The sequence below is a fragment of the Sminthopsis crassicaudata genome, chromosome 5 (assembly GCF_048593235.1).
Source record: "Sminthopsis crassicaudata isolate SCR6 chromosome 5, ASM4859323v1, whole genome shotgun sequence".
In the NCBI taxonomy this organism is placed as follows: Eukaryota; Metazoa; Chordata; class Mammalia; order Dasyuromorphia; family Dasyuridae; genus Sminthopsis; species Sminthopsis crassicaudata.
The window spans coordinates 201,750,443-201,994,235 of NC_133621.1; the positions used below are offsets into that span (position 1 = coordinate 201,750,443).

The window sequence follows — 243,793 nt, forward strand, 5'->3', positions numbered from 1 at the left end:
GATCAATTGTCTTACTTTTGTTTGTTTTCCAGAGAATGCCAAAAAATCATTGTTTTCTTTGAATAAGTATTAAATTCTAGAAAATTCTTTCTTTTCAGGTTACCAACATCCTAGTAATATTTTTTCATACATATAGGAGGGCATTTGAATATTTAAGCATATTTCTATACTATTAGTGCCAAGTAGGAAGCAGACTGTCAGCTTCATCTCATCAGAAAAGACTTTCTGTTCCAAGGGCTCATGGAAGGTTCTCATTGATTGTTATTCTTACTTGAACTGAATTTTAAAATCAGGCTCTAAAATGAGAGTTTTGTCAGACATGTTGCAGTTTTGGATATAATCCTTTAGACTTTGTTCTTGCTATTTTTTTACTTAGACATTCTCTGAAATTCAAGAGCAGTGAATTAAGTGCAAAGGCTACCAATACCACAGAATAGTTCTTGTTTTGGTACATTCACCTTGTAGTGATTTATTAAGGAAGGATGAATAAACCTGATTAAAATGCATAAACAGTTCTGAACAGTAAACAACCATTTCTAAGAATGAAAAAATGGGCCTTACATGCTGTGCATAGAAATTGCCCTTAACAATTTGGCCTGTTGTTGAATGAGTAGGAAGTCAACAGTTGTTTGTAATCAAATTTGAAATTTCCCATCATTTATAAAAGCAATAATTACTTGGGCAAATATTTCATTTTGCTGTAGTTCAGAATAGCATCCCGACAATCCTCAGAGAAAATGTCTTTGGATTGTTCCAAAAAGAAAGAAAAATAGATGGAAGGCCATTGAGGATTTTTTAAAAAAATTGAATCAAGTGAATCAGAAATAACATCTGAAGACTTAAAGGGGAAAATTATAAATAAACAAAGAATTTGAAAAGTTTTTTTGTTTTTGTATTATACTAATCTATGTATAAGGAAATCAAAGAATTTTAACTTTTTAAAAAATAATTATTTTTCATTTATCAAATTTTTTTTCCTCCTGTCTACCCTCCAGCCACTGGGAGAAGGGGGAGACAATGGGAAAAAGGGGGGAGAGAGAGAGAGAGACAGAATGAGAGAGAGAGAGAGACATAGAGAGACAGAGATAGACAGAGACAGAGAGACAGACACAGACAGAGACAGAGAGACAGACACAGACACAGACACACTCACACACACAGAGAAATTGTCTTAGAAATAGACAGAGACAGAGACAGAGATAGATGAAGAGGGAGGAAGGGAGGAAAGAAGGAAGAAAGGGAAAGAGAAAGGAAAGGAGGAAGGAAGAAAGAATGCTTGTATAATAGAATCTCAGTCAAACAAAACAAATTCCCATATAGGCCCTGCCCAAAAATGTATTTGTCATTCTACATAACATCCATCATTTCTCTACATTGTCAGTCCTCTGAAATCATGTTTAATCATTACATTGATCATTACATTTAAGTCTTTCAGAATTGTTCATTTTCACAATATAATTTAATATAATATAATTTGTTCTCTTGGTTTTTGAACCAATTAGTTAAATACATAATAAGTGTGCTAAAATAAAAACAGAAACAGATAAAAATAAAACTAAAATAAAAAAAACTGAAATATGATTTGCAAATAGAAAAGGGTAAAACTAAACCAACTATATAGTAAAAGGAAAAGTCAAATATTACAGTCTTACAAAGAAGATTTTCAGTAACTTTGGTCTGAATTGAAATATAAGCTATTAAAAATCCACTAAAGTTAATGGAAAGATCCAAGTCAAAAAAAAGTTTCATAAAAAAACTATGATTATTTAGTAAAAGTTTACTAACCAGACTTAATTTTCTTCCAGAAAGCAGAACTAACTTCCACTAAGAAGTTAATTTGAAATCTTCCACACCCACTCCAAAATTTGGAATACTTGCCTACCGGTTCATACAAAGTCTAAGGAAAAATTGACTCAAGCTTGGAGTATACATGGCAGAGAGATCACTCACACATAGAAATTCATTTTATGGAATCTTCAAATTGTTATCCTCAGGTTTGGTGTAACTTTTCTCTCCAGCACTTTGTAGAGCTTTGAATCCACTTCCCTCATCTTGTCTAGTCTGTCCTCGGCCACTCATGCAGACATGGCTCTTAGTTTCTTAGGTGACTGACTCTTCTCTCCTTCCCTACTGGGTCTTGTCCTCTTGTTTAAAAACATACTTATCTCCCCCCATCCTGAAAAAACCTTCACTTGACCCCACCATCTTCCTCTAATAATTATCCTATATCCATTCATGACTAAAATCCTTGAAAAGATGCTTCTATATCTTATAATTTGCACTTTCACTTTTGCTATTATCCCTCTTCTTTTTTACTCTTTCTAGTTTTCTTCCCTTTACAATCTGGCTTCTGATTGCATCATTTCACTGAACCTTGTTCTCTCCCAAGTTACCAATGATTTATTTTTTCCAATTATTTATAATCGCTTGTTTTTTTTCAAAATACATGCAAAAATAATTTTCAACATTCACCCTTGCAAAAACCTTGTTTTCCAAACTTTTCTCCTTTCTTTCTCCCCACTCCCCTCCCTTAGACAGAAAATCCAATACAAATCCAATACAAATTAAAGATGTGCAATTCTTCTATACATATTTCAATAATTATCATGCTGCACAAGAAAAATCAGATCAAAAAGGAAAAAAATAAGAAAAACCCCACCACAACAAAAGAGATGGAAACACTATGTTGTGATTCATATTCTGTCCCCATAGTCCTCTTTCTGGATGCAGATGGCTGTCTCCATCACAATTCTAACCAATAATTTCTTAATTGCCAAATCCAATGAATGACCTTTTCTCAATCCCCAGTTCCTCAATGCTCATTAATCTCTGACTTTATTGATCACCCTCTCCTCCTTGATATTCTCTTCTCTCTTTTTGAGGTACTACTCTCTCTTAGTTGTCCTGCCTATTTGGATCCTCCTCCAGATCATGTCCTTTAAACATAAGTATCCCTCAGGATCCTGTTTTGAGCTCTCTTGTCTTCTTCTCCTATACTACTTCATTTGGTGATCTCATCAGTTCACATGGAATTAATAACCATCTCAATGTTTTTATTTTTATTTTTTTATTTTATTTATAAAGTTTTTGACAGTATATATGCATGAGTAATTTTTTTTATAACATCTTCGTATTCATTTTTCCAAATTATCCCCTCCCTCCCTCTACTCCCTCCCCTAGATGACAGGCAATCCCATACATTTTACATGTGTTACAATATAACCTACATACAATATATGTGTGTAGATACTATTTTCTTGTTGCACATTAAGTATTAGATTCCGAAGGTATAAGTAACCTGGGTAGATAGACAGTAGTGCTAACAATTTACATTCACTTCCCAGTGTTTCTTCTCTGGGTGTAGCTACCTCTGTCCATCATTGATCAACTGGAAGTGAGTTGGATCTTCTTTATGTTGAAGATATCCACTTCCATCAGAATACATCTTCATACAGCATTGAAGTGTACAGCGATCTTCTGGTTCTTCTCATTTCACTCAGCATCAGTTGATGTAAGTCTCTCCAAGCCTCTCTGTATTCCTCCTGCTGGTCATTTCTTACAGAGCAATAATATTCCATAACCTTCATATACCATAGTTTACCCAACTATTCTCCAATTCATCTTCCAGTTTCTAGCCACTACAAAAAGAGCTGCCACAAACATTTTGGCACATTCAAGTCCCTTTCCCCTCCTCAGTATTTCTTTGGGATATAAGCCCAATAGCAGCAATGCTGGATCAAAGGGTATGCACAGTTTGATAACTTTTTGGGCATAGTTCCAGATTGCTCTCCAGAATGGCTGGATTCTTTCACAACTCCACCAACAATGCATCAATGTCCCAGTTTTCCCACATCCCCTCCAACATTCATCATTATTTGTTCCTGTCATCTTAGCCAATCTGACAGGTGTGTAGTGGTATCTCAGAGTTGTCTTAATTTGCATTTCTCTGATCAGTAGTGATTTGGAACACTTTCATATGAGTGGATATAGTTTTAACTTCATCTGTTGTCTGTTCGTATCCTTTGATCATTTATCAATTGGAGAATGATAACCATCTCAATGTTAAAGACTCTCAAATCTGCCTATCTTGCTTCAATTCCTCTGGCTGATCTACAATTTCACATATCCAATGTCTTTGTTTTTTTTCTTTTTGACAGGAAATTGGGGTTAAGTGATTTGCCCAGGGTCACACAGCTAGTAAGTATTAAGTATCTGAGGCAAAATTTGAACTCAGATCCTCCTGACGGTGCAATTGCCATCTAACTGCTCCCAGTAGACATTTTAAACACTATCTGTCTAAAATGGAACTCATCTTTCCTTCTAAACCAACCCCTTCTATTTTCCCCATTACTGTAGCGGGCAACACTATCCTCCCAGTGCCCCAGGTTCACAAACTAGGAATAATTCTGGACTCCTCACTATCTCTCACTCTTCAAATCCAATCTGTTGACAAGGGCTGCCAATTTCACCTTTACCACATTGCTCCAATATGTCAATTAAATAGAAATAAGTTTAATTTTCTCTCATGAACTCAGTTAAAAGTTTGCTCTCTCTCTTCTATTTATTTATTTATATATTTATTGCAAAGAGACACCACCTACATTGATTTTCAGATATGAAAGAACTTTGGAATATAGGAAATAAGATGTTATACTTTTGGAGCACAGGCAGAGATTGTAATAAGAGCATGAAACCCAATGGAAACAATAAAAGAAAGACTTCAAGACCTGTATATTGAGTTTGTCTTGACCTTTTCAGCTAAACATAAAAGGAAAAGCTCTTCCATCATTTGTTCAGAAAAGCAGGATCTTTTAGCTTATTTTTATCTGTCATTTCTTTCTTTGTAGGAGAAAAGAGTAGTTCTTCAACTTTTTTTGTAAACAGTAGTGAACAGGAAGTTACTCTTTAGTAAGTAGAGAAGTTAATATCAATTTATTTATTTATTTATCTATTTTTCTTTTTTTCTTCTTTCTTCTAGAAGGTGGGAAGTCCTTGTATTAAAGTAGTTCCAAATGGGCATAGAGAAGTGATTTTAACTGAGGAAGGCATTCTAAAGGAAAGTAACTGATCTTCTCCCAGACTCCATAAACTTTTTTGGAAATTTAGATGTTAACAAGTATATAAAATGATTTGCTGAGGACATCAATCTAAAAGAAGAGAAAGTTTTCACTTTCAGTTGTGAATTATAACTCTGTCTGTTTTTCTATCTCTGTCTCTGTCTCTGTCTGTTTCTCTTTCTGGAGCAATTAGCACACTAAATGGCCCCTATAGAGTGGATCTAGTGAAGGCCCTCTCCTCTACCTCTTACTGAAATAATGGCTGTTAAGAGATGTCAGCTATATTACATGCACTAAACTAAAGCAATCTTTAATTAGCTCTTTTATTTTGTGTCTCACAGGTGAGTATTCCTGAGTTGGACATTTCTAGCATTCATGACAGCCTTCTGAATTCTCATCATACGGAGTAACTGATTCCTTCAATAGAAGCTGATCAGAAGCAGGAGCAATTTCCCACCTTAGAGAGGGTAGTCATTGAAAGGAAAAGGAGCCCAAGCTCTAAACTTACCTCTTGAAGTTTTCTGAGTCATCAATGTAGTAAACTATCTAGCACTGGTAGCAGGTATCAGAGCCCTGGTACAGGGAGACAATACTCAGATCAATACAAGGGAGACGGAATAGGTCTTAGCACATAGGAAAACATAGGAAAGGAGAAGTTATAGATGGAAAGTGAAAATACTTTTGGACCAAACAAAAGGGAACCATGACAGGACCTATAGTAATGCATGGCCCTAGATTATCATTCAGAACCTGGAACATGAAAATAATGCTCAGTCCTATGCACCAGGTTATCTTCAAGTCTTAGCCCAGAGAGGTATTGCTCAGACACTGACATAGGAAAGCATTTTTTAAAATTTTGACCAAGGGGAGAAGTTCTAGACCCTAGCATATGGGGTATAGGTAGCAGGCAGTGCCCAGGAAGAATAGGCAGCTCAGGATCCTAGAGTCATGGATTTCAGCAAAATGGACCCTGAAATAGACCTAATGGTAGCCCTTTATTTCCTGTAATCTGGAACTGACAAAATTCCACATTGCTGCCAGAAAAATCTTCTCAGAAAGGACTTGGAGGACCAAGGAATAGAGTGCTTGAGAATGTTTTGTTTTCTAGAGATAAGAAGTAGATGAAACTCTACTTAGCCTTTAAGGAAGAAAAGCAGTCTCTCATTAAAGATCTGTAAAATGGGAAATAGGTGATATTCTTTCTTACTATGAGACTCTTAGGCAAGTGAATAGAGGAATATTGAATGAATGGTTGTAAAGGATGCTTTTCAGTATTTATACAGGTATGGGAACAAAGAGCATGAAAAAAGATAATGACTTCTTAACTACATGTGACCTTGACCTGTGATGAGATCCATGAGTATGACAGAAGTGACATTACCTGGCCCACTGGACTGATGTTTCACGTGTTACTGCTGCTCATGGTCACTTTTTCCCATCAAGACCCACTGTACATTGTAAAGATTTAACATTATACAGATGTAAACACTAACATCTGGGACTTAATTCTCTAAGGTAAAGCCTGGGATTTCTGGGTTTTGTTCTCTACATTCTTTTACTCCTTCAAGTACTTGCTACATTTTTTGTTGCCAATTTCTCTCTCTCTCTTTTTTCCTTTTACCTTGATTAAGCTCCTCTTTCAGTGTTGCCATGGTGACCCTGGTAGGCTTTTTCACATCCCTGGGATTAGAGTTGACCAGTAATGACCTTAAGGCGTGAAAAAGGTAATGGAAGACTTTTATGATTTTATCCCCAAAGGGTGGAATAGGATAAGACCAATATTTACTAGGGTCTCTGCTATGTAAACTAGATTTGTTTTTATTAAGCCCCTTTCATGTAGGCTAGAATATTTTTTCCTACAACTCTATGCTCTAGCCCACTTAGAATGGGCTAATTTTTCCTTAAAAGAAACTGTCTTTGACAGTTAATTGGTCCAGTGAGTTAGAACATAAACTATTGAAGTGACTTCCTGGTGACCTAAGTACAAAAGCTAGTTCATGAGAAGGAGAAAATCCTCCAAGAGTTGTTCTCAGTCTTGGCCAACACAGTCAGAAAAGCTGTATTCACTGAATCAATGCTATAATTTCGCTGGATATCTTTTCCATATTATGCTTATGTTTAAGTATATTCCTATTACTGATTTCTAAACAGTCTATGAATATCTTATTTCATTCTAATATCAAACTTAAGCTATCAGCTTGAATCAGATTTGAACTACTCAGGTCAGGAAAGTATTATTGGAACCCATTAGTCTTTTTTTTTTTTTTTAAGTTCTAGATATTTTAGGATTGCAACTGCAATGAGTCAACAATGAAAAATATGATTTATCAGGCTAGTAATAGTATAGTAGGGCAAATTTAGAACTGTTAGAATGAACAGAAAAAAGAAAAGTCATTAATTGTCAGATAAAAGAAAAGCCATTAATTGTTTGATATAAACTTGATTTCCTTTCAAGGAAATCTATGAATCTGTGCTCTGTTTAACAATTTTATCAAAGTCTGTGATGAAAACATGAATGCCTTTCAAATTTGCAGATGACACAAAGCTAGAAGGGATGGTTAATTATTGAATAATAGAGTCCAGATCCAGAAAAATCTTTATAGATTTAACCAGAACTTCTTAGGGTAAACACTGGCATGAAGACATTGGTATAATGTCATAGGTTAAAAATAAGGAGTAAAACTGATCACTTTCATTTCCTGAATTTGTTGGTAAATATTTCACTTTGAGTTGGTACTGATAAAGGGAAAAGGAAATTCACATCCCAAACTTACACATCCCAAAAAGGCTTATTTAGAACTATTTAAGCCAAATAAAAAAGCTTTAGGAGAGCCATAGATGTGATTGGGAAGCTGTAGTATTCAAAAATGAATGGGAGTACTTGGAATTGGAACTATACTCCCTAGAACCTGAGTAAGGTATGAATCTAACTCCTTTCTCCTACCCAGAACCTGAGGTGGTGCAAAGAATGAAGGGATTATGCCCATGTGTGGTAGCAATAAGTTTATATATTTGTGATCATACCTTGTATGATTAGTAAGTAAATATTCTTTTAAAAAAGCTGTAGTACAGTATTTTGATTTTCTTTTTCTCATTTTTCAATAGAAGAGGGTAGGAAGTAGGAAGAGAAGTGAAATAGTAATAGAGTACTAAAAAAAAAGGAAAAAGAAAAAGGAAAGGAAGATTGTGATAGGAACTCAAACTACCAGGGTCCCCTATCTGCAATAAAGACTAGGTTTATCTTTCCCTGAAAGACAATAAAGCTATCATGGGGACTTGCTTACTCTCTCAAAGCAGCTTCCTGATAGATACTACTTAGTGTTATTATTGCCTTCTTGTCCCTTACTGGCACAAAAGGCCTTCCTACATGGATGCAAGGTCCTTCAGACTCAGTAGATATTACAAGACCAAAAAGGTCATTTGAATTGTGACTCAGATGAAATGTCATATGACATTTGCCAGTGTGCTGACCAGACATGCTTCCTTATGGAGATAAGAAGGGGCTATGTCCAGCTAGTATCATTATTGGAGTATGCTTGTTGAGTACTCTATGGCTAATTAATCCTCCTTTAAACTATTGAATGACCTATAAGCATTTCATTTCATTCCAAAACTAAACCTGGATGAACCGTTATATACTGACTTGAGTTAGGCTTGTCATTATCAGGAGGTCATTGAAATATATACAAATATTCACAAAAAAGAAAACCAGAAGGAAACATAGACAAGCAAGAAAGCTTTGAAAATTACATGTTGAAATAAATAATTATATCTTTAAAATAAAGAACAACCTGCATTTAAGAGATTCAAGATTTCACATATTATCTTCTTTTGCTGTTTTTTGTATTTGGAAATGCTTTTTTTGTTTGGAATTTGTTAAGTTTGCAGTAAAAAAGTAACAATTCAAAAGTGGGATATAGAACTATTGAGATCAGGCATGGAAAACTTTATAGAAGTTAAAGTTTTCTTGGTCTTCCCACAGATTAAAATGCATACTGGATAAAGAATATTGTTATACATATTTAACATATATTGGTCTACCTGCCATCTAGTGAAGGGGGTGGGGGGAAGGAGGTGAGAAGTTGGAACAGAAGGTTTTGCAAGAGTCAATGCTGAAAAATTACCAATGCATATCTTGTAAATAAAAATCTATAATTAAAAAAAAGCAAATTAGAAGGTTCATCTCAAAGCTTAAAACAACAACAATATAGCTATAACTTTTAAAAGAAGCACAAGATCACATTGCTAATTCATATTAAAATTTCAAGTCTATTAAAATGCCATATTTTGAAGGCTGCTGAATGGCATAGTGACTAGAGCATTGGCCCTGAAATCAGGAGGATCTTAGTTCAAATGTGACCTCAGATGCTTGACATTTACTAGCTGTGTGACACTGGGCAAATAACTTAACCCCAATTGTCTCATTAAAAAAAAAGGAAGGGTGACATGCTTATTATTTGTAGGGATTTTTAGCATAAATAAATCTTTTTTCAGTGGTTTTCTGCATCAATTGCTATAATTAGGTGCTTTAGAGGTATTTTGTTTTCAATATGATCAATTAAGTTGTTTTCCTTATATATCCTATATATATATATATATTTCCTTATATCCTTTTTATACATCTTTTTTTTTTAATAAAAGTCTATTTAATTGGTGGGGAAAAAAAGAATATTGTTATAGACCTTTAGATAATGCTATATGAGATCATGGCTATTTCCATTGAGAGCATCATAATCTTTTCAGTCATTGACCCAAGTTCAATAGCATTGGAATAATTTTTTGTCTTTCCCTTTTCCCCAGATCCCAAATTCAATGAGTTATCAAGACTTATTAAAGTCTATTTCTGCAATTCCATACAAAAAAACTGTCGAGAGTATAAAATATTTGGGAATCTTATCTACTAAAGGAAAGTCAGGAATTATATGAGCAAAATTACAAAACACTTGCCACAAAAATAAAGTCAGATTTAAATTATTGGAAAGACATTAAGTGCTCTTGGATAGGCCGAGCAAATCTAATAAAGATGACAATACTCTCTAAACTAATCTATTTATTTAGTGCCATACTAATCAGACTCCCAAGAAATTATTTTAATGACCTAGAAAAAATAACAACAAAATTCATATGGAAGAACAAAAGGTCGAGAATTTCAAGGGAATTAATGAAAAAAACATCAAATGAAGGTGGCCTAGCTGTACCTGGTCTAAAACTATATTATAAAGCAGCAGTCACCCAAACCATTTGGTATTGGCTAAAAAAATAGACTAGTAGATCAGTGGAATAGGTTAGGTTTACAGGACAAAATAGTGTACAACTATAGTAATCTAGTGTTTGACAAACCCAAAGATCCCAACTTTTAGGATAAGAATTCATTATTTGACAAAAACTGCTGGAAAAACTGGAAATTAGTATGGCAGAAACAAATCATGGACCCACATTTAACACTACATACCAAGATAAGATCAAAATGGGTCCATGATTTAGGCATAAAGAACAAGATCATAAATAAATTAAAGGAACATTGAATAGTTTACCTCTCAGACTTATGGAGGAGGAAGGAATTTGTGGCCAAAGGAGAACTAGAGATCATTATTGATCACAAAATAGAAGATTTTGATTAATCAAATTAAAAAGCTTTTGCAAACAAAATGCAAATAAGATTAGAAGGGAAGTAACAAACTGGGAAAATATTTTTACAGTTAAAGGTTCTGAGAAAGGCCTCATTTCAAAAATATATAGAGAACTGACTCTGATTTATAACAAATCAAGCCATTCTCCAATTTGATAAATGGTCAAAGGATATGAACAGACAATTTTCAGATAATGAAATTGAAACTATTTCCATTCATATGAAAGTGTTCCAAATCACTATTGATCAGAGAAATGCAAATTAAGACAACTCCGAGATACCACTACACGGGTGTCAGATTGGCTAAGTTGAAAAGAAAAAATAATGATGAATGTTGGAAGGGCTGTGGGAAAACTGGGACACTGATGCATTGTTGGTGGAGTTGTGAAAGAATCCAACCATTCTGGAGAGCAATCTGGAATTATGCTCAAAAAGTCATCAAACTGTGGATACCCTTTGATCCAGCAGTGCTATTACTAGGCTTATATCCCAAAGAAATACTAAAGAAGGGAAAGGGACCTGTATGTGCCAAGATGTTTGTGGCAGCCCTTTTTGTAGTGGCTAGAAACTGGAAAATGAATGGATGCCCATCAATTGGAGAATGTTGGGTAAATTGTGGTATATGAAGGTTATGGAATATTATTGTTCTGTAAGAAATGACCAACTGGAGGAATGCAGAGAGGCTTGGAGAGACTTACCTGAACTGATGCTGAGTGAAATGAGCAGAACCAGGAGATCATTATACACTTCAACAACAATACTGTATGAGAAGGTATTCTAATGGAAGTGGATATCTTCAACAAAGAGAAGATATAATTCAGTTCCAATTAATCAATGATGGACAGAATCAGCTTCACCCAGAGAAGGAACATTGGGAAATGAATGTAAACTGCATTTTTGTTTTTCTTCCCAGGTTATTTTTACCTTCTGAATCCAATTCTTTCTGTTCATTGTATCTAGGATATACTATAACATATTTAACATGTATGGGACTGCCTGCCATCTAGGGGAGGGGGTGGAGGGAAGGAGGGGAAAATTCAAAACAGAAGTGAATGCAAGGGATAATGTTGTAAAACATTACCCATGCATATGTACTGTCAAAAAAAGTTATAATTATAAAATTAATAATAAAATAAAATAAAAGCAAAAAAGCTAAAAAAATGATTAATTTTTTTAAATATAAGAATGCACAAAAATACAGATTGGAAAAATTTTCTAGGTAAACATAATTTAGAATGTTAGCAGGACTATGGCATCAGGGTGGAAGTCCAGCAATCACATGCAGGCTGCATGAGCACAGTCCTGGTCCTAGTCCTGGCTAAGGAGGAATGGAGCCTTGGAGCCTCTAAATCAGTAACAGTATTGATGGTTTCCATATTTTTCCATCCCATAAACTAAAGACAACTTGAAAGGTCAGTAGGAAAGATTTGCCAGTAGGATAAGAAGGCCTTTGGAAACCAAGCACATCAGAAGTGGGCATGGGCAGAGATGGCAGTGGCAGCTTCCAGAAGTCTCAGCTCATAGAAGGTCTCTTTACTTCCACTGAGGAAGGACTCTCTTGCTTTGGCATACTAGAATTTAGAGCCACAATGGAGTGGGGGGACCCGCCTCACAGTTCCAGGACTGAAAAGAGTGCTTGTGGTCAGGTCCCTTGAAGAACTCTGAAAATAGCTGCACAAAATCCCTGAAGCTTGTGTCAATACAACCTCCACCTTGGAAACAAAGCTCTATTTTAACAAAGAGTTTAAAACCAAATATTAGGCTAATAGAAAAAGATTCTGATCATAGAAAGTTACTATGGTGACAAGGAAAATCAAGACATACACTCAGAAGGAGACAACAGTGTCAAAACTCTTAAGTTCAAAGCCTCCAAGAAAAAAATAATCTCAGGTCATGGAAAAATTTAACAGGGATTTTGGAAATTAAGAGAACTAGAGGAAAAATTAGAAAGAGAAATGAGAGATGTACAAAAGGAAATACAAAAAGATAATGAGGAAAAATTCCTTAAAAGGCAAAATTGGTTGAATGGAAGAGAAGGTACAAAAGCTCAGTAAGAAAAATAATTCCTTGAACATTAGAGTTGAGCAAATGGAACCTAATGACTTTATGAGAAATCAAAAAACAATAAAATGAAACTAATGAGAAATATCTCATTGAAAAAAACAACTAATCTGAAAATAGATTCAGGAGAGATAATTTAAAAATTATTGGTGTACCTGAAAACCATGATCAAAAAAAAGAGCCTAGACATCACCTTTCAATAAATTATTAAGAAAAACTCCTTGATGTTCTAGAATCAGAAGTTAAAATAGAAATTGAAAGAATCCACCGATTACCTACTAAAAGGGATCCCAAGATGCAAACTCTCAGGAATATTGTAGCCAAATTCCAGAACTCCAGCTTAAGAAGAAAATATTGGAAGCATCTAAAAACAAGTAAAGTATAGTGAAGTCACAACCAAGATAACATAAGATTTATCAGTTTCTACATTAAAGGATCAGAAGACATGGAATATGATATTCCAGAGAGCAATGGAACTAGGCTTACAATCAAGAATCACCTGCCCAGCAAAACTAAGTATAATACTTGAGGAGAAAAGGTGGACATTCAGTGAAATAGAGGAATTTCAAGTATTCATAATGAAAAGACCAGAGATGAATAGCAAATCTGATTTTCAAATACAGGACTCAGGAGAAACTTAAGGAAGTAATTAGAAAAGAGATATCATAAGTAAAAAAAGTAAATACTTTAAAAAAGAAACATCTGGCTAGTCCAATTTTAAAAAGAGAAAGAAAAGCAAACTATTCACATTCAAAAAGAGAATAAATATAGTAACTAAATCAGAAATAAAGAATATTTTCAGAAAATATTTTCCCTATGCTATCAAAACTGATAACTTAAAGGATAAAATGTCCCAAATAATGAAAAAAGAAATAGAATAATTAAACAACAAACTATGAGAAAAAGAAATTAAAATTCATAAGTGAACTCTAAAAGCACTAACTGGATTTATTAGCAAGTCTATCAAATATTCAAGGAACAATTAAGTCTAAAATTGCATAAATTATTCATAATAATGGGAAAATATAATACCCTTCCAATTATGATAAAAATTTGTCTTGATGCCTAAAGTAGGAAGAAGTAAATCAGAATAAGAAAACCAGAAAATATCATTATTCAACTAATCAATTAGAAACAATCCCCATCTTTATAATTAATCAGTGAAAAAAATTTAATTAAGTATAAGCAAATAGGCTAAACTAATATGTTAGAAAGTTCATACCATATGATCAGGTTATATTTATAATGGGAATATGACTTGATTTCATATAAAAATGGCTATAAATATGACAAATTATGTTAATAATATAAATTATAAAAATTATATCTCTTATGACCTATTATATTAAAATCTATTATATCAATTGATGCTGGAGAGACTTTTGACAAATTCTAATACCAGCTTCTGATAAAAACTCTAGACGATTAAAAAAATGGGCTTTACTATAGTAAATCATATCTAGTTAAAACAAACAGCAAATATATGTGATGAAGAAATGGAGGAATATATATATATGTAATGGAAAAAAGCTAGAAACCTTTCTAATAAGATAAGTTATAAATCAAGGATGTTCATTATCATCATCACTATTTAACATAGTCTAGTAATGCTAACTATATATAGCAAGCGAGTTTACAGGAAGGAGAAATTGACAGAATAAGCATAAACAAAGAAGAAACAAAATGATTGCTCTTTAAAAAAGTAGCTGATATGATCATTTACTTAGAAAAGCCTAAAGAGTCAATCAAATTTACTGAATCATTAATTTCAATAAAGCTGCAGGATATAAAATAAATACATGTAAATTATCAGTATTTCTACATATTACCAACGAATATAACAGGAGGAATTGGAAAGAAATTCCATTCAAAATAACTGCAGAAGTTATAAATTGTTTAAGAATATATCAACTAAGAATTCACCATCCACATCACTCTAAATATAAAACCCTATTTGTAGAACTACAGATTTAGATTATTGAAGAAATATGTATTGCTTGATTTGGTTGAGTCAATATAATAAAAAGACAATATTAATTAAATTAATTTACTTATTAAATGCCTAAATTATTTTACACATTATAGCTTAAAAATGTTACTTCTTTGTATTTTTAGTAGTACAACACTTTTGAGTAAAGCCCATTATTTAAAATAATGCTTCTAGAGTATTTATCTTTGAATTCAAAAGTTGTGCCCCTTAGCTCTTTAAGCAATGTTTTTAAAAATTGTCCTATATAAATAAATTGAAATTAAGGTGTACATATTCTAGTCAGACTGCTCTACTTGCTATTCTGAGAATTTTATATCCTATCTCTTCCTTCTATTCTTTTTTCTCTTCTTAAAATTTTTATAGCTATTTTTTCAATATATTTAAAGACAGTTTTAAAACTATATTTCACTATATTTAAAGACAAAATTTGGGGTTTTAAATTTTTATCCTTCCCTTCCTCACCTCCTCTCTTTCTGAAAGAGTGAACAATTTGATATAGGTTACAAGAGTGAAATAATATAAAATATATTTCCATATTAGTCATATCATTATAGAAGAAACAGAACAAAAGTAAAGGAAAAAACACGAAAAAATAAAATGCAAATAATATGTTTTGATCAGCCTCATTAGTTCTTTCTCTGGACTTGTATGGCATTTTCTACCATGAATCCTTTGTAATTGTCTTGGATCATTGTATTGCTGAGAAATGCTAAGTAATACTTAGCTGATCATCACACAATATTACTGTTACTGTGTACAACATTCTTTTCAAGTATTAGTTTTATATCTAAAGGTGATCAAAGGATTCTTAACAGGAATCCTCTACAGTGGAATGATTGAATGTGCAGGCAATTGTTCCAGTTATTTCCTTTGGGAAAATCCATTTCTTTGGATACTTGTTCCTCTCTATTTCCCATTCTATTGAGTCTAGTGTTCCTGTTGTTTCCTTTTCAATTGGCAACTTTATAGTTGATGTTAATTCTGAGAGAGTACCTGAGTGGAGATATACTATGGTAATAGATAAGATCAGTGTTCAAACTCAAAAGACAATGAAGAGTCCTTGTAAGGCTTCAAAGAAAATGCAAAATGGTCATAAATCTCCAAAAATTTATTTGAAAAGCTTAAAAAGGAGTTTAAAAATCAAATTAGAAAGGTTGAAGAACAATCAGGAAAAAAAATAAGAATAAGATAAGAAAATCAAGAAAATTAAAAAGAAAGTCAACCCATTAGAAAAAGAGACCTAAAAACTGAAGAAAATAACTTTTTAAAAATTAGGATTGAGCAAGAGGAAGTTAGTAACATAATAAGACATCAAAATAGTAAAATAAATCAATAGAATGGAAAATAGGAGAGATTATACAACATTTCATTAGAAAAAAAAGTGACCTGGAAAACAGTTAAGGGGAAATAACATAAGGATTGCTGGGCTACCTGAAAGCTATGGTTTTAAAAAAAGAGTCTAGACACTATATACTTCAAGAAATTACTAAGGACAATTGAAAATTTAAAACTAGAGGATAAAACAGAAATTGAAAAAAAAACACCCCCCACCAACTGAAAGCGATTCCAAAGTGAAAATTCACAGAAACATTATAGTTAAGTTTTAATTTCCAAGACAAAGAGAAAATATTATAGGCAATGAGAAACAATTTAAATGTTGGGGAAGGCACAGTTAGGAAGACACAAAGTTTAGCTGCTTCTGCATTAAAAGACCAAAGGGTATAGAATATGATATCCTGATGTGTAAAGAAGTTGGGTTTGCAAACTACTCAGCAAAACTGAGTGTAATCCTGCAAGGGAAAAGTGTAAATTTAATGAATTAAGGAACTTTCAGATAATCCTGAGGAAAAGACCAGAACTGAATTGAAAATATGATTTATAAGAATCAGGAGAAATGTAAGAAGCATAAACACAAGGAAGGTTAAAAAAAGACAGAGAGAGAAAGAGAGAGAGAGAGACAGAGAGAGAGAGAGAGAGAGAGAGAGAGAGAGAGAGAGAGAGAGAGAGAGAGACAGAGAGAGAGAGAGAGACAGAGAGACAGAGACAGAGAGACAGAGAGACAGAGAGACAGAGAGACAGAAAGACAGAGAGACAGAGACAGAGACAGAGACACAGAGACACAGAGACACAGAGAGAAATAGGATAGAGGGAAATAAACAAGTAGTAATCATAACTTTGAAAGTGAAAAAGTTGAATTCCACAGAATGGAAAAGGATAGCAGAATGGATCAAACCCAGAATTCAACAATATGTTGTTTGTGAGAAACACATTTTAAAAATAAGAGAGTCACATAATGTGGCCACCGCATTAACACCCTGTTACCTTAGAATCAGCTGGAGTTAGGATAAGCAAAAGTCTTTATTCTTGGTCTTTAGTGGTAGAAGTGAAGAGAGTGGACGTGTAGGATCTCTGTGACCTCACCTCTTCGTCTCTCTCTCACAGAAGTGACCCTGACTAGTCTCACTGTACCTCCTAGTCCCTTCCACCAAATGATTGGGCCAGCACAGGATAGTGGGAAGGGCCACTTTCCAAGCATATTCCTATAGAGATTTGTCCAATCAGTAATTAGCCTCAAGTGCTCATTTATCTGACCCCAGTGCATTGACTCAAGAGTTTCAGCCCTTTACATCTCCCACTTTCTTTTGTTATAGAACACAGGTGGTCACGCCATCCCTGACTTCTCATGGAGGTGAGAACCCCAAAAAGGAGGTGATCATGCCCTCGCTAACTTTTCAGGAAAGGAGATGAAAAGCACCAAAGGGAAGTGGGGATTGCTAGCGGGTTTCTGGGCTGAAGGGTCTTATTAGAAACAGGTATGCACAAACCTATCAGCATGGGAGGTATTACACAAGCACATAGCAATGACACACAGGCTATTAGTGATGACTCTCCCCACAGCCAGTGCAGGCTCAATGTGGTGCAACAAAGATGAATTATGCATGCAAGTAGTTGATATAAATCAACATGGTCTTGTAAAAGATTCCCAGAAGTCCTAGAAGGAGGGTATATAAACAACAGTCACACATACACCTTCTTCAGCAGCCAAGAGATAGTCCAAAACCAATCAATTGTCTATTGATTCACGTGTCAGGGAATCCAATGATCCCTGCAAGTTTTTGAAGTCCTGCAACAATCTTTTTATGTGTTAGGGAATCCAATGATTCCAGCAGATTTTGAAGTCCTGCAACAGTTTTATCATTTCTCAGAAAATCCAATGATTCCTGAGGATTTTGAAGTCCAACAATTTTTGATGTCCATAAGTCAAACGCCATAACTGCCAGGCTCTTTCAGTGGTGGGCATAGTCAGCAACGGAACCACCCAATGTTTCTTGGGTCTTCTCCTTCTCAAAGGTCTGCTCTGTCTCTCTCTGATTGACAAGGCGAATAAGGCTTGTTGGCACCCATCTGATTCCTTCTCCATCTGTGGAGATACAAGCAAACCCTCTCCCCCAAGCAGTTAACCTATCTGGTCCCTTCCATTCACCACTTTCTGGCTCTCTCCACATCACCTGGTGATTATCTAAAGATAGTGGAGCTACTCGCACTGGATTATTCACACTGGACACTGCCCTTCTGGTGGTTTATAAAACCTGTCTGCCAGAGCCAGTTCTTTGTCAAAAATCAAGAAGTTAATAGTATAAAGAACTAGATTTAGAAGTTCTCTAGGATTACCTGTGACTCCCCCTTTCTTTTGTTTTTGTAGGAACATCTTAATGTCTCTGTTTCTCCTCTCTACTATTGCCTGTTTTTGAGGATTAAAGGGTATGCCACTAGTGTGTAAAATCTTATACTGTACACAAAAGTGTGCAAAATGTTTAGAAGTATATACAGGTCCATTTTCTGTTTTTATTGCTTGTGGCACACCCATAATTGCAAAAGCTTGTATAAGGAATTCAGTGACCACTCAGGCTGTCTCTTTTGCTGCTGGTATTGCAAAAGTGAATCCTGAAAAAGTGTCTACCACAACATGGATAAAAGACAGACGACCAAAAGATATATAATGGGTCACATCCATTTGCCAAATTTCATTAGGTCTCAAACCACAAGGGTTCTTCCCTTGAGGGAGTGTAGGAGCGTGAAAAGAAATGCAAGTTATATAGACTTTTACTATGCTCCTAGTTTCCTCTCTTGTTATTCCAAATTTTAAGTGTAAAGCTGGAGCAGCCTGATGATATTTAAAACGAGATTCTTGGGTTTCTTGAAACAAAGGTATTGGCCAACATGGTTAGAAGGCTATCTGCCTTTGAATTACCATCAAAAATAGGATCTGGAGGGGCAGCTAGGTGGCGCAGTGGATAGAGCACCACCCTGAATTCAGGAGGACCGGAGTTCAAATCTGGTCTCAGAAACTTAACACTTCCTAGCTGTGTGACCCTGGGCAAGTCACTTAACCCCAGCCTCAGGGAAAAAATAGGATCTGGAAGTCCACTATGAGAGTGGACATGCAAGATATAAATCTTACCTGGATGCTTTCTCACTTGCTCTTGAAGTTCCTTAAAGAGCTGATATATATTAGAGGCTACAAATTTTATTTGGGCTGTGGCAATTCTTTGTGCCACACCTATTGAATAGGGTGAATCAGATATTATATTTATATCTCCTGGATAATAATCAAGAATTAGAATGATTGCATACAATTTATTCTGCTGAGTGGACTGAAAAGGAGTTCTGATTACTCTCTTTATAGTTAAGTCATGAGAGTATATAGCACAAATATTATGTTTGGATGCATCTGTAAAGATAGTTGGTCCTTTAAGAGGAACTTTAGAAACCTTTTCTTCAAGAATCCATCGCCAATTATGTAATAGTCTGGTTATCTTTAATGGAGACCCCTGTGTAAAATTTGGAGCCATGGCTAATAAAATTTGCCACTCTGGGATGGTTTCACAGCATATATTAATTTCTGCATTGGTATAGAAGGTGTATATCTTGTCAGGTCTTATCCCAGATAATTGCACTGCTTGTTTAATGGCCTTTAATAAAATTCTAGCCACAAGCACTGGGTAAGGAGTAAGGCTTTGTTCTGGTTGTGCTGGGAGGTTCACCCACTAAATCACACTGTCTACACAACTCTATTCTCCCCAATTGTAATCCCTTTCTTCCATCAGGTTGCTTCCTGGCTGATTGATTGTGTAATCCCTTTCTCCTATCAGATGGCTTCCTGGCTGATTGGTCATATCTGGGTACTGGAATTCTAGGCACTCTCTGAATGTGGCATCAGCTGCCATTATGCCCCAAGTGTTTTTTGCCTGGGGCCCTGGAGCTGGGCCCTTCACCCGTTTCCCTGAGTCAATCTACACTCTGATGCCCAATGGAACCCTCTGTTGCATTTTGGACATGTTCTCCCACCCTATTTTTTCACTCTGTCTCTATACCACCATTGAGCTTTCAGATGCCCTACTTTACCACATTGAAAGCATTGACGAGTCTCGCTAGAAGTCCCTTGCCAAAAGGGACACTGTCTTCCTATGTTGGGATCTTGAGAAGTCTGCATCATAGCCTGGCTATAAAAGGTATTTGTGTCCACTATGGTGTCTTATGATCTCCTCTAAAGGAGCATCTTTTTGTAGTCCTAGTATAATTCTTCTACAAACCTCATTAGCATTTTCTTTAGCAAGTTGCTTCATCATAATGTCTGTTACTGCATTTTCACCATTAGTTTGTATGATAGCTGTCTGCAAACATTCCACAAAATCAGCAAAGGGTTAATTTGGCCCTTGTGCAATTTTTGGGAAGGCCTCACCCTTGTAGTTTTTACCTGGGAGAAAAGTCCATGCTTTGATAGCAGCAGCAGCAATTTGTTCATATGCTGCTAAGGGATAATTAATCTGTACTGAAATGTCTGCATAAGAACCTACACCTGTTAGATGGTCATAGGTGATTGGAGGATTAACTACACTATGACTATTTTATTGGGCTTGCATCCTACAGAGCTAATTATATTCAGAAAGCCACAACAAGTTTTGTCCAGGTTTTAAGCATACCCTTGCTATAGATTTCCAGTCCCTAGGGGTTAAGATTTCATAAGCCAAAAATCTGTAATAACATCTTAACATAAGCTGATGTAGCCCCATAAAGAGAGCAAGCCTTTTTCAGGTCTTTGAGGATTTCTATATCAAAAGGAGTGTATCTTCTGCTTTCTTGACCTGAAGAGTTAAACTGTTGAATCACCGGATACATATTGATTTTCAAATTAGCTAAATCCTGGCTTTCTTCTGTGGCTTTAAGTACTGCCTTTTGCAATCTAGTCATAGGAGGGGGTGATTGCTGGGGAGAGGTGCTGGTGATATCACTGCCCCTCTCACTACTCCTCCTCCCTCTTTCCGGGAAGATGAAGTTGGTGGGGGCATGTTAATAACCAGTTCTGGCTTAGGCGGAGTTGAAGCTGCCTGGTCAGAGTGAGAATCATCACACCCTTAACCAAGCCCTTCATCTTCACTTAACTCCACATGCCCTCTAGTGATATTGCTATTAATCCATTCATTGTCTTCCTCTTTCTCCTCACACTTCCTCATCTGGCTGTTCTGAAAATTTTTCTTTTTTCTTTAACTTTAACTTGTATTATGTTATATATATAGAATGTTTCCTTGGAAATTGAATGAGGACCTTTATCATTGTAATATTTACATAATTGTTCTCCCAGCTTCCAATTATCTGGCCCTATTTCTTCTTCCTTTAAGAACCAAGGGGATGTGTGTTCTAATGTACCCAAGAGTCTAGCAATCTACAACCAAGTTATAATTAAACCTTGTCCCTTGATCATTTTAAGCATGCTTTCTATAGCGCCTCCTTGGGATGGGGCTGGGGCTGGGGGAGAATCTTTTCCTAATATCTGCCCCATTTCAGCTAGAAAATATTACTAGTTTAGCCCTTAACTAGTTAAGCTCTTCTATTAAAATACTCACCCTATTTCCTGGTCCCTGAGAGCTTCTTCAGTAAAATTAGGGTCCTTGGCCCCACGGTGGGCGCCAAATGTGGGGACCATGGTAGCACTCTGGGTACCTTAGAATCAACCAGAATCAGAATATTCTTGGTCTTTAGTAGAAGTGAAGAGAGTGAACAACCTTACCTCTTTGTCTGTCTCACTGCACCTCCTAATCCCTCCCACAATTCTCTGTATACACCAAATGATTGGGCCAGAACAGCTTAGTGGGAAGGGCCATTTCCCAAGCATATTCCTATAGAGTATTGTCCAATCAGTAATTACCCTCAAGTGCTTGATTGTCCAACCCCTGTGCATTGACTCAAGAGTTTCAGCCCTTTACAACATAGAGTAAAAATAAAGGTCTGGAGTAAAAATTATAATCCTTCACAAACCAGGCTTGATGATCATGATCTCAAAAGTAAAAGAAAAATAGATTAATTTTAAAATATAAACAGAGAAATGACAATGATAAAAGATATGATAGATAAGAAAGTATTATCAACATTGGACCTATATGCCTCAAATACTATAGCATTCACATTTTAAAAGGAAAAAGCTAAATGAATCACAGGTGGAAATAGATAAGAAAACTATAATAGTGAGGATTTCATTCTTTCCCTTTCAGAACTAAATAAATCAAACAAGCAAAAAAAAAAAAAAATAGAAGCTGAGAAGATGAATAGAATTTTGGATAAGCTAGATATGATAGAGAATTGAATGGTAACAGGAAGGAATTTAACTTTTTCTCAGTGTTACATGGCACCTTTACAAAAAATGACCATATATAAGGCCATAAAAACTTTACAGATAATTGTGGAATTGCAGAAATATTAAATACATTCTTTTCAGGTGTTAATACAATAAAAATCACATTTAACAATGGGTCATAGAAATACATAAAATTAATTTTATTTATCAGCTAATTTTATTGATGGTTAAAGTGACTGGGTTAAAACAAGTCATAGAAATACTAATTTTATGAAAGAGAATAATAATGAGATAACATACCAAGACTTAAGGGATTCAACAAAAGCAGTAATCAGAGGAAAATTCATACCTTTAAATGCTTACATTAATCAAATAGAGAAAGAGCAGATCAATAAGTTAGGAATACCATTTTAAAAATAGAAAAAGAACAAATTAAAAATCTCCAAACACCAAACAGAAAATCCTAAAAATTAAAGGTGAGATTAAATAAAATTGAATGTAAGATTCTCTCTTAATTATTCACAGTTACTATGGAAACAATATTGTTCTTACTGTATATATTGTTCTATTGGTACTATTCCTTTCACTCTCCAGTATTTCATACATGACTATTGGTGATTTTCTAAAATCAATCAACTTATGGCACAGTAATATTCCATATATGCACAGTCATATACCACAACTTCAGTCATTTCACAATTGATGGGTTTCGCCTCAATTTCCAGTTCTTTGTGGTACAAGTAACTGGTCTATACCTAGTTTCTGCCATGTACATAGAATGTAAATGTTTGCTAGAATTCATTTATAAATCTATCTGGTCCAAATGTCTCCCCCACTTCCCCCCTTAGGAAGCTCATTTATGGACTATTCAATTTCTTTTTCTAAGACTGATTTATTTGACCATTCCATTTCCTCTTCTGTTAATCTAGGCAGTTTATATTTTTGTAAGTATTCTTCCATTCACTTAAATTATTAAATTGATTGGCATATAATTAGGTAAATAACTCGATAATTGCTTTCATTTCATCTTCATTAGTAGTATGGTCACCCTTTTCATTTTTGATACTAGTGGTTTGGTTTTTTTCTCATTAAATGATCCTACTTATGTATTTTATTGGATTTTTCATTGAATTAGTAAATAAAACTAGAAGCTAGTTTAATGAAAAAGCCAATTATCTAAGCTATTCTGAATTATATGAATATTCAAATCAAGTATGAAGGATCTATGAAGGAAGATTACCTACCACCAAAGAAAGAACTGATATATGGAAACATATCTTGTATAATTTCACACACACACACACACACACATACACGCACACTCACACTCACATGCACTCACACATGTGTGTGTCTCTGGCCAATGATGGCCTTCTCTAATGCAGTGTTGGGAGGGAGGAAATAGCTTGGAACTCAAAATATAACTAAATTAAAAAAAATACTAAAGAAGTTCAGAAAAGAAGTTTCCTCTCTCATCCTCCTCCCCTCCCTCCCCCCTTTCCAGGAGTTAGAGATGATATAGACAGTGTTAGACAATTGGTGATATGTGCTTATACCACAATTCTGATTTGATAGAATTAACAATTGAATGTGTAAGAGCTGATAAAATTACCAAATGAGATAGTACAGAAAGTAAAGAGAAGACAACCAGAGAGTCTTGAACTGACATAGTTCAAGATGTGGCATAGATGAAGAACTAGTAAAAGAGATTAGTAAGTATTAGTCAGAAAGATAGGAAGAATAAGGAGAAAACAATGTAATATACCAAAGAGCTTTTAGCAGGGAAGAGCAATCAGAAAGGTCAAATGATAAGGGAAAAAAAAAAGGATAAAGACTGGGGAAAAAAAGTCCATTAGACTGGGCAATTAAGAGATCATTGATAAATACAACAGCAAAAAAAAAAAAAAAAAAAAAAGCCAATTAAAGATGAAATTTAAGGAAAAATATGTCAGGATGTAAAAGAAGTCCTCTTCAAAAGTTGTATTGCAGTTAGAGTATTGTTCATTACATATCTAAGAGCATGTTTTATAATTTTCTTCATTTATTCACCTGGTCAACACTTGAGTGCCTGATAGAACTAGATTAAACAAGCTATCTTCAGTTTTCAAAATAAAGAAATGACAAATCCAATCTTCCAAAGTAGTACAGCAGTCTTAATTTTTTTTTTTTTTAAATGAGGAGAAACTAACAGCCTTCCCAAACTCACTTTTGTCGCCTGCTCTCTGGACCCCGGATTCTTCAATCATCAATATGAAAAGTCTGAGAACAAGCCCAACCCAAGCAGCCTTTATCAGTTCTTTAGTCTGGAAAGTCCGAACTTCTGGGTCAAAAACAGGTGTCAACTTTCAAGATAGCTATTACAAATAGCATTTGAAACATATCCAGAAATGAATTACAGGAGATTGAAAGACTCCATAGAGTAGAAGGCTGTACTAAGGTGGTTGAAGAGAGGCTAGATTCTCCAAATGAAGGATGAACTCATCAAGGACGAAAAGTTCAAATAATAGTGCATTTAAAAAAAAAAAAAAAAAAAAAAAAAAAAAAAGAACTTTTTCCCTCTGAGGTCGAACCAAAGCAGTTCTCTTACAAAAGTTCCTTGGCACTTGAAACTTTTCTTACAAATTAGAGATTTTTCCTATTATAGCTTTCCCAAGGACCCACATTGTGTCTCTACTGTATCCTGGGAGTTTCCCCAAAACAGGCAGCGCCAGAGAACAGTCTGGCTCTAAGACAGAGCCCCATGCAACTCAGGACCAGGAACGATTCGAGGTTAGAACATACTGTTCTCTCTTCTCTCAAAGGCTTTCGCAGCCTTTGACAAATCATTTCGTTTCCCCCGATCCCACTCCCAACTCTTCCTTCCCTGCCCCTACGTCTTTTACAGACTCTTGGAGCCATACTTTATTGTTGGCTGGGTCTATAATTTTAGTTAGAGTGACATTTTTGTAGCTGGGTGATACACACCTTCCAGTTCACAAGGGGAAAAATCTTGTTTAACAGAAAATGAGAGACACCCGCCAAATCCCCAGAGCTTTTTCCACATTGCCAGAGAAACCTGATGCTTTGCTCCTCCCTTTAAAAAAAAAAATAAGCCAACCCAAATAAATAATAATGATTCGTTTCCCCAGCGGCCTTTTCCCATGGTCCTTAGTCCCCTTTCCTCCGTCTCCACCCTCTCTGGCTTGCTTTAGTTCCGTGAGAGACTGGCTAGGGAGCAGGAGGTAGCTGCTGAGTCTCCTAGACCAAGTCCGGCTGCAGCTGTCCGGCGGCAGTAAAGAGCAGAGCAGAGCAGAGCAGAAGAAAGCGTAGTAAAGATTGGATTGCTTGCCTCCCTGCTCTTCTTCGTTATGTTTCCCAGTGCTTTATCTGCCCGTACTGGCGTGTACTGGGATATACTGGGCTCTTCGGCACTACTAGACACAGCTCCAGGCTTTGGGAACCTGGGAAAGAGTTTCCTAATTGAAAACTTGCTGCGGGCTAGAGACTCTCCTCCGTGTCTTCCAGCTCCTCCTCCCTTAACTCCCTTAGCGGCAGCCCCAGACACCACGGCGAAAATGCCGGAGCATCCTCTCTCCTCCAGCCCGTTACCCCTCAAGTTGTGCCTTGGAGGAGAACAAATCGGGAGTCCTTATCGGACTCATTGGGCTTTTCAAGTGCTTAATCCTTCGACTGACAGCAGTCAGCTACCAAGCCTGGCTCGGGAAGACCAAGGTGGCGTCTTCCAACTTGCTGTCCCAGGTGAGACCCCTTCTTTCCTAAATCTAGTTCTTCAAAGCCCCCGGCTGACTGTGGACTGTCTAGGAAGCTGCAGAAACTGTTTCTGGGGCGCGTAGTTTCTGTTGCTACTGCCCTCACTTGTATTGATTGGATGGGACATCACCTTTATTGTAGTTGCCACCTTAGGGGTCTTGGAAGAAGTAACAAAACGTTTTTCTCTTTCTTAGAGCTACACTTTTTCCTTTCTTTTTTTATAAATTAACTAGGGATTAGGAACACTTTAATTCTGGCCTTTTGGGGTGTTCCGGTGGCCCTGTGCTATAGGAAAAGTGGGGGTGGGGCATGGTGAGAAATAGGCTTGGTGGTCCAGTTCGCAGACACAGTTAAGTGTTTTCTTGCTGTGTGTCTCGTCTCTATTTTAATTCTCCATGCACCTAGCTGGAGGTGGGAAGAAACAGTCTAAGTTTCAAGCCAAATAGATAGTTTTCCCAGAGGGTTTAAAAATAACTACTTTCAGAATTCTTTGTGATGGATATTTCCAACCTCTATTAACGGAACTAAAAGAAAGGAGAAGACAGACTGTCTGTCCTCCTCTTTCCTCCCTCCTCCTTATCTCCTCCCGCTCTAGTTTGTGGAGACTTTAGAAAGTCTTCCATCCAGATCTGGATGGTGAAAAGTGATTTTGGAAGTGGGGAAGTAACTTTATAACTATAATAGAACATGTACACATTGGGCTGCATACATTTTTAAAAATTGAAACTATGTACTAATCCTTCCTTTTGTTGTTGTTTTTCTGAATTTGATTAATAAACTCTTCTATGGATCCTATTGTAAGAGCTCCTAAAACAAATCTAATATTAATGATCTCATGTAATTTAGGTGAAAACAACCATTGTTTTTTCCAGTTTAATGTGATTCCTGATGGAAAGGGGACAGGTATCAAGTTCCACAGCCAGATTATTCTTTATGCCAACAATGAAATTCTAATTAATCATTTTTTGCCCTTTGGAGAGGAAGAGGATGATTCAGGTGACTGCTATTTTTGCTGGTTTGAAAGGTCACTTGTCAGCTTCTTCGAAATATCAGACAGCATTTGGTACAGGGAGTTAGTTTTTTTCCTGTTCTTCTAAAGACAAGATTTATATTAAAATATTAAGAAAATTAGAAATGTATAAAATATCAAGTGGAAGACATCTATTCATTATGAGCCTTGCATATGTAAACAGCAGATAATTAACATTCCGAATCTCTTTTGGGTTATTTGGCCTGTAAGCATTCTTGACTACTTTCTAGTATTTGTAAATTAATCCTGCCCAGGTGTGATTCTACAATAGCCGCACAAATTACCTCTTCAAGGAAATAATTTTTTAAAAATGTGTTAAGTTTAATGAATGCTATAAATATGTACATATTTAAATGAACTGAAATAGTTTTCAACTTGCATATCAAAACATTAAATAACCAAGGACATTTCCTGGAACTATTTAGATGGTAAGATAAAAAACAAGTCTTTTTTCAAATTACAATTTTAAAATATTAGTCTTTTTTGTATTTGAAAATATGTTCCCTTAATTATTAAATTAAATAATCTATTATTTCTTGATGTTAATTTTTATCTTAAACTTCTTGTTAATGACTAAATCAAATAGTTTTAATTCATTTTAAAATCTGAAAAGGAATAAAAATTAAAAGGTGAATGAAAATGTTGGTTATACATTTATACTGTTTTAACAGTTTTTTATAGAAAACACTTTTTCCTACTTCTGAATTTTGTAGAATTTTTTTTAGAATAATAATAATAGTTAGAATTTATGAAGTATTTTCTAATTTACTGATTTTAGTTTTTAAGCCTGTAATTTTCACTTTAACTAAGAAGCAGGCTAACTAATTTTAATTAATACATAGAAATTAGAAAGAGATATACTTTAATATGCATATATGTTGTTTACAAGACTGATAAACTACAAATTTATCTAAATTTTGATTGAAAAAATTTATGATTCTTTTAAAGAATTACTAAATTAAATGAGAGCATCAAATCTTTTGATTTAAATGTTTGAGTATATTGCTTAGCTTTTAATTTTTCTTAAATTAAAAAAATAATGTTGACTACCATTCCCAAAGCTTTAAAGCTTTAAAAGATGACCATATCTTAGAAATCTTTTAAAATTAATCTATTGACTCAGGGACATAGAACACACTTTCAAACAGAAGATGATTTTGGTCACTGATTCTATAAAATACTTGAGAAAATTGGTTTTTAAATCAACAATGATAGTCTCAATAGATAATATATTCACATTCACATTCAAATTATTTTCATTCTGAGGATTAGTTAAAGCTTTACATCATACATAATGTTGGGGAGACTGCAGTCTACTAATAAAATGATTGAATTAAGTCAGGTTCACATTTTATATGAGATTTCCTAGAGAATGATTAGAATAAACTTGAATCACATAATTACATATTATAATAAAGCAAGTAAATAAAAGAAGGGATATGACAGCACATAAGAATATGTATACTCATGGATTTAATAAGAAAACAGTGTTTTATTTCTGCCATAAGACTTAGTGGTGGTTTTCTTTTAAAATATAGAATAATGAATCAAATTATGTGTATACTCCATACTCTTCTCTCCAGTCCCTTGCACACTTTTCTATGGAATATCTTAGCCATGCATTATTCCCACCATGTTAAACTTCACTCCTTCTCATGTGATATCACTAATCCTCTTCAAAAATGAAAAATGAACAACAACTCATGTACTTCTAAGTGGAACTAGAGAAAATAATGAAATTGTGTCAATTTTCTCTTCAGATTTATTGCATAATTTAATTGCCATTTACTGGGGCAAGGCAATCTGTTTCACCTCCCAAATTGATTAACTGGTTTGTTGTTGTTTTTCTGAAATCTCTTTTAGCATTCTGACCCTCTCAGTTGAGAAAGAAAAGGGGGAAGTGAATAAGCATTTTTATAACATTCATTATGTGTCAGGTACTGTGCTAATATTTTACAACTATTATCTCATTTGATCCTTATAACAATCCTGATTACAGTTGAGGAAATTGAAGCAAGCAGAGGTTAGAGGATTTGTCCAGGGTTACACAGTAGCTAAGTATGTGAGACTGAGATGAGATGATCTGAGACTGAGGTGAGAGATCTGAGATTTAAATTGTCTTCTATACTCCAGGCTCAGTGTTCTTTTCTCTGTGCCACCAATTGTCTCTGAGTACCTTATCTCATTTCTTATTTTAATAATAACTTATTATTTTAAAAATATATACAAAGATAGTTTTCAGCATTCATTCTTGTAAAACCTTGTATTCCCAATTTTTTCTCTCCCTTCTCCCTCCCCCTCCCCTAGATGGCAAGTAATCCAATATGTTAAACATGTACAATTCTTCCATATGTATTTCCACAATTATTATGCTGCACAAGAAAAATCTGATCAAAAAGGGAAAAAATGAGAATAAAAATGAAAAACAAGCAAATAATAACAAAAAAGGCAATTAAACTATGTTGTGATCCACATTCAGTCCCCACAGTCCTCCCTTTGGATGTAGGTGTCTCTCTCCATCACAAGTCTATTGGAAATGGCTCATCATTTCTTACTTTAAAAAGGAGGCAATTTGTGAAAAAGTCCCTCTTCTTTCCTCCTCCTCATTTCACATAGCAGATGCCTTTCCCATCTTTTTCACTCATGTGTCACACAAAGAAGTTCCTTCTCCTTGTTAAGAAATCCCTCTACATATACAAGTGATCCCATTCCAGTCTCCCCTTTCCAGAAGATGAGCTTTTCTATCATCCCACTTCTCATTCATCTTCAATACCTCTGTCTACTGGCTGCTTTCTTATTGCTTACACACTCAAGTCTCTTTCATCATTCCCAAAACCTCACTTGATCTATGCATCCCAGGTAAGTATTATGTCTTTTTTTCATAAGCTAAACTTGTGAGAGCAATATACAATCAGCACCTCAAATTCCTTTCCTATTTCTTTCTCCTTAACTGCAACCTGACTTCTGATCTCATCATTCAAGTGAAATTGTTCTCTCCAAATTTACCAGTGATTTATTTTTCAGTTGCCAAATTCAATGACATTTTCTCAATCTTCATTCTTTTTGATCTCTCTGTAGCAATTGACCCTTACAAAAATCTTCTTCTCTTTGATATTTTCTTTTCTTGCTGCTTTTTTTTTTTTTTTTTTGTTTCTATTCCTGGATGTCTGCCCACTATCTCACAGTCACTTTATTTTCTCTTCCATCAAGTCATACCCAATAATAATTTCTTCTCAGGTTCTCTCCTGAGCATTCTTTTCTTCTCTCTATATATTATTTCACTTAGTGATTTCATCAGCTCTCGAGGATTCAATTATGCATTTTGAGATCTATTTTTTCTATTGCTCTCCTCTATTGATTTTTAGCTTCCCATCTTCAACTGTCCCCTGGTTAAACTCCATAGGTCCAAACCTGAACTGATTATCTTTTCCTAAAACTCTTCCTTCTTCCTAAGTTTTCCATTCCTATTGAATAGCTCCATGGCTCCAATCATCCAGGCTCCAAATGTTGGTGTCAAACTCAACTCCTCACTTTCACCTTCCCTTTCTCCTATCTAATCTGTTGCAAAAATGTATTGGTTTTGCCTTCATTATTTCTCTTATCTTCTCTCTTTTTATTTTCATTGCCACCACTCTGATGCAGGCTCTTCTCACCTCATAGCAAGATTATTCTAATAACCTTCTGGTTATTTTTTTTTTTTTTTGCCTCAAATCATTTCCAATCCAATTCATTTTTCATTCACCTATCAAATAAATCTTCCTAAAACACATATTTGACCATGTTTCACCCATCTTTAGGAAAGTCCACTGGCTCCCAATTACCTCCAGGATCAAATAAAACATATTTTGCTTGACTTTTAAAGTCCTTCACAAGCAAGTCTTTTTACTTTTCTACTTTTCTTACACTTGTGACATTGAATTTGATATTCTGTTCACAAGACTCTCTATCTCTCTATAAACAGCATAGTTACTACTTAAATTCAATACAACTATAATATTATATCTGCCTTTGGTTTCAAGACCTATATCTACTTCTCACTAATTTTATGACTTGGGAAAATTACCTTTCTCATACTCTGTTTCCATAATTATAAAAGGAAGTGATTGTCAATGAATAAGCATTTAAGTATTTATCTATGTATAAGGTAATGCACTAAACATTGGGGATACAAAGAAAGTTAAAAAATGAAGTCTTTACTATTATGAATCTTTCAATCTTGTGGGAGAGCACAACATGCAAATAACTATATATAAATACAAGATAATATAAAATGTAAATGGAAAACAATCTCCTAGAGAAGGCACTATAAGTGGGAGGGACTTGGAAAGGTTTCTTGAGGAAGTTGGAATTTGAATTGAGTTCTAGTTGAGACTAGGGAACAACCAATAAAAACAGAGTGGAAAAATGGAATATCATATACCAGGAATAGTAAATAGGCCATTATAAGCTTTTCCAGGTATAATATCCCAGTTCAAATTTAACTAAATTTTAATGTAGGTATATACATATATATTTATACACACACATACATACATATATATATATATTCAGATATATAGATATATATATATATCCATACATATTCACATATTTTGTTGTTCATTCATTTCAGTTGAAAATATGTTTGTGATCCTATGTGGGGTTTTCTTGGCAGAAATACTAGAGTGGTTAACTGTTTCTTTCTCTTTCTCATTTTACAGATGAGAAACTGAGACAAACAGGGTTAAGTGACTACTTGCACAGCATCACACAGTTGGAAAGTATCTAAGACCAGCTTTAAAAAGATAATTCTGTCTATATATACATACACACATATGTATGTGTATGTGTGTTTTTGGTTACCTAATTCCTCCTGAATTTCTTTTTTTTTTTTTAAACACAATAACAAGAATATAGAAACTACCTAAGCATTGGAAAATTGGACACTTTATACACTAAACTCCGTCTTTAGAAATATTATAAAGAATGATAAAAACCCAACATATTCCCATATATAGTTTATTGATGATTATTAATCCCAAATGTGGTTTTAAAAAGCCAAAGTTCTGTTTTGTTTGTGGGTTGATGACCCTTGTCATACTATCTGATGACACTGTGAAGCTTATAGGTTCTTGAGTAATACTATCCATCTGAAGCCATTATTTTAATTATTGCATGCTGTAAAAATATGGAGACATATATCTTTTTTGTTTTCTCACCTATTCAAACAAACCAAAACAAGCAACCAAATTTTGGGAAGAAAAGGTCTGGATTATAGGTTATTTGGATGGGAGTACAATATAAGAAGCCAGGAAAGTAGAAAGGGACCAGGTTGTGAAAGTCTTTAAATACCTAACAGAGAGTATAAAATTCTAGATATAATAGGGAGCCATTAGAATTTGAGATGGGGTTGAGGTGGTTCTATAGTCAGACCTACATTTTAGGAAAATTTCTTTGGCAACTGAGTAGAAGTTGAAATGAAGTGAGGAGAGATTTTCTTCCTGGTTTTAAATAAGGAAAAATAGATTTGTGAGGGGAAAAAAAAGAACACTAGCAAAAATATCAAACATTTTTTACTAAATATCATAACCTCACAGAGCTTCTAGACTATAGAAATTGTCATCAATTTGCTTGAAAAATGCCTCTTAATCAAAGAAACTGGCCTGAGATTGGTATTTATTAGCACTGAAAAATTACAGTCCCTCTGCTTTAACCTAATAGCTGTTAAAATTCAAATTTAAATGAAACAATAGTCTCGTGTAGCTTTACATTCATTAATTATATTTAAGGAATATTTTTGAGACTATTTGGGATGAAATATGTGCTATACTTATATTGAAATGAAGATCTTCTGCAAAAGGCCACAGTCATTTCATTCTCCCTTTGTTCCATAATACTTTACTTTTCTTGTGGTAGCATCCCGTGATTGACATATGTAATTTCAGTTTTCTTTAATATGTTATTTCAAGGTGACTTGACCCCAATTTTTTTGGTTTATTTAAGAACTAATTTTTCCTTAATGATTTTTTTTTGCTTTTATAATGTTAACGTAGACCTTTTATGTCAGTTTGTCATTTCTTTGCAACTGAGATTGCTAATGCCTTAAGAATAACAGAAACAAAAAATCCTGATTTTTGCATTAGAATATTTGTTGAATATACTAATTTTATTGTTTCCTCAAAAAATGTATAGAAATTCATTTTTTGTCTTAACACAGAAATGTATTTATTAACCTGTTTCTCATCTCATTCAAAATTATTTGAATCTATTTTTAGTAATGTTTCTGCTTTACTGAAATCTTTAATTTTAATTTTTATGGTTTCCAGCTAAAATATTTGACATGGCAGTAAAGTTGGTTTTACTTTTAAGAGTATTGTCCATTTTAACAACTAGTCATATTGTTTGGAATATGTCAAAGACAACTTTTTGGTGTTATATGATTGATCAATTCAGACATTTAGTTTCTCTCAGAAATAAAAGATGAAAAGCCTTTATAAGTTTTACTCCAATTCTATATAATATTAAAAGATGAAAAATCTCCAAAATAGTTAATCTTTTGGCAATTTTCTATGTTTTTCTTTCATTCAATCCTAAATTGCTACCATAGATTTCTATTTGCACATACACATATTAGACATAAGCATAAATAGACTTGTTATTTCTTTGATAATTTCCTCAACCAATGCAAAACAGCACTTTTTCTGCAATTTTCAGACTTAGGATTTCCTTATGTAACCAAGTAGTTCAATGACTTCCACAGTCTTTCATACAAACCAGCAATGAATCTAGATCATCCTGCTTCTCAGGCTAGTTTTCTATATTTTAAGATAACTTCTTTATAAATATCCCACTAGAAATTGTTTTTAATTTAGTAGTACAAAAACCTTTTTTCTGAAATCATCCTGCTGACCATTTCTTATAGAACAATAATAATTCTATTACATTCATATACCATAACTTAATCAGCCATCACCAAACTGATGGGCAAGTACTCAGTTTCCAATTCCTTGCCACTACAAAAAGGGCTGCAATAAACATTTTTGCATATGTGAGTCCTTTTCCCTTTATTATAATCTTTTTGGGATACAGGTCCAGTAGATACACTGCTGGATCCAAGGATAACTTGGATAACTTTTTGAACATAGTTCCAAATTGCTTTTCAGAATGTTTGGATCAGTTCAGAACTCCACCCATAATGCATTAGTGTCCCAGTTTTCCCACATTCCCTCCAACATTTGTCATTGTCTTTTCTTGTCATCTTAGCCAATCTGAGCGATATGTAGTGGTACCCCAGAGTGATACATACATCTTAATGGAAGTTTCCAAGCAATTTAATGCATTTGAGTTAGAGGTTGCTAATCTCAATAAGATCTTAGATTTAGAACTGGATGTGGTCTCAGAAGCCATCTAGTATGATCTCTTTGTTTTATACTTATATGTATTAATATATACAGAAGTCACAGAGTAAGTAATAGAGTCATGCTTTTAACCTGATTTAAGTACTATGACCCCAGTGTTAGTGTTTTTCCCACTGTAGTATCCTGCCTCCCTGGGGAAAAGTGGAAGATGCTTGGCTACCTGGTGGTGGTAGGGTGGTGGTGGTAGTGGTGTGTGTGTGTGTGTGTGTGTGTGTGTGTGTGTGTGTGTGTGTGTGTGTGTGTATGTGTTCAATACTACTTGCCTTTGCTCCTTCCTGCTCCTGTTCCTGATCCTATTCCATTTGTTGTTGCTACTATTGCTAAAGTGCTTACTGTTAAGGAATTTGCAGTCTGTTTGGAAGATTTAACATATATAAAGATCAATGGCCAGAAAAGTGGGTTATTATATGGTAATTGAAGATTGTAAGTGCAATTGTAGGATAGAATATTTAACTTTTTCAATAGAACTGCTGTTTTTATCTTTCAAAAAAAGAAGAAAGAAAAGAGAAAAAGAAAAAGCAAGGGATGGAAAAGGTGGATATGGTACAGAGTTGGAGAAGGATAGTTGGAAGGATGTTCGGGGTAGATTGGTCCTGTTGTCTTAGTGGATAGTCATCCACTGAAAAGGAACATGTAGATTATGATCTTCTTTCTGCTAGATATAATGAGTTAAGTAAATTTTCACTCAGCAATTCAGCAATTGGATAGTCTCAATAACTCCCCACTCCCACACCAGTTTAATCTTTTCAACTAGCAATACCTTCAGATTTAAAAGAATCTTTTATTAACCAAGTACAGGCACACATAGAGCTAATTGTGCCAGAGCATTATTCTCTTTGAAATTCTCTTGGATGACTGAATAAGTGAATTATGAAATTCATATTTCATTAAATATGAAATAAATATTTATTAAATATTTACTATATGCCATATACTATGCTAAGTGATTATGATATCATTAAAAGCAAAGACGCAAATCCCACCTGTTAATATTTGGTGTCCCTGAAAGTAGGGATAGAAAAAGTGAAATCTCACCAATAAGATACTAGATTATAGAGCAGAGGAAAATATCTTTTTTTTGATATACATAAATTTAGGACTTTTAGGAGGAGATCAAAAGTGCTGAATGGAATTGAAATATCATTTTATCACAGACCTCATCCCATCGAGTCAAACTGGTACTTGAACAATAAAACAATTCTTCTCTAAGATATTTGATATACCTCTCAAGTGGTCATCCTATCTTTACATAAAGACCCCCTTCTTTGGAAGCTCATTTCACTTTGGGATATTTCTAATCCCAATTGTTAGGAAGCTTTTTTCTTACATTAAACCAAAATTTGTTTCTTTGCCAACTTCCATACACTGCCTCCACATTGCCCCTCCAGTTCAAAACAGTACATCTAGTCCTTCTTCTATATGAAAATACTTAAAAAAATGACAGTTATCATATCCCCCCAAAGTCTTCTCAAGGCCAAACATTCCTAAATGATCCTCATGTGGCATAAATTCAAGATCCTTCACTCTTCTAGTTGCTCTTCTTTGGATACTCTCCAGTTTAAATATCTTTACTTTTAAATAACACCCAGAAACTTAACACACTATTCCAGATGTGTTTTTTTCAGGGAAAAGTTAGCACCTTCTGAAAACTTTTTTCCTCTCTTATTGTAGTTCAAGTCACATTATCTTATTTGATTGCTATGATAAACTCTTGACTCATTAAGCTAGTAAGGAGGACTGAAGAAAGACTTTTGTTGACTGAAAAAAATAATTTAATTGGGCAGAAAAGAAGATGGAAAGGCCAGGTTATTTAATTTGAAAAAAAGCCTGGTGAGTTATCTATTCTCTTTTATTGTATATTTTTGAAAATTAAATTCCTTTATTTTCAATCAATAAAAGTTCATATTCTTTCCCCCTAAAACAAATATAATCAAGCAAAATAAATCTCCACACAGGCCATATCCCATGAGAAAAAAAAAAAAACTCATTCTGTGTAAAGTCTATGTAGACACATCTTTAAAGTTGATTTCATATTGGGATGAAATGAAGCAATTGCAAGCCACTTAATATTAAACCAAGGAGGAGATTGATTTTGACTTAACATAGCAAAGATACACAACAAAGATACAGTTACACTTAGCTTTTCCAGTCTCAGTCTCCCTCATCTTCAACTGTCCACATGTATGGTCATTTAGTAATCAGAATCTGACAATTCACATGATTTCTAGCATCCACCAAGTCTGGGACGCCCCAGTTATATCAGGAAGCTGCATCAGGAAAACTGAAGCAAATCAGGTTGCACGAAGGGATGGAAATTGCATCAGTGTCAAAAAAGCTATGTCAGGAAACTGCTGATCCTCACAGAGTCTGTCATCTTTCCATTATTTAACATTTTATTATTTCCCAATTACAAGTAAAAACAATTTTAAGATTCTTTTAAAATATTTTGAACTCCTTTCTCTTCACCCCAACCCCATTGAGAAGCAAGCAATTTGACATATGTTACACATGTGTAGTAATGCAAAACACATTTCCATGTAAGTCATTCTGTGAAATAAAACACAGACCAAACAAATCAAGAAAAATAAAAATAGTTTGATCTGCTTTGAGGCTCCATAAGTTCTTTCTCTGGAGACAGACACTATCTTTTATCATAAGTCCCACAGAATTGTCTTGGATCACTGTATTGTTGAGAATAGCTAAGTTGTTTATAGTAGATCATCATATAATATTACTGTTACTGTGTAAAATGTTTTCTTTGTTCTACTCATTTCACTTTGCATCAGTTCATGTCGGTATGTTTTTCTGCAAGCATCCTACTCTTCATTTCTTAAAGCATAATAGTATACCATCACAATCACATGCAACTTGTGCAGATATTCCCCAATTGATGGACATGCCCTCAATTTCTAATTCTTTGCTGTCATTAAAAGAGCTACTAAAATGTTATTATACATGCAGATCCTTTTCCTTTTAATTTTTTTATTTCTTTGGGTTACAGATCTAGTAGTGGTATTGCTTAGTCAAAGGATATACATGGTTTTAATAGTCCTTTTGGCATAATTCCAAATTGCTTCATAACATTGTTGAGTTAATATATTAATTCACTAATACTATAATAATGTTTCAGTTTTCTCATATCCCTTCCAACATCAATCAATTTCTTTTTGTCATATTACCATATATGACAGTTATTTTAATTTTCATTTTCTCATAATAATGAGAGAACATTTTTATAGGACTATAGGTAGCTTTGATTACTTTATCTGACAACTAAGTATTCATATCATTTGACTATCAATTGAGAAATTGCTCTTATTTCTATAATTTGACTCAGTTTTCTGTATGTTTGAGAAATGAAGTTTTTATCAGAAAAACTCATGTAAAATATTTTAAAAAAATGATTACCAACCACATATTTCCCTCCATCCAATTTTCTATCTCTTTGTTCTATTTTCTCTTTTTATCCTGTCCATTCTCAAAAGTGTTTTTTGCTTCTGACTTTTGCCTCTCCTAAACTACCCTGCCCTTTTCTTATCTTCTTCCCTTCCTACTTTCCTATATGGTAAGATAAGTTTCTACACCCAACTGAGTGTGTATATTATTTCCTCTTTGATCCCTTCTGATGAGAGTAAGATTCAAGCTTTGCCTGTCATCTTCTTATATTCCTTTCCGCTATAATAGCATTTTCATGCCCCTTTTATATGAGATAATTTACCCCATCCAATGTCTCCCCCTCCTACTTTTCTATTGCAATCTTCTTTCTCACCATTTTATTTTTTTGGGTATCATGCAATCAGTGTCATCTCATATTCACACCTTCTGTCTATGTATACACTATATGTATACATATACATAATACAACTATGTATACATAGAACTATCATATGTATACACTGAACTATCCTAATAGCGAGAAAGATTTTAAAAGGTATAAATATCATTTTCCATGTGGGAGTATAAACAGTTTAACCTTATTGAATCCCTTATGATTTCTCTTTGTTTTTTCTTTTTATGCTTCTTGCATTTGAAAATCAAATTTTCTATTAAACTTTTTTTTTTTTGTAAAAAATGCTTGAAGGATCTTTATTTCATTGCATGTCAATTTTCCTCCTCGAATGATTATACTCAGTTTTGGTGGGTAGGTGATTCTTGCTTTTTATTCTAACTTTGGAATATCATATTCCAAGCTTTCCAATACTTTCTTGTAGAAACTGTTAAATCTTGTATTATCCTGACAGTGGCTTCATGATATTTGAATTGTTTTTGACAGCTTGCTGCATTTTTAACTTAATCTGGGAGGTCTGGATTTTGGCTGGGAATTTTCATTTTCATTTTGGAATTTCTTTTAGAAGATGATCAGTGGATTCTTTCAGTTTCTATTTTATAGAATAGCATATCTGGTTCTAGCATATCAGGGACATTTGTCTTGATAATTTCTTGAAAAATTATGCTTGTTTTTTTTTTTGATCATGACTTTCAGATAGTCCAATAATTTTTAAATTATTTCTCTTGGATTTATTTTCCATGTCAATTGTTTTTCCAATGAGGTATTTCACATTTTGTCCTATTTTAAAAATTAGAACAATTTTTTGTTTTGATAGTTTCTTGATATCTCATAAAATCATTAGCTTCCATTTGCCCCTGGAACTCCTATAAAAGGGATGCCATAAATCTCCTTTTTATTTTTTGTGGGCTGAAAAGTCTGGAAACCATCACTACTGCAAATGAGCATTGCCCTGAGGTATGCTCCTAGTTTGCTGGAACCTTGTCTATGCACTCTTCTCCCAAATTGGTGCAACCTTTCCTGACAACCTTCTAAGTGGAATTGGGTTGTAAAGTTGCTTCACTCAATCTTTTCATAGATTTTTATGATCTAGAATTTTGTTAGAGTCATTTAAAGGTATTTGAAGGCATTTGAGGGAGAGTACAGGTGAGTCCTTGTCTTTACTATACCATCTTATCTCTGCCTTGTCCTTTACCTCTCTATTAAATGATGGACATCATGAGTTCTTTGGAATTATGGTTGATCATTGTGATGAGTAAAATTGCTAAATCGTTCAAGACAGTTCGTCTTTACATTATTGTTTTCATTAAATTTATTCTCTTGATTCTGTTTATTTCACACTACATCAGTTTATACTATCCTTCTCAGGTTTCTTTGAAACCATTTTGTTCATTATTTTATATATCATAATAGTATCACATTTCTATATCATAATCTGTTCAGTCATTCTCCAAACAATTGGTATCCTCTTAATTTACAATTCTTTGTCATTAATCAAATCCAAGTAACATTTATTAAACACTTACTATATAGCAAGTACTGTGCTAAGCTCTGGGGATAAAATTAATAAAAGGTAAAATAGTCTCTGCCCTCAAGGAACTTACAATTTAGTTGGGGAGAGGGGGGAGATAACCCACAAAAGAGGTAGGAAAGCAGAGAGAATGGGTGAAGAAAATAAGTCTTTTTGTTGTATGGGAAACTTGTTCTCTTAGATGAAACCAGGTAGTGCAGCAGATACAAAGTGGAGTTGATTGAAAGTCTAATTTATATTCTCTATAAAGAAAGACATTGGGAAGATTTTTTTTAATTAAAGTTTTTTAATTTTCAAAAGTTATGAATGGATAATTTTTCAACATTAACCCTTGCAAAATCTTGTGTTCCAATTTTTTCTCCCTTCTCCCTATTTCCTCTCCTAGTTAGCAAGTAATCCAATATATGTTAAACATGGTAAAATATGTGTTAAATCCAATATAGGCATACATATTTATAAAATTATATTGCTGCACAAGAAAAATTAAATCAAAAAGAAAAAAAATTAGAGAAAATAAAATACAACCAGACAACAACAAAATGAGTGAAAATGCTATGTTTTGATCCACACTCAGTCCCCACAGTCCTCTCTCTGGGTGTAGATGGCTCTCTTCATCACAAGATCATTGGAACTGGTATGAATTATCTCATTGCTGAAAACAGCCATGTCCATCAGAATTGATTTTCATATAATCTTGATGTTGCCATGTACAATGATATCCTGGTTCTATTCACTTCACTCAGCATGATTCATGTAAGTTTCTCTAGCCCTCTCTGAAATCATCCTGTTGTTTCTTATAGAATAATAATATTCCATAATATTCATATACCATAACTTATTCAGTCATTTTCCAACTGATAATCATCCATTCAGTTTCCAGTTTCTGGTCACTGTAAAAAGGGCTACCACAAACTTTTCCTTTCTTTTCTTTCCCTTTCCCTTTACCTTCTTTATGATCTTTCTGGGATACAGGCCCAATAGAGACACTGCTAGATCAAAGGGTATGCACACAGTTTGATAGCCCTTTGGACAGAGTTCCAAATTGTTCTCCAGAATGGTTCAATCAGTTCACAACTCTACCACTATATTAGCATCCCAGCATTCCCACATCCCCTCCAATATTTGTCATTATCTTTTTCTGTCATTTTAGCCAATCTGAGAAGTGTGTAGTGGTACCTCAGAGTTGTCTTAATCTGCATTTCTCTAATCAATAGTGATTTAGAGCACCTTTTCATATGAATAGAAATGGTTTTAATATCTTCATCTGAAAATTGTCTGTTCACATTCTTTGACCATTTATGAATTGGAAAATGGCTTGAATTCTTATAAATTTGAATCAATTCTCTATATATTTTAGAAATTAGGTCTTTATCAGAACTTTTGAATATAAAATGTTTTCCCACTTTATTGCTTTCCTTATAATCTCGTCTGCATTAGTTTTGTTTGTACAAAATTTTTTTAACTTAAATATAATCAAAATTATCTATTTTTTTTTGTTCAATAATGATTTCCAGTTCTTCTTTGGCCACAAATTCCTTCCTTTTCCACAGGTCTGAGAGGTAGACTATCTTTTGTCCCTCTAATTTGCTTATAAGATCACTCTTTTTGTCTAAATTGTGAAGCCATTTTGACCTTTTTTTGCAGACCATTCTTTGTTGTCCAATACAAGCAGGTGACTATTTAAAAAAATAATAATAGCTTTTAATTTTTCAAAATACATGCAAAGATAGTTTTCAACATTCACTTTTGCAAAATCTTGTGTTCTAATTTTTTCTTTCTCCCTCCTTCCTCTGGACAACATCCTTTCTCCTCTAGACAACACATAATCCATTATAGTTGAGATATGTGCAGTGTAAACATATTTCCACAATTATCATGTTGCACAAGAAAAATCAGATCAAAAGGGGAAAAAATGAGAAAGAAAAAAAAAACAAGCAAACAAATAAACAATAACAAAAGAGTGAAGATACTATTCTGTGATCTACATTCAGTCTCCATAGTCCTCTATTTGGATATGGAAGACTTTTTCCCATCACAGATCTATTGGTGTTGGCCTGAATTACCTCATTGTTGAAAAGAGTCATGTCCTTCAGAATTGATTGTTGTTGCTGTTCTCTTAATTCTAATCAGAATCAATAACTGATTATATCATTAAAAATGTAACAAAATTATGTGACTATATCAATAACTGGAGAAATTTTTTTGACAAAATATGACATTAATTCTTATTTTAAAATAATTGAAAGCATAGGAACAAATAGATTTTTACCTTAAAATGATACAAAACATCTATCTAAAATCAGCAGCAAGAAAATTGTGTAACAGGCGTAAGCTAGAAGCCTTCCCCCAAAGATCAAGAACAAAACTAGGATGCCCATTAATACCAATATTATTCAATATTGTATTAGAAATGCTAGCAATAGCAATGAAAAGAAAAAGAAATTGAAAGGATCAGAATGAATAATGAGGAAATAAAACTATCTTTTTTTTTCAGATGATATGATATACTTAGAAAATCCTAGTGATTTACTTTAAAAGCTTATTGAAACATTAATTTTGTCATTTTTTTCTAGGTTTATAAAGTAATTTCTTGGCAGTTTGATTGGTATGACACTGGATAAGTAGATTAATTTAGGTAGAATTGTCATTTTTATTATATTGGCTCTGTCTACCCATGAGTACTTAATATGTTTCCAATTGTTTAGACCTGACTTTATTGTGGAAAGTATTTGGTAATTATGTTCATATAGTTCCTGACTTTGTCTTGACGGGTAGACTCTCAAATATTTTATATTATCTATAGCTATTTTAAATGACATTTATCTTTGTATCTCTTGCTCCTGGACTTTGTTGGTAATACATAAAAATGCTGATGATTTTTGTGGATTTATTTTGTATCCTGAAACTTTGCTAAAGTTGTGAATTGTTTCTAGTAGTTTTTAGTTGAATCTCTGGCATTCTCTAGATATATCATCATATCATCTGCAAAGAGTGATACTCATGTTTTCTCATTACCTTCTCTAATTCCTTTAATTTCTTTTTCTTTTTTTGTTGCTAAAGCTAACATTTCCAATACAATATTGAATACTTATGATGAAAGCAGGCAATCTTGTTTCATCCTGATCTTATTGGGAATATTCCAGTTAATCTCCATTACATTTGATGCTTGCTGATGGTTTTCAATAGTTGCTACTCATCATTTTAAGGAAAACTCCATTTATTCCTATGCTCTCCAATGTTTTTTTTTTTTTTTTTTTTAAATAGGAATAGGTGTTGGATTTTGTCAAACACTTTTTCTGTAGCTATTGAGATAATTGCATGATTTCTGTTAGTTTGGTTGATATAGTCAATTATGTTCATAGTTTTCCTAATTTTGAACCAGTCCTCATTCCTGGTATAAATCCTACTTGGTCATGAAAACTTTCTGTAATTTCTTTGCTAATATTTTATTTAAGATTTTTGCATCAGCCTTCATTAGGGAAATTGGTCTATGATTTTCTTTCTCTGTTTTAATCGTACCTGGTTTGGATATCAGCACTATATCTGTATCATAAAAGGAATATGATAAGACTCTTTCTTTCCCTATTTTTTTCCAAAGACTTTTCATAGTATTGAATTGTTATTTAAATGTTTGGTAGAATTCATTTGTAAATCCATCTGGCTCTGGAGACTTTTTCTTAGGGAGTTGATTAATATCTTGTTCAATTTCTTTGTCTAAAATAGGATTATTTAAGAGTTTATTTCCTCCTTTATTAATCTGGTCAATCTATATTTTTGTAAGTATTCATCAATTTCACTTAGATTATCAGATTTATTGGCATACAGTTGGGCAAAATAGTTCTAATTATTTCTCAAATTTCCTCTTCATTGGTGGAAAGTTCACCCTTTTCATTTTTTATATTAGCAATTTGATTTTCTAATTTCCTTTTTATAATCAAATTAACTAAAGATTTATTTTGTTGGGTTTTTAAATAAAAACAACTCTTTACTTTTTATTAGTTCAATAGGTTTCTTTCAATTTTATTAATTTCCCTTTATTTTCAGAATTTCAAATTTGGTATTTAATTGGGGGGGGTTAATTTGTTCTTTTTCTAGCTTTTTTAGTTGTATGCCCAATTCATTGATCTTCTCTTTCTCTATTTTACTCAAATAATCATCTAGAGATATAAAATTTCCCTTAGGAATTGCTTTGGCTGCATCCCATAAATTTTGGCATGTTGTTTCATTATGATCATAGATGAAATTACTGATTGTTTCTATGATTTATTGTTTCACTCACTCATTCTTTAGGATTAGATTAAAATATTTAGTTTTCACTTAATTTTTGGTCCATTTTTTTCCTGGCTCTTTATTACATGTAATTTTTGTTGTATCAGGATCTGAAAAAAATGCATTTACTAATTTCTGCCTTTCTGCATTTGACTTTGAGGGGTTTATGCCCTAATACATGGTTAATTTTTGTATAAGTTCCATGTATATTGGAAAATATACATATCCATGAGAAAAATGTATATTCATTTCTGTCTCCATTAAATTTTCTCCAAAGCTCTATCATACCTAACTTTTCTAAAATTCTATTTACCTCTGAGAAAAAAACATATTCTTTCTGTCCCCATTCAATTTTCTCCAGCAGTCTATCACCTAACTTTTCTAAAATTCTACTTACCTTTGTAACTTCTTTCTTATTTATTTTATAGTTCAATTTATCTAGTTCTGATAGAGCAAGCTTGAGTGTAGTTTTGCTGTTTATTTCTTCTTGAGTCCTCTTAACTTTTCCTCTAGTAATCTTGATGCTTTATTACTTGGGGCATGTATGTTTAGTATTGATATTACTTTATTATCTATGGTACCCATTAGCAAAATGTAGTTTCCTTCCTTATCTCTTTTAATTAAATCTATTTTTTGTTCTGGCTTGATCTGAGGTCAGAATAGCTACCCTGTTTTGTTTTTGTTTTTGTTTTTTACTTCAGCTGAAGCATAATAGATTCTGTTCCAGCCTTTTACCTTTACTCTATATGTATCACTCTGTTTTAAATGTGTTTCTTGTAAACAACATATGTAGGATTCTTGCTTTTAATCTAGTCTGCTATCCACTTCCAGTTTATAGGAGAGTTCATCCCATTCATGTTCAAAATTAAAATGACTAACTCTGTATTTCTTGCCATCTTATTTTCTCCAAGTTATATTTTTCTCTTTCCTTTTGCCTTTCCCCTCCTCCCCAGTGTTTTGCTTCTGACTACCACCTCCCTCAATCTACCCTTCCCTTTTACAGCCCCTTCCCCTCTTTTCTTCTTTTCTTCTTCTACTTCTGTTCTACCTTTTATTAGCTGCCTCCTTACTTTTCCCCTAACAAATTTCTCTATCAAATTCAATATTCTCTCTTTGAGCCAAATCTGTTAAGATTAAGGTTCCCACAGTGATCATCTTTTTGACTCTTTATGTGATGTAATTTACTCCCTTTTACCTCCCCTTTCCTCTTCTTCCAATACAAACCTGTTTCCACCCCTAGATTATTTTTTAAATCATCACAGTAAAGTCAAATTACTCCTACATCCTCTATATATACCCCTAACAAAGATAGTTCTGAAGAGTTAAACATTATTTTCCTATACAGAAATGTAAACATTTTATCCTTTAAAAACATCATTTTTTTATTTCCTTTTTACCTTCTTATGTTTCTCTTGAGTTCTGTATTTGAACAACAAATTTTCTGTTCAGCTCTGGTCATTTCATCAAAAATAAATGAAAATCCCCTATTTCATTGAATATCCATAATTTTCCCTGAAAGATAATGCTTAATTTTGCTGAACAGTTGATTCTTGGCTGCAGTCCAAAGCTCCTTTTCCCTCCAGAATATCCTATTTCTGGCCCATGAAATCTTTAAAGTGGAAGCTCCTGATTGTGGCTCCTCAATATTTGAATTGTTTCTTTCTGGCTGCTTGCAATATTTTCTCCTTGATCTGATAATTCTGAAATTTAGTTATGATATTCCTTGAGTTTTTATTTTGTAGTCTCAGGAGGTGATAGTTTGATTCTTTCCATGGGTATTTTACCCTTCAGTTCTAGGACATCAGGGCAGTTTTCCTTGATGATTTCTTGAAAAATGTTGTCGAAGCTTTTTTTTTTTTTTCCATCATGGTTTTCAAGTAGTGCAGTAATTCTTAGATTGTCTCTTCTGGATCTATTTTCTAAGTCAATTGTTTTTCTGATATTTATTTTTTTGGTTTTGTTTGACTGATTCTTAATGTCTCATTGAGTCAATTCACTTCCATTTGTTCAATTCTAATTTTTAGTGAATTATTTTTTTTCAGTTAGCTTTTTTACCTCTTTTTGCATTTGCCCAATTGAACTTTTCAATGAGCTGTTTTGGTCATTTTTTTCCATTTTCCCAATTCTTTTTTTAGGGAAATTGTTCTCTGTTGCCATTTCATCAATTCTGTTTTTCAAGGAGTTGTTTTCTTCTTCCATTTTTCCAAATCTATTTTTTTAAAATAGTGATTTTTTTAGACAGTTTCTGTGTTTCTTTTCTCACAATTCTCATTTCCTTTCCCCATTTTTCTTCTAATTCTCTTTTAAGATCTTTTTTGGATTCTTTCAAGAGAGCCTTTTATCACCCTTTGAGGCATCTTCTGGAGATGCTTTATATTTAGTGTCCTCAAAATTTGAGGTCTGTTCTTCCCTTCTACATAATAGCTATTTATAGTCAGAGCTCTTTTTGCTTTTTTGCTCATATTAAAAGATTGAGGTATACTATTAGGGCAAAGGGAGGATTGTGCCAAACTCTCTCTATGGGTTACAGCGGCTTCACAAGATCCTGGGATCAGTGCTGCTGGCTTCCTTTCCATGTGGGTGGATGTGGCCTAGTCTCACTTATTATGCCGGGGTTCAGGGGCTCATTATTTGCCATCTTCAGTTGCTTTGAAGGTTTCACAGCTGATCTACTAATCCAATGGTTTCTGAACTAGAATAGAGAAGCAAATGCTACTTCCTCCTGCCCAATTGACATAGACCTTTCCTGAAGTTCTTCTGATATCTTCTACTTAGAGGTTTGGTCTAATTTCCCAGGGTGACTAGAGAAAAAGGAAGAGGAACCTACATATTCTAAAATATTTGTAGCAATTCTCTATTATAGTAAAGAACTGGAAATTGAGAGGGGTGCCCTTCAATTGAGGATTGGCTAAACAAACAAGAGATGATGAGCTGATTAATTTTAGAAAATCTTTCATGAAACAATGAAGAGTGAAATGAGCAAAACCAAGAGGATGTTGTATACAATAATAATATTGTTTGAAGAATAACTGAAGATTAAGTTATTCTGAATATTATAAATATTCAAATTTACAACAAAAGACTTATGAAGGATTATTCTATCTACCTACAGAGAAAGTACTGATAAGAGTATGCATAATAATTTTATATACATATTTGTACATATATACATGTGTGCATATTTACATATATACACATATGTTTATATCCATGTCAAATGGTGATCTTCTATATGTAGGATGGGGAGAAGGAAAAAGGGATATAGTTTGGAACTTAAAATGTAACAAAAATGTTTTAATGTGCTTAATTGGAATTTTACAATGATTCCCATATAAACCAATATAAACAAGATGTGTGTGTGTGTGTGTGTGTGTAGGAACTGGCTATTGTAGCATAATTATCAGTTTTGAAATGATAGAAATACTACATGATAAAATTTGAGTACAAAGCTGATTTAACTCATACTTAAATGTTTTTTAATCCCCAGACTTTAATTTGTTTATAGGAAATATGTAATCAGTATAAATTATCCCATAAGAAAATTTGTGTTCATTTAGTTGTGAAAAATTTTCTGCTCTTGTCCAATTAAATCTTGCTTAAATAATTGAAGATCTAGTCTTAGTCATCTTAATTATTTTATCCCTTTGCGGCGAGAATAGGTATAGAAAGGAATGGTAGTTATAAAGGCAGGGGAGAGCACATCAAATGACAATTTGACAGATTTTTTAAAATATGGCTAACATTGAAAGATTAATATGTCTGCTTTAAAATTCACATATATCTCTAAATCACTATTGACGAAAAAAGTTAAAGTAAAAAACTGAGGTATCACCTGACACCTATCAAAATGGCTAATATAATGAAAAAGGAAAATAATAAATGTTGAAAAGAATAACTAGGTTAGTAACATGCTGTTAGTGGAGCTGTGAACTAATCCCATGATTTTGGAAAGCAATTTGGAACCATGCCCAAAAGACTATAAAACTGTACATATATATTCTTTGATACTACATCACCACTAGGTCTAGATGCCAAAGAGATAAAAAATTAGGTTAAGGACTTATTTGCACAAAACTATTTATTGAAAATGAGGGAATGCCCATCAGTTGAAGAATGGCTGGGACAAGTTATAATATACAATTATAATGGAATACTTTTTCTACAAGAAATTATGAGCAGGCTGATTTTAGAAAAAATCTAGTAAGACTTACATGAACTGATGCAAAGTGAGGGGAGCAAAAGCAGGAGACCATCGTACACAGTAATAACAATATTGTACAATGATCAACTATGAAGGACTTAGCTATTTTTAATAATACTATGATCCAAGACAATTCTAAAGGCCTAATGATGAAAAATGCTATCCGCCTTTAGAGAAAGAATGTATCAAATTTCAATTCAGATTGAAATATATTATTTTTCACTGCCTTTATTTTTTTCACATTTTTTCCCCCTTGGATTGTTTTTCACATCATGACTAATATGGAAGTAAGTTTTGCATGATTGCACATGTAAAATCCATGTCACATTGTTTATTGTGTCGGGAGGAGGGTAAGGAAAGAGGAGTGAGAAAATTTGTAACTCAAAATTTTTAAAAATTAAAATAGTTTTTACATGTAATTGGGAAAATAAAAATTTTCAAGTAAAATAAAATAAAATGCACATGCAGACAATTGGTACAATTTTGTTGTTGTTGGTTTATGCTAATTATTTAGTGAGATTTCTCTATTTAGCCTTTCCAGCTAAAATAATCTATGTTCAATTTATACAGATTTACAGAAAAGCAAGTTTGTATTTTTTCAGTTTTTCTCCTTTTAAAGAAAAAATAATGCCAACCAATCTTGCAGCTATACTTTAAACTTTTATTGAATATTAATTCTAGAAGTACATGAAATGTCTGGTCAAAAATGTAAAACAATGAGCCACATTCTACTCTTATGCATGGTAACTAATATTTAAAGACTCATCAGAATGTATTTTGTGATGCTAAATCAAAATGAATGACATCTTTAAATCATCACATAATTTGTAAGGATAGTTTCTAATAGGAACTTTCCCCTTGTATTGGTGTCATTTACTAAGTTTGATCTTCTATATATCTGTATTTGTCTTCATCTTAAGAAATCAACATTAAAATAGACACTTTATGATTTGATTGTATAATCAGCAGGCACTCATGACTGATATTTGACAATTTTTGTCAAACTGGGATCATGAATTTGCTATTATAACTGAAACTTTAACTAAGATATTTCATCACAGTTAAAAATCTACTTACCTTTTAAGTATGGCAGAGGTTGAAATCAACCCAATGCTACCTTGGAAAGTTGTAAAGTAATGTTTATAAAGCTGATCAAGAAGAAAAACAAACAAACAAACATGTGAAATGCTGTTTCCACATATATTCACACTTATTATGATTGGACAAGATTCACTTGCATTTGAATGTAAAGTGATTATTTAAAAAAATTATTAAATCATGTTATAAATGACAAGTTTGCTTTTAAAGAGAATGGTTAACATCCCATTTCATTTGACATCATATTGAATTGTAGAGAGTTCAACTACTGACATTTTCTACCCAAGATATACTCTGTTTACTTATACAGGAATGGAGGTAGAGGAATATGAATATAAATTGTGTCATGAGGAAAGATTATAATTTAACTATTTCTAAAAGTAGTGCTAATTCTCTTGAATCTATGGTTAAAACATGTAAACAAATAATAGTGTAAAGTTTTAAAAACAGAAGTGTTTTATTTATATGTGTTTACTAGTGATTTGGTTTGGATTTTTTTTTTTGGTTTGGATTTTTTTTTCTCAAGTAAAATAGCTATAAATTCATAGATACTAGCACATTGCGAAGGTAATCAGAAGTGTTTTTGATATGTTTTTAATTTATTGAGCTATAAAATAAATGTTATAATGTCAGTAACCATAGAATCTGACTATATATTTTAAATAACTTCATATAAATACATAGTTAAATAATTGTGATTTTTTTTTATATCTGTGTCTATACATGTAGCAAACATTTATTTCCTGATTTTCAGGGTATCCAGAACACTTTATATTATTAAATATGACTCCATGATTGAGGGAATATATAAGCTCATCATTTCATAATATATTTTAATTCAACTTACATAGTGCACAAAACTTTGCTAAAATAATCTGATAAATATATTTGGCAGATCATTTGGTTAGTCATGCCTTTAATAATAAAGGATTACTATTTGATAAAGAAAAAAGAAGGCATTACTTAGTAACTTTAAAGTAACTGGCATTTTGTGTAAAATAAATGGATAACCAATGAGATTGATGTTTTATCTGCAGCTTCTTCCAAACTTTTTTTTCTGAGAGCCCCACAATTCTACTCAACCTGCTGCGGTGGGTCCTGTCAGCACCCTGTGTCCCCCACTGCTTTGCCAAGTAAGTTTTTATGCTTCATCAGTAATGCTTGAGTTATTCTGTAAACCAAAGCAGCAGGATTTAATGTGCTCTAGAAAACTAATTGGTAATGCAATGTCAAGGAGCTAATTTCTCAGTAAAAATCACAGCAACCCTATTCAGGAGGTTTCTAAGGATTCATAGTGTGTCACAGACACACTGTGCAATTGTGTGAGGTTTCTAATAGCATCAAAGTCCTGAAACCCTGCTAGCCAAATAAAACTCTTTGGTTTTGATTAAATATCTCTAATGAGTCAACTTGGTTATTATTGAAATCTGTAGCAATAGTATTCATAAGTGAAATGCAAATAAAGGTGTAGAGAAAGTGGGCTGAGTATAAATATTTGATCTTCTTAAATTATGATTTAGAAAATCATGATTTATGAAAAATAATTATTGAATTAGTTTTTTCCTATAAAGAATTAAATGCTCTTATGCTTTCAACTGGAAAAGATGTAACATTAACCTTTTAAGAACTATTTTGAAGAGCATTTTTCTCTCAATACTTTTTTTGTCATGTGAATTGCAAAAGTCTTTGACTAATGCTACACTTGATCTTGAGATGCATAGGTAAGTTAAAACTCATTATCAGGGAATTTTTAAGTTTATAATGAAGGAAGACTGGTGGTGGTGTTTACATTACCATTATCTTGATATCTAAAAAAATTGGATTACATGCTCATTTTTGTATTTCATCATATATTTATATAGAGTATTTTCTCAAGTGAAAAGTGAAGTCAAAGTTCAGTTTTTATAAGGTATATTGTTATATAACAGTTGAATATGCTAACTATGAAGATGTACTTTATGAATATGACTGGACAGCAGTTGCTAGACAGAATGATTCTTGACAAGTGAGGCAGCAAATGCTGGCAATTTAATGAGCTGAAAGTTGCTGAGCACCTATTTAAGAGGTTGACACTTTCCCACAGAGCATTTTACATGGTCCAGGCTCAATAACAATGGCAGAGAGAACCATGACCAATCATCACTTTTGCTTTACCCATCCACACGCGACTTCACCACAATTTTTCACTGTGCTGATGAACTTTAGGAACCGTTTCATATAGAAAAAAGTTTGGTAAGGGTCAATTGCCCTTTTGTATGGTCATAAGGCAATACTTTATGTGCTAGTCTTTTCTCCTGTCTCACATTTCAGATGAATTTCTGGACATTTAAAGTACTTGACTGAAAAATGCACAGTGAATGAATGACTTTTATAGACTCATTCTAGCTCATCTTTCCGTATAACCCTGCCTACCTGAAAAGAGATTTAGTGGATGACCTGAATGTACACAGGGACTTGTACTATAATCAACTAAGGGGATTGTTTATTAATCAGGATGATACATTACTATTTTGCAATGACCTATTGTTCACTTAAATAGAATGTTTACAATTCAAAGGAAAAAATAGAGCATAATTAAGCTCTTTATTTACTCATTAAGATAGTCTTCCATTTAATAAATGAAAACTGCTCCACATCTTAGATTGGCATTTATCAGCCCATATAAGTGATTAGAAAGATTTTAGGGGAAAAAATGTACAAAATCAAATATTTGTTCTTGAAGCAGTGATAACATCAGTGTAAAATTAAATCTTCCTGAATGTAATATAAACTGGAGAAAGATGAGAAGATTCCAAATTAGCTTTATTTAACATCTACTTTTCTTTTTCATGTTAATCTCTTTGGCAAAGTGAAGCAAATATATAATTATTTTTCAAACATGCAATGTAATAGTTATATATTTCATATATACAAGTGATGCTATTTGATCCATTGAGCTCATGCCACTTGGAGATTTTTCTAACATAAACATAACATCTTCTATTACTATTTTTTAAACATATTCTGTCATTGACTAGAAATCAGTTTATATTTCCAAGTCCAGCTGACTCTTGCAGATAAAGGATCAAGAATGCTGTATATAATTTACAACTCCTTCCATTATAAAATAGAAGGAAACTGAAGTATTAAGCTTCAGATCAGACTCACAGTGCAAAGATCCAAAAATAAAGTGCTTCTTATCTAAATGATCAAGATGCTCATTTATCACTTTCAGAGTGCTCATTTTAGCCTTTCATCAGCATTTGCAATGAGGATAGGTTAGCCCTTCTCTAAGTAATCAAGAAAATACTAATTTATTTCTTTTATCATAACTCATTTTAAACACTAATATTAATTTATTTTTAAATTTCTAAAATTAATTTAATCCATATTTTTAAAAAGATAGAAACAATTGTTTCTAACTTACTCTTCTCATTGTAATATCTTTACAAGTTTATTTTAGAATGGCCTATAGAATGAGCTAAAAAATTTAAACACAGTAGTAAAGAGTTTTCTATGGAAAATCTTTTATATTATACCTATAAGACTATTTCCTTTTAGAACAAATTATATCTATATTTATATGGGTATAATGAAATGGAAAATTGAGAGACTGTGTAAATAAAACAAGCCTAAATAATACCTCTTATATTTCTACATTTTAAAAAGAAATTTTGGAAACCTGAAATCTAGAAACCAGAGTTTCACTCTGCCTTTAAATTCATAATCTGATGTTTGCTGAAGAATTAGAAGCTTTATAGATAAAGCTGCTTAGCTATCAGAACAAGGAGAGCCTCCTTCTGAATTAAAACTGCCCTTGTTTAGGAGATGAACTTTTTGTTGTTCTTATGATTTATGTTTTCTTTCTTTTTATCTTCCCTTAATCTCCATCTTTCAAAATGCTTTGATGCTTTTGACATATGAAGGTTAATTATTTATTTTAGATTGCTTTGGAGGTGACAAAGTAAGGACATTTATTATTATTTTTTTTGATAGATTGTATGTATTGTTCCTAGCCCAATGTCTGGCTCATTGTAAGTGCTTAATAACTATTGTTCATTGACTATGGATTCTAATAATATAGTTTCTGTGTTTAGTATCATTTCCTTGACAAAGGGACAAATGGCATTCTGTTTTAGAGCACTTAGTCAGAGGAATACTTGAGCTTCTGTAAATGGAATTACACTGCAAAAGAACATATTATTGAAGTAAAGATTTGATGGAGAAAAAAAGTAAATGGATAAATTGGTCCAGAATCAATGGCTGGTATTACCCACCAGGTACTGAAGGGCTGAGCTAATGTAATTAAAAAGATTTTCCTTTCTCCAAAGCTTTCAGTATGAAGTTTAAATTGCTTTGGCCACATGTGTTCCTTACTACCATGGTACTCTTACTCTATACATAAATACTATTTATGAAAGAGTTACTTTAGGTTTCTGGTGTGCAGAGGAATGTTTTTAGTTACTGTCTTTACTATCCCATTTTAGTAAATGACTTTGTTAAGAACTAATTGTAGTTCTGGGCTGGCTATATACTTTTAAAGGAAGTATATAAGATCTTGAACTATAATTTTGGGATTACTACTGCAGAAGTTATACTCTGTAATATGGAAGTAGTTGACATCTTTTGGGGACCTATTGTTGCTCACAAGTGCAAGTTCAAGTTAGGAAAGTAACCAAGAGCTACTTGCTATGCTATATAAATACCAAATGCTTTCTTCCAAATTATTCAGAAATACAAAGACATAACTGACACTGCTCCCAAGAAAGTAAAATTTAATATAATGATTTTAAAGAATTGTTTATAATCTCACTGGGGAATTTCTTGGAAGAAAAGATGGGTTGGTGATGTGTTGAGAATGAAGAGTGACAGATATATAATCTGAGTGCCAAATAGTATCTTCATACTGTCAAAAGAAAGCAAGGAAACACTCCCTGTTAGTTGGTATTTTTATGAGAATATATAGATTGCAGAAGATGGGGAGGCAGACATAGATGTATTTTAATCTGTTGTAAGAGAGACTACCCAAATTGATGACTTTACACACTCACTTTTGTGCATTTTACATGTACATATTCATAGTTCTTTTATTCTTTGGAAGTATAGAATCTAATAAGAATAATTGGATAAAGTAGGAACACTAAGAATTAGATCTCATACTTCTCTTTCTTGAAATACATCTGTAGCTACATATGCTGGGCTAGCAGTTTCCCCAGTAGTAGTTTAGTAGTAGTTTTTAAACCTCCTACAGAGTTGTTATCATCCATCTTTCTACTAATAGTTCATTTGAAGCCACATTTAATAATGCTTTCTATATACTCTATATTGTATTGTTTGACCTGGGTTACCAAAATTGCTAGTTATCGTTCTCTGTGAACAAATTAAACAATACTAAGACAGAAACAAGTTTTTCAATCCTTTGACTTTGAGTTTTGTATATTTGTATTTTGATATTTGACCTTACTGTCGTTTGGGCCATGTTCGTTTATCTTGTTCATAAGCACATGATAAAATAAATGTTGAAATGTTTTGCTTAAAATCTGGATAACATTCTGTATGACATTCTCAGTTTAATAACAATTAGAAAAAGAGAAATGAAATTGGTGTGTCATTGTTCTTAGTGATACTTGCTTATCTTGTGTAGAATTTTAGAGTGAAAGATACTTCAGAGAACATCTAAGAAAATGTCTTTTATAACATACTCAAATAGTAGCTACCCCAGTGTCTTGACACATAGTGGATGCGTAATAAATGCTTGTTTATTTATTATTACCTGATTAAAAATCATTTGCCTTTATTTAGACATCCAGTAGAGGGAAGTCCTTCATCTTCTGAGACAGCCAAAGTTGTTTACTTGCTTGTGTATTTGTTTTAATAGAAAGTTTTGATTTGCTTCTTTACAAAAACAGAGCAAGTATTCTTTTAAATACTTAAAGATGATTATTATATCCCCACCATGTTGCTGTGTGTGTGTGTGTGTGTGTGTGTGTGTGTATGTGTCAAGAATAGGCTTATTTACACTAAGAAAAAAGCTTTCTTAGTGGGCAAACTCCTGATTAGGAATTAGCCCATGTTTTCTTTCCAAAAGGATAAACACCCCTTTGTTTAACCAAATCCAGAATAACATTAATGAAGCATTGTTTCATCATTCTGCTTGCTTTCTTCTAGCTATTTTTTATTGTAGCTTTTTATTTACAAAACATATGCATGGGTAGTTTTTCAACACTGACCCTTTCAATTTTCCTCTCCTTTCCCCCACTCCCTCCTCGACATGGCTGGTAGTCCAATATATATTAAATATGTTAAAGTATATGTTAAATACAACATATGTATACATATTTATACAGTTGTCTTGCTGCTCAAGAAAGATCAGATTCTTCTAGCTATTTTTGAGCTAGTTTATCCTTCCTAAAAACATGTGATACCAGAAGTGAACATGGTGTTTCCATGTATGGTCTGAAGAGGGCAGAGTATATATAGTAGGATTTCCATCTCCCTCTTTCTGAATGCTAAGTTTCTTCTTGGCTTTTTTGATTGCCACATTGCTCTGTTAAATCATATTGAGTCCACTAAGATCCTCAAACTTTTTTCAAACTTTCTAGGCATTTTAGATGAGATATAAGTTTATATAAACTGTAAAGCATTCTACTTATCTGTTAGTCTAGTAAATTCATCAGAAAGGGAAATGAGGTTCATCTGATACCATCTGTTTTTGGTAAAGCCAAGCTAGCTCTTAAAAACAAAACTTCCTTTTATTAAAGTAACCATCCCGAAGTGGATATCTTCAACATAAAGAAGATCCAACTCACTTCCAGTTGATCAATGATGGACAGAAACAACTACACCCAGAGAAGGAACACTGGGAAGCGAATGTAAAGTGTTAGCACTACCGTCTATCTACCCAGGTTACTTATACCTTCAGAATCCAATTCTTAATGTGCAACAAGAAAATGGTATTTACACACATATATTGTATCTAGGTTATATTGTAACACATGTAAAATGTATGGGATTGCCTGCCATCGGGGGGAGGGAGTGGATAATTTGGAAAAATGAATAAAAAAAATAAAGTAACCATCCCTTCAATAATACCACCTAGAATTTTAACAGAAATTGAAATCAAGTTCACTATTCAGATTCTACCAGTCTCTTCCCTTTTTAAAATAACAAGACATTTCTTCTACTTTAGTTTTGCAGTACCTCTTCTATTCTCCACTAAAAATCACTTATCAGTTACATAGATGAGTTGTGGGTTTTTGTTTTTTTTAAATATCTTGGGATATAATAAGTCTGGGCCTAATCACTTAAACTCAAACTGAAACAGTAGAAATAAGTTTGTAAATTGAGATCCTATTTTTCTTGAGTTTTAACTCCTTATTAGCTATTCTTATTTATATCCTAGCTGCATACAAATCACTTGCTTAGTGTTCCATTCTTGTATTTAGATGAAGGTAAATATTAAGTTTGGCTGTTATCTTGAGAACTTGCCTATTCTCCTTTCTGAAATCAGAATAATACTTGATCATTTCTAATTTTCTGAAAGCTTTGGAGAAAGGCAAATCTTTTTAATTACATTAGCTCTGCCCATCAGTACCTGGTGGGTAATACCCAACCTTGATTCTGGACCATTTTATCCATTTACTTTTTTCTATTTCTTCCATGACAAAGAGAATTGTTGGAGGAAAAAGAGGGGGGTACTAATGATCTTTTCTGTTAAAATTGGATATTTTTACTTTAACATGTTTAACATGTATGAGACTGCCTGCTATCTAGGGGAGGGGGTGGAGGGAGAGAAGGGAAAAGTTGGAACCGAAGTGAGTGCAAGGAACAATGTTGTAAAAAATTACCCATGCATATGTTCTGTCAATAAAAAGCTATACTTTTTTAAAAATTGGATTTTTTTTGTTTGTTTCAGTCATGTTTGACTCTTTGATATGCCATTTGTTTTTTGTTTGTTTCCATTTTTTTTTTTTTTTGGCAAAGATACTGGAGTGTTTTGACATTTCTTCTTCCAATCATTTTATAGGTGAGGAGACTGAGGCAAACCAGGTTAAGTGAGTTGTTCAGAATCACACAGTTAGTAAGTGTCTGAAGTTGGATTTCCTGACTTTAGACTTGATTCTCAATCCACTGCACCACCTAACTGCCCCAATTTAATGTTAAATAACTGCAATTTGACTTGAATTCTTTTATTTATCTGTTATTATCCCATATCTTCATTCCACAGTGCCTATTTTATAATTTGTTCTTTCCTTTCTTTATTATTATTATTCATAAGTTTAAAAAAACAAATGAAATATGTATTCCCACATACTTTGTAGAAAAGGATAGGACTATATATGTAAATGCAAAACCTATTAAGTAGAACTTTAAAAAATTATGGAAGTTCAACATGTAACTTTCAAAGCTTTCCTTCTTGTCTTCGAACCCTTCTGATCTTTCTGCTTTTTTTGCTTGTTATTTAGAAATTCTATCTCTAGATCTACCCCCTTCCTCTCCCATTGAAGAGAAGGAAGGAATAACAAGACTTGAATATATATTATATGCATATATACATGTGTGTGTACCCATGTACATATATATCTTATATGTACAAATATGTATATTTTGTTATAGAAACATACACATATATACATACACACATACATATATAAACAAATTTGTGTGCATGCATGCATACATATGTGTGGAGGTGTAGTAATGTGTGTGTGTGTGTGTGTGTGTGTGTGTGTGTGTGTGTGTGTGTGTGTGTGTGTGTATCAAACAAAACAAATTCCCACACTGGCCAAAAATGTTCCTTAAGATATTGGTGACATACTTCATATCTAATATTCTGGAATTAATCATTATACTAATGCTTACTCCCTGCTCCCTTTCCTCTTGAGTAATAATTTTCCCTAACCTTCTTTCCTTTGCCCTCTCCTTATATATTCCTCTACTTCTCCCTTTTCATTCTTATTTTAAGATTATTGAGATTAACAAACTTATCCCCAGGTTTTCTGATTAATTAGACTCCCTCTGTTGCTCCTGATAATGAGTGTCCAGAGGGGACACATGTATCATTTCTCATTAGAATCTAAGCACTTTAAACTTCTTTAGTCTTTTATAATTGTTTGTGTTTTTTTAACTCCTCCATTTGAACTTTCAAAGTTTCCACACAACTCTGGTTTTTCATTGGGAAAGCTTAGAAATCCTCTATTTTATTAAAGATCCATTTTTCTTATGTAGTATTACACACACACACACACACACACACACACAAACAAAACACACATATATTAGTGTATACATATATATTATATGCTGTAGTAATATGGAATAATTTCTCTGGGTAAGTTGTAAGCCTATTTATTTTGCCTTCTGGAATATCCAAGCTCTCTTTTCCTTAATAGTGATAGCTGCTAAGTCACATATGATTCTAATTGTGGCTCCTCAGTACTTTAATTTTTTTCTTTTTAGTTTCCCCAAGTTTCTTTTCTTTGGCCTGGAAACTTTGGCCTGGAATTTTGTTCCTGGGAGTTTTCACTGTGGGATTAAAAGGTGACTGGGGGATTCTCCTGAGCGTAAGGTATTTAGGGGAACTCTGGTATGAGGGCTGCTGAGCCATTTTAAGTGCTTCTTTCTACTCCTGGTGTGCACCTAATTCACCTAAATCTTACCTCTGGCTCTAAGAAGTTACAGCATGAGCAGTGAACCATACCATGGTAAAGAGTTTTAGCAGACAAGCTAAAAATCAAATTAAAGATAACAGGTTTTTAACCTGTTGGTGAATTAAAGGATATATTAAAGCATATAAAAACTTGCTCTAGGAGAATAGTCAGATGAAAATAATTTGAACCAGTGACTATGAAGGTGGCTGAGCTTGGTTAGGCACTGAAGATGCCAAAGTTATCTACTACACCTTTAGTAATCAAGCTATTTAGATTTTGTCTTGCCATTGGACTTCAATGACTCTGGAAGAGAGATTGAGGATGAATTCATGCAAATCTGCCTTACTTAAATCCAATTTATGTACCAGTCAGAAGACATCATTTTTATCATTTTTACCTACCTCAAAGTCCTATTGTAACAGGCAAGTGACAAAATAACAGGTGCAGTTATATTGGAAACTGTAGTCACAATCCTATACACAAGTTGCCCAAGCCATAGGGTTGCCTTCTCACTGACCAGAAATAGCAGTGGGGTTTAGCAGCCCATTGGGTGTTGGAGCAATATTTTCATTTATTTATTTATTTGTTTATTCCTTTTATTTAGGGAACAAAATGAATGTAGTTCAAATAACAAAATTGCAAAAATCCGGGCTGTTGGAGAACTTAATAACTCAGAGCATATTGATTCAAGAAATCATCCATCATCAAAAAACAAAAAACAAAACAAAAAAAACTGTTGTTATATAGAAACATTTCCCCTGGTGCAGTTTTTAAAAGGAACAGGCTCTGGCCACCATAAGACTTGAGCAGCCTTTTTGAACCACTGATCACCTACTGGCATGAAAAAGGAGTTAGAAAATGTGCCTTAAACACTTTCTGTTTCACCCATCCCAAGCCTGCTTACCATGGAATGTGAGAATCCCCACCTATGGATGAAACACACAAAAAAATGTACAAAAACTTTCACAAAGATAATTCTATTCACTATCAGTACATGGAATGTGCATGTGCTTATGGACAACATGAAATCCAATAGAGCTGAAAAGTGAATAACTCTTCTTGTGAATACACTAAGCAGGTATCATGTTCCAATAGCAACCCTGAGTGAAACAAAGATAGAAAATGAAGACCAGTTTACTGATGGGATGCATGTTTTTCTGAAGTGACCATGGTTATGGGGAGTGCTGTGAAGTTGGCATGGGCTTTACAATCAAAACTATCCTAGTCAACAAGCTTGTATGCTTTCCAAAAAAGAATGAATGACATATTCATAACAATTCTATAGTTACTTGATGGTCGTCACGCCACCATCATCAATACCCATACTTCCACCATGGACAAATCCAGAAGAGATCAAAGGAAAATTTTATGAAGACCTGGAGACCTTCATTATCAACGTGCCAAAAAAGGACATGCTTATAATTCTGGGTGACTTTAATGTCTGTTATCAGAATTTTTGCTATATTGGTCTCTAAACTGAATAGCTAGAGACAGCTTTTAGAAATTAAGTAACAGTTTAATCTCTTTCAAAGTGAGGAATACAGTTTGCAAAGTGGAAGGTCTTCTATGTGGAGATCTTCCCTTGTTGCAGGAAAGGTGAAAGTTTTATACATAAATCCAAAGTAGGAAGGAAAGGGGAAGATGAATTACAATACAATTCTTCCCAGGATTTGAGCAATTTCCCATGACAAGCTCTCGGATTGAAGACAATACAACAATTCTTGAATTATTTCAATTTTTTTGAGTCATGACCACCCCCTCCCCAGCATAGAATCAGAGTTCAAAACACAGTTTCTGTCATTTTCAATTTGTTTCACTTATAAACAAGTATGCTATAGCACAAGAATATAGCCATTATCTGATGAATGTTGGAAGGGATGTGGGAAAACTGGGACACTAATACATTGCTGGTGGAGTTGTGAAAGAATCCAGCCATTCTGGAGAGCAATTTGGAACTATGCCCAAAAAGTTATCAAACTGTGCATACCCTTTGACCCAGCAGTACTACTACTGGGCTTATATCCCAAAGAAATACTAAAGAAGGGAAAGGGACCTGTATGTGCCAAAATGTTTGTGGCAGCTCTTTTTGTTGTAGCTAGAAACTGGAAGATGAATGGATGTCCATCAGTTGGAGAATGGTTGGGTAAATTATGGTATATGAACATTATGGAATATTATTGCTCTGTAAGAAATGACCAGCAGGAGGAATACAGAGAGGCTTGGAGAGACTTACATCAACTGATGCTGAGTGAAATGAGCAGAACCAGGAGATCACTATACACTTCAACAACAATACTGTATGAGGATGTATTCTGATGGAAGTGGAAATCTTCAACATAAAGAAGAGCCAACTCACTTCCAGCTGATCAATGATGGACAGAAATAACTACACCCAGAGAAGAAACACTGGGAAGTGAATGTAAATTGTTAGCACTAATATCTGTCTGCCCAGATTACATGTACCTTCGGAATCTAATGCTTATTGTGCAACAAGAAAATGGTATTTACACACATGTATTGTATCTAGGTTATACTGTAACACATGTAAAATGTATGGGATTGCCTGTCATCGGGGGGGAGGGAGTAGAGGGAGGGGGGGACAATTTGGAAAAATGAATACAAGGGATAATATTATAAAAATATATATAATTAAAAAAATAAAATGATTCAGATTACTAACTAAAAAAAAAAAAAAAAGAATATAGCCATTATCAGAATGATTGATAATTTTAAGCTGCATTCTGAATTTCTGATTTCCAAGACAGAAAAGGCAGCTCTGAGATATCCAAATTATTAGTATATTTATTATACATATATCAATAGTTCTGAAAATCATAATTTTCTTTCAAATGCAAAAGCAGGTAAGTAGGAATGGCAGGGAGCCCTTGGAAGGAATGGAATAAAAAAAGCAACAGCAATAGTCACTTACTACTGAAGACTTGCATGTCTTAAGACCTCATCACCAACATTGTCTTCTGTTTGTAGATGGACCCTTGCAGCTAACATTGGCATTTAATAGATTATGCCATTTAAGGAAAAGAGACAGATAGAATGCAAGAGTAATAAAAATAATGTGTGGCATAGGGTGCTGCACTTATTCTCTCCAAGGTAAATATTCATATTTAGCAAAAGTGCTGGCCCCAATGCAAGACCACTGCCAGAAAACTTAATGCCAACAAATTAGAGTGCTTCTTTGAGCATGAACAGTTCATTGCTAGTTTGGAGGGAAAGCCAGGCCAGAAGATTGACAAACATCAAAATTAGCTTGATGAAAATGATAGGGAACTTAAGTTGCTAAATGAAAAACTAGAATTCCACGATTACCAGCCAAATGAGTCAAATATCTATAAGAAGGCAGCATTTAGCTGCATCACAAGTAAAGTACAAGTGAAACTTAGAGAAATGTAGGCTTTTTAACTTCATAAAAAGACAGTTGAAATTCAGTTTTATGCTGATAGTAACAATCTAAAGTACTTTTATTATGTTCTGAAGGTTATTTATGGGTCAAAAATCTATGATGCATTTCAATTATTCAGTGCTGATGGAGCCACACTGATTAATGATAAGAACAAGATCCTGAAGAGATGAATTGAACACTTCCATAGTGTTCTCAACAGATCATCATCAACCAGTGCTGAAGCCATTGACCATATATTTCAGATTTAAGTCACTCCATCCTTATTCCAATTTCTAACTGAAGAAGAGGCTTTGACCCCTACAAGATGGGATCCACTGTACATACAAATGCTAACAGAACAGAAACCAAGTTATTTGACAAGAGGACACTATTGGGGACAGCTAGGTGGTGCAGTGAGTTGAGTACTGGCCCTGGAGTCAGGAGGACCTGAGTTCAAGTCTGGTCTCAGACATTTGACATTTTATAGCTGTGTGACCCTGGAAAAGTCACCTAACCCTGATTGCTGGCAAAAAGAAAAAAAAAGAGAGAATGGTGTTCAACAATGTCTCCATTGACCATTGGAAAATGAAGTAGGTTATTCTGTGAAAATGACTGGGAGTTCTCTCAGTCAATGCTAGCAAAAATTCTTGTCTGAGTCTTTAATAGGCTGATTCTTCACCTTGAAGATTATTTCTACCTGAGAGCCAGTGTGGCTTCAGAAAGGGCCAAGGAACAGTTGATATGATGTTTGCTGTCTGACAACTCTAGAAGAAATGCCAGGAGCAGAACAGAGGTCTGTACATAATGTTTATTCATCTAACCAAGATCTTTGAAATTGTCCATTGTGAGGACTTATGAAAAATTTTGGCAAAATTTGATTTCCTGGAGAAGTTCATCAGTATTGTACATCAGTTTATAATGGCCTGCTTGTGCAGGTTTGGATAATGGGCGATGCTTTTGTGCTTTCTCATTCATCAATGAAATGAAGTAAGGCTACGTGCTTGCTCCCATAATTTTTAGCATGATGTTTTCAACAATGTTTTCAGACGCCTTCACTGAAGACTAAAATGGCCTCGGATCAGGCTACCATACTGTTGGTAAATTATTTAACTTGAAAAGGCTACAAACCAAGACTAAGATGGAGTAAAAATGGGTGCAACTTTTTGTGTTGGCACTCAATGCAACCTCTAGGCTGAAATGTCACAAAGAATGGATCAATTCTCTGCCATTTGTGTTACTTTTAGTCTAACAGTTAACACCAAGAAAATAGGTACACTGACCTCTGGAGAAATCTAATAGAGAATGTAAAGAAAAACATCTTTTTCTTAGCAGTACATGGTACCTACACAAAAACTGGCAATGTATTAGGGAATAAAAACCACAGAATCAAATGCATAAAGGAAGAAAAAGTAATGCTTTCTTTTCAGACCATGATGCAATAAAATTATATTCAATAAAGAGTCTGGGAAAGGTTTAAAACTAATTGGAAATTAATCTAATTCTAAAAAATGAGTGTGTCAAATAACAAATCACAGAAACAATCCATAATTTCATCCAAGAGAATGGCAATAATGAGACAACATACCAAAACCTATGATATGCAGCCAAAGCAGTTTTTAGGGGAAATTTTTTACCTCTAAATAGCTACATGGAAACAGGTTCTTCTCCAGTCAGCACCACACCTTCCATATATAGAGTCATCAGTTATAGCAAATGGAGAAATTTTGAATGCTGTGGATAAGTTTACTTACTATGGCACTACTCTTTCCAGGGATGTCCACATAGAAGATGAAGTTGATGCTTGGGAGGCTCTGAAGGGAAGATAAAAGATACTTTGGACTGCCTACAAAACTGAATGTCTATGGAGTCATGCTGATTACATTGATTAATGCCTGTGAAATTTGAACAATCTACCAATGTCATGCCAAGAAACTGAATTGTTTCCATTTGAATTATTTTAGGAAGATTCTGAAGATCACCTAGTAAGATAAGTTAGAAAACACTGAGGTCCTTTCTTGAGCTGAATTGTTAAACATTCAAACTTTAGAAAGTACAACTGTGATGGACTGGTCACATTGTTTGAATTACATTTATTCAATTTATTTGTTGTTCAAATATTTTTTCAAATTTACATTTGCCTAAAAGATATTTTATGGAGAACTTACATAAGGCAAACACTCACAAGAAGGTCCGAAGAAGTGATATAAGGACACTCTCAAGGACTCTCTGAAGAACTCTGGAATTGATTACAAGACATGGGAGACATTGGCACAGGACTGCCCAGCATAACATGCTCACATCTAAGGTTAGGAACAAAGTAGAATTGCAATAAATCAAAAGAAATGTCAGATGTGCAAATTTAGATATATTATTGCTACAAATTTTCATATGGACTGATTGAGCTTGACCTATGGGAAAGACTTCCAAGATCATGTTGGTCTGATAAGCCACAAGTCAGATACACTATTGACCCCAATAAAGCGATGTCATTTTGGTTCTTTTCAAGAATAAGACAATAGCCATCATCCTAATTTTCCCTCTTTCCACTTTATCTTTTGGTTCTAAGACATATCTGGGTAGTATCCCCTTAAGATTTCTTGAAATATGTCTGGATTCTTTTTTTTTTTTTTTTTTTTTTTTTTTGGCTTAGGCTTTCATGGCTTTCCACTAATTCTTAAATTATCTCTTATCCATCTGTTTTCCAGGTCAATTTTTTTTTGCTGTGGGTTATTTTGTATTTTCTTCTAATTTTTCATTCTTTTTACTGTTTTTTAATATTTCTTTTGCCATGGAATCACTGGATTCTAATTGGCACATTCTAATTTTTGAGGAATTGATTGATTCAGCAATGAAAAATAATAACAATGCTTATTATTTTTCCTATTTTTTCTTCCACCAGTCTCATTTCTTTTCTAGTTTTCCCCCACTTTTCTCATTTCCCTTACAAAATGTTTTCTCTCTGATCTTGGGTGAACGCTCACCATTGTCCTTCTGGTTTGAGTGGTTCTGACCAATACAACTGTAGGATTGCCCTGATTGAAGCTACTGACCACAGCCCCTGCTAGCTTGCTGGAAGGACTTCCTCCTGATTCTCTTACCCTGTATAGAGTTTCATGTTCTGACTGTACTGGACCTTTAGCTCTTTACTATACTGCTTATACTTGTTCTGCTACACAGGCCCAGCCTCAGTCTCTACTGGCACTGTTACCCAATTCTCAGATCAGAGTGACACACTTTATAGGCTCATTTTTATTCCTATTCTCCCGTTGGTGTACAATCTCAGACTAATCCATATTCCCTGTTGGTTCACAGCCACAGGCCCCAGTCTAATTTCAGTGCTACAAAGCTCAATATAGGACTTCTGGTTGGATCCTTTTCCCAGTGTCCCTGGACTCTAGTTTTCTCCCTATGTTAACTGGGTTGAAAAAATGACTCTGGATTTGAACTTTGGATTTTCTTTTCACTACTTAATTTGTTGCTGTTCTTCCCTATTTGTTGGTGCAGTGGATTGTAGACCTGGCTCTGGAGTCAGAAAGGCCTGAATTCAAATCCAGCCTCAGATACTTACTAGCTTTGTGATGTAAAACAAGCTAATAAATTTCTATATTCCTTTTAGTTTCCTCTTGAAAAGGGTAATCAGAACACCTCCTTTTCACAGCTGCTGTGAGGATCAAATGAGATAATAATTGTAAATTGCTTAGCACCTAGCCTGACACAGTAAGCACTACATAAATATTATGTTAAATGTTACATGGTTACTATCATTATTATTTATTGGAGTAGTTGTGAGAGAGTTGAGCTACAATGCTTCATTTTACTCCACCATTTTTTCCAGGTTCTTTTATCTTCTCCTTTTTAAAATGTAATTCTTCCCTTTTTGCTTCTATCCCTCAGTATTTTCAGCAGATGACCCCTAACAAGCTGCTTTACCAAAAGAATTTCCTTCAGTATCCTTAATCATGGACTGATAGGTGAGGTGGAAGATGTGGAAGGAATGAAATCCAGACTATTACTAGAAAGGTGTTAGAGGACAGAATAATTTTCCTCTGAGACTAAAAGGATAGGGGATGGAGGGTCATAGATTTAAAGCAGAAAGCTAAATTAGAAATCTTCTAGTCCAATTCTCTCACTTTACAATCAGGAAACCAAAGCATAGGGAATTTAACTCATTTGCCCCAGAACAAACTGGTTTTAGATCCTTTTTCTTTCAAATAGCCTTTTCACCTCTACTTTTATGGATACCCAGTTTTCTTCTATCACTGACCTACAGAGGCTATTTTCTTATTGACTTTTTGTTTGCCAAATTTATTAATGTTTTTTAATATCCATGAATGGCATTTGACATTGTTGACATTTTAAAATTCCTTATTTCCTGTATTTCCATAATGTTGTGTGTGTGTGTGTGTTTTTTTACTTTCTTCTAAACTCTACCTGAAAGTGAATCCCATCTCATATTATTGGCCTTCTATTCATCTCTTTCAGTTGTATATTTTTATGAGCTTACCAATTTTCAAATCTTCTTGCTTCAGTGTCATTTCAGATTCTTATGGTACATAGTATAAATAAATCATTTTACTTGCAGCATAATAGAATAAAGTAGAATAGAAAAAATACTGGATTTGGAATAAAAAAAAAGGCAATAAAAAAGCTGGTTTCAAATACTGGATCTGCCACTTGGATTATCTGTATGTATGGATCTTGAACAAGCTTCCTTATATGTAAATTGAGAGAGGTGAATTAGTTGACCTTTAAAGTCTCTGAATTGTTGAGTTCTAAATCCTATGGGAATACATGAAATAAATGAATATAGCCCTTTGTATGTAACTTGAAGAGTTGATATTTTTCTATGATTCTTATATAATGCTTGAAATGAATTAAATACTTATTCTAGATTACATTAAATTCGGCTTGTACTTCATGTTTCCCCTAGGAGAGGATACCATGTTGCCTCTACTGACACAGGACTCTAATTCCAAAGCACAAAGAGGAATTTTAAGAAGAGCTGTGTTTTCTGATGACCAGAGAAAGTCTCTGGAGAAAATGTTTCAGAAACAAAAGTACATCAACAAAACAGACAGAAAGAAACTCTCCATCAATTTGGGATTAAAGGAGTCACAGGTACTAAAGTGTCCACAGACTTTTATCTTGGATTCATGTTTTATCTTTGTGTGTGAGAACCTAGCTGTAGATATTTAATAAATGCTTGTCAAATGATGAACATAACTGGAATCTCCATTAATTTTAGCTCAGTCAATCGGTCAATCAAAAAACATTTACTAAGCATTTACTGTGTGCCTGACACTATGCTGAACACTGAGGAGATAAAAATATTTGTATTATGTTATACATTGTAGTTCATATATGAAGACTTGTCTATTTGTAGATATGTCCACCTTTCGGTAATGGGCTCATTGGTTCTACCCTAATAACTAATGAAATACTTCAGATTATAGAAGCGCATAGAGCTTTTTTGTCTGTGTTTTTAGATAAAACCCTCTTCAAGTAGATTTTAGTTTTTGATGTCTTTCTCTTCCTTTTTCAAGATCTGAAAGCTTAATTATAGTGTATGTGTGTGTGTATCTGTTATGTCTATGTGTGGTTTTACTTTTACTTTTGAGGTAATCATTCTTTCATTATGCTTTATGGAATATATACTCTGCAGGTTGTTTTTATCATATTTTCTCCTTTCCCACTCCTTTCATTTTCTCTCTCTCACTGAGACCTCGCTCCTCTTTGATCATACAATTTCCCTGATCATCCTTCCTAGCACAGGTTGATTTTTTTATTTGTATCTTCTTCTCTTTCCCTTCTCTATTTTCCCTCCAACTCAGTGTTTATCATGGGAATGTTGGAATAATTCTTGCTGTCCATTGTCACTACTAAACTCTGCCTCTTTTATTTTTACCCAGTAGCCTGCCACTTAATCAAATCTACAATTAACAATCAAAATTCTATTAGCTGTTGTTTATTAACCTCTAGTACATTTCCCATCTTTCCTCAAAGAATATACTGTCTAGTTCAGTTTTTCTCTCTTCTTCAACTATTTCCCTCCTGCAAGGGACCTCAACATACATATTGACACTCCTTGAAACATTTTTACCTCCCAATTACTCAACTTTCCTTTCCTGTGACTCATAACACCTCTACCCTTAACTACACACAGAGATGGTCACACTCTTAATCTTGTTTAACATTTTACTTTTTCCAATTATGTATAAAAACTGTATTAACCTTTTCTACAAATTTTGAGTTCCAAATTTTCTCCCTCCTTTTTCCCCCCTTTATTGAAAAGGCAAAAAAAATTTGACATATGCTATACATGTATACTCATGGAAAACAATTTTCCAGGTAAGTCATTTGGCAAAAAAAACACAGTCAAGAAAAATCTAAGAAAAATAGAGAAAAATTATCCTTGATTTGCTTTCAGGCCCTACCAGTTCTTTTTCTGGAGATGGGAAACTCCTTTCATCATAAGGCCTACTCAATTACCTTGGATCATTGTATTGTTGAGAATAGCTAAGTTATTCATAGTAATCATCATACCATATTGCTGTTACTATGTACAATGTTTTCTTGGTTCTGCTCATTACACTTTGCATCAGTTCTTGCCAATCTTTCCATGTTTTTCTGAAAGCATCTTGTGCATCATTACTTAAAGCACAGTAGCATTCCATCATCATAATAAAAAAAGATCCCATTGTTGAGGAAGTAGCTTCTAGGTGTAGAATGCTGCTCTCAATTGAAGCTGAAAAGTGGAGTAAGAGAATGAGAAATAGCTAGTATTCCAGTTTGTCTAGAACATGGTGAAGACTGTAAAGGTAGATCTAATTTGACTTTCAGTCAATGAAGGTCATTAATTGCAAGTTTAAGCCATTTTTGTTTTGTTTTTTAGGGATTAAGGGACCCTTAAAGTGTTTAAGTAAAGGAATAGCAGTTATATCTAGATATTAGGAAGGTTTTTGAAGCTATTTGAAAGATGAAGAGACTGGAGACAAAAGACCTAAAAAACTACTACATGGAACAGGAAAGAAGTAATAAGGGTCTAAACTATGTAGGTGGACATGCATGTGAAGAGAAATTACTGGCTCTGGAGTTAGAGAAACTAGGTTCAAATCCTGCTTCTAACACTTGCTTCTTGTCTTGAATAATTCACTTAGCTTCTTCATCTGTAAAATGAGAGGCTTGGACTCATTGGCCTATGGAGTCCCTTCAATCTCTTTTGAAGATATATACCTTTAAAATTGTCGGAACTTGGTAATTGATTAGATGGGTGAAAGAGAAGTTTCCAACTTGGAAATCTATTTTTTCTGACCAAAATCTTGTATTCTCTTTTCTGTTTTCCCCTTCCCCTGCTTTCTACATGATTTTAATCCTTCCTACCATCTAATTTGTTCTTTTCATCAGTTTCCTCATTTGTGTCCCTATACAACTTAGACCACATTAAACTCTTGCTAGAACTTTAGAATCTCTTCTCCAATTGTCCTTTAACTCTACTTAATGTTCCTATTTTTTAAGGCAACTAATTTTATTAGTATAGTGAACTCCCAGCAAAAAAACTCCCTCTACCAACACAAGTCAGAAATTTTGAGTCACACAGTTATAACTATAGAATGAAAGAGGTTAAACATAGAGATCTACTATTCCAAGTCCCTCATTTTACAGATGAAGAAACTAAGGCACAGATGTTGTTATGGAGTCATTTCGGTCATGTCCAACTCTCTGTGATCCCATTTGGGGTTTTCTTGGCAAAGATACTGGTTGGCCATTTCCTTTTCCAGCTCATTTTACAAATCAGGAACTGAGGCAAACAGTGATTTTTCCAAAATCACACAGCTTGCAAGTGTTGGAAGTTGAATTTGGACTTAGTTCATCCTGGCTCCAGGGCTTGTCTTTTATGTACTGAGTTATTAGCTGCCCCAAGTAGATTAAATTATTTTCTCAAGATCACATGATAGTAAATGACATAGATGATGGAGTTTGAACACAGGTCTTCTGATGCCAACTCTAATACTTCTTCTTCTGCATCAACATATTTATAATTTATAATACTAGAGACTTGGTAGTGGGAATTAACCTTAATGAATTCCAATTGAATTAGTATAGCTCTTCATAACCTAAAATTATGTATTTTATACATGTGTCTAATTTTCTTTTAGGCTATCTATATCTACATTTCTATCTATCATTTATTTATTTACCTATCTATCTTCAGGGATATGTGCTATGTACACATTTTCCAGATCTTTGTTAGGTACTAATTATATACAATACTGTCTAATATTTTATGAAAAGTATGTGTAAAAAGTCATAAAGTTTAGTAAAAAAAGTTTTATCTGTTCTTTTCAAATCATTTCAAATTAAATCAAATCTTTGGCATAAGTAGAAGAAATAAAATAATTAATTGAAATGTAAGACCATTTACTCGTTCAATTATTTTTACAAATAGGTGAAAATTTGGTTTCAAAATAGAAGAATGAAATGGCGAAACTGCAAAGAAAAAGAAGTACTTTCCAACCAGTATATCAAGGAAGAAGGTTTTCAAGGGAAACAGATTTCAAGATCTACTCTAGGATTTACATCCCCTTGCCCCAGAATATGGAAAGTATCTCAACAGCACTCAAGTTCAAGATGGAAGGAAATTTCATCAGAGCCTCCAGAAAAACTAAACCATGAAAATTCATTGCAGCTACTTCCACAAGCAAATTCCTATCATTCATTGTATTTGTACTCTGAAGTAGACACTAGAGAAAAGGAAATTACTGCAGCCATATGAAAAATAACTCAAAACTATACATTGATTACAAAAGCAGAAATTTTGAATGGATACTCTTTTTAAGCTAACAAACAATACCAATTAGTTTTGTATATTAGCTGTATCTAAGCTCTTAATACCACTGGAAAAAAATGTGAGAACTGTTGTTTTCAGAATTATTTTCCATTTTCTTTTGTTTTGTTGTTCTTATGCTGTTTGTAGTGCTATAGAAATTACAGGGAAATATAAGTGCAAAATGAACCCCACTTTTGGCTTTGTTTTATTTCACTGCTTCACATTTACATATATGTGTGTATGTCTGTACTTATATACTTCAATATTTGTAATTAAATCTATGTGAGGGCTTCCTTTTCCCAATGCAAATCATAATCCAAACTGTAATTTATTAGATTTTCTTTTATAGCTGCTAGAACCAACCTGGTGATGAGCTTCTCATAAATGAGCAAGGTTAATGCATGAACAAAAGACACACATTCAATCACCAGATCCATACTCAAAATCTCCAATTTTGCAGCACCTGCTAAAACTTACTCATCTCAAAAACCTAGGGTCACCTCTACATTAATGTGAGATATTGGAGTAGGACTTTAGTTGCAGTTATATATGTACATCCTCATATATATTTATACAGATACATTCATCTTTATGGCTCTTTATCTATATGTATATAGATTTATATGACTACATGTTTATATAATTGTATACATATACACATACATATAAAAGTACATAGGATAATAGCATCATGGATTAAGAGCTAGAAAAGAGCCTCTTTATTTTATAGATTAGGAAGCTTAAAGTGGGTGTCAATCAACAAACATTTATTAAGTGTTTATTATGAGCCACACATTGAGTTGTGTTCTGAGGATATGAGGACAAAAACATAATCCTTGAACTCAAGGAACTCATTCTTTTTTTTTTTTTTAATAGTTTTTATTTACCAGATATATGCATGGGTAATTTTACAACATTGACAACTGCCAAACCTTTTGTTCTAATTTTCCCCTCCTCCCCCCCCCCCGGCAGATGGCAGGTTGACCAATACATGTTAAAGATGTTAGAGTATAAATTAAATACAATATATGTATACATGTCCAAACAGTTGTTTTGCTGCCCAAAAAGTATGGAACTTTGAAATAGTGTACAATGAGCCTGTGAAGGAAATCCAAAATGCAGTCGGACAAAATTAGAGGGATTGGAAATTCTAGGTAGTGGTTCATAATCATCTCTCAGAGTTCTTTTGCTGGGTGTAGCTGGTTCAGTTCATTACTGCTCTATTGGAACTGATTTGATTCATCTCATTGTTGGAGAGGGCCACGCCCATCAGAATTGATCATCACATAGTATTGTTGTTGAAGTATACAATGATGTCCTGGTCCTGCTCATTTTACTCAGCATCAGTTCATGTAAGTCTCTCCAGGCCTTTCTGAAATCATCCTGCTGGTCATTTCTTACAGAACAATAATGTTCCATAATATTCATATACCACAATTAATTCAGCCATTCTCCAGATGGGCATCCACATAGTTTCCAGTTTCTGGTCACTACAAAGAGGGTTGCCACAAACATTCTTGCACATACAGGTCCTCAAGGAACTCATTCTAAATGGGAAAACAATGTGCAAACAACTATAAACTGAGTAAATGCAAAAAAAATCACTCCAAACACAGTCATCTTATTAACAATAACATGTATAATCCTTAACAAAACAAGTCAGACTGGTCACCTCACTAAGGCCAATGACTAAAAAAAAATCCTCTTTATTGACATGTAGGAAATGGGGGGTCTGGGTAATTTAAAAATGATAATTGGCTATATTAGGAAAAATGGGGTGGCTATCATCATCTTCTCTGACAAAGAATATTAATTGTTTTACAGGACTTATTTACCTCATGTATCATCAAGTTTGTTGTCCCATAGGGAGAGATTTAGCCTCCCCTAATTGCACAAGGACAGTCAAGGAGAGATGACTTCTCTTTTGGGAGGATGGCACCAGGATACGCTGGTTGGCATTTATAGACAAGAAGATGTCCCAGGGGTTAATTGCATGAATAATAATATTTCCTTTCAACCATACACTTAAAGTAACTTGGAGGGAAAACTGCATTTCTGAGCAAAGTGTGTTCAGGCAGATACTAATTTAATTATAAAACTAAATACATCACAGAAATCAATTACATTGTAAAATCAATATTACAGAAATCAAGTACATTATAAAATCAATATTACAGAAATCCAGGGTCATTTTTCACAATGCATAGAAGATACATCTAGAATAAATAAAAGGTAATCCTTAAAGGGAAGGAACAGAGAATGAACAGTCTTAGGAGCTAGGGATTAGAGAAGTGTCTTGAAGAAGGTGAGATTTGAGCTTGGAGGTAATAGTCACTAGATGTTACTGAGAACACTTTGACAGAATGGAAATGCTTGTGGTAGAAAGACCAATTGGAAATTTATTGTAATAACCTAGATATAAAGTGACAAAAACTTGAACCTGGGTGGTTTGGCTATAGAGATAAATGGATTTAGGGGAAATGTTGTAAAGGTACAAGCAACAAGACTTAGTAAAAGATGAGGGGAATTAAATGAGTAGTAAAGGATCACATGAGATTTCTACTCTGAGTGACTGGCAGGATGGTGGTATAGATAGTAAGAGGGAAGTTAAAAAAATGGGAGGGTTGGAAGCACAGGGAAAGGGAGAGATAAAGAATTGTGTTTGGAACATAATAAGTTTGAATTTAAAGGATCCCCAGTTTGAAATGTCCAAGAGGCAGTTGATGTAAAACTGGAGCTCAGGAAAGAGGTTAGAGCTGCATTGAGTTAGTAATTTAAACCATAAGATCTGACAAACTCACCAAACAAGCTATAGAGAGAAGAGAGAAAAGAGAAGAAAGCCATGGACAGATTCTCAGGGGATACTCATTATTATAGGTAGACTCAGCTATAGAGACTGAAAAGCATTCATTGAATTTGAAGGTGAAACAGGAAAGAGTAGTCTCATGAAAACTTAGAACAGAGAGAAAATCCAAGAGAAGATGGGTGATATTAATAGAGGCTGAAGAGATGTCAAGTATGAGGAAAAAGAAGACCATCAGATATGTCGATTAAGAAGTCACTGGCAATTATGGAAAGAAGTTTTACTTGAATGATGTACTAGGAAGCCAGATTCCAATAAGAGTTTAAAAGAAAATGAAAGATGAGACAACCATGGTAAATAGCTTCTCAAGGAATTTAGATACAAAAAAGGAGAACGTAGGGTGAAAATTATTAAGAATGGAAGCAATATTCAATCCTGACTTTTAAAGAAAATAATGGGGAAGATCATATGATATAACTGAGGGTCCAATCTGGTGGAGGAGGTAGGATGGAATAGGTTCATTGGTGCATGTTTTGATAAAAAGAAGGGTGGAAGGGAGGTGAAGGAGGAGCTAGAAAGCAAAACAGTTGAGTGATGTGAAATAAGAAAGAATGGAGGACTTTCTAGTGTTTGGACTCTTTTTTTTTTTGTAATGTATGAGGCAAGGTCTTCCAGTGAAAGGTGAGGTGACTGTGTAATGGGAGTATTGAGGAAAATAAGTTTGAAATAGCTTGGTGAGATAGTGAATTGATTAGTGAAAAATGTCTTGTTGCAGTTAGGGCCTAATTGAGATTATACAACATTATTGGTAGTGATTTCCCCTGGTTTCATGATTTTCTCCAGTTCCATTTAATAGTTCATGAATTCTGGAGGAAAGGCAGCAGATAGTGTGAATAATCTGAGGATAAGATTATGGGTCAAAGAATCAAATGTAGAAAGTAATGTAAAGTAGAACTGATTTTCTAAAAGACAAGACAAGAATAAAAGGAGAATATAGCTGGTACAAATAACAGAAATTTAAGGGGGAGAGAATTAGAAGTCACATTGAGGATTAAAAAGAGAGTTAATGGTCATAAGGCAGAGGGGAAAATGTAATGATAAAACATTATGCTCAAATAAAGGATTTTAGAGTTCATGAAAATGTTGGTGAAACTTTTGGGTATTGGCAAGATCAAGGATATGATGATTTTTCATCTGGATCCCATCATTTACAGAAACTCCTCTTCCAAGATAAACATAAACTCCATTCATTCTCCCTTAATATCCCCCAACTCTTTGGGCCTTTCCCTTCCAGATCCTCCATTTAAGGAGGGAGCCCCAGGAAACTATCTCATATTTCATAATTGCTCTCCAGGGAGCAACTCTGAAACTTTTACCTTCTCAGTATTTCCTTTCCTTCTAGCCCTTACCTCCTAGATTCTCTAATTAAGGAGAGGGCCCAGGCCTAGGTATAGGAATTCAATATTCCCTAAGTCAGGTATCCTTCCCATCCTATCCTGCTTTTAAAAAAATATTTTATCTTACCCTATAAGATTGTTAAATCCTTAAGAGTAAAGTCTATTCCTAGCACTTATTAAAATTCTTGGCACACAGAAGAGTCTTGCCCCTTAATTTAAGGGTTTTTCTTTTCCTGTGGAACTCTTGGGCTATCCCTGCACTGCATTTTTGTCTTGCGTCTCCTATGATACCATTATATTGGGTTCAGTCTAGAACCTTTCTTTTAAGTACAGCTTAATTTGGAGCCTTGAGCTATATACTACTTCTTCCTCCCCATTCTTGTCTACTTCAGAGTTGCTATAGGATTTTTGTGCAACTCTGGACTGACCTATAATTCCTTGAATGGCTCTCTGTAAAATTTTTCTAATATTTGATTCTTCAGGCAATAGAAAATATTTGATAAGAAATCCAAAATCAAAGCCAAGAAGTCCTAGATTCAAGTTTGTCTTCTAACTGATTATATTATCCTGGGAGGATTATTTAAGCCCAGTCCTCTAGGCTTCTATATAAGATAAAAAGAGAGATGCTCACTTCAGTGATAGAATTTTCTCACCCAAGGGTGAACATTGGAACAAAGGCATGTAATGGATCTTATGGGTAAATAAATGGCTCATGCTTACAGAAGAAATATGATTCATAATGTACTTCATGTTTTTAAAATATGGAATTATCTAGTTTCATAAGAATGCAAAAGAATTAGAAAAAACATTGTGGTTGAGGAGCAATGTCATAAACGAAAACATGTCAGAATATAAAATATTTAACTATCTCTTCATAATCATATATTCACATAATCATAATCCTATATCTTCTCAATAAAATGGTACCAGGACAAAATGAAATTTTTTATTCAGATTTAATCTTGATACAACAAAATGATTTGGTAGTTTTTTTCTCCTGTATATCTCAGAATTTTTTGTAGTCCTTTAAAAATTACAAAAAAAATTAGTTCTATATTCAGAAGGCTTTCATAGAATTTCATGCTGCTATGTAATAAACATTGAGATTGGAGCTTTTTAACAGATTATTTGAAGTTCTTGCTCCACTAATGCTTTATTTATATTCCATCTTGCACTAGGAGGAAATTATATTTGTTGTCTTATATGAAAAAAGAAGATCCCTCCATTTTGCTGGTGACATTCTCCCTTCTCATGTTTTCATAGCATGTTGTTGCAGTAAGGGAGGACTTTCCCTTCCAGAAATGGTATTTTGTAAAAAAAAATTACTTTCCCTTCTCCATTTCAAATTATTCCATATCATGAATGGATGGAGCTTAAAGAAAAAGGTATATGCTGAAGAGCAGATTAATAATCTGATTCTTGTGTATTTCCAGGGGAAAATAGAGGAACAAATTTAAATCTGGTTGCCTCTGTCTGGGATAATTATACAATAAACCATGTTCCTGTAGAAATGAAAAAAAAGAAAGGTGGAGAGTGGTATCTCAGTTTCTAGTTGTTGTTTGAGTTCTGTTTAAAAAAAACATTAATATTAATTTAAATACTGTTAATATTAATTTATTAATAATTATATTAATATACAAAATAATGTAAATGTATAAATAATATAACATAAAATAATATTAATAATAGATCACATATATTTGAAACTTGAGATTCACCTAGGACAGCCAAGTGGCACAGTGAACAGTGTCAGACCTCGAGTCAGGAAGATTAATTTTTTCTGAGTTCAGATCTGGCCTCAAATACTCACTAGCTGTGTAACCTGGTCGCCTCAGTTCCTCACCTGTAAAATGAGTTAGAGAATTGCTCCAATATCTCTGCTAAGAAACTCCAAAGGGGGTCATAAAGCATCAGACATGACTGAAATGGATTTCCATTCCGGTCTTCATGATTCAATGCAAAGTGCTATTTCTAAGACATCAAATTGCCTAAACTTTCTGTAAAAAGTTTTATGAATTTGTCACATGCCCAAGGCTAGTTCTGTGCTATAGTAGTCTTTAGGGACACTCTTAAATCAATCAAACCTCATATTCAATTAGGGATTTGGGCCAATTTGGTTGTGTCTGCTCTTTCCGGAGATAGATACTCTTCCTACTCATTTCAATAGATGGCTGTCACAAATTTAAAATCTTTGTGCCAAATAGTATTGCTGAATTCAGTAAAAAATGTGAATGATTAGGCCATAGCTGTAGAATCATTTGAAGTTCAAACCCGCATAGCATCAAAAAGGTGTTGATAACTTTGAAATGATTTGGATATGTTAAAGAACTATCCCCCAAAGTAACACAGGTAGGAGTTAGTTTATTTCCTCAAAATATCCTTCAAAACACTCCAGTATCCTTATCAAGAAAACCACAAATGGCGTCACAAAAAGTTTGAAATCACCATAAAATGATTAAATGACAAAAAAGAAATACAATATTTCTATCATTATTTTTGAGGAAAAGGTGTAGAACCATATTCAGAGTACTTTAATAAGGATAGCATTTAATTTAATTATTTTTCTTTAATTGTCCCAGTCTAATAGTAGTAATGACACATTATTGACATTGACTTCATTTGTTAGGAATTTTCTATCCGTTGAAAGAAGTGTTAAAAAAAAAATGCTTTATCTCTAAAATAAGAATAAGTTTCTTTTGAGTTCTAAAACTGAGATTCTTATTTTTGAATGGCCAGGGAAAATAATTTACACTCACAAGGTGGCACTATAGTTCTTTGGATTCTTTGTAGGGTAGAAAACTATTTTCAAAATGAATGTCAAAAACCTGACTTCATGATCTGACATTGATAGAACAGTAACAGAAATGCTTGTGGACAAATGTGTGATAAAGGTCCCCAGGGATAAAAGATAGTGGGCTAGGTTCTTTCTAGAAAGGTTTTTTTCTTTAAGTAGAAATTTTTCACTACAAACAGTATTAAATGTAGTTTAGTCCCACAAAGATAAAGTGGAAACTGCGAACTAGGACTTGCATTCTAGGTACCAGCTAAGTTAATTGAAAGTCTCACAAATGACAAGAAGAATAACAAAAGGGACAATGACAACACAAATATTGATCTCCTTAAAGTCCAATCAGTTGTTCTTGGTGAGAGGGTACTTTGGCAAAGTGAGGGAATGGCACTCAATGTGATATACAAGGACTCTGTGTTTTTGTGTTTCTTCAAACTGTAAGGAATTATGAAATTGGCAAAATCATCTATTGAGTTTACATCTTAACCAATGTATCATACCTTTTCCTATGAATATGAACATAAAATACACTTTGATTACTGTCATCAAATTACCAAAGAAATCTAGATGTTTTGTGGACATGATCAATAGGAGAATTTTTTTTGACTATGCATATTTGTTGCAAGAGTTTTCCTTTAACGTGCAACAAAAAAATTGGATTTACACACATATATTGTATCTAGGTTATACTGTAACACATGTAAAATGTAGGGGATTGCCTGTCATCTAGGGGAGGGAGTAAAGGGAGGGAGGGGAAAATTTGGAAAAATGAATACAAGGGATAATGTTATAAAAATTATTCATGCATATATACTGTAATTAAAAAAAATTAAAAATAACCAAAAAAAATTTTTAAAAAGAGTTTTACTTTTCTTTTTCCCAATGAGAGAAGGTAAGAGAAAGAGAAAACATTTTTCCATTAAAAATAAAAAAATTAAAAACAAAATGGTAGAAATTGTGAAACACATTATAGTAGATTTTATAAGTTTATTGCCTACTAAATAGTTAGCCATGACTTTGTGGCTACAATGATAGATCAGAAGCTCTTTGTTTTTCATGGATTGATAAAGAGAGGTCCCATAGTATAAGCATGTACCTCAAAACATCTTAAATAATTAAATTAATGAAATATGATGCACTTGCACCATGACTACAAAATCAGATTGTTACTCATGATTGCATTGATATAACATTGATCCATAAAATGTCCTTGACAATATTTTTAGATAGATTTTGTCATACAAAATGTGTATTATCTCTCATTATGGAACAAAAACTGTTCCTAAAATAGCTATCTAGCAGAGGAGATCAAAATCATGTAGAAACAGGATTATCCCTGTTGTCTTAGCTCCTACTACAATTGTTCAAAGGATGCTTTCATCCCACAGAAGATGAGTAATCTCTTAATGCTTTAATTAAATTACCAAAGCAATTATTTCATCTATCTGTGTAATAATCAATAGAATATTAAACATAAAAGAATAGAATAGCTACTTTTCCCAGAACATTTCCATGTGAATTTCATTGGAAAAGATGTGAATTATCATCATCATCATCATCATCATCATCATCATCATCATCATCATCATTGTCGTCATCATCGTTATCTATGACACTTTAAGATCTGTATGACCTTTTATATATTGTATTATGTAAGGGCCCTTTAAATGGGCGGACACAGTGCATCGGGATTGAGGCCCAGAAGTAATTTCTGTGGATATTAGGACTGCCCTTGGGCGGGATCCTGGCCATATTGAGATAGCTTCGTAATGGGTGACTCTCTCGCTGATTGGCTGTGTGTGTGACCTCACAGGCCCTATATAAGCCCACTGCAGGCAGCAACCGCTCTCTTTAACCTCTGCTGTTCACCCTGGCTCCTAGCCTGGGTGGCCAAGCCAAGATGGGTAGCCGAAAGAGGTAAGGATTTTGGTAGTGAACACATGGGTCTTCTGACCAGGTGTTCACTCGGGAACCAACAAGTCAGGGCATCAGTTAGGGCATTATGTGAGTAGGTATAATAAAGGCTTTTAAGATTACACGTGGTTGTTCTTGAGTGCGCTACCGGTTATTAAGCTAGTAATTGTAACTGCCAGGAGGGCACGTTACAAATGGCGCTCAACGTGGACGCATCAGGAATTATCAGGTTTTGAAAATATTTAATATTCAGAATTAAGATTCTGAAAGATCCGGTAGAAACGCCACTTAAGAGGGAAGACAGAGAAGCAATATGGACCCAGGTAACTCTGGGATCAGACTCAAGGACACAGCTGAACATAATGCTTATTATATCAAGAGGTTAAAGAGCCAGATGGAAGATCTTTTAACAAAGATCACCACTGAAGAACAGCAGGAAGCTTGTAATCAAGCTCCCAGAAGGCTATCCCCACACCCATTAAATATATCTCGGAGAGGGAGCAACCTAGAGCTAATGCGTATGTATGACAGTATAGAGTATAAAATGCCACAGCAAGAGTTGCTGGAATTGCAGGTTAAACTACAGATGGAGATAGAGAAAGAAGAAAAAGCTAGGTTACTACAGATAGAACAGGAAGAGTTCAAACCAGTGGCTGAAACTAAGGAAGGAAATAAAGGAATCACATGGATTAAAGTTGTAGAAATTCTTCTTAGCGTTTTGTTGGTTTACCTCCTGCATTGTTGTTTTAAGGAATGTATTGATTACTCTTCCATTGAGAAGAAGTTTAGTTCTTTTTATGTGCAAAGCTCAGGTTTGATTTTGAATCAGCCTTTGGGGGATTTTCCAATTCTTCTTCCCTCTGCCTCACCTTCTTGGGCCAAGGGAGAAGGGGGAGGAGGAAAAGGAAGGGCGATAATACCATCAGCACTGCTCATTAATCCATTCAAAACTCCTGTGTCTTTTCAAAGGACCGGAGTAGGCTTTATGCCCCAAGGCAAAAAGGAATTGTGGGGTATTGAGTATAATCAGAAAAGTTTTAAAAATACAGTTCAGTTAATTTCTAAGAAACCTTACAGGGACAAGACCTTGCAGTTAGAGAGAGTGGAGTTTTATACTTGTAAAACTGCTAGGATCGTCTTTGGAGAGTTGGAACTCCTCTTTTCTTACCTCGTGGATTTTCCACTTCCACAGGTGAGCTTGATTTCCCAACCCCCTACGGGTACTTATAAAACAGTGTTTATGTTTAGAATGGGTTGGAAAATTGCTATTTTAATCACTAGAATAAATAGACAGTGTGTGATCTTTGACCCAGGAGGAAAAGTAATATCAGATTTATTGATTCACACTCCTGGAGTACAATTCGGTATCAGAAATTCAAACTTTGATTTTTAGGCAAAAGAATTCAGGGATATAGCCGAGTGTTCTAGTAAAGTCATTACTGCACAGACTATCCCCAAGATCTTCTCTTCTAAACAAGAGAAGGGAATTTTGGGATATGTGATTGCTTACAATTTTTAAATTTTGATTTTACATTTTAAAACATTTTTGATTTTACATCTTCAAAGTATTTTGATTTTACATTTTAAAGTTATTTTGGTTTTATATTTTTAATCTATTTCGGTTTTACACTTTTAAATTATTTTGGTTTTACATTTTTAAATTCTTTGCATTTTACCTTAGCAATGCACTTCGGGCATACACAGAAAGTGCAGCTAAGTGACAGACTGACTTTTGTCTGACTTTTGTTAATCTTTTTGACAACAACTTTGTTTCCACTGTGATGTGGAAAGGCCTGGATGGCATTTGGAAAGGCCCAAGTTGGGCCCCAGGGACATTCCTTCCTAGGTGCAGATCCAGCAGTAGAGTTCATCCCCACCAGAGACATTTGTAACCTGGGGATCCAAGAGAAGGACCAGACAACAGTCCAGAGAGACCAGCCAGATGTCCGCAGCCCTTCAGACGCTGATGGCAGCGATGCCCCTCCTGACGGTGACACCAGAGACACCAGACACAGTTCCAATGTTGCAGCTGAAATGGACTGTTTTGGGTGATATGCAATATAAAGACTGTAAATGGACAATGGGCCTGCTTGCTTCTCCCGTGGCCACTTGCCATATGGTGGCCTGGGAAGAGGCTTTGCCCTATGCTTTCTATTGAAGGACTATGCTTTTAAATTAGTGGGTGAAAAACCAACACACCCACCTGCCATTGTTATTGAGACAATGTTACTGGACATGACTTTGCTTATGTGCACCTGTGAAACTAGAATTGTTCTAGAATTGTGAAAAGTGCAATAGAGAATTGTGATAAGCTAGAATTGCTCTAGAATTGTGAAAAGTGTAATAGAGAATTGTGATAAACTAGAATTGCTCTAGGATTGTGAAAAGTGCAATAGAGAATTGTGATAAGCTAGAATTGTTCTAGAATTGTGAAAAGTGTAATAGAGAATTGTGATAAACTAGAATTGCTCTAGAATTGTGAAAAGTGTAATAGAGAATTGTGATAAACTAGAATTGCTCTAGGATTGTGAAAAGTGCAATAGAGAATTGTGATAAGCTAGAATTGCTCTAGAATTGTGAAAAGTGTAATAGAGAATTGTGATAAACTAGAATTGCTCTAGGATTGTGAAAAGTGCAATAGAGAATTGTGATAAACTAGAATTGCTCTAGGATTGTGAAAAGTGCAATAGAGAATTGTGATAAGCTAGAATTGTTCTAGAATTGTGAAAAGTGCAATTGAGAATTGTGATAAGCTAGAATTGTTCTAGGAGTGTGAAAAGTGCAACAGAAAATTGTAAGAAACTAGAATTGGTCTAGAACTGTGATAAATGTAACTAGAATTGTGACAACCTACCTACTGATATTTGTTAACTAGAATTGTGATGTTTTACCTTGTTGACTTCCCACCTCAGTGTTGACATCCTACCTCATTGGCATCCAACCTCTTTGGCCTATTATCTCGAGTATGACTTTGATGAATGGGTTGAACACTTGGGCCACTGTTGAGCCTGGTTCTCATTGTCATACTTCTGTTTACTGATTTGCTGCTTTGTACCTCCTTGGGCATAACACTCGGTCATCTCATGGATCAAGTGAACTATAGCTGGTGCTAAAAGTTTAGCTTGATGAGATGTGCGGTTCCCGCAAAACAAGAGAAAGGGAATTGTAAGGGCCCTTTAAATGGGCGGACACAGTGCATCGGGATTGAGGCCCAGAAGTAATTTCTGTGGATATTAGGACTGCCCTTGGGCGGGATCCTGGCCATATTGAGATAGCTTCGTAATGGGTGACTCTCTCGCTGATTGGCTGTGTGTGTGACCTCACAGGCCCTATATAAGCCCACTGCAGGCAGCAACCGCTCTCTTTAACCTCTGCTGTTCACCCTGGCTCCTAGCCTGGGTGGCCAAGCCAAGATGGGTAGCCGAAAGAGGTAAGGATTTTGGTAGTGAACACATGGGTCTTCTGACCAGGTGTTCACTCGGGAACCAACAAGTCAGGGCATCAGTTAGGGCATTATGTGAGTAGGTATAATAAAGGCTTTTAAGATTACACGTGGTTGTTCTTGAGTGCGCTACCGGTTATTAAGCTAGTAATTGTAACTGCCAGGAGGGCACGTTACAGTATTATACTTATGTTATATTGGTGTCCTGATGCCAGCAATCAAATTAATTCAAGTTCAATGTTGGAATGAAATGAAGTGCAAAGAGGTCATTGAACAATTACCAAAAGATTAATTAGCCTTAATATAGCAATAAAACAAAGATAGAGTGGCAGTTTAATCTTCAGTGTTATTTTCCTTTCCCAACTCCATGTAGAAAAATATCTGGTAAGCACAACTAGACATGATGACTCATCTAGTCTTCAGATATCTATAAGTCATAAGAATACCAAATCCAGTTGGGTTGTTTATGCCCTTACGTGACCGCATCAGTACAGCCAGAAACCATGAGGAAGCTATGTCAAGGAAGGCATATCTTAAGCCTTGCCCTCTTGCCAAACCATTCAAGTACCAACTTTGTTATCTATTAGGAAAAATCTGACCTAATCCATAACTCACATTGAGAATTGGGCTGGGATAGAGAATATTTTGGTAGATTTTCATTCATTCATATTCTGTAAAGTGTAATCACTGCAGAAATTATTACCCACATTTTATAGGAAAGGAAAGTGTGATTCAGAGGGGCTAAATGACTTCCTCATGATCACATAGTAATTTTTCATATCTATTGACTTCATCTCTCCATCTAATTAATCAATTCCAGAAAGAAGAGACAATATCTTATATTTCTTTATTGTCCACATTAGCAGATCCCTAATTTCCAGGGTTGTCATAAAGATAAAACTAGATAGTATTTACAATGTAGTTTGTAAACTTTAGGTTTGAATACAAATGATTATGATAACTCTTTCCTTTCTATAGTACATAATATAGTGCTATATACATGTGAAACACACAATTAAAAATTCAGTAAATGATTCTATGAGTAATGTTAATCTTTAGGATTCATATTTCCTATGGGAGAACAATGAAACACTACAGAATTATTAGCTTTTGACTTGGTCCATAATTGCCCCAAATTTCTCCGAATCTGGATCCATGACTGGAAAGCTTGTTGTTTACTCAGGATATTTAGTTTCAAATAGCTTTTTTCCTTTAGGGCAGTTCTTAGAAACTTTGACAGTTCAGGAAGAAAAATGAAATGGGAAAATATAAACAATTTTAATGAGTATAGAGATATTGTTTTTTTCTTCATCAAAAGAACTATATTGTATGGTGAGAAAAAGTTTAGTCACTATGGAAATATAGACATTTAGGAATATAATAGAAAACAGGAAATTTGAATTTATGCTCTAATACCAGAAAGAGGGAAAGTATTGAAGATTAAAACTCAGTGAAATTGATTGAAAAAACAACAACAAAAAGGTTTATTAATGTCATTTGTTATTATGATGTTATCATCATTCCTTTAAAAAAATAAACCCTCTCCCATTCACACCCTCTCTTTTATCAAAGAAACACAAAAAAGATTTGTAATGTGATTAATTGTCTTGATGTGGTTCATAGGTAAGCAAGAATAGATACCTCCAGTATCTCTGACTCCCACCCTTTCCCAAGGAAAGTGTTCATTCCTATTAAATAGGGATATAGAATTTTGGAATAAGAGTTTGGTCACTCTGCTCTCCTCAGAGAAAGATGTTATCTGAATAGAATTATATTTATCTGCACTTTTAGTAGTATTAGTTTAGGGGAAGTAACTACAGTTTGAGCTAAACTTTTCCTTGTTATTCTATAATGGGAAAAGGGGTCACACTCCAAGGTGTTTTTTTAAACTAAATTTTACTTTTACTTTAAGTTATACATTCTTTCCCTCTTTCAAACCTTTCTCCATACATTGAGAAGGCAATAAATGTGATACCAATGTAAACATACAGTCATACAAAACAAATTTCTGGTTTTCTTCAATGTATTTTTTTCACTTTGTCAAATCTATTTTTAAGGAGTTATTTTCTTTCCTCAATCTTTGTGCTTCCTTTTGCAGTCTGTTGACTTTCTTTCCTAATTCTGCTATGTAGTTCTCATTTCCTTTCCCAATTTTTCTTATATGTCTCTTACTGGTTTTTAAAAATATTTTAATAGTTTTTATTTACTAGATATATGCATGGGTAATTTTTCAACAGTGACAATTGCCAAACCCCTTGTTCCAATTTTTCCCCTCATTCCCTGCCCCCCCTCCATGGCAGGTTGATCAATGCATGTTAAATATGCCAAAGCATAAACTAAATAAAATATATGTATACATCTCCAAACAGTTGTTTTGCTGTACAAAAAGAATCGGATTTTGAAATAATATACAATTAGCCTGTGAAGGGAATCCAAAATGCAGGCAGACAACATTAGAATTGGGATCCCAATAGGATTGGGAATTCTATGTAGTGGCTCATAGTCATCTCCTAGAGTTCTTTCGCTGGGTGTAGCTGGTTCAGTTCATTACTGCTCTATTGGAACTGATTTGGTTCATCTCATTGTTGAAAATGGCCTCATCCATCAGAATTGATCATCATACAGTATTGTTATGGAAGTACACAATGATCTCCTGGTCCTGCTCATTTCACTCAGCATCAGTTCATGTAAGTTTCTCCAGACCTCTCTGTATTCATCCTGCTGGTCATTTCTTACAGAACAATAATATTCCATAACATTCATATGCCACAATTTACCCAACCATTCTCCAATTGATGGGCATCCATTCATTTTCCAGTTTCTAGCCACTACAAAAAGGGCTGCCACAAACATTCCTGCACATACAGGTCCCTTTTCCTTCTTTAAGATCTTTTTGGGATATAAGCCCAGTAGTAACACTGCTGGATCAAAGGGTATGCACAATTTGATAACTATTTGAGCATAGTTCCAAATTGCTCTCCAGAATGGCTGGATGTATTCACAATTCCATCAACAATGTATCAGTGTCCCTGTTTTCCCACATCCCCTCCAACATTCTGCATTATCTTTCCCTGTCATTTTAAACAATCTGACAGCTGTGTAGTAGTATCTCAGAGTTGTCTTAATTTGCATTTCTCTGATTTATAATGACTTGGAGCATCTTTTCACATGACTAGAAATAGTTTCAATTTCTTCATCTGAGATTTGTCAGTTCATATCCTTTGACCATTTATCAATTGGAGATTGGCTTGATTTCTTATAAATTAGAGTCAATTCTCTATATATTTTGGAAAAAATGACTGTAAAATGTATTCCTAGTTTATTGTTTCCCTTATAATCTTACTGGGTTTTTAAATTTCTTTTTGTGCTCTTCCAAGAGAATTTTTTGAGCTTGGGACCAATTAATGTCCCCCTTTGAGGCTTCACTTGTAGACATTTTAGCACTTCTGTTCTTTTGAATTTGTGTTTTTGTGTTCTAATCTTCCCTATTGCCATAGTAGCTTTCTGTATCTGCTATAGAAGTAGCTACTATATAGTATTTGCTTATTTCTACAAATTTTGCTCTGCACCTAAGGAGCAGAGGAAACTGTCCAAGTTAATTTTGAAGAGCTTCAGAGGTATCCCACTGGTTTCTACACTGGGACTTTTTCACATTGGCCTGGTTTAGTTAAGCCTATTGTGCCAGGGTTCAAGGGCTCACAATTTGTTTTGTACAATCAGGCTGAAGATTTCACAACTAACCTACTGGGCTAGGATTGAGAGGCCACTACTGCTGAATGATGCTGTGGCTAAGAGCTTTCTGCTAAATTTCCTGTACTGTGCCTGCACTGGACCATCCTTCCCTCTTACTCAAGTATTTCCTGAAGTCTTTCTGAGTTATCTTAAGCAGGAAAATTGTTTTACTCCATTGTTTTATGGGTTATGTCACTCCGGAATACACTTAGAGACTTAAGAAAGTGTTGTTTCTGAGAGAAATTGGGGAGAACTCTCTGGCTTCTCTATTTTATCTTAACTAAATCCAGGAAAAACAATTTGGAACTCAAAATTTTATAACAAATGAATGTTGAAAACTATCTTTACATGTAATTGGAAAAAGTAAAACATTATTTCCAAAAGAAAATAAAAGAAATTTAAAGAAACTTCTTATACCATAAAAATAAAAGAAAGAAATTACCTTTTCATATTCTTTGGACATTTCTTAATTGGGGAATGACTGCTATTTTTTAGGTTTGGCACAGTTTCTCTCTCTCTTTCTCTCTCTCTCTCTCTCTCTCTCTCTCTCTCTCTCTCTCTCTCTCTCTCTATATATATATATATATATATATATATATATATATATATGAGAAGTGAAATATTTATCAAAGAAACTCCAAAATTTTACCCCAGTTTCTGCTTTATTCCCCCCTAATTTTGACTTCATTAATTTTGTTTGTGTGAAGCCTTTTTAATTTTATGTAATTTAAATTATCCATTTTACCTTCTATGAGCTTTGGTCTCTTACTTGGTTATGAATCCTTCCCCTATCCACAGATTTGACAGGTAATTTCTTCCATGCTTCTTTGATTTGCTTATGATATCTCTCTTTATGTCTAAATCTTGTATCCATTCTGATCCTCTCTTGGTATATAGGATGAGATTTTGGTCTATGCCTAGCTATTGCCAGGCAACATTTCTGTTTTCCTAATAATTTTTATCAGTGATTTTTTGACTCAATAGCTTGGATCTTTGACCCCAAGCTTTATATTTCACATATGACCCATTTCCCACCAAATGACAGTTCCATGCACATAACAAAAAACAAAGAAAGCCACTTATTGAAATATATGGCAAAGCAAAAAACAAAAGTATACATATGAGATTTATGCCAGATAATGTAGATCAGAGGAGATCTCCCATCAGGAGAAAAATATCTCAGCTCACTAAGTCCCTAAAGCAGCAAATTATAGATAAAAAGATAAAGACATGATAGAAACTACTAACTCTTCTTGTTGGCTTTATTCTAATCTTCCTTTCCCTGAAACATTAAGGACTAAGCTTCACAGCACTTAACTAGACTTGAATTAACTCTTTTTTGATACTAATCTGCTGAAATTTTAGAATACATGCAAGGGAAGAGTTGAAAAAGAATATGGAAAGGGGGAAAAATCAAGTTAACATTGATAATGAAGGAAAAATAATTCTGTAGTCTTTCAGGAAGAAGAGAACTCACAAGAGAATGGGTGAGGAGTGAGGTAAAGAAGTAAGGTAAAAAAGGTAAAAACTGAAATAGGGAGAAAAAGACAAAAATCTTATTTCTGTGGTAAAAAGGAGTTATATTGAATTATAGGTCTATCGAGAGAGATATTTCATAATACGTATAGGAATCTTATAATGAATATAATCTTCAGGAATTTTTTTTCTTAAAGAAATCACCATGTAGCTCAGGGAAAGGGAAATCAGAAAGTCCTTAGGGGCAAGTGGTATTCAGAAGAGTGAGTAGGCATGAACTCATAGAGATTTCATGGCAAATGGTCAAACAACACCCCCCCAAACCCAAAAACTATAGGGGAGGGTAAAAGGTAGTAAAGAATTGAACATTCAAGATATAGATAGGATGAAGGAAAAACCTGAGAGAGAGAATTTCTGTATTATTAATAATGAATTTAATAATTAAAGTAGCTAATAATAAATTGATGGTCAGTGGTTTCTCTTAGTAATTAAAGACAAAACCATTTTTATACATTTTTAGAAAAAGGTGTGCCCTTGACAAGCAAAATTCAACCTAGATTCTCTTTATATTTTAAACACAAATAAGTTTTTCTAGTTAGGTGGATTCCTGCCCAAAATCAAGGAGCATGTTCCCTGAGAATTAGGACAATCTCCTCTACCAGCTTTGTCCTTCAGAGACTATCTGGCTGACCTACAGGAGCTAGTCTTTGAATGAGGAAATAAAGATAAAAAGCCTTAATTTTAATTTAATAACTGGATATTAATAAGATGGTAAAGTAATATCTCCCATAGGAAATTTTTTTTAACATGAAGTAATACTTTTATACTCTTTGTCACCTGCAAGAATTGGTATTTCCAAGGATGATGCAAAACAGATAAAGTAGGACAGGAGACAAGCTCTGGCAGGCAATATAAAGAAAATATTTATAAGATATCATCTTTCTTGCCTCCTATGGAAACTGTATGTGGGCCAAGAAGCAATAGTTAGAATAGAATAAAATAGAAACATAGAATAACTGATTGGTTTAAGGTTGGAAAAGAAGGATGATTGTCATCCTATTTATTTAACTCAGATGCAGCAGACATCTTGTGAAATGCCAGAATCGATGAAGCAAAAGCAGGGATTAGAATTGCTGAGAGAAGTGTCAACAATCTCAGATATGCTATCACTTTGATGGTAGAAAGAGAAGAGGAATTAAGAAGCTTCTTGATGATGATAAAAGAGGAGAGTATAAAAGTTGACTTAACATAAAAAAAAAATCTCTAAACAGGGATTCTTAAATTACAGCCCGTGTGCCAGATGCTGAGGACGTTTATGCGTCCCCACCGGGTTATGGCAAATGGGCTGAGGGGCGGAGACAGAGTATGAGTTTTTGTTTTTACTATAGTCTGGCCCTCCCACAGTCTGAGGGACAGTGAACTGGCCCCTATTTAAAAAGTTTGAGGACCACTGAAAGATATTGGCAATTGGCCCATCACTTCCTTCCAGATAGAGGGAGATGAAATGGAAATAACATCAATTTTTATATTTTGGGAGTCAACAATCACTGCAGATGGTTGACTGCAGCCATGAAATTAAAAGATGTTTGCTTCTTGGAGGCAAAGCTATGGGAAATGTTAACAGTGTAGTTAAAAAAAAACAGAAATATCACTTTAACAACAAAGGTCTAGTTAAAAATTATGGATTTTCCAATAGCAATGGCTGTAAGAAGTGGATTATAAGGAAAGCTGAGCATCACAGAATCAATGCTTTCAAATTGTGAAGCTGCCATCAAATTGTGGTGCTAGAGAAGTCTTTTGAGAGTCTCTTGTCAGCAAGGATATGTTAGTCAATACTAAAAAGATATTAATTTAGGCTATTTACTGGAAGGTCAAATATTGAAGCTGAAACTTAGATACTTTGGCCATATAATAAGAAAACAGGACTCATTACAAAAGACACTGAGGTTGACAAAGATGGAAGGCAAAAGGAAAATTGGACAGCAAAGAATGAGATGGATATAATAGTATCATGTATACAATGAGCATGAATATGAAAAGGTTTTGAGACACAGGGATCATAAAAACACCTAGTATTCTTTAGTCCATGAGATCATGGAAAGTTAGATATGACTGAACAACAATAACAACAACAACAAGATTTAGAAGGAAATCAAAGTGTCAAAGAAATTTTAATTCAGTGAAAAATAAAAAAGAAAGAATAAATAATTTAATTATAAGGGTCATGAATCAAAAGAAAAATATTTAGAATAGCTGAACAAGGAATTAAAATAACTTTTTAAATAAAAGCTGCAGAATAAAAATTAAAATGAACAAACAAAACAAGCTAAAGGGAGGAGAGAAAAGAAATTTTACAAAAGGACAAATGAGAGAAAATAAAAAGGGGAAGAATTAGTAAACTGTGTAAAAAGGCAGAAAAAAGGAATATATATATATATATATATATATATATACATATAAATTATTGGAATAAAATAAGCATTTCCATAACAGTACAATAACAAAGGTGATTGCACATGAAACTATAAATATACTATGCACAACTTGCTATTCCTTTCAAATATACATAAAGTTTATCATGCAAGTCTTTTCCCTCATTTCCCCTCCAAACTCCACCCCCAAATTGTTACCATTAGATGCAAATAAATACATATATATAAATATATTTTAAATATACTTTTATTTATTATTTCTTTCTCTTTATGCAGATATCTTTCTTCATGTGTCCTTTATAGTTAATTTGGGTATTTATAAAAATAAAAAAGGAATTTATAAATAAAGCAAAACTCTAAAACTATGGAAGAAGATAAAATAAAACAGTTTGGAAAAGAATTGCCTTAAAGCAGATTAAGCTAAAATAGCTGAAAAGAAAACACACCACTTTTATAGATAAAGATAGAGAAAAATCTTAACAAAAAATGGTGGAGAAATGAAGAAAACTGTAAATCTAATGTTAGTAATTTTATACATGGATTAAACAATACAACAAAATGAAAAAGAGCAATATGTTGGGTAAGGAGAAAATGCAATATCAAGTTTATAAGAGAAATACCTAACAATCAAAAACAATAGGAAAAAAAGGGAATGAAATTTACTCTACATTTGGGTGAATTAAAAGAAGGTGAAGTTACAATAATAACATCAGACTGAGCAAAAACAAACATTTGTAATGTTAAAAGAGGTAGAATTGTAAAGAAGAAAATCATGGGCAACAAATGAATATTAATAATAATGTTTGCTCTTAATACTTTAGCACCTAAATTTACACACAACAACAACAACAACAAAAAACAAGAAGATATAGTAATAAGATACAGTAATACAATAGTGACAGGAGATTTTAATGACTCAATAATTTAAACTATTGAATTTTTGAATGGCATACTCAGGATAAATTCAAAATAATCTTTATGGTGAGTCAATAGTTTGAATGGCTCACTCTAATGGAGAGCACATCTCAAATAATACCTGGACCGGATTCTTGATGTTCATAGACTTATTCACTCCTGGCCCTCTAAAACAAGGTGAAATCCCAACAAAACAAGAAGAAATAATGTGAATTATCAGAACCTAATATGTATGGCTATATTCTACCAAAACTAAGAGCACAAAAGAAATGGAGGAATTGTTTTTTTTTTTTTTAATGTAAAATATCTAAATAACAAAAAGTAGATATCTTATATAAATATCTTATATACAATATGTAACCATGACAGGGTGAATTCACTACCAAATGAAGAGGAAATTAAAACAAATAATTAAAAGCTATTTTGTCCACCTGTATGATGATAAATTGACAATCTAAATGAAATGGATAACAATTAAGAAAAATATAAGTTGCCCAGATTTACAAAAGAGGAAATAAGAAAAAGGTGTCAGAGTTATCCTTATGCCAATAGGTATTATAGTGTAGCTGCAATACATACTACAAACAAAACAAAACAAAAACCACATTTCTAATTTGTTTTTTATAAACTCTTGGTGGGGAGAGGGTCATAGGATGTGGGACATGTTAACTATTTTACTTAGCTTACTACACAGAGCCTTCAAGGATTTTTTTCTTGAATGAGATCTGGCTGGATCTCTCTCACTCTGTCTCTGTCTCTCTCGGATAATATCCTGGTAATTTGGTTTTCTTCTTTCTTTTTTTTTTTTTTTTAATCAAATCAATCAAAACTTTATTTCTTTTATTAGGTTTCAATTATGTTTAATTTTTTTTCATAAAATCAGCTCTTAGTTTTGTTTATTAGTTTAACAGCTTTCTTATTTTTATTTTACTGATATCTCCTTTGATTTTTAGAATTTTTAATTTGATATTTAATTATTTTAAATTGGTTCTTTTCCTAGTTTTTTTTAGCTACAAGCCCAATTTATTGATCTCCTCTTTCTCTATCTTATTCATGTAAGCATTTAGAGATATAAAATTTCCCTTAAGAACTTCTTTGGTTGCATTCCATAATTTTTGGTATATTATCTTATTATTGTCATTCTCTTGGATGATAATGTTGATTGCTTCTAGGATTTGTTGCTTGATCCCACTCATTCTTTAGGATTCGATTGTTTAGTTTCTAACTAGTTTTTATTCTATCTTTCCATGGCCCTTTATTACATATAATACTGAATCATTATCTGAAAAGATGGCATTTAATATTTCTGCCTTTCTGCATCTGATTATGAGGTTTTTAAGAATACTCTAATACAAGATCAATTTTTGTCTACTGCTCAGAAAATGGTATATTTCTTTCTACCACCATTCTATTTTCACCAGAGGTCTATCTATCTAATTTTTCTAAAATTCTATTCATCTCATTTTCTTTCTTGTTAATTTTATGGTTAAATTTATCTAGTTCTGAATGGGGGAGTTTAAGGTCTTCCACTAGGATAATTTTGCTGTCTATTTTTTCCTATAATAGGTTTAATTTCTCCTCTGTACTATATTTTTAGTGTTGCTATTACTTCATTATGGCACCTTTCAACAAGATGAAGCTTCCTTTCTTATCTCTTTAATTAAACCTATTTTTGCTTTAATTTTTTTGGATTTCTTTTCTAATATTTACCAAGATGATAGGCATTTTGATTTCTGTAGTTATGGAGGAACAGGGAATTTTAGAATCTACCTATACGTTGTTTATTAAGCTGGATAACCCTGTAGACATTCGATTCTCTCTGAAGTTTGTTCTGATGAAGGATTAGAGGCATATTCGATCTTTGACAATAATCACCTGGACACTTAAGGGCAATTTTGAAAAACGTTGTGTTGGATCCTGTGAGGAGACATCTTTTGCAATTTGCATCCATTCCCAGTTTGTTTATTAATAGAATCCAAGGCCTAGAAGAATCAGAGACAAGGCTGTGATCTCTAACCAATGAGACTGCTATATTCAGCAGGTGCTTTGGCTCCATCCTCCAGGCCCACCTGCTCAGAGTTCCTTCCAAGTCAGAGAGATATCTCTTTCCTCAACTCCTTGTTTGGCAGAGGTTCTGAGCTTCCAGACTGCTCTGCAACGGAGTTCACCACTCACTGTGCTTCCTTTTTCCCTTGGAATAACTCCAGCATCCCTACCCAGTCTGTCAATGTTTGCAGCTTTCCCAGTGCTCTCTTTTACTCCTTACTAATCATTTTTTCTGTTTTTCAAGTCGCACCTCAAGGTCGTGTTCTGTTTCCAGATCAGCCTGACCTTCTACCTGTCTGTCTTGTGTTCTCAAGAGGTGTCCTCAATTTCTTGGGAGCTGCCACGGATATGAGAGAACTGTAGGGCAGCTTTTGCGTATTTCTTTCCTTTCTGACTAGCGAGCAATTTACTTTCCAAATTCCTAAAGGGATTCAGTATAACTAGGTGGTCCCTTTTCCTGGGTTTAGTGAACAGGAGTGGGATAGGGAGAAGGGGAGGAGGCTCTTTTTAAACTTAGCACCTTGGTGTTCTTTTTAATCTGGAGGAGGAGAGTGGCATTTCTCCAGGATGGTGGGAGGGAAGAGGAGGAGGCTACAGTTGCTCCCGAAATCTGTTGCGGTGGGAGGAAAGGGACGAGGAAGCTCTTCTCCTTTTTTTTTTTTTTTTTTTTTCATTCCCTTTCCTTTCCTCCCCGCCCTCCCGCGTGCTCGCCCCTCCCTGAAAGGGCAATCTCTTCTCCGTGCATCTCTGGGTTCTCCTCCCACCGTCTCTTCCTTCATCACAGGTTCTGGCTGCAGAGGGAGAGGGAATTTTTGTTGCCACCCACACCCATCAACACCCCCATTACCGATCTTTCCTCTCTTTTTCTTTCTTTCCATCTCTCTCTCTCTCTCTCTCTCTCTCTCTCTCTCTCTCTCTCTCTCTCTCTCTCTCTCTCTCTCTCTCTCTCTCTCTCTCTTCTCTCTCTCTCTCTCATTCCCCAGTAGAGCAGATCCCAGTCTAGATCTGACCCCTCCCTCTTTTTACCCTTTGCCCCTCTCTATGTGGGAATGATGTGCACACCGGAGAGTCCAATTTCTTCAAGGACCTGACAGCTTTATGCCTTTTATTTTTTAAGGAACTGCCCTCCTCTATTTTTAAAAATTAACATTAAGGAACAAAGGGAGGGGGTAGACGTTTACTTATTTTTATTCTAAGAGGATTTTTCTATTTTTCCTTAAGAGGAAGAAGATGAACTGAAAAGATCCACACCATGGAGTCTCCAATCTTAGTGACCACATTCTGTTTGATCTTCTGTCTCCGAGCAGGTCAGTGCCGACTGGGCTGGGCTGAGGGAAAAGCAATCTGCATTAGGCTCTGTAGACACTGGAAGCAGAGCCAACGTGAGGCGGTTCTGGAAAGCCAGCAATGAAAATATGAGCCAGTGCTATCCTATCTGTCGCACTGAAAAGGCCCAGGAATGGGGAAGGAAAAGGCTACTTAGTACCCCCTCCCATTTTGAAATTTAAAGACGTTCCTGCCCCGTATTTTACCCCTGTGAGCAGCGGGATACTTTGCAAATAGAAAGATTTTTAGATGTTTAGTGGAATTAGGACTGAGTGTTAAATTATTTTTAAGCCAGACTGGTGAACACAGGTGAGATTCTGGGAAGGGATAGTCACTTGCCTACCTTTGTTAGTTTCCAATATAATTGCTGTCCCGTAGGGTCGAAGACTTTTATTTTGATGGTGCTTTTTCTTTCTCTCTTATCCTTCGTCCATGTCTAACTCCCACCTTCAGTTTGGGGAATTGGAGTTGATCCCTCCTTGAAAATCGACTTCTTGACCGATTTAGAGCTGGGAGAATCCACAGTAGGAGTGCTCCAGGTCCCTGGGCTGCACAATGGAAGTAAAGCCTTTCTTTTTCAAGGTATGGAAAAGTGCCTTACCTAAGCTGGTCCTCGGATCAATTTAGATAATTCAAGAAGTACTTAGCCAAACCGTCTAACAAACTTTTGCTTTACATTGTTATAATGACAGTATCTCTTTTAGTAGAGGGTCCAGTTTAATTTCTCTTTCATGTCTTTTCAAGTGTCAAGAATTATCTCCTATAACTTTTTAGTTTGTACTTCTGTCAGTTTTAATGGTAGATCTAATGACTATTGTATAGAAATTCAGATGGCAGATGGTTTATTTGAGATCCTGGGACACACAATATATCAAAATAAATGCCTCATTTAGATGAAATTAATTCAGTTATGAAATAAGTTATCTTCAGTCTTGATTAAGAAATTAATCTCTGAAAGTTTAATATGAATTTTGTCTCTTTAGAATGGGTAGAATCTAGACAAAACATTTATATATCTTTCTGGAAAAATCAACATCTCCCAATGGGTTACTATTATTCCTTCATTACATAATAGACACTATTTGTGAAACTGCATTAATTTGTGTGTGGAGACTTTTGGGGTTAAGTGACTTGCCTAATTAAATGTCTGAAGTTGGATTTGAACTTGATCCGCCTTACTCCAGAGCTGGTGCTCTCTCCCCTATGCTACCTAACTGGGCTGAAACTGCATTTCGTTTAAAAAAAAAGAAAAAAAAGAAAAAAAAATCAAGCCTCTAACCACCACACCCTTGCTCCTGATTTTAATAATAAAAGAATAAGAACTCTTCATGAATCAATAACAAAATAATGCTTGAATATGTAGCATTGATAAAAATATATTCTAAGAGATGAAACCAGTCTTGATTTAAAAAGCTTACTGAAGGTGACTTGAACCTAGTTGGAGTTTAGAACTCTTGCAAATACATAAAACTTCATTAGTGCACTTTTAGTGTTCTCAAGTCAAATAGTAGAACAAATGCCAGAAAATACTTTCAAAGACTAATTCTTTTTCTCCATTAAAATTATTTTTTGTTATCCATTCTAATATAATAGTGACCAAAGCACAGTTCTTCCAGGGCAGGAGCTGTCATACATCTTTTGCAATTTTCTGGAATTGGAAGACTATACTATGTTTCTCTGTGTGCCATTCAGCATCTAACACTTAGATATTTGTAGATTGGTTTTTATAAACTCTTTTTAAAAAAATTATTTATAATTTTTGACAGTATATATGCATGAGTATTTTTTATAACATTATCCATTGTATTCATTTTTCCACATATCCCCTCCCTCCCTCTACTCCCTCCCCTTGATGACAGGCAATCCCATACATTTTACATGTGTATAACCTCTTTTAAACACACAGAAACAAAATAAATACTGTTAACTTGATTTTAATACATGAGTTCTATTTAATTAGATTATATCTGCAATCTTAGGCAGGTAGTTAGTTTAATAGATGTAGAGCAGGGCCTGGAATCAGGAAGATGTGAATTCAAATACAACCTCTGACACTCAGTTTCCTCATCTGTGAAATGGGAATAATAATAGCACCTGCCTCCCAGAGTTATTGTGCCGATTAAATGAGATTAAAATGGCAAAGCATTATATTAATCAATTAATTAGCATTAATTAAGCAACTGTCATATGCAAGGTACTATACTAAGTGTTGGGGATACAAAAAGAGGCAAAAAACAGTACCTGTTCTCAAGGTGCTCACCATCTAATGAATGAAATAATATGCAAACAAATATAAGCGAAGAAAGCTATATGCAGGATAAATAGGAAATAGTAATAGAGGGAAGGCAATGGAATTAAGAGGCAGTACAGAGGGCTTTACCATAGAAGATGGGCTTTTAGTTGGTACTTAAAAGGAGGCAGTAGTCAGAGACTGTTCCAACCAAGAGGGATAGCCAGAGAAAATGACTGGAACCAATAGATTATTCATGGAAGAATCAGGACACCAGGATCATTGGATTGAACAGTATATGTCAGAAAGTAATGTATAAGAAAATTGGAAAGGTATAAAATGGTTAGGTTATAAAGCACTTTGAATGATGAATGGAGCATTTTGTATTTGGTCCTGTAGGCCATAGGAAGCTAATAGAGTTTATTGAGTAGGGTTTGAATGTGTGTGACCCGTATAAACCCGGAGTTTAGGAAAATCACTTTAATGTCCGAATGGAAGATAAATTGGAAAGGGAACAGACTTGAAGCAAGCAGACCAATCAGCAGACTATTGTAATAATCCAGGCATGAGGTGATAAGGGCCTCCACTAGAATGATGGCAGTAGCAGAAGAGAGAAGAGAATCTATTTGAGAGATGCTTCAGAAGTGAAATTGACAGATCTTAGAAACAGCTTGGATAAGGGGGATGAGAGATAGTGATGAATGTAAGATTATTTCTAGGTTTGGAGCCTGAAGGACTAGGATGATAGTGTTGTCTTCTATGATTTAGGGAGAAAGATAATGAGTTCTATTTTGGACATACTGAGTTTAAGATGTCTACTGGACAATGAGTTAGAGATATCTCAAAAGCAGCTAAAAACGCTAGTTTAGAAATTAGCAGAAATTTAAGAGCAAGATATATATATATATATATACATGGGAAAATCATCAGTATAGAGATAGTAATTGTTAAATACAAATGTTAGCAACTATTAGTAACTATGAACTTAAGTACAATTTGTCAGATATTTACAGAATGCTTCATAGGATAATTACATTTTAAATTGTCTTTTACATTTAACTTGATAATATCTTAATTAAAAACTTTATATAATTTGATATTTTGATTGTTAGTCCATGAATTGTAATTTTGACTCATTTTTGAAAACTATAAATTGAGAAGGGGAGGTTGAAATGTAATTCTAAGAAGTCAAGTCTGATTTATATTTTATTGTAGGAGGGTTTTTTTGGTTTCTCAAGAATAAAAAAAGCTTTCAGCCTTTTGCAGATTTTGCAGATTGAATTTATGACAGATGGATCATGTAAGTGAACTTTTTGGCATTACGAAATAGCATAGCCAGAGTTGTAACAAGTGACAAATGATTTAAAATGCTTTTGGATTCTATATTAAACTTAGCAGATGAATTTTCTTTTGGTATCATTCCAGTCTTCTTAAAGAGGAATGTACTTAAAGTACCTTTTCTAATTAATAGTAATATAGCTATTTTTATGTTTCTGTAAAATAATAAAACATTTCATGCTGTTAGCTTGAAAATGGATTTTTCAAATTATAATTTTTAGGCATATGCTGCTTATTGCAGGGTTACTTCTTTTGGCCACTTCATATCTAGGGGTTTCTTGAATGATCACAGAATCTCTTCAATAATATTATGGATATTGATTAAAACATGTAGATCTGTTGTTCCTTATTTTAATTTGAATTGTTTATATAATTAATTGAAATAAAGGAAATGAAAATGCAGTAATGTAATTACTGTATTAATAGACTATAACCGACTTTTCTCTAATTGCAGCTGAGTATGATTAAAAATTCTAAATTTTAAATTTCATTTAAAGCTAATTAGGTACTGCTACTTAAGCAAAGTAGTATGTACTAAATCATATTGCTCACATAAGTGAACCTTTTAGCATTATACATGAAATAGCATAGCCACAGTTGTAATAAGGAACAAAGGATTTAAGATGTTCTTGGGTTTGGTGTAATTCCTGTCTTCTTAAAGAGAAAAGCATTTTTTAAAAACCTTTTTCTAATTAATAGTAATAGAGTATTTTCATGTTTCATTTTAAGAGATAACAGCCTATTCTATAATTGAAAATGAATATGATAAAGTTCTAAAATTTAAATTTCATTTAAAGCTACTTCAGTACTGCTACTTATTGCTACTTACAGTAGTAGGTACTGATCTAAATCATATGACCTACAAGATCAGTATTAGATGCAATCATTTTCTGAAAGCAAAAATTATCCAGGCAACAATAAAGTAAAACTTTAAAATCTAAGGTGCAAATTTTTCACTTCCCCCATATGAATCAGTTTCAATGATATATTTGTTGTTTTTGCTTAAAACTAGATAGTTGAATATGTTCATTTAAGGACAAAAATTCTAAAGCCATAATCAAAAAAATCAAACCCGTGGTTAGGGATGATTTACAATATTTACTAACAAATCTTAAACAGATTTAAAAAAAAATGTTTTTATTGATTATGTCTTAAATAATCAAAAATCTCCCCACTATTCCTGATTCCCCCTTCTAGAAAACCAAACTATATAATAAATAATATTTTTAAATTAAAAAAATAAGAAGAGAAAAAAATTCAGCCAAACTAATCAATACATTGAAAGAGTTAAAAATATGTGCTATGGACCACATCCCACTAAAAGAGTGGGGTGAGGTATCATCTTCTAATCTTGTGGTTTTCTTTCTGTTTATGACATAGTTATTGTGCATATTGGTTTCTTGGAATTTCTTATTACGTTTTTCATCAGATTGTATAAATTTTTTCAAGATTCTTTTTACTTATCATATTCTTGATGGTTCTTGAAATCACTAATAATAAGAGAAATCCAAGTCAAAACAATCCTGAATCACCTCAGGAAGTAATAGTCCATTGCATTCATTATCATGATTTATTTAACCATTCCTCACACAATGAGCATTTATTTGAATTACAATTCTTATTACTAAAAGTACTTATATATTTTTCTGTATATGAGTTTTGTATATATGATTTCTTCTTATCATGGTCTCCTTGGTATAAAGGGGTGAAATTCCTGGGTCAAAGGATTATTTGCATAATTACAAATTGCTTTTTAAAATAGTTATATTGATTCACAGCACCATTAACAATGTATTAGTGTGCCCATTTTCCCACAACTCCACCAACTTTGAGTATTCCCATATTTTGTCATCTCTGTCAATTTGCAGAGTATGTGGTAAAATGTCAGAGTTGTTTTGATTTGGATTTCTATTACTATTAGTGATTTCATTCTTCATGTGGTTGTTAATGTTTTACAATTTTTAAAAAGATCTATTCATTTATACAATTGGACATTTGTCTATTAATAATAATATTTGATTATATATGTATATTTGTTTTCTGCATATCTTGGAGAGCAAACCTTTATCCAAAAATTTTGATGGAGCATTTTCCCTCATTTGATTGCTTCCCCTCTTATCATAGGTGAATTAATTTTGTTTCTGCAAAAGCTTTACAATTTCACAGAATCAAAATTTTATTTATTGTACTATTAAATAGCTGCTATCCATAGTTTGGTTAAGAATATACCTCTTACTTTAGCTGTGAAAGGTATATGATCTTTCTCTTTTATTTTTTAAAAATAGCATGCATGCTATTTAATACTCAGATCACATATCCATTTAAAATTTATTGTAGAATATGGCATAAGGCTAATTTGTGCTAGACTGCTTTTCAGATTTTCTAGAAGTTTTTAGTTGTTTTACAATAAATTATTATTTTGTTCCATTGTTTCTGATTCTCTCTTAATTAGAATATTTAAATATTTTTCCAATTACATGTAAAAACAAATTTTAACAGTTTTTTTCCAGTTCACTGTAAATCACTTTCTTTTTATTTATTTGTTTGTGTATTTTATTTGTAATCTGTGGAATAAAACAAACATTTATATAACATAGTCCAGAAATAAAAATGATTGCACATAAAACTGCAAATCTACTTTGCTGTTCCTTTAAAATATATAATAAATTTGTCATATAAATTTCTTTTTAATTTTTTTTTATCTCCCCTCCATTTTAGAGATGGCTTTCAGTAAACAAAGATGGGTACACACATACACACACACACACATACACACACACACACACTCACACCCATATATGTAAAATTATTTTATTTGACAATTCTTTTTCTGGATGCAGATAGCATCTTTATTCATATGTTCTTTATAGTAAATTTGGCTATTTATAATAAACAAAATAACTTATTCACTCAAAATCATCCTTAAAACAATATGCTTGTTACTGTACACAATGTTTTCTCGGTTCTTTTTATTTTACTCTTCATTATTTCATTCAAATCTTTCCATGTTTTTCTACAATCATTGAAATCATCATTTCTTATAACACAATGGTATTCCATTACAATCATATATCACAACTTGTTCAGTAATTTCCCATTGGTGGGCATTCCTGTAATTTCCAGTCTTTTGCCACAACAAAAAACTCCTATAAACATTTTAGAACATAGAGGTGCTTTTCCTTTTTTTAAATCATCTTTGGAAATAGACCAAATATTGATATAGCTGGATCAAAGGGTTTGGATTATTGTTCTTTGAGTTTAATTTTAGATTGCTCTTCAAAATGTTTGGATCAGTTCACAGTCCACCATCAATGAATCAGTATTTCAATTTTTCCATATCCTCACCTATATTTGTTACTTTCCACTTCTATCATTTTACTCAATTTGGTAGGTGTAAAGCGATAACTCAAGATTTTTTCATTTGAATTTCTCTAATCATAGTGCCAAATTAATTTCCAGAATGATTGGATCAATTCATAATTTCATGAATAATGTGTTAGTAACCCAGTTCTCCCACACCCCCTCCAATATTTGTCATCTTCTTTTTCTGATGGGGTGAGGTGGTACCTCATTTGTATTTTTCTAATCAGTAGTAATTTGGAGCATTTTTGTGTGATTATAGATAACTTTGATTTCTAGAATATATTTTGATGACTTGTTTTATAGTAAATTTTGAGGGCTGAAAGTACCATTCTGTTTTCATCCTTACATTTTCCCCACTTTTTTCTTCTTCAAATTTTTTTTTTCATGTTCTTTAAGATGCCCATTTCATCTTTTGAATGAAGTAGCCAATATGTGCCAATACTGGATGTGTTTTGGTAGACTGATTCTGAGATATTTATATATTTTCCAGTTATATGGAATCTAATTCTTCCTTCTTACATCTTGTTACTATTACATTAGTAATTTTGTATGTAGAAATGCTAATGAGTTTTAAGAGTTTATTTTTCTAGCCTGAAATTTTGCTCAAGCTGTTAATTTTCTTAATGGACTTCTTAATGGATTCCCTGGTATTTTCTAAATAAACCTTTATGTCATAGATAATAGACCATAATATTATCTGTTTTTTGTTTATCTTTGTTCTTTTATTTTCCTGTCTTATTGCTAGTATTTCCATAGCAATATCAAATAGTGGTTGAGAGAACCACTTCTTTATTTTTGGATTTATTTGGACATCTTTTAATGTATCCCCTCTGAAAATGAAACTTCCTTTGGATTTTAGATAGATACTTTTGTTATATGGGAATGTCCTTTTCCTGTATTTTATAGTGTTTTTTTATCATAAATGAGTGCTATGCTTTTAAAATTATGTTTTATTCATATTTTGAAATAACATGTGGTTTTGAATTTTTTATTTTAAGTATGATTATTTTAATTGTGTTTAGTATTGAACCATTTATATGTCTGTCTTTATGGTATAAATTCATCTCCATCATAATGAATTATTTCATGGTTGAATTTCTGTGGTTTACTTAAAAGGATTGAATTTAGACTAAAAGTCTAAATTGATATTCATTAATGATATTGGTCTATAGCTTATCTACATTATATATGTATATACATATATATGTATATACTTTCTCCGGTCTATTAGAACTATGTCTCAGAAAAGGAGTCTAGTGGTATCTTTTCTTTCTTAGGTTTTTAGAATCATTTATATAATTAGCTTGATAGAATTCTGTGAATTCATCAGGACTAAGTATATTTTTCTTTAGGAGTTTTATTATAACTAGTTTTACTTCATTTTCTGAAATTGATTAAGAACTCTACTTGGTCACTCTTAGAATTCTGTAGATATGATTCTTTTCTTTCTTTCTTTGTCTCTGTCTTTCTGTCTCTGCCTCTCTCTCCATCTTTCTTTCTCTCCATCTTTGTCTTTCTAATTCTCTCTTTCTCATTAATTTGGTTAAAGATATCTCAGTTCTGTAAAATTTTTTTTGAAGTTTTTGTTTATACTCCTTGAACTGATTACATTTTCATCACATTATAATTTGTAATTTTGTTATTTAATCATTTTCGATAATGTCTGATTCTTAGTTTGTTCATTTGACAAATATACTGGAGTGGTTTGAGATTTTCTTCTCCAATTTATCTTACAGATGAGGAAAGTTAGGCAAACAGGGCTAAATGACTTACCCAGGATCACACATTTAGTAAATATAGCAGTAAATAGGGTTTTGATAATGCCTAAGCAGAGTGGACTTAAACCTTAGTCTTACTTTTTTAGAAACTTACTTAGAGTTTTTTTTTTCTCTGATGGAATGCTTGAAATTCCTACTTTTTGGATCCTGCTTTTTTGGATTCATCTAATGCATTGTAAATTTTATTCCATCCCTTACATTTTAATCTGTTTAAAGAGATTTTGCTAGGTGTTTTTTTCTTGTCATCTATACATTGTGTAGTTTGTATTTAGTATCTCTTTTTCATTAGATTCTTTAATCCATTCACATTATGAGCTTTAGGTTTATATTTTTGCAATGTATCTCTATTTTTTAAGATTGGGGGTTTTTTGTTCCACTTCCTTTTTTAAAAATAACATCAGTACACTGCTGATTCACTTATTTGTTCCTAATTTATTTTCATAATAATAGCATTTATAGAGTGCCTTATGATTTGAAAAGTACTTTACAAATATTATCTAATCACAAATCTGAAAGTTCCTGCCTATATGACCTTGAACAAGGTACTACTCAATGAGCTTCATCATTCTAATCTACAAAATGAAGATATTGGGACATATATGTTTAACAAATGTATCAATACCTTTTGTCATACCAGTGAGTAAGAAACAATGTGAATGCCTGCCAGCTAGAAAATGGCTGAACATTTGTATCTATATCAAAACAAATCTATATATAAATTATACACACAGAGAAATAGAGACACAGAGGCAGAGACAGAGATAGAGAGATAGATAGAAAAGGGAGAGAGAGAGAGAGAGAGAGAGAGAGAGAGAGAGAGAGAGAGAGAGAGAGAGAGAGAGAGAAGAGAGAAGAGAGAAGAGAGAAAGAGAGAGACAAGCTATGTGACCCTGAGCAAAGTAATATAATCTCTGTTTTACTTAATCTGTTGGAGAAGGAAATGACAAACCACTCTAGTATCATTGCCAAGAAAACTCCATGTATTGTATGATCTGTGGGTTCTCAAAGAGTCAGATTAGATTGAATAACTAAACAACATTTGAATGCAGAAAACAAAGCACCAAGTAAAAGAACAGAAATTGTTCCTGGAGGAAGAGGGGGAGAAGAATCCTGGGCCAAATTTAACAATTCTAATGAAAAAACAATATATTCTGTCAGTTATCAGGAGAAAGACTCTCAGATTTAAAGGAAAATAAATTTATATACCCAATACTATTTTGTGCACAACAAAAAGCACAGAATTGAATAATATATCCAGAAATGTCAAAGAGAATAAGAGTAAACTAAAGTTATACATCTTTCAAATTTGAACCTAAACAACAGACTGTGTATCTGTGTGGGTTGGTGTGTCTGTGTGTGTATTGAATGAAAACTCCAGGGGAAACATTTCTGGGCAATTAACAATCTATTAATTAATCTAGTTGGCAATCAATAAATTGATGGTCACTATATTTCTCTGTAAAAGAAAAATGTCCACAGAGATTCTGAAATACCTTAAATACATTTTGAAAGGGAATTCCCCTGAAAAAATGAAAATCAACCTTGTCTGGGTAGATATTTAATAAGGAGATGGGCTAAAATTCTGCATCTCCTTCTATTGAGAACATGGCTTGTTTATGAGATTCAGCAGCCTCTATCAACCTGGGCCAAGCTATATCCATCAGGACTTAGGCTCCTTCATAAGCAATATTACCTTAAACTTTAATGGAGATCAAGGAGAGGGGTTCCTTTACTGAAGATAAAGGTTCACCCAGACTAGATTCTGTTTGTATTCTAAATAGAAATTATATCTAGTTGATTGGAATCCCATGAAGAAGTAAAGAGCATGTTCCTTGAGGACTAGGAGAAAGTTAATTAATCATCCATATCTTTCAGATACTGACCAACCTTTATTGGAGTGAGGCTTTTACAGAAAATAAAGGAAAGAGCATGAATAGCAATTAATAATTAGTTATTGATGTGAAAACATAATGTTAATTTCTCTCAGTTCCCACTATAAAAAGTTGAAAGATAAGTAGATTATATACCTTTTACAATTATAAATACAATATGAATTCTTAACTACATAAGGGATAGAAGTAATTATTAAGGAGAAATAATTTTGATTATATAACCTTGAAAAGTTTCTACAAAAATGAAATTAATGGATCCTGGATAAAAAAGGGAAATGGTTGCATGAAAAAAAATTGTATCAAATTTCTTGCCACCCAACATGGGGCTGGAGGTGGGGCTGGGGCTGAGTCGGCTGAGGTCGAGGGAATGTCTTTAGCTAAAATCATCTGATATATATGTATATATATATATATATATATATATATATATATATATACATATATATATATATATATATAGACCAAATATATGGGACTCCTGTAGCTAAGTAATCAAAGAATATGAATAAAGAATTCAAAAAGGAATAGCAACATGAAAGAATGCTCAAAATCACTAATATTGAGAAAAAATAAATTAAAAATGACCTTGCGGAAACAAGTAAATATGATAAAAATGGAAATAGTCAAAGATAGAAGGATTATGAATGGTTGGTGGTGCTGTGAATTAGTACAGCCTCCCTAGGAAGCACTTTGTAATTATGCAATAAAAACGAAAAAAAATGTCCATACAATTTGACCCAGAAATTTTGCTGCTAGACAATTGCCTAAGGGTACATTATTTTTTTAAATAGTTCTATATAAACTGAAATATTTTTAGTGACACTTTTTTTTTAAAAGAGAAGAATTGGAAACAGAATACATGCCCATTTTTAGAGAATGGATAAACAAATGGTGATATCTGAATGTAATGGAATATTACTGTGTTATAAAAAACAATTAATTTAATGAATATAGGGAAGCTTGAAAAGACTACTAAGTTTATGCAAACTAAAGGAAGCAGAGCCAAGAAAACAATATGATTAAACACAATGATTAAAATAATTAAATAGAAAGAACAAAATACAAAACAGCCAAAAATGAACATTTCAAAATTACAAAGACATTTTTTCCTAATGAAGAAATATTAAAAGACTCCTATCCATTACATTATTAAAATGCTGTACTCAATATGCCAGCCAGGTTTGAAAAATTCAACAATAGCCACTGAATTGGAAAAGATCAGTTTGTGTCCCCATTCTAAAGAAAGGCAATGCCAAAGAATGTTCAAATTACTGAACAATTGTGCATATCTCATATGCTGTCAAGGTTATGTTTAAGATTCTGAAAGCCAGGCTTCAACAATATGTGAAATTAGAATTACAAAAAGTGCAGGTTGGCTTTTGAAGAGACAAGGGAAGTAGAGACCAAATTGCCAACATTCTCTGGATTATGGAGAAAAAAATGGGAGTTCTTGAATAACAAAAAACAAAAAAGTAAACCAAAACAAAACAAAAAACCCCTATTTCTATTTCATTGACTACACTAAAGCCTTTGACTGTGTATATCACAACAAAATGTGGCAAGTCCTCAAAGACATGGGAATATCAGATCATCTTACTTGCCTCCTGAGGAACCTGTATGTGAGTGTAGAAACACTACTGGATCAAAGGGCACTTATTACTTGTGAAATTAAAAAACATTAGGCAGCTTAGTAAAACTATAAGTTGTATTTTTAAAATATTCTATATTCATTAGATAAATGCTTTTTCATTCAAGTATTTTTATCATTTGATTAAGAACCTTCAAAGTAACTTAGAAGCATAGAGTCATAGCTACAGGTATTATTTAATTAGCCCAGAAGCTCCTCAGATTCAGGATTTGGCAAAGTAATGTTATCAGTGGCAGTTAGGGATGCACAAAATATGCAATACAAACAGCAGAGCAGAGATCAATGATATTATAATAGAAAGACTACTGTATATAAATCATTACACCTGAGATCTAATTACAGTTTCACTCATAACAACATATGATTTTATATAAATCATCCATCTTCTTTTTCATTCTTTTTACCCTTTGACCTAAAATGGACACAGTGATTATGACTACTATTTGTTTAATAGTATTGTGATTGAACAAAAGATGATGAGAATTTAAGGTGGCTTTTACTCTTACACATTTCTGAATGCTTACTGTAAGTTTGAATTGTTTGTGAACATATACTTTTCCCCCGGAGATTTTGCCCAAGATTTTGATTTATATTCTTTGTTGATCTGGGGAGTGAATATTTCTATACTACGGAAAGGAGAAGCAGCTGGGTGGTTCAATGGATAGGAAATAGAATCAAAAAGAATTGAGCTCAAACTTGGGCTCAGATACTTCTTAGCTATATGACCCAAGTCACTTCTGTTTGCTTTAATTCATTGGAAAAGGAGCTGGCAAATCACTTTTGTATCTTTACCAAAAAAACTACATAGGTAGTATTAGTGTGCTTTGGTCTATGGGGACATGATGAGTCAGATGTTACTGAATGACTGAGCAACAATATAAAAAGGAAAACTTTATAGTGATTTTTAAAAAGCTCTTTTTCACTCAGATTTACCCTTAGGAAAAAAGGAAAGAGTTGAGATACTGCAGGTAACTGCCTCCAAATATATGCAAGCTTTCCTTATATATGAGGAGGGTTTTCCTTATACTTAACTATATTATGTGGAAAATTTTATTCATAAATAGGGGATAGACAAGACTAATCCTACCTCCTTTACATCTTCCAACCTCCCAATATAGCTTTGTTAACCTTACCTGGGTGTTTCATCATTTATCTCTTTATCCTAAGACTGTGAATATTGGAAGAAATTTTGTGTCTGCTTTTAAAAACTTTATTGGCAATAGATTATGTTTCTAGGTATGATCACTCACAGTGAGATAAGAGAAGGAAATTTATATAGGAATGGATATATTCTATTCAACAAATTTAAAGAGGAATTTTATCTTTACATTTCATCAGCATCAAGCACATACTTTTATTTGCTCAGCAACAAATTATTTTTATAGATATAAAACTAAGAGCAATGACAATAACTCCATTCACGTTTTGTAATAAGGGTTTCTCCTATAAAGCATATACTTTAAAAAAGAAATCAGAAACACTAAGAATGAGAATACAGCAAGTCTTCTGGCTAAAGGAATCAATATAATAGTATTACTTGCTGTTTTGGGAAGGTAGAAGACAGGATAGAGAGAAAAATTGAAGCACAGTTTCACAGAGGGTGAATGTTGAAACCTATCTTTGCATATATTTGGAAAAATAAAATACTATTTTTAAAAAGAATTGATATGCAAAGTAGAACTTTTTAAAATACAGTTTTCTGAAGCAAGAACATCAAAGTAGACATCAAGCATACATACTTTAATAAGTGAGAAGTAGTATATGAGTAGAAATATTTTGTCTTGGAGGTATTCAACTTGTTGCTCTTAGAAATAAAATATGGTTTAATGGACGAGTTTTTGATTTGAAATTTTATTGTTCTTGTTCTTTGAACCCTTTTGTCTAATTAATATTTGTCTGTACAATCCCTTTCCTATTGTGTATAGATCATTATTCAGCAAAAATTTTAAAAACTTGGCTAATATAAAGAAAAATTGTAGCTTATACTTAGTAATTTTTTGTTTTATTTTTAGATACTTCAAGGAGTGTAAAAGCATCCATTGCTACTGCTGAACAATTTTTTCAGAAGTTACGAAATAAACATGAATTCACTATTTTGGTGACTTTAAAACAAATCCAGTTAAATTCAGGTGTTATCCTGTCTATTCATCATTTAGATAAAAGGTGAGTGTGGCTGCTTCATTTTACTTCATTTCCATTATATTTTGTTTTGTAATTGAGCAGATTAAATAGAAATAAACTAAAGCAAGATACAATATACTGAAGATTGACTTGAAGTTATTGAATGAATGGTAACCTACATACTACATACTTACTAGCCAAATAACAGCCATTTTGCTGAAAATGGAAACTGTTATTTTTCTGTATTTCAAGTTTCTTTAATGAAAGAAACTTTCTTTCTTTTTATTTTTATTTCTGACTTCTCTCCTTCCTTCTCGCCCTCCCCCCCATAGCTATTGAGGGAAAAAATATGATACTCAATATGCAGATGAAGTCATGTAAAGCATATTTCTGTATTAGCTATGTTACAAAAGAAAAATCAAGAAATTGAATGAAAATATGCCTCAATCTGCACTTGTAGCTCATAATTTCTCTCAATGTGAATATATTTCTCATCATGAGCCGTTTGAAAATGTCTTGGATCATTTAAATTAAATCTTTCACAGTTGATTGTCATTATAATATTGCTAATACTGGGCATAATATTCTAGTTAATTCTATTCACTTCATTTTGCATCAGCTCATGTTAGACTTACCTGGATTTTCTGAAACCAATAACTTTGCAATTTCTTACATATATATATATATATATATATATATATATATATATATATCACAAACATTTATCATATATCACAAACATTTATCATAGTTTGTATGGCCATTCCCAGTGTATAGGCATCTCTTCAGTTTCCATTTTTTTGCCACTAAAAAAGAGCAGCGAAGAGTATTTTTGTATTAATGATCATTTTTCTTTTTCTTTGACCTCATTAGGATATATAGCTAGTAATGGTTTTGCTAGATCAAAGGATAGCCACAGTTTATTAACTTTTAGGCATAATTCCAAATTGCTCTTCATTATGGTTAGACCAATTAAAAATTCTACCAACAATTTATTAATGTACCTATTTTTCTATACCCTCCCCAACATTTGTCATTTTCCTTTTTTCCTGTCATTTTACTCAATCTTATGGGTGTTAAATTATACCTCAGAGTTGTTTTAATTTGTATTTCTCTAATTATTAGTGATTTAGAATATTTTTTCCCATATAACTATTGATAAATTCAAGGCACCTAAGTGGCTTGGTGGAAAAAGTACTGGGTCTTGAGTCAGGAAAATCCAAACATTTAAAGATCAACTAATTCCAATATTTAAAAAATTTCTTGATAAAGAAGGGATCCTACCAAACTCTTTTTAAAATGAAACAAATATGAGAGCTATATCCAAGCCAGAAAAAGTGAAAACAGAGAAAGAAAATTATAGAGTAATTTCTTTACTGACTTTAGTGGCAAAAATCCTAAATGAAATATTATTTTAAAATATTAGAACAATATATAACAAAGATTATATGTAGTGACAAAGTGGAATTTATACAGGAATGCATGGATGGATTAATGTAAGGATAACTATTAACATAGTTAATTATATCAATAATAAAAGTAACAAACCATTTGATTATATCTAGAGATGCAGAAAATTTTTTTATAACATTCAACACTCATTTCAATGAAAAACACTTGAAAATATTGATATAAATGAATTTTCCTTATATTGATAAAAACTTATTTATAAAATCATCATCACTTTATTTGTAATGGGGGTAAGCTAGAAGGTTTTTAGTAAGATCACATGTCAAACAAATCAATATTATTCAATATTGTATTGGAAATCTTAGCAATAGCAATAAGAATAATGCAAGAAGAAAAAGGAATCAGAATAGAGAACAATATACTTGGAAAATGCCAAAGACTTCACTAAAAAATTGAAACAATAACTTTAGAAAAGTATCAGGGGAGCAGCTAGATGATGCAGTGGATAGATCACCAACCCTGAAGTTAGGAGGACCTGAGTTCAAATGTGACCTCAGACCTTAAAACTTCCTAGTTGGGTGACCCTGGGCAAATCACTTAACCCCAATTGCCCAGGAAAAGAAAGAAAGAAAGAAAGAAAAGTATCAGGAAAAAAAGCCAATCCATATCAGCAATCTTCTTTGTCACCAACAAAACTCTGCAAGAAGAGATAGTAAAAAATAATAATACTATATTTAAAATAACTCTATATGGTATAAAACACCTAGGAGTACACCTGCCAAAATAAATCCAGGAACTATATAAATATAAACATATTTTTAAACAAATAAAATTAAATTGAAACAATTGGAGAAATATTAATGGGCAGGACCAATATAAATGACATTTTTGCCTACAATAACTTATGCATTCAATGCCATCCCAATTAAATTATCATAAAATAGTTTAATCAATTAGAAAAGGTAACAAAAATAATTCGCTAGGAAAAACAAAAAGTCAAGAATATCAAAGAAAATAAAAAATAAAAAAGAAATAGGAAAGGAAAAAAGAAAGGAAAGAAAGGATCTTTAACTGTATCACATTTTAAACTACATCATAAAGTAGTAATTATCAAAACTAACTAGTACTGGCTAGAAATAGAAAGATAGCTCAATGGAATACAGTAGACATAAAATTTATAGCAATAAATAAACATAATCTTGTATTTGATGAGTGTAAAGACATAAGATTTTGGGATAAGAATTCATTATTTGGTAAAAAAAATTGTTGGGAAAACTGGAATACAAATTGGCAAAAACTATGTATAGATCAATATCTTTCATCACTTATCAAGATAAGTCAAAATGGAAACATCATCTAGATAAAAAGAGAGATATAACAAGAAAATTAGAAAAACATGCAACATATTACTTATCAGATTTATGTATATGTCAACAATTTATAAATAAACAAAAAAAACAAAGTTAGGTGTAAAATGGATCATTTTGATTACATTAAAATAAAAAGATCTTGTACAAATAAAACAAATTTAGCCAAGATTAGAAGGAAAGCTGAAAATTGGGGGAAGAGAGACATTTTATAGACTATTCTGTAATGTTCTTGTTGGTTTTCTGGAGTTGTTGGAGCAGTCTTCCTTTGGAAAGATTAATCACCACAAGAATATCCAGGTGTTAAAGTCCAAATCCTTTATTATCTCCTTCACGATCTAGTTTCCTTGTCTGGGGCCTGGGCTACCTTTCTTAGAGGCCTTCCGGAGTCTTGGTTTCAGTGGAGAAGCTAAGGAAGAGAGCCCTGCCACCACAGTGGGGTGAGATGGTATGAATGAATCTCTCTAAGTCCGAAGGCTTGTGCATCAGCCTCCAACCATCACAAAGGTGGAAGATGATATGAACGTGTCTCTCAGTCCCTTTTCTGAGTCTGTCTCTAGCTCAAACAGGCCTTGGTCTCAATGGAGAAATGAAGGAGGAGAACCATGGAAAGGAAGGCAAGCTGTACAGGCTTTTACTATGCTCCTAGCTTTCTCTCTTGCTATCCCAAATTGCAAACATAAAGCTCAAGCAGCCTGATGATATTTAGAATGAGATTCTTGGGCTTCCTGAAATAAAGGAATATTGGCCAACATAGTTAGAAGGCTATTTGCCTTTGAGTTATCATCAAAAGTAGGACCTGGAAGTCCACTATGAGAGTGGACATGCAAGATATAAATCTTGCCTGGATGCTTTCTCACTTGCTCTTGAAGTTCCTTAAAGAGCTAATACATATTAGAAGTTGCAAATTTTATTTAGGCTGTGGCGATTCTTTGTACCATACCTATCATCCATTTTAGAGAGCAATCTAGAATTAAGATTCAAGATATCCTTAGACCCAGCAATGCTACTACTAGTTCTATTTCCAAAGATAATTAGAAGAAAAGGAAAAGCATTTTTATGTTCTAAGATGTTTATAGCAACTCTCTTCATGGTAAAAAGAACTGGAAATTGCAGGGATTAGAGAATGGCTGAACAAGTTGTCGTGTCAAATGTGTCTGTCTCTAGAGTGTGAAGGCAGGAAAGAATGAAGAAAAAAAAGCTTTTATACAAACAAAACTAATGCAAACAAGATTAGAAGGGAAGTTACAAACTGAGAAAACATTTTTATAGTTAAAGATTCTGATAAAGGCCTCATTTCCAAAATATATAGAGAATTGACTCTTAATTTATAAGATATCAAGCCATTCTCCAATTGATAAGTGATCAAAGGATTTAAACAGGCAATTTTCAGATGATGAAATTGAAACTATTTCCACTCATATGAAAGTGTTCCAAATCACTATTCCAAATCAGAGAAATGCAAATTAAGACAATTCTGAGGTACTACTATGCACCTGTCAGATTGGCTAAGATGACAGGAAAAAATAATGATGAATGTTGGAGGGGATGCAGAAAAACTGGGACATTGATGCATTGCTGGTGGAGTTGTGAACAAATCTAACCATTCTGGAAAGCAATTTGGAATTATGCCCAAAAAGTTATCAAACTGTGCATACCCTTTGATCCAGCAGTGCTACTACTGGGCTTATATCCCAAAGAAATACTAAACAAGGGAAAGGGACTGTATGTGCCAAAATGTTTGTGGCAGCCCTTTTTGTAGTGCCTAGAAACTGGAAAATGAATGGATGTCCATCAATTGGAGAATGGTTGGGTAAGTTGTGGTATATGAATGTTATGGAATATTATTGTTCTATAAGAAATGACCAGCAGGATGAATACAGAGAGGCTTGGAGAGACTTACATCAACTGATGCTGAGTGAAATGAGCATAACCAGGACATCATTATACACTTCAACAATGATACTACTATATGAAGATGTATTCTGATGGAAGTGGATAAGAGAATATCTAATTCAGTTCCAATTGTGATCAATTGTGATCAATAATGGACAGAATCAGCCACACTCAGAAAAGGAACACTGGGAAATGAGTGTAAACTGTTTGCACTTTTGTTTTTCTTCCCAGGTTATTTTTACCTTCTAAATCCAATTCTCCCTGTGCAATAAGAGAACTGTTTAGTTCTATATTCTAGGATATACTATAACATAATTAACATGTATCAGACTGCTTGCCATCTAGGGGAAAGGGTGGAGGAAGGGAAGGGAAAAGTCGGAACAGAAGTGAGTGCAAGTGATAATGTTGTAAAAAAATTACCCAGGCATATGTTCTGTCAATTAAAAATTATAATTTTTTAAAAAGATATGCTTTTGATCCAGAGAATAGCTTGCAGTAAAATAAATTAAAATAAAAATAAAAAAAGAAAAGAAATAAAAACCTTCAGGAAAAATTAAGTGAAAAATAAAGAGAAAGAGAGAGAGAGAAATAGAGAATGCTTCTATTTGTATTCAGACTTGATCTATATCTTCACTGGGTATGAATAGGATTTTTTATCACAACTCTTTCAGAATATTCAGAATTGGTGTGGATGATTGTACTATTGAGAATAACAATGTAATTTACAGCTAGTTATCCCAGAACATTGCTATTATTTTGTATACAATATATTTCACTTTATTCATGAAGGACTTTCCAGGTTTTTTTTTTTCCCTGAGAGCATCCTGATCATCATTTCCCAGAGAACAACAATATTTCATCAGATTAACTTGGTTTGAAATTTGTTTACAATTACTATTGCTAATTGTATTTCCCTGATTTATTCTCTCTCCTTTCACCTTGTGTGTCCTCCAAAGTGTTTTGCTGCATATCACTCCTTCTCCCCTAATGTGCCCTTTTATCATCCAACTTCCCTTTCCATCTCTCATTCCCTTCCTATTTTCCTGCAGGCTAAGATAGATTTATATACGCCTATTGAATATGCATGTTATTTCCTGTTTGAACCAATTCTGAGAATAATATTTATTTACTTACCCTTTCATTCCTCTCTTCTCCACTGTAAAAGGTTTTGCTTGTCTTTTTTATGGCAGATAATTTGCACCATTCCACATCTCCTTTTCCCTTTCTCCTGGTAAATTTTTTCTCATCCCTTAATTTTATCATTAAAAAAAACGATATTATCTCTTCATATTCAACTCACACTGTGCCTTCTGTCAATATATATTCGTTCTAACTGCCATAATAATGAGAATTTTCTAACGAGTTACAGGTATCATCCTCCCATGTAGGAATGTGAAAGATAACCCTTATTAAGTCCCTTATTATCTCACTTTCCTGATTATGGTTCTCCAAAGTCCTGTATTTCAAAATCAAAATTTCCATTCCATTTGTCTTTTCATCACAAATGCTTGAAAATCTTCTATTTCATTGAATGACAAACTTTTCCTCTGAAGAACTATATTCAGTTTTGTTGGGTAGGTGATTCTTTGGTTGCAATCCTAATTTCATTGCTCTCTGCCCTCCAGTCCTGTAATGTAGAAGCTACTTGATCTTGCATTACACCCAATTGTTTCTTTCTGGATTCTTGAATTATTTTCTCCTGGACCTGGAAGTTCCAGAATTTGGTTATAATATTCCTGGATGTTTTTATTTTGGTATTTCAGGAGGTGAGTGGTGGAGTCTTTCAGTTTCTATTTTATCTTCTGGTTCGAGAGTATCAGGATAGTTTTCCTTGATAATTTCTTGAAAGATAATGTCCAGGTTCTTTTTCTGATCATAACTTTCAGGTAGACAAATAATTTTTGAATTATCTCTCCTGGATTTATTTTCCAGGTCAATTGTTTTTCCAAAGAGATAATTCACATTTTTTCCTTTAAAAAAATTTTTTTTGCCTTATTGTATCTTGATTTCTCACAAAATCATTAGCTTCCATTTGCTCAGTTCTATGTTTAAGAAATTATTTTCCTCAGTGAAGTTTTGTACCTCCTTTCCAATGGCCAATTTGGTTAAAAATATTAAAATTTATTTTTAACACACATTGCTTAATGGGAGAGAAAAATTAGAGCAAAAAGGAAAAACTATTGGGAAAGATTTAAAAAAAAACAGAAAAAGAAGTGAACATAGCATGTGTTGATTTAACATTCAGTCTCATTTTTTTTTTCTTGGCGCAAATGGCATTTTCTGTAAAAAGTCTGTTGGGATTGCTTTGTGATCACTGAATTGCTGAGAAGAACCAATCTTTTTATAGTTGATCATCATACATTCTTGCTGTTATTGTGTACAATATATTTCTGGTTCTGCTTGTCTTGTTCATAATCAGTTCATATAAATCTTTCTAGGCCTTTCCAAAATCAGCTTCTTCATCATTTTTTATAGAACAATAATATTCCATTACCTTTGTGTATAATAACTTGTTTAGCCATTCCCCAATTGCTACCACAAAAAGAGCTGCTACAAACATTTTTTGCACATGTGGGTCTTTTTCCCTTCTTTATGATTTTCTTGGGAGACAGACCCAGTAATGACACTGTTGAGTCAAAGGGTATACACAGTTTTATAGCTCTTTAGGCATAGTTCCAGATTGCTCTACAGAATGGTTGGATCATTTCACACCTCTACATAAGAGTTATTTTAATTTGCATTTCTCTAATCAATAATGATATAGAGTTTTTATATAACTATAGGTGGCTTTAATTTTATCATCTGAAAATTGTTCATATTCTTTGACCATTTATCAATAGGGAATGATTTGTATTATTTATAAATTTGACACAGTTCTTTATATATTTTAGAAATGAGATCTTTATAAAAAATACTACCTGTAAAGGTTTTTCTCTCAGCTTTGTATTTTACTTTTAATCTTCTTTCTGTTTATTTTGATTGTGCAAAATCATTTTAATATAATATAATTAAAGCTGTCAATTTTACCTTTCATAATGTTCTCTAGTTCTTCTTTGTCATAAATTCTTCCCTTCCCTATCTGATAAGTAAATTATCCCTTGTTCTCCTAATTTGTTTATGGTATCACCCTTTATGCCCAAATCATGTATGCATTTTGACATTATTTTGGTATGGGATATGAGATGTAGGTCTACGTCTGACATATTTTCCTATTTTCCCAGCTATTTTTGTCAAATACGGAGTTCTTATTCCAGAACCTGGAGTTTGGGGATTTATCAAATAATATATTGTTAGAAGCCCACATTTCTAGTCCAATGTTGAATAATACTGGTGATAATGGACTTCTTTGTTTCACCCCTGATCTTATTGAGAATGCTTCCAACTTCTCTCCATTACAAATAATATCTACTGTAGGTTTTAGATAGATACTGCTTATTATTTTAAGGAAAGCTCCCTTTATCCCTAAGCTCTCTAATGTTTTTTTGACAGGAATGGGTGCTGTATTTTGTCAAAAGCTTTTTCTGCCTCTATTGAGATTATCATATGATTACTGCTGGTTTTGCTATTGATGTGCTTGATTATGGTAATAGTTTTCCTGATATTGAATTAACCCTGCATTCCTGGTGTAAATCCCACTTAGTCATAGTGTATTATCCTGCTGATAAATTTTTGTAATCTCTTTGCTAATATTTTATTTACATTTTTGCATCAATATTCATTAGGAAGATTGGTCTATAATTTTCTTTCTTTGTTTTGTCTCTTCCTGGTTTAGGTGTCAGTGCCATATTTGTGTCACAGAAGGAATTTGGCAGTACTCCTTTTTTATCTATTTTCCAAAATAATTTACATAGTATTGGCATTAATTGTTCTTTAAATGTTGAGTAGAATTCACTTAGGAATCCATTTGGTCCTGGAGATTTTTTAAAGGAGTTCATTAATGACTTGTTCAATTTATTTTTCTAAAATGAGACTACTTAAGCAATTTATTTCCTCTTCTGTTAACCTGGGAAATTTATATTTTTGTAAATGTTCAACCATTTCAAATAGATTGTCAGATTTGCTACCATACAATTGGGAAAAATACCTCCTAATTATTGCTTTATGTTCTTTGTCATTGGTAATAAGTTCACCTTTTTCATTTATGATGCTAGTGATTTGGTTTCTTTCTTTCTTTTTTCTGATAAAATTAACCAAAGATTTATCTATTTTGTTGTTTTTTTCATGAAAGAAACTCATAGTTTTACTTATTAGTTCAAAAGTCTTCTTAGTTTCTAATTTTTAAAAATATCTCCTTTGAGGTTCAGTATTTCTAATTTGACATTTAATTGGGAGTTTATAATTTGTTCTTTTTACAGTTTTTTAGTTGCATGCCTAATTCTTTGATCTCCTCTCTCTATATATTATTCATATGGCTATTTAGAGATATAAAATTTCCCCTAAGAAGATGGCTGCATATCATAGGTTTTGTTATGTTGTCTCTTTATTGTCATTCTCTTGAATGAAATTATGGATTGTTTCTGTGATTTGTTGTTTGATCCACTCATTCTTTTGTATTAGATTATTTAATTTCCAATTGGTTTTTAGTCTATCTTTTATTGGCCCTTTATTGAATATAATTTTTATTGCATTGTAGTCTGAAAAGGAAGAATTTACTTTGTCTGCTTTTTTGTACTTGATTGTGAAGTTTTTATGCCCTAATACATCAAAAATTTTTGTGTAATTGCCATATACTGCCAAGAAAAAGATGTATTCCTTTCTCTCCATATTCAATTTTTGCCAGAGATGTATCATATCTAAGTTTTCTAGGATCCTATTAAATTTCCTTGTTCTTTCTTGTTTATTTTGTGGTTAGATTGTTTAATTCTGAGAGTGGAATGTTGAGGTCCCCCACTAGAATAGTTTTGTTGTCTATTTCTTCCCATAACTGGCTTTAAAATCTTTTCTAGAAATTTGCCTGCTCTACCACTTGGTATATACACACTTACTATAGTTACTACTTCATTATCAGTACCCTTTCTCAAGATGTACTTTCCTTCCTCATCAGCTTTAATAAGGCCTATTTTTATTTTTGCTTTATCTGAGATTAGGATTGCCGTCTCAGCTTTTTTTTTTTTTTTTTTTTTTTTTTTTTTTTTTTTTTTTTTTACTCCAACTGAAACATAATAAATTCTGTTCCCTCCTTTTACCTTTACACTGTATGTGTCTCTGTGTCAGATGTGTTTCTTGTAAACAACATATTATAGTACTCTGTCTTTTAATGCACTCTGCTATTTGCTTCCATTTTGTGGAAGAATTCATACTATTCAATTCACAGTTATGTTTACCAGCTCTATATTTGCCTATATCCTATTTTCTCCTCTTTATTTAGTTTTGCATTCTCTTTCCATCCTGTTCTTAGTTTTGTATATTTTTGCCTACCTCACCCACTACTTTATCTTCTATCACTCCTTCCCTTTCTCACATTAGTATTATTTTATTCTTCTTAATCACTATCTTATCTTCTACCAACCTTTCCCCACCTTCTCTTACCTTTTTCCTTAGTGTTTCTTCCCTCCCTTCTATCTGCCCCTCTTTTTTCTTTTCCTTTTCCTCCTTCTAGTTCTTTATAGAGTTAAACAAATTTCTATACCCAACTGAACAAAAAATTATTCCCTCTTAGAGCCCAAACCAATGAGATCAAGCTTCAGACAATGCTCATCCCCTTTCATTCTTTCTCTGCATTGCACCTTTTGCACCTCTTCATGTGAACTAATTTTAGCTTTATAACCCCTCTTTACTCTTCTTCCAGTTCAGATCTTTTCTCACCCCTCAAAGTCTTTTTCTTTGATGTCATCACATCACAACTCCCCAGTCTATGTGATGTCCCCCTCTGTTTGCCCAGTGGCAGATACAATTCTCAAGAGTTACAGATATCATTTTCCCATCTATGGATGTAAACAATTTAACTTTTAAATAATATATATTTTCCCCTTTTTACCTTTTTATGCTTTTCTTGAGTCCTATCTTTGTAGATTAACATTTCTATTTAGTTCTGTTTTTTTTTTTCAGTAGAAATGATTTTCAGTAGAAATTCATTGAAGGTCCATTTCCTCTCCTGAAAGACAATGCTGAATTTCTCTAGGTAGTTAATTCTTAGTTATCACCCTAGTTCCTTTGCTTTCCAGATTATAGTATTCAAGGTTCTCCAATCTTTTAATGCAGAAGCTGTCAAATCTTGAGTAATCCTGACTATTATTCCTTGATATTTGAATTGTTTTTGTGTAGCAGCTTGCAGTACTTTTTTTTTTTTTTTTTTGAGATTGTAGTTTTAGAATTTCTGAACAAGATTCCTTGATTTTCCTTGTGGGATCTCTTTGTGAAGGTGACAGATGGCTTCTTCCAATCAGTATTTTCCCAGCTGTTTCTAAAATATTGTGGTAATTTTCCTTAATTATTTGTAATTGTAGAATTGTACATTTGTAGAATGCTATCCAGGGTCTTTTTTTGGTCATGGCCTTCAAATAGGCCAAAAATTTTTAAATTGTCTCTTTTAGATCTATTTTCCAGCTCAGCTGTTTTCCCCAAAAGTATTTCACATTTTCTTCCATTTTTTTTCATTCTTTTTAGTTTCTTTGATTCTTACTGTCTCACAAAGTCATTAGCTTCCATTTGCCCTATTATGGTTTTTTTGTTTATTTTTTATTTTTTTATTCTTTTTCCCCCCTGAGGCTGGGGTTAAGTGACTTGCCCAGGGTCACACAGCTAGGAAGTGTTAAGTGTCTGAGAACAGATTTGAACTCTGGTCCTCCTGAATTCAAGGCTGGTGCTCTATCCACTGCGCCACCTAGCTGCCCCTATTATGGTTTTTAATGTGTGATTTTTTTCAGTTAGCTTCTGTATCTTTTTTTCCCATTTGGTTAATTCTACTGTTTAAGTAGTTGTTTTCTTCAGACAATTTTTTCCTTTCCTTTTCCAAGCTGACTCTCTAATGCATAATTATTATGTCCTTTCTCATTTTTCTTCTCTCTCTCTCTCTCTCTCTCTCTTATTTGCCTTTTAAAGTCCTTTATGTGAACTTCTAAGAAGCCTCTTTGAGCCTGAGACCAATTCATATCATTCTTTGAGATTTTCTCCATGGAGAATCTATCCTTGTCTGAGTTTGTGTTTTGGTCTGCCCTGTCACCAAGTAGCTTTCTATGGTCAAGGTTTTTTTCTGTTTCTTGCTCATTTTCTTTCCTTTTTTTTTTTTTTTTTTTTTTTTTTTTTTTTTACTTTTTTTGGTCGAACTCTGCTCCTGGGGCAAAGGGGGCACTATCCCAAGATTCCTGTGCAGCTCTGAGCCTTGGATTTGACCCAGGGGTCTCTTGGGTTTGAAGGGGAGTAGCTTAGCCTGCTCTTTTCAGGAAACAGCCTGGTTTCCCAGAGTTTGTCTTCTGAACTGGGATTGGAGGCTATCCCACTGATCTGCTCCTGTACCTGACCCAGGACTGAGGGTCTTAGTTGCTGACTTGCTATGACTGAGACCCTCTTACTAGCTTTCCCACAATCTATCTGAGCTGGCCTGAACACCTTTTTCATACTAGTGAAATCTTTCTTGAAGATTTTTCACTCTATCTTGAGCTGATTTATTTAATTATTTTTTTTATTTCATTTTCAGTTGATTTGAATTATTCTTTTTTTGATTGTTTTTGACATAATTTGATTTTCTTTTCTTTTTTCTGTCGTTAGCTGATCACCTATTTTGTTGTAGTCAGGTCTTTAGAAAAGTTAGAAATCTGGAAATTACTACTGGAAGAAAGAAGTTCATATATTTTCTCAGTTGAGAATGGTAATTTTACAAAAACTGGCTGTAATAAGGGCATTACAACCTTCACAAAAATTTAGGAAAGCAAAAAATGTCTGGATTTGGTAAAAAAAAAAAAAATAGGTGATCAGCTAGTTTGATAGAAAAAAGAGAAGAAAATCAAATTGGGTCAAAAATAACCAAAACCTATCTTTCTTAACTCCACTTAGGAACCTTAAAGCATATCCATTCTAAGATGTGTATTTCTTTTTCTTCTATTACTCTGGTTGTGAAAGAATCCAGCCATTGGCTAAGATGACAGGAAAAGATAATGATGAATGTTGGAGGGGATGTGGGAAAACTGGGTCACTGATGCATTGTTGGTGGAGTTGTGAAAGAATCCAGCCATTCTGGAGAGCAATTTGGAACTACACCCCAAAAGTTATCAAACTGTGCATACCTTTTGATCCAGCAGTGTTACTACTGGGCTTATCTCCCAAAGAGATATTAAAGAAGGGAAAGGGACCTGTATGTGCCAAAATGTTTGTGGCAGCTCTTTTTGTAGTGGCTAGAAAATGGAAAATGAATGGATGTCCGTCAATCGGAGAATGATTGGGTAAATTATGGTATATGAATATTATGGAATATTTTTGCTCTGTAAGAAATGACCAGCAGGATGAATATAGAGAGGTTTGGAGAGACTTACATGATCTGATGCTGAGTGAAATGAGCAGAACCAGGAGATCACTAATACACTTCAACAACAATACTGTATGAGGATGTATTCTGATGGAAGTGGATATCTTCAACATAAAGAAAATCCAACTCACTTCCAGTTGATCAATGATGGACAGAAACAGCTACACCCAGAGAAGGAACACTGGGAATTGAATGTAAACTGTTTGCACTACTGTCGTTCTACCCAGGTTACTTATAACTTCAGAATCCAATTCTTACTGTGCAACAAGAAAATTGGATTTGCACACATATGTTGTATCTTGGTTATACTGTAACACATTTAATATATATGGGATTGCCTGTCATTTAGGGGAGGGAGTAGAGGGAGGGAGGGGAAAATTTGGAAAAAATGAATATAATGGATAATGTTGTAAAAAAATTACTCATGCATATGTACTGTCAAAAAATTATAATTATAAAATTAATTTTAAAAAGTTTTTCTTGAAACAAAAATACTCTTTTTCTCTTGATTCCACTTGTATTTTAAATTATCTATTTAGTTCTAGTCTTTTCTTCAAGACTTCTTGGAAATTCTCTGTATCATTGGCTAAGATGACAGGAAAAGATAATGATGAATGTTGGAGGGGATGTGGGAAAACTGGGTCACTAATGCATTGTTATATGTAGTGGAGATTAAGAAGAGACCTTTCCAATAAAAGCAATGGTAAATAAGGTCCTATTTTCACTGTTAGTTTTTATACAGTGCTGGAAACATTAGCTAAAGAAACAGGGGGAAAAATGCTAATCGAAGGAATAAGGAAAGGAAGCAATATTATCATTTTTAGTGGATAATATGATTTTTTAATTTAGAGAATTCTGAAGAGTCAACTTAAAAATTATTGAAACAGCAACTATAGCTATATGTTGTAGGAAAACTTCCATTCTTGTTAAAGGACCATGCCTTTTTTGTTCTGTTTCTATATTATATCTGACCTAACACAGAGAACTGCCAAAGTCTTTTTGTCTTGCAGGAAAGGTTCAAGAATAAGCTTTCTTCAATAAAACTTATTTAAAACCATGCTGGCATGGATTGCTCCTCTTTGTTTGATATATATTCTTTGCCATGTGAAAATATAACTCTGAATGATCTGCATTGATACCTAAAGCATTACTAAAGAGAAAATACCTCTTGGCATAACAATACAATAGAGATTAAATGACATCTGTGTGTTGAATTTATAATTTTTTAGTTAAATTTTTATCTACTTAATGTTTGCTGAATTGAATTTAACCTAAATATATTTTTTCTACCAGTTAGATGTATTTCTTTTCTGTTATGATTAGATATAAAGGACTCATGTACATATAATAGCTCTTTAATATGATTATTAAATTAGGGTTAACCTCAGCCTTTACTTCTCCAGGTTATTCTCCTAATGCCCTTAACCAAAGCCAAATTATTTGCTTTCCCATTGATTATTGTATTAAATATTTCCACTGTGATAAGACTAATTTATAATGTAATTCTTTATTTATGCTACAGATACCTGGAACTGGAAAGCAGTGGTCATCGAAATGAAATCAGGTTGCATTACCATTCAGGCAGTAAACAAACTCAAACAGAAGTGTTTCCTTACATTCTGGCTGATGATAAGTGGCACAGACTCTCCTTAGCCATTAGTGCCTCACATTTGATTTTACATGTGGATTGCAATAAGTAAGTGCAAATTGATTGTATGGAATAATTGGGATATTATAGAGTGAAAACAAGAAATATGCTTCATTTCCCATTTTTATTTTATGCAGAATTTATGAAAGAGTGGTGGAAAAACCATCTATGGATTTGCCTTTAGACACAACATTTTGGCTAGGACAAAGGAATAATGCACATGGTTACTTTAAGGTAGGATTTCAAGGAAGAAATAAAGTTAAATAAGTGGGTTATGTATATTCTTTCTGTATGGGCAAGACGATTATTTTTACAAGGAGTGGATTTTAATTCATTTTAGCAATTTACTCTATCATTTTTTCCAGAAGGGGAACACAATTTTTCTTTCATTTTTAATTATATTTTATTTCACAGGTAAACTTTTTCCTCATTTATAAATTTAATTTTTGTCATTAATTGGACACTTATGAAATAACCAAGGAAAGAAATTCAAGTTAATATGATTTTCAATATGGCAAAAATGTTATTTGAATATGTTTATTTATTCATAAACAGCCTCAGCTTCATCTTCCATATTATCTTTGAGACTTCTTTTCTGGTGGTGGTAATATTTGGACAAGGCTTTTCATCACTTATTCTTTTTTTCCTCCTTGAAACTATAATGCTATGTAAAAATAATAATAAATAAATAATATGCTACACATATTTAGCATATCCACCAAAACATGAGAGTAATCATGAATTTTCTAGTACCCATTTAAAAGCATGAAAGGTAATTTGAGATCATCTAATCCACCAAAATTTTAGAACCATGAATTGGAGAAATTGTGACTCATTTAAATTTGCTCTAATACTTTATTGAATATTATGTGCCATATTAATAAAACTCCTGGGCAGAATGAATGTTTTAAAAGGAAAAGTAATAACAAATAAAAACTTAGATTCAGATACAAGAATTAGAAAGAAAAATAATTACAACAAATTTCACTTCTATAATTTAATTTATAAAATTCATAATTCTATTATAAAAATGTTTTATTAGAGTGACTAGATCTCATTTGGAATAGACAGTCAGTCAGACAGGTAAATAGATAAAAAGATCCCAACATTTCAATGATAAATCCCCTAGCCATGGGACAATGTTTACTTTAATATGCCTTGAGGTAGTTATTATAATTGATTGTAATTGGTCAAAACATCTAAAATGTTTTGATCATTAACTTTATTATATGTCATTAAATTTTGTACATTACTTTTTTTAGAGATGATTTAACTTTTCCATATCTAGTAGATTTAGTCTACCAAGTATACAATTTACTTGTAAAAATTAATCTTGGGGCACTTAGATGGAGCATCCACATTGTCATCTGGAGAGCTTGAGTTCAAACACAACTCAGACCTTAATACTTCTTAGCTGTGTGACCCTGGGCAAGTCACTTAACCCCAATTGCCTTACAAAAACAAAAACAAAAACGAATCTCAAAAGGAAGACCTTGAACTTGAAATAAACTCAACAAAAATGGCAATATTTATTGAAGGGAAGCTGCATGTTTCAAATTTCAACAGTTGACAACCTAATTCTAATAGTGTGTGTATATATATATATATATATATATATATATATATATATATATATATATATATATATATATATATATATATATACACAAATATGCATATATATAGAAATATGCTGTATAGATAGAAATTATACATATATAATTTCTATACATTATAATAATAATAATACTGTATCATAAACCAAAAAATTTGAGGAGTGCTGCATTTGGCAATTGATTTTGATTCTTCTTGTAAATCAAGTGAGATATCAATTTTTAAAAAAATATGAAAGTAGTGATAAAGTAGTAACCAAATTACTCAAAAGAAAAAATGGATTGTATCTAATAAGATGACTAATTTTAAACTATTTTTTTACAAATTATATTTAATTATTTTTGCTGAGGCAATTGGGGTTGTGACTTGCCCAGGTCACCCAGGTAGGAAGTGTTAAGTTTCTGAAACCAGATTTGAATTCAGGTTCTCCTGAATTTAGGACTAGTTAGTTCTCTATCCACTGCACCAAACTAGCTGCCCCAATATCCATTGTTTTTAGAAGTCCAGTAAACAAATATATTTACTTTGATAACTAAGGATTAATATAAATTTTACCTGTAAGTTTGTAACAAATGTTCTGGGTAAAACATTGAGTTTCATGCTAAACTTCCTAGTCTCCTAAAGTCTTGTCAGAATATCTATTTGCACCTGGCATATTTCCTGTTCTTTTGGAATCAAGAAATACTTGAAAATAAAAACTAAGACAAAGATCAAAATGAAAAAAATATATACCTAAACAATCATAGAATTTGTAACTCAGTTTTTCTTTTTTTTTCTAGGACAAATGTAACATTTTATAGCTCCCAAGTAACATTTTTTAATAATTATATGTGAAATTACAAATCTCTATTATTATATAGCTTAACTTTAACATATATAAGGGTATACATATAATATATTCTCTTTTTCGTGCTGATTTTGGTTCTTTTAGAAATTTGTGTCTGCATCAGATCCTTTAAAAATCAAGAAAACTTTTCAGATTGCTTTTTGATAGATCATTTTCAAGTTTTACTCAATGACCAACTAAAAACATTATGTCCAAATATATACTACTGACAATTGTAACATTACATTTAATTGTAAAACTTAAAAAATATTGTCACCAAGAGTACATGCTTGATGGTATTTTTTATATGTGGCTGAATTGTAGAAATGATGTATTCAGAAAAAAATATTTTTAAAGTAGTACATAAATTGACAGATTAAAATAAAATATATGTGTCTATTTACATATATTTATATGTAAATTTTTTCATACACAGGGAATAATGCAAGATGTGCAATTACTTGTCATGCCCCAGGGATTTATTACTCAGTGTCCAGATCTTAATCGCAGTAAGTCTGTTAATTCTTGAACTGTGTAATGAAAAATATGATTCTTATTTAATTTTGTTCTGCAAATCAACTTTAAAATTGTTCCTTTATATTAGGGGTCAGCACAGACACCCAGAAAGAATCTCTTGTAAATAGAACTTGATAAATGTAGTGTTTGTAATTTCAGCATGTCCAACTTGTAATGACTTCCATGGGCTTGTGCAGAAAATAATGGAGCTACAAGACATTTTGGCCAAAACATCAGCCAAGGTAATACTTTTTTTAGAAACAAAGATTGGATTTAGAAAACACTTGGGGTTCACTTGAGTTTCATTCGCAACTTCTGGTATTCCCACAAAGAACTTTCTTTAGAAGGAGACAAATTCTAAATGCCTATTTAAAGAAAAACTCATGAAAATTCAAATCCTAGCCATCCTAGCCATAGCTCTACATATGAACATATGTGATTGCATACTAATACATGTGTATATATTTACATAAAAACTCATAAAAATTCAAATCCTAGCCATCTGATAGTAAATTATTGAATGAAATTAGAATTAAATAGATCACCTGGTTATATACTGTTTCCAAAAGAGAATTCAAGATAACAAATATGAAGATTTTTCTTAAAAAGTTTCTCTGAAGAATACTATCTAGAATTTTATAACTGAAAAGACCCCCCCAGTATACTTTCTATCATTTATATTACTCTACAAACAAATGTTTGCTTTGAAGAGAAATGTTTTAGGTTTTTCAATAGTTATCATGATGAGTACTCAACCCATGTTTATGACCACAGCTATCCCATGCTGAACAGCGGATGAATAAATTGGATCATTGCTATTGTGAAAAAACTTGCACTATGAAGGGTACTACCTACCAAGAATCTGAATCTTGGACAGATGGCTGTAAGAACTGCACTTGCATGGTATGTCTGAAATATTAGTGGAATCTAAAGATTCCATATGGCCTCTATCTTTTCTCTTAAAATTTATGAAATCAATATGATTGTAAAAATTTTAAGATAGATTTCCTTAAGAATGCTATGCTGCCTACACGTGTATCAAATCTAATGCATTTTGTATAATTTTTAAAAATCACTTTCTATCCTATCAAAACAACTATGACTTGTAAAATACTATTAGAATAGAGTTTTGGTGAATATTTGGAGTTGTCATTTTAAATAAATTTGTTATGTACTCCTTCAAATGATACGCCCTTATACCTTGCTTGTGAACAGTTTCATACTTTTAGTAATCTTCTGTAATTAGATAGGATGTCAAATGTAGTTGTTTGATGACTTGTTCATAGAAAGGATTACATGTAACTTAGTACTTTATGTGACTAAAAAACTATTTTTGATGCAAATCATAAAGATATGTAAAATCTTTTTATTTGCATATAAATCTTTCTAATAGACATATATTTGTATATAGTATATACTTGTATACAAATAAAATTGTGTGCATATTATATGCAAATATATACACATTTATTATTGTTGTTCAGTAATTTCAGTCATGGACAACTCTTTGTGACCGTATTTGGGGTTTTCTTGGCAAAGATATTGAATGTTTTGCCATTTTTTTCCAGCTCATTTTACAATGGGGAAACTGAGGCAAATAGGATTAAGTGACTTGCCCAGGATCACATAGGAAGTGACTGAGAACAGATTTGAGTCAAGTCCTCCTGACTCCAAATCTGGCACTGTAATCATTGCATCACCTAGCCCTACATATGAACATATGTGACTGCATACTAATACATGTATATATATTTACATAAAATGCATATCTCTACATATATTAGAAACTGGTTAGATGTTTCTTTTTGATGTTCTACTTGCCTCTCATATACATATATTACATATATATCTTTCTCTAAAATATATACATGTATCTATGCAAACATATATGTATAATTAGAAAGAAATTATATACCTATGATTATTCAAATTAAGATAATACACCTCCATGTATATGAAATAAAAAGGATAAATATTTCTATCTGTAAAGTCTATTCAGGGAGGTAATTACCAATATTTTACGCTGTTCAGGATTATTATAATTAAATTATACTTTAATTCAATATGTATTGAATAGCTTAATATTTAAGTAGCAGATTAAACAAACATACTTGAAGATTGGGAAACTAGGATTTTTTTCAACATTATTTGTGTTATTTTCTTCTTAGAATGGCACTATCGAATGTGAAACCCTGGCCTGCTCATTTCCTGATTGTCCACCTAAGTCTGCCCTTGCATATGTGGATGGCAAATGCTGTAAGGAATGCAAATGTGAGCATGAACTTTTAGCTAAGTACTTTTTCTGTCTAAAACAAGAATTTGAAATTATTTAAATCTGAAGAAACTTCACTATTCCCCCAAAGAATGGAAATAAGGATACCACCTTCTCTACTTTGGGCTCTTAGCTCTGTTCACTCTAATTTAACATTTTCTTGTTCTTATGACAAATTATAGGAAATATGGTTTGGCCGAATCATTTTTCTGAACATAAAGAGATATCTTGCACATTATTAGAAGTAATTTGTCATTTAAATTTCAAAATATTTAAAGGATAGAGCATTTTATTATCCACAATAATGGAGTTAAACCATGGTTTTCATGATTCAAAATGGCAGATAATTCATTGTTCTGTGAGTATAGGACTATAAGAAATAAGACATTATTAAATAAATGCTAGAGTGGACTACAGCCATGGCCCTTACCCAGCAAAAAGAACCCATGAATTTCCTTGAGACTGGACATATAAGTTGGGGTATCATTTGCCTGAAAATAGTAACTGAATCCCTGGGAATTAATGAGTTTAACAAGTGATATAACAGAAGGAATATAGGCCAACAAAAAAAGGAAAAGGAACCACATGTACAAAAATATTTATGACAACTCATTTTGTGTTGGCAAAGAATTTGAAACTGAGGAAAGCCCAACACTGGACATTAGTTAAATAAATTGTGATATATGGTTCTCATGAAATAGTGTTAGAAATGATGAAGGGACTGGTTTCAGAAAAACCTGAGGATACATATGAATTGATACAAAGTGAAGTGAACTTAACCAGGAGAACATTTATTTGCTCAAAGTTCTTAAAACCATATTGCTTATTTCACTCATAATTAACCTCAAGTGTGGAAGAAGCCAAATGGAAGGAGACAATTTGGAATTGAAATTAAAAGTAAATAATTATAGAGAGAAAAAAGAAGAGGGACCAAGACAGAAACTTCAAGCACAACTTTGATTAGTGGATGTGACATGGATAAAAATTCAGTAAAAGAGACTGAGAAAGAGTGGGCAGAGAAATGTGAAAAAATATGGATAAAATAATGCACCAAAAACCTAGGGAGGAAAGAGAATTCCCTTTCTCAATCATCAAATTTTTTTTTACAAATGCTCTATATTGAAGGCTTCCACATCTGCTTCTCTCATTCTTTTCTAATGTCTACAATCTGACTTCTGACCCTATACTTCAACTGAAATTGCTCTCTCTAAAGTTAGCAGTGATCTTTGGATTTTTAACCCAGTGTTTTTTCTTCAATTCTCATCCTATTTGACCTCTCACCACTGTTCATCACCTTTTCCTCCTGGATATTGTTTTTTCTGTTGTTTTTGTGATATACTTTGACTGGTTCTTTTATCTGCATAACTACTTTAGTGTCTTTTGCAGGACCTTCATCTATGTCACATACATATAGTATGTGATTCTGTTTGATAGATTCTGTCCTGTAGCCTTTTTGCTTTTCTCTTTACATTTTCTCTTTCTCGTTTAAAATCTCAACAGTTTCCAAAATTTTTCTTTTTTCCTTAACATGAATGGATACTACATATTTTCAAAAGCATTTTCTGCATACATTGATAAAATTATATGATTTGATTGTGTATATTAAAAACATACATATGCCTAGACAAAGGTATTAATGTTTATGTGTTTGTAATAATTGCTGATCATGTTAGAAGGAAGGAATTGGCTTTCAGGGAGAGTAGGAAAGGGATTTTTGTGAAAGATAGAATCATCACCGAGAATTGAAAGACAAAAATGGAAAGAATTCTAGACATAGGAGATAGCCAGAAAAAATGCAGCCAGAAGTTGGAGGATCTTATATGAAGAACAGCAAGAAGACCAGGGTCATGGGATAGCAGACTACATGGAGGGAAGCAAAAAGCAAGAAAACTAGAAATGGGCCAGATTATGAAGGATTTTAAAATCTGAAGAGAGGATTTTATAAGTAAGAGGAAACCATTAGAGTTTATTGAATAGGGGAGCAACATTATCAGATCTGCTTGTATACCAATGTTCTTTAAGGATTTTGTTCTATATTCTTTCTGTTTTCCATCAAATTAAGACTATATTCTTATCATAGAAGGAATTTGATAGAAATCCTTTTCCTATTTTTTTCAAAGAGTTTAGATAATATTGAAATTAATTGTTCTTTGATTAAATTCTTCTGTAAAGCTACCTGGTCCAAAGATTGTTTCCTTAACAGCTCATGCATGTCTTTTTTCAACTTCCCCTCCCTCTGAGATTCAGTTATTTAAATAATCTATTTTTGGTTGTGTTTATCTTGATATTTCATGTTTTGGGTATTTTGCCTCATTGTCATTATCACTCTATATTATACATAATCATATTCATGTGTAAATATGTTATATACATATATAAAATTCAAGCACATATATAGATATATGGGAAGATGCAGTTATGTGTATATGTGTATTTGTAAAAACAAAATATATACATATAAAGCATGTAGTGTGCATATGTATATATTTGTGTGTGTATAATACACACACACACACACACACGCACACACGCACATACACACATTGACATGCGTATATGTCTTCCTATTCCATCCAAAATAGAAGCACAGTAGCCTTTCACAGTAACCTTCACAGTAGTATGGAAGGTTTGACATATTTCATTACTGTCTAGACCACTTCATACCTCCTTAGTCAATTTGGTAGCCCTCTGCTCTCAGGAGCTAATCATGTCATCATGTAGTGGAATATATCCCATAGGCTTCACACACTCAAGTTTATGTGCTTTACTAGCCATAGCCACTGTAGTAGCAGAGATTATAGGCAATCAATGTCACACCAGCTTGTCGTCTTTAATGAAATCATCTATTGTTTCTGTAATTTTTTTCTAATTATCCATTCTTAAGAATTAAACTATTTAGACTCCAATTAAATTTTAATTCTCTTTTTTCAAAATTTTTGGTGGAATATAACAATTCCATTTTGATCAATGAATGATTTTTTAAATGTATAAAATAAAAAAATTTCCATAACCAAGTATAATAAAAAAGATGACTGCACATAAAACTGCAAATCCATTATATAAAACTTGCTATTTCTTTTAAATATATAGTAAAGTTGTTATGTAAATTTCTTTCTTTTCCTTTTTTTCTTCTCTTCCATCCTGTCCTAGAGATTGCTACCATTAGACCCAAATATGTGTGTATGTGAACACAAGCAATACATATGTATATATACATATGTATGTAAATATACACACATAAACATATATGTAAAATCATTCTATACATATTTCTATTTATCAACTCTTTCTCTGGGGGAAGATAACATCTTTATTCATTTGTCCTTTATATTGAGAATTTATAAGATTTAAAATGATTTATTTGCTCAAAAATCTTCTTAAAACCAAATTGCTGTTATGATATACACTGGTTCTTGGTTCTGCTCATTTCACTCTTAATTATTTTGTGCAAGTATAACCACATTTTTCTAAAATCATTGAGCTCATCATTTCTTATAACACAATAGGATTCCGTAACAATCATAGACCATACTTATTCAGCCTTTTCTTGATTGGCAAAGGTCCCTGCAATTTCCAGTTTTTTGCTACCACAGAGAACTGTTATAAATATTTTTAGAATATATAGATTATTTTCATTTTCCCCTAATCATCATTGGAAATAGATTTAGTAATAGATTGCTGGATCAAAAGGTATTAGCAGTTCAATAATTCTTAGTGAACAATTTCAGATTATTTTCCAAAATGGTTAGATCAATTCATAAATCCAGCAATGATGAATAGTGTCCCAATTTTTTCACATCCTTTCCACCATTTTCCAGTTTTCCTTTCAATCATTTTAGCCAATCTGGTAGGTATATTATTCATACTCCTTCACTATTTATCGATTGGTGAATTATTTGTATTCTTAGATTCGACAAAGCTCTTTATAGATTTGAGATATGAGACTTTTATCTGAGAAATCATCTATAATCGCCCCCCCCAAAAAAACTTTTCTGCTTTCTTCTAGATCTTGACATTTGTTTTATTTATATGAAAAACTTTTAAATTCAATATAATAGAAATTATTTACCTTATACCTTACTCTGCTCTTTATCACTTGTTTATGCATGACTTGTTCTCTTTTCCATAAGTATGATAAGTAACATGTTCCACGTTACTCCAATTTTCTTGTAATATGTAATATTATATTATATTACATTCATATAGCAGCCCTGAGTGAAACAAGGCAGGAAAATAAGGCCAGCTTTTCAAAGTCAGAGCTAGATACGTGTTTTTTGGAATAGCCACAGGGATTGAGGAATGCTTTGAAACTGGCATAGGTTTTATAATCAAAACTAATCTAATTGACAAGTTTATGTACTTCCCAAAGGAGAGGACAACAGATAAATGACAATATGGTTGTCTCTTGTAGGACAGTTCTACAAGTCCCTGCCACCATCATCAAAGCATATGCTACCAACATGATTGTTTCTGATAGGGTCAAAGAAAAATTTAGTAAAGAATTGGAGACCATCATCAATTTGCCAAAAGAAGACAAGCTCATAATTCCAAGTGCAAATTCTTTAGTGCAAGAACAGACACAGATTATCAGAAATAGCAGGGAAGAAAGGATTCCAAACTAGCAACAGCAATAGTCATTAATACTTTGCATCTTCCCATCACCAATACTGTTTTTCATTTAACTAAAATGCAATAAAACTTAATGAATGCATCCTTGCAGCAAACATTGGCATTTAATAAACTAATTATAAGGAGAAGAGAAAGATAGGATGTGAGAGAGATGAAGGTACAGAGTTCTAGACTAATCATAGACTTATCCTTTCTAAGTTAAACATTCACATTCAACAAAAATTGCAGCCCCAAGGCTCAGATTAGAGCCTTTCTTTGAACACACATAGCTCATTGCTAACTTGGAGAAAAACCTGAGACACTGCATAAAAAGGAGTGGGCATATTTCTGATACTTGGCGTATAGCACCTCATTTAGTCATCTTGGGTCAGAATATTTGCAAACATCAACATTATTTTGAAGAAAATTATGGGGCAATTCAGAAGTTGCTACACAAAAATGAGAATTCCACAGAGTTTACCAGCAGGATAGTTCATCCATCTCTAAGAAGACAGCATTTAATTCCACTAAAAGTAAACTGTAATTGCCTGTTAGAGATATGCAGGATTCCTGGCTCAGCAAGAAGGGAAATAAAATAAAATTAAATTAAATTAAAAATAAAATAAAATTATTTTATGATGCCTGGACGGGTATTTATGTGCCAAAGACCTATGGTACATCTCACCAACTCAGTGCTGATAGAATTACATTGATTAGTGACAAAGATATGATCCTGGAGAGACAAGTTAAACACTTCCATAGTGTTCTCAACAGACTATCATCAATTCTGGCTTTTGACACTGTCATTTGTCAGGTCTTGTGGAAAATTATGGCAAAAGGTGTTTGTCTAGAGAAGTGCATCAATATTATACATCAGTTTCATGATGGCATACTTGCCTGGGTCCTGGATAATGGATGATGTTTTCATGTTTTCCAAGCCACCAACAAAGTGAAGCAATGCTTTTTAAACTATGTTTTCAGCAATGTTGATAAATGCTTTCAATGAGGAGACAGTGTCAAAATCAGCTACCGCTTTGATAGTAAATTATTCAACTTGAAAAGGCTACAGTTTAAGACCAAAGTGGAAGGAGAGTTGGTACACGATTTTTTGTTTGCAGATGATTGTGCACTAAATGCAGCCTCTGAGGCAGAAATGCAAAAGAGTTTGGGTCAGTTCTCTGCTGCTTGTGCTAATCTTAGCCTAACAATTACCACCAAGAAAACATAGATTCTCTACCAACCAGAATCATTTATTACAAAATGAAGAAATTTTGGATGCTGTGGATAAGCTCACTTGCTTTTCCAGTATATACGTTCCAGGGATATTCACATAGATGGTGAGGTTGACATGTATTGCCAGAGCTAGTTTAATGTTTGGAAAGTATGGGAGAGAAAAGGTACTAGACTGCCTATCATATTAAAGGTCTCCAGAGCCATTGTTCATTGCCTATGAAACCTGGACTGTATAGCAGTGATATGCCAGGAAATCAAATCACTTCCATTTGAATTGTCTTAGGAAGAGTCTGAAGATCATCTGGAAAAATAAGGTACCAGACACTAAGCTTGAAAGATGGCAAGCTTGCAAATTCTGCTGTAGCAAGCACAACTCTGATGAGAGAGCCTCACTGTCCAAATGCTAATTATACATTTGCCAAAAAGACTATTTTATGGAGAACTTACACAAGGCTAGAATTCACAAGGAGACCTCCTTGAAATTTGATACAAAGATTTCCCTCCATCCTCCATTTAACCACTTCCTTCTTAGTTATATGAATTACTGTTGCTTGTACAAAACTTTGCAGTTTCAGATCTCTCTTCTACTTTAAACATATTCTTATGTCTCTTCAGTTACTTCAATCTTTTGTTAAGGTGACCCTTTTATCACTGGTTCTTTTTCTTTCACCTCTAATCCTCTCTTCTTATCGGATATTCTGCCTTCTCCTCAACTAGCACCTTTTCTTAGTTTTCATATTTGATTTTTGATGATCCTTTTCCAAAAACAATTTTTCTTGTTTTCTTCATTATCCATTTTCTCTTTCTGCTTACTCTAATGCCTCATTTCCTGATTAATGATTCCATGATTATTTGGTTTCTTTCTTTTCTCTACATTCTTCTTACAAACAAAGTTTCCAGGACAATGCTCTCCATTCTATACTCTCCTCTGAAGGTGTTTTCTGTCATTGCCATTTGCTCCACTGTGGCACTTTTCTTTGTGCCACACTTCCAGTATAATGCTGATTATTGCAGGTGCCAGTGAGGCACTGCTCCATAGGAGGGTCCATTCCTCTCACATTTTTGATTATACAGCCCACCACTAATCTGCACCCTCTCCAGCTATTTTTCTAGAGTTACTTTGTGTTTATCCTCTCCTACTTCTCTAGGTATCAGGGATTTCAACTCCCACCTTTTCCCTCACTTCAAACAACAAGTAGACTTTTAAAACACCATACTGCCCTAGGTCTTAGTGTAAGGTCTAAATCTTTCCTGACCATCTATGTTTCTTCACTTATAGAACATTCATCAGCGGAACCCCCTCCACCTCCATAGTAATGTCTCCTTTTTTTTCTTTCCATTTTATTCTCTCTCCCTTCTCAACCATTTCCTGTGGATTCTTCTTTTGAGACCCCAAAAGTCACCTTTCTTTCATTGTTGCCCTTTGATTTAATCCTGATACATGATTATTCTTTTTCATCTCACTGCTTATCTCTCTTTCTTTTCATGTACCTTCCCAGGGTGATGTCATTCCACAATTGAAGTATGCATATGTAGAGAGCTTGTTGCTAGACTCTATCCATAATATTCCCTTTCCACATATTCACTGTTACCTTTACCAAATTTCTGCCTTGCACACATTTAGAAGGAAGTCTCTTGCTGGTCTCTCCTGTCACTCTGTTGCTATTATTTCCTTGCCTCGTTTATTCCTTCTGTATTTCTGTTGTTTGGGATGTTCAAGAGAAATAATCTTTTCAGTTCTAGTTTTCTTTCTAAAAAAATTTCAACTTCTTCTTTATTGTTGAATGTCTATCTTTTATCCAGTATGGTTAAATTCAGATTTACAGGGTAGGACAACCTGAGCTCCAGTGCTCCTCAGAACATATTCCATTTTCCCTCCTTTTTCTAGTGGATATGGAATAGTCCTGCATTTCTTAAATCTCTTTTCCTTGTTTTTAAAGATCTGTCTCCTGAGAGCTGTTGAGATTGAAACTAAAGTAAATTGAGAAAAAAAAGTTCCAAGTATGTTCAGTTTATTGGTATGGCTAGTAGTACCACAATCAATAAAAGGAATCTTTAGCTTTTTAGAAATTTGAAAGACACTGAATGAGACCTAATAGATGATTTTTTTTCTCTGAGGTAATTGGGATTAAATGACTTGCCCAGGGTCAGACAACTAGATGAAATGTTAAGTGTCTGAAACTAGATTTGAACTCAGATCCTTCTGACTTCAAGGCTGCTGCTCTATCCACTGTGCCACCTAGCTGCCCCTAACAGTTGACTTTATAAATAAAAAGAACAGCATGCAAAAACTAGAAGGCAGAATCATATATGGAACGCAGGACTAGCAATGATCCCTCCTTCCTACTTGTAACTATGGAAAGCTCATTGGTGATACCCACCACATGGATGGTTAATATCCCCATGACATAAGACCAGATTTTCTTTTTTTTAAATTAATTTTATAATTATACATTTTTTGATAGTATATATGCATGAGTAATTTTTAAAATAGCATTATCCCTTGTCATTTTTCCAGATTTTCCCCTCCCTCCCTCTACTCCCTCCCCTAGATGACAGGCAATCTCATACATTTTACATGTGTTACAGTGTAACCTAGATATAATATATGTGTGTAAATCCAATTTTCTTGTTGCACATTAAGTATTGGATTCTGAAGGTATAAGTAACCTGGGTAGGTAGACAGTAGTGCTAACAGTTTACATGCAATTCCCAGTGTTCCTTCTCTGGGTGTAGTTGTTTCTGTCCATCATTGATCAGCTGGAAGTGACTTGGATCTTCTTTATGTTGAAGATATCCACTTCCATCAGAATACATCTTCATACAGTATTGTTGTTGAAGTGTGTAGTGATCTTCTGGTTCTGCTCATTTCACTCAGCATCAGTTCATGCAAGTCTCTCCAAGCCTTTCTGAATTCATCCTGCTGGTCATACAGAGCAATAATATTCCATGGCCTTCATATACTATAATTTACCCAACCATTCTCCAATTGATGGACATCCATTCATCTTCCAGTTTCTAGCCACTACGAAAAGAGCTGCCACAAACATTTTGGCACACACAGAAGACCAGATTTTCTTAAAGGATAGCCGGTGTTGCAGAGATAACAGATCAGACTCTGTGGCATCCACCTGCATCCTTCAAGGGAAGCATTTCTCTGATACAAGAACAGGACAGTGATTAGCAGGAAAACTGAACTTTTAAATAACTCAGAAACAATAAGCAATTTATAAGAAATCTGAATTCCTAACTTAAATAAGACACAAATGAAACATAACTTAGATACACAAAATGTCAGTATTCTTACAAAATCAGATTAATTAGAGAATAAAATCAATGTGACTTTTTCAATTTTCAGGGCTTTCAGAACTTGTTGCTTCAGATTTGAATTGTTAAATTTAATTATTATGTATCTTGGAATCTGCTGTCTTTTTTGTTTATTAGTTTTTTTTTCTGGAGGCAATCCTTTCAATTAGAATTTCATTTTCTATGTTCAGAAATTCTAGGCAGTTGTCTTCTATTATTTTCTTCTTTACAATGTTAAGATTTTTTGTTATGTCATTTTCTTCTAGAACTATGTTTCCTTCTGTGCATCCTATCATTAATTTCAAAGTTTTGCTTGCATAGTGAGAATATTTTCTTTTAATTTTTTCTATATTGTTTTTTATTTTTCTAGGTTTTTCTTCACATCTTAGAATTTGCATTCCTAATCTATTATCTTCTTTTTTGTTTCTTTAATGAGGCATGCCATTATAGATTTACATTTTTCTATTCTATTTATTATTTTTGCTGTGGGGCTATTAAATTCTGTTCTCACAATTCTCATTTCTCTTTTAAACCATTCAGCTATAGAATCTTGCGATTTCACCTGTATTCTATAAGATTCTCATTTCATCAAGTGCTATATCACCCTCCCCCTTTTTTTGGGCAATGTTCATTCATAGATTGCCTGATTTACTAATACTGGAGTCCATATTTCCTTCTATTATTGATTTTCTTATTGATTTATCTGTTTGCATTCAATGTCTTTGAGTTTTCTTCTTAAAATCTTGATTTTCAGTCATTCTTTTCCTTATTCATTACTTCACAACTCCCTCCCTTCTCACTATGATTTCCTTTGAGAATGGATCTCAAAGGATCTCAATCTCTCCCCAAATAGGGGATCAGCCATAGGTCACTGGAAAGAAGAGAGAACAGGGTATAGGAGGGGGAGGGGATTGTTGTAAGCCTGTGTCATGTCTTTGGGTCACCTACTGAGATCTCACTGTAAGTGGGTACTTTTTCACTTCATAGTAACACTTTATTGTAGTATTCCTAAATTGACCTCTTTGGAACTCCTATCACATTCAGTACTCTAGGGCTAAGCAGAACTAGTCTAACCCCTCATCCATATGAAAATCCTCCAATTACCTCAAAAACCTTTAGCATCTTCCCCCTAATTTCTCTTCTATGAGTTAAAAAGCCAAGTTATTTCAATCAATCCAATGAATTCAAGGTCTCTCAATATCCTGGTTCCTTTCCTCTAGTTACTCTCTTGCTTAAATGGTGTGCTAGGAAATGAATACAGCAGATGATTATTGATGACAGAGTACAGTGGAACCATTATCCCTTTATTCCTGGAAGCTATGCTTATTAATGTAGACCAAGATTTCATTAAATATTTTTGGCTGCCACATCACTCTGCTGACTGAGTTTGAAGCCTATTTTCATTTTATTAGATTCTCATTTTATCAGCCCAGTGTTCTAGTCTGAGATCTTTTTTGGATCCTTTTATGGAGTATGTATCCTATCAAGATCCATGTTACCTGAAAATATTATATCCTCAGGTCTGGCTGTTACAATGATAAATAACTCAAAAGTAGAGGCACTTTGCTCAGAGAAATCAATTCACATAATCTTTCTTGGTGAATAACCTTTCCTTCTTATGGTTAACTATCAACTGACTTATCAGTGCCTCATTTCATTCCAATATCAAATCTATATTATAAGAAAAAATGACCAGAGGTGGACCTGTCTTAATATATCATGACTTGGAAAAGCTTTCTTTCCCAAGATATTTTATGAAACAGGCAGATTCCTGTCCTGTGATGTCATTGGTCCTTTGTGATCATCAAAGTAAGGTCTCCTACCTTCCCCTTTACCATCCACTCCTTTCTAGGCTTTTCTCATTCTGACACTACAGAGAATACCTTCCCCTGATTGTTAAATTTTTATTTGACTCTGGAATATCATACACTCCTCTCTACTGCCTACTCTTTTCACTCTCCTCACCTACCTTAGGACTTTAATGTAGTCCTCCACCCACATTTTTAGGAATGATGTCTTCATATTCTGTCTTTAATGCCTTTTGTCTGCCTGATTTTTAAAAAAATCTTTTTGTTTGTGCTTATTTTTAGCTTGGTTATTATTGGCTTTCTAATTTTTAAAAATGATTTTTAGTTCATTAATTTTTCTTTTTATGTTTAGTTAATATATGATTGTAAGGGTATGATTTTTTTCCAAGGAGTGCTTTAATTCCTAGTGAAGTCACAACAAATCTATGTAGTATAATTTTGACTGATCTCTCAATAGTTAAAATTTAAAAAAAGAAACAGAATTGCAATAGTTTACTACTAAAATTCCAAACAGTTCATTTCACATCACAAATATAGGATTCCCCTGTAACTGAGGAATTCTCTAAGACAATTGGGTAATCTATGATCATTAGCAATACTCTTCAAGGTACAGTTCTAAGAGCATAATGGTCTCTTCTTTTTATGTCAAAGAAACGTTTATTCTCAAATCTCTTAAGAATGGTCACCTTAGAGTCTCAGAGTAATGAATCTTCATCTTTAGAGTCATCATCAAAAGCAAAAACAGAAGCCAATACAGGCTTTCTTCCTTATAGGGATGCTTCAAATTGTGTCCAGATTGTTCCCTTTAGGCTGGCTATCCCCAGCTCTGACTTCTGTTTATTCTAAATCTTGACCCAATTATTATACCCACCCCATCCATTTTAGTTTTTCATGTATTTTGGTCAGTTTGCAAGTATACTTGTTTACCTCTCCCACTTTCTTTTGTTTTAGAACACAGGTGGTCATGACCTCCCTGACTTCTCAAGGAAGTGAGAACCCTCCAAAAAGGAGGTGATCACACCTTCCCTGACTACTCAAAAAAGGGGTGAAAACACCATAAAAGGAAGTGATCACGCCCTCCCTGATGTCTCAGGAAGGGAGATGAAAACACCAAAGGAAATGGGAAATCAAAATTAGCAGGTTTCTTAAAGGTCTCATTCTTAAAACAGGTATACACAAATCTACCGATATGGAAGGTATTACACATAATTACATAAATTATATAAGCACATAATAACATAGGCTAGTAATGATGTAACAAATAACATGAATCAACATGAGGAATTATACATGTCCATAAGTCCATAGTCCAAAAAGAATCTATTATCCATTACTTCATGTGTATAGGGAATCCAATGATTCCTGCAAGCTTTGAAGTCCTGCAATAGTCTCTTCAACAATTTTTCATCTCAGGAAATCCAATGATTCCTGCAGGTTTTGAAGTCCTATATCAGTCTTATCAAAAAAATTTTAACATAAGGGAATCTTATGATTCCTGAGGGTTTTGAAGTTCTATAACAGTCTTATTATCAGCCATTCTCTTTTAGTTTCAGATGTTTCTTTCAGTGTCAGAAGATCTTCTCTGTTTCCAGGGTTTTCTCTTTTTCTGTTTCTCTCTGATGGATAAGGTGAATACAGCTTATTGGCACCCATCTGATTCCTTCTCCATCTGTAGAAATGCAAGTAAACCCTCTTCCCAGTAGTTAATCTATCCAGTCCCTTCTATTTACCACTTTCTAGATCTCTCCTCATCACTTGGCAATTATATTGGAGCTGCTTACATGGGACACTGCCCTTCTGTAAGGTTAAAAAGCCTGTATTCTCCCCAATTATAATCCATTTCTCCCATCTCATTGCTTTTTGTTTGATTGATCATGTAATCTTTCTTCTATCAGATTGCTTCTCCGGTGATTCCTCTCAGGGTACTGAACTTCTAAAGGTGTAACTTCAGCTGCCATCATGCCCCACCTGTCTTTTGTTTGATATCTTGGAGTTGGGCCTTGTCTCTCATTTCCCTGGAGCAATCTATATTCTTTTGTAAACCTCATTAGCATTTTCTTTAGCCAGTTGTCTGATCATTATTCTTGTAGCTGCATTTTCTCTAATAGTTCTTGTGACGGCTGTCTGCAGATGTCCCACAAAATCAGCAAAAACTTCATTGGGACCTTGCCCTATTTTTGTAAAGGCTTCCTCTTCATCTTTTTCTGGGAAGGAATACCAAGTTTTGATTGCAGCAGCAGCAATTTGCTCATAAACTGTTATGGGGTAATTAATTTGTGCTGAATTGTCTGCATACTGACCTTCATCTGCTAGTTGGTCAAAGGTGATTTGTACCTTTATTCCAGTTTGCTTATTGTGTTGGGCTTGTATCCTGCATAATTCACTATACTCCAAAAGCCACAACAAGTTTTGTCCAGGTTCTAAACATGTCCTTGCTATGGATTTCCAATCATTAGGGGTTAAGATTTCATAAGCCAAATTCTCTAGTAACATCTTAACATATTATGATATAGCCCCATAAAAAGTGCAACCCTTTTCAAACCCTTAATTTTTTCCAGATCAAAAGGAGTGTATCTTCTCTGGCTTGACCTGAAGAGTCAAGCTCTTCAATAACAGGATATGAATTTATTTTTAAATCAGATATATCCTGTCCTTCTTTCTTAGTCTTACCCAGTGCTTTTGTAATCCTGTCATAGGCTGCTTCATAGGTGGTGCTGATTGTGTTACTACCTCTCCCCCTCCTCCTTCTTCCTCCAGCCATGAAGGGTTAATTGAAGGATCTAGGTCAGGGCATGAGGAATGCCCTAATTTCTCCTGCTGTGAAGCAGAACACTCAAAATTGTACTTAACTCCATTCTTGTCTAATTCTTCATTCTTTCCACATAGTTTATGTGGATCCTCCCTCTCCTGTTCTTTCTTCTTTTTCCTTAATCTATAACTTATATATTTTCTTAAAGCCAATTGTATTAAATTATATGTATAAAGTGTTTCTTTGGAAATTGAGTCAGGTCCATTATCATTGTAGTATTCACATAGTTTCTCTCCTACTAATTTCCACTCATCTGGATTTAATTCTTTTTCCTTAGAGAACCAAGATGTGTACTGTACTGTTTCTAAAAGTTCAATGATCTGCTCCCAAGTTACAATTAAACCTTGATTTTTTATCAATCTGACCAAAGCCTTTGACCCATTTTTCTTTTGGTGCAAAAAAATCTCTTTTGTAAACATTTCTCCCATTTTAACTGAAATACTACTTTAGCCCTTTACAAAGTTTCTTTGTCTATTTTTGTACTCACCCTAATTTCTGGGTCTCAGAGACTTTTTCACTGAAATCAGGATCATGTCAGCCCCACATTGGGCATCAAAATGAAATGTTCTTTCTAAAATGTAATGTTCTTTGTTGAGGTTTTCTTGGGGTCTCTGGAGGCAGCCTTCATTCAGTTCATTAATCACCACACAAGTAGTCAGGAGTTAAAGACCAAATCCTTAATTGTCTCTTTCAAAGAGACAATTTTCCTGGGGCCCAGATAGCTTTCTTAGAAGCCTATCTCTCTCCTTGGTTCCGAGAGCTTAAGCTCCTGATCACCAGTCCTTTGCCTTCTCTCCAAATGTCTCTAAATCTCCCTGGATGAGGCTTCTAGCTTATATGCTTCATACTGAGAACAAACCAATCATTATATCACTAAGAAACCATTATTTGTTGTAGTATTAAATCAATGCTAAACTAGATTTAACCATTGTCTCCTCAATTCCACTTAATACCTTGTTTCAAGTTCTGGCCCATAACATCTCCTTGTAGGATTAAATCAATCATACTGAATCATGCTAAATTAGATAATTGTTGTCTTTATCAATTTCACTGACTTAGTACCTTATAAGAATCCTTTGTTTCAAGTTCAGAGTTCTGGCCCACAACAACCTCCAAGTTCTTTTGAAGTAATTATTCAAATTCTTGCCTTTTATGTAGTCTGATTATTTACCTTTTAAGAGAATAAGTATTTCTGGCAACTATTATTTTTCTGTTGTAAAAATTTCTCAGTATTCTTTTCCTTCCTGCTTCTCAAAGTGCCATCCTATAATTTTAATAAAAGTTGAAGAGAAACAAAATAGCAAAACTATATATATATATATATATATATATATATATGTGTGTGTGTGTGTGTGTGTGTGTGTGTGTGTGTGTGTGTGTGTATATACATATATTGGCTGAGGCAATTGGGATTAAGTGACTTGCCCAGGATCTCACAGCTAGGAAGTGTTAAATGTCTGATACCACATTTGAACTCAGGTCCTCCTGACTTCAGGACTGGTGCTCTATCCACTGCGCTACCTAGCTGCCCCAAAACAATATATATTAAAAACAAAAAAAGCCTGAAAATGTATGTGATGTTTCACACATATGAATCTTCCACTTTTGTAAAGGAGTGGGGTGGAAGTATATTCTCATATTTCTTCTTTTGTGTCATACATATTCTTTTAATTCAACAACATTCATTTTATTTTTGGGTAGTTATTCTTTCCATTTAAATTTCTGTATGTTGGTTTTTTTTGATTCTGCTTCCTTCACTATGCATCATTTCATGTATTTCCATTCTTCTCTATGTTCATCATATCTGACATTTCTTGTAGCACAATATTATTCTATTATACTCATATATCATGGTTTAATGATTCCTTGATTATTTGCTATTGCAAAAAAAAAGTGCTACTACAAATATTTTGTATATTTAGGGACTCTTCTAACAATGACTTCTTTGAGATATCTTCTAGTAGTAGACTCTTTGAATAAAAGTGAGATTTTAGTCACTTGCATAATTAAAAATTACTTTCCAGAGTGGTTTTATGATTCACAGCTATATAAGTCTTATGCTACTGCATATAATTTCCCACAACCCTTCTAACAATGAAACACTTTTCCAACTTCCTGGGTATGAGGTAAAAAATTTAAGATTATTTTGATTTACATTTACCTTATTAGCAATTCTGAGCATTTTTTCCTGTGGTTAATATTCTAATTATATTTTTGACAATTATTTATTCATATCCTTTTACCACTTATATATTTTGTAATGATTTTTTGTTAATTCTCTGTTTGTATATAAGTATAATTTACTTGTATATATGTATATAAATCTGTTATTTGTTTATATGCCTTTATTTTATATCTATATGTTTCTATTTAAATATATTTACACAAATATATTTAAATATTTGGAATAATATGTTTCTATTTCAATATTTATATAAATTTTATGAATATAGTCAAATAAAATTATATTCATTAAACTATATTTGCATACTTTTATAAAATATAGGTATATGGTACATGTTTTATATTGTTTATACAGCTCTATATAGTCATAATTTCATCCACTTTCACATACTTATTATTTCTATAATTTGCTCTTTGATCTACCCATTATTTAGGATTTTAATGTTAAATCTCCATCTGAGCCTGGATCTTATTTGTATTCCTTGAATTGATTACAATTTTATTATGTTTGTAAAGAGTTTACTAGTTCTGCTTTTTAAAAATTTATTTGTGATCTCTTGTCCTACTACATGGTCAATTTTTGAAAAAGTTCCACATGGTAAGAGAAACTCATTCTTTAGCAGTTCCATTTAGGAGACATCTTCAGTCTTTATTCTAATTTATCCAGTAGCTTATTTAATTGTATATTTTTCTTTTTTCCTCAATTTCTTCATTTGTAAAAGGGTGATAATAATAGCACCTATCTCAAAGGGTAGTTGTTAGGAACAAATGAGATAATATTTGAAAAGCATAGCACAGTATCTGAAAAATAAGAGATGTTTAATAATATAACTTTGTGATCCAAGCTAAATCACATAACCTCTATGTGCCTCAGACTCTTTAACAAGATGGAGATAATAATAGTACTTAATCTCCAGTCTTATTATGAAGATAAAAGAAGGAAACTTTACCATCCATCTCTTGGTGTTAGACAAATCTAATTTTAAAAAGACAGAAAAGTCTGCATAAAGAGAACAGAAAAAGGTCTAAGAAGGAGCCTTGGGATACATACACAGTTACATGGCATGATCAGCCAGCAAAGGAGATTCTTTTATCAAAGAGATAAAAGGAAAACCAAAAGATAGAAGAGCTTAACTTAAAGGAAAGTGTGGTTTGCAGTATAAAGTGTTGCAGAGAAGCTGAGGAGGTTCAAAGTTGATAAAAGACAATCAGATTTGGTGTATAGACACCAAATTATTGGAAATTTTGGAGCAAAGTGTTTATAACAGGTGATATCGGAAGCTAGATTGCAAAGTGTTGATAGTGAAAGAAGTGAATTCAAATACTGTAAACAACTTTGTTTTTTCTAGGATTTAGACTATGAAAAGGAGCAGAGATATAGTATGATAATTTAAAAGGGTCATGATAATTTATTATCGAGCTAGCAGTTGCCAGTGAGTGACATCTAACAGCCCCTGAGTAATCAGGAATGCATTATAGCAGCAGAGTAGCCTTTTATACAGTTGATAAATGTGTAGGTGGGCTTATATTTAGATTCATTTATAGGAATGGATTTCCATGACTCATGACAACAGTTATTTAACATTCTCTGGAAAAGTCTATGTTAAGTCTGTAACTTATAAGTGACCAGGCAAAACATCTTATGACTTCTTCCTTCCATCTAGGGCAAGAGTCCAAGCTGTAGACCATAAAAATAGGGAAGTAAACTTTTATAAAGAAGAGAAACCATCTTATAGACTATAATGTTAAATAGACAAAACTGTCTTTTACAGCAAACTAATTCATAAGTACTGATTCCAGTGACTAAAATTAAATGACACTTCAATTATTCATCTAGCAATAATTAATAAATAATGTGGCAATTTCACATAAAGAAAAATCTATTATTTTATTGGAGCCTATAGTAAGGAGTAAGTAGTGGGGAATGATATCAAGAAGCTTTAAATTGTAAAAAGAAAATAAAGAGTGAAAAGGGCATTCACAAAAAATGGTTTTTATTTTCTCAGTCAAGTATGAAATAAGGTCTTCAGCTGATTGGGGAAAAGATAGGAATGGTGGGAGTGTAAAAGAAAAGACTATTTTGATGAGCCTCTATGGGTATAAGAGCATAGAATCAATTAAAGAGGAATAAAAGGATTATTTTGCTAACCAGGGCCCAATTGGTTAAACAAGCAAACGAAAGAAACAGAGATGTATGAAATGGTAGGAGATTATAGTATGATAAAGAGATATACCATACAAGTGGAAATACATGTGGATCATGAGGGCATGCCAGTCCCCTGCATAGATGAAGTGGAGAGGAGTGGGTCATGAGAAATTAAGAAAATGAGGAACTTAGGAGTTAGGATATTTGAATTTTTAATTTCCTACCTATAAAGATAGGAGTTGACATTGAGAAGACTGGGCCAATATTATATTTCTTGGGAGAAAGAGAATATCTTGAGGCAGCTGATATAGAATTACAAAGAATGTACACAATGCAAGGAAAGGAACATATTTTATTACTAGGGCAATGGGAATGAGGGAGGGAGGGTTGAGGAGGAGAGGTTATTTGAGTCAGAAATTAAATGAGACACTGGAGACATGGGAGAGGAGAGAGAGAAACCATTTTAGAAAATCTTAAGATTTAAATATATTTGGGGGATGGGAAATAATTCAGTTTCATTGAAATGTAGAATATATGAGGGGAATATTGTGACAATACTACAATACTGCAGAATTGTTAAAAGCCCTAAATGCTAGGTTAAGTTTTGAGAGCACAGAAACCTTTCTCCTCCCTATGTAGTACTTTTAAATGAATGATAAGATCTGTTTTCTCTAAAATAAATTGGAGTTTGTATTCACCTGCATTTCATTACAGAAGGTCACATTATCTATAGTTGAATGAATCAATCAATTATCCCTTACCCAATTAATTTAATTTACAAGATGTTCTAAGCCCAGATATCTTTATCAGGTGAGGATATCTCTTTGAGTTACAAAATTACTTCTAACAAGTAATTAAATCCTAAAATGAATATATTGATAAATTATTTCATTTCCTCACCCTGGCTACAGTCATTTTGGATTTTTTTTACTTTTTCACAATGCTCCATTACTGTTTCTCCACCCCTTATCTTCTCATTCCCCATTTTTCAGCTTTCTTTTGTGTGTTTTCTTGTTGTAAGACTCTTAAAGGTCTTAAAGTCTCTTTCTTTTTTGAATTTATTTAGAAGATGCAATAAATGTTTATTAATTATTGATTGTTAACTGATCAAATACATGGACTAAAAGTGAAAAAGTCCTTAATTGATTTGGAAAGGTTGAATGATGTTGAAAGAAATTGTTGGGATAAAAATTCAGAATCCTCTATCCTGTTATCTTGCTCAGTTTAGTGGCAGAATAATATTAGTAAAGCCCCTGGGAAAGGAGGGAAGATGAATAACAAAACCTCTGCCTCCTCTCCTTCCACTTAATTAGAAGATGACCTTGTGAATTTCAAAAGTCAGAAGATTTGAACTTCCCACCATTGCCTGGAAATCAACTAGACCCACTGAAGAAAGATAGTTTCAAAACTTTACAAGGAACCCAAAGAAAATAATATCTAAAATTAATTTCATGAGTTTTCCGTAAAAGGAGCAAAGACCTTTCATCAATTAGGAGATAAGAATTTGCTTCATTGTCATATGAGCTCTCTAAGCAGGAGCCCAGTATGCCTCTGGTTTGGAAAGAGCTGGTAGTTCCAGCAACTGCTTTTAATATATCATCTTATAAATGTCCATCCCTAAAAGCATATTAGGACTAATTGGCTAATTGGCACCAGCTGGGAGCACATAGAATTAATCATCCTGCTTCTCTTAAAACCAGAAAGAATCTAGTCTGAAAGTGTTTGCAGGAGCCAATATTATATTACATTAAAAAATAAATCTGGAAGAACAATTGTGTAACTAGAGGTGATATAATTGTTTTAAAAGTTAATTACAACAAAGTGAACACTTGCTAAGTACTATTGCATGCAGAATATTGTGCTAAATGCTGGAAATGAAGAGTTTAGATATGATGTAATCCTTTTGTGGATAGTTCACAGTTACTGTTGATATGAGAAACAATAAGAAGTTTGGACTAGGACAGTGAAGCTCAGAATTGAAATAGACAGATGGAAAACATTGTGGATGAACAATTGACAAGATTTGTTCACTGGGGAATCGGGGAAGGAAGAGAAAAAGAGATATTGATGGCTATAAATGTAAAGATACAGGAGATTTTGGAAATTCTTCATTTAATAATAACCTCATTTTATAGTTAAAGAAACCGAGAGCTATAGAAATAATAACTTACCCAAGATTAGATAAGTAATAAGCAACAGAGTAAGGATTTGAATGCAGAAGTCATGACTTCGAGTTTAGTAGTCTAAATTCTTGTGTCTGAGGACTAGTTGGAATAAATTATAATAAATATTGAAAAGTGGTAAATGAATTACAAAACATCATTATAAATTTACCTTGTTAACCTTAAACACTTTTAATCATTGACGTTTTTGTTTGTTTTTAATCCCAAAGCCATATGCCACTTTCAAGGAAGAACCTATTTTGAAGGAGAGAAAAAAACAATATATTCCTCTTCTGGAGTTTGTGTTCTCTATGAATGCAAGGTAAGGACACACCTGAATAATTTAAATTTTCTCAATAATTTATATAAAATAATTGTTCATAAAAGATTTATTGCAGACTTAAAGTAAAATTAACAGATTAAAAGCTAGATGTTAATTATTCATAATATATTATTTATTACCTAAATTATTTAAATTCTATTTCCCCATTAATATATTATGCATCACACTAAATTTAAACAAAATGTGATTTTGTAGTTGAAATCTAAAACCAATTCATTTATGAAAATAAACTTAGTAAGACTTTGTCAAATGGTTTGTCCTTTACTTTGGTGGACTGATTACTAACAATGATGAATGTTTAACCCTCAATTTTTTTTTAATGTAAGCAATGAAAGTATGGGAAAAATCTGATAAAATCAACCATTAAATTTTTATTTTTCATTAAGCTAATATAAAACTTTCACTATGCTAACACATATTTTTAGACACTTAGGTCAATGATAAAGTAGTACTCTTTTTTAAAAAATCAACTTGCAAAAATTACTCAGTTCCTGAAAATCAGCTCCTATATTAATAATGATGTTAAAAATTTAAGTTGAATTTCTCATCAATTTAATCATGAGTGTTTTTTAAAGCCTTTGTAAAGAAAACTATCAAAATAACTTCTTCTAACTAAATTTCCTTCTAACTAGTTCAAAAGTTAAATACATTTACATGAATTTTCATCCCTTTATGAAATTTTTATCAATTTAAAGCAACAAGTAAATTTTGTGGTCCAAATTAAATATTATTTTAAATAACTCCACTGGGCTTAGCATTAAGAAGATACTCATCTTCCTGAATTCAAATCCAGCTTCAGACACTAGCTTAACCTGTTTTCCTTACTTTCTCATCTATAAAATGAGCTAGAGAAGGAATTGTAAGCCATTTCGCCATCTTTGCCAAGAAAAACCCAAAATGGGGTCACAAAGAGTTGGGCATGACTGAAATTACTCAACACAAAATCAAATAAATAAATAACTGCCCAAATATTAATCCTTTGCTTTGGAATTCCAATGGTCTATATTAGTTTCACTAAATGAATATTCTCTCTATAACTGAGGAAAGTATAGACTGGGTAAGAGCATTTACATTGTTATATATAAGTAGTTTTTTTAGTTTGTTGTTTAGGATTATTTAATTGTGTCATTTTATCATCTGCAGAAAAAATGATAATTTTGTTTCCTCATTGACTTTTAATTCCTGAATTTCTTTTTTCTTTCTTTCTTAGCTAGTACAATATTTAGCACAATATTGAATATAGTTGAACAACAATGGCAATAATAGGCATCCATTCTTCACCTTGATCTTATTAGATATCTGCCTGTTTTCTGGGCATAAACCAAAAGATTAGGATTATTTTGATTTTCTTTTCTTTTTATTAATAATGATTATAATAATAACTCATTTTACAGTTAAAGAAACTGAGAACTATAGAAAAAAATCACCCAAGATTAGATAATAAGTAACAGAGTAAGGATTTGAATGCAGAAGTCATGACTTCAAGTTTAGTAGTCTAAATTCTTGTGTCTGAGGACTAGTTGGAATAAATTATAATAAATAGAAATCCTTGAAAAGCGGTAAATAATTTATTTTACATGGTTTATAACATTTTATTTATGTATATTTGTAGGAATATGATTCTTCCCCCCTCAGAACTGTTTTAACTGCATCTCAGAATTTTTTTGTATATTTCATTATCATTTTTTCATATAATTATTTTTCTATGACTTGTTTCTTGACCCACTCATTATTTTGAATTTCATTGTTTTAAATCTTCACTTAGCTTTCTGCCTTTCAATTATAGTGACTGAACTGATTACTGTTTTCATTTTAGTGTGGTCTGCACAAGATATATTTAGTATTTTTGCTTTCTTATGTTTGAAATGTTTCTGAGTCTTAATACAGGGTTATTTTGGTAATAAGTCCACTTAGTTCTAAGAAATGCATTTTTGTCATTTGCATTTCCAAGATGTCTTTAAGTCTTTTAATTCCAGTTTTATATTTTTACTTTTTTGTTTATCTTTGTTTTAGGTTCATTCCAAACTGAGAAAAGGACTTTATCATCTTTTCTCTTTTTTACATTAAATCTAAGTCTCTGAGAGTTCAATAATAATTATCTTATTAATTTAGATGTTAAGACTTTTGAAACATTTAAGTTCAATAGTAATTTTGTTTTTTTTTCTTTCTTCCTTTTCATTTTTGGAATAGTTCTCTTTTGCTTTATCTAAAAGCATGATTCCAAATTCTGCTTGTTTTTTTTAAATTTACTTGATGCATGGTTAAAAAAATTCAGAAATTCAGGAATTTCAAAAAGAGAAAACAGAGAAAAGAAGTAAAGGAAAGAGATTGATCAGACCTTAAATTATAAAGTGACAATATTGTTGAAGTGTAAAATGGATAACTTTGATTATGCTAAAGTAATTATTTTTTTCTTGCAAAAATAAAAGCAATGTAGCCAAGAACAGAAGAAATAGAGAAAATTGGGGGGGGATTTTCATAGCCAATGTCTCAGATAGGATGGGATTGTATTAAGATGCTGCTGTGGTATAGGGAATGATGCTATGGTTAATTTAGAAAAACATGGAAAAGACTTGGACCTATGAAGGAAGATGCTATGAATTTCCAGAGAGAGAGATGACAAGTAGAAATATGCATATTATAGCCTCACATGTATGTACATGAATGTATATGTATGTATTTGTAGAGATAAATATCTAGTTGATATACATATATATGTATATATATATGTGTGTGTGTTTATATATATGCACATATATATATATACACATATTATTTGTGTTTAGATATAGATAAATATCTCCTCATTTATAGATAAATAGCTCCTTATATCTAGTCAAGGAGAAGGATTACCTCTAAATGTGAAATAAGAAAATATGATATAGTGGCAGAAGACATCTGAGTGATATGAAAGGAGGAGGGAAAAGAAGCTCTTGTTGAATGACCTATTTTTTCAATAAAATACGAAGTCAAAGTTCTTAGATGAGACAGAAATGGGGGGGGGGGAACTACAGAAACTTTGAGTTGGGATGAAAAGGTTGATATAGTGAGGCAATAAATCTTTAATAAACCCAAGCAGAATGATTTCATAATTTTCAATAGCTTCATTCAGTAGTATATGTATAGGAGAAAAGGCAATAGATGGTGGGAGTAGTCAGTCCAGGGATGAAGGTTATGAGGACACAATCAGTGATATGATAAGATGGCAAAGGATTCAAGAGAAGAGGACTGAATAGAAGAGCATCCCACTTCAGTAAGAATTCACAATGGGAAAAGGAGGAGTGTGACTAGTACAAAAATGATGTCTTGGGAGAAAAGTGGAAGATTATAGGTCAGAGTAAGAGCCAAGAGCAGTGTTTTATATTGGAACCCAGAGGGAGAGAAATGTTATTATGTTGTCATCATAAAAAAAGAATTTCTGAGTTCATGAATATGGAGGGTGATTTGTGGGTGACAGAAAAATCAAAGATATGAGCATTCTTGTATATAGCTGAGGTGAAATGAAGGAGCAGGTCATGGAAAATTACTAAGTTAAGGAACTCAAAAAGTAAGACATTTGAGGAGCTATCAATATAAATGTTGAACTATGAGGAAAAGAGTTAGGGAGGAGAAAAAGAATGTGAGCCAGATACTGAAGTTATTAAAGAAGAAAGAGAGGCATCTTGGAGATCTGTAGATAACAATAATCAAAATTTTGATTGGATAATAAATCTTAATTGTATGAACTTCCAAGAGATGGTGGTGCAGGGATATCCTAGGAGTGCCAGTGGAAAGCAAGTAGTATTCTTATTCTGCTATCTTAACCACTGACCCAAGTTAAATGAATGAATGTGCAGCCAGGTTTTGAAAGGGTAGCTAAGTAAGCTGTATTATCAGGACAGAGCCAGGTCTTAGTCAGAATTAAGAGATGGAAAGAATGGGAAAGGAAAAGATTTAAGATGAAAATAAGTCTATTATTATTGAGTAGACAATTTAAAAGAGACAATGAAAAGAAAGGATTTGCTTGAGATATTAGGAAGAAATATGAGTTGATAAAAATGGCAATAAAGAATTATGGGAAATAGGGATTGGGGTTTGGTTGATGACCTACAGGGTTTCAGAATCCCTAGAAATCTGGGAAGAGATTTGATTAAATGGGAATTTGTTAATCACTAAGTGGAAAATTTAGACAGATTTTCATAGTAGTAGTATGATCTCAGCATGGAGTCCTTTAAAAGCCTTTGGTACTTCAGACAAAGGAGCAATAACTTGGAGCAGAAAGAGTTATGATAATCTCCTTCCTTCATATAGGAGGCTAGGCTGGAAACTTGATTGAATAGATTTCTCTCTCCTCATATCAGAGACTTGTATGATAGAACCTCATCTCTTCTCTTCCCACACAAAGGGGGAAGGCATCTATCCCTCCACCTCCCACTCCAATAGGAGACTGAAGACTAGGCAGGAGATACAAGGGACATGAGGGAATGCTCTTATCTCTCCTCTTCCCTTTAGTCTAGAGATCAGGCAGGAGACATGAGGGACACTATGGGCATGGTGGGAAGTACCTGCCTCCTCTCTTCCTCCTCCACAGCTTTCTTCCAGAGACTGGGAACAGGCTGAAGATGCACACAGCATAAGGAGAGGCACCTGCTTTTCAGAGTGCTTGTATCTAGTCCAGTAGCCAAAATTACACGATTGAGTTGAGAAGGGGGTGAGAAGAGAAATTACCATCTTCTTTATTGGAGTCTCACCTGGTGGCAGCTCCTAGCTTGCAATTTCTCACTTTCTTATCTAAGGTTTAAAATACCAGTAGGACGGTATCCATCCAAGGGGATGGGATAAGAGGAAACAGTACAACTTACTCTATGCCACAAATACTGCCACAAAGATCTATGATGAGAACTATAACCAGTAGTGATCAGGAGATGTAAGGAGAAAACACGGTGGGTCAATTTTTCAAGTGTAGGGAGCAACTATTTCACTTTGGCCTTAGAGCAAGGTTATAAATGCAGCATGGCCTGAGGAGAGAGACTGAAACTAGATAAGGGCCTGATGCACTGCTATGTTCCCAGAAAGGAAAGCCTGGCTCCTTGTGGGAACAGGAAAAGAGAAAGTTACCAATTGTATGGCTGTAGATTGTGGATATAGCATGGATTAAGAAGAAATGGATGGAGGGGCAGCTAGGTGGCTCAGTGGATAGAGCATCAGTCCTGAAGTCAGGAGGACCTGAGTTCAAATCTGGTCTCAGACACTTAACACTTGCTGGGTAAGTCATAAGAAAGAAAGAGTGAAAGAAAGAAAGAAAGAAAGAAAGAAAGAAAGAAAGAAAGAAAGAAAGAAAGAAAGAAAGAAAGAAAGAAAGAAAGAGTGAATGAAAGAAAGAAAGAAAGAAAGAGTGAAAGAAAGAAAGAAAGAAAGAGTGAAAGAAAGAAAGAGTGAAAGAAAGAAAGAGTGAAAGAAAGAGTGAAAGAAAGAGTGAAAGAAAGAGAGAGAGAGAGAGAAAAAGAGAGAGAAAGAGTGAAAGAAAGAAAGAGTGAAAGAAAGAGAGAGTGAAAGAAAGAGAGAGTGAAAGAAAGAGAGAGAGAGAGAAAGAGAGAGAGAGAGAGAGAGAGAGAGAGAGAGAGAGAGAGAGAGAGAGAGAGAGAGTGAAAGAAAGAGTGAAAGAGCTGGGCTTGAAGCTATATTCCAGGACATGGATAAGGGATGAAAGAGTGAAAGAAAGAGTGAAAGAGCTGGGCTTGAAGCTATATTCCAGGACATGGATAAGAGAGAGAGAGAGAGAGAGAGAGAGAGAGAGAGAGAGAGAGAAGAGAGAGAGAGAGAGAGAGAGAGAGAGAGAGAGAGAGAGAGAGAGAGAGAGAGAGAGAGAGAGAAAGAGAGAGAGAAAGAGAGAGTGAAAGAGCTGGGCTTGAAGCTATATTCCAGGACATGGATAAGGGATGAATGAAAGAAAGAGTGAAAGAGCTGGGCTTGAAGCTATATTCCAGGACATGGATAAGGGATGAATGAAAGAAAGAGTGAAAGAGCTGGGCTTGAAGCTATATTCCAGGACATGGATAAGGGATTGATACAGTTTGGACTTGGAAAGAGTGAAAGAAAGAGTGAAAGAGCTGGGCTTGAAGCTATATTCCAGGACATGGATAAGGGATGAATGAAAGAAAGAGTGAAAGAGCTGGGCTTGAAGCTATATTCCAGGACATGGATAAGGGATTGATACAGTTTGGACTTGGCCTATGTCTGTGTACTGGCAAGGAACCAGAGTAAAGGTAAGGAGAATAAGCTGCAGGATTCAGCTCTTAGTCCAGCTCCTAGTCCATTCTGAAGCCTCAAGATTATTGAACAGAGCAGGGCATTCAGAAAAAAGATGATTTTACACTTCATTAACTCTGAATGTACAAAAGCTTCCATCAGGGTGACACAGTTTGGGTCAATAAGCTACCAGAACTATAACCAAGGGCAAACTTAGACTAAGGTTAGTAGTGTGAGAAGAATCAATCTATCTCCTTGTTCGGGCAAACGCTGTATCACACTGCTTAAAAACCACTGAAAGAATTCAGATTCCTACTTGTGCTACCCCTAGGATCTTTGAAGACCATAGTTCTTCTTACCCAGAGAAAGCAGACTCCTGACTCCAAAGAATAAAAATGTAAATTAAAAATATGACCTCAAGATTCCCTGCAGAAATGTATAATCTAAACAAAGATCTACAATTTGACCTTAATAAATCAAATAGGCTAAAGACATACAACCATAAAAAAGAAATAATATATGCAAACAAAGCCTCAAAGAAAAGTAGAGTTAACCACAAAGTCCACTAGAATTACTATAAGAAAATTTTAAAGAATTTCATAAAATAAAATTAAAATAAATTAAATTAAGGTACAAGAATAATAAAATAGGGGGGCAGATGAGAGAAATAGAGGAAAAGCCTGGAACATAAAATGGGGGGAAAACTTGGAAGCAGAATTAATAGTTTAATATGAAGGATATAAAACTTTACCCAAGGAACAGATTACCAAAGTATTATATTGGACTAAGTAGAAGTCCATAACTCTATGATACAGCAAGAACTATTAAAAGAGAGTTAAAACCCTGTGGAAAAACAAAGAAGAAAATGTAAGGTATCTCATCAGAAACAATCTACCTGAAATATATTTTAAGAATGTTTAAAGGAAAAGTACTTTAAGAATCATTGAACTTCCCAAAAACAATAACCAAAAATGAATCTAAATATCATATTTTAAGAAAACATGGAGGAAAAGTTTTGGGACATGTATGAAACAGAAGAAAAGGTGAAAATATAATGCATTGGCCACTTACCAAAAGAAACTCCCAAATTAAAATTCCTATTAATATCATAACCAAACTGAGAGCTTCCAAGTCAAAGACAAAAACTTCAAGCAGTCAGAAATGGAGAATTCAGATATCAAGCAACCAGTCAGAATTACATAACATTTAGTAGCTTATCACCTTAAAGAAAGGAAGAACTTGGAATAAATTATTACAAGTGGGAGAAGATATAGGATTAACAACCAAGAATAACCTATCTAGTAAAATTATATCCACGGAAAACAACTTTAACAAAACTTCTAAACATTCTAGATGAAAAATCCAGAGCTGAATAGAAAATTTGAAATACAAAAATTCAAGTCAAAAAATGTAAAATGATAAATAAATATGAGAAAGCAATTAAAAGGGACTAAATTAAAAGATGAAGTGTTTACATTCTAATACAGTGAGATAACCACGTCCTTTAGGAAATCTAATGTTATTAAGAGTCATAGAAATAAAAGAAGAAAGGAAAAAGACAGGAAAAGATGTCAACACTTAGGGACATGGCAAATTTGTTTCCTCAGCCAAACTCTTCTTGACTTAGCCAGAGAAGTATTCTCATTTTGTAAAGCAGTTACAGAATATAACCTTAATAATACATTAAAACATCATAATGCATGGCTACATTCTATAACTACCTGAAACTGAAGTTGAAGTTAGGTCAAGAAGGACAAAATTATTTCTCCTTTAAATTAGTTTTCTACATTACTGATCTGAGGCAAGAAAATTAAAGTGAATTGTGCAATTTCCCAGAAGTATCTATCTTAATACAGATTACCTGTAATAGAAATCATGAACCTGAATTTTTTTTCAATGCAATTCCACTGTGAATAAAAAGGTAGAAAATTTGTGGTGAGAAGCTTTTTCTAGGAATACTATAGAACTTGGTTACCCAACTTATTCTGGGAAACAAAACTTTTTTTAATTTAGACCTCTGATCAAATATATAGATATATGTGAACTCAAAATGCCACTTATAATGGTTAATAGGGCATTAGCTTGAAGTCAGATTAAAATCCTGCTCCAGAAAAGTAGATTTGGGTCTGTGAACATAATCATTTAGCCTGTCTGAACTTCAGTTGTCTTACCTGTCATTTGACAACAATAGAATTCAATTCACAGGTTTTTTGGTGAAAATGGATTGAACCAATGTATATTTAGAGCACTATAAAAATGTGGGCTAGAATTATAGATTGAACATTTAAGTTTGCATTCCTTTCTGAAATAACTTTTTGAAATTCTTTTATAATTTTCTTGAATTAAGTACTGTTATATTTAGTTATCACTTCATTGTGCCTGCAATTTATTGCAGTTAGAGAAGCAAAGCTGTTTTAAAAATTCAAGTTTTGTTTTGTTTTATAAATATAGCTAAGTTAAGATTACTGTTGTTTTTAAAGATCATAATATCAGGGCTATTGTTGATTAGTTTAATAAGAAGGAGAAAAAAAGAAAAATTCTGAAGGAATTGCATTTATGATAATATATTTGTGAAACTGCTTAATTAAGTTGTGTGACTTGTTTGGAGTATTTTAAAAAGAATAGAAATTGAAAGCCATGAGAATTTTTTTTCATGACTTCATTTAATGGTACATTAATGTGAGTGTATCATCAGTTCACAAATCAGGTAAAGGATCCTTTCCTCATTAAAAAAATTTTTTGAGGTCACCGCCATTAAGATAATGAAATATACTTTACTATAATCAAGTTTCCTGACTAGATGCCACTTAAAATAATATTTCACTGAACATTTCGAATTTTCTTTCACTCTTTCTAAGAACAAGTTCAATCTTAAAGTCAAGACACCACTTTTTACTCTCTAATCAATTTAGATTTTAGTTGGCAGTATGGGTGCTATTGCTCCATATTCAAATTCTCCTTCTTTAAATGTCCAGATATTCTGGTTGAAGATCATGTTTGAATGTGAGTAGTGATATTCACGTTAATACTACATATACATAGATATCTAACATCAGAAAAAAGTCCCCATTTTAATTCATTTTCTAAATTTAGGTAAATTTAGATATCTGGTGGTTGTAAACTATTTAAAAGCAAGAACCACTTATCAACTATTATTGTGAAATTATTATCAACTATGCTTGTATATTTTTACAAGCATCAGAGATAGATAATTAACAAATACTGAATAAATGAATAAGTTAATGAATGAATGAATTTGTCTTAATATTAGAACATTCTAATATTAAGAACTTACCTAGAAGCAAGTACTTCCTACTATATTATTATCTTGTAGTCAAAAATCTAGTCTTCTTTCAGTGTTGAAAGTAAATCCCAATTCTAGTGGTCTCATCTTGAGAATTAATATGTACTTGTACTATTATGAAATTTACAATGTAATAACAAATTTTCCCTTAGTTCAAAGCAAAAAAAAAAAAAAAAATCCCAAACCAGAAAGAAAAATATCAAGGACTGATGTAGGTAATCCCGGGTAGAAAGGAAAATGAATGATGGTAAAAAGTTGACAATATTGGAACTGTAGCACATGAAATGGAGAGAAGTTAATCTGAAGAATTAAGCCAGAATCCAAGGAGGTTCCATAATAATAACTGAAAAGCGTGGCTTCCTCTTTTAAATACTACCAGAATAAAGTCATACACACAAAATAAATTGTATAGATTATAATTGTGTACTTATTTCATAAAATTTCATTTCATTTCATTTAAAAAAACAAAAGAACTGACAACTGTTTTTTAATAAGATACAAAAAGCCATTTTATTCCAAACAAAATAATCAAATTAAATGTTCCCAAGTCCAATATTTGATGGTCTTAATTGAATGATAGACCACTGATGGCACAATGTATGATAACAGTTGCAAAATTTATTTTGGATCATAATTTGACAGTTGTGGTTTTTTATAATTTTTGCCAAGCATCTGTACCAGTATATCAGGGAAGAGGACATTTGACCATTTAAATTAAAGAGGGAAATTTTGTAGTTTACGCCATCAAGTCCATGGTCAACTATGTTCCAAAACTATCACAATAAAAAATAAATATGAATTCCAAAATATTAGTTGCTCTTATATCATCAAACTTTTGTCTAACAGGATAAAACAATGAAGTTTGTGGAAAATTCAGTTTGCCAGCCCTTGAACTGTCCAGAATCCCATCATATTACTTTACCTCATAGCTGCTGCAAGGTTTGCAAAGGTAAGTCAAAAATAAGTGATGGTTTATGTACATATTTTCTTTTTGATGATTAATTCTTATTGATATCAAGTAAATTTTTATGAGAAAATGATTTGCAAAGAATCCTAATTTTTTACTTTAAAAAACCCTTTCCCTTTTGCCTAATCTCAATGAGATGGCTTTCTCTATTACCTTAATATTCCTACATTGTGCCTTTTACCAAATCTGAATCACTTTTATGGTGAGATTTTTTATTTTGTCATCTTGGACTTCAGAGAATTTCTGGAGAAAGCCAAAGAGTCAAATGTACACATACTTTTATAGCATCTCTTCTGCTGCACTACACTGTCAGAGTAGGATCACAAAAGGAATAGTTCCTGAACCCCCATCCCATGTGGCCTCTACCAATTGATATCACTTAACTTTTACAAAGGAAATTCATATTGGGAACATAGTAAGAATAGAAGTTAAAAAATTCCTCCCTCTTCCCTAACCCATGGATATACTCTACCCTTCAACACAGAGACTCCCTGGAGATTGTTGGTTCAAATTTAAAATTCATTTTCAGGATGCCATGAGGAAAAATTGACACTTAACCCATAAAGTCTTTTTTCCATCTTTGTGGAAACCTTATAAAGTTTTCTTTAATTGTAGCTCTTCAACTGGGCTACAAAGATTCGTGCCTTTCTAAAGTCCATGAACAGTTTTTGTCTACAACCCAAGGGATGATCCCTGAAACTTCCCCAGTCCTCTCAGGATTTTCTTTCTAACTCCATTTGCAGGCACTTCTGTCATTGGCTACTTCTCCTCCTGACTCCAGTTGCCAATGGAACTTCTGATGGTTTTGATGATTTAAAAAAATTCATTATGCCTGAATATTCCTATTTCAACATAATTACTCACTTAAGAAAAAAAAAGAATAAAAACAAACCAAAAAAGAGTCAGACAGAATATTGGCCATCTTTTCCCATCTTCCTAACTTCCCTAAGAAGATCAAATCAATTCTCCTCACTTGAAAAATTCCAGGATAGAGACCAAGACATTATCTATCCAAATCTTTTGTATGTTTCCATAGTTTTAGCTTAGCTTCTTTAGGGTCTTTCAATCTCTGAAACCAACTGGTAGGCTTTTCATCATCATATAATACTAACTCCTTAGGCATTTATAACTGGGAATTAATTCTCCAAAATTATGAATGTCAGATTGGCATATCTACACACATTCTATGTAATTAAATAGAAAGGGAAAATCCAAGCATAACTGGGCCCTTATCAACCAGTCATCTTCATGCAGTTGTATGATCGACTTCCCAGGTTGTTGTGAGGACATTACTACAAATGTATCCTAATTTTACTTGGGACTTAATTTATATCTTTTGTCTTTATTCATCTCTTGTAAGTTCATTAGTATGTTCTAAACTGTTGAAAGCCTTTTCTGTTAAACTCAAATCTAATCTTAACCTACCACTCAAGAAAGAGCATATTAGACATGGTTCTTTTCAACAATGACGTGATTCAGGCCAATTCCAGTAGACTTGTGGTGGAAAAAACCATTTGCATCCAGAAGGAGGACCTTGGGGACTGGATGTGGATCATAACATAGTACTTTCACCTTTTTTGTTGTTGTTTGCTTGCTTTTTGTTTTCTTTCTCATTTTTTCCTTTTTAATCTGATTTTTCTTGTGTAGCTTGGCAATTGTGTAAACATGTATAGAAGAATTATACATGTTGAACATATATTAGGCTGCTTGCTTCTGGGGAGGTTTTGGGAGAAGGGAGGAAGAAAAATTTGGAACACAAGGTTTTTCAAAGGTAAATTTTGAAAGCCATCTTTGCATGTATTTTGAAAATAAAAAATTATCATTTTTTTAAAAGAGCATATCAATGAATAGGCTATGAAGCTAAAAACCTAGAAAACTAACAAGCGAAAAAAACCTAAACAGAAAACCTGAAAAATCAAAAGATTGATTAACATTATTGAAAACAAAGAAAAATGAATTAATAAGTAACATAGGAGCAATTTTAAAGAAAAGAAACAATAACATAAGTAGCTATTAGTGAACTTTGTTTTAAAATTAATCAGATTACCAATATCAAAAATGAAAAAGTTGATTTTACAATAAAAAATCATTAAGAGCTACTTCATTGAGCTATTTTGCTGAATTCCAACCTTGTAAAACTGATATCCTAAATAAAAATGGATGAGTATTTACAATAATATAAACTGTCCAGATTAACTGTGAATAGATAACTCTGTCTTAGAAAAATAAATCAAACAAGTCAGAAATGAACTCCCAAGAAAAAAATCCCTAGTTCTAAACAGATTTACAAGTAAATTGTAGCAAACATTTAAACAACAATTAATGATAATTATGATGATTTGTGTAATTAATTATATTTGTATCAAAATACTTCTAATTAGCGTGTAATAATCCCAATACTACATAAACTTTTTTGAAAATTAAGCTAAAAAAATTTTACCAATTTCCTTCTATGACAAAAATGTGGTCACATAGAATGCTCTTCTTAAGGAAAAAAAACCACAAGAAAGCATAGATATAGATGGAGTTTTCCTTAAAATGTTAAATAATGTTTATCTAAAACAAAGAGTTGTTATGAACAGATCTTTGCAATAAGATCAGTGATAAATTAAGATTTTCCATTATCATGTTATTATTCAAAATAGAAATGCTAACTATATCTATAAGAAAAATAAATTGAAGAAATAAATATGGGCAAAGAGGAAACAGAATTATCAGTTATTGCAGATGTTTTGATTATTTACTTACAAAACTCTAGAGTTAACTCAAAACTAATTAAAATAATTAACAACTTCATTGAAGTTGCACTATACAAATCCAACCCACATAAATAATTAGCATTTCTGCATTTTATCAGCAAAATCTAGTAGAAAGAGATAGAAAGAAAAATTCTATTTAAAATAACAAGAGAAAGGGTAAAATATTTAGTTCACTTGATAAAACACAAGAGAAGTTATATGATCACAATTATAAACCACTCTTTGCACATAAAAAGCAGAGCTAAATAATAATAGAAATATTATTTGCTCATTGGTAGACTGAGTACCATAAATAAAATTAACAGTATTACCTATATTAACTTATTAGGTGCCTAAACAATCAAACTATCAAAGGATTTTAAAAAAGACATAAAAAGGGAAAATTCATCAGGAGCTGTAAAAAGTCAAGAATATCAAGGGAATTAGGTTTTTTTTGTTTTTTGTTTTTTGTTTTTTTTAAATCAGAAGGAACAGAGCCTGACAGCACCATATGTCAAATCATAACACCTAGTTATAATAAAGGCAGTTTGGTAGGGGGTAAGAAAAATAGAAGTTTGTCAGTGAAACAATTTGAGTACACAATGTGCAAAGCAAATTAATTCAGTAGCCTAGTATTAGAGAAATCCAAATATTCCAGTTGTTAGGTCAAAACTTTTGGGAAAACGAGAATGTAGTCTAACAGGAACTAACTAACAACAAATATATCACAACATATATTAAAACAATCTCCACATGGATGCATGGTTTAAACTAAAGATCACATAAAGAAATTAAAACATGGAAAAAATACCTGTTAAGTCTATAGCTATATTTGAACAAATAAGAGAGAAGTTCATAGGCATTTAAATGGACAATTTTGATCATGTAAAATTAAAGAAATAGTTTTCATATAGCAAAAACAATGCAACTAAAATTGGGAGTGGCAAATTGAAGAAAAGTCTTCATTGGAAGTTTTTCTGATGGGGATTTAATTTCTAAGATAAATAGGGGGTTCTAATGGGGATTTAATTTCTAAGATAAAATAAATAGTCATTCCCCAATTGATAAATGTTCAATGGACATAAGAAGGTTATTTTCAAAGGAAAAAGAAAACCTTCAAAGGAAGTTATCATTAGCCATATCAAAAAGAAGTTCTAAGTCACTAGGGAAAGAAATTAAAAACAACTTTGAGGTACCACCTCATACTCATAAGACTGATTATTTAACTATATAATAAAAATGACTGAGCTAATTTACAGTTTCAAAGCTATACTAATATACCACTTGTAAGATGGTTTATTAGTTTAGTTCAGCATTTTCCAGTTATGTCTGACTCTTCATAATGCCATGTGGGGTTTTCTTGGAAGATACTGGAGTGGTTGCACTTAACTTCTCCTGCTGCTATTATAAATGAAGAACTGAGGCAAATAGGATTAAATAATTTGTCTAGGGTCACATAGCTAGTAAGTGTCTGAGGTCAGATTCGAACTCAGGAAGGTGAGTCTTCCTGATTCTAAGTCCAGTGTTCTTTCCACTGTGCCAGTTAACCGCCTGAGATGATTTATAAAGCTAGATTTAAAAAAAAATGATGGAGCAGCTAGGTGGTACAGTGGATAAAGCACCAGCCCTGAAGTCAGGAGGACCTGAGTTCAAATTTGACCTCAAATACTTAACACTTTCTAGCTATGTGACTCTGGGCAAATTCATTTAACCTCAATTGCCTCAGCAAAAATAAAATTCATTTGTGGAATTGAAAGAGCTAGAACTAGTTAAAAAAAAAGGGGGGGTGGAAATGAAGAAGATGAGAACTTATGAAATATCAGTCATCAAAACCATTTGGAACTAGATAAAAGATAGAGAAGTAGACCAATGAAACAGAAAATGAAACTCAGTTTTTATAAATCCCTTTTTGGTTTTAAAAAAGTATTGCAGTAAAAACTTGAAGGCATTCTAGAAGAAACTAGGATTTGATCCACATATTACATCATATTCTCCAATAAATTCAAAATGAATAAGTTGCCTGCATATTAAAATTATATCATTAAAAGTGAGAAGAAAAGCCAATCATATCTTTCATTGCTGAGAGAAGGGCATAAATTCTGAAACAAACAATAAATAGAGGCAAATTATGCAGAGTGAAATAAACTATAAATAAAATTGACCATATTAAGAATGATTTAAAAAAAGAACAAAATCATGATTATTAAGAAATAAAGAAAATACTCTTTGTAAGAAACAAAATTCATTCCAGCTAAATACACTTGTTATATTAAAACATAGAAATAAACATAGCTTTTCTTAAAGTGATAAATAGTATTCATTCAAAACCAAGAGCTAGCATGATCTTTAATGGGGATAACTTAATATTTTTCCAATAAGCCACAAAACAAATATGTCTATTATCCCCTTACTATTTAATATGTGCCACACATTCCACTTGAAGCTAAAACAAGAAAATTAGGAAAGAATAAACATAGACAAAAAGGAAACAAAATTATTGTTTGCAGATGATACGATGGTCTCCTAAGAGAACTATAGAAAATCAACTTAAAACTAATTGAAACAATCAACCACTTTAATAAACTAGCAGAATATAAATCAAACCCACAGAAATCATTCACATTTCTGGACATTACCAAAACAATCCAGTAAAAAGAGACATAGATATAAATTTCATCTACAATAATTGCACTTTAAAATGCTTGGGAGTTTACCTGGTAAGAGATATATAAGCACTGTATGATTACAATTACAAAATATTCTTTATGCAAATAAAGGCAGAGCTAAATAATTGGAGAAATATTAATTATTCATGAATGAACTGAGCCAACAAGGTAAAACTAATGACACTACTATTTATTCAGTACTATATAATCAAACTGCCAAAGGATTACTTTATTGGGATATAAAAAAATAATGAAATTCATCTGGAGGAACAATCTCTATAGAATAACAAGCAAATTAATTTTAAATGGTGAGAAGGAAGGAAGCCTAGTTTAACTATACAAAGCCATAATAGTTTTTAAAAATCTGGTGGTAAATAAGAAATAGAGTTTGATCAGTGGAACAGATTAGATTCACAACATACAGATGTAAATGAACCAAATTGTCTAGTATTTGAAAAACCAAAGATCCAAGACATTTGGGCAAGAATTGACTATTTGAAAAAACCTGTTAGGAGAATTGGAAAGCAATCTGGCAGAAACTGTCTGTACAAACATCTCATACCATATGCCAAGAGAAGCTCCAAATAAGTGCAATTTAAACACATCACAAACGACGTAAGGGAGCAAGAAAGAAATTACCTATTAAATCTATTAATAGTGGAAAAGCTCATAACCAAACAAAAGATTGAGAGTTACAAGAGGCAAAATGGACAATTTTGATCGCATAAAAAATTTTAAAAGCTTTTGCACAAATAAAACCAATGCAGCTAAATTAAAAGAGGAAAGGGAAATTGGCGGGGAGGGGGTGGGGTAACTTTGCAGCAAATTTCTCCTTGGTCTAATTTCTGAGATATATAGAGAACTGATTCAAATTTATCAGATTAAGACATTCTCTGATCAATAGACAAAAGATATGAAGAAGCTGTTTTTTGGAAGAAGAAATCTATTCTACTAATAGCCCTATCAAAAAATTCCTGTGTCACTAATGATTGGAAAAATACACCCATCAGATTAGCAAACATAACACACAGAAATGACAAATGCTAGAGGGATTGCTGGAGAAATGAACACTATTGCAATGTCAATAGAATTGTGAACTAGTCTAACCATTCTAGAAAACAATTTTTATACATGCTCCAAAAGTTTTTACAGTTTGGAAACTTTTGACCTAGAAATACTTCTATTTACATTTGATATCTATGTACCAAAAAGATCAAAGAAAACATCATATATAAATATATATATATGATATATGAAGAGGGTAATTTATAAAACTCTATAAATTGTATGTGTTAATGCAAAGTGAAATGAATAGATCCTAGATAACAATTTATATATTATTAATATTATAAATATAGTTGGTGGCTGTTGTCCTTCATGCTCAAAGAGGATCAAAAAGATACCATTATACCAGAGTCAAGATATTTAATTATGGCTGATCAGACCAATATTATATCAGGAAGTTTGTACCACAGACTGGGCACAAATAATCCACACAAACATTAGTAGGGGGGGATTTCTTTAAGAGTGTGCCTCTTATGTTCCTTTTGAGTTACTGTAATTCTGTTTTGCTCCTTCTTTGATACATATACACAAAAACATACATATGTATGTGTATACATATATATACATATATATGACATAACTCCTTCTTTGATTCAAACATTCTATGCTGAATAGTTCTGTGTCAGTGTCTCCCATGTCTCACAATCAATTATAAAGTTCTTCAAAAAGAGACCTTGAGTGTATAGCTTCTTCTAACCTCTGTGTGAGCATTTGCCTTGCTTGAGCTCTCCATGAATAGTCTTTTACACAAGTATATGTTTATCATTTGAACAATATAGCAATTACCTGATATATATATTCTCTGCAGTAGACCTTAAATGCTTGGCAGTTCACCTTGAGAAAGGACCTCAGTATCTGGTACTGTTTCTTCTTTTTTTTAATTTAATTTTATTTTTTTGCTGAGGCAGTTGGGGCTAAGAGACTTGCCCAAGGTCACACAGCCATGAAGTGTTAAGTATCTGAGACCAGATTTGAACTCAGGTCCTCTTGTATGGTACTTTTTCTTGTCAGGTGATCTTCAGATTCTTTCTAAGATAATTCAAATGGAGACAAATCCATTTTCTGGAATGGCACTGGTATGCTATCCAGGTTTCACAGTAATGCAGCAATGAAGTCAATACAACAGTTCTGTAGTCCTTTAGTTTGGTAGGCATCCTAATAGCTTTTCTTTCCTACTTTATTTTGGAGTCTCCAAAACAATCAACTAGCTCTAACAATGTGTGCATTCAAAATTTCTCCAACTGCTGTAGCCAATGGTTCCACATATGTATGGTGTAGTGCTATTGAGTAGAGACTCTGTGTTTTCTGTGAGTTAATTATTAGACCAGAATTTGCATAAGGGGCAGAGAATTAATCCATACTTTGTGGCTCTCAGCCTCAGAGGCTTCATTGAATACACACTTATTTGCAAACAAAACTTGTAGAGCATAGTCTTAGTTTGTAGCCTTTTTAAGTTAAATAATTTCCCTAAAGTATGGTATCTGATCTTGATGCCATTTTTGTCCTCATTGAAAATTTCTGATACTGCCAAAAACATCATGCTAAAATCACAGAAGCAACCTCATATCCCTGCACCACTCTGTTGGTGACAGGGAAAGCATGAGAGCGTCATCCATTATCCAGAACTTAGGCGAGCATACTATTGTGGAACTGGCATACAATTCTGATCAACTTTCCAGGCAACCAAATTTTGCCATAATCTTCCATTATAAAGGCAATTAACACTGACAGACTTTGTAAATCTGATCAACGTGGTAACTAACCACAATTCCAAAGAATTCATGTTACTGTCCACCTCCAGAGAGAGAAGTGATTACTTCAGAATAGAGATTAGAGTTTCTTCTTTTTTTGAATATGGAAAATGTGAGAATTTGTTTTACTTGACTATACATATTTGTAGGTGTTGATTTTTTTCTGCTTTTACCATAAATAGTGGAGAGAGTGGTGGAAGGGGAAAAAGTTATAACTAGAAATAAAATTGAATTTGGAAAAATAAATTAACTATATCATACTTTTTATATACTCTTTAATATATAATACAAAATGAATTAAGTAATTTAAATAACATTTAATTTTGTAGAGAGAACCTAAGAATTTTAGGACATAAATAGCAATAACATAATGGAAGCTTTTAATTTTTTGCATTTCTATGATTTCATTGGTATAGAGAATTTTGGAAGAAGAAATTCCCTTTAATAATGTATATGTGCACTTTCTTTGCAATTTATAATCTTAGTTAGGTTATTATCTAGGGTGCTAAAAATGAAAGTGATTTGCCTAGAGATGCATACATTTTTCAGAGGTAGAACTTTGATCAAGACTCTTCTGATTCCAAGACAGGATCTTCATAGATATATATAATAATGTTCATATTTTGTTTTCCTTCCCTTATATTAGAGATGTCATTGAGGTACATATTGGAAGGAGATATATATTTTTAAAATCTCATTAATAAAACTTTTATGGATCCATATATGTTAGTATAAATAGAATAAAAGTGATAGGAAGAATTATGTAAGTGCACATCAAAGAGAATTTTTAATAAACATTTGGTGGGTATGAGAATGTAGATACCAAGAGAGAGTATGTTAAAATATGATTTTTCACAAAACAAGCTTGCTACATATGATGAAAGTGCTAATATACATACAAATTAACATAATACAAAATAGAATATCCCAAAGATCTGTTATAACTTTAAAAAATTCAAATCTTATGGAGACAAGCATATTGTTTTTTACTGTCTGCCAGTCTATATTTAATTTTTGGATTCTTTGAATTTTAAAATTAAATTACATCTACATATAACCAAAATAATTAGTGGATTTACTGTCTATTCATTGACTTGGGAGAATTTGGTGCCAAAGCAGTTTGCTATGACATTTATCCAGAAGAACAGCGAAAATGGGAACAAAGATTTTACTTGTCCATATGGAAGGTGAGACAAATATTCTAAAACACATGAAAATTGCACTCTGTGCTGCACTATTCTAAGCACTTTACAATTATTATCTCAATTGATCCTCACAACTAGATGATGTTATTATCACTTTATAGATGAGGAAACTGAGGCAAACATAGATTAAGGGTCACACAGCTAGTAAGTGTCTGAAACTGAGGTAAATTTAGAATCTTCCTGATTCCAGGACTGGCACTAAATCAAAAAACAATGTATTCTCCATAAGAGCCAGATTGGAAATTGAGGGAATATTCAAAAATTGGGGAATGGCTGAATAAGTTGTGATGTATGATTATGATGAAATCCTATTATACACAATGAACAAATGGTTTTAGAAAAACCTGGGAAGTCTGATTCTTTGTGACCCCATCTGAGGTTTTCTTGACAAAGATACAGTAGTGACTTGCCATTTCCTTTTTTCAGTTTATTTTACAGATGAGGAAACTGAGACAAACAGGGTGAGTGAGTAAACAAACAGCTAGCTAGTGAGTATTTGAGCTAGTAAATATTTAAATTCCTGACTCCTGTGTTTTATCTATTGTACCACCGAGCAGCCAAAATCTGGGCTATATGTCAAACACTGGTCTCACAAGTAACAGGTAAGGATACTCACCACTATAACAATAAGGATGGTAACTTCCAATATTGCATACAAAAAGTGCTAATAGAGTCAAAGTATTTTGCTTATCAACATAGATGAATCAATCAACCTACATTTATTAGGATAATCAATTTGCAATTTTGAGGATCTCAATTTTTAAACTAAGTTTTCTGTTTTATAGTATTATTAATTGGGAAATCAGAGGAATTTTAGAAGACATTTAATTAAACATATTTACAGATGAAGAAACTGAGACCTAGGAAAATTGAATATCAGAAATAGAGAAGTCATAAATGAAAGAATCAGGATTCAAACCAATAACTTATTCAAACCTACTCTCAAAATTTCAGATCCAATGTTCTTTCCATTTCATATGCAGTCACCTTAGTTAAATCACTTTACTCTGAGCTTCACTTTTCCTTCACTTTTATCATACATGAATCATATTAGCATTAGTAACCGTAAAACCATGCTTAAAACTACACACAAGATAATGTGGAAGTGTGTGAATAATATATAATCATTTTACTTCCATTAAAAGCTCTCTAGTTTATATATTATAATTTAATAACTTAGAATGATCACTAAACAATTGATTCAGAAGAAAGAGATTCTGAGAAATTTTATGTGGTGGATATGATGATTTATAAATTCTTCTAGTTTTATTTTATATCAAAACAAATCTGGTGCTTCTAGGTGGTTCGGTGTCTAGAACATTGGTTCTAGAATCAGGAAGATCTCAATTTATATTTGATCTAGACACTATCTCTGTGACCACAGACAACTCATTTAACCCTGATTGACTCTTTAAAAAATAAATAAAGAGACCTAAAATTTGTTAAGTTTTGATTAGTCACACAATTTTGGTCTTCACACAAATATAGTTGAATCTAACAATGGGAAAATTATCAATTATTCATGTGTAAGCTGAGCCAATAAAATAAAAATAACAATTCTACCTACATAAGTTTACTTATTTAGTGTCATACAACCAAACTCCCCAAAATAATTTGATAAAGCTAGAAAAAAATCTAAAAGAACAAAAGATTAAGAATATCAAGGAAATCAATGAAAGAAAATTTTTAAAATGTGGTCTAGCTATAGTGGATCTTAAGCTATATTATAAAGTGGTAATCAAAACTTTCTTACACTATCAAAGAAATAGATGCTGCTGCATCAGTGAATAGATTATGTAATAAAGGAAAGTAGTAAATGACCATAATAATCCAGTTTTTTATAAACCCAAAAACCCCAGCTTCTGGGACAAGAACTGATTATTTGACAAAAACTGCTGAGAAAACTGGAAAACAGGGTAGCAAAAACTAAGTTAGGCCAACATCTTACACCATATACTAAGATAAGGACAAAATGGTTACATGATTTAGACATAAAGGGTGATACCAAAAGCAAATTAGGAGAGCATGGAATAGTTTACCTTATAATCAAAAAAGATATAGCCATTAAAATATAAATGAATAATTTCAATTTTATATATTTTTAAATGTTTGCCAACAAAATCAATACAGTTAAAATTAGAAGAAAAGCAGAAACCTAAGGGAAAAATTTTGCAGCCAATGTCTTTGATAAATGCCTTATTTCTCTTTCTCTCTCTCTCTCTCTCTCTCTCTCTCTCTCTCTCTCTCTCTCTCTCTCTCTCTCTCTCTCTCTCATCTCTCTCTTTGAGGCTGGGGTTAAGCCCAGGGTCACACATCTAGGAAATGTTAAGTGTCTGAGACCAGATTTGAACTCAGCTGGTGCTCTATCCACTGCGCCACCTAGCTGCCCAATGCCCTATTTCTCAAATAGATAGAGAACTGATTCACATTCATCAGAATACAAGTAATTCCCCCAATTGATAAATGATCAAAGGAATAAAAAGGCAGTTTTTAAAGGAAGAAATTCAAACTATTTATAGTCACATAAAAATCAGAAAAATGTAAATTAAAACAGTTCTGAGGTACCACATCACATTCATCAAATTGACTAATATGACAAAAAGAAAAAACAAAATGACAAATATTGGAGGACATGTGGGGAAACACTAATGCACTGTTGGTGGAGTTGTGAATCAATCCAAACATTCTGTAGAGCAATTTCAAACTATCCCCACGGGGCTATAAAACTGTGCATACTCTCTGATCCAACAATACTACTCTTCCTCACAAAGAGATGAAAGAAGGGGGAAAAGAACCTATTTGCATAAATATATTTTAGCAGCTCTTTTTATAGTGGCAAAGAATTGAAAATTGAGGGGATATCCAGTCTAACAGAAATATGCCATGCAAAATTGAATAATGTGACCACTTGACAGAATTCTTTCATGCATTAATAATAGGATTGGGCTAAAGACATCTACTAATTCTTTTTTTCAGAAAAGGCAAAGAAAATATTTCAACTAAAACCTTGCAGGAAAAATAATTTGAGTTGGAAATAAAGTAGAATGTTTTGGCATTGAGTTCAATGATATTGAAGTAAGCAATCTCTTTCTTTTAGGTAAGAATAGCAGTGAAGGAAAAATCAAAGGAAAAAAAATAAAGAAAGCACAAAATAGGAAACATTTGATTTTCTGAAATTTATCTGAAGTCATTTAATTTTTCTATAGGTCATGATTTTTGCTCTGTGAAACATAATTGTATGGAGAATTCAGTCTGTCAGAATCTAAATGACAGGGCAGTATGTATTTGTCAAGATGGTTTTCGGGCCCTTCGAGAGGATAATGCTTACTGTGAAGGTAATCCTTTTTTTTCTCCAAGTTATCAAAAGTTTTGTCTTTTATAATTGCTTCAGTAAACATTTTGTTAAAATAATATTTCTTACCAATTAATATGAGAAGTATTTGATTTGTTTCCCATGATTTAAAAATGATATCATCTTTAATATTAAAGTCAGGTATTTATTTACAATATATTATGGAATATGATGTAAAGTGTTAGTCTAAGACTTATTTCTGTGAGGCTAGTTTTGAAATTTCCCAATAGTTTTTATCAAATAAGCAGTTTTTTCATAGGTAATTAATGTTTTCTACTTCATCAAACACTGGACTGTTGAATTCTGCTATCTATAAATGCCCCTTTTCTAGTCTGTTTTATTGATCTAGCTTTCTATCCTTTAACCAACATCAGGTGGTTTTGATAATGCTTTGTAATCTAGCTTGAAATCTGGAATTCATATTCCTTCTTCATGAAAACTTCTTTTCATTATTACCCTTCATGTTTTAGATCTCTTGTTTTTCCAGATTAGTTTTGTTTTGATATTATCAAGTTCTATCAAGTTTTCTCTTATTAATTTGGTTGATGGAATATAAAAAGCATAAATTGATTTTGGTAACTTTATCAACTTTTTCATATTGGCACAGTCTAATTATGAGCAATACCCATCCTTACCTTATTTTAAATTTCCGTAGGAGCACTTTTTCTAGTAAATTTATTTATTTTAAAAATGCATTACTTTATGAATCATGTTGGGAGAGAAAAGTCAGAGCAAAATGGAAAAATCATGGGAGAGATTTAAAAAAAAAAACAGAAAAAGAAATGAACATAACATGTGTTGATTTTTATTCAGTCTTCTTAGTTCTTTTTCTAGATGCAGATGACATTTTCTGTTCAAAGTCTATTGGGATTGCTTTGGATTACTGAATTGCTAAGAACTAGTTTTTCAGAGTTGATCATTGCACATTCTTGCTGTTATTGTGTACAATGTATTCCTGGTTCTGCTTGTGTTGCTCATTATCAGTTCATGTAAATCTTTCCAGGATTTTCTAAAATCAGCTAGTTCATCATTTTTATATGACAATAATATTCCATTATGTTCATGTACCACAACATGTTCAGCCATTCCCCAAGTGATCAACGTCTACTCATTTTCCAATTCTTTGCTACCACAAAAAGAGCCGCTACAAACACTTTTGCACATGTGGGTCTTTTTCCTTTATGATTTCCTTGGGATACAGAGTCAATAATGGCACTGCTGGGTCAAAGGGTATGCATTGTTTTGTAGCTTTTTGGACATAGTTCCAAATTGCTCTGCAGAATGGTTGGATTAGTTCTCAATTCTACCAACAATGCATTAGTGTCCCAGTTTTCCTACATCCCTTCCAAAATTTATAATTCTCTTTTCCTGTCATCTAAGCTAATCTTAGAGATGTATAATGTACTTCAAATTTGTCTTAATTTTTATTTCTCTAATTAATAATGATTTAGAGCATTTTTTCATATGGATTTTAATTTCTTTGTCTGAAAATTATTCATATCCTTTGACTATTTATCAATTGGAGAATGGCTTGTACTCTTACAAAGCTGAGTCAGTTTTCTTTATATTTTTAGAAATAAAGTCTTTATCAGAATCCATGTATGTAAAATCCCCCCTACCCAGTTTTCTACGTCCCTTCTAGTCTTGATTGCAATTGTTTTTGTTTGTATAAACATTTTTTAATTTAATATAATCAAAATTATCCATTTTGCATTTTATAATGTTTTCTAGTTCTTCTTTGGACATAAATTCCTTCCTTTTATAACAGCTCTGAGAGGTAGACTATCACTTGTTCTCTTAATTTGCTTATACTATCCTTTCTGTCTAGGTCATGAACCGATTTCAATTCTATCTTGGTTAAAGTGTTTCATGTTTGTCAATGCCTAGGTTCTACCATACTATTTTCTAGTTTTCCCAGCAATTTTTGTCAAATAGTGAGTTCTTATCCCAGATGCTGGAATCTTTGAGTTTATCAAAGACTAGATTACTATAGTTATTGATGGTTGTGTTTTGCAAGTCTAACCAATTCCACTGATCAACTACTCTATTTCTTAGACAGTACCAAATAATTTTGATGACCATTCCTTTGTAATATAATTTTAGGTATGATACAGCTAGGCCACATTCATTTGCATTTTTCAACAATTTCCTTGAAATTCTTGACTTTTTGTTATTCCAGATGAACTTTGTTATTTTTTCTAATTCATTTAAATAATTTCTTGGCAGTTTGTTGTGGCACTGAATGAATAGATTAATTTAAGTAGAATTGTTGTTTGAATTATATTAGCTTGGCCTACTCATAAGCATTTAATATTCTTCCAATTGTTTAGATCTCATTTTATTTGTGTGAAAAGTGCTTTGTAATTGTGTTCATGTAGTTCCTGACTTTGCCTTGGCAGGTAAGTTTCCAAATATTTTATATTATTTGCAGTTATTTTAAATGGGATTTTTTTTCTTACTATTCTTGCTGCTGGACTTTGTTAGTAACGTGTAGAAGTGGCAATGATTTATGTAGATTTATTTTGTATCTTGCAACTTTGCTAAAGTTGTGAATTGTTTCTAATAGCTTTTTAGTTAATTTTCTAGGATTTTCTAAGTATACCATTATATCATTTGCAAAGAGTAATAATTTTATTTCCTCATTACCTATTCTAGTTCCTTTAATTTTTTTTTGTTTTCTTATTGCCAAGCTAATATCTAAAATACAATATTTAATAGTAATGGTAATAATGGGCAACCTTGTTTCACTAAGATCTTATTGGGAATGCTTTTAGTTTGTCCCCTTTACATATGATGCTTATTGATGGTTTTAGACAGATGTTACTGATCATTTTAAGGAAAGTTCCACTTATTCCTATGCTCTTCAGTGTTTTTCATAGGAAAGGATGCTGAATTTTTGTCAAATGCTTTTTCTGCATCTATTGAGATTAATTTTATGTTTTCTTTTTGGTTATTGATGTGGTCAATTATGGTAATAGTTTTCCTAATATTGAACCAGCCCTGCTTCCTGGTATAAATCCTATTTGATCATAGAGTATTATCTTGGTGATACCTTGTTGTCCTCTCTTTGCTAATATTTATTTAAGACTTTTACATTAATATTCATTAGGGAAATTGGTCCATAATTTTCTTTCCCTGTTTTGACCCTACTTGGTTTAAATATCAGCACCATATCTGTATCAAAAGGAATTTAGCAGGGCTCCTTTCCCTATTTTTATTATTGGAACTAATTGTTCATTAATTGTTTGGTAGAATTCATTTGTAAATCTATCTGACTTTGAACATTTTTTCTTAGGGAATTCACTAATAGCTTATCCAATTTCTTTTCCTAAATGAGACTATTTAAATAATTTATTTTCTCTTCTGTTATTCTGGGCAAAATAACTCCTAATTATTGCTTTAATTTTCTCTTCTTTGGGGTTAAGTTCACCTTTTTTTATTTTACTGGCAATTCGATTTTCTTCATTTCTTTTTCTAATCAAATTATCTATTTTGTTGGGGTTTTTCATAAAACCAACTCTTGGTTTTGTTATTAGTTGAATAGTTTTTTTACTTTCAATTTTATTCATCTCCCCTTTTATTTTCAGAGTTTCATATTTGGGATTTAATTTGGGGCTTAAAATTTGTTCTTTCTGCTCAATTCATTGATCTTGTCTTTCTCTGTTTTATTCAACTAAATCTCTAGAGACATAAAATTTTCCCTAAGAACTGCTTTGGCTGCATCCCTTAAATTTTGGTATATTCTCTTACTATCATCATTCTCTTGGGTGACATTTTCAATTGTTTCTATGATTTCTTGTTTCACCCATTCATTCTTAGGATTAGATTAATTTTTCTGAGACCCTTTATTATATGTAATTTCATAATTTGCAAAAAGATGTATTTACTATTTCTGCCTTTCCATATTTAATTTTGAGGGGTTTATGTCCTAATTTATGGTCAATTTTTTGTAGGTTTGTACCACTGAGAAAAAGTACATCTTTTCTGTCTCCATTCAATTTTCTTCAAAGGCCGATCATACCTAACTTTTCAAAGATTCTATTTACTAAGGAATGATTTTTTGAAATGTGATAGTGTATTTGATAGCATTTTATTTAGTAATTTTTGAATCACTGCTTAGATATTAGAATTATATTTGTCTCCTAAAAGAATTCTGATAGGGGGATGTCTTCCTCAATTTTTAAGATTAAGGTGATATATGATATGAACTGTTCTTTAAAAGTTTTGTTGAATTTTCTTGTGAATCAATCCATCAAGATCAGACCTTCTTATTGTTGTTGTTAGTTCTTTTGGATATAGATTAATTTCTGATATTGGATTATTTAAGATCTCTATCTGGTCTTCTAATAGTTTGAATTTTTATATTTTTTCCTTGGGGTCACATGGCATAAGGAGAAAAGGGACGTTTTGTTTATAAATTCATGGTGCCCATGCATAATTAATTTACCTCTTTCCAGTTATGGATGCATTATGCCTCCATTAGGTATAATTAAAAATAAACACAGCCAATGAAAAACATGGTAAGGAGCTACAGAAGATCTCCCAAAAGCAGATCCTTGGGATGACCAATGTGGATGCTTTCATCCTAGATGATCTGGACATGTCTTGTTAGCTATAAAACAAAAAAGTTTTTTTTCTTTTCTTCCATCAACAAAAGCAGTATAGTTTAACTTAAAAGAAAAACAGCAAATCTCTTTCATAGATGTCACATTTCCAAGATATATAACGAATTAATTCAAAATTGTTGGAATAGCAGCTACTCCTAAATTAATAAAAACTCTAATTATGTGAATAAATAGTTTTTAGATGAATAAACTTAAGCAATCATTAGCCATATAGAAAAATAAATCTTTCAAATAAGTTATAGCAAAATGCAAATTAAAGCATCTTTAATGTCATTCTAAACTCTTCATTCTCATCCCTTAAATAGTTAATATTTTGCTAGGCCCTGTTTATTCTACTTTTGCAAGGTTTACTATCCCCTGCTCTTCTCTGTCAATTGCCACCATCCTCCTCTGATGCCTAAAAAATTAAAATACCTTTCTGGTCAGTTTCCCTTCCTCAAGTTTCTCACCATTTCAATCCATGCTCCCCCTAACTTTGAAAGTGTTATAGACCCAAAATTAGATAAGTAGGTAGGTAGGTAGGTAGGTAGGTAGATAGATAGATAGATAGATAGATAGAGAGATAGATAGATAGATAGATAGATAGATAGATAGATAGATAGATAGATGTTTAGCTTTCTAATCAATAGATTCCTATGACTCCCTCTTTATAAGATCAAATATTAGATTCTTTTTTTGATTTTTAAAAGCCTCCACAGCCTGACTTCTTCCTACCTTCCCAATCATCTTCCACTTTATTCTTCTGACTTTCTTTCAAGCTAAATCTTTCAAGACTTAGCTCAAATTTAGCCTTGATAGGAGCCCTTCCAAGTCTCTCCCAACTACTCCTGTTTTCTCTATGTATTTATCTCCAAATCATTCCGTATAAGACTTCATCTTATCGTGCGTAATTTAACTCCTGTCCAATGCCTGCTCATCTATTCTTACTGATGAAAAAAAAATTAATGTGGAGTACTGAGAAAACCCTTCCCTATTTGCAGATGTTTTTATGAAGTCTGAGGGGGAAAAAAGGATAAACTGCCAGTGCTTTCTCCAAAGAAGAACCTTTTACATACTAGAGCAAAAGATTGTTCTTTGTGATAGCATGTTTCCATTTCCAGATCACATTATACATTAATTCCTAATGAATGCCTTTCTGAAAAAAAAAAAACACACTGGAAATAGGGCATGTACACCCCAACATACATTAGAAAAGCTAGCTGAGATTACTGTTGTATATCTTTACGTATTAGTTCCTACTTCAATAGCTAGATATACATACATTATGTGTGTGTATTCATCTGGATTTTTTTGCATGGTTAAAAATTTTGATTTTACATCATCTCAATCGTCAATATATTCTTTCTCTCCCTCCCTGGAGAGATATTTCATATTACAAAAAATATATTTAAAAGGGAGGAGAAAAAAGAAAGAAAATAGATGTAATATTTTATCTGTGTACTTCCCATCTATTCAGAGAAGTGTGAAGTGTGTTCTGAAATCTCTTCTTCAGGGTTATATTGTTCTTTCATCATATTCATAGCTTTTTATAAAAGTTTTATTCTATTACATACATCTAGCACAATTTATTTAGTTATTTCCAATTGAGGGCATTTATTTTGTCTTTAGTTCTTTTCCACCACCAAAAAAAAAAAAAATGCTGCTGTAAATATATGAAGACTTGCTTTTATCAGTTACTCCCTTGATATATGCCTTGTAATAGAATCTTGATAAGAGTCCAGTCCTGGAAATATGCACATAAAACTCTACTAAATGTTTGGTTAGGATTCTTCTTCAAGTCTATGATAACATGGAATGGAAGGACCGTGTTCAAATCTGGCCTCAGACACTTATTATCTGTGTGACACTGAAGCAGCCTTTTAACTTCTGTTTGTCTCGAGTTTTATCATCTGTGCCTATTGGCACACTGCCTAGCACATGGTAGGCCAATTCCTTTCCTTTCTTGTTTCCTGTCTATATACTGCTTAGTGAAAAAAAAGTCTATTGAAGAGTCTGTCTCTGTTTTTTTCTATCTTTTTAAAATGTTTATTAATTTAATTTTTAATTTTTAAAATAAAAAAGCATTTCCATAACATAACAAAAAGATTATTGCACTTGAAATTACAAATCTATTATTTACAACTTGCTATTCCTTTTAAATATATAATAAAGTTACCATATAAATTTCTTTTTTCCTTTTCTCCCATCCTATAGATGGATACCATTAAACAAAAATATGTATGTTGAATCATTCTAGATATACTTCTACTTATTTGTTTTTTCTCTAGATATGAATAACTTCTTCTTTCATATCCCTTTATAGCTAATCTGGGTATTTATAATAGTCAAAATGTTTTATTCACTTGAAGTAGTTCTTAAAACAATATTATTGTCACTATATACACTATGTAAGTATATACATGGTTTTCTAAGATTACTGAACTCATCTTTTCTTATAGCACAGTAGAAGTACATCACAACCATATACCAACTTGTCTTTATGTTCACTGGCCATCCAGTAGGAAGAAAGACACTTATATCCACATGTGCTTCCAGAAGCAAAAGTCAATTTTATATCTCATGTCCTAGAGGTAGAAAAGACAATTTATACTTGGACCTTTTGTATTCATTCTCATTTCTAACTTAACACCCTTTTATCCTACACACTAAATGAATAGGAAAGAGAGACTACATGAACATCCTTTGAAATAGGTGAGACCCTTCTATTCCATGCTATCATAAGCTCACCAAATATCCACACGGATTCCTTGTTTGTGTTCCCTCATTGGCCAAACAACTTTTTCCTTTCAGCCCTGTTATATTTACAATAAGAAGTAACCTTGTAGGAAGGGATGCATCAAAAAAGGGTTATATAAAAACAAGAAAAAAAGTATAAAAATAAGTTTTAAAGAGTATTCTCTCTTTTCACAATTTTTGGAGACTTGAAAATAGAGGTGAATTCCTATCTGTTCAACTTAGTAGAATGCCCTATACTGTACTGACAGTATTTTTAAAAGTTTTTCCAATTTGTAGTGTACATAAAATGTTAATACTCCCCTTGCTTTACTTCTTCATATGAAATAAAATTTATCCAGTATATCAAAATTAGCACCGTAGTGCTAACAAAGGTATTCTATAGCCTCTTTCATAGAAATATAGAGGAAATATCTTTCAAAAGTTAGGAAGGACTAATGTTAACATAGTCTTCTTTGTAACTAAATAAAGAACTGTTTGCAGAAACCAAATTCTGCTTCTGTAGTTTGAACATTATTCATTTTTAAAATAGAAATACAAAAATACTTTAGAAATTTATGCTATTAATGTAACTTTCCCCCTCAAAATGTTAGAAAAGCTCTAACAAAGAGTTCTTGATCATTTGACATTCTTCCTTTTTTCACAGACATTGATGAATGTGCTGAAGGACACCATTATTGCCAGGAGAACACTGTGTGTGTCAACACACCAGGTTCTTTCATGTGCATCTGCAAAGCAGGATACCTAAGAATTGATGATTACTCATGTGCAGGTAAGAGACTTATTTACAACACCAAATTATATATTTTAAACACTTTCAAAAGAAAAAAATACTTGTTTTAATCACCATAAACATTTCTTACATGCCTATTTAAATTCTACTATGCTAGGTAATAGGAATATGAAGACAAAAATGAAATAATCATTTCTCTCAAGGTACTTACAATCCATCGGGGACACATAATTTCTTATGCTTACATAAAACTAAGAGACAGTGAATCAAAAATTCTTCATATCTGATTGGGAAGTACTATTGATTTTTTTCTTCTGGACATTCCTAAAGAGATGAGACAAAATTCTTTGCTATATATTGTATACCTTAAAATATGAAAAACTAACAGTTTAGACTAAGTAGGTAAATGTATTAATTTCCTATTTTTAAGTCATCCTTGATACATCTTTTATATTTTCATACTGACATACATATCATATTAAATATCTTGTGATTTTGCTTTAAGAGAAGAATATCAAGTTTTATATGACTTTGGTTGCTGATTTGTTGTTCAGCCAAATTATAAAACCTGAAATATGCCTAGAAAAAGTGAAAACAAAAATTTTTTTAAAAAGTAATCTTTGAGGGAAAGGCATTAGAAACTTAAAAAAAATCCTTATGCAAAAATGTAATTCTAGAGTTGAACCTTGAAAGAAATTAAAGACACAAAAATGCAAAGGTAAACTTTTTAGAAATATAAGACAGCCAATGAAAAGAAGATGTCATGGAGATATAACTGACAAGGCTTGTCTACTGATTGGAGATGTGGCAATGAATAAGAATGAGGAATTTAATGACTCTTAGGCTGTGAAATGAGGTGTTGGTGTTATCATTGACAGAAAGAAGGAAGTTCACATTTTGTGGGGAAGATAATCAATTCTACTTGGGATAGCTTTCATGCTTTTTATTTAAGAAAAGTAAAAAGTTAGAGGAAAAAATAGTATGATACAAAACATGATTTGCCATGAAGCTTAAAACAATATAAATAAAGAATTATATTTTAGTGATAGAATGAGAGCTTTTGGTTTTATTGTTGTTTGTCTGTTTCTTTTTAAGAATTGACTGACCTAATAAAAGAAATAAAAAATTTCATCTAAAATTCCTAAACAAAACAATAAAACTAGACTGGAGAAGAAGATAACAACAACAACAACAAAAAGTCTTACCACTTCTATGAACAAGAATTGAACTCTTACATCAAAGAACAAGCGTTGTCCAAATTTGTTGTCTAGTTCTTGTTGAAGGAAAAACTTGTTCATTTTCTAAGTCAGAGGTTTAGAACCAGTAATGTCCTGGTTCTGAATGTTTAACACCAGGCTTTCTGGAGGAAAGTAAGCTTTCCATAACTTCACATAAGTTTATTAAAAATATTTCTCATCTAAAAGATGTGTATCCCACAACTAAGAAAAAATAAAGTATACAATATTCCTTTGTTGTTGCTGTTGCTGAAACAATTGGAGTTAAGTGATTTGCCCAGGGTCACACAGCTAGAAAATCTTAAGTGTCTGAGGCTGAATTTGAACTTAGGTCCTCCTGACTTCAGGGCCAGTGCTCTATCTACTGCACCACTTAGTTGCCTCAACATTCTTTATTTGATATAGCCAATTGATTTTTAAAGAATGTCTTCACTGATTTTTGCCAAAAATATATTTTTAGTTAAGAATATTTTTAATTCAAACCTAATTTGACAGAGTTACATCTCAGTCTGACAACTTTTCCCCAACAAATTTTTCACTAAATCTAATATGTAATCTGTTATATGTGGTCTATTTCTCATCTTCATGCAAATTATATTCATTAAACTGAAACATCTTTCAATTCCAGCCCTACTGATAACAATACTGATATCTTTTTAGCATTTTGCATAGTTACAAATATTGGAGCATTGTTTGATTCTACATCATTTCCTACAAAACCCTTAAAATCATTTAAATAAATTTCATGAGTTAAAGTTTCACTAAAATGATACCATTTTCCTCCAGCTATTCATGCAAAAGTTAGCTCTTCATAAGGCAAAATAGATGATTATAATAAATTAAAATAATTCCAATTGATTTTATTCTTGTTTCTGTCTGATAAAAAATGTGAGTTCATGTGTTGAATTGTTTTCCAGTATATTTTTAGGAAGAGTATGAAATATATCATTTTTTATTTAGTAGATATTTCTAATGTATCTGGTAATCAAATATTCAACTTGAGATTCATGCTTTCATGTCCTATTGTTTGAATTTACTAAAATGTAAGATATGCATGCTGTACAACACTAGCAATTCATAAACTACATGCCAATCATATGGGTCCCAGGATTCAACAATATTTAATAATTTCCATTCTGACTTCTTGATTTTCTGGCTTAGTTTGATGTTTTATGAGACTGGGGATAAATAGAATTATTTTTAAATTATTAACTTGTTTTATTTCAGATACTGAATCAATATATGATTTAGACTATTATAATAATTTTAGGAAAATTTTCTAATGACCTAGCTATTGCAGATTTTATTTCCCAAATTGTATTTACATGATAAAAAACTTAAATTGAGTCTGTTTTCAAATACTTATTATTAAAGTTACAATCATTTAAAATTGACAATAATATATTGAAAATGTATTCTGCTATGAATGGCATAAATTATTTTATTTTATTTTTTTTACTTTAAGGTTCCTTAAAGAATATATAAACTAGCCTGATCTACTTTGGATGCAATTTGGGGTATTTTTTAAAATTCCCTATTTGAAGGATTACTACTCTGGAGAGAGTGATAAAATTTGGTAACATATGAAGAGTAATTCTTTGATTTTGTAATATTGACAGATTAGAGGCTGATTACCCTTTACCCAATAACTTGATTCTCTTTCAGAAATAATACACTTATAAAACCCTTTAGGTTAAACGATTATGAATATTGTCAGGCACAAAGGTATTGTTATGGGATTTTTGATTATTTCTTGATATTTAATGGTATTTTTTAGTTACAAGTAAAGAAAGTTTTTTTATTCATTTTTACAAAACTTTACAAAATTTCCAATTTTTTCTCCTTCCTTTCCCTCCCCTCTTTCTACAAAGATAAACAATTAGAAACAATCTATATATGTGGTCATGTAAAACATATTTAACTAGTCACAGATTTGAAAGAAAAAACAAACCATAAGGAAAAAATAAAGTAAAAATAGTATGCTTTGATCTGCATTCTGAGTTCATCAATTCTTTCTTTGGATTTGGTTATTTGTAATTGTCTTGGACCTTTGTAAGTTATTAACAGTTAATAATTAACAAGGCAATAATATTTGATTTTCACAAAATTTTGCTGTTTCTGTCCACAATGTTTCTGCTCATTTCACTTTACATCAGTGCATACAAGTCTTTACAGATTCTTCTAAAATCTGAATGGCATCAATTCTTTAAAAGCAACAAATAATATTCCCAATAGAGCTGTTAATTGAACTTCTCACTCTAGATAAATCATTATCATATTTTTCTTAAAAATTATAGATGCCTAATAAATTATGATATAGAGTTTTGTATTTTCTTCTATAATATTCTGAAATCTCTTTATATTGATTTTTTTTGTGATTTGATCGGCTATTGCTGTTTCGTTGTATTGTATATGTAAAGAATTGCCTACATCTTTTTCTTTTTTCTCTTGTAATTCTATTTTCTTCTAAAAGTGAGTAAAAGAATTATTTTGTTTCATTAAATTGCAAACAGTATTGAAAATTTTAGGGTGGCACAAACATTTTTATTATTTAATTAATGCACTAAATTAGAAATTGAGTCATTAACTAACTCAAAAAATAATTGAATTTAGTATAGGCTGTAGAGACTTCATGTTTTTTAGTTTTTTATAAAAGAGAAACATGCTTAATACATTTATTATGTCATTTGAATTTACTAAATACATATTACATTCCTTGAACAAGTGAATGTTTCCCCTTCCTTCCCCTCTGCCTTCCCCCAAGTGAGCTAAAGTGAAGCACAGATATATTTATGTCTATTCACACACTCAAACACACATACACATATATGCAAACATATATATGCACATTATCTCTTGGTTTCCATCCCTACTAACTTCTAATTTGCTGTTTTACTTGCTAATTTGCTTTGCTATTATTCAACCTCACCCTACCCAAAGAAGCCCTCCGGTATCCTCCCCCCACTTAATCTTTCCCTCCCCTTGGATCTTTTCCCCATTAATCTAAACACCTCATTCCATTCACATTTATATGCACACCGTTGTATACTTCTCCTTATCCTATCCTCCCTTATTTCTTTATAAATTTTGAAATGTTCTATACCTTCTTGAGATATATAGATAAATAGGTACCTAAATGTATATATGCATACACATGTATGTGTGTATATGTCTGTATTGTTTCCTCTTTAACCCATCTATTTTACATTTTGCATGTCTCTCTCTTGTTTTGTCATAAAGTCTTCCCCTTCCCATATATATCACAGATAGACTATTCCTTGTTCTTCTAGTTTGCTTATGGTGTCATCTTTTAAGTTTAAATCATGCACCTAGTTTGACCTTATCTTGGTACATGGGATGAGATGTTAGTATATACATAGTTTGTGTTCTTTTGTTTTCTAGTTTTCCCAGAAGTTTTTGTTAAATAGTGAGTTTTTATCCCAAAGGCTGGAGTCTTTAGATTTATCAAATACCACATTACTAGGATCTTTGGGACACCTATAAGTGTAACCACAGCGGATGTGACCTGGATGAAGATCCAGCAAAGAAGTAGAAGTTAAATAGGGAGGAGGAGGAAAACCAAGAGAAAGTAATGACCTAAAAACTAAGGAGAAGTGGGTGATAGATAATCTAAAAAGTTGCAGAAAGATAACAAAGGATAAAGATTGAGAAAAAAAAAACCCACTGCATTTGTCAAACTGTAGTCAAATATCAGACTGCTAGAGAATCAGGAATCATATTGTCACTTTCTTTTCCTCCATTTTTTCTCCATTTAGTAGCTAAAAATAACTTCTCTGTTTCTCATAATAGTGAATAAAATAGTATTTATCCCTTCAATATTGTAGATACTTTTTATATATTGTATTTGGGAAAAAATTAAGAAAAATTTCAAGAAATTAAAAGAAATATAATAACTAATTTCCATTAAAGTCTTCTCATGTTGGCATTGAATAATAAGCCCTAGCAGATCCTAACAGAGCTAGAAAAACTTTGAATTTATACCCAGTAACAGATTGAATACTTGGCTTCTGCTTAGCTAGATTGCCTCTAGGATATTGAATTATTTTGGAACACAACAATGAATTAAAACTGTCCTCCTATGCATGGAGAGTTAAATTTATCAACATCGGGAGAGTGACTCATATCACTGCAGTTATAAGTTTTTGAAATATTTAAATATAGTTAACCAAAACACAGGTTGCTTTGGTAAATTATTGTTGTTCAATCATGTTTGAAATTTGTCAATTTTGTTTTCCTAGGAAAAAATACTAGACCCATTTACCATTTTCTTTCCCCATGTGTCTCCATTTTACAGATTGAGGTACTCATATAAATAGGTGCTAAATGATTTGCCCAAGGTCACACAGCTAATGTCTGAGGGCACATTTGAACTCAGATATTCCTTAAGCCAGGCCAAGTACTCTATTGCACGACCTAGCTACCTGCTTTGATAAGCACTATCATGTTATAATGAAAATGGGTAGCATTGGTTGATTACCATAACTCACTTAACAAATATTTAAGGCCCTGTATTAGGCACTTCCCTGTTAGGGATCTAAAGAAGAATAAGACATATCTCTTATGCATTATTCTAATGGAATAGCCAGTACCCATTGTTTATCAGGTGATAATCTGTTAATCAGCAGGTTTCTTTTGGAAATGGTTATTTGGTATGGTGGTATAGCCATTACAGTAACCCACCAAAAGTCGATGATATAATCTCCCACAAGTATATACATAGTTCAGGGAAAAGTGAGGCTCAAATTTATTGAACATGAAAGGTATTAATATTCCTAGGAAGGAATTTTGTGGGAGTTGTCAAGATGTTTGCTTGTGGTGCAGTACAGCTTTTCTATGGGGATTCCTGAGTAGCCTTCACTCTTTCTTTACTGTGCCCAATTTGTCTTTGATTCCTGTTGTAAAATGATTATTGTTAGTTTTTCCAGATATGCCATGGGGTTGCCTATGGAAAATATAAAATCTTCCAGATTATTTGAAGCTCACAAGGTCTTTCTCTAGCCAAATGTAGAAGGACCAAGACTAAGACCAAAATTCTTTTCCTCCCCAAAATAATTCTATCACAAGCTTGTCTGACTTATTACATGTTTATTATATTGCTGGGTTTAAAATTTTTTTGCTATGTTATAGAAAATCCTCAAGGAGAAATTAATTTTCCTTAGCTAATGTTGATACATTTTCTTTACAATATGGCTTCCTTTCTCTGCTGGCTTTCAGAGACTTCTAAGTGGAACAAAGACTTTTCTAACCTATTCTCACACCAATGATGGATCGATCTATTGACATATATACATGAACATTACTTCTCACTTCACAAGATTAATTGTTCTCATGGAGGGGAGTTATTGAGCAGTTGCACATTTTCATTTACTTTAATTGGGGCTGGGTAATGGATTGATTAAATTGATCCTTTTCTCTCCCTCCTTCCACCCTATTTTAATATTTGCTGTCTCAGCAATTCTGTTGGAGTGTCTAGGCAAGTCTATAGTCTGAAATACTTGAAAAATCTCTAATAATTTGTAGAAATTTTGCATTATCCTTTTAAAAATATCTTCTCTAGAGCCTTGCATTTTTAAAAAATCAACAAAAATCTGTATGGCACAGTTCATAATAAAATTCAGTTATTAATATTCTTTTATACTTCCAAATTCATGCTAATACAGTTTAATAAATAACATTTTGTAAGATTAATCCTTGTTTTATTGCTTGCAAAAAGGCTGATGTGGTACAATGCTCGACTGGCACCATAGACAATTGGGATTCTGGCCATCTCTCTCCCTAACTCTGGGTCTAATTGTATGTCAAGAGCCACAACAAACTATTTGTATGTCAAGAGCCACAACAAACTATTCCTGGCTCTGCGGCAGGGTTGGGGGACTAGTGTACTCACTGCTTCCCTTTCACACTGAGCCTCCTTTATGATGGTGTCTTCCATAAGTATACATCATAGATTTAATCACTGACTGGTTGTTTATTGTCCTTCATTCTTGAAGAGGACCAAAACGATATCACTTTGGGTCAAGGTACTATATGTCTGACTGATGAGTCAGTCATATAAACTATAAACATTGTCTATGTAAACATTTGGAGTAGAGATGTCTCTAAGCTTATGCATCTCACATGTCTCTTGAGCTACAACAATTCTGCTTTGTTCATAGAATACAAAACCTTCTTTGATGTAGGCTGCCATGCTGGATAGTTCTGTGTCAGTGACTCCTAAATCTCATAATCAGTTCCAAAGGTTTTCAGAGAGAGACCTTGACCGTGTCCTTATTTTGCTTCTTCTCATCTCCATGAAAGTGTCTGCTGCGTGTGAGTTATTTGAAATAGTCTTTTAAGCAAACATACTTTTGGCAGTAGAGCAATATAGCTAGCCCACTAGAATTCCATTCTGTGTAGTAGAGTTTAAATGTTTGGCAGTTCAGCTTGATTTGGTATCTTATATTACCAGGTGATCTTCAGAATCTTCCTAAGATAATTCATATGGAAGTAATTCAATTTCCTGGAATGGCACTGGTATGCTGTTCAGGTTTCACAAGCATGCAATACTGAGGACAACAAAATAGTTCTATGCACCTTCAACCTATCCTCAGAATTCTAAATTTCTCCATTTACTATAGCTGATTTATTATAGATGGTGTGGTTCCAGCTGGTAGAAAACCCGTGTTTTCTCGGTGTTGATTGTTAGGTCAAAGTTAGCACAAGCAGTAGAGAATTGATCCATATTTTGTGGCTATCTCTGCCTCAGAGGCTGCATTGAATGTACAATCATCTGCAACACTCCCCCTCCACTTTAGTCTTGACTTGTAGCCATTTCAAATTGAGCAATTTACTGTCAATGTAGTAACTGATCTTGATGCCATTCTCATCCTTGTTCAATGCATCCAATAGCATCACAGAAAACATCATGTTGAAAAGGATGGGAGCAAGCACCCAGCTCTATTTCAGTCCATTGGTAACTGAGAAAGCACAGGAAGATTGCTCATTATTCAGAATCTAGTCCAATGTACCATTATGAAACTGATGAACTTCTTCAGGCAACTAAATTTTACCATACTTTTCCACCAGTCTTCACGGTTGACAGTAGTTATCGTCGTTCTTGGTTAGATGAATCTATGTTGTGTTCAGATTTCTCTTCTACTTCTAGCATTTCTTCTGGAGTACTCAAACAACAAACACTACATCAGCTTTTTCTCAGCACTTTCTGAAGCCACACACATGTCATCAAACTAGTATTGTTTTCCATTTACCTAAAGACAACAAAATTTCATGGATGCATTTCATGAAGATTCATGGCAAGAACCTTGATTGTCATAGGACAACCTATTTCCTTTTTCCTTCATAGAGATGGACAATGGAGGTATCCTTGAACTCCTGGGGAATAACCTCTTCTTGACATTAACTAAGAAAATTTCAGTCAGCTTTTGTATTAGCAATGGACTCCATGCCTTATAAATCTTAGATGGAATAGAATCAGTACCAGGTACTTTTCCACATGAGAGTAGCTTAATGGCATGCAAAACCTTTTCTTCAGTTGGAAGTTTGGCTACAGAGGGATTGACTCCAATCTGAGACATACAGTCAATGGCTCCAGCGTTGATTGATGACAGTCTGTTGGGAACACTAGTGTTCAAGCTTCTCTCCTTATCATTAATCAATGTTTCTCCATCAGCGCTGAGTAGTTGAGATGAATCACAGGTCTTTGTTCCACAAATAGCCTTCAGAGCATCATAAAAGCCTTTGGATTGTTGCTTTGAGCATGAAACTGAATTTCATTTGTCTTTTTACTGAGCCAAGAATCCTGTATCTCTCAGTTTCACTTAAGTGATACATGAACTTTTCTATTGGTTAAACCCTGTGGAGTTCTCACTTTTTTGTCTAACAACTTCTGAATTTCCCCATCATTTTCACTCTAATTTTGTTGTTTGCAAGTGTTCTGGTCTAGATAACATGAACACCAGATCTCTGAAAGCTGCCCACTCCTTTTTTGCCCCATTGTTGCCCACCATGTGTTGACTCACTTTGCTTTCAAATCATTAGTGTTCACATAGGGAAGCATCTGTTGACATTAGGATTTCTGGTCACTGTCTTGCCTTGATGCTGATGTTTTTGTTGGCATGAATGAATTAGCTTGGAGAAGTCTATGAGCATGTCAATACTCTGTGCCACAATCACATTGTCCCTCTCACATCCCATCTCTCCTCTCCTTACAAGGAGATAGTCTACTATATGCTGAATTCTCTTGCAACAAGAGCTGTTCATCTTTTAGGTATACTAGGTTTCATGTTGTTCATAAGAGTGGACACGTTTAAAGTATTGATCATCTTTGCAGAAGTTTTTGTACATTTTTTTGTGTTTTGACCACAGGGCGGGACCCCCACCTGCCATAGGAAGCAGGCCAGGGTTGGGTAAAGCAAACAATTTTTTAGGGCACCTTTTCTAGCCTCTTCCTCATGCCAGGAGATGAGTAGTGCAGTGCTTCAAAAAAGCTCTTCAGACATCCAGTGGACTTCTACTGCTGCTTCAATTCAGTGAGAAGACCACCCTATGGCCTGGGCCACTTGTGTGCAGGCTTATGACTAGAGCTTCCATTATATCCACACCGGCTGCTTTGTGACTTGCCTGTTAGAGCAGGACTTTAAGGTAGGTAAAAATGGTAAAAGGAGTATGGCTTATGTCTTTGGACCTGTACACTTATAATTTAATTTAGAAATCTATTTTAAATGAAGCAGAGTTGCTTACAGCCATCGGCTTCTCCCTTCCAGAGTCATCAAAGTCCAGTGGCAAGACAAAGGTCAAGATGACCAGTGGTGGCTTGAGGATGCAGTGGAAAACATGGGCATCTTTGATGTTTAACCAAGCTCTAAGTGCTCCACAGCATCTGCTTCAGCCACCTTCACGGCCATTGGAACAAATTGTTCTTATCTGTCCATTTTTCAAGGAGAAGTCTTCACATGCTTGGAGCAGATGCCATCCCCCCAACTCAGTGATGGGTTTGAAACCTGTTGTTTGTTTTCAACCTGGTTTAGCCCATCTGTAAGAACAATTTAATGGGGTAATAGCCACTATACATGCTGCTGACTCTTGGAGCTATAGGTGAGAGTTGATTGAATCAAGTGCATACCAAAGGTAGAAAATGACCCTGAAAAGGGCTCAGCAGTCCGAACATCAGAGCTACTGGTTCTCCTTGAATATCCTACATCTCATTCATATGCTTTTATACCCAACTTAAAGGAAAAGAAAAATCAAACTTCTTTTCTCAGAGAGAAAAATTCCAGAATAAGTCTCCCCACCTTGTGTAAGAAACAGAACTATCCTAGATGAAACCTTTAAAAAAAATTATTTTTTATTTTCATTTGCAAATTTTTTCTCTCCCTTCATCATTCCCCCATTCTTTGAGCAAGAAATATGACAACTGTTATAGATGTGAAGTCACATAAAACATATTTCTACATTAGCAATGTGGGGGGGGGGAATAAAAAAAGAACAAGAGAAAAATATGCTAGTTCCAGCATCCATTCTCTACCTGGAGATAGCATATTTCATCCATAGTCCTGCAGAGTTGCCATAGATTATTTATCATATTGAGACAGCTGGTGACTCAATGGATAGACTATTTGACCTGCAATCAGGAAGTCCTGAGTTCAAATCTAGCCTCAGACATTTCCTAAATTGTGATTCTGGGCAAGTTACTAACCTCTGATTACCTAACAAAAGGATTTCCTGGAGAAGCAAATGAACTATATTTTAAAGCAGCAGTCATGAAAACCACTTATCATTGGCTAAGAAATAGTGCGATGGAATAAGTTAAGTATAGGTTAAATAGAGTGGAATCAAGCCACAGTTATCAATGGCTATAATAATCTACTATGTGAAAAACCCAAAGACTCTATCTTCTGGGATAAGAATTCATTATTTGACAAAAATCGTGAGGAAAACCAGAAATAGTATGGCATAAATTAAGCATAGATCAACATCTTACACTCTATACCAAAATAAAGTTTAAATGGGTTTGTGATTAAAGGGTAATACTTCAAGCAAATTAGTAGAGCAAGGGATAATTTGTCAGATCTTCAAAGAAGGGAGAAATTTATAACAAAACAGTAGAGAAGATTATGAAATGCAAAATGGATAATTTTGATTATATTAAACTTAAAAGGTTTTGCAAATAAAACCAATACAGTGAAGATTAGAAGGGAAGCAAAATGTTGAGAAACAATTTTTACGACCAGTGTTTATGTTAAAGTCCTTATTTCTAAAATATATAGAGAACTGAGTCAAATCTATTGGGATAAAAGTCATTCCCCAATTGAGAAATAGTTAAGGGATATGAAGACAATTTTCAAATAAAGAAATTAAAGCCACTTATAGTCAATTTTAAAAAGCTCTATATCACTAGTGTTTAAATAAATGAAAATTAAAATAACTCTGAGGTATCACCTCAAACCTGTCAGATTAGCTAAGATGACAGGAAAAGATAATGATAAATTTTGGAGAGAATGTGGGAAAACTGGGAAACGAATGCACTGTTGGTAGAGTTGTGAACTGTTCCAGCCATTCTGGAGACCAATTTGGAGCTGTGTCCAAAGGGCTATAAAACTGCATATTTTTTGATCACATGATGTCACTACTGGGTCTGTATCCTGAAGAGATCATAAGAGAGGGGAAAGGATCCACATATGCAAAATTGTTTGTAGCAGCTTTTTATAGTGACAAGGAATTGGAAATTGAATGATGCTTATCAATTGGGAAATGGCTGGAGAAGTTATGGTATATGAAAGTAAGATGATGAATGATGAGCAGGCTGATTTCAGAAAAGCCTGGAAAGATTTTCATGAACTGAGTTGAGTGAAGGAAGCACAACCAGGAAAATATCATACACAGTAACAGCAAGATTATGTGATCAACTTTAATAAACTTCTCAGCAACACATTTATCCAAGACAATTCCAATATAATTGGAATGGAAAATGCCATCCACATCCAGGGGGAGAATTAAGGAGACTGAATGTGAATCAAAGCATACTATTTTCCTTTTTTGTATATTTGTTTGCTTTTTCTTTCTTATGTTTTTTTTCCCTTTTGTTCTGATTTTTCTTTCATAACATGACAATTATAGAAATATGTTTAAAATTATCATCCATGTATAATCTATATCATATTGCTTACTGTCTTGGGAAGGGGAGAGAGAGGGGAAAATTTTGGAATTCAAAATCTTACAAAATAAATGTTGAAAACTCCATGTAATTGAAAAAACAAAATACTAAAATTTCCTATTAATCCTGTGTATAGTGTGCTTTGGAAGTATTTGTTTGCATATTGTCTCCCCCATTAGATTGTAAGCTCATTGAGAGCAGTCACTCTTGCTTTTTTTGTATCCCCAACATTTGGCACAGTTTGTAGCTTGCCTAATAATTGTTGATTTATTGGAATTTTAGAATTCAAGGAATTTTAGATGATTTAATATTTGGATGAGAGACTATGAAAGAAGAGAGCTTTTAATTTGGAATTTTGTTCAACAAATGAAAAATTTAAAACAACCTTGCATTCTCTGCAATAAAAAATATATCACAATAATGGTGAAGGAAATATAAGGGAGGTGAAATTCAAAGATTCAGGAATGGGAGTTTGGTTTTTTTCCTGTAATCCAACACAGTACATTTTATGGGAAAATGAGTAAAAGGGAAATTGTATGAGTTGTTCATTTAAAAGGAACTAATACCCACATTGTGGGAGGAATTAAACAGTTTAAATACTTTCATTTGTAGGATTGTAGGATATATCGCCTGTTTAGACAGTGACTGTATAAGAATGAGCATTTGGAAGAATAGATGCATAGAGGATCAATAGAGTAATTACAGTGACCTCAGAGTTTCTTATAGAACAGCAAAAGTTTAAATTTAGAATCTTCTTGCAATTATTAGTCATTGTAACAGTTCTCTTTTGAGCTGTCATTTGTGGAAATCTAGAAATATACTATATATTCACACTCATTCATGTATCTGGATGATTTTGAAGTCTACTATAGAGGTTACTTCTGAATTTATCACATGGCTAATCTTCAGCTTGCTGAAGATTGCTTTATATAGTCCTATCTCAGAAGTACTCTCTTCCTCAGAAACCAAATTCTTTTTGCTTTCAGATAAAATGATATAACTTTAAGAACCATTCTAATGTAAAATGAATATGAGTGATTTAAAAATCTTCAAGCAGAAATTGGATGATTATTTGTTAAGGATAAAATATTTTGGAATTCCTGTCAGACTAAATGATCTCTGAAAACTCTTCTGATGCTATATATCCCCCCTCTGAAGAAGTTATAAAAGAATATGATATTTTAGTGATTGTGTGCTTTCACTTAACATTTTTTGAAAAAAAATCATTATTTAAAACAAGTTTTTACTGCCTGGAAATGGTCTTCACACTCAGTCTTTAATGATAATGTATTTTTTACACTTTCAGAGCATGATGAATGTATTACAAATCAGCACAACTGTGACAAAAATGCACTGTGCTTCAACACTATTGGAGGGCATAATTGTGTCTGTAACCCTGGCTATACAGGAAATGGAACCACATGTAAAGGTAGAGTAACACACTAAATATTTTAATCAGTTAAGTTTAGAATGCCTCTCCGGAGGTTGCGTGGGATACAAAAATAGAACTCACATTATATAAAATTTTAGTAGACTCCTTGCTGACATTAGCTATATCTATTTAATTATACACATATCTGAATTTTAGTTTTAAAACATAAAACCAACATTTTAATCAAAGGGGCTTATTTCAAATGACTAAACTTATCTCCTTTCAGAGGAGCTTCTTCTTTATAAATGCCTTTCATTATAAATCTTATGAATGTTAAATTTGCTGAATATCCCAGGATTGCTAGAAAATTGAATTACATGGCTATAGAATATTTTTCACACATTCTGTGAAAACTCTAAAATACACATTTTATCAATGAAGTTGAAGTTACTTTTCAGGTTAATACAGGAGAAAATAGAGGATTATATTAAGAAGAAAGTACTTTGAAGATCACATATACTTCTTGAGGGCAGGGACTGTGGTTTTTATCTTTCTATCCCAGTACTTAATAGAATACCTTGTTCACCGTATTCACTTAATGGTAGTTTTGGTTCAGTGTCAGATGCCAAGGGAGATCACAGAAAATAAGAACCAAAAAAAATTGGAATTCAAAATCAAAAATGAATGTTGAAAACTCTCTTTACATGTAAACGGGAAAAATAAAATATTAAGTGAAAAAAAACAAAGGTGATGGGTAGTTTGATATGATTTATATATGTGTGCTATCATGTAAGACATCTTTCCTTATTAGTCATAGTAGTGAAAAAAAAAAAAGATGAGAAAGAATGAATTGAAAATATATGCTTTAGTCTGCATTCAGAGTCCCTCAGTCCTTTCTCTGGCTATGGATAATATTTTCCTTTGTGAATCCTTTGTACTTGTCTTTGATCGCTGATAGCTGAGAAGAGCTAAGTGATTCATCATCACACAATGTTCCTGATACTTTGTATAATGTTTTCTTAGTTATGCTCATTTCACTTTGCATCAGTTCAGATAAGTCTTTTTTAGGTTTTTCTAAAATCTGCTTGTTCATCAATTTTTATAGTATTACATTCATATGCCACAGTTTGTTCAGCTATTCCCCAGTTGATGAGCATCCCCTCCATTTTTAATATTTTACTATTATGAAAAGGGCTAATGTAAATATTTTTGCACATATAGTTCTTTTTCCCTTTTTATGATCTCTTTAAGATATAGACATCTACTAATGGCACCACTGCATCAAAAGGTATACAGAATTGTGGACATAGTTCCAAATTGCTCTCTAAAATGGTTGAATCAGTTCATAACTTCACCAGCAATGCATTAGTGTCCCAATTTTCCCACATCCTCTCCAACATTTATCACTTTTTATCCCATTAAGCAATCTGATAGAGGTGATGTGGCATGTTAAGAGTTGTTTTAATTTGTATTTCTCTAATCAATAGTGATATAGAGCATTTTTATATGCCTATAGGTAGTTTTGATTTCTCCCAAATATTTCATATTGTACAGCAGTTGTTTTAAGTGTAATTTCTCTTTTTATCTTTTGCTGCTGGGATTTTTTGGTCATATGAATAAATGCTGATATTTATATGGGTTTATCTTATATCCTAAAATTTTGATGAAATTGATAATTATTGTAAGTAACTTGTTAGCTTATGCTCTAGAATTCTCTAAGTATATCATCATATCATCTGCAAAGACTTTGTTTCCCCATTATTTATTCTAATTTCTTCAATTACTTTTTCTTTCTTATTGTTATAGCTAATATTTCTAGTACAATGTTGAATAACAGTGGTACTAATGGCATTCTTGCTTCACCCCTGATCTTATTTCCTACAACAGATATTTCTTGTTGATAGTTTTAGATATATACTGCTTATCATTTTAAGGAATGTTCTTTTTATTCCTATTCTCTCTAGTGTTTTTAATAGAAAGGGGTACTATATTTTGTAAAAAGCTTTTTCATAATCTTTTTTTTTTTTTTGGCTGAGACAACTAGGGTTAAGTGACTTGCTCAGGGTCATACAGCCAAGACATGTTAAGTGTCTGAGATCAGATTTGAACTCACGTCCTCCTGACTTCAGGGCTGGTGCTCTATCCACTGTGCCACCTAGTTGCCCCTAATCACATGATTTCTGTTGATTTTGTTATTGATATATATAGTCAAGTATGTTGATAGTTTTCCTAATATTAAAACAAATCCAAATTCCTGGTGCAAATCTCAATGAGATATAGTGTATAATCCTGGTGTTATTATGGTAATCATCTCATTAGTATTTTTTCATCAAGATTCAGACCAGTGATCTTGTGATGAAGAGAGCCAGAGAGGCCTATGGAAACTGGGTGTGGATCACAACATAGCATTTTTACTCCTTTTGTTGTTGTGTTTACTTGCATTTTATTTCATTTATTTTTTATTTATTTGTTGCTTGAGGCAATTGGGGTTAAGTAATTTGCCCAGGATCACATTGCTAGGAACTATTAAGTGTCTGAGATCAAATTTGAACTCCGGTCCTCCAGACTTCAGGGTTAATGCTCTATCTATTGTGCAATCTTGCTTCCCCATTAAATTTTATTTTCTTTCTCATTTGATTTTGATTTTTCAAAGATAATTATATAAATATGTATGCATATGTTGGATTTAACATATATCTTAACATGTTTAACATATATTGCATTACTTGATATCTAGAAGAGGGGGTAAGCAGAAGAGGGAAGTTGCAACGCAAGTTGCAAGAGTTAATATTTTAAAATTACCCATGCATATCTTTTGAAAATTAAAAAGCTTAATAAAATTTTTTCATCAATATTCATTAGGAAAACAGGTCTATAATTTTTCTTTGTTTTAGCTCCACTTGGTTCAAGTATCAGCAACATATTTGTGTCATAAAAGGCATTTTATTGGTCTCTTCTTTCTTTCTTTTTTTTTTTTTTTTTGAGAGGCAATTGAGTTTAAGTAATTTGCCCAGAGTCACACAGCCAGTAGTAAGTGTTAAGTATCTAAGATTCACATTTGAACTCAGATCCTCCTGACTCCAGGACTGATGCTCTATCCATTGCACCATCTAACTGCCCCTGGTCTCTATTGTTCCAAATAGTTTATGAAGTATTGAAATTAATTGATATTTAAATGTTTGGGGAAAAAAAGAAAGAAAAAAAAATGTTTCGTAGAATTTACTCATGAACTTATCTGGCCCTGAGGAATTTTGTCCCTAGGTAGTTCATTAATGGTTTATTCAATTTCTTTTTCTAAAATGAGATTATTTAGACTTTCTATATTCCTGATCTATTAATCTGGGTAATTTATATTTTCATACACATTTATCAGTTTCATTGAGATTGTCAGTTTCATTGGCATATAACTGGGCAAAATTTTCCTAATGATTGCTTTAATTTATTCATTTTTGATGATTGCAATCTTTTCATTTTTGATACGTTTTTGTCTTCTTTTTTTAAAAATCAAAGTAACTAATGGAGTATCTATATTACTATATGGCTTATCTATAGTTTTGTTGGTTTTGTTTTTTCACAAAACCAGCTCCTAGATTTATTTATTAACTTTGATTTTCAGGATTTCCAATTTGATGCTTAATTGAAGATTTTAAATTTTTTCTTTTTCAAGTTTTTTAGTTGCATGTCTAGTTCCTTTATCTGGTCTTTCCCCATTTTCTTGATGTAAGAATTTAGAGAAATAAATTTTTCCCTAAGTTTTCATTTGGCAGCATCCCATAAATTCTGATATGTTGTCTCATTCTTGTCATTCTCTTTAATGAAATTAGTGTTTCTATGATTTGTTCTTTAACCTACTTATTCTTTAAAATTAGATTATTTTATTTTCAAGTAATTTTCATCTATCTTTTTACTGCTGTTTGTTTAATGTAATTTATTGAATTATGACTGAAAAGAATACATTTAATTGTTCTGCCTTTTTACATTTGATTTTCAAGTTGTTAAGCCCTATAACAGTCTGTTTTTCAATGTCATGTGTTTCTGTTATATTCTTTTCTTGTTATATTCTATTCTGTTATATTCTTTTCTGTTCACATTTAGCTTTTTCTAAAAGTCTGTCATATATAACTTTTCTAATATTCTATTTACCTCCTTAGTTTTCTTCTTGTTTATTTTTTAGTTGGATTTATTGAGTTCTGAGAAGGACAATGAAGGTTCCCCCATAAGTATATGCTGTCTATTTCTTCCTGTAACTCACTTAACTTCTCCATTAAAGAATGTGGATGGTATGCCATCTTGTGCATATAAGTTTAGTATGGATATTGCTACATTGTCTATACCTTTTAGCAAGATGTAGTTTTCTTTTTCATTGTCTATTTTTGCTTTTACTTTGACTGAGATTTGGATTGCAAGTCTGGTTTTGTTTGATTTTTGTTTTGTTTTGTTTTTTGCTTCAGCCAAAACTTAATAGATTCTGCTTTAAATTCTTATCTTTATTTTATGTGTGTCTCTCTGCTTCAAGTGTTTCTTGTTAACAACATATTGTAGGATTTTGTTTTTTGATTCACTCTTCTATCTGCTTCCATTTTATAGGAGAGTTCATCTCATTCACATTCACAATTATGATTACTACCTGTGTATTTCCCTCCACCCTATTGTTCATCCCATCAGTCAGTTCTCTCCTTTACTTAATACCCTCCCCTTCTATTTATCTCTTGGATATTGTAGATTTCTGTATTCAGCTGATTGTGTGTATTATTCCCTCTTTGAGTCAATACTGGCAAGAGTAAGGCTTAAGTGATGCTCATCACCTACCCTTCCCCATAAGTCTTTCACTTCTTTTTGTGAAATAATTTTATCCCATTTTATTTTTCCCTTCCTTCTGTACTCAATATATTTCTCTTTTTCATCGCTTAAGTTTTTTCATGTCATTCCCTCAAATTCACCTGTAACCTGAGTCTGTATATTCCTAACTCTATAAGTGATACAATTTTTAAGAATTACAAGTATCACCCTCCTGTGTATTGATGTAAACAATTTAACTCTATTGAATCTTTTATATTTTCTTTCCCCTTTTTATCTATTATGTTTTTCTTGGATCTTGATATTGGAAGTCAAATTTTTTGGTAAAGTTCTGATATTTTCCTTATGAAAGTTTGAAATCCTGATATTTCATGGAATGATGTTAAGGACCATTCCTAAGTGTGAAGGAGCAAGTCAATTTTTCAAAAGCCCCCCACATGTGAATCATAACACACTGGAAGATATTGCAAATCAGCTTTTTCTGTTGCAGATGTTGCTTGTGAATTGGGAATGAACTAAATCAGATGCAAGAGGGAAGAGGAGAGAGGTCAGAGAATGCAATTTATATCATTATTATCCTCTCACATGAAAGGATCTATTCTGCTAGTCACAATTAGATTCCCCAGTAGCCCCCAGCAGGTGGCTCCTGTAACGGAATGACCATTTTTCCCCTTGATGTATTGTGTTTAATTTGGCTGAATAAGGACTTTAGATCATATATCCTTTGCCTACTGAACATCATGTTCCTTTAATGTTGCAGTTGCCAAGTCCTAATTGGGATTTTCTGATATTTGGATTGTTTCTTTCTGGCTACTTGTAGCATTTTATTCTTGACCTAATGTTCTGAAAATTGGTTATATTCCTTGAAGTTTTTATGTAGGGAATCTCTTTTTTGAGGTGATCAGTGGATTCTTTCAATGCTTATTTTGCCCTCTGATTTCAGAACTTCAGGGCAATTTTCCTTGCTAATTTCTTCAAAGATGCTGTCTATATCATCCTTCTGATTATGACTTTCAGATAGTCCAATGGTTCTGATACTGTCTCTCTGATTTATTTTCCAGATCACTTGTTTTTTCCATGAGGTATTTTACATTTTCTTCCATTTTTTTCATTCTTTTGAATTTGTTAGATTTATTCTTGCTGTTTCATAGAATTATTAACTTCTACTTTCCAAATTAGCTTTTGTACTTTTTTTCCCCCCACTTGGCTAATTGTAATCTTTTAGGAATTGTTTTCTTCTATAGATTTTTGTAGATCCTTTTCTATTTGGCCAGTTCTACTTTTTCAGCAGATTTTCAAGTTTAGTCTTTCTTTTTTCATAATTCTCTTGCACCATTCACCCAGTTTTCCTTCTACCTCTCTTATATGATTAAGCAGCTTCTTTGGGGGCTTGAGATCACTTCCTATTTTTCTTTGAGGTTTTGCTCATAGGTATTTTGACATTGAAAATATTTCCACATTAGTTATGTGCCCCCTTCTGAAAAAAAAAAGGGGGGGGGAAGCAATCTTTGGTGATTCTTGAGAGGATAATTTCATTCATACAAATAGTGAAGTCAAATAGTTTAAAAGAACTGAAGTCATCAAGTATACAAGGATTTTCAAGAAGTTTAGTTGAGAAGGAATTGATATAAGATAATAGACGGCAGGATTAGTATGATTAACAATTTTATTTTTAATTTTTAAAATACATGTAAACACATTTAAATATTTTTCTTCCAATTTCTTTCCCTCTCTTTCTCCTCTTTCCCTCCTTGAGAAGATAAGAAATTTGAAATAGATTATACATATGTGGGCATGCAAAACATTTTCATATTAATTAGCCATGTTAATGGCTAAAAAAACAGACACAGAAAGAGAGAGAAGAAGAAGTAAGTGAAAATGCTTCAATCTACATTTGTATATCATTGGTTCTTCTATTAGAGGTGGATAGCAATTTTTGGTCATTAGATCTTTTGAATTGTTTTATATCATAGTATTGCTGAGAATAGCTAATTTATTCACAATTGATCATCTTACAATATTGCTGTTATTTTGCACAATATTCTCTTAGTCTTCCTATCATTTTGACTTAGTTCATGTAAGTCTTCCCAGGTTTTTCTGAAAGCATGCTGAAATGGGCATTTCTTATAGCACAATAGTATTCTATCACAATCATATGTCAATTTGGATTTTTTTAAGCTTTTTATTTTTAAAACATATGAATACATAATTTTCAATATTCATCCTTGTAAAACCATATATTCCAATTTTTTTCTCTGTCCCTTCCCCCCCACCTCCTCTAGACATACCCAATATATGTTAAACATGTGCAATTCTTATATACAGAATATATCAACTTTTTTAGCCATTCCCCAACTGATGGGCATCTGTTCAATTTTCAATCCCAATTTTGCCACCACAAAAATATAACTGCAAACATTATTGTATATATTGGTCCTTTTCTTTTAGTTTTATTACTTTGGAATACAGACCTAGTAGTGGTATTGCTATGTCAAAAGGGCATATAAAGTTTTATAAGATTTGGGCATAGTTCCAAATTACTCTTCAGAATAGTTTAATTAGTTCACAACTCTATCAACAATGTATTTGTGTGCCTCTTTTTTATATCCCTTCCCATATCTATCATTATCCATTTATATCATATCTGAGAGGTGTGAAGTGGTACTGTAACATGTTTTAATTTGCATTTTTCTAATCGATAGGATAGGGATTTAGAGCATTTTTTTCATGATTACATATAGCTTTGATTTCTTCTGAAAACTTTCTGTTAATACTCTGACTATTTATCAATTGACTCATATTCTTATAAATTTGACTCAGCTTTCTATATATTTGAGAAATAATGTGTATATCAGACAAACTTGCTATAAAATTTCTCTCAATTTCCTGCTTTTCTTCTAATATTGACTGAATTGGTTTCTTTGCTTAATTTTATGTAATCAACATTACCCATGGAGGCTCTGTTTCTTTTTTGGTTGTAAATTCTTCCTTTATCCATAAATCTGACAGGTAAAATATTCCATGTTCCCCCAATTTACTTATAATTTCACAATTTATATCCAAATAATGTATCCATTTTGTGTTGGTGTATACCTAGTTTACCTAGTTTCTTTTAAACTTTTTTTTTTCTTCAGTTTTCCCAGCAATTAATGTCAAATAGTGATTTCTTGATCCCAAATCTTGGATCTTTGGGTTTATAAAACACTAGATTACTATTTTTATTTATTACTGGGTTTGGTGTACCCAATCTATTCCCCATGTCCACCATTATATATCTTACTCAGTATCTGAATGTTTTGATAATTTGATTATGTAATGCAATTTGAGATCTGGTAGTAGAAACTATCTTCCTTCACATTTTTAAAGTTAATTCTCTTGATATTCCTGACCTTTTGTTCTTCCAAATTAATTTTATTATTATTTTTATAGGTCTATAAAATACTTTAGGGTAATCTGATTGGTATAATACTTAATAAGTAAGTAAATTGAGGTAGATTTGTAATTTTTATTATAATGCTTCAGTCTACCCATGAATTAATACGTGTTAATATCTCTTGAATTGTTTTTATCTACTGCTTTAATGATAAGTGTTTTGTAATTGTGTTCTTATAGCTAAGTTTGCCTTGGTAGGTAGACTCTCAAGTATTTTGTAATGTTTGAAATTATTTTAAATAGCTTCTCTTCCTGCTGGAATTTGTAGATTATATGTAAAAATACTGATGATTTATGCAGATTTATTTTATATTATATAACTTTGCTAAAGCTGTTAATGGATTTTTGTTGTTGTTGTTGTTTTTGTTGTTGATTCTCTAGGATTCCTTAAGTATGCAATCATATTGTCTATCAGTAGTGATAGTTTTGTTTCTTCCTTGCCTGTTTTGATTCCTCCATTTTCTTTTTCTTTTCTCATTACTATAGCTAGCATTTCTAGAACAATATTGAATAATATTGATGATAATGGCCATCCTCATTTCACCACATCTTACTAAGAAAGGCTTATCCCGATTATAGATAATTTTTCTTAATAGTTTTAGATAGTTACTGTCTATCATTTTAAGGAAAATATTTATTCTTATGTTTACTGGTGTTTTTTAATAGGGATGAATGTTGTGTTTGGTCAAAAGAATTTCTGCTCTATTGAGATATTATTTTGATATGATCAGTTACACTGGCAATTGTCTTAATATTGAACCAGGCTTGTGTTTCTGATTTGTTATTCTTGTTTATAATGTATGATCTTTGTGATATATTGCAGTAATTTCATTAGAGATATTTCTCTACAGATTTTTTTCTCCATTTTTGCTTTTCCATAATTAGGTATCAACATATTTGTGTTATGATAGGAATTTGGTAGGATTTCTTTGCCTATTTTCACAAATTATTTATATACTATTGGAATTGCTTGATCCTATATTTGGTAGAATTCACTTGTGAATGCATCTAATCCTGAGAATTTTTTCTTAAGCAGCTCATCTGACGGCTTGTACAATTTCTTTTTTTTTTTTTTTCTTTCTAATATAGAGTTATTTATATATTTTTTTTCCTCTTCAGTTAATATGAGCAATCTATATATTGGTAAATATGCATCTGTTTCACTCAGATTGTTAGATTAATTAGCCCATAATTGGGCAAAATAACTCCTAATAATTACTTTAATTTCATCTTCATTGGTGGTGAATTCACCTTTTTTCATTTTTGGTATTTGTAATTTGATTTCTCTTTTCTTCTTATAAAATCAAATTAACTAATACTTTGTCTCTTTTATTTTTTAAAATAATACCAGCTCCTACTTTTAATAATTCAATGTGTTTTTATTGTATTTTTATTTATATCGCCTTTGATATTTAGAATTTAAAATGAGGGATTTAATTGGGAATTTTTAATTTGTTCTTTTTTTCTAGGTTTTTTTTTTTTTTTAGATGTATACCCAAATTGCTGATTTGTTCTTATTCTATTCACTGATATAAGCATTTGGAGATATAAATGTTTCCTTATGTACTGCTTTGACTACTTCCCATAAATTTTAGTACGTTGTCTCATTGTTTTCTTCTCTTTTATTAAATTGTTTCTATGATTTGTTCTTTGACTCAGTCATTCTTTAAGAATAGATTATTTAGTTTCTAATTAAATAGTTAATTTTTAATTTATGCTTCCAAGAGCCTTGATTGATTTTAATTTTTATTGCTTTATAATTCAAAATGGGTGCATTTAATATTTTTTCCTTTTCTGCATTTGGTTCCAAGGTTTTTGTCTTATAAGACATATTAATCTTGGGACAATGCCATGTAAAGCTGAAAAAATGATATTTTCTATTCTCATTCTACTATTATATTCCTTTTTATTCCCATTCAAATTTTCTCTAGGGACTGAGTGGCATTTTTTGTTTGTTTGGTTGGTTGGTTTTTTAAAGAATGAAGAAAACATGGATATATTTTTGGCAGCATGAAAGGAGAAAGTAAATAGAGATTAGGGAAAGAATGGCAAGGACAGTGCTAGAGCAGATAGTAGGGAAATGGAATCAAGACTGTCCTTCAGAGTTCTAATCTGGATCCTCTTCTCTCCCTCTATACTATTTTATTTAGTGTTTTTTTCACTTCCCATAGTTTTAATTATTATCTCTATGCAGATCTATTTCAGATCTATTTTTATAATCCTAAATTAATTTCTAGTCTCACATTCCCATTTGCTTATTGGATATCATGAAGTAGCTGTATCTTAAATATCTTAAATTCAACACAGTCTCAAACTGTGGGTGCGATCACTCCTTACTCTCTCTTACTCCTCACATCCAATGTGTTGCCAAAGTCTGTCAATTTTTCCTTAGCAACTTTTCTCTTAGACTCCCCCTTCTCACCTGTAAAATTGTCACAATCCTAGTGCCCTTGTGACTTCATACCTGGTTTATTACTGGTTTTTCCCACCTCAAGTCTTTTCCCATTCCAGATCATACTCCACTCACATGCTAAAATTGTCTGCCTAAATTTCAGGTTCATCTCATCTTCTCTCTTCAGCACCTTCTCAATAAACTCTAATGAGACTCCCTGCAGCCACAAGAATAAAATATAAAATGCTCTGTTTGGTATTCAAAGTCCTCTTTAACCTGGCCCCCTACATTTCCAATTTTTTTATACCTTCCCCAATATCTACTCAAAGAATATTCTGGGATCCAGTAACACTGGCCTCTTTTTTGTTCCTTAGAAATATATCCCATTTCCTGATTTATATGCTCATTGATCATTTCTTGTACCTGAAATACTTTCCTTTCTCTTCTCCGCCTCCTGGCTTCTGAAGCTTCCTTCAATTACCAGCAAAAATTTCACCTTCTATAAGAAATTTTTTTTGCCATTTGTTCTTAATTCTAATGCCCTCCTTCTATTGATTAAATCCATTTTATCCTATCTGTAGCTTGTTTTCAAGTGATTGGAGGATGGAATACCAACTCCTCCCAAAGTCTTCTTTTATAGAGGTAGAAATTGGTTTTGTGTGTGTGTGTGTGTGTGTGTGTGTGTGTGTGTGTGTGTGTGTGTGTGTGTGTTACACTCCAATCTGCGTTTGCTGTTCTGCCTGATTTCAACTCCATAGGACAAAATGCTCCTCCCAGATTAAGTTTACTACCTCTAATCTCATCACCATAATGAATCATTGATTGATACTCCCTCTCCCTTTTGTTTGAAAGTCTAGCGAATGGAGTATCAAACTCCGCCCACTGGTTTCCTTTATAGAAAGTTTTTTGAACTCAAGCCACTCTGAGTCTGCTGTTCTATTTTGTTTCACCTTTACATAACAAGATTTCCCTGACTCTTCTATGTGCTGTCTATCCCCACTAGACTGAAAGGGACTGTTCTTATTCACTGTATTCCCAACAATTAGCACAGTGCCCAGCACATATTAAACACTTAAGTGTTTATTGGATTGAATAATTGTTTATATCTTGGCTCCCCCATTAGACTATGAGGTCCTTTAGAGCAGAGGCTGTCTTTTTACCTTATTTTGTATCTTTAGCTTGCCACACCAACTTTTCAGGGTCCTGCACTGTACCACTAGGTTCCTAGAAACCTAAAGATATCACAATGCGATATTGTGAACTAGGTTCAGCATTGTATCTGAAATGAAGATTGTTTCCCTAGAATCTTGGAGATGAATAATCACATAGTATTAGAGCTTAAATATTGTTAAGCACTTCCTAAAAATGGATTTCATTATAAATATAAAGAAAAAATTAAATTTTACACATTCTATAATGAAGCACTTCTTCAACATACATGTCTTGTAAATCCCTAAATAAATGTGAAATGCTCAAAACATTTTTGTAGCTGATGTCAATATCACCAAAAAAGTAAATAAATAAAGAAGAGACTGGTTTGTGGAGTTCATATTAGTAATGATATTTAACACTTTCAGCATTTTGCAAAAATGGCTGTAGGAATGGAGGAACCTGTATTGCTTCCAATGTCTGTGCCTGTCCACCAGGCTTCACAGGACCTAGCTGTGAAACAGGTAAGAATGTAATTTCATTTATAAAATGAATTTTTCTACCAATGTGTAAAGTTATCCATAAGAAAAATAACAATTTAATTTTTAACAGCCTATCAAGAGCATATAGTGATTTTAATTTTCTAAAAATGCTATGAATGAAATGGAAGGTTTCAGAGATTCATTAGACAAGTTCTCCCAAGTCATTCTAAGCATATTTATTAATATTAATTGCAATTAGAAATAGCATAAGTGACATATATATATATGAATAACTAAACCAGATCTTGTCACTTCATAATTCTTATTATATATTCACCATGTATGGCCTATTTCTTGTAAAATTACTATATCTTATCTATGATTAGTGTAGAGCCCTTAAACTTATTACCTGAATAATTAAACAAAACTTCAAGGTATTGCTTTAATGAAACAAGGCTTACATGTACTCATAAAATGCTATATTGTAGATATCATATGAGCTACAATTTCCATTTGATTGTGATCAAATCCCTGGGTACCACGTATTGTCTTCATTTATTTCTTGGTGATGAGTGTCTCATGACACTATATAGGGCATAAACCACCACAAAAACCAAATTCATTGTTTATGGAAAATTCATAATTGCCAGTATTGCTCTTGTAATTGCCATTTACTTGGCACTAGTAAAAATACCATCAAATTATTACTCAAACAAACTTAAATTTTAGCTCCATATGTATGGTATTAAAAAACTTTTCTGAGACCACATTAAAGCCAACTCATTTATAAAATAGTAACTATAACTATCACTAAATCCTTTATTGAAAAAGACAATTATTTTCTGATGACCATTACTTTTTTTTAGTACATATGCCTCTATGTTAGAATCTATACATGTAAGGACAAAACTGATATGTATTAAAGGCAATTGATAAAATCTTTATAAGCTTGTTCTACTTTTATTACTAATTACCCTCGTAATATCTCTCCTAGAATTTCCATTTAAATAATTCAGCTTTCTCTTTATTTCCCATCCAGTGCACTCCTTTGGACTTTCCTATCATGTAGTCCCCTTTTATATTTTTCTTCCTCCATTAAATTGTAAGTTCATTGAGGAAAGGAACTATCTTTTTATCCCCTTTCATCATATTTCCAGTGCTTAGCACGTAGTAAATACTTAATAAAGTATTGAGTGATTGATTAATTTCCATTGAGTAAGTGGACTTAAGGCATTTTGTAACCCAAAAACTTTTAAAAAATAAGGCATTTTTGTAACCACAAAACAAAAAAAAATGTATCATTATTACCATTATTGCATGACAACATATTTACAAGATCCATTGGTATCACAATTATTAATAAAGTTGCTAACATAGCATATCTCTTCACTGAATTATAGCTATTGTTTAACTTCTTGTTTCTCTAACTTGATTTTGAGCAGACATTGATGAATGCTCAGATGGCTTTGTACAATGCGACAACCGTGCTAACTGCATTAACCTGCCTGGTTGGTATCACTGTGAATGCAGAGATGGTTACCATGACAATGGGATGTTTTCACCAAATGGAGAGTCATGTGAAGGTCAGTACTAAAGAAAGGACTTTATAATGAACAGTCTAGCAGAACTTAGGTATCATGTCTTTCTAAAGGTATAAATCATAGGCCATTTTAAACCTAAAAGTATGATATTGATTTTTGACATGTTAAAAAAAATCATATAATGCCATTGAAATAATTTAGTATTGTTGAGATTAATCAGTCAATAACCAATTATTAAACACCTACTATTTGCCAGGCACTGTGCTGAGCATTTGAAAAATCAAAAACAAAATGAAATAGTTGAATTTTTTTTTATTTAAATTGCATATGCAACCAAATCTCCATTTTTCACTACATTCTTTTTTTAAAAAAATCTAAAAAGTTTGTACATTACATCCAAACTGTCCTGTTTGTGCTTCTTTCTGAATTTTTTTCTGCATTCATTTGTAAGAAAAAGAGATACTTTGTCTTATTTTTAAAAATTCTCTTTTATGAAAGATCTATCTTCTCCATTATATGAGTAGAACCATAGCCATCCTTTCAGGTCAAATTGTCCTTGGTTATAAGCCTTTTAGAATATTGTATTTCATGATTTCCTTTTAATAGCGAAAACTTCCAGGTTTTCTTCCAGGATGCTTGCAGTTTTTTGTTTGTTTTTTTTTTTTCTTCTTGGACACGGGAACTCTGGATTTTAGTTGTGACATTTCTAGAATTTTTTCTTTCTTACTTTCAGAATGTCAACAGAAGATTCTATCCTCCCTTTATTCTAATGAATCTGAGGAGCTCTCATTAATGTTTCATGAAATATAATTGATAGGCTTTTTGTAAATTAAAGTCTTCAGGAAGTCAAATGATTCTAAATCCTTTCACCTTAAGCTATCTTCCAGGACAATTGTTTTTGACATATTATGTTTTCTTTCGTTTTCCAATCTTTTGAGTTTGTTCCAATATTTCTTGTCTGAGGAAATCATGGATTTCTATTTAATCTCTTCCAGGTTTCAGGAGTCTGTCTACTCCAGTATAATTTACTAGTTTGTGTGCTCTTTATTTTCCTTTTAATTCTTTCTTCCAGAGATTTTGTTTCGCTTCATTTATTCTGGGTATTTCTATAATCCTTGTGAAAAAATGCATTTTTTTTTTCATTAAGTTTCTGTTTGCAGATACGCTGCAGTTACTTTCTCCTACTAGGCTAAATTTTTTTTTTTTTAATTTCTAGATCTTCAATAATTTTTCCCCTTTCCTTTTATATTAATATTTTCTTTGGCTTGCTCATGTCTTGAGCCTTAAATGCTGCAATGGAACTCTTCCTTCTGCTGTAATTTTAGGTGAGATCATCTACTCCACTTAATCTCATCCTTGGTCACCAAGTCTCCTGATGCCTCTTTCCAGATTTCCAGAATCAAACCCACTGGCTCTTTGAAGTCCAAAGTGATGGGTCCTCAGGGCTTTCTGAAGTCTCTCAGGAGAAAGTGTTTGAGTTCCCAGAGATCTTCAGTGCCTTTACTGTCCTTCTCTAAGTGCTGCCAGGCTATACTGGCCACTGTGACACCTGATAGCTTCCAAAACTCTGGGGTTTTTTTTTCCAGCTACCCTATTATTTCTCAGTGGGTCCGTCTTTTTTTGCTGCCTCTAGATATGCCATTTTGCTGGATACATATAAAGACCTTTTTTAGGTCTCTGACCTAGAAAAAATAATGAGAAAAAATATATAAAAGAAATTGCGTTACTTGAATGCCATGACGCCCCCCCCAAGGATCCTAGATACTGCATTTCAAGAAATCTTACAAGAAAATTGCTCAAATCTTTTATAATGCAAAAATAAAATGAAAATAAAATTGATTTGCGGGTCAGCTCCTCAAAGAAATCCCAAAATGAAAACTCCCAGGAATATCTTGGCCAAAAGCCAAAGTTTCCAGGGGACAAAAAAAAAAAAAAATCCTACAAGCAACCCAAAAGTAAGAATTATCAAAATTGCAATCAGGATCATATATAATTAATTGCCACCAGTATAAAGAAGCAAAGAGCTTGGAATGCAATATCCCAGAGCCCAGATGGCAGAAGAAATACAGCATTCTAGCTAAACTCTCTCAAAAAAATCTTTTAAAAAATGCAAAAGCATTTCTGCAACTCCAAACAACTTAGGAGGACAGAAACTAAAGTGTGTGACTAGTATCACAATAGAGTTTGACCAGCAAAGCATGTTGGCAACATAACTATGGCCTTTAGAGTTTATTGTTATAAGAGTTGCAGCAGCAGCAACAGTTCTGAGAGCTCTCACCACCAAGAGATAGTTAAAAGGATGGAACAGTGACCAGAAGGAGATTAAAAGAGACCCCTGTGCTAGCCCTAGATATAGGATTAGTTGCTATTTGGCAACTCCAGTGCCCACTAACCAGTTCTGGGACACAATTCCAAGGCAGAGAGGAGTGCTTATGGTCAGAGAAGGGGCTCTGGTTAGAGTTCCAGGACAGGGAAAATCAGAAACCTAATTCCTGTTAGTAGTTTCAGGGTAGGGAGAGGAGCACTAATGCTTGCAGTTGCAAAGGAACAGGGGACCTTCCTGGGAAGTACCAGAATGCAGAGCAGTGATCACAGAAGAGTTGAACATACCTCTCCCCAGATCACAGAATCCTGAGAGCATCTAAAACCTAAGGAGCCCCTAGAGTCAGCACTAAAAACAGCACTGTGAAAAAGGCTAGAACTTGGGACAGTGATGATGCTGTACCACCCACCCCCAGCCCTTAATATAAGCAGACCCCCCAATTCTAACATAAAATTCAAAGTTAAGAACTACTTTGGGAAAATGAGCAAACAACAATAACAAAAAGGTTATTTTTGGTGACAAGGAGGCTCAGGACACAAACTCTGAAAAGACCATGGTGAAAAACCTACAAACAAGGACTGAAAGAAAAATATGAATTGGACCCAAATCCAAAAAGTAATTCCTAGGTTGAAGAAAAATATGAAGAGAAAAAAGATTTTAAAAATCTATTAAAGGGTTAGAAGAAATATTGGAAAAAGAAAGTAGAGTAATACAAGAAAATTGTGAAGAGAATTAAAATCTTGGTTTAAAAAAGGCACACAAAAAATCCTAATGAAAATACTTCCTGAAAAAGCAAAAAATTGGCCAAATGGAAAAAATACAAAACCTCATTGAAAAAAATAATTCATTAACAAATTAGAATCAGTAATTGGAAGCTAATGTTATCAAGAAACATCAAGAAATAATAAAATTTAGAAGAATGAAAAAATAGGGGGGAAATGTGCAATATCTTCTTGGAGAAAAAAAAAACAACAACCTGGAAAATAGATGAGAGATAATTTAAGAATTATTAGCTACCTAAAAACCATGATGAAAAAAAGTGCCTAAACATAATATTTCAACAAGCTATAAAAAACTATACAGACGTCTTAGAATGAGAGGGTAAAATAGACGCAGAATTATCTAGCAGCTACCATGTTGAAGGACCATAGGCCTTGGAATATTATATTCCATTATATTCCATATTATATTCTGTAGTATTTTCTCTGAAATCTTACAAAATTATTGACATTACTTATTTAAATCAGGATCTAACATGAGACTTATAATCAGAAAATAGAAAGTGATTTTACAGCTGAATGTTTTATGGTTGGAGATTACGTACACTGGTTGCAATAGACATTAAAAGTATCTTCTTTTTTCCCCCTTCATCCATAGATATAGATGAATGTGGTACTGGGCGACACAGCTGTGCCAATGATACTATTTGCTTTAACCTGGATGGCGGTTATGATTGCCGGTGTCCTCATGGAAAAAACTGCACAGGGGATTGTATTCACAATGAGAAAGTCAAACACAATGGGCAGATTTGGGTGTTAGAAAATGATCGATGTTCTGTGTGCTCATGTCAGGTTGGTATAGATAAAATTATTGATCACTCTTATGTCTACTCAGGAACAGGATTATTTATGAAGAACTATGATGAAGCCAGTGCAGTACTAGTGAAAAAGAAATGATCCTTATAATTTAAATCATTTTATTTGTAATTTTATATCACAGTTATTTATGAATATGTTCCTCCATTCTCCTACCCAAAAAGTCATCCCTTGCACCAAAGAGAAAAAAAAGATAGAAAATGACAGCTTTTTGCAACATTTTATACCCATTGTTCCTCAGTTCTGCAATGAAGGGAAGGGTATATATTTTCTTAATTTGTCTCCAAGACCAAGCTTTGTTATAATACTTAGATTTGCTTTATAATATTATATTATATTATATATATATTATACTTATTATATTATAATACTTATAATACTTAGGTTTGCTTATTATCCTACTTACATTGCTATGCATTATATTGTCTTTATCATTTTGTTTATTTTGCTTACTTCACTCCTCATTCTTTAATACTTTCTTTCCATACTTCTCTGAAACCATCATGTTTGTCATTTCTAACAACTAAGTTATATTCCTTTACATTCACATGCCATAATTTGTTTTGTCATTCCTCAAGTGAGTTCTTTAGTTAATGAACTTGTTTCCAGTTTTATGTTGCTATAAAAAGTGCTGCTATGAATATTTTAGGCTACATGGATCCTTTATTTCTGTGTTTGGTCTTTGTGAGATACATCTAACAATGAGATTTGTGAATCAAAAGGGTGGATCATTTTATTAACTTTTCCCCAAATTACTGTCAAGAATAGTTAAGCCAAATCATATTTCTGGATATAGTGCATTAATGTATCTCTTTCTAAAGCACCTCCAACAACAAGGGACCAGTAAACATGCCTTTCTAACATTGACTATTCCCCTCTTTACCAAGTAGTTGGGGATGAAATAAAACCTCAGAAAATTGCTATTTGCATTTCTATTATCATTAGTGTTTTGAAGTCACTTTTTATAAGTGTTTATGTTTAAAAAAAATTCATATCCTTTTACAATGTATTTAGTGGAAAATATTTTGGTCTTATAAATTTGTAGTAAGTCCCTCATATTTTATTAAGCTCTTTTTCAATTTTTAAAGCAGATATGTTATACTATCTGTTTCACTGGTCAGTGGCATTTAATGTTAATTAGCAATGATAAGAATTTGTATCTATTTACAGAAAAAACAGGCCAGCTAGTGAAGTGAATAGAGTTCTAGGTCTAGAGTCAAGAATATTCATCTTCCTGAGTTCACATTTGACCCTAGACACTTACTAGCTGTGTGATTCTTTATCTATTATTATTTATTTATATATTATTTAGCTTTATCACCTTTATTTCCTCAACTATAAAATGAGCTGGAGCAAGAAATGGTAAACCACTTCAATATCTTTGCCAAGAAAATCCCAAATGGAATCAGAAAGACTCAGACACAACTGAAAACAATTGAAGGATAGCAACAGAAAACAGGATTAATTATTTCTGAAGCTTTCCACCCCAAAGACACACTTATTAGTTACCATAAATTGAAACCTTAATACTCAGAAATCACTGAAATTCTATGGAAATATGTCATAGTATTTTATTCAGACTATTTCAGTGAGTTGAAAACAGAAATGATAGTTTACAACTAAAAAAGAATTTTCTCTGCTTTTGGTCATTTCTATGCAAGCTACAAAGATGGAACTTTGGACAAAATTATTAAAACAATAACATTTAGATAAAGTCAGAGAACTTTAATTTGTTGTAAACCTTGTTATTGCAGAGCACTTATTAATCTTAATAGAATTTTTCATAGTGAGAAGTAAAAAGGTTTCTACTAACATTGCTGTTTCTCTTATAATAGAAAGGATTTGTCATGTGTCGCCGGATGGTCTGTGACTGTGAGAATCCCACTGTTGATCTCTTTTGCTGCCCAGAATGTGACCTCAGGGTTACCAGTCAATGTCTCCATCAGAATGGGGAAATCTTATATAATAGTGGTGATACCTGGGTGCAGAATTGCCAACAGTGCCGATGTTTGGTAAGTTTGGCTGGGTGAGATGGATTATCATGTATCTTTGACATATGATTTTTTTTAGTCTGAGAATACTTTCCTTGTTAAGTATCTATAATTCTAATTTCTAGAGTTCCCTGAATTCATGACTAATAAATGTTAATGGAAGGATATCAACCCAGTTTTGTGTGTATATAAATATAAGTTTGTGTATTTCCCTGACAACCAGGGTCTCACAACCTCCAAAAGAGACACATTCTAGAGAAGAGAAAACAGATATTGTAAATAAAGTTTAACAAAAAGGTAAACTGAGGCAATTCTCTTTATAGAAATTCTGAAAGTTTTAAGCATGATCAATCAAATTATTAATTAAGCCAATAAATTGAGTCATTGGCCTTTTGATGACCAAAGACCCAGAGTGAGGGCAACCAAGGCCTTTTAATCGTAAGTATGTCTTTCTTCTGATTGCCCCAGTAAACCATCATTTGGACCTCCCCAGGCAGAAGTAAGAAAATCCCAATTAGCAGACATTTTAATGAGGAGTGGGTTAAGAATTCTCAGCCCTTCATCACTGGGAAACAGAATGCCCTTCTTTGACACTTAAGGCATGCTAATCGCATTATGAGACAGCTAACTCTAGAAGTCTTGGCTAAAAAAAAGCCATCTCCATCAGGTAACCCCTGGTTTTCATTTTCCCATGAGGACCATATCACCCCTACCTTTAATTAGAAAGCAAGGACAGGGACTTGTCCCTTGGAAAGGTCCTAACTCAAGCTGTTTCTCTGTCTACAAAGTAGACATAAATGAGTTTCACTTGGGAAAGGAGCTGCACAAGCTGGTTTTTGATCAAATACCTTGGATGCTGGGACTGATCACATTAATTGATCTTGCCTTTCAAAAAATGCCTGCTTTTCAGAAATGGGGTCTGAAGTAAGGAAAAGTCTGGATCACAAAGTAAATAACACAGCAAAATATTAATTTTGCTTACAGCCTAGAAAATAGCTAAAGATGTAGCTGTTACTGGCTTTGTGAAACAGATCAATGACTTGTAAAAATCCTAAAAGTTCTAAAAGTCAGACCTTGGGCATGATCAAACTCATAACATGATCCCAGCCCACAAAATTCCCTAAGGAAATGTATTACAAGTTTATCCAAAATAACACAGGAAAAGACACATAAATACTAAGATACAGTTGTAGACGAGGAAGGTCCCATAGAGGTAATTTAACCCAATGCTCTCTTTTGTAAATGAGAAAACTGAAGCCCAGAGAGGGTGTTGCAAGGTCAAAGAAATCCTAAAAGCCAGAACTGGAATTCTACCTTGAGTCTCAAAACTCAAGTTCTATACCTAAATCTAACTGCCGTATTGTTCTTAAATGTCAATATCCTCAAGGATATTGTCAAGGTCCTACCAGTTCCGCTTTTCCTTTTTAGCCAACAAACAGTTCAATACCAAAGACAAGGATCTACTATCAGCAATAAAAGCCTTCCTTATTTCTCCTTTTATGTGCTATCTGGAGGCAGCCCCTTCCAGAGAAAGCTACAGAATCTCCTGAACAATTTTCTGTTTCCTTGGATACTATACAGTATCTCAAAAGTTGTAGTGCAGTTTTACGCTATTAAGACTTTGTTGTTATTGTTCAGTCATTTCTACTCTTCAGGACCCCGTGTACCACAGTATGCTGGACCCTTCTATCCTCCACTATCTTTCAAAGTCTGTCCAAGTTTATTATTTCCAAGATACTATCTATTCATCTCATCCTCTGCCACCCCCTTTTCCTTTTGCTTTCAATTCTTCTCAATCTTTTTCAGTAAGCCCCATCTTTTCATTATGTGGCCAAAGTAGTTAAGCTTCAGCTGCAGTATTTGACCTTCCAATAAATACCTGAATTATTTTTTTAATTAACCTCATTGCTGTGCAAGGGACTCCCAAAAGTCTTCACCAGCAATAGGAGTGGCAATTCTCAGCTTTCCTTATAGTCTAACACTGACAGCCATGCATCACTGATGAAAAAAGTTTTGACTTTATGGACCTTTGTTGGCATGGTGATATCTCTGCTTTTTAGCATACTGTTCAGATTTACCATAGCTTTCCTAAACTTCACCTCTTAAGCCTATTAAAGGTTAAAATTGCAACAAGTCTTTTTTAATGCTGTGTACTTATACAAAAGACATGTAAGAGAATATGTTTGCCATCCCTGATTCTAAAAGAGAAGATAATAACTTCTTTGGTTACTCTGTGTGGTTAGAGTCCTCTCAAAAAGTCTACAAAAATACAACTACAACTTTAGTTTCATAAACAAAATGATCATTTTTTTCCTAAGTAATATGTTTTTAATACATTCCTATCAATCATTCTTACATTTTTTAGTGTTTGGTTTCCCACTCCCCCGTTTAGAGAAGATTATCATCTGCACTATTTTATATATGCTCATAAAATTACTGGTAGAAACAATAATAGAAGGGCTCAGAGATAACTGTCTTATTTTATCTATTTAAATTCCATGTATCTCTTGACAATAATGTAAATTATGAAGAAAATTGTGGTTTATAGCAGACTTTTTTCATTCAAGATGTTACTTTTAAAGTTATAGTTGGCATTCTTTCTATTATCATATAGTTGTTTTAGGTAAATCATTGTATTCATTAATTTTAATCCAAAAATCAATTGAAAGAGCAAAGTTGGTTTCTATATTTGAAGGCTACTTTTATCTTCAGCACCACAAGATTTTGAAATGACTAATAAAATACTTCTAAATATTTTAAAATAGATAAAATTTTTAAGATAGTTCCAACTTTTACATTTTTTTGTGAAGAAAAATAAAGATTGAGTTGAATTCAAGGGTCAAGTAAGAATGAGGGATTTTTTATTTTCAATTTTTCTTCTCTTGTAAATTTAGGAGTGAACACAATATAAATTGATATGTGTGTATGTATATATATATATATATATATATATATATATATATATATATATATATATATAATTGATTTTCTTATAAATGAACAAAACTTTTATGCAGAAATAAATTTTAAAAGCCAACATAAAAGAAATTCACAAATCTCTACATTTCAAAGCTGTCTTCTATTATAGAAAGAAAGGCAACATAGAATTTTATTTTTTTTCTAAATAGAATTGTGTTTTGAAATTCTTGAAGACAACTTTTACTACCTATATTCATATTTGTTTAGAGGAACTTTTTTATAAAACTTGAATGATCCATATCTTTGACACCTAGAATATGTTTTTAAAGTCAAATTAGCATATTAAATATTCAGCCCTCAGTTTTCTTCTCCTTCCCTTCTCTCATTCCCTTTCCCTGAGAATATGTCTATATTTTCTTAATAGCAAGGGGAAGTTGATTGCTGGCCTCTGCCTTGTCCAGACTTAGAGTGTGAATTCAGCATGCTCCCAGAGAATGAGTGCTGTCCACTTTGTGTCACTGACCCTTGCCAGGCTGACACCATACGCAATAACATGATGAAGACTTGCCTGGATGAACTGCATATGGTTCGTTTCACTGGATCTTCTTGGATTAAGCATGGTACTGAGTGCACTCTCTGCCAATGCAAGGTAAGGAACATTAAATGCAACCTATGAATTTATTTGTTTAATCTGGACAGTATTCCAAACATTTTTATTTGTATCAGCCCCAAATCATACAAGTTTGATCTAATGCTATGATATTTCTTTAAAAAACCCATAAAATGACAAAAAAAATTCCTGTATTTTTTCATGGCAAAAGACATTTTTATTATTGGCCAATTGGTTATTCACCAACTTAAAAAGTTGTGTTTCATTTCCTCATGGAATCTGAGGAATATATCAGCTATACATAATATATTGTACAAAATTGAAATGAATAGTACACAAGGAAACATCTTCTTGGAAAATAATAATCAAAAAGTTCTTTGCAAATTCAATACACTTGTGATTAATAATATTATCAGTAATATTAAAGGTGAAGGAATTATTTTTTGCTGTATTTCTTCTATAACTAGAGAAATCTTTGTAAATTACCTTTGTTCTTGAAAGATAATGTGCAATTATATAATTTTATTTAGTCAAATATATAAATGCTTATATCAAATAAAAACTTGAGTATTTGAATAATGGTAGGTAAATATCTTCAACACAGTAATTTCTACTATGATAAAATAATATGGATTGTTTCCTTTAACATACAACTATAGTACTCTTTAAAAAAAATCATAGTACTTTAGAAAACTATTTTTCTTTGTTTTATTTTTTCCCAATTACATGTAAGAACAATTTTTATCATACATTTTTTAAAGGTTTTGAGTTCCAAATTCTCTCCCTTTCTCTCTACCACATCTATTGGCAAAGAAGCAATTTAAATAGGCTACACATGTCCAGTCATCAAAACAAATTTTCCTGTTAGACATGGTGTGTGTGTGTGGGGGAAACTGTCCCCCCCAAAAAAAACTCCATTAAAAATAAAGAAAAATATGCTTCACTTGCATTCAGATTCCATCAGTTCTTTCTTTGGAAATATATAGCTTTTTTTTTTTTATCATAAGTCCTTCAGAATTCTTTTGGATCATTATATTGCTAAGAATATCTAAGTCATTCACAGTTGATAATCATACAATATTTCCTTTGATGTATATGATGTTTCATTTTGCATCAGTTTATATGTCTTACACGAGTTATAGCCGATTTCCCCAATAGATTAGATACATAAATAGATATCCCTATCCTCCCAATTTTTTGTTCCCCTTCAGTTCATTGTCTACATAAGTTGTGAATGGGAAATGTGGTTCAAGATAAAGTAGCTATGAATTTCTTCATCTGATAGTAGTCTTAAATTTAATACTTTTTCTTCATCTATATCCTAAATACCTGTCTCTCAGCCAAGAATTTTTGTTTTAATTTTTCCTTATTGATGTTGCTGTACCCATTCCAAAAGATTGTTGCATCACAGATATACATCACAGATGTTACCAAAAAAGTGATTTAACCAAAAACTTTTTTTGAGTAACAGAATATATTTTTCAGAAAAAAAAGATAAACACATTTGAGTTAATCCTTAATTGAACTAACATTCCTGATTAGCTATCCCAGTTTTATCAGTGACTATTTCCTGTGACCCATTAGAAGATGGTTATAATTTTTTAATAATTGTCATTTTTAACTTAAATCATATGTACACTTCTATGGGTTGTGTTGTAATACTAATAATCATGATTATCATTTTTATTAAAACATTCTATGTACACTATTTAGGTTATGTCATAATTCTATTTTATAAGTAGAAATCAGTGTGAGGGATAGTTAGAAGCATTTCATAGCAACACTTTTGTTTCTAAGTTCCCTCTAAAATGATTAATCCAAACATGGTTAGTTAAATTTTCTACTCATATCTATTTAAATTCCTACTTTTACACAAGTAAAATTCTGAGCTTATAATAATGCAGAATGAAGTCGTTTCATTTTTTTTTTCCATAAGAGCTCTCTCTATAGGTTGCTTGATTTTCTAAAAGGGTTTTTTTTCCTATCCTATGTTTTATAGATGTTAACATGTATTAATATTATATGAGTAAATATGTCTTTAAATTAAAAGGATTAGATTCAAGGTTATGCTAAGTGATAAAAGAAGCAGCTAACAAAAAGTCACTAAATGTAATTTGATCACCATAATAGAAATTTGGCTATACCTTAGATTACAACAGCTGTAGAAATGTTGTATATTTTAAATAAATAATTTGCTAATGACTTTATCTTCCCCTTCCCCCTTTCACCAGAATGGTCATGTCTGTTGTACAGTGGATCTACAGTGCCTTCAAGAACTATGAAGTTAACATCTGTCTCTGATAAGAGGTTTCTGATTAAATACTTTACTAAAAATTTTAAAAGTCCAAAAACTCATAATTGAAACCAAAACTGGACCATTTGCATGTAGTTAACATGCAGATGTATTTTAAGCTTTTAATTATAGAATTTATAGAGCTTGGAGAAACTACAGAAGGAAAAATCAGTGGATTAAGTCAGAATGCACTTCTGGTTATTTTGTTTCTGATCTGACTATATGGAAATGAGTGATATCAAAACCAATGGAAGCAGACACTGATCCTGTTTGATATCTGAAGGCAACTTTCTTCATTTGGTGCAGAAAATTATAACTTATGTTATCTTTGCATATTGCTTGGCGTCCTCACTGTAACTTTTTTAGTCAGTGAATGAAAAACATTTTCTACAAGCTAGATAAAGAACCTATAATGTTTATGTATAATACATACTCAGAAAATTCTGAAACAAATTGTGGAAAAATATACAGGCATGGATGCTTAATATTTTCTGATGGGAAAGTCATCTCTATTTGCTTTTTTTGTGCACTTAATAGTACTTGATTAAATTCTTGTGCAAAATTTAAATATCTCTTACATTATGATATTTGTGATTTTTTGAGTACTCCTCCCCTTTAAAAGTGATTATATTCCCTGGTTCTTCTAATTTTATCTATACTTTTCTCATAAATGGATCAATCTTCATTTGTGCTTTCCCATAAGGCTCTTTGGGGTGTTTTTTTCCTTGAAAGGAATATATGTGGGAAAATTAATCAACAGGGATTTTGTTATATCATATGCCAGTTAAAATCCCTAGAGAATGTGTCTTCAGGACTTGTCTCTTCTAGCTTTAAAATTGTATGATCCCATTTATTTAAGATGATGAGAAAGCTTTATTTGTTACATGGAATATAAGCCTTGCTAGGATGATACAACTCTTTACTGGTCCTCTAGCAACCGCTAAGGAACCTTTTCCTCAAAATGAAGTTCAAATTTTCAACTTTTCGCCTTTGGATTTGTCTCCTGTTGCACAGACTTTCTCATCTTGGACTTCCAACAAGTTAAGAAGGAGGGAATTCCTTTGTCCTCCTCCCAACAACACGAAAAGTTTAAAGCAAAATCACTTGGAAGCATGAAATGGACTTTTGAGTCTCAGGCTGCCTCTTTTTGCCTTTTCCTAAATATAGTTTAGCAGCTAGTAATTCTAAAAAATGGATTTTTCTAGAATTGGTTATTAAGTTACCTTATGGATCAAGAATTAAAGAATTTAAGATTTAGGTATCTAAATTTAAATTTTTGCAACAAAATGCTTCTCAGGGGACAAAATGATCACTGCTAGGATCATCCTGTAGCTGTGAAGGACTAAAGTCAATTATGTCTGTCTTGGCCAGGAGAGCTGAACTTTGTTAGCCGGATGGCACAAGTGGATGGAAAATATCAATTCAACTGTCCCAGATAAGGTCTTTATTTTGGGGGAGGAGCATAATGAGGCCATTTGAGAAGTGTTATGGTTCTTGTATCTGTTCATACACTAAGTTGTGTTTTATGCATTTTTGTGGTGGAGGAAATAAACCACTACCTTGATACCCATATTGTATATTGAGTTTTTCTTTCTTTCTTTTTTAACAGAAAAGCCTGTTATCTACATTTGGAGAAATCCTAGATCCAAGCTGGGTCTTAGACCCTAAGCTTAGTGTCAGTATAAAGTTTTCCTGAAATTACTCAAGGATGAGAACAGAGCTAGAGTTTAATAATGATTCATTTAGGGACTTCAGGATACCAGGATAGGACCAAACTCCCCTTGGAATGGACTATGTATGCCTCCATTCTCTTAACCTCACCAGAGAAGTCATGGAGTATACTATTAAAAAATGGGCTGATAATTCATTAAAGCTAATGCATAAAATCACAGAAATGCAAATCAGATTAAGGGTATGATTGAGAACTGGGAATGTAATTATTTTCCAAATGATTTTTTTAAATAAATGTATAAAGGACATTACAGTCAACATAGAATGACAAATGAAAGCTATTAAAAAATTAAATAGCCCTCTCCAATACTAGGGAAATGAAGTACTACACTTATACTATAGGACAGTTTAAAAATTTAGGGCATCTTTGTCTCTTGACTATTTATTAACTATAAATTCTGATTACTCTTTAGATTCTCTAGGTTCTTTTTATCATTTTTATGGAATTTTTATTTATGGAATAAAACTAAAATTTCTATAGCATCATATAATAAAAGAGACAATTGTACATGAAAGAACAAATCTACTATGCATAATTTGCTATTCTTTTCAAATATACAACAAAATTATCATGTATATTTATTTATTTTTTTACTCACCTCCCCATCCCTGGGCTAGAGATGGCTACCATTAGACACAACTATATACATACGTATATATGTAAAATTATTCTATACACATTTCTATTTATTAGATCTTTGATTATTCAGATAGCATTTTTCATCATGTCATTTATACTTAAATTGGATATTTAGATATTTAGAATCACCCCATCATATACAACTCGGCCACAATCTTTCTTTCAAATTATCTTAATAATGACAACAATCTTAAGAATATATTATAAGTAAATGATTTAAACTTTATGACTTATAATTAATCTTTGATAATTTCCTCATATTTCTTCTGGATATTTTATTCTGAATTTTCCATTGAGTTCTGGTCTTTTTGTTACAAATTCCTGAAAGTCTTTCACTTCATCAAATATCCATTTCTTTAAATTCAGGATTATACTCAACTTTGAGGGATAAGTTATTCTTGGCTTCCACCCCAGTGTCCTTGCTCTTCAAAATATAATACGTTGATATCTATAAATCTTTTAGTGTAGAAACTGCTAAGTCTTGTGAAATCCTAGGTGTTGTCTCACAGTATTTAAGTTCTTTTCTTGCTGCCTGGATTATTTTCTCTTTAACCTGGGAATTTTGAAACTTGGTTATGATAATTCCTTTCCTCCATTTATAGGGGGAGTTTCCTCATCTTGTCCCTATCCCCCTAATCAACAGTAATAAATTATTTTTGTATCCTCTCAGAGATTCCTACAATCAGTTTAACAGTTACCAGAAAGTATTCATTATGGATTGTGGCATTCATAATCAAAGAGTTGTTTTTGCTTCAAAATGAGTCACTGCACTTCTTTGCTGGGCTAGTTGTTCATCAATTCTACTTAAGTCATGGTTAAGTGGAGCCCCTTGCATTTCCCAACAATTCCATTTATTGGTTCTTTAAGTTATTTCTGGAGAGAAATCATATGAACTATCTTAGATGAAAGGAAATCTGCCAATTAAAGGGAACTTGAGTTATTTCTTCAGGGTTTATAGAAACTTTTAAAGCAACTCTTTCTAGGAAAGAAACAAGGAAGGATTGGAGAGTAACTTGAAAAATATGTCCAAAAACAATCCATTCTTATCACATAAGTCTTTCTGGAATTGAGATTGCAGAAACCATTAAACAGGAAAGCCCTGTTCTTTTCTAGGATGGTGCTTATTTTTCATAGGTAGGATTTTTGGGAGATTGAAAACGTGAACTGTGAAGATGCGTAGTAATGCAGCTCTTGATTGATAGAAGCAAATCTCTTAGTAGATGGTAGAGTAGCATTTTGCTAGTTGATAAAATTTGTTTTCTGACTAATACAAAGCCCAGTTGGCAAGAATAGCTGCTTCATCCTTAAGGGGATCATATGGTTTCATGCTTAGCACAATATGGGATGACTACTTCAATATCTATATCAGCAGTAGACCTACTTTCCAACCTCTGCTGTTTTTATAATAGACCAAACAGGTTGTTTAGCCATATAATGTCTCTGATGAATCTTGATATTCTCTACAAATGAGTGTGTATAGTGGAAGACATCAGTAAAATTCCTCTATTGTCCTAACCTCAAAGGGGAGAATCTTTGGTTAGCCTGTTCTCTTGACCAGATGAGCAGAAATCAGTGTAGATGAAGAGCTTCTCTGTTCTATCTCTTGTCACATGTCATCCATATAAGATGGTACTAAGCCATGTGAAAGAACTTGTCAAAGTCTTCCGTTCTCTAGGGCATGCCTTTTATCATATTAGTGACTAATTACATGCAATTGAATCTGCCTCTCTCATAACATATGGAACCATCAGTAAACTAAGCAAAATGACATTTCTCAGGATCCCATGTCGAATGGACCAACAGAAGAGGCAGAGTTCCAAAAGTTTGGCTAATGGCTCCAGTCTCTTAGTCATCATCTGATTAAGGCAATAATACCAGATGGATCATGCCAAAATTATTTTTAATGTACATATTCCATTTAGCAATATAAGTCTCCTGTATACTATCAATCTTGTTTAAGAAGCCATCTTGCATCACCCAAGACATTGCCAACTTAATAAAAAAAGTGTAATTTTATGACCCTGTTCAGCAAATAGAGTCCAATAATAGGAAATGATTATTCAAGAATGGTATAATGAGTTGCTACTTGGATATCCTAACACACTTGTATATATTCCTTAGTATCTACCAAAGACTCCACTTAGCATAGTGTTTATAGATGGATGGGCCTTTCATGGCATAAGATGTTTAAGGGGAAAGACCACTAGTCAGCAAACTTTATTTCTGGATCTGTAATCTGATATGGTGCTCTTTGAAAAAAAAATTGTAGTTATTTTGCTAGTTGGAGGACATTAATATACCCCAGTGAGGAATGTGTTCAATAAATTTCTGGACTTCCTTGTTAAATTGTGGGGAAGTGAGTCCAGTAGTTCACTAAGTTAGAGGGATCCTTACCAATACATAGATGAGACTTGTACCCCTAGATGATCAAGAAGTTATGTCAAGAAGTCAAGAGACAATCAAGCCAAAGAGAAAGCTTTGTTCTTTTTAGTAAAAACTATTCTTTGTTGTAGAAAAATAAGTAGGGTAGTAATGTTCTGGGGGAAAAGTAAATAAGACTAAAACTACCAAGGATCATAAAGGGATGGAAATTCACTTCAAGACTAAAGCAATAACTTCCAGGAGTCAAGATAATAGAATAAGGCAGAAAATTTCTTGAACTCTCTCAAATTCACCTCCAAACAATTTAAAAATAATGTCTTTAAATGAAATTTGGAATGATAGAAGCAATAAAAAGACAGGATAAAGCAATATTTTCAGCCAAAGATAACTTAGGTCAGCATTAAAAATCTGTCACACTTGGACAAAGGAGGAGTGCACTGAAGGCAGGCAGTGTCTGGGCAAGCCAACATCAGGCATTGGCCAGGAAAACCAGTAAAAGAAAGCACTGAGCTTGATCGCGGTCAGTTATCAAAGCCTTGTAGCCCTGACACAGTCCCAGGTAAGCATCCAGGCTCTTCTGCAGCCTGCAGCAAAAGAAACTTAGAACTTGCCCTATTCAACTTAGAAACAAAGCTCAACTTTAAAAATCAGAAAATAGGGGCAGCTAGGTGCCACAGTGGATAGAGCACCAGCCTTGAAGTCAGGAGAACCTGAGTTCAAATCTGGCCTCAGACATTTAACACTTCCTAGCTGTGTGATCTTGGGCAAGTCACTTAATCCCAATTGCCTCAGCCAAAAAAACAAAAATAGAAAATAGGCTGAGGGAAAAAATGGAGAATATCAACACATTTCTGACCATGTTATAGTGAGAAGAAAAATAAAAATAAAATTCAGAAGAGGCCAACAATGTCAAAATGACTACGTGCAAACACTCAAAAAAATGTGGATTGGTCTCAGGCCTAAAAAGAACTTTTAGAAAAGTTCAAAAAGGAATTTAAAAATTAAATAGGAGGTGCAGTCAGTGGCACAGTGGAAAGAGCACCAGCTCTGAAGTCAGGAGGACCAGAATTCAAATGTGGCTTCAGACACTTAACACTTCCTAGCTGTGTGATCCTGGGCAAGTCATTTAATCCCAATAGCCTCATCCAAAAATTAAATAAATAAATAAATAAATAAAATAATAGAGGTAGAAGAAAAATTGGGGAAAGAAATTAGAGTGATGCAAAAAAATCATAAAAAGTCAACAATTTGATAAAGGAAGCACAACAAATGGGAAAAAATATACAAAATTTACTGAAGGAAAAGAATTCCTTTAAAAGTAGAACTGGATACCTGAAAAAGAAGTCAAAAAAGCTAACTGAAGAAAATAACTTATTAAAAATTAGAAATGAACAAATGGAAGCTAATGATTCTAGGAGACATCAAGAAACAAAACAAAATCAAACAAAGGAAAAAAATAGAGGGGAAAAGTGAAATATCTCATTGGAAAAACAACTTACCTAGAAAACTAGGAAAAATGATTTAAGAATTTCTATACTAAATGGTCAGGTGATAAGAAGAAACAATTTCCAGACAAAGAAATTAAAACCAAGTCATGTGAAATTTCTAGTCACATGAAAAAATGTTCTAAATCACTATTAATTAAAGAAATGTAAATCAAGACAACTCCAAGGTACCACTACATACCTCTCAAGTTGGCTAAGATGACAGCAAAAGATAATGATAAATGTTGGAGGAGATGTGAAAAAATTGGGACACTAGTACATTGTTGGTGGAGCTGTGAAGTGACCCAACCATTCTAGAGAGCAATTTGGAATTATGCCCAAAGGGCTATCACACTAGGTATACTCTTTGATCCAGCACTATCTCTATTGGGTCTGTATCCCAACAAGATCATAAAAAAGAAAAAAAAAAGGATCTATGTGTATAAAAATGTTTATAACAGCCCTTTTTGTAGTGGCAAGAAACTAGAAACTAAGTGGATGCCCATTAGTTGGAAAATTACTGAATAAGTTATACATATGGATGTTATGGAATATTATTGTTCTATAAGAAACAATCAGCAGGATGATTTCAGAGAGACCTGGAGAGATTTACATGAACCAATGCTAAGTGAAATGAGTAGAACCAGGAAAACATTGTGTACAATAACAACAAGATTATGCAATGAATGATCAATTCTGATGAATGTGGCTCTTCAGCAGTGAGGTGATTCGAATAGACTTGTGATAGAGAGATCCGTCTGCAACCAAAGTTCTGTGGAGGACTGAATGTGGATCACAACATAGTATTTTCACCTTTTTGTTCATAAGTATTTCACCTTAGCTTGCTTTTTTTCTTTCTCATTTTTTTCCTTTTTGATTTTATGTTTCTTGTGGAGCATGATAAATGGGGAAATACATATAGGAGAATTGCATGTTTAACATATTGAATTTCTTGCTGTCTACAGCAATGGGGAGGAAGAAGGGAGAGAGAAAATTTTGGAACACAAGGTTTTGCGGGGTGAATGTTAAAAACTATCTGCATGTATTTTGAAAATAAAAGGCTATTATTAATTTTTTTAAATTACTATACTATGTGCAAGAATGTTTGTGGCAGCCCTCTTTGTGGTGGCCAGAAACTGGAAACTACATGGATGCCCATCAACTGGAGAGGGGCTGAATAAATTGTGGCATATGAATATTATGGAATATTATTTTTCTGTAAGAAATGACCAACAGGATGATTTCAGAAAGGCCTGGAGAGACTTATATGAACTGATGCTGAGTGAAATGAGCAGGACCAGGAGATCATTGTATACTTCAACAACAATACTATATGATGATCAATTCTGATGGATATGTCCATTTTCAACAATGAGATGAACCAAATCAGTTCCAATAGAGCAGTAATGAACTGAACCAGCTGCACCCAGCAAAAGCACTCTAGGAGATGATTATGAACCACTACATAGAATTCCCAATCCCTCTAAATTTGTCCGCCTGCATTTTGGATTTCCTTCACAGACTAATTGTGCACTATTTCAAAGTCCAGTTCCTTTTGTACAGCAAAACAACTGTTTGGATATGTATACATATATTGTATTTAATTTATACTCTAACATATTTAACATGTATTGGTCAACCTGCCATCTGGGGGAGGGATATGGGGGGAAGGAGGGGAAAATTAGAACAAATGGTTTGGCAATTGTCAATGTTGTAAAATTACCCATGCATATATCTGGTAAATAAAAACTATTAAAATAAATTTAAAAAAAAATAAATAAATAAAATTTATATTTTAATTAAAAAAAAATACCTTACTTACCTGAAAGCCATAATCAGAAGCAAAAGAGCCTAGTAGTCATATTTCAAGAAATTATCAAGGGAAACTGTCCTGGCATCTTAGGGCTAGATGGTAAAATAGTAATTGAAAGAATCCACTGTTCACTTTCTGGAAAACATCCCAAAATGAAAACTCCCAGAAACATTATGGCCAAATTCCAGATTTTCCACATCAGGGAGAAAATATTTCAAGAAACCAGAAACAATTTAAATATGAGGCTACGATCAAGATTACACAGGATTTAGTAGCTTTTACATTAAAGGATCAGGAGAACATGAAATATGATATTCCAGAAGGCAAAGGATGTAAGATTATAATCAAGAATCACTTACACAGAGAAACTAGGTAAATAGTTATTCAGTGAAATAGAGGACTTCCAAGCATTCCTGATGAAAAGAACAAAGCTGAACCAAAAAAAAATTATATTCAAATAAAATATTCAAGAGAAGTAAAGTAAAAAAAAATAAAGAGAAAAGAGAAAACATAAGGGATTCAATAAGACTAAACTGTTTATATCCCTAAATAGGAAGATGATACTTGTAACTCTTAAGAACTATATCACCATTATGGTAGTTAGGAGTATACATTGACAGAGGATACAGATATAAGGTGACTTTGAAGAAAATGATATAAAAATGTGAAATGATGTGAAAAAATAGATTACACTGAGAATGGAAGGAAGGGAGAGGTAAAAATGGGGTGAAATATTTCACATGAAGAGGCATGAAAAACCTATTTCAGTGGAAGGGAAAATGACAGGGCAGTGGATATCATTTGAAGTTTACTTTCATTGGAAACGGCTCAAAGAGGGAATAACATGCACAATCAGTTGGGTATAAAAATGTTTTAACTCAACAGAGAATTAAGATGGGGGGAGTAATGATAAAGGGGCAGGAACTGACAGAAGTGAGGGCACATTGGGGAATGTAGTGAATAGAAATCAAATACTGGTGATGAAAGACAGGGTGAAAGAAAAGAAAAGGATAAACAAAGAGGAAAAATAGGGTAATATGTTTAATATATATTTAAGTAATCTTAAAGTGTGAATGTGAATGGGATGAACTGACCCATAAAATAGAAGCAGCTAGCAGAGTGGATTAAAAAACAAAATCCTACAATTATGTTATACACAAGAAACACACTTGAAATAGAGAGACACACATAGAGTAGGACGCTAGAGTTGAATATATTATGCTTCAGCTTAAAAAAAAAAAGTAAAAGTAGCAATCATGATCTCACACAAAGCAAAAAAAAAAAATATTTTCTATTGAACCAATTGTATTTTTAAGGAGCTTTCTTCAGTTAGTTTTTGTGTCTCCTTTTCTATTTGGCCAATTCTACTTTTTAAACTGTTGTTTCTTTTTCCAAGTTGTTGACTCTTTTTATTATAATTCTCTTGCATCACTCTCAACTCTTCTCCCAATTTTTCTTCTACCTCTTTTATATAATTTTTTTTTAGCTTTTCCATGAGTTCTTTTTTATTATTCATTTTTCATTTTTGTTTGGGGTTTTGTCCATAAGTGTTTTGATACTTTTGTTCGGTCTTTCCTATCACCATTATACAGTTTCCAATAAACTACAAATCATGAATTGATAAAGAATTAGTTATTTGACAATAACTTTAGGCAATTCAGCCTAAATTAAATTTAGATGAACATTTCATACTTACTATATTCTACAATAAGCTCAAAATCAACATTTCTTCAGCTTTTTTTCAGCTTTGCTTGTTCTCTTTATTTTTATTTTTTTTTCAATAGTCAAAAGTTCTAGCATTTTATTAACAAATTAACAAATAATCAATATACTTAACTTCTTATTTTATTGGAAAGGTTTTAAAATTATCTCCACTACATGTTATATTCGTTCTTAATTTTATAGAGATTCTATTTACATTTTGAGAAATTACTATGATTTCTTAAGGTTTTATGAAAATAAAATTTGAATTTTAATTGATTTTTAAATGTTTAATAGAATTCATTTGTGAATCCATCTGTTCCTATTTTTTCTTTGAGGCTCATTTATGACTTAATGTATCCTTCTAATTTGGGGCTATTTAAATACTCTATATTTTTCTTAATTTGGATAATTTGTTTTAAGTTATCTTTAAATTATTTTATAGAAATTTTATTTCTCTCTCTTCTGATTGTTAATAAGCTTAGCTGTTTCCCCTTTTTCTAGATTTTTGGAAAACTTAGCTCCTAGTTTTATCAATTCAATGTATTTTTCTTTCAATTTTATTGATGTCTTCTTTAATGTAATTATTTCTATCTTATTTTGTTTGAAATTTTGATTTGTTGTTGTTGAAAAATGTTTTATTTTAATGCCAACTTCACTGATTCTTTTTCTCATGTTCATTTCAATTCTTTAGTATATTGTTGAATTATTGTCATTTTATTTGATGAAATTCTCAATTCATTCTACAGTTTGTTTTTTGACACCCCCCCCAGTTCTTTAGAATTTTGTTTTTTTATCTCCAAAAATCTTTAATTCTTTTAAGTTGCATTTTGAATATAATTTGTATTTTATATTTTCTACATTTTATGAGTTTTTTAGTCTCTTTCTAAAGGAAACCATTTGTAAAAATATCATGCCCCAGTTAAAAATAGGCAAATTTCTTTCTTTTTTTATTTAATAGTCATCAGAAACCTATCACTTCTCATTTTTCTAAAATTCTACTCAAGCCCTTAACTTCTTATCTTTTGATTAGATTTCTCTAGATCTGAAAGGAGTACATAATTTACCTAACATCTATATTTACTGTTTCTCCTTGCAATTCAAATAACTTTTTACTTAAAGTATTATGGCAGATGAAAGATAAAATGACTGAGAAAACAAAAATTCAAGCTTCTTAGCATTTAAGTTTATAAAGCAATGAATGCCAATTGCATAACAAATCCCTAGCTTGGGCCTGAACCTCAAATACAAGGGGACATGGACTTTATATATTAAAAGCAATCAAATAAGACCAATTAATTAATCATTAGGCTACAAAATAGATTATAAAATTAGGTAATCTGATTCCTAATTTGAGGGAAAATTAGGGATTTTCCAAATTGGGAAGTAGAGAGTGAACAGGTACAATTCCTTGAAATCAGAAAATGGTATTTCACCTTGCTCCCTAAGTGTCTATATTTAATCATGGGAATACAGAAACAATAGCTTATTGACCAATATGCATATACTTTCCAGATAAAACATATGGGTTGCTTGAGTCATGTAATTGTGAGAAAATTCCTTGCATCAGTTTTTAGATCTGACTAGATTTCTGGTCAATATAACTTAGGTCCTTAGTTAAGGGTTTCTAACCAACAGGTAGAAGTAATTCAATTTCCTGTCCATACAGGGTTAGGTTCAAACCATGCAATAAAGTTTTCTCAGAATTCCCATAATTGTATAATGTATTCTCACAAGATAAAAATTAGACTAGACTCATAACTAAATGGAAAGAAAACTGAGCTAGGTCCAAAATTGAGTCACAGAATTGAGCCAGTGCTCTTCAATTTCCATAATTTCTTTAGTATTTAGATGTTATATTATTGTGTGAATGTATATTAAATATTGATGTCAATATGTTCTAGGTGGTGCCTTTTAGGATAATGTAATTTTCTCTGTTTACTTTTTCACTTTCACTACATTTATTGAAGTCTCATATAAAATCATGATGGCTACCTGTTGTTCTGAATTCAGCTGATATATAATAGATTTTATTTCAGCCCCTCATTTTTAACTATGAAAATTTGTGTTTCAAGTATATTTCTTGCAGACAGCATATTATTGGTTTCTGTTTTCTAATCTATTGCTATTGTCTTTGTTTCATAGGTTAGTTTGTTTAATTTACATTCATTTTTAAAATTTTCCTAATTATCTGCATATTTTCCATCTCTTTTTGAAATAGGGGGTGTAATAGAAGAAATTTGCCTGACATTTGTTACTTATAAGTAAAATATTAGTAATAATAAGTAAATTTTTTAAAAAGCCTGTTATAGCATTTTTTCTTTTCCATATTCTACCCCTAATCCCAGGGTTTTATTTTCTTTCTTCCTTTGCTTTAATTCTTTGGTATTTGAGGTTCTGTTTTGCAAAAGTTCATATGACCTGCCATGAATGCAATAACATTAAAGATTTTCTTCTGGAAAAAGACATTTTGACTCTACTACACAAGTAAGAATGTCCTTTAAAATTATCAGAGCAAGATAGTCACTCTTTTGAGCTGCATTCATAAAAATAACCATTCTGTTTAAACAGCATGGACATCACATATTGAGCTGGGTGAGAAAGATTACTTTCCCCTTTAAATCCCTGAGAAGTTAGTTTGGGGTTTTGTTTGGACTTTTAGACAGTTAATAAATGCTTCTTGGCTTGAAAAAATTTTATAGGATTCAGGCATTGAGGTTCCATACACAGAATTAAGCCATGGCCACCTGCATACAGGATTCTAAGCTTATTGAAAACAGAAATTAAAGAAGATATGCATATGAAAATATGTATACCTATATATCAGATGATGAATAGAGTGAATAAGTTCTCCTATTGGGAGCAAGGTATCTCAATGAGAATTAAGAAAGTCAAAAAAAGAAATAGAGACAGAGACAGATTGACAGGCAGAGAAAGAGAGAGAATCCCAGATCTCACTGAATTCTCCATAATATCTAGTATAATAAATAAACTGGAAATAAGATTGAAGTGCCAGTTCCTCTACATGTCAAGTTCTTCCAAAAGTCTTTCTTTACTTTCAAGAGCTTGAATTACATGCATTTTTCTCAATTTTCTAAGTTAGAATATTAGAATTCCTCTTTTTTCTCAAGCTCTTGCCAGCTCTATTCTTCATGTAGGCATGGATCATTGAATAATCTGCACCAGTGAGGAGAATTCAATAAAATTCTTAATTTTTTAAATACAAAGAGATGCAAAAAAGAAAAATGAGACATATTGGAGAAGCTATGAGAAAATAGATACGTTAGCAAACTGTTGGTGAAGCTGTGAATTGGTCCAGCCTTTTTAGAAAACACTCTAGAACTATGTGCAGAAAATTATAAAACCTTTTTACCCTTTGATCTTACTAGTAAATTTATTCTAACAAAGAAGTTAGAGAAAGAGGAAGAAGATCTGCAAATGCATGTTTATGTTTAAAGCATTTTTATGCTTTTCTACTATCATTATATATAAATCATTTGAAAATATTGAAGCTGCATATGAATTATATTCATGAAATAGGCATTAAGGCTCATGGGAGGTGCTCCTATTTGAAAAAGATCATGGCTACATTACAAAAGCATTTAAAGAAATTGCAAAAAAAAGTTGGTTAACTGAAAAATAATGCATAACAAATCTAGGCCAAGATAATCTACCAAGTATGTGCTCTGAATGACCAAAGCCTTTTGTTCATTAACAAATTCTTGATAAAATTCAATAGAATATGTAACTGGCAATGTTGCAAATCCTTATCCAAGAAGGAGATACTTAACAAATTAGTAGCCTCAAAATGACAGAGCAGGGAAGCTTTCAGCAGAGCTCTTTCAAATTTTCCATCAGATAACTCTAAAATAACACCTGAAATTGAATTATGGAGTGGCAGAACCAACAAAAGGTTCAGTGAAATAATTTTTTAGTCCAAGACATCTTAGGAGGTTATCAGGAAAAAGTCTGCTGGGACAGTGAGAGGAATAGGCAGCTTGAACCTGAAGCACAATACAGATCACACAGCATAGGCCAGACTAGAGCCCAGAAACAAGCTTTGAAATCAGCTACTCTGCTAGCAATAGCTACTTTGGGACCTCTCACTCTACACAAAATGAGGGGGTTGGACAACTGGTAAGGAGAAAGGGATCTTTTGCTGGCATTGGGTTCAGGAATCTGTAGTATTGCCCATTTTTGGTTGTAGGTCACAGTTTCAAGGCCAAAAAGAGTGATGGCACTTATGACTTCAGAGGAGCAAAGGCTCAGGCCACAGTTACAGAGTAGAGAATAGTGCTCATGACTGCTCATGAGCAGAGATTTTGGTCTCAGTACCAAGAAAGGGGATTACTTGCAATTATGATTGCCAGAGACTGGTGAATCTAGTCATAATCCAAGGCCAGGATGAGTCTACAAGGCTACCGGAAAACAATATTCCCTTCCCAGGTTAAGATCAGAGCACAGACCAGGAGAATAATAATCAAAACTCTCTTTAAATCATACTGCCTTGGAAATATTGAAAACCTATAGACATCTGTAAAGGGCTGAAACTCTGAGTTGATGCACTGAGGTTGGACAACCAAGCACTTAAGGCTAATTACTTATTGGACAATATTCTATTAGTATATGCTTGGAAAATGGCCCTTCCCACAATTCTGTGCTGGTTCAATTGTTTGGTGTATATAGAATTGTAGAAGGGACTAGGGGGTGGAGTAAAATGAGCCCAAGTCACTTTTGGCAGTAGACGAAGAGGAGAGATCGTGGAGAGCCTGAGTCTATCCAATTCATTTCTACCCCTAAAGACCAAGAATAAAGACCAAGGACTTTTACTTAGCCTGACTCTGGCTGATTCTAAGGTATTCAGGATGCTTCACAAGCATCCAGAGCTCGCTCTCAGAGAAAGCAGCAAACAAGACTTAAAGCAAGGAACTGTCAAAATATTTCAAATAACACCCTGATATCAGATAAATATTTCAGAAACACCCTGTTTCCTAAAGCTGAGGCCTATCAAGAAGTTGAGGTTGGCAAAGCAACAATCTTTTGTACTGTGGATGATCTCACTTTCTGGCAAAATGTATTGCTTTGACTAGCAACAGGTGTTCACTGAGGAATTTATGATTTTCATAATGATCAATAGTATTTAGGTTTATTGGAGCTCCCCCTATTTCCCAAAGACCTGAGAGCTATCCATCACATCTCTTGACATGCTCACAACCCTATTTCTTATAACTGCTAAGTGAACCAAACTCTGCTAACTCTGATTCTGTACCCCAATGAATAAACACAAGGACTTAGGGAACTGTTCCCATGGGAACCCAAGAATGTCTGTATTGTCTCAAGAAAAGCCAATCAAGAGAATTGTCTCAAGATTTAAGAATGATTGTGTTGTGCTCTAGCTCCTTTTATGTCTATAAAGCACTGCCATTGTCCCAGGCTTACTTCTCAGGACTTCTGTTTACAAGCAGTTTCCTCACTTTGAAATTAACTTCTGTTTATATCCTGATGCTCCTCCCTTTGGGCTCCTCTGCTTGACTCTGGCCATCCTCAGGTTAGAGGCGAGTTCTAGTCTGGTTAACACAATAATACAATCCTTTACCCTAGAAGCAGAGTCCTATTTTAACATCAGTTAAAAGGCAAGAAATAGGCTAGGAAAATGAAATAACAACAACAAAACCTGATCACAATAAGTTTCCATGGTGACAGTGAAAGTTGAAACATAAATTCAAAAGAAAACAATTAAATCAAAACATCTATATGTGAAATCTCAAAGAAAAATGTGAATTGGTCATAGACCCAAAACAATTCATGGAAAAGCTTAAAATGTAGTGTAGGGCAGCTAGTTGGTGTAGTGGATGGAGAACCAGCCCTAAAGTCAAGAAGACCTGAGTTTAAATCTGGCCTCAGACAATTAACACTTCCTGGCTGTGTGACACTGAGCAATTCACTTAACCCCAATTGCCTCAGCAAAAAACAAGTATTGTAAAAATTACATAAAAGATGAAGAAATAAATTGGGGGGAAATTAGAATAATGCAAAAAAATTATTTAAAATGTACACTTGGTAATGGAGGCACAAAATATACTGAAGAAAACAATACAAAAAAATCCAAAATTGGACAAATAGCAAAAGAGGAACAAAAATTCACTAAATAAAACAGAGTTGTCCAAATAGAAAAGAGATACAAAACCTCACAAAAATAAATAATTGCTTAAGAAATTAGAGTTGAGCAAATGAAAGCTAATAACTCCATAAGACCAAAAACCAATAAAGCAAAATCAAAAGAAGGGGAAATAAAAGAAATGTGTAATATCACATAGGACAAAAAAAAAAAAAAAAAAACCAGACCTGAAAATAGATTCAGGAGATGCAATTAAAGAATTAATAACTAACTGAAGGCCATGATGAAAAAAAAAGCCTAAACAACATACTTCAAGAAATTGTTAAAGAAAACTGCCCAGATATCCTAGAATCAGAATATAAAAAGGAAATTGAAAGAATTCACTAATCACATGAAAGAAAACTCCAAATTAAAATATGTAAGAATAATTCCAAAGTTCCTAAGCCAAAAAAGAAAATATGCAAGCAGCCAGAAAAAAATTCAAATATTGTCAAACCAGAGCCAGGATAATATAAGATTTGGCAGTTTCCATAGTAAAAGATTAGATGCCTTTGAATATTATATTCTGGAAGGCAAAGGAGCTATAAATACAATCCAAAATAAACTATCTGGCAAAACTAAGTATAATCCCTTCAGGGGAAAAAATGGATATTGAATGAAATAGAAGATTTGCAATCACTCTTGATGAAAAGACCAGAAATAAATAGAAAATTTGATTTTCAAATATGAGACTCAAGAGAAGCACAAAAAGGTAAATATGAAACAGAAATCTTAAGAGGATAAATGTCATTAAATTGTTTACATCCCTATCTGAGAAGATGATCATTGTAATTCCTAAGAGCTTTATCATTATTAAGGTAATTCGGAGTATATATAGACCAGGTGCATTGGTTGGTGTGAAGTGACTATGATGGGATAAAATGAATGAAAAACTCCAAGACAGAATTTCTGGGTAATTAATAATCAATTTATTAATTAGGCTAGCCACTGATCAATAAGTTGATGATCATTGCTTCTCTGAGTAACCAAAGGCACCCAATGGAAACTTTGAGAGCTTTAAATATTTTGTTAAATAATGTCCCTGACAAGTGAAAACCAATACATTAATGAGGACATGGCTAAGACTTCTAAGTCTTCAGATGTTTCTGCTGAGAAGATGACTTGATCATGAGATTCAGTAGTTTCCAGCAATCTAGACAAGGGAATCCATCTCCATCCAGATCTCTCTGGTTGGCTTTCTCCTTCATGAGCTGGACCACCCTAATTTCTAATGGAGGAGTACAAGGACAGGAGTTCCTTTCCCCAGATTAAAACTTAGGAGTTTTTAACATCTATTGTATACAGAAGGTAGGTATCCTACTTAGGTAGATCCACATCCAAGAGTATGTTTCTTGAGGACTCAGAGTCAACTCATCAACCAGCTATGTCTTTCAGAAATGGAATGATTTATCTTTTTTTTTTTTTACTAATAGTTTTTATTTACCAGATATATGCATGGTAATTTTACAACATTGACAATTGCCCAAACTTTTATTCTAATTTTTTCCCCTCTTTCCTCCCCCAGATGGCAGGTTGACCAATACATACATGTTAAATATGTTAAAGTATAAATTAAATACAATATATGTATACATGTCCAAACAGTTGTTTTGCTATACAAAAAGAATCGGACTTTGAAATAGTGTATAATTAGCTTGTGAAGGAAATCCAAAATGCAGGAGGACAAATTTAGAGGGATTGGGGATTCTATGTAGTGGTTCATAATCATCTCCTAGAGTTCTTTTTCTGGGTGTAGTTGGTTCAGTTCATTACTGCTCTATTGGAACTGATTTGGTTCATCTCATTGTTGAAAATAGACATATCCATCAGAATTGATCATCATATAGTATTGTTGTTGAAGTATACAATGATCTCCTGGTCCTGCTCATTTCACTCAGCATCAGTTCATGTAAGTCTCTCCAGGCCTTTATGAAATCATCCTGTTGGTCATTTCTTACAGAAAAATAATATTCCATAATATTCATATATCACAATTTATTCAACCACTCTCCAGTTGATGGGCATTCATGTAGTTTCCAGTTTCTGGCCACCACAAAGAGGGCTGCCACAAACATTCTTGCACATACAAGTCCCTTTCCCTTCTTTAAGATCTCTTTGGGATATAAGCCCAGTAGTAACACTGCTGGGTCAAAGGGTATGCACAGTTTGATAATTTCCTGAGCATAGTTCCAAATTGCACTCCAGAATGGATTCACAATTCCACCAACAATGTATCAGTGTTCCTGTTTTCCCACATCCCCTCCAATATTCTGCAATATCTTTCTCTGTCATTCTAGCCATTCTGACAGGTATGTAGTGGTATCTCAGAGTTGTCTTAATTTGCATTTCTCTGATTAATAATGACTTGGAGCGTCTTTTCATATGGCTAGAAATAGTTTCAATTTCTTCATCTGAGAATTGTCTGTTCATATCCTTTGACTATCAATTGGAGAATGGCTTGATTTCTTATAAATTATAGTCAATTCTCTCTATATTTTGGAAATGAGGCCTTTATCGGAGCCTTTGACTGTAAAAATGTTTTCCCAGTTTATTGTTTCCCTTCTAATCTTATCTACATTAGTTTTGTTTGTACAAAAACTTTTCAATTTGATATAATCAAAGTTTTCTACTTTGTGATCAATAATGATCTCTAGTTCTTCTTTGGAAATAATTTCATTTCTCTTCCACAGGTCTGAGAGGTACATTATCTTATGTTCCTCTAATTTATTTATAATCTCATTCTTTATGCCTAGGTCATGAACCCATTTTGACCTGATTTTGGTGTATGATGTTAAGTGTGGGTCAATGCCTAGTTTCTGCCATATTAATTTCTAATTTTCTACTTCCGGCCAAGATGATGGAGAGGAGGCACACAGCTGCTTAAGCTCCACATTTTCTCTCAGAATTTATTACATGACAAGCCTCAGAATTAATGCTTGACTAGGAAAAAAACCCCCACAAATATTTACCAACAGAAGACAGGCTTGAAATTCTCCAGAAAAGGTCTGTTTTTGCTCAGGGGAGGGGACGAACAGACTGGGTGCAGGCTGAGGGCAAGTAGCAAGAGAGAGGCAGGCAGCTCACACTGCTCAGACCAAGGGCGGAGGGATGCGATCTCTGCTGTTTCTGTAGAACGACTCCAGTGTGGATATTCCATCTTGGCAGCAAGTCAGGATCAGCAGAGAAGGTGTAAACACAGGAGGTAAAGAATAAAACCCCAGAAAGCTAGCATCTCTCAGGACCCGGCCACCCTCACCCCGACCTGGAGTGACTCATCATGTTCTTAGAGCCTCAGAGTGCAGATGCAGGGCAGCCATCACTGTCCTGTGAGTGCCTCTTTGCTGTCTCCTGCAGTCTGTAGAGGAAGCCGTAACACCATCCAGCCCCATCTCCCCCAGAAACAGACCAGTTGTTTCTCTTGTCAGTTTGTTTTCTTCGATTCCACTCTGTCAAAGTGAACAAAAAATTTAAAAGGGCTCTAACCATTGACAGCTTCTGTATGGATAGAGAGCAAGACTTCAAACCCTGAGGAGACTAAAAGCAGACTGTCTCCAGAGGAATCCCCTAAGGGGGATATGATCTACTCCTCAATACACAAGACTCTCATAGAGGAAATCAAAAAGGCTCTCACAAGAGAACTAGAAGAGAAATGGGAAAAGGAAAGGGAAGCTTGTCAAGAGAGTCTGGAGAAGTCATCCCACATATTTAAAAGACAGAGTAGATAAAGAAATCAAATCATTGAGAAATAAAATTAGTGAGTTAGAAAAAGAAAATAGCTCTCTAAAAAATAAAATTGATGAAATGGAAAAAAATTCCATAGAAGAAAAAAACTCACTTAAAAACTCAATTGGACAATTACAAAAAGATATAAAAAAAGTGAGTGAAGAAAATACATCATTGAAAATCAGAATGGAACAAATAGAATTGAATGGCTCAAGGGGAAATCAAGAAGTAGTCAAGCAAAACCAGAAAAACTAAACAATGGAAAAGAATGTCAAGTACCTTATTGGGAAGACAACAGACTTGGAAAACAGGAGAGACAATTTGAGAATAATCGGACTCCCTGAAAAATATAAGGAAAAAAAGAGCCTGGACATTATTTTCCAGGAAATTATCAAAGAGAACTGCCCAGAAATTTTAGAAACAGAGGGTAAAATAGACATTGAAAAAATTTATTGATCACCTGTGAAAGGGACCCTAAAATCAAAACACCAAGAAATATAGTGGCCAAGTTCAAGAACCATTAGACAAAGGAAAAAATATTGAAAGCTGCTAGAAAAAATCAATTCAGATGTGGAGGAGTCACAATAAGGATAACCCAGGATCTAGCAGCGTCCACATTAAAGGAGCGAAGGGCCTGGAATATGATATTCCAAAAGGCTAAGGAACTTGGTATGCAGCCAAGAATAACTTACCCAGCAAAAATGAGCATCTTTTTTCAGGGAAGAAGATGGACATTTAATAAAATAAATGAATTCCATCTTGATGAAAAAACCAGATCTACACAAAAGTTTGATCTTCACAGAACTCAAAAGATTTCTAAAAAGGTAAAAAGAAATCTTGAGAACTATATTTCTGCCATAAAGATATGTAAAGAACACATATATAATTTGTCCTACAAACTAGAGGTGGAAAGGAAATTATATCATAAAAAAAGGTAAAGTGGTGGTACTACATTTCATGAAGAGACAAAGGTAACCTATTATATCTGAGAAAAAGAAAAGAGGGGGATGAACATAGTGTGTATCAATAGACATATTCAATTTATGGTGAAACTCCTTCCACATCATTGAAAAGTGGGAGAGGAAAAAGTGAAAAGGGAAGGAGTAAGCTAAGGGGAAGGGAATACAGAAATTGTGAGGAAAAGGGGTAAAATAGGGGGAGGAACTTTAAGGTGGGAGAGGGATTCTAAAAAGGGAAGGCTGTGAAAAGCAAGTGGTGCTCCCAAGTTTAATACTGGGGAGGGGGATAAGAGTGAATGAAAGGAGAAAAGCATAAGTAGAGGTTAACAGGATAGCAAACAATATAGAATTAGTCATTTTAACCATAAATGAGAATGGGGTAAACTCCCCCATAAAGAGGGAGCAGTTAGCAGACCGGATTAAAAGCCAGAATCCTACAATATGTTGTTTACAGAAAACACACCTGAAAGAGGGTGATACATTCAGAATAAAGGTAAAAGGTTGGAGCAGAATCTACTATGCTTCAGGTGAAGCCAAAAAAGCAGGAGTAGCCATCCTCATCTCAGATCAAGCAAAAGCAAAAATTGATCTAATTAAAAGAGATAAGGGAGGGCATTATATCTTGCTAAAGGGTAGCTTAGATAATGAAGCAGTATCAATATTAAACATATACGCACCAAGTGGTGCAATATCTAAATTCTTAAAAGAGACATTAAGAGCGCTGCAAGAAGAAATAGACAGCAAAAGTATAATAGTGGGAGATCTCAACTTTGCACTCTCAGAATTAGATAAATCAAACCACAAAATAAATAAGAAAGAAGTCAAAGAGGTAAATAGAATACTAGAAATGTTTGATATGATAAGATCTTTGGAGAAAGCTAAATGGAGACAAAAAGGAGTACACTTTCTTCTCAGCAGTCCATGGAACCTATACAAAAACTGATAATATATTAGGACATAAAAACCTCAAAATCAAATGCAGTAAGGCAGAAATAGTAAATGCATTCTTTTCAGATCACAATGCAATGAAAATTACATTCAATAAAAAGCCAAGGGAAAATAGACCAAAAAAAATTGGAAACTAAATAATTTCATACTAAAGAATGATTGGGTGAAACAGCTAATCATACACATAATTAATAACTTCACCCAAGAAAATGACAATAATGAGACATCATACCAAAATGTGTGGGATACAGCCAAAGTAATAAGGGGAAATTTTATAACTCTAGAGGCCTACTTGCATAAAATAGAGAAAGAGAAGGTCAATGAATTGGGCTTACAACTAAAAATGCTAGAAAAAGAACAAATTTAAAAACCCCAGACAAACACGAAGCTTGAAATTCTAAAAATAAAAGGAGAGATTAGTAAAATTGAAAGTAAAAAAACAATTGAATTCATTAATAAAACTAAGAGTTGGTTCTATGAAAAAACCAACAAAATAGACAAACCCTTAGTAAATCTGATTAAAAAAAGGAAAGAGGAAAAGCAAATTGTTAGTCTTAAAAATGAAAAGGGAGAACTCACCACTAATGAAGAGGAAAGTAGAATAATAATTAGGAGTTACTTTGTCCAACTTTATGCCAATAAATTCGATAACTTAAATGAAATGGAAGAATACCTTCAAAAATATAACTTGCCCAGATTAACAGAGAAGTAAATAGTGTAACTAGTCCCATTTCAGAAACAAGCTATTAACCAACTCCCTAAGAAAAAATTCCCAGGACCAGATGAATTTACATGTGAATTCTACCAAACATTTAAAGAACAATTAACTTCAATGCTATATAAACTATTTGACAAAATAGGGATTAAAGGAGTCCTACCAAATTCCTTTTATGACACAGACACGGTACTGATACCTAAACCAGGTAGGCTGAAAACAGAGAAAGAAAATTATAGACCAATCTCCCTAATGAATATTGATGCTAAAATCTTAAATAAAATATTAGCAAAAAGACTACAGAAAATCATCCCCAGGATAATACACTATGAC

General features: G+C 32.9%; 2 protein-coding genes across 6 annotated transcripts; both read left to right on the forward strand.

Moving 5' to 3' along the window:
• The first annotated feature begins 25,499 nt into the window (after positions 1-25,499).
• On the forward strand, positions 25,500-71,477 carry DBX2 (developing brain homeobox 2). Of its 2 annotated transcripts, XM_074267202.1 has the most exons (4): positions 25,500-26,108; positions 50,471-50,566; positions 67,390-67,577; positions 70,906-71,477. In XM_074267202.1, the coding sequence occupies exons 1-4, from the start codon at positions 25,718-25,720 to the stop codon at positions 71,230-71,232; spliced, it is 1,002 nt and encodes a 333-aa protein (XP_074123303.1). In that variant the 5' UTR covers positions 25,500-25,717; the 3' UTR covers positions 71,233-71,477. The 2 variants fall into 2 exon arrangements, with proteins under 2 accessions (XP_074123303.1, XP_074123304.1); XM_074267203.1 differs by lacking the exon at positions 50,471-50,566 and having other exon boundaries at positions 25,571-26,108.
• Positions 71,478-94,480: 23,003 nt separating this feature from the next.
• NELL2 (neural EGFL like 2) lies at positions 94,481-222,777 on the forward strand. Of its 4 annotated transcripts, none has more exons than XM_074269457.1 (21): positions 94,481-94,590; positions 95,453-95,538; positions 96,011-96,139; positions 109,819-109,969; positions 124,584-124,757; positions 124,847-124,943; positions 127,586-127,658; positions 127,825-127,907; positions 128,440-128,568; positions 129,834-129,936; positions 150,424-150,515; positions 160,915-161,017; positions 173,667-173,795; positions 181,817-181,942; positions 195,618-195,740; positions 207,882-207,977; positions 209,378-209,518; positions 213,177-213,370; positions 215,230-215,406; positions 218,729-218,953; positions 221,146-222,777. In XM_074269457.1, the coding sequence occupies exons 2-21, from the start codon at positions 95,484-95,486 to the stop codon at positions 221,194-221,196; spliced, it is 2,451 nt and encodes an 816-aa protein (XP_074125558.1). In that variant the 5' UTR covers positions 94,481-94,590; positions 95,453-95,483; the 3' UTR covers positions 221,197-222,777. The 4 variants fall into 4 exon arrangements, with proteins under 4 accessions (XP_074125558.1, XP_074125557.1, XP_074125559.1 ...); XM_074269456.1 differs by lacking the exon at positions 94,481-94,590 and adding an exon at positions 94,911-95,015; XM_074269458.1 differs by lacking the exons at positions 94,481-94,590; positions 195,618-195,740 and adding an exon at positions 94,911-95,015.
• The last annotated feature ends 21,016 nt before the right edge of the window (positions 222,778-243,793 follow it).

Excerpts from the sequence above, each read along its gene's own strand:
- NELL2 (XM_074269457.1), top strand. The coding sequence starts at position 95,484 with ATGGAGTCTCCAATCTTAGTGACCACATTCTGTTTGATCTTCTGTCTC. Across the intron at positions 127,659-127,824 it reads GTGTCCAGATCTTAATCGCA|CATGTCCAACTTGTAATGAC; the intron begins GTAAGTCTGTTA and ends TTGTAATTTCAG. Across the intron at positions 129,937-150,423 it reads ATGCTGTAAGGAATGCAAAT|CCATATGCCACTTTCAAGGA; the intron begins GTGAGCATGAAC and ends TTAATCCCAAAG.
- DBX2 (XM_074267202.1), top strand. The coding sequence starts at position 25,718 with ATGTTTCCCAGTGCTTTATCTGCCCGTACTGGCGTGTACTGGGATATA. Across the intron at positions 50,567-67,389 it reads GTCCCCCACTGCTTTGCCAA|GAGAGGATACCATGTTGCCT; the intron begins GTAAGTTTTTAT and ends TGTTTCCCCTAG. Across the intron at positions 67,578-70,905 it reads TGGGATTAAAGGAGTCACAG|GTGAAAATTTGGTTTCAAAA; the intron begins GTACTAAAGTGT and ends TTTTACAAATAG.